This window comes from Podarcis erhardii (genome assembly GCF_964252035.2).
Source record: "Podarcis erhardii genome assembly, chromosome: 3".
Classification (NCBI taxonomy): Eukaryota; Metazoa; Chordata; class Lepidosauria; order Squamata; family Lacertidae; genus Podarcis; species Podarcis erhardii.
In genome coordinates, this window is record NC_138507.1 from 52,060,968 (window position 1) to 52,349,325 (window position 288,358).

A 288,358-nucleotide genomic window follows, 5' to 3' on the forward strand; every position below is an offset into this window, starting at 1 on the left:
TTCCATGTACAGAGGTACCTTGGTTTAAGAACAGCTTAGTTTATGAACAACTTGGATTAAGAACGCTGCAAACCCGGAAATAGGTGTTTTGGTTGTGAACTTCGACTTGGAATAAGAACATACTTCGCTTCCTGTTGAGTGTGTCCCATTTATAAATTGAGTTCCCTGCTGCTATTGGAAAGCACGCCTTGGTTTAAGAAAGCTTCGGTTTAAGAAAGGACTTCCGGAACGGATTAAGTTTGTAAACCAAGGTATCACTGTATACACCAGTGTGGTGTAGTGGTTAAGAGCAGTAGTCTCGTAATCGGGTTCGTGTCTCCGCGGGTTCGCATCTCCGCTCCTCCACATGCAGCTGCTGGGTGACCTTGGGCCAGTCACACTTCTTTTAAGTCTCTCAGCCCCACTCACCTCACAGAGTGTTTGTTGTGGGAGAGGAAGGGAAAGGAGAATGTTAGCTGCTTTGAGACTCCTTAAAGGGAGTGAAAGGCGGGATATCAAATCCAAACTCCTACTCCTCCTCCTCTTCTTCTTCTTCTACATGTTGTTAGAAGTCACAGCTAGCATCCACTCCTTGATGAATGTATCCACATGATACAGGTTTGCCATGCTATATTTTGCATGTTTAATGTGCATATCATCATGTGTATAAACCTAAAAAAAATTGTGTGAAATGGCCATGTGGAAGGGAATCTTGTCCGATTTGCTAAATGTACATGCTCATGCAAACAGACTTGGTTTGAGATTTAAAAGAGTTGGTGCAATATCCAATATTATATTAGCAGATTCAATGGGAATTCCCTTTGGGAAGTCAACTCCTGAGGGCCGAAGTCACTTCAACCCCCCCCCCCCAGTAAAATATTTGAGGATGTCCAGGAGGAGGGCAAAGATGATGGGCCTTACCATTCAAATGGTGTGGGGGGGCTGCATCTTGTGATTATGTGGGTTGGGGCTTACCTGGGGCTAAGAGGAAAGAAAAAACCCATTGCACGAGCAGAAGTCTGTTGTGCATGTGGACTGACATCATTGGATGTCACCCAAGGAGATTTTATTTTCTGATACACTTGGTAGAGTGACTAGGGAACACTATGATGCCACATTGTAGTGCATTGTTATGAAAATGTTTTAAGCAGGGCAAGCTGAGAGAACCAACACAGAGAGGTCCACACCGTTGTGAATGGCACAGGTCTCTTGCTTTAAAAGTAAAATAAATGGAGGACATAACCACCTCATATAGCTACGGTGAACTAAAACCCCTTCCCCTCTTTGTATGAGAGAACATTCTTCCTCAAATAAGGAGAACACTGCCCCCCTATTTTTACATGAATGCAATATTTTTGCAAAAATAAGGGAACTTTACCCCAGCACTCGCAATACATGGCTCAATCTATACTGGAGTGAGACCATTTAAATGGTGGAAGGGGTTTTACTCAGAAAGGAAATCTTCCCAAACTTGAGAAGCCAAATAGAACCTACTTTCTTCATTGAATTATTTATAATATACTGTTGAGCTATCACTCTGAAATGGAACCAAATCCAAAATCTGTGATTAAATCAGTCACAAGATCTTGGTCATTCTGTACATTTTGATCATTTGAAGTACTGTATGTAAGGCATAATCACAGGCACATTATTGAAAGTGTGCTTAACAGTTTTATGCTATTACATCAGCTGCATTGAGAACGCTTTTTGCCCTGAAAAAGAGCCTAAAATGTTTCAAATAAATACAAATGCAAATACATAGCTTTTAACAAAATATTTGTACATACTAGAATTTCCCTCTCCAGCTGCTAAAATAGGCCAAACAATTCTGAATAGTTTTATTAAATGGCACTGTATTTTATGGCACAGCTCTGTGTGGATGCACAGATCTAACACAAATGCCAATATTAAATGTTTAATTATTTCCCTGGTTCAATCTAGCTAGTTGCTGTAACTTTTGATTTTAAATCATTCACATACTGCATATGCCTTTGATCTTGCAGAGTTAAAAGTTTTATCAGCATATTCAGGACTTACTTTAAAAGAGTTGGTTGTTCTTTAGCTGTAAACTTTGGGATGGGTTAATGGAATGTATGAAATGGCAATTGTTCTTACTTTGCAAGGACATCAGTAACACTGAAACATTTATAACTAATGCTAAACATCCTCTCCCTGCTCCTTTGCAATAATGCAAACTTAAAACCTCACTGTAGTCAGTTACAAAATTTCCTTGGTGATCAGGCCAAGAGGTAAGCATGTGTCTGACAGTTCAATCCTATGCATATTTACTTGGAAGTAATCACAGTAGCACTATTAGCCATTATCAACAGGACTATGGAAAGGAATCCCCCATTTTCCATCTGGCTAAGTTCCCTGGCACAGGATGTTTCCAATAAAATCCTTCCTCCCTTGTTAGAGAGGAAAGCCAGAGTTAACCTGCCTGAGTTTTATCACCTGCATGATGCTGTCACTTCTCCAGAATCCACTTTGGTGGCACAACTACAAAATCCATAGTTATGAGTCAATCATTATTAATGTGGAAGTGCTAGTCGCTAATAGACTAGCAGTGCAACCCTTAACACATCTACTTAGAAGTCCTATTGAATTCAATGGAGCTTACTCCCAGGTAAATGGGGATAGGATTGCAGCCTTAGGTAGCAATAAGGAACGAGGTCCCTGGTTTGGATTTCACCAGACCATAAGCAAACTTAGTGTCATACATGTAGACTAAAAAGGTGAGGTATAGCATCTGATTTCCTGTATACAAATAATACTATCTCAGCTTCAGCCTACTATCTGTGATACGGTGTTAAAGTAACTGAACCAACTGACAGTGTTGTGGCAAGGATTACCACAAGATATAGGTGAAACTGTTTGAAGACTCAAAAGCAATAAAGGGGGGGTCCAATTTTGGGAAATGGCAACAGCTGGTTGTCTTAACTTTGCTTGTCATCCGGGCAGTCATGCTTGGCTCTCCCTACCTGCCCACCTGTCATCACTGAACCTGCCTAATGGTTGCCCAATCATTCTTAAAAGTCTGGAATGTTTTAGGGAAAGTCTTTCATCCCTGAATTCAACACATTGCAGTGCTTAATTCATATCAATCCTCATTACCTTCAGAAATGGAAATCTCATTTTAGAATACATTTCTTTTGGGTGACTTTCCACCAGCCCTGCCTCTTTCCTTGGAAGGTATTGATTGACCTACATTACAGGGGAGGCTGCAAACCCTTTCCTCTGCTACCTTTTAAAGACACATGGAATGGTTGGCCTAGAAGTCACAGTCAGAAGCATTACACACTTTGAAATAACCTAAACAAGGACTTAATGGACATTGGGTAATGGGAATCATGCAAGTCTCCTGAACCTTTTATACCATCATGGGATAAAGCTTTTTAGCAAGGTTTAGAAATATATTCTTTCCGTCAGCGTTTTAAATTCCATATGAACCAGTATTCAACAAATATGTTTTTCAGTTGCATTCAGTGGTGGCTGGGGCCCATTGGAAGTGGTGGGGCAGAAAGTAGGGAAGCCAAGGGTAGGTGGAGCAGATGCCGTAACAGCTGAAACTGACTCCTCATAGTTTTGTCCCCATCCTCCTCCCTGTTGGGTTCTCAAAGGGCAAAACAGAGGGAGGAGGAGGAAGCTGCCAGCCAGGGCCACAACTGGGGATGGTTCTAAGTAAGGCAGCAGGCAGGTGGCTACTGACCCAGCTTGGTGGGGCAGTGCCCCATTTGCCCTATTGGATCAACCTCCACTGACTGCATTAATGTGGTTATGGAACCTCTAACTATGCATCTAAGCACACAGGGATAAGTCCTACTAAGTCCTACTCCAAGTAGACCCACTGAAATAAATAACATGCCTAACAAGTCAATTGGTTTCCATGGGTCTAGCTGGATGCAACCCACCATTATGCTATTTACAATTGGTAAATTAATGCTTTGGCATTATAAGAGAGGCAAACATTTCTCAATGCACCAAATACCAAATCATTATCATCATTTTATTTGTATGCCGCCTTTCCACAGTTAAAGCAATGCTCAAGGCAGCGTACAATATGAAAAGATTTACATAATTACAAACATAGCAAAGTAGTCATAAAAATAAAGAAAACACATCAAAAACTACATAACCAAACTGAACAAATTCCACATAAAAATAAAGCTACAAAAAATTAATCATTAACAGCAGCAAAACCTCCCAACAAAAACTTCCTCCCAAATACCCCAGTCCAAATCAAAGTCTGATGGCCCCACTTGGTCTGCTGGCAACCATTTTTGTAATCCTTTTCATTTTAAGCATGTGCACAATTAGGAAGTTGGTTGTAACCTCTGCTTAGCCTCAAGCCCACCACTGTGATCCACACTATGTAGGGAATAAAGTTAATTCTTTAAGCCTCAGGCTGTTTGCAGGCATATGGGGTTTGGGGAAATATGGGGTTAGGTCTAAAGCCTACATAGACAAAGAGTGAATTAAGCTATTCCACATCATGGCAGCTGTCACTACCTGGTTCAGTTGATCTCCACCCCATCCAAAACATTACTATTGTCCCAAATCCCTGGCCTACCTGGCAGCAAGTCAGTATGCCAAGTCCAAAGTCCGAGGTTCAATCTACGCGAGCAAAGTCCAAAGACACAGTTCAGGGTCAAAACAAGTAGCCAAGTCTGGAGGTCAGCAGTCAGGATACAGCTCAGAGTCAAGCACAATCCAGGAGCATACAAGCCAAGGTCCAGCAACATGGGCAGCTGAGAAGACACAGCTCCTCAGCTCTGCTTCCCTTTTGTACTTTGCTGATTGCAGCAGCTGAGCTTGATGAGGCAGGTGACTCTCACCTGTTCCAGTCCTGCTCTAGCTGAGGAATCAAATATCTCCTTCCAGAGCTAGGGAGCTGGGCTGTGGGCCCTTGCCTACCTTAGCCTCCAAGAACACCCCTCCCACTGCTCCCTAACCTCAGAGCCCACCGTGTTCGTGGGGACAGCTGCTCCTCTGGCTCTGGTGATGGGGCCTGCTGTTCTGGTTTCTGTGCAGTGACCCCCATCCCCTTGCCATCCTCTGTCACCCTGTGAGTACTTCCCCACCCCCTGCTTGCCCTGGTGTGGCCCAGTCCCAGCTACACCCCTCACTGGGATCCTTTTCCTCTTCCACATCATCCTGCCAGTTCATGACCACTATAAACAATAGCAGAGAAGGAACAGGATGCCAGATGAACAATTGCCATTCCCCCCCCTTTAATCACAGTGCTGTGATGTAGGGATGCAGGAGTTGGTGAATTATGACACAACACAAATGCCAACACTTAAGACAAAAGCCACAGTACTGCAGCTGCAGCATATGAGAAGAGACCACAATGCTTCTTTTAAACAGTGGAGAAAGACAGAAAAAGAAACATTTCTGTGGCACCATTTACAACATTGTAAGGAGGTCGGTGTTGTTATCTTCATGTTGCAGGTCAGAGGCTGAGAAGCCACCTACTGAATTTCCAGCAGCAGTGACATTTGAACTGGAGCTTATGATTATTTTGGTTCAAAGCTTCACCTCTTTGCAGCCCTTCCCTAAGAATGCAAAATTCTGCCAAAGCTGTGAAATATTATTTGAGAAGTGAAGAGGGAGGGAGGAATGTGTGTAGCTCTAGCAAAACAGGCAAGCAGCACGGATGCCTTTATTGGACGAAAATGAAGATCAGTGAGGTGAAAGGGCCATTTTATCACATCGCAGTTGTCTTTTTACAATAATGGGGAAGGTGAGAAGCTGAGTTGCACAGGTGCTGCATCCAGATGATTGCTTCAGATACACTCCTTTTTATTCTTCGAATTCTTGCCAGAGTTCATGATCCCACAATGCATTTCTTTCTCCACCTAACTACTTACTAAACCACCTTAAATTGCTCCAAATGAGACCGTGAACTCTGGAGAGGTGGATATTCCCGCCCCCTGCCAACCTTAAGAAGTCTCAGTTGATACAGTTAATTCCACATGAGTTTGTCCCCTCAGAAAAGAGCGGGAGGAATTGCTATGTGGTACTGATATTTATTGCTCTTCAGCAATGTTAAAATCTTTTGGCAATAATCAAGCTCACAGGGGGAAGGGAAAGCTTGTAGTTAATTATTAAAACGCTGCCTTAGTTATTGCAGCATGTCAGAAACCACTGGATTTTCAGAGTTGGGAAACTTAATTCCTCTAAAACAGAATACATAGAGTGCTAGAAAAAAATCAGTATAATATTTAGTTTGTTTGCAAAATAGATGGGCTGCTAAACATCAGAATAGCCAATTGGTGTACAAAAAAGTAATCATATAAGGCAATAACAGCATTAGAAACATAATAAAACAAATTTCTGACATTTTTGCAATGCTAGTAAAGGTAAAGGTAAAGGGACCCCTGACCATTAGGTCTAGTCGTGACCGACTCTGGGGTTGCAGCGCTCATCTCGCTTTATTGGCGGAAGGAGCCGGCATACAGTTTCCAGGTCATGTGGCCAACATGACTAAGCCGCTTCTGGTGAACCAGAGCAGCGCACGGAAACACTGTTTACCTTCCCGCCGGACGTGCTTTCAAACTGCTAGGTTGGCAGGAGCTGGGACCGAGCAACGGGAGCTCACCCCGTTGTGGGGATTCGAACTGCCTGACCTTCCGATTGGCAAGCCCTAGGCTCTGTGGTTTAACCCACAGTGCCACCTGCGTCCCTTATTTGCAATGCTGGATGTAGACAAATTAACAATAGTAGACTAGAAAAGCCTGAGTAAAGCATGGGGGGGAGAGGAGAGAATAGATTTTCAGCATATATGAAAAGCCCAGAAATAATAGGAACCTGGAATATTTTGAGCGGGAGGGGGCTTGAGAAAACTGGAATTCTAACTGAATATACCTTAACTCAGGGGTGGGGAATCTTTTTGACCCAGCTGACCAATCTTTATCTTCCCCTACAAGCATGGCCAACTTTGACAAGTGAGAGGGGCAACCCTCCCATCATCATCCGATGACTGAATTGGCCCACATGGGTGAACTTCCCACACATTGGGGAGTTAATCCCTGTTTTCTGTGCAGAAAAGTTATACAAGAAGCCAATCCAGCTACTCCACACCTACTGTTACATAGGTCATCAGGTATGGAGCAGATGATTGCGACTTGGGGAAAATTCCAGTGGGAGACCTGGCAGGCGAAACTGGGCCCACAAGCCAGAGGTTCCCCCATCTCTGCCTTAGTAGAATACAACCCTCTGTGTTTTCATCTTTGTATACCCAGGAAAGCTTTGCGCCATTGAATCAACCCAGGTCATATTTCTTCACATCACTGCAAGATGCCTGCAGACCTGAGAGTGCCAGATGGCTCAATGAAGCAACTGGAACTATAAGGGAAAGTATGAAGGCATAAACTTTAATCACTATTTTAATTTTTTTAATAATGTTTTTTTACCCACTGTGTTAACACTTATGACTAGACAGGAACCATAAAAAAGAGAGGATAAAGACTTTTAATCCTTCATATTCTATCCGTCTGTTGTTTAAATGAGACAAGTCAATCCAATTGTTCAGGTGCCACTTTTGAAAACGAAAAGCTTTAGTAGTGATTCAAGGCTGAATCATTGGTGCATATTGCATCAGAACAGCCTTAGTTCAGCTCTTAGTAGGTAAGAGTATAATAAGAGGGCTTTTTTATCACAGCATTTCCCATTAGCACATCTTGCTCCAGCAGAGGTTTTCAGCGGTATAACAAATGTTTCAGTCTGAGGTTCAACACAGGGCGCAGGAGAATAAGGGCAGGCAGATCTAGAAAGCTAATTCTCCTCCCAAACTGATGGACAGTAATAGCGGAGTGTGATTTTCAAGCAAAGAAGCTTCTGTTCTAGATCAGGCCAAGGAGCCATCTGGTCCAGCATCCCATTTCCCCCAGTGGGCATCCTTCCCCCTACCCCTTAATGTACACAGAATCATAGAATCATATTTTTTTGTCTGATGCTAGGTGTTTTCTCCCTATGTATTGTTTGTGGTTCATAGGAAATTTCTACAAGGTATTTAGTGTGGTTGTTTTATGATGGGTTTCTTAACATAGTTGTGCACCCCTCTGGGCTCCACTAAGGGACAGAGGCATGATGATGATATCAATATCAGAACGTTAAAGAACCTTTACTTAAGTGGAGTCTCTGACATGCAGTGCTTGTCTTCTGTTTTGGTTGATAACATACAGGCTGAAGAATTTAAACAACAGCATCTAGAGCCGCTTGTCAAAACTGTCTGGGAATTTCCAACTTTTGCAGAATGCAGCCATCAGGTTGTTAACTGCCATGAATATATCACTCCAGTATTACAAGATCTTTCTGCGTCTTTCGTTATGGGCTCTGTTCAAAGTGCTGTTTTTGACCTTTGAAAGTTTAAATGGCCTGGGGACTGGCTGCCTTCTGCTGCATAAGCCTACTTGTCAGCTGTGGTCATATTCAGATGCCCACTCTGGCTGCCCTTGCTATCAGGAGACACCTGCTGAATTTGAACTTATCAAGCCAGTTGATTGATTTTGTTTAGGTTTGAAGTGAGGTAATGGTTTCCTGGCCCACTACAGGAGCTAACTAACTCCCCAGTGCTGTGATTGTTTTGTTATTATCGCTGCTGTTGAGAACTGTCACTTTGCTTATCTTAGACTGCATACACACCATGTATTTGACCCACCCCACTCCCACAATCCTAAGAACTATAGTTTACCTCTCAGACATCTACAATTCTCAGCACCTGTAGCAAACCACAGTTGCCAGGATTATTTGGGGGAAGCTATATGGTGCGTATGTAGCTACAATATTTACCTGGAATTGTCACAAGTAGTGCTTATTGCGTTTGGTTTCCATTTGGCCCCATTGCTCACCATTTTCTCCCTGCATACCAGGGATGGCAAACCTAAGGCTCCTCAGATGTTGTCAGCCTTAGTCAGCAGGATCAAATGTTATGGATGATGAGAGCTGAGGTCCAGCAACATTTGGAGGGTGACAGATGCTCCTTCCATGATCTATTCCTGTTATATACGTACCTACCAGTTGACAATAACATTTGCATTTGATGAAGTGGACTTTAGTCCACAAAGGCTTGTGCCATAATATATATGCTAGTTTTTAAGGTGCCAAAAGCCTTAATAATTTTTAAAATCACTGTCAGTATCATTTCATTTGCTCCAAGGAGCTCAAAGTGGTATACATAGTTCTTCCCCTCTTCACTTTATCATTTCAACAACCCTGTGAGGTAGGCTAGGTAGAGATAATTCTCTCCTTAAATATGTTGACCTGGCACCCTCACCCTTATCCTTCTGGCACCTGGTAAAGTCCATTCTGCTTCTTTGGCTTTTAATAGTATTTAAGGCCCCTCTATCTGGTTTCTACCTGCAGTTTTTGTTTGCTTTCTGCTTTTCCTCCTGCTGTTTTGATCGTTGTAATAGTTTAACAATGGATGCTCTACTTTTATAGCGTATTCTGTAATGTTCACTTGCCATTGTTTTGGAAGCCACCTTCAGGGCTGTTTAAACTCACATTCTGTTATCTGCCTGTTCTGAAACATTGGTAGCTATGCCCAAAGTCCCCACCGCCACCTCTAACATTTGCAGCTGGAAATATTTTTAATTTTGAATGCAAAGGCTCAGAGCAACCTTATTTTCTCACCCATTTGCATCACATCTAATGATTAAATATTGACATGGCTGCCTTCGGAAGCATGGTTGACTCCCTGATGCTAAGTATCAAAGGCTATTCTTTTATCAGGCCAGCAAATAGTCTCAACTGTATAAAAAGGAGAAAAATAATATTGAGTAGATACTGCCAGAGGGAACTCTATTTCTAAGTCATTTATTATCGTTCTTTTTTGCACCTACTTCCTGTTAGTTTTACTGATAATTTCCAGCATTTTACTACTATAGAGTGTATGAGATTAGCAGAATGCCGCCTTTTCCAACCCAATAACACTATTAAATAGCGCTAGAGATAAGGTAAACGTAGCGACCAGGGGGCTGAAAGGAACTCTCCTAATGCTGTACTCTGGACTCTGGACTTGGTCCTGAATGTAGGGTTGGAACCACTGTAATACAGTGTCCCCAATTCCCAATCCCTGGAGCCAGTCTAGGAGGATACCATGGGCGATGGTATCAAATGCCGATGAGAAGGTCATCCATTGGGGCAACCAAGGTTGACTCAGTTCTGTGGCCAAGCCTGAAACCAGGTTGGAATGGATCTAAATAATCTGTGTTGGAGGACAGAGAATGGTTGCAGATGATGTTATAGCATCACCCTGGAGGAAAACAGGTTGGTATCTGAAGGAATAATAAACAACGCTTTTCCTTCATAGTAAGAAAGCATCTTCTCTCATATTTCTTACTGCTTTTCATTTGAAAAGTAAATTAAGTGTTAGAGAAAGCATTGATTTTGACCTTACAACTCTGTTTCAGCCCTGCAATCCATGATTACTAAGAGACTTTTTCCAAAACATGGTAGACAGAGGGATTCAACTGTGTAATCCAGTGGTTTTCAACCAGTGTTTGAAAAGGGGTGAGGGGCTGCTGGCTCTGTGAGCAAGGGGTGACATAACTGGGCTCCTGAGCCCCACGGGGCTCCCACAGAAAGAATGTAGTTGGTCAAGGGAGCCATGGACCCAAAAAGGTTGAAAACGTCTGGCCTAATCTACAAAAAATGAAATTAACCTTACAATCCGAGCTTGCCTCTCCTGTTGTTTGGCAAAAAATGCAAAGCTGAGAGCTGAAATCCACATTGAATATGTTCTCTTCCTTTTGTGGGATGCAAGGAAAGCTTGTCTCTATTCCCTTCCTAAATGAATCTCTCTGTGTGCCTAACAAGCCTTGCCAATTTTGCCCCCTGGAGGCGGAACCCCATCTGCTCAACCAGAGACTACTAATTCAAAGTGTTAGCTCTCATCTCACATGAAATTTTAATGAAGTTAAACTGGAATCTCTTCTCTGTCCCTGAACACCAACCGATCAACTTCCTTGATTGTGCTCTAAGAATATCAATATTCAGTGGTGCAAAGAAAGACTTTCCAAGAGCTGGGGCTATCAAGGTGTCTCTTAAAGTGTTGTTAGTTCATATGTTCTGAAACAATTGGCCTCTGATTTGTATATGTGAGAGTCAAGCAGTGTGATTTTAGGCATGTCTGCTCGTAAGTGAACCTGAGTTCAGTGGGCCTTACTGGTACATGTGCATAGAGCTGCAGCCTGATTGGCTGACAGCAAGAATGTGGACCCTGATGTGATACCCTCCAGCTGTAGCTGGACTACAACTCCCATCAGCCCTGACAACTACCTGTGCTGGCTGGGGTGATGGGAGTTGGTGTCCAACAACACCTGGAGGGCCAGAGGTTTCCCATTTCTAGCTTGGAAGAAGGGTGAGATGAAAATGTGACTTAATATAGAAATTGTCTTTTTTAGCAGAGCCTATTCTCTGAGGAACAGCATTTGCTCTTGCATTCAGGTGAGCATATTGCATTCCTGCTGATTTCCCAAATGCTCCCCCTTTCATCTCTCTGAAAGAGATCTGAAGGCAAAATTGAACTGGAAACATGGAACAATATTCTTCTCCCTGTAAACGTACAGAAGATAACCAAATGACAGTGACAGAAGCCAGGAATGCAAATAATACATGTGATATATATCCCAAAGAGAAGCACTTTGAAATCCCAATTGGTTTCCACAGCAATGCTTATAGGCTCCTCCAGACAGCCAACTTATTGAGCGATTCATCCTGATTTGCTTTCACAATCCTTGTGCAGACGGTGGATTATGGAGCATTTGTTCCAATTCCCTGGTATGAGCTTGAATCACTCCCACAAAATACTGTCTGGGGGTGACCTAACCCTCCCCTGAAATATTTAGGACTTGATATTTTTCTTAGATGTGTAAGATTTATAAATGATTTATAAAGGAAACCTAGTTTGGGGAGAGGGACATGGGTGGCGCTGTGATCTAAACCACTGAGCCTTGGGCTCCTAATATATATCTGAAGGAGCGTCTCCTCCCCCATCGTTCTGCCCGGACACTGAGGTCCAGCTCCGAGGGCCTTCTGGTGGTTCCCTCACTGCGAGAGGCCAAGTTACAGGGAACCAGGCAGAGGGCCTTCTCGGTAGTGGCGCCCGCCCTGTGGAATGCCCTCCCATCAGATGTCAAAGCGATAAACAACTACCTGACATTCAGAAGACATCTGAAGGCAGCCCTGTTCAGGGAAGTTTTTAATATGTGACATTTTAGTGTATTTTTCATCTCTGTTGGAAGCCGCCCAGAGTGGCTGGGGAAACCCAGCCAGATGGGCGGGGTACAAATAATAAATTATTATTATTATTATTATTATTGCTGATGAGAAAGTCAGCGATTCAAATCCCCGCAATAGGGTGAGCTCCCATTGCTTGGTCCCAGCTCCTGCCAACCTAGCAGTTCGAAAGCACGCCCCCCCAAAAGTGCAAGTAGATTAATAGGTAACACTCCGGCGGGAAGGCAAATGGCATTTCCATGTGCTGGTGTCGTGTTCCGTTGTGCCAGAAACGGCTTAGTCATGCTGGCCACATGACCCAGAAAAACTGTCTGCGCAGCGGACAAACGCCGGCTTCCACAGCCAGTAAAGCGAGATGAGTGCCGTACCCCAGATTCGTTTGCGACTGGACTTAACTGTCACGGGTCCCTTTACCTTTAGTTTGGGAGCAGAAGGAAAAAGTGAAAGCTTCTCATAAGAAGCTAAATTGGGGGTAGCCAGCACAGAGGCCTCAGATGTTTACAACTCTTATAATCCCAGGTGGGGTTTATGGAAATCGTAGTTCAAAACACCTGAACGGTTGGATACCCCAGAACAAAATGTGTGTGTGCACGCACACACCAGGTTGCAACCCAGAGCCTGGAACTGGATTACTGAGGAATGACTGAGGAGGAAGTGAGAGAGAAGCTGCTGTCTTCCCATCTCTAGCGCTGTAGCAAGTGGGATTCCAAGTTGGCAGGTATCGTGGATGAAATGAAACGACACAGGGCTAGCTCTTACATCCCGTTGTCTTGAAGCTGTACTTCAAACTCTTGGGCTGCCTGCATCTGAAAATGTTGCTGGGGTGACTATAGCAAGGAATGCACTGTTCTGTATTAGGAAAGGTGAGCAGTTTTGCTCAGAGCTACTTGTAAAGAGTTACAGGCAGCGTAATGGTCTGACTATTAAAGCCCAGGAATTTGGCAGCATCGTGCAACAAGCTAGTAACATAAAAGATAACGGCAACTGTAATCTACAACTGCCTGCAGCTTCACGGTCTGCAGCTTATGATATATGGTTCTGCTCTATAGTTTGAAGGATGACGTTTTGGCACTGCGGCCACACACAGCACTTGCTCGAGGATAGCAGATGCCGCTCGTGTGTTCACAAAGGAAGGCTTTTGCATAGCCATCCAGGGCTTCTTGGGAGGAAGGCGCAGGATATAAATTTCATAAATAAATAGCCATCATTGGGAAAGCTTCCACCATGAACAAAGACATGCACTAAAAAGAAACAGCTGCAGAGTTTTTCCCATTCAAAATAGGAGACGATTAGTCAATCCATCACATTGGCAAAGTCTGCCCCTTGCCTTTTTTTTTTTATCCACAAGCCCCACTGAAATAAATGGGAGGCTGGTCTTCATTACAGCGAAGTATGTGCTGAATAACCCCCCTGTGGCTTGCTCCCTGTGCTTCTTACAAGTATGTTGGCTTCTGCAGAGGAAATCCTTTATTAAGATGATGTTCAGAACAGAAGAATGAGCGGAAGAATGATTGGCAGCAAGGGACTGGTATGGGGTGCTGGGTGGAGTCAGAGTGAGTGACAGGCGGAGTCAATTGATAGCAATCATTGGAGAGTGGAGAATGACGCAGAAGAGGAATTAGCAGAGTGTTAGGGAGAGCAGTGAGCTGAGTCAGAGTGGTGTTAGAGCTGCTGAAGAGAAGAGACAAGCATGCCAGGTTATGACAGCATAATTATTTGTTTTTCTATATTAAAAGTCCACTTGCTTGAATGGCTTTCCATCCAAAATTATATACCATTTTTAAATTTATGAATGTATTCTGGTCTGGGGGATTCCAAGTTAGCAGATCTCACTCCACATACTGATTTTGAATTGCAGCCAATAAAGGGAAAATCTGGTTCCTCTATGTAAAGGAGTAGGTAGTGACAGCAGGTTGCTCTGGGAAATATTAGGAGAAGTCTGGCCTGGACCAACTGAGGGCCTTGTAGGAGACTCCTGCAATGCTGTAGCTTCTGAACCATCCAAGCCATCCCTGGTTTTTAAAGACAGTGATACCCTGCAGAGCAGCCCTCATTCCCAAGCAACTTGAATAGGGCTCAAATAGGTGACTGATCCAATGCTGCCCTCTGCTGGTGAAATGGAGCTGCACAACAGAATTTTTTGCAACGGTTGGGGACTCAATATTTTGTATTCAGCTGCATTACAGATTAAACACTGCAGACAGAACCTCTCCTCCCATCACCTTTCAGCCAGTTCTCACATTCCCCTGCTGGCCATCAAGTGCTCAGCTGTAAAGAGAGAGACGCCTCTGTAAATCAACCCAATGGCATTTTTCCTGACCGGATTTCAGAACTAACACACTAATCCAATTTATATCAGTCATTACTGAGAGAGAGAGAGAGAGAGAGAGATGAGAATATGAATGTTCACCTTACAGGCTACAGTTTTGCCTTATGCCTTGACATTTCAAGGGCTGCAATGCACTCTTTAACCAGCTGGGTTGCTTCCTTAGCTGTACCCTGGTGCACGGAAAATCCACCGCCCCCATGTCCATAATTGTGCACCACCAGAAGCTTTCCACTACCTCGAACCAGTATCTCTTTCTGGACTCTCACGGCTGACCTGGATGGCCTCAGGCCCACCCTCACTTTTATATCCTGAGCTGCCTGAAGGGATGGCTCAAGAGCACAACATCGGCCAAATATGTCTTTGCTGGTACTGGGATCTGGAGACAGCTTCCAGTTGCCTTTTTGCCATGTCCCACCTAGCGTTATGTTGTGTATCCCTGGGTAGATGTAGGTTAATCCATCGCCATCCCGAATGAAATGTGTTACCCAAGGGGCCTTGACCTTGAGAACCTGACCTCTGACGGGGTGTATCTCGAGGTCACCCACAAGCTTCTTGGAGCCAATGCCAGAGCAATTCACTATGATGTCATAGTCACTCCGCAGCTCCCATAGGTCTTCGATTTTTCTAGCATGCACCTGGCCCCCATTTCTTTTCAGCCTGCAAAGGAAAAAAAATCAAGAGGTGAAATCATTCTCTATCAGTGTGAATGTTTTGCCTGACTGCTACACAGGCCAAGGATATAAGATGCCATATTTTTTGCCCTATAAGATGCACCAGACCATAAGACACACCTAGTTTTTGGAGGAGGAAAACAAGAAAAAATAATATTCTGAATCTCAGAAGCCAGAACAGCAAGAGGGATCGCTTCTGGGATAGCCGTGAGAAACCTCTTCAGGGCAGGGGGAGTGTTCCTCCCACTGCCCTGAAGAGGCTTCGCACAGCTATCCCAGAAGCCAGAACAGCAAGAGGGATAGCTGAGCAGCCTGTATTTGCTCCATAAGACGCACACACATTTCCCCTTACTTTCTGGGAGAGAAAAAGTGAGTCTTATAGAGCAAAAAATACGGTAATTTAGATGGTCTTTGACTAGTGTGAAATAGAAAGATGGAAAGAAAAAAACAGAAAGGTTCCAATATGCAATCCAGATAATCTCATCCTACTTTTTTTAAAAAAGAAACTGTTGTGAAGAAAAATCAGTGAAGAGATTGAAAAACCTTATGGAACAGAAGTGTACACAAGTCAAATGGGATCCATTTGTTTAGGGAAATTTTTAATGTTTGAAGTTTTATTCTGTTTTAGTGTTCTGTTGGGAGCTGCCCAGAGTGACTGGGGAAACCCAGCCAGATGGGCGGGGTATAAATGTTAAAATCAATTAACAATTAAAATTAAAGCATGCATTTATAGACATAATGCTGAGTATATCCTATCTCCTCCAGCTATCAGTTCATAGCCACCAGTTCAGTCTAGAGATAAAGTATCCATTCAAATTGTAGAATATCTCATTTATGTAAAGATTCAGGTAGGTAGCCGTGTTGGTCTGACGCAGTCGAAATATAAAAAAATAATAATAAATGTCCAGTAGCACCTTAGAGACCAACTAAGTTTGTTCTTGGTATAAGCTTTTGTGTACATGCACACTTCTTCAGATACACACTTCTTCATTTATGTAAAGTTAGTGGAACAAAAATCAAAAAGGAAGGATTTTTTTTTTTTTTTTTTACTATGGCAGACCAACACGGCTACCTATCTGTAACTGGATGGAAGGCACCACATTGAGCCGCATGAAATGGAAGTCCATCAACCTCACCAAGAAACTTGCACAGGTACAGACTGATATCTTCTTTCTTATCACCCATTCCCACCACCCTTCTGAGTAATACCCCTCCCCACCTTCTCACTATATAGAAGGGTCTGGAAACTTCTGTTTCAGTGTATCTGAAGAAGTGTGCATGCACACGAAAGCTCATACCAAGAACTGACTTAGTTGGTCTTTAAGGTGCTACTGGAAGGAATTTTTTTTTGTTTTGACTATGGCAGACCAACATGGCTACCTATCTGTAACAGGATGGAAGGCACCACATTGAGCCGCATGAAATGGAAGTCCATCAACCTCACCAAGAAACTTGCACAGGTACAGACTGATATCTTCTTTCTTATCACCCATTCCCACCACCCTTCTGAGTAATACCCCTCCCTACCTTCTCACTATATAGAAGGGTCTGGAAACTTCTGTTTCAGTGTATCTGAAGAAGTGTGCATGCACACGAAAGCTCATACCAAGAACTGACTTAGTTGGTCTTTAAGGTGCTACTGGAAGGAATTTTTTTTGTTTTAAAAATCAAAAAGTGTGGCTGCTGTGTGCGTGTTTTGGCAAGTCCCAATGACTCTACAATGTAAGCAGGAAAAATATGCAATTTGGAAAGAATAACAAAGGACTGAACAAGTGGGAAATGTACAACTAATCACAGGTTAAGTGATCCCCTTCATTCTCCGGCAAAGAGCAGTTTTTACAGGGATCAGGAAAAGTGCTGAGTCAAGATCCAAAGTATCATGCAATTAGTTTTGTGCACCCACAAGAACTTTAGACTTCTGTTTCTTGCACAGATGCCCACCAATCCACATGTCAATTATGGAACTGAGGAGGCTTTCAGAGCTGTTCGTGATTTGGTGCTGGAGATTGCTATTCAGAAAAACAGAAGTTTTTTGTTTGTTTTTTAACCCACTGTGCAAGCTTCTGCTACTTAAAGCAGAAGCTTGCCTGCACAATCCTACTGATGATTCTCACTGTGTTTTAATTCCCACGAGTCTGTATTACATAAGAAGCTGAGCTGCACTGCCTGCCTGTTTGCTCTCTGTTTGCCCAATGTGAGGTGGAGGTGGTGTGTAAAGACCTATACAGATTGAGACTCAGGAATTTGAAGGAGCTCCTCTCTCACCGTCTGCCAGCCCAGGCCTTGAGATTTATATGAAAGGCCCTGCCTGCAGCTCTATTGACAGTGGTGGTTCGTGGTATGATGGCACAGAACAAGACCTTCTCTCTTGTGGCTCTGCAACTGTGGAACTCTCCCCCATGGAAGAGAAAGCTTCCCACCCCCTATCACCAGCCTCCCACCATCACATAAAGATGTGTACTTTTTTCTTCAGGTCTTTGGAGCTAATGAATTGATCTTCAGCAGATGGATTGGTTGTTTTTATTATCGTTATTGGTTTTGTTTGACATTAAAGTATCAATATAACATTGTGCACCGCCTGTGAACCTGCCGGTTGAAGTGCGGGTTATAAACACTATAAATCATCATCATCATCAAAAATGCACTGAACAAAGTCAGAGAACAGAGCTTTGAGGGAGGCTGCATTTCCCAGGGGTGTTTTGTGCTCTTACAAAACATCTGTTCAGTTGCAAACACATGTGCTAGGCTGGTAATAAAAGGACACATAGATCAAAATTACAGGAAACTGCTCATTGTGCCCATCCTTGAAAAAGCAAAAGCACATTTCCCATCTACCTCTACCAGATAATAACACATCCCAGTGTCAGGCTAAAGCAGAATACAAGAGCTGATGGACATTAAGTTGGCCCTCGGTTTATGCTGAAATCTCACTTGTCTGTGCCGCACCAATGCATCCTCACAGGTGGGCACAATTCTTTTTTAAAAAATCATGACCCTCTTGTGCCTTCAACAAATCAGTTGTTCATGGGACATGCCCCGTCTCAGTGGCAATCATTTTACTGTGAGGCAAAGATGTTTTTGTTTTCCCAGGGTTTTTTTCATTTTAGTTTTTTTTTTAAGCTATTGCAATGTTTATAGAATCATAGAATAGAATCATAGAGTTGGAAGAGACCACAAGGGCCATCGAGTCCAACCCCCTGCCAAGCAGGAAACACCATCAGAGCACTCCTGACATATGGTTGTCAAGCCTCTGCTTAAAGACCTCCAAAGAAGGAGACTCCACCACACTCCTTGGCAGCAAATTCCACTGTCGAACAGCTCTTACTGTCAGGAAGTTCTTCCTAAAGTTTAGGTGGAATCTTCTTTCTTGTAGTTTGGATCCATTGCCCTGTGTCCGCTTCTCTGGAGCAGCAGAAAACAACCTTTCTCCCTCCTCTATGTGACATCCTTTTATATATTTGAACATGGCTATCATATCACCCCTTAACCTCCTCTTCTCCAGGCTAAACATGCCCTTAGCCGTTCCTCATAAGGCATCGTTTCCAGGCCTTTGACCATTTTGGTTGTCCTCCTCTGGACACGTTCCAGTTTGTCAGTGTCCTCCTTGAACTGTGGTACCCAGAACTGGACACAGTACTCCAGGTGAGGTCTGACCAGAGCAGAATACAGTGGCACTATTACTTTCCTTGATCTAGATGCTATACTCCTATTGATGCAGCCCAGAATTGCATTGGCTTTTTTAGCTGCCGCGTCACACTGTTGGCTCATGTCAAGTTTGTGGTCAACCAAGACTCCTAGATCCTTTTCACATGTACTGCTCTCAAGCCAGGTGTCACCCATCTTGTATTTGTGCCTCTCATTTTTTTTGCCCAAGTGCAATACTTTACATTTCTCCCTGTTAAAATTCATCTTGCTTGTTTTGGCCCAGTTCTCTAATCTGTCAAGGTCGTTTTGAAGTGTGATCCTGTCCTCTGGGGTGTTAGCCACCCCTCCCAGTTTGGTGTCATCTGCAAATTTGATCAGGATGCCCTTGAGTCCATCATCCAAGTCGTTGATAAAGATGTTGAATAAGACCGGGCCCAAGACAGAACCCTGTGGCACCCCACTAGTCACTCTTCTCCAGGATGAAGAGGAACTATTGATGAGCACCCTTGGGTTTGATCAGTCAGCCAGTTACAAATCCACTGAGTGGTAGCATAGTAAAGAACAATGAGGTTGTCTGCAAGGCCAGTGAGGAATCTGTTTGACCTTATGCTCTTGGCTGATTTTGACATCCAACAAATATCCGGGTAATTGAAGTCCCCCATTACTACTATCTCCCTTCCTTTTGCATGCTTGGCCATCTGTTCCAGGAAGGCATCATTTATGTCCTCCGTTTGGTTTGGGGATCTATAGTAAACTCCCACAATGAGGTCACAGTTATTCTTCTCTCCCTTAATTTTGACCCAAATGCTCTCACTTTGGCTTTGAGGTTCTAAATCTTGGATCTCTTCACAGGTATACACATCCCTGACATATAACGCCACTCCTCCTCCTTTCTTGTCTGGTCTGTTTCTCTGAAATAGATTGTATCCCTCCATTATTACATTCCAATCGTGGGACTTATCCCACCAGGTTTCAGTGATGCCTATTATGTCATATTTAGTTTGCTGTACCAAGAGCTCAAGCTCATCTTGTTTATTTCCCATGCTTTGTGCATTAGTGTACAGACATTGAAGTCCATTAATCATTCCCCCGTGTCTCTTATTTAAGGATTTTTTCCTCCCACCACTAGGTCTGCATGCTGTTTGCTCCATTTGGTCTATGACATTTGGATGATCATCATCATCAATTGATAGACTCCTACCTTCAGGAGCACTGTCTCCCTCCCCCACATTAGCCAGTTTGAAGCCCTCCTGATGAGGTTTCTGAGATTTTTGGCAAAAACATTCCTCCCAACCGTTGTGAGGTGCAGCCCATTGCTTGCCAGAAGTCCATCTTCAAGAAACTGCAGTCCGTGATCTAAGAATCCAAACCGTTCCTGTTTACACCATTTGCGAAGCCAGCTGTTCACTTCCACTATTTTTCCCTCTCTCCCTGGGCCACGTCGTTCAACTGGGAGGACAGATGAGATGACAATTTGTGCATTTAATTGCTTCAATTTCCTGCCCAGAGCCTCGTAGTCTCTTTTGATCTTCTGGAGGCTATTGCTTGCAGTGTCATTGGTTCCCATATGAACCAAGAGGAAGGGGTATTTGTCAGTGGGCTTTATGATTCCTTGCAGTCGTTCAGTTGCATCTTGGATCTTAGCCCCGGGGAGACAGCACACTTCCTGAGACATCTTGTCAGGCCCACAGATCACTGCTTCTGTTCCCCTCAGTAGGGAATCCCCTATCACCACTACACGCCTCCTCTTAGGTCTGGTCGGGGTTCTTCCGTGAGCTGTCCGTTCCAAGGTCGCCTGCACATTCCCTGAGGACAGACTTTGCTGCTCGTCTTCATATACCTGATAGACTGTAATGAGGGAGAGATCCTCAAATGGAGTCTGCTCTTCGTCTTCCATGCTAGGGGAGAGGAACTCAAAGCGATTGTGTATTTCTAAACAATCAGAGCGAACCCTGGGCCTCCTACTTCTTTGAGTCACGTTTCTCCATATATCTGGCTCCTGTGTTGGTGAACTAGCCTCCTTCTCAGGGGAGTCCCCTGTCTCCTCCTTGGTGGAGACGGTGTGCTCTGTTGCTTCCAAGAAAAGCTCCAGCTCTCTAATTCTTTGGAGCGTAGCTACACGTTCCTCCAGTTGCTGGACTTTGTCTTCTAAGAGGGCAATCAACATGGAATTGCTGCAGGTAAAGCTGCCTGCAACCTTTGGCAAGATGGCAAACATTGTGCAGGAACCGCAGGCGACTGCAGCTGTTCCCTCACCCTCCATCTTGAGAACGTGTCGTTGGGGGTGGCTACAGCGGTCCTCCATCATAAAAAGCATGAAGACAGGACAAATAACTCCCCCCCCCCAAAACCTAGGTCTCCCCCAACAAACGTTTGAGACCCTAAATCTAAAAGATGGATCAAACTGCGTGCGCCGCTGCCCTGCAAGCTCTGATAAGCTCCTCCCACAGCTAATCACCTGCCTCAACAGAAACCCTGCCCCCTCTGACCTTTGCACAGGGAGAGCAGCTAATCAGCCACAAAGAAACACACACACACGAAAACCCTTTTTGCTCCTTCTTCAGCTGCTGCCCTGCAGCTGAAAATTATGCTGCCGTGGAACTGAATGCATCAGAAGGTGGTAGACTCTTAATTCCTTTGGTCTGAAGAAGAGGCTGGCTGGCTGCTCATCATTTATGCTGCAGCTGCATCTCCTGAATTGGAAGTGGCTTTGAGGTCACTCCCAATTCAATGTTTCTTAAGTTTGTTGTGACAGTTGAAAAGTAGCCGACGTGCCCCAATCAAAACTCTTCTTGCCTGCAGAAGTGGCTCGTGGGTTCCAGCCAAGTGCTTATGATTGATTCTCTTTTTGTATCTTTTGATGAACAGCACCATAAATAGTGCTCAGGGCACTTGAGGGTACACAATAAATTACACATCTAATAGACACTTCCTTCTGACCCACTCAGTGGAAGAAATCTTAATCATTTGTTTCAGCTACTTGGACACCATCCTTCAAACGGGCCTATCAGCAAAACAGCATTTATTTGAGTTTTGTGCCAATGACTCGCTCTGAGGATCAGGCAGCTCCTTTGGGAAATTACAAGAGTGTAAGACAGAAATGAGGGGCAGCAGAGGCCTTTGCCCACAGGCCTGCCTGACAGATACTAAATGGATTCTGCAATTTAGTTGAGCGTCGGTACCACTTTCAGGACTGTTTAAAAAATGAAACATGACAAGGCATGAGTTCCCCGTGAGGTTGCTCATATGTCAGAAGAGCACACTGGAAGAATAAAGAGCACTCAGCGTGTGATTGCTTTGAAGCAAGAACTACCAGCCCATGTTGTAACATGGTGTAAGAATAGAAGTGCCATTGCATTACAACCAGGGAGCACTTTCTTAACATTTGGTCTTTGTTTCACTTTGCATCACATCACCACAATAAGAAAATGGCAGTGTGTTGAAAGCTGGGACAGGGAAGCTGTTGTCCTACAATCCCCATCATCCCTGACCAGACAAAGGACCATCGCATTCTGCTTGTGAGCATGCAGAGGCATCTGTCTGGCTGCTGGTGGGGGCAGGATGCTCAGATAGAAGGGTCTTGGTCTTATCCAATAAGACGGTTCTTTCATTTGTTATAGCAAGGTGTCCATCCAAACACTCATACCTTTTCTCCAGCCAAAGCAAATAGGGTGGGCAGTCACACTTCAGTGTAGTAAAGGCCTGACCACATTTGTGCTGCGGAAATTTCTTCATTTCCTGTTCAGTCATCGAGCGAAACCCCAGAACCACATCAGACCAGAATGGAGGCTTCTCTTCAGGAATGGTTTTAAAGATCTGCCAGCTCATAGACATGAAAGGGGGGGAAGAACGTAAAACACACAGCCATTCTGTTCTGCTACATTTATTGGAAAATCATTATCTAAGAACAAAATTATTTCATATAATTGTGGTTGGGGGTGTGTGTTTTTTTTTGGGGGGGGGGGTAGTTTCGTGCACCTGTTACACCTGTTCCTAAGATGAATTTCCCCCATAACCAAACTAGGGCCTTTGTAAAGTCCACAAGCTGGGCTTAGTGGTAACAGTCCTCTCCTGCTGTTGCTCTCCTGCTTTTAATACAAAGCTGTTAAACAGCCACCATGATGAATAGCCATTGGGAGACGTCCCAAATAAATTTCTACCATTCATTCATATGATACTAAAACATGTGCTTATGTGACAGTGGGGGGAAACAGATACCACACTGGGAACAGCATATCCCAAGGGTTCCATTTAGGATGTTATTTTCATAGAATTGCATGGGGGGGGGGGAGTAATTTTGTTTGTTTGTTATTATGGCATGTATGGCATGTTTTTTTATTGCAAACCACCTTGTGATATTCGGATGAAGGGTGGTATAGAAATTTAAATCGTCATCATCATCATCATAGAATCATAGAGTTGGAAGGGACCCCAACAGTCATCTAGCTCAACCCCCTGCAATGCAGGAATCTCAAGTAAAGCATCCATGACAGATGGCCATTCAAGCTCCGTTAAAAATCTCCAATGAAGGAGAGTCTACCACCTCCCTAGGGAGTTTGTTCCACTGTTGAACAGCTCTTACTGTGAGAAAGTTCTTCCTGATGTTTGGTCAGAATTTCCTTTCTTGTAACTTGAAGCCATTGGTTCAGGTCCTACCCTCCACAGAAGGAGAAAACCAACTTCCTCCATGTGACACCGTTTTAGATATTTGAAGGTAGCTATCATATCTCCTCTCAGACTCCTCTTTTTCAGGCTAAACATACCTAGCTCCTTCAACTGTTCCTCATAAGGCTTGGTTTCCAGACCCTTGATCATGCCCTCCTCTGCACGTGTTCCTGCTTGTAAATGTCCATCTTAAATTGTGGCGCCCAGAACCGGACACAGTATTCCGTAATACTAGTAATTCATGAGCGCATATTGGTTTTGTCTCTCTCCCTTTCTAAAACATGGCCATAGATTACAATTCCAATGCATGCATTTTTATGTGTTTATTGTATTTATAGCCCACCTTTCTTCCTCCAGTCAGTGTACATTGGGTTCCTACCCAGACAGTCACACAGGCACTGTCCAGACCTTCACTGCTTTATGTGCCTTGGACTCTGCTTGGCCAACAAGCTTGCCTATTCCTCTGCTTTTAGTAAGCATAGTACAGCCTTCCTTATTTACCCAGAGACCAAATGAATCCCAGCCTCTGAAGCTTCTGAGGAATTACAGATTACTGACAGGTAGTCAAAGGTCTCCTTAAACCACTGCTTCTGTTGATGAACCGGCGTGTCTGCACAGCAGAAAGAAAACACATTTTAAATGATGTTTTAAATTTATAGTTTCATATCTCTATTCTCCATACTCAGCAAAACATCTAGAATACAATGGAGCTTGACGGTAGTTTGATTTGTAATCTAGTCTTGCAAAGTGATTGCTGCTTCTTCCTGTAAAATACTGACTACCTTCATATGTAGTTGAATGGATATATTTTCCAGCTTCTATGATGTATGTAACATGGCCAAATAAACAATGCAAATATTTCTGCCTGGAAGCAAAGTGTACATACAGAGTCCAGAACAGGGAAGAGTCTTGCATGCAGCAATAGGGGTACTATGACAGGCGCTGTGTACAAGGCTCTTCGGATGGAGTTTTGGAAGGACCCTAGCCTGGCAATATTACAAAGAATGTTAGTAGCTTATTGATTGGGTGCAAGTTCAATGTGTAATATTTTAGATTTGCTACTTTTTTTCCTTATAGAACTACTGTAAAGAGAGAGAGAGAGAGAGAGAGAGAGATATTGAGAGATGTACAGTTGATGCTAAACTTATGTGGTGGTTATGTTCCAGGGATAATGCATAAAGCCAAAATCGTGAATGAAACACACTCTCCCTGCATCTCTGAACACGCTCCCAAGGTGAGTGCAGTGGTGGGAGGGATCCTTTTTGGCCAAGCACATAAAGCTGGATTTGCACAAGTTAAATGTGTGTAAGCTATGAGTCAACTGTACATGCACCTCAATTTGGCAACAGCAGCACTTATTTCACAGCAACCACTTCAGTGTTTTGTTGCTTGTGGTGCACTGATCCACTTGTCATGGAATCAGCCCTGAAAACCACAGTTACCCCTCTCTGAAGCCCGTTTTGGGAGCTGATAGTAAATACAGAAAATCATCTGGAGGATGCTGAAGACGCACCTCTTTACCTTCGCTTTTGACACTTGAGACGTATATGTTTAGGACCCACCTTATTTTTATTGTTGTAAGTTGCTTTAAACCATTTTTAATATTATGTTTTAAATGTTGTAACCCACCCCGGGATCTTAGGGAGAAGGGCGGAAAACAAATAAATACATAATGTAAAAATCTATGCCTATTTACATTTTGCATCTTAGGAAGGAAATTCCACTCACCTGGGTAAATATGAGGAATGAGCATCCCAGCAGCTACATCACTTGTTGTATTGGGGGTAAACCTGTCAGCAATGACAGTCACGCTGCAGTCTGAGACAGATTCCGAAATGCAAACAGCAGTAGAGAGGCCAATGAGCCCTGCACCAATGACTGCAATCTTTGCTTTGACCATGTTCTGTTATGAGAAGTGGAAGGAGAAAGGAGGGGGTGAAAATAAAATTCTAAAGACAAAATAAGGTTTTCTTATATAATGATTTTTAAAATAAAATAATAATCTAAGAATACTTTAAAAAAAAATCTGTCCATTGTGGAACAAGATATGGAGGGCTCTTAATCCATAATCTTAAAAGGGATTAGCATAGGGGACCTCACCCATGCACATGATTGAATAGGTTCTTCTGGAAATAAAGCTTAAGAGGTATCCGTTCAGCTTCATTGACAGCACCTGGCACTTTGGGGCAGTTTCTTGGACCCAAGCCACCTGGCAGGGTCCATTAGTCTGGATGCCTTTTCACTCAGCTACAGGCTTCCTTAGCAGTGGCTGACAGCCTTCTTAATTTCCTACTATGCCTCAGAGCAATGGTACACTAGGGTTCTTGCGGGACTTAAAAGGGTCGCTCACTGTTGTTGCTGCAAGATAAGCCCTGGCCAGAGGTGTAACAATGCAGACTGGGACCCACTGGAGAGGACTTTCCTGAAGACCCTTTCAAAACTACAGCAGCTCTGCCTACCACTGTTTAAATAACAAAGTAAAGAGAAGATGGAGTATGCAAGCAAGCACAATTTCTTTTCTAAACTAAAACACAACCAATTAGCCAGTCATTCCTTTGAGTGGAACAAAAGGTCAACATGAAACTGCACAATGTCCAACTACACATCTGCAAACAGTGTCTGCAAAAGATACCATTTGTGAAGAAGAGAAAGTCAACCCAAAGCATGGGGCAACATCAATATATTGTGTATTTGACAGTCCTGGCAGAATGCAGAGATTTTGTATTCATAGAATATTAATATTAATCAAATCTCCTGTTGCTTTGATAGCCACGGCATTCATGTTGGAACAGTTTATGGATCAACAAGTACTTTTAAAAAAATCTAGTAGAGAGTGGCCTTCGTACCCTGCTTTAAAACATCTTAGGTTTTGAACTTCCTTTGAACTTTGCACATGACAAGTAGAATTTGGTTGATAATTCCCCAAAGTTAATTTCTGATAAAAGAGTACCAATGGAAAGAACAAGTATTTGATTTTTTTCCCTTCTAGGAAACAGCAACAGCATGACTGAGATCAATATTTTCTCAAAATATTTTGGCATTTCAGTTCTCCCCAGCCTGACTGTTGAAAAATCAAATGAGGAAAACTTTAGTAGATATGGTTCCTTTGTTTAAATCTTCCATAACATGTTTTAGCTGCTGGTTTATTTTAGATTAAATTCCTGCTTACCATTGCCTTCTAATATTTTGTGTCTTTTTTCTTTTTTGGTGGGGAAGGAATCTGTATTCTCTATAATACAGATATACTAAGGAAGAGGGAGGTCATTCAACCATCCCAGTGAGCATACATAATTTATCAGAGGCAAGGGCTCTGATACTTTTTCCTAATATGAACTGAGTTTAGACTATTCCATCTCTTTAATCTGCATGTTTTCTTCTCTCTCTCTCTCTCCTCTCCAATCCAACAACAAAAAAGAACAATAATGATTGCACAACAGAGCCACTCTTATGATGAATGGATATGATCAAATGTTTACTGCTTGCAGTCATAGGCCAACACACAGAGGAGAGGTAAAAGAGGAAATGTCTGAAACTGATATATAATGTGTACAATTAAACTACCAGTTCACAGTTCATCATACAAAGCATGATATAAATAGCCGCTAATAACAACTTCCAAAGGTTTCTAGCTGTTTATAGTTTGGTGAACCAACTTTGCAATTTACCTACACATTATTTTTTAAAACCTGCACAGATTTTTGTGTTTGTTGTGTGTGTTGCAGTTGGAAACATCAAGGCAAAGTGGAAATATTTCTGCCCTTCCACAGAATAGAGAAGGCACCTCCACCAACAAAACACATTTCAATATATGTACAGTACTGTAAAATGTTTGGCACTGAAAAATATGAACATTCGATGCCTTATAAAATTAGGAAATAAGATTTTTTTTATAAAAAAAGTTTTTCACATTTGTACTGCACTCTTCATCTAATGAACAGGGCTGCATACATGGGATCAAGCCCATTTTACTGTCAGATTACGGTATACTAGGCTCAAGATTTGGTGGGTTTCATGGTTGAGTAAGGTCTGTCCAGCAAAACTGTCCACTAATGCTATGGAGTATATCACACAGTTTTATACTAGTCCCAAAATAACAAGAACCCTGCGGCATATTAAAGCCTAATATATTTATTATGACATCAGCTTTTGTAGAGGTGTGATGCAGTGGATTCCAGTCCATGAAAGTTTGTGCAGTTCTAAATCTGATAATCTTTCAAGGTGCCACAAGACTCTGCTGCTTATGCTGCAAAAGACTTAACGTTGCTACCCCCTTCTTGAGGTTACAATGGTCCAGTGGACTGAGGAAATAAGGAAACAAGGGTTTTGCCACAGAGTACTAAGTCGTCTTTTGCAAAGGGATCAAATATTTCATTCATTCTAATGCACATTAATCTCTGACTTTTGTCTTCTGGGTTTCTGGGGTTTTTCCTGTTGCTATTCTGTCTCTCACAGCTACAGTAAACCTACCATTAAAATTATGGACTGGTCATTTCTTCGTTAGGGGGCAAACGCGCAAATTTAGCAAGGGATCAAATACTTTCCCCCCTCACTGTACTTAGTCCCAGCCCCTGCCGTTTGTGAAGCACCCTTTTAAACAGGGCTCAATTTCTGTTCAGAAACGTTGCAAAAAACACGATTTGACAAATGATCTCTGACCAATCAAAAACGTGCCAGTATTTTCAGCTAACTGCTTAGAATGCGGATAAGAGCAGGAGCTATGAAGCGGGATAGCATTCAAGTAAAAAATAAAAATCCACAAAGCTCTCCGCCCTCCCCTTTCTCCAGGAACCGGCTTTATAATAATATGTAGGTTCACAGCGTACATTTCCTACAAGGATCTACATTTACGTGGATAGACGGACTAGAGGAGTTCACGGGTTTTCCTGCTCATTCTGACGAGCCCGGGAGAACCGCGGGAGAGAGGCTAAAAAATACCTTTCCTTTCAAAAGAATCCGCACCCTTTCCGACAAAGTGGCGCTTCCCACCAAAGGTTTCCAGGCCACGGACGCGACCATTAGAAGGGGACGGAGGGGAAACGCAGGCTCGGAGGGCGGGGCAATCTTCTGAAGACGGCTCTGCTCGTTCCCAATTGGTCAGCAGCGGCGGGCTTCGGCGACTCCACGGGCTCGAGGGTGGCCCGTTTCGTGCTCCCTCCCGCCGAGCCTCGCTCCTTGCAACGAGGCGTCTCCCGCTGGTGTTTTGGATTCGTCCGACTGGCTCCCTGTCGCGGAGTGTCCATGGTCCCTTCAAGGAAGACTGCTTCAGTTGTCTCGTTGCACGATTTTAATTGGTGCTACTGGGCAACATAGCTGTCAACTTTTCCCTTTTTTAAGAGAAATTCCATTCTTCCGAATAGGATTCCTCGCAAGAAAAGGGAAAAGTTGACAGCTATGCTGGGCAACGAAGTCAAAATAGGAGTCGCAAGTTTAAATATTAAACCAGAGGCAGTTTATTCATGGCCGGATTATAATAGTTGCAATTGTAATAATTGCGCCAGGGCTTATGTCTGCAAGGGACCCAATGAATGTTTCACGCTCTTGTGTCAGTCTCCAGGTGGGGAGTAAACTACAGTTCCCGAGATTCGGGTGTGCAGCCATGTGTTTTAAATGTATGGTGTAGCTGTTACATACAGGTTTCCATTACCTCTCAGAGGGAAATCTGTTAAAGCTCCTCTCTTCAGACATGTCTATCAGAGCTTCTGCCAAAGGTTTATTTATACATGAGTGGGCCAACCCAAGTGGCCACCCCACTCGACATTTCCAGCAAACATATGGAAAGAGGCTTTGACTGAAATCCCGCTTTGGAGGGAATCTCCCTTTGAATTGGAGCATCCTAATAATTTGTATTGTTTGTGGACTGCCACATCTCCCAAGCTGGCAGTGAGTCACAAAACATATTAGAATGCAGTTCAAAAAAAATTAGTGGTTGCAAATGCAACGTGCAGAAAATGATTGTTTGGTACAGTCTCTTGCCAAAATGATACAATATGATTAGATGTGTCGCATATGGTCACTGTGCAACATAGATTTAAGTGCTGTGCTGGATCGTGGCCAAAATTCATATTTGCTTTATGATCAGAATGTTTCAAGTTGCTGGTTATATTGAATATATTTTATGTTTATTTTTATATCTTTAGGGCCAACTATTTACATGAAGGCTGTTCCAGGTGGGTATAGAGGTTTATGCCATGTGTAGATGTGTAGATTCCTCAGAAGCTGGGAAGAGCAAATTACGGTAATACTCCATATATCTGGGTCCTTGGTTATGTATGCAATAGGAACTCTTTTCCAGAAATGTAGGAAGCCCTTCCCTATACTGTACCTTCTTTCTTGTTGGAAAGGAATCCAATGTGGGCACTCTCTTTCATCAATGGTCAAATCATCACTTTGCACTTTGGGAGCAATTAGCTACATAGTGCATGTGTAAATTTTTTTTCCAGTTAAAACAAAGCCTCATATTTCCCAGTGACTTACCGTAGCAGGTAGAATGTTCAGAGCTGCTGCTGATTTTTCAGATGTATGGAGGCAGCAAGCAATAAAAGCCCCTGGAAGCACCCATTCATTGCCTGGATAAGGTTTCAGGTTCAGTCTCCATAATTTCCCACTTACAGATCTCTGCCTAGGAACTGCTGCCAGCTGGAGAATGGGAATGTCTGGAAACTGCTGGCAGCCCATGAAGAAAATGCTTGGCTAGGCATGGACTAGTTATCTGAGCAGGGACAGCTTATCCCATTTCACTACCTGAGGATAAACAGGAATTGCCAACCCCTGGTTCCTCCCACCATGCCCCACTTCCGCTGCCACCAAGCTCCAGTTCTCTCCAAACTCAGCAGGAGCTGAGGCGCTCCTCCAAAAGTTGCCACTCACTTGACTTTTCCACCCAGGGGCAGGGAAGACATGTGGCAATGTTGTGCTCCAGAATGCCTCCCTCTCTGTAGTGGCAGTGGTGGGGTGGGCAGAGAACTGCCTCATTTCAGTTCCACCACCTGAGGTGGGTGCATCACCTCACATCATGGGTGGGCCAGCTCTGTATCTGACAGTCAGCATAAGGCAACTGCTCAGCTTATTATATATCTGCATGTATAGATATATAACACCACCAGGATTTTTAAAATATAAACACCCCTTAAAATACATAGCTTGCATTGACATATTTTGTCAATTTATTGTTAATTATAAATAAATTTTAAAAACACAATGTTATCGCTTTCACAGTTAGTGGTACATAGATTTACACACTGGACAATCATTTATGTCTGTTCCTTTATATAAAAAACACACACATTCATTTTCTATATTTAATAGTATCTGGGTTCTGAGGGCATAAGATGTTTGTCACTTGATTTCACTGCCATATTTTCAGTTATTGGATGGCATCACCACTCCATAAATCCATATTCTTATGAAACTCAATCTTGTGAAAGAGAACATGTGTTCCAGGAAAAACCATAGCTCTCCTCTTCACACATTGTTACAAGATATCCTCATGATGTTAGTAGAGACACACATTGGCTACTGCAAAATGGAGTTGTCTGGCTGCTGATTGAAATGGCACTTCCTCCCTTGCTATCTGACCATCTTTTTCCCTGCCAAAAGTGATATTTGTCAGTCCTGGTTTTTGGGGTTGGTGGGAAAGGTCACCCCTTGCCTGAGGGGAGGCCTGCAGCCTATGGCTGCCAGTGTATATTGGTGCTTTCCTGCTGGTTGTCTCACAGTAGTCTTTACAGGGGGGAAGCACTGAGAGCACTTCTTTCTGACTTAACATTGTGCATAGGGAGAGGTGTGAGCATTGCATTTAGTGACATCATCAGGACATTTTATCATCACACGTTGATTAATGGCTTAATTGCTTTTCTAATGTGGGGATGTCATTCACCACCAACATTATGATTGGTGGATGGCAACAGGGTTGCTCAGAACAATGCAGGAGTGGTTGTCTGTTTTGTTACACTGCCTCTTGTTTTTATTGCTGTTCTTTGGCTTTCACCTTTGCTACTGAGAACACATGGTGGCATAAATGAATTGCCCTGCCAGTCGTGAAACATTTATTTCAAGGGTGGGGCACCCATGGCCCTCCTTATGTTGTTGGACTCCAACTCCTATCTGCATCAACTAGCAGAGCCAATGGTCAGAAATGATGTGAGTTGTAGTACAACATCTAGAAGGGGCAACCCAGCCAGATGGGTGGGATATAAATAATAAAATTGTTGTTGTTATTAAGGTCCAGCCCAAGAACCAAGTGTCAAGGCAGGGCAATACATGTTGCACCCAAGGATAACTAAGGATGCCAAAGATTTCTGTTGTTAAAATAAGAAACTGTATATAGTTGGCCTACACACACACGCACACACGCACACACATGCACACACACCTTTCCAGAACCACAGCCTTTATCCCCTAGCCTTTGAAAGGGCTGACACAGACAAAATGGGGCATATGAGAAATGGAGAGTCTCAATCACTGGAGTCAGGAGGGTTCAAGAATCAGGGAGGGAGAAGGGGGTGTTGGTGGGAAGAAGTCAAAGTATTCTCTTGGGCAGTGGTTCCCAACTGGTGGTCTGTGGACCCCAGAGGGTCTGCATAACCTACCAAGCGGTTCAGTAGTACCATTCATCTAACAAAAACTACCACAGAGATATCAAAAATTTCAAAAGTAAGGGAGGTGTCATAGCTTGGCTTTCAAAAAATGGGGTCTGCAGTACTTAGCTAATTAGGAACCACTGCCTAGTGGTCTCAATATTAGGGTTTGCTGCTGTTGTTCAAGGAAATAAGTGTTTCCTTTAATGCTGCCTCAGAAATATGTTGTAGCATACATTTTGCACAGTCGAGCTTTAGTAGTTTCACACAAGGGTTTCTGCTTCTTCGCTAACTTTACCTTAGTCCACTTGCTTCCCTGCACAGTGAAACACCCATGAACAAGAAGCTTGCAAGCAGCTGCTAGAGGTTCAGAATGTGAAGGAGTTGCTAGCAAGCTGAAAGCCTGGCTCTGGGAACTGACATGCCCTTGTGAGGTGGATGCCTGTACCTCTAGGATGGGTGATCAGAAGGTGATGGCAGGAGGTGGCCTTGTTGAAACTTGGGACAGATGTGCCAGGATGCTTTGTTGAGAAAATGAAACTACCAAGAAAGGAAAGAGCAACAGGGCACAGCTGGGGAGCCAGAGGAAGAGGAAGGGAGAGGCCAAAGAGATCTGAACACATGAGAAAGTTAAAAGTGGGGGGGGGGGTAGAGGAGGAGGAAGACAAACGGGGCTTGGCAAGGCCCTTCCCTCTGAAGCCACAGGGGAATCATTGTGGAAACCAAAGGCTGAGATTGTAGCAGCTGATTCCCCTCAAACTGTTTTCTTTGTTAAAATGGCTGGGAAAGTTGCATTTCCAACAGGAACAGAAATTAATTGTGAGAGAGCTGCAGGGGTAAACGTAAGATAAATGATTGAAGAATAGCCAAAAAGCTTTGTTCTGAAGACTCAACACATATTTTTTAAAAAAGCCTAGTATGTATAAACATATGCATATGTAGAACACATCCAGCAAAAGACCTGTGGCCTGGTGACCCCGGCCTATGCTCTGCAAAGTAGTCAAGCGCAATGCCCTTAGTTTTAACTGAGGGTGGTAAAGAAACTCTCCAGGGTCAAAACTACATGTTACTTTAACCATTTTAAAAAGAAATTAGCAAGCTTAAGAGCTATCATTCCTATTTATTAATAAAAAAGCAGCAATGAGGGAGGGCCTTTCCAGATTGGGACAATGGTTAACTCTTTCCCTTATGCCATTTTCGCACTGACAGTTGGCCCCAGGACTGTTATTTGCCCCCAAAGAGCTATTTGCAGCCAATATTCTGTATACAACATCCTTCTGTAGTTTTGTTCGCAGATTTTTCTGGCCTTCAGGCATACCAAGACATTTTATTCTTATAGCACATTTAAGATGATGAGACTTATACGAGCTGAGTGAAAATGTATCTTGGATTATCCTCAGGTTTGTACTGTTGATTCTGGCGTATTAGGCGACTGGGCGTATTAGACGACCCCCCAAACTGGCAGCTGCCAATTTGGGGGTTCGTCTTATAAGCCCAGTCGCCTAATACGCTGGGCAGCTCCACGCCAGGAGGAAGCCGCCCAGCGAAGCCAGCTTAGCATTGCTGGGCAGCTTCCTCCCGGCGTGGAGAGGAGCCTGCCGTCCGCTGCTGCGGCAGCTTCTGAAGCAGCAGTGGGCGGGCTCCATACCCTGCGTATAAGACGACCCACAACTTTTTAACCTCTTTTCCGGGGTTAAAAGGTCGTCTTATACGCTGGAATCTATGGTAATAAGTCATAGGGAATGTACACACATTTAGTTTCATGCCAATTCTCCCCCCCCCCCTTGAAGAGCCCTGTTAAAGATTGAAAGAGTTAAAGATTGCAACTGAAATAAAGGGAAGGAATGAAAAGGAATGAAATAAAAATGGCACTCCAGTTTTTAAGACAACCTGATTTTATCTGTGCTGCAGAGACATTGCTACAGACAGCTAACAATATTTTGTTTCGGTCACACATAATTCATTTAACATTCAATGAGCATGCATGCTGTCTATGCAACTTACAAATGTTGACTGTCTCCATCAGAAGCCATGGGCTGGCTTCTCCTTTTAAAGGGATGGGATTGCTAAGAAATGAGACAAAAGCTTAGAAAACCTAGATTGGCATGTTCCATTTATTAAGAAATCACTACAATTATTTGAGAGTTTTCCTCCTATGTAAACATTGTCTAAATGTCCGAGAATGTAACAATACCAATTCATGATTTGTTGTGCTTGCACTTGGCAATTCAAACGTTATTGACAGGGGATTTTGAAGTGACAATGAATGCAGCAGGAAATCTGAGAAAGAAACTAGAGGTGGCCTTTTAAAATCAGTATCAGAAAAACATATTTCTTTGAATTAGCATTACTCACTTCATATGTTAACAAGGTGCTTCAGAACAGCTTCAAAATATGTTCTACAAGCTCTAATTCTTGTCTCCATGATGAGAGGGCAAGAGGGTGTACAGATTACAAGGAACGTGTACTAACCAGTGGATATTGCAAACGAAGGAGCACAATACAGCACATAATAGCTTTTTCAAAAAAATCTTATCCATGAGTGCCATGTGCCTCTTGGTTCAGCATCTCAATCTTATCCCGTGCTGCACCATCCTGAGATGCTGGGAGATACTTTTCTGAGCCACTGTCTTTTTTCATATGCTCATTGAGTTCTGCCCATGTATTTGTCAACGGCTTCCCAAGTGTTTCTGGTAGCATCAGGGTTAGCACTCCACTCAGAAAGGCCATGACTCCTACAATCAGCTAAAAGAAAACAGGTCATGTAAGCGAGAGAAGCTAACTGCATGAAAAGCAAACCAAGAGGTTTTATTTACTGTTGTTAACAATGACACAGATGAAGTTGCAGAGCAACCCAGCCCCCCAAGGTGCACTCGAGGGGGCTGGATAGAGCCCCCCCTCCCAGCTCTGCGTGGCTCTGCCATCAGTAGGGGAGCCCCACCATTGAGGAGTGTGGTAATTCAAACCATAGCTTAGCTCTGGATGAGGCAGCAGCAGGATGACAGGGAGGACTGAAATGGCCGTGGTTTTAATTTTGAGTACCTACAGGCTTGTAACTTCAAGCTTAGCCATAGTTTGGCTTAGCATCAAATGTGAACTGGTCCATTGTGGATATGCTCAAGTCATTTTCAAAGGGGCTGCAGTGCTGATATATGTTTGTTCCACGCCTCAGCTACTGGCTATTCTCACACCTGGCCATCTAGTACATTACTGGCATTGTCAAGTTTGATGAAGCTGTTAAAACAAAGCATTTACCTGTGGCATAAAGATCCAAACACTTGACAGGTAAACACAGAAAGGGGCTACCACGCTCCCTACCCGGCACATCATGCTCCCGCTGCCCACTGCAAGGGTCCTGAACAGTAAACAAAAAGTCCAATTTCAATTGATACTGTTATAAGCAGAAGACATTTTCACAGAGCAAAGCTGCAGGATACAATTCCAATTCTTAAGGGGTAAAGTGTTTTGCCTTACCGTGCAACTGTTGGATATAGCTCTGCCGTATACAGGTAGATAAGGCCGAATGCAACACCTATTGCAAACTTTCCAGCCATATTTGCTGCAATAACTAGAACACTGTAATCCTGTTAAGAGGAAACATAGTTTTATAACAGCATAGGGAGCATGAATTCACTGAGGGTCACTGAGGGACTTATGTTCCAGAACTCAGTTCATAAAAGCCTTGCTATTTTGTAAACATTCAGGAACCCTTACTGCACTGTTCAGAGCAGACAATGGTTTGGTTTCCTTTACCAAGTAATTAATTCCATCTCTGCACTTAATCATGACTGGACTATTGCCAGTATTTCTGGAATTTATGGCCCATTTCTTTAAGCCATGGCATCAGCTATGGTCTACAATTAGTTTCAGTAACAACCCTCTGTGTCAACCTAAGGTCCCATAATTGCTGCAACGTTGACAAGAGCTGCTATTGCCAAATGTGGCCTCATGTAGCCCAAAACTTGCCAAGAGGAGATGGAACGGGGGTGGAACTGGGGCCATATTCTTCCGTAGCATTCTGATGCAGTAATTCAAGCTGGCAGCAATTCAAAAACCTTGGGTGGAATTCAACGTCACACTGTTACAGATGTTCCATCTGTTCACATGTATCTGCTTGCCAGATAGGATGATATCCCATTTTCTTATCCTCTGCTATCCTGGGAGTTTTCTCAAACCCCAGGAGCCAATTTTGGGGAGTGCACAGGGGGAGGAGAGTGGGGGAACCCCCTGCACTGGGCTTCTGCTGGTGGGGTTCATTAGGTGAACCCTGCCCTTAGACTCCATCTGTACTATACATTTAAAGAAGAACCATGAGACTTTCAACAATCATGGGAACCAAAGTTTGTTAAGGATGTTAGAAGACCCCTGTTTTCCCTAACAAAGCTATAATCCCCGAGTTCCCTCGGAAGAGGAATGGACTATTAAACCACTCTAAGAACTGTAGCTCTATGAGTGGAACAGGCGTCTTCCAACAATCCTCAGCATCTTTAAAAACCACCATTCCCAGGATTCTTCAAGGAAAGCCAGGACTATTTAAAACTATGTGATACTGCTTTAACTATATAATGCAGATATGGCTGAAACTGACAAGAAACAACACATGCCCTGAATAGATCCTCTTGCCTTGCTCAGGATGCTACATTAGTACAAGACCCACAGCATGTTTATATACACCTGATGCAGGTGTGAGTGACTCACCTGAGGTATCACCATGACTAGAGCGCAGATCACTGCACTCGAGATGAGGAATGGGATCAAGGTGTTCCTTCGTCCCAGTTTGTCCATTCCTATGCAAGCCAGGACATAGGCAGGAAGCTCCACAGCACCTAGCACCAGATAATTCACATTTTAAAAATGTGTTAGATACATAAAGACATGGCTAGACTGCTGCTTCTCATGATTTTTATTTTCTCTCCAGTGTGGCCTTAGCCTGCCCCTCCCCTTATGCCTCAGCCCTCCCGATTTGCAATATGGCGATGGCAACAGGGCGGCCTAGAATACTGCGAGGTACTGAATATGAAATACACTTGCCACTTGGGGAAAATGATCTGCAGAAACAAAGGCTGTTACAAAACAACTTTCCCCAGGTGTCAAAAGGATACCTAAAATGGCTCCTGCAGTACTATGTCAAAAAGCCGAAATAAAAAAAGAGTTCTTTGCTCTGTGGCACTTTAAAGACTTATTGTGACACAGGCATGCATAGGGTGAAAAGGCTCTTAGGCCTGCCAGTTAACTGGAGCTCATAAGACTAACATCCTGACACTAAATATATTGAAATAATGGGCACAATCCCATCAAACTGAAATACTGTGAAATGTCACTGATAAAAATGGAAGAGATTTAAGTGTATGTTTTAAGTCTCCCACTGAAATCAGCAGCATGGCTCCAATTTGGCTAAACCATTCCTTAAGTGGTCAGAAGCTGATAAATGTCTTCACGATTACAGAAAAATTCACTTTTGTAACAGTATCAATCCACTGGCAATCCACTGTTGCTTAACAAAATGGAATACTAGCACCTTATCTTAAGCACATCCTCAAAAATGTCAACTGATGATGCTAGTTTGTGAGAAAGAACAGCCCAGCCCCATCCACAGCTTCTGATGCTGTGGCACAGAGGCACTTGTGCTGCATACAGCTACAGCAGCCTTTCTAGGCAAGGCAGGTGAGGGAGGGCTGGCCACCTCTGTTCCCACAACCCTTCTGGGTTCCAAGTGCTACTTCCTGTCTGCCTGCATAAACGTCTGCAACAGCATTAAATGGCCAGAGGACTATTAGGATACTCTCCTAGTGGCTATAGCAGTGGCAGGTGGCATGGTGGGGCAGAGACGCTGACTTGATCTCTTGGCAGGTGAGTCCCTGCTGCTTAAGAAAGGTGAGGTGGTGGGGAGGGCAGCACGGTCAACACAAAGGCACAGCCGACCTGCTGCTCCTGCTGCTGTGTTTGCTTTGTGCTGCCCTCCCTGCCACGTCAGCTCTTTCCCATCCAGTAAGCAGCTGCAATTCACCTGCCAAGAGATTGGGTAAGCATCTCCACCCCACCAAGTCATCTGCTGCTAGGCTGAAGGCAGACCTGTACCCTGCCAGGCCTGAAGGAAACCCTTGCATGGTACTTCTGCATTGCGTAGCAGCTCTTCCACAGTTTTGGTGCTGTTGTAACAATGGCTCCTGGTCAGATGTTGGGGCCAACTCCCGCTGCCAAAATAAGGAGACAAAAATGTTCTCTGGATTCAGCACTGGGAACCCTGCACTTGGTTCTAGGCTATGTTATTGCTGCACAGCACAGAAGCATCTGACTCCAAGCATCTGATCATGCAATTTCCAGCAGGTAATCTTATATGTGTCATCACTGCATGCACAACTCAACATGTGGCACAGAGTACATGTGCATACACTTGATTTCAGCATTCTTTCCCCTCTTTGTGGATGTGCAAGGATTTGAGGACATGCATACAGAAGTATGCACCTGCATCCTCATAGCACACCAGGTAATGTGTACAGTGGAAGAAGCATGCATACTTGATTCTCATTTTTTGGCCAGCATTTCTAAACCACATTTGTGTAAACCAGGAGTGGCTAAACTGTAGCCCTTCAGATATTACTGAACTGCAATTCACACGATCCCTGGCCATAGGCCATGCTGGCTGGGGCTACAGGTTAGCCACCACTGCTGTGAACTAACCTTAAATGAAAGCCAAATAATTAATGCGAATAGTAGCCACTTGAAAGCAACCCCATAGTAAGAAATTCTGTAGGCCTAAAGGGACAGAGAAGCTTTGCAGAACAGCCAGAACATTCATACAGGCAGACTATAGCCTAACACGTTTTAAGTTTGACAGTATTATATCCTAGTGAACAACAATGCTCCTTGCACATGTTTCTTTGCATCTCTAAAAGGCTAGAGACTTGATGAAAGCTGAACATTTAGCTGGAATATCCCTGAGAGGGCCAGGTCCCCATTCCCATAACCACAGCCCTGCTTGAAACATGACAGTATTACCCTGAAAATCATCTGCCTGTGAAATGGCCCTCACATTATAATTTGCATGTGTGTATGAACAGGGCCTGAGTTTGGAAGTTCACTGGTGGTGGTGACAATCACTAGACATTTATTTTTAAAAAGTTGGTTGCATTTCTGTTGCAAGTACAGTAAGTTACATCAAACAATATTTACCTATGAGAAATAGATTTAAATATTCATTGCCTCCAAGGTTCACGGAACTGAGGGAGAACACATAATATCCTAAACTCCCAGTGAACCAAATCAGCCAGACTGTAATGGTCCTTCTTGCAATGTGCCAGTTATGAAACAGATCTAAGATGTTGTGCTTCTTCACGGGAGAAATGTCATTATCACCCGTTCTGCTACTGACTAGATCATCTTGGACGGGACACAGTTCAGAAATTTTACAAGGAGTGCTTACTTTATTCCATCTTGCCATTACATTAATTACTTTTTGTGCTTCTTCGTATCTTCCCTCTGTGAGCAGCCAGAAGGGTGTCTCTGGGAGCATCCAGCAGCACAAGACAAAGGGGAGAGTTGTTACGGAAAGGCATATCTGGTAGACCCACCAGGTCGGGGCCAAGTAGCCTACCAGAGCCACAACCATAATCCCCAGTGCAAAAAACGCATGGACGTGCATGGATGCCCACGTGCGAGCCTTTATGCCAATATATTCAGTCACATACACAAACACTACAACCAGATAGCCACTTGAAACCTGGGAGGTGGGGGAAAAACAGAGAAAGAAAACGGCTTCAGTCTAGTCTCCCTCTACAACAAGAATTAAAAATAGATGGTCATGCTGCAGAGGCTCAGAATTTCAAGAAATCTGCGATCTGCAATAAAGAGGAAAGCGGTGATCCAAGAACAAACGAAGCAATAGTATTGGATATAAATATAGGCTATAATCCAGCCAAAAAGGGAGCCAGTGTGAATTGGATCAGGGTGATCTAGGTTCAGATTTCCCCTCAGCGATGGAAAACTCACTATGGGCTCATCCACACTGCTGTTTGTCCCATGATTACTAGGCCTGAGTCCGAGAGATTTTTCTTTTGTCCCACCGCATTCCCTGGGAAAACCCATGCTTTACTGCTGAATCGGAACAAATGTCAATCAGGTTTTCTGCGGATTTATGTTTTGATGTTTGTTCCAATTCAGCTGTATTGGAAAGTGGCAGGACAAAAGAAAAGCCTCTCAAACCCAGGCTTAGAAATCAGGGGGCAAACAGAAGTAATCATGGAACAAATGGATGTGTGGATGAGGCCTAAGCAGTCTTGGGACAATCACTCTCTTTCTCAGCCTAGCTTACCTCAACAAAGCTATGCAGGGGGGAAAATAAGATTACCCAAGTTCACTTCCCTGCTTCTTTGAAAGAAATATGGTATATGGCTATATATAATTAAGAAAACATTCAGTATTTAAGATCTGTTGATCAAATGAAAGAGGTACATGTTTAATGCTTCCACCTTAAATGATTGATATTTCAAAGTGCTTCGCTTTGGCTGGATTGGGCCTACATATATTAAAGGGCAGTCAATATAAAACAAGGTTAGGCAATATGCTCAGAGGCAGCCAGGCAAACTCCTGGAGAAACTTTAGAAGCTCATAGAAGCATTTTTGTGTCACTGAAATCGTACTGAGATCAATCCAAGTGCTCTGGCTTAACTGGTTTAGAGACTGCAGCTAGAATACGCTTTTGGAGGTTTAATAATGAAGAGCCTTCGAAACAGTCAAGGAAATTATTTTGTTGGAAAAATCAACTTGGGTTCTTACCATTGCAAGCAGGAAACGGACAATCACAAAGCTTGTGTAGTCAAATGTGAATGCCACTGCAATGCCAAATATAAATTGGCCAGTGCTGGTGAACCACATGACGGGCCGTCTCCCCATCCTGTGGAACGCAGTAAGAAAACAAGCATAAAAATAAATATTGCAGAAACTGCATCAGAAAAAATTTCTAACTCTGGGGCTTGCATTACCAGAACAAGAGAGAAAGAAGGAAGCCCCACAAATGCTGTACCTAGCAGTTTATGGCTTACTGCAGATTTTACACTTGTTATTTACTAGATTTTTATACTTGTTATTTCTGTAATAGATTTTTATTAATCTCTTTTTAAAAACAAAATTATCTTCATTTCATCAACTCAAAATGAGCTTCAAAGCTTCAAAGCTCATTTTCAGAGTCTGCATTTTAGCTAATGGCTTTTTAAAGGGCAGCTGCTATTACTTTATCTTTGGGTGGAGTAACTGCATAGAGCATGAGGGCAACATCCTGTCGTAAGCAAACTTCCAGGGGCCAGAGGCAAAAGTAGGTGGAGCAACAGATGTGACTCCTGCCTTTGCACAGTAGGCTACATTCCTTCCTTGCAAAACAAAAAATCTACAGACACACACCTCCAGCCCGCCAAAGCTACACACTTCTATGTCCTATTGAGTTCAACAGGAGAGAATGCTTAATTTAACTCCCACTTAAGTTTAAGAATTTTTTTAAAATGCTTGACTTTGGCTAGAAGTTTAAGTGTTCTGAGGTCACAGGCAGACTACATACTTTTAACTATGGAAAGGCAGCGTACAAAGGAAATGATGATGATGATGATGATGATGATGATGATACAAGCCTCATTGCTTGCTGCCCATTCTCAACATTCTGTAGGACCATCTGAAGTCCACCTACAGTGATGCTAAGGGGCTGGAGTATGTCTGCATTATATTGTGTGTTACATTTCCTCAACAAGGATACTGAGGTGTGTGGTGGAGTTACTGTAATTTCTCCAGCCTACGTGGCAGCTGCATTCCACCTACATCTTAGGTTCCCTTAGGCTACAATTCTGAGTATGCATGGATAGGGTTACCTTTCCGTTTTTTTATGCTCAAAATACATTTCCATGGATAACACATAAGCAGGGCCTCCCTCCCAAGTTAATAAAAGTGATCCAAAAATGCACTGGAGCTATGTGCCTCTGGCTGAGTAACTTATTTTCTTGTCTTTTGACTAGGGCATCAGAGAGGGTGGAAAGAGAACAGGACACCAACATTGCATGAGCTTGCAAGTCACCTACATTTCCTCTTGAAAATACTCAGTTAACATGCCTTGTTCAAGCTCAGCCTCTGACTGCTAACTTGATTGAATAGGAATTTTATTCCACATCTCTCAGCTCTGTGCTTTCTACTGCAAGCAGAAACTTGCTTGAGAAATCTAGAATGATATATTTTGATGGCATCCTTCTGTGCTCTCCTGTTGCATCTAACAAACCAAACCATGTCAGGAGGGCTTTTTTTTTTTTGTGGATGGGGATTTGAACCCAAGTCACCAAGCTAGTTCAGTACTACTGTACCTGTCAGCAATATCTCCAAAGATCACAGCTCCAAAAAGGACTCCCAACATGAATGTGGGCTGTGTGAGTTTTGCAAGCCATTCCCGCTGACAGACCAAATCCCACTCTGTCACGATGGTGCTCTGCCATTTGGTCTGGTCATAGATGAATCCATCAGTGCATGGAACATCCGTCTTGTTACCACTGTATTCGTAAGTAAAATTTGAAGTGTCCTCTCGTTTGGACCTGCTGCACTGATTAAGTTCCCAAACATCTCCATTTTCCAGCTGGACCAAGATGTAGTGTTGTGCTGATGTCCAGAGTGCCCAGGCATCCTCTATTCTTGAACTAGATGAATTATAAATCAGAACACTACTCACGTTTCCAGGGATACTGCATATGAACTTTGGTGTAACAGCCAAGAAGACAGAAGCTAAGTAGTGGATGCCACAAGAAATAGATTGAAAAACAGATGCAAAATAAACCCATGCCTGATATCTGAAAAGGAAAACAAATAATTAATTATCATTATATTCACCATTCTTTGAAATATATATCCTGATGTTATAAAAAGGGCCACATTTTTAAACTCAAGGAAATGGTTTTAAAAACTCAACTTTGTCCCAGTGAATTGATAGAAGAAAACACAGTTCTATTAAGATAAACAATATACACGTGGATCTGGTATGTCTTGTGTAAGGAACATAGACACAGGATCGGGGTCCAAAGTGTTTTGCAATCTGCAGTTGAAGGATTAAAATCTACATTTTAGTGAGACAACTGGCAAAAATGACACCGATTTTAGCCAATCCAGTTTATAGACCATAAATAAAGCTTGTCCTTTTTGCATATTTGGATTTCAAAATGGCATGCTGCTGTTTCTATATTAACAACCAGTCAGGGGTGGGGATGGATGAAAATCAACCTGGGGTGTCAACATGGGGGAAAACTTAATCCCGGAAATTGCACAATCTGAGGCGGGGAAGGAACATCTCTCCAAGAAGTTCCCCTTTCTTGAGAATGGTCTCCACAGATGGAATAAAGGATTCAGCACACACTTACTGTGGTAAGAGGTGGAATCTACACACATATAATACCCATTTTGAAAATGCTTTTTTTAAAGCTTTTTTTAAAAAAAATAAATACATTGAATTTTCCATAAGGCTCACCATCGCCATCTAGTGTCACATTGTATATTGCACTGAAAACACACTTAAAATGTTTTATTTGCAGCTGTATAGCTGAGTCCAGAGTTACAGCCCAGTTTCAAGGAACAGCACCTCACCTGTGCTTTAGGCTGTTCTTTAACAGACTATATTACCTTTTTCTAAGCATTTCCAGTGCTAGCTCTTTAGTTACTATTGTTTGTTGACTGACTGTGACTTGTCTAATTATTGTTATGACTATTTTTTCTGTTACCTATAGATTTCTTTCACTAGTCAAAAACAGTAAGCTTACTGAAATGCATCTTAGGCAACCTTGGATGAGTATATACTTTTATAAAAGAAGGCATTTATTTTGTTGAGAGACATCTATCCCCACTTTGATTATTTTTCCTAACCATTGGTCTTGATTTTTTTCTTATATTTTCTGCCCTGCAGAACCATATTCATCTTTTTTTGGGGGGGGGGGTATGTGTAAAGTTCCTTATGCAAGTTTTATTCCACTGATTTTCCATATATCATGCATACAGCTCTCAACATTTATAACTTACTAGCATGAATAACTAGGTAATTTTCCTATTCCCCAAACCCAGCAAGTCTTGTATACACAACACCCTCAACATACCAGGCCTACTGTGAGTGCAAAGGATGAAGAGCTTCTGTTCACAAATCCAAATTACTGCCAACATTGGGCAAAAGCCACACAAAGGGATTCCAAAACTGGCTTCATGTCCATTTATTGCAACACTTCCCAAAGGGAAGTTGGGAGAAACTTGACTTATGGAAACCAGAAGCACACAGGACCCGAGCTGAAGCAGGGCTCTGAACGAAATGTACTGAAGAAATTGTATGTGGAGGAGCACTGAGGGAAATCTTCATTTATCACCGCCACCCAGTGTCACAGCTGAAACAAAGATGCAGAGAAGCAATGGCTGGAGGAGTGATAGGAACAGGAAAGACCCTTCTGGCCTATCTTCAAATCCAGAAGTTAGCCACAGTACCTATGGGGCCTCCCAGAAGCAACCTCATCCCACATTATTCTGGAGGCCTCAAACTCTCCATAGAGGCTTTATGAGATGGGGTGGGGATGAGAACAGGAAACTTTCCTTCCATGACCTTCCTCAAGTTAGCTAATCTTAGGCTCTAAGCCTGTGGCTGGATCTCCCAGAATAAATGAACAACAGGTTATTGAACATATTTCAGAAATAACAGCAAAACAACCCCAATAAAAATGCCTATCGATCAATAAATAAAACCATTACAGACTAAAGTATAGAAAAGGAGAAGTGCAAAAATCCCATAGCAACATGTTGCATTTCCCCTTCTATTCTGGAAACCTCAGAGCATCCCACAGGATTTATGGCACCAAAATTGTTTTGGTACTTTTCCTGTTCTTCCAAATACTTTCACTAGGAAACTGCTTATTCACAGACAAAAAGGCAACTGTAGGGCAGCAGGCATCTGAGGGGTGTGTTCAGGAGGAGGAGAGTCCCAGTAATAATGCCACCAGTGATACCTACTGTGTTCAACAACTTTAAGAAGAAGGCACTTCTTTCCACAAGCCAACAACCAAGTATAAATAGCTGGACATTTCTTCTTTTGGGTTACAGAACTGCCAGAAATGTATGGAAAGTTTTCAAGGCTACACAGCCCAAACTTTCCACAACACTTGCTGCTTTGTGCACTACTGGATGTCATGGAAGGACAATTCCAGTCCCCTCCCGAGGTGCTTTCAGAAATGTGTAAAGAAGTGTGTAAACATCAAACCTATTTGAGATGACTGTGTAGAGCAATCATTTGTGGAATGGATCTGCGGTGCTCTAGTATTTACCATCCCGTTAGGACAGGAGTGGGCAAACTTTGGCTCAGGAACTGAATGCAACCCTCCCGGTCTCCCTGTGTGGCCATCAGAACTCTGTCTAGGCTAGACCCCATCTCTCGTCCTGCTCCACACCCTCCTTGAGTGTTTTTGCCTGGCTGGAATGTGTCCTTGAGCCCTGATCACGCCTTTGGTTTCCCTGGGTGGAGGATAGAGAGGGGCGTGTGAGTGCATATAGAAACTAGCCTACTGAAACAAAGATAAAATGTGCATTCGTCACGCTGACCCCTTTGCCTCTGACCCCATACACTACCAACATGTGGCCCCCAGAAGGCTGCCCAGAAAGGAAAGCTTTAAAAAATGGTTCCCCAGCACTGAGCTGGCTCCTATACCACATGAATAAATTAATCCTCAAAATACATGAAGCCAGGAAAGTCATAGAATAGTGTGGACTTTGTGCAAAGCAAAAAAAAACAAACAAACTCCAAACACTTGAACAGAGGCCACCTGCAAAAGTCAACAAACTCCATTATGTCGCTTCTCATTTATAAGTACATTTTCTGAGGCCAAACACAGCAAGTAAGAGCTTAAAATGTCACTAAAAGGCACACATTTCACTGGGAATTAAGTGCCTTACGTAATCTCTTCAAAGTACATAAAGAATGCTGTGCCCACTGAGCATGTTCAAGCCTCACTGGGCTGTTTTGGGTACACTCCACTCCATTCTGGTGTTTTATAGTGGGGTTGGACACATTTGTACTCAATTCCAGCTACAGTGGTACCTCGGGTTAAGTACTTAATTCGTTCCCGAGGTCTGTACTTAACCTGAAACTGTTCTTAACCTGAAGCACCACTTTAGCTAATGGGGCCTCCTGCTGCCGCTGCGCCGCCAGAGCACAATTTCTGTTCTCATTCTGAAGCAAAGTTCTTAACCTGAAGCACTATTTCTGGGTTAGTGGAGTATGTAACCTGAAGCATATGTAACCTAAAGCATATGTAACCCGAGGTACCACTGTACATGAAAAATACTGCATTTCTGCACCGATTCCTATGGGCAGCTCTCACTTCCATCCTTGAATATATTTAAAAACAGCTTATCCAAATACAAAATTTTCCTTTTTCCTTTTTGTAGCTACTGTTTTAAAATATCAGAATCTCCCTTCCTCCATCCTCCTTTACCAGTCACTTCATTCCACTCCCATCCCATTTTCAGATTTCCCCCTCTCTTGTGTCAGTCAGCATTCCGTGGGCCAAGCGTTTTGGGTTATTTTGTGGGACTTCCTCTAGCTTAGAGGTATTTTTTGTACCTCTGCAAACCTTGGGGTTATCCTGGGTCTGTCAATATCACCCCCTTGTGTATGGATGGTCCCTTTTTGGGTACGTATGTGTGAGCACACGAGTGTCGCTGTAGGCAAACACTGAAACTAAGCTTAGTAAAAGCATGTTATATATCCTATAAATATGTCATAACAGACCAGTCAGTCAAGGTCTAATTGTCCCTTTTTGTTACCTGTATTTTTCATTTTTGGTATAGACCCATAAGGATTCCCTGGGTCGCAAATAAAGCCTTAGGCAGTCACTTGAACAGAGGCCACCTGCTATAATTACAATGAATCTGTCAGCACTGAACATGCCTCTTGACCTCACAAATACATTATGAACCCCACAGAAGGGGAAAAAATGTTTGGGTTAAGCGGACGGAGGTTCAGATTTAGAGTGAAGCCATTGCAGGTTGACATATAGGGTGAAGGAAGAAACCCCACTCCTTCTCCCCCTCCAGCTTCCTGCATTCCCGGTGCTGCTCTTCCTTAAAAAAAAAAAAAGCGCATTGGGGCACCTTACATACATAGATTAGTCCCTCGTATGTTCAGTTAGCCCTTCGTATCCCACTTTTAAATGTCCTGGTGAGACTTTTCCCAAACAAGAACAATCTGCTTCTGTCCATTAAAACCTAGTTCTGCCTTTCCCTTCCTTAAATCCTTAAAACACATACACAACCATTTAATAACAAAAAGGTACAGATGAGCAAATTACATTTTTGTATCTCATTACTGGATATGCTTTATTTTTGTTAATTTCTAATCTTCAAAGGCTCTTCAGCATAGTATTTCCATCCATCAATTATGATGCATGTTTGATGGGATTTAGTTCATTGGTTTGTCTATTTATGCAAGTTATGAAGCAATACCAGTGTTCAATAAAATAGTATGTTGTGGTAATGCCAAGCAAAACCCAAAGGATGATATCCAACATTGGGCATATTCGAAACGGACCCACTGAGACCAATGGAGTTGCAAAACCTAAGTCAATTAATTTCAGAGGCTCTGCTCTATGACTTTGTTGGATATCACCCTAAGTCTCTGCTAACTACACACTATAATTGAGACATCTACAATACCAAATTGTCTGAATATTGTCTATATTAGGCCTATTTCTGTATTTGCACTTGAGTTCTTCTTTTCTCCACCGGTTGTAGGGCTTCTCAAATACCAGTGAAATCTAGAACACACTGAACCCTAGAGCAACTTAAGACAGTTAACAGGATACGTTAATATACCGTGAACAATATCTCTACATGCGTTCAGGTTTTCTTGCTTTTAACAGACTGCTCCTCAGGGTTTGCTGGAACTGATCAAAATTCTGCACATAACGTCTGGATTATTTACCAGTCAGTCACAGAACAGAATTTGCCCAAGGCATTGTGGTGCTTTTGTATTATGATACCGGTGCACTTTGCAGCATTACTAAGACAAGACTTCACTTGCGCATCGAACAAAATATTTTAATAATTCAAGCAGTTGCCCACCCATGGAATTATAAACAACTGTGTGAGTCCCAAGGCTGTCTTCTTTGGCTTATAAGCAAGGCGTGCCCTCCTGCAACTAAAAGAAAAACGTGCAGAGATTTAATTTATACGCCTTTTTCTAAGAAAGGTACAAGAAACCACCAAGATAGTTACTTGGAACTAGAGGTGAAATTAATCACATCTTTGAATTCCCTGCTTGGTGGTCTCCTCTTTTTAAACCTAACTGCAGCAGTAGGGCTGAGGGGATGGTGTTGAAGGAATGTTGTACTTTCGCCCATCTTTACTTTCATACCATTTTCCATTTTCACCCCTTTGCTGCTTTTTACCCTTGATGTTTCTATTGCAAACAGAAAGGAGGATGTCCACAGGGGAAAGTGTTTCTAGAAACCTACAGTCCAGCAAATAAAAGTCAACAGCAGGTATGGGAAACCTGTGATGCTCCAGATATTGCTCGATTGTAGCTCCATATGGGGTGTATGGGGCACCAGAGGAGGGGAAGCACCTTCGGTGGGAGCACATCATGCTCCTTCTGGGATAGTTTGTCCATCTTTGGTCCCCACCCTATGCTCAGCTCCCCAATATTTTATTCCAGTTGGCACTCCTGCTTTGGTGCTGCTTATGCAGCGGTTTGACTCCACCCCGGAGGTGCACTCCATTGTCTCTTGAGACAGATGGATGCCAACAATAGCTCCAATCTTCCCTGGCCATTGGCTTATGGAAGTTGTAGACCAACATCATCTGGCGGCCCACAGGTTGCCCATTAGTTCATAGTCAAGCAAATGAATAACATGTAACCCACACTGGTAATGTGCATCAAATCACCAGTTCCCTCCAGGCTTTATGTAGTTACTACCAACATAATGTTGCACTGTGCTCTTGACCTTTTAGCCATCAAGAAGTTGCCAGTATTGGTTGTAATAAAACGCAGTGCAAGGCAATAGTGGCCATGAGCACACTGCTGTATTGTCGTTTCAGGTGTTGGGCTAGGATGGAGGCACCCAAAGTAGTCCATTGGGTCACAGAAAAGGGGGGGAGTGGCAGCAGAAGTATCAGTGGAGAGGAAGAACAACAGAATGGACAAACAGCAGGTTTTGGACAAGCAGTCCCCATGTGTTTTTCCAGGCTATACAAACGTTTCTCTCTTATAATGGCTCTAGTGTTCAGCATTAGCCCTTGAATGCCCTGTCAAGAATTCATTTCAATAACTGTCTTGTTATTCATCAGAGGACTCCAATTTAGAGATAAGCTCCAATTAAATGCCAATTACACATGCATAATTGGCCAATTACTGTATTTGCCCAGTTATTTGTAGAGAGAGAAAAGCTCACACTGATATATATTAAGCCTTCCTCTTTATTATTACCGTATAATTTACTATACTTGATTTTCCATGTATACTATACAGAGCACAACTTCCACCACTGCAGAAAAAAATAGATGATGACTTAAATGGAATATATTGACCAATTCCCAGCCTATTTTCAAGGAAAAGCAGGTTGAAAACAGAAAGTTGTGTAAATAATACCCTTTTAATCTCCTACCTACCCTAATGATCCTAAAAAGGAAATAACATATTGTTAACGTATTGTTAACTTTTAAAAAAGTTATATTAATAGCAAAACATTCATTGGTTCATCATTTGCTGGTGAGGATAACCAACATAGAAAGTGGCTTGGTGAAGCAAGGGTTCCCTTCTCCTCCTGGAGCAGCTGGTTATATGAAATTCAGAACCTTATATAAAACTCTGCTATCAGAGTAACACTCGTGAAGATTTATGCTCTTCGGTAAACAAGAATGGGGCGGGGAGAATTGCAGGTTTTAGCTTCATAGTTTTAACAGGTAAATCTTAGAAGCAACAAGCTTAACATTCCAAGAGGGGTACAAAGTGCCTAGTTAGCAAACATTTGATTGCTTATGAAGGGTCAAAGATACTTACTAACCTGAAAAAGCAAATGACTGAAGATGCATAAAAAACATACTCAAAGCAGCTATAAAGCAGTCACAGTTTCTATACGCAGTAGTTCTTAAGAATGCTGCTTCAGGACCTGATCGAGCCCTCAAACTCTAACTGTACTCAGCTTGAACCACCCTTGTAGTTATGCGTTAACATGTCATTCTGTGATAAAACTGTGGACTCAGCTACATTAGTCAAAAAACAGAGTTTGAATTGTGTTATAAACATGCAACACCAGATGGAGCTGTAGAGCACAAAACTTTTCTATGCGATTTTACATAGGGTTTTTTTTACTTTGGTTACAACGATTTAATTTATGACTTATTTATAGCTTTTTTCCTGTGTGTAGATCCACCCAGTGATTCTGGTTTTGGATATGTGTGCGTTATATATGCACATACACAATGCAAACTGAAGGTGAGTGTAGGAGGGCCTACATGCGTATGGTTCAATGTCTGCATTTCCTGGACTTTCTTGCTTTCATGAGAAAGTAGTCTGTTTCAAATTATTGGAAGAGGAGCCATAGCTTGTTGGTATAGCACATCCTTTGCATATAGAACACCCTAAGATCAACCATTGGCATCTACAGGTTAAAAGGTATCCGAAAGCAACACTGGTGTGAAATATTGTGGGCATAGGGCAGTATATGAATTCAATAAATAATAATAATGTTGGAAAGCCACTACTCATCAGACACCTCTGGGTTAGACAGGCCAATGGTCTGGCTCACTATAAGCCAGATCCATACATATTCGTAATAACAGCATCTATGTAGAAGCTTTATGCAGTTATCTGTGATTGGATGCAGGCTCCCAATGAGGAACTCAGAACCGTTTTGCTTCTCCCCTATCTTTTTTGCTGTTGTGCCGCACTGTGGTAAGCCAAGGTTTGGCTTAGCATGCAATCAGAACATGGGCTCATGGTTAAGCTCTCTCCAGACTAACCAAGAGCCAAGGTTTGGCTTAGCACAATGAGGTCACTGTATCATCCAGTGAAATATCAAATCTGACATGGACAACACTTGCTCTGGAACCCTCCCAGAGTGGCTGGGGTAACCCAGTCAGATGGACAGCTTATAAATAATAAATTATTATTATAATTTATCATACCTGTGCTGAGGGCAGAAAAGTACCCCTACCCCTCTACACACAACAAGGGAGAAGGTGCTTTTAAATCGCTTTGAGAAGTGAAATTCCAGATGCGGTGTTACAAGATCTTGTTTCCTTTGGATAATATTTATTTATTTATTTATTTATTTACTTGCTGGCTTAGTTTGAGATAAACCCTACTGGAAGCAAGAACAACAGGAAGTAGATATTCAGATAGAAACAGTTGCACCCCCTCCCAATGCAGCACCTAGTTTACACTAACTCTCTGTCTCTTGCTGTGTACATATCACTGCTTAATCTGGATCCAGTGCACACCCACCACTGGTTTTTGAATCCATATACACTTTGCCCACTATACAAAATGATCCCGTAGCTTCTTGTGAAATACTGCTATTTGGTGCATTTTACCTCAAACCAGCTACAATCCAAAAGAAAAACTGTTCATTTGAGAGAGCCATTGTGCATGCACAGATGACAGTTTCATGAATAGGAGCTGGGTGTGCATGCAGGTGTAGGGAAACCAAACAGATAAATGCACAGACATCACAAACCCCTCTGCTGTTTATAAAAGCAAGGGGGAAGCAATCTCATTTTGTTTTAAGCCACTAATGTGCCCATTAACTCCAAAATACGGGCTCTCTCACACACACCTCCCTGCTGAGCCCTATTCCCCAAAACTAGACCGCCTATTCAGGAAAAATCAACATTCTTTTTTAATAAAACCCTGGATTACTCATTCACAGTGACTAAGCTGGCCAGACTAGAACACATGTGCTTAATAAATAAACTACCAAGAAAGCTGTACACCAGATTTCTCTCTCTAAAAGCAAAAACGCTGTAGAGAGAGAAAAAAACTTAATAGGAACTGAACCTACAGGTACAAAGAAACATAGAATCATAGAATTGTAGAGTTCAAAAGGAACCCATGGATCATCTAGTCCAACGCCTTGTAATGCAGGAATGTCATCTAAAATATACATGACAGGTGGCTACCAAAACTCTGCTTAAAGACCTCCAAGGAATGAGAGTCCACCGCCTCTTGTGGGAGACTGTTCCACTGTCAAACAGCTTTTACTGTCAGAAAGTTATTCCTGATGTTTAGTCAGAATCTCCTTTCTTGTAACTAGAAGCCATTAGTTTGGATCCCAGCCTCTGGGGCAGGAGAAAACAAGCTTGTTCCATCCTCCATGTGACAACCCTTTAAATATTTGACAATGGCTATCATATCTCCTCTTTTCCAGGCTAAACATACTCAACACCCTCAACCATTCCTCATAACCATTTGTCATATTGGTTGTCCTCCTCTGCACATGTTCTAGCTTGTCAATATCCTTAAACTGTAGTGCCCAGAACTAGACACAGTACTCCAGGTGTGGTCTGACCAAAGCAGAATAGAACAGGACTGTTAGGTCCCTTGATCAGAACACTATACATCTGTTGATGTAGCCTAGAATAGCATTAGGGGTTTTTGTTTGTTTGTTTTTTGCAGTTGCATCACACTGTTGACTCATGTTAAGCTTGTGGTCTACTAAGACACCAAGATCCTTTTCACGTGTATTACTGGCAAGCTGCCCTGCAGGACATATTCAGGAGAAGAAAAGGCTAAGGAGTAAACCCTACACAAATTTGGAGTGGTGTCCCTAAGATGATTGGATTGTGCCTTGTACTCCTCCTGCAGCCAAGCTGGTGCCAAATGTTTTGCTCTGCTTTCCTTTGGACCACATCAGCGAGGCAGAGAGTGAGGTCTTGTCATCTGGGCAGCCCAGGACCTCCATACACACTGCCCAGGTATGCGCCCCAGTGAGTTTACTTTGGTGCTGCTAAAACAGCCAAAACAATGTGGGAGGTAGCAGTTACCAGTCTGTGCAGTCACTGTGGGTCCTGTGATTCTCCAGCAGTTTGACTTCACCCCCAGAGGTGCACTCCATTGTCTCTTCAGAAAGACAGATGCTAACAGCTAGCAAGCCAGGTGCCCCCCATCTTATATTTGTGCAGCTGGTTCTTCCTGCCTAAGTGTAGAGATAATTTCCTAGAGGTGACAGCATACTCAAAGAACCCCAAGACACAGGTTTGCCAAGCCCCTCCTTACACACACCCCTGCTATAAGCAGCTCCCAATGTGTTTTGTGCACACACAGGGCAGAAAGAAAAACTCCACAACCCCCTTTAAACAGCATATTCCATCCCCATGTGGGAATGGGAGCCAAGGCTCACTTGGACCCTACCCACAGAGCTCATGCCACATAAATGACAGGAAGAGTTTTTTTGGAGCATGTGCAAAATAACCACTACCAGACCTCTGGGATAAAGGGGGAAATTTCCGTAATTTAGGGAACTTCCTCTTTTTAGTCGTTTGTCCAAAAGATCTTTCACCTCATATATAGTACATATACTCCCTTAAGGGTTCCTACACCGGTATTTTAAAACAGGGGCTTTTATTAGCCTCTAAGCCCCCAGACGCTGCATTAACGTGCTGTAATGAATCGAGCTGGGAAGACACCGGGGTTCAAATCCCCATTCATCCCTGAAGCTCACTGGGTGACCTTGGGGACAGCCACCATCTCTCAGCCTAGCCTACTTCGCGAGGTTGTTGTGCGAGGGATAAGCCGCGAGCAGGAGAAGAGAAGCGCTCTCTCTGCTTCCCGCTTTTTGGAGGGAGGGCGAGAGTCAAAACTAGCAACAAGCCTTCACTGGAAGTGGCCAACCTTCGCTCCCCCGCGGTGGACACGTGTCTCCCTCTCGTACCCCTGGCGGGCGCCCGAGTCAAAGAAGCTCTCCGCTTCTCCCGCGCCTCGCCACTCCCACCCCCGCCCCTGCCCAGGGAGCGGAGGGCCAGACCGGAGGCCCACAGCGCCTCCAACTCTCCAACCCCACTCCTCCTCTGCCGCTGCTGCCTCCCTCTCGGCGCTCCAGCCTGTTACCTGCCGAAGTGTCCCAGGGAGTCAAAGAGGAGCTCGAAGTTGCGAGCCATGGCGCGGGCGCTCGGCGGTGTGCGGGGCCGGCCAGAGTCCCATCTCAGCCTCTCCCCTCCCTGCCCCGCAGAGCCCGCCTGCTGGGAAGGGGCGGCTCCTTCGCCCGCCTGTCCAACAGACGGACCCTTCAGGCCGGTGAAGGGCCGCGCTGTAACCCCACCCCTGGCGCCAGGGGGGTCAGCTCCCCCGGCCGCGCGCGCTCCTTTCCCGCCCGGTGCAGGCTTCCCTCCCTCCAGGCCCCTGGCCCCTGGCCCATTCCGCCCCCGCCGGGCGCACCTCAGCTCCTCTAGCAGCGCCAGGGTACACCTGAGCCCTTTCAGCGCGCTTAAAGTCCCGTTTAAAGTCGAATTCCCTGGCCAAATTTCCTAGGATATGGTGGTTTTGTTCTTGTGGCCGTTCGCCTTTTGTGGGCTTCCAGTCGGGGCATATGGTTGCCCACTGTGAGAACAAGTACCGGTATGCTGGACTAGATTATTTTTATTTATTTGCTTTCACATTCGCACCCCACTTTTCCTGCAAGCTCAAGGTGGCGTCCATCGTTTTCTACTCCCCACCCCCCACTCCGCCTGTTTTTCTCCTCAGAACAACCCTTTGAGGTAGATAGGTAGCCGTGTTGGTCTGCCATAGTCAAAACAAAATAAAAAAATTCCTTCCAGTAGCACCTTAAAAACCAACTAAGTTAGTTCTAGGTATGAGCTTTCTGGTATCTGAAGAAGTGTGCGTGCACATGAAAGCTCATACCTTTGAGGTAGGTTAGGCTGGGAGGCAGTGACTGGGCCAAGATTCCCCTGTGAGCTTCATGGCTGAGTGTGGATTTGAACTCTGGTCTCCCAGTTCTTTGTCGGACACACTAACCACTACACCACGCTGGCTCTCAGATGGGCCTTCTGTTTGAACCAGCAGGGCAATTCTAATGTTCATATATGGAGAACATATATGCCTCTTATGCGCCTCCCCCCCCCCCCTTTAAGTTGTTGGACACCTTAAATACAACATTGTGGAGGAAATCATTAAGGGCTGCTTCACACCTGGAGCACCCCAAAACCCACTTATGTTTCCTTGTAATACTAAATCTTGGAGCCCTGACTATATGAGACTGAATTGCTAGGTCAGCCTTTAACTCAATTTCTTTACATTCTGGCCTCTGCAGAAATGCATCTGTTTAAGGCTAAGGCAAGCGGCAATCAATGTGATGCACTCCAGATGTTGCTGGATTCCCGACTCCCATCATCAGCCCCAGCCAGTGGGCTAGAGGCGCTGGCAGCAACATCTGAAGGGCACCACATTGGCTGTCCCAGGTCTAAGGGATGCCCTGGGACTGCAGAGCAGAAGGAAGGCACACACCCTTCTTGCCTCTGCTATGAAGTCTGTGAGACATACATCCACTAACAGTCTGCACCCTCTTCTTCCCAGGAAGAAGAACATCATGGCAGTTGTGCTGTCAAGCAAAGTCTTTGTGGCAAAGGTCCAGGGCCCCATTCAGTGCCATCATGAGCAGGAGGACCTCCAAAGTGCAGCAGAGCTGGCTGCCCACATTTTGAAGTAAGTGAAGTTGTAATACACATTGCCATTTCAAGTGTGGAAGGGGGGGCTAAGGCCATCATGCTGCCATTTAGGTTTAAAAATCATAGTTGGGGGAAATAAATGAAACAATTGGCCACATTCTGTGTGCACGGGTTTTGATATTTTTTTGGTCTTCTTAAGTATAGTTTATACTTTAGCAGAGCAGCTTGTAAAATTCTGAAGGCTGGAACAAAAAAATGCTGAGGACTGGGTTGTGAATTGAACTGGAATGGAATTAGGTGCCTTTTGCAGAGGGGTGAACCGGAACTGGAACGAATTCCTTTTTTTTAAACAAACTTCTTTGGTAAAACTAACCATCATACACAAAGCAGGCCAAAATCACAGCTGGATTTATTACAAAGATTTTACAAAACAAGGAAATGAGATTTTACTAACACACAGCCAGAATCAAAGGGTGGAAAGTGCTATTGAGTGGAGACTCATTAATTTCCCAGCAGGAGTTCATGTTGCCTTGAAAGCACATTGTGCAGCTGAACACGAGTCTTCATATAACATTGTCTCATGTGACCATTTATTGTTGAGCAGGTAAAGATGGATTAGTGTCATCATTGTGAATGGTTTTGAAACAATCCACCCTTCAGAATAAACCTAACCTATAATTTTGCACTTCTATAAATCATTGTGAAAAAGAGTCAATTTGCTTCTAGGTTGAGTCACCTGTTTAACAAGGAAGAAGTATATATATTTTCCCTTTCCACTTATCAGATGCTGGATGTACAGACAGGCTGTGACCTACAGTCCTCTAGTGACTAAATTTCCCAGACTTTTCTGGTTTTTGACTCACTTGTAGAAATAATAGCAAAAGCACATTCCTGGGGTATGGGGAATGGAAGGATGGGCTTCATTTTATACTTCAGGGACCCTATACAACATTCAGGGGAAAGGATTAGCAGTTATTATAGGGTCACTGTTGCAGCCCCATATTAATTAGGGATGAGTCAACTGAATCACATTCCATCATTATAAAGAGAAACAGAGGAGGTGATTCTACAGCTTTTAGTCAGAAAATAGTTCAACAGACTGATCTGAAACTTGGCTGTGTAAGAGATGTCGATTTGAGGATGGTCCATGCAAGCTCTAGGGTATAAATAATAAAGGCCTTCTTTTAAATGAATTAAATGTTTGACAAGCTGAAAGATGGCGTGCATTTTTCTTCCATGGGTTTTACTAGGATGATTTTTAGGAAAATATTTCTCCATTTGTTCAGCATCTTTTGGGAAATGATTTGCCGTGTTGGGTCAAACACAACAAGCATGTGCCTTTACTCATGAATTGTATAACATGCTTGCAGTTTTGGTTTGTTTTTCTTTTTAAAGGCATTTCTGTGGCCAGTGTTAGTCAGTGGTATTTCAGAAGGGTGTTCATCACACATGTTCAATATGAACCTGTTCTGAGAGAAGGTTAAGTGGAAGGAGAGTTGAAAGGGAAGTTTAATGGTGTGAGAGTGAGTGACAGAGATGGTGTGTTGGCAAACAGCTGTGTGTGAGGAACATGAAAGGACAGTGGGAGGGAAAGATGAGATGTTTGCTGAAGCTCCAGCATGCTGGGAAATTACAACTGCTAAGGGTCAGAAAGGACGCGGGTGGCGCTGTGGGTTAAACCACAGAGCCTAGGACTTACCGATCAGATGGTCGGCGGTTCGAATCCCCGTGACGGGGTGAGCTCCTGTTGCTCGGTCCCAGCTCCTGCCAACCTAGCAGTTTGAAAGCACGTCAAAGTGCAAGTAGATCAATAGGTACCACTCCGACGGGAAGGTAAACAGCGTTTCCGTGCGCTGCTCTGGTTCACCAGAAGTGGCTTAGTCATGCTGGCCACATGACCTGGAAGCTGTACGCCGGCTCCCTCGGCCAATAAAGCGAGATGAGCGCCGCAACCCCAGAGTCGGTCATGACTGGACCTAATGGTCAGGGGTCCCTTTACCTTTAAGGGTCATACATTTAACATAAATGTTCTTTAGGCAATATTGATATGATGGCCTACCCTTTTGTTAATTCTAGCTTCACTGCTGCATTGGAGTTGGATGGCTGTCAGTGCCAGTGTGGTAGACCTAAGTCCCAGATTGTCCGTACACTGCAATAGACACACGAAGTCTATGCAACTGAAGATATCATGCAACTGAATATAGAACACTGTGTTATAAGTACTTAATTCAACTGGTGACCAATGCTATCCAGCTGGTAAAGCCAATTAACATATGTAGCATGATCAAAATCCACCTTTCCTTAACAAACCACACCTGCAATAGTTTCTTCTGCTACATGATGTGCCCAGTTCTCATTGGCCTATGATGACACTACTTGTCAAATTCATAGTCCATGGCTCATTATAGTTTTGGTATCCTACAGTGGCTTAACTTTTTTTTTTTTTTTACTACGTTTAAAAGTAGGAGTATTCTATGAACAAGCCAAGATAGAACATAATACTGCAAACCTTTATTATCTTTTAATTTGACCCTTTTCCTCCCAAGTGCAAGAAAGAAATGCAAATCCACCCCAACACTGATCAAGTCCACAGTTGCTTGCAAATCACAATGAAATATCCCCCCAAGGCTCTGTTTGGTGTGCCTTCATGCAGGGCTTTGAGGCAATTAAGCGCAAGAGATGGGAGCTTCTCAGCTCTGAAACTCCAACATTCTGGTGGATATCTGGTTCTTTTCACAATAGTTCCTTAAAGTCACCAGAATACCTGTTCAACCCCTTGGGCATGTGAAAATAAAACTTTCATCTGCGTAAGCAGATTTCATCACACCAGCTGCCATTGAGAAAGACCTTTCACTCTTTCAAGTTATATACTGTAGTTAACAGTGCAGCCCTGCACATGTCTACTGAATTCGATGGGGCTTACTTCAAGGTAAGTGAGTACAGTGTAGGATTGCAGTCCAAGGGAGCCAATATACACCCATAGTTAATATCTCTGCTTGTGTGATATTCTCTGCACATCACACTAAGCTAAACTAGTGCATGAGCTCACAGATTCAAAATTCAAAATGAAAAGACTTCCGGGTTAGCGCGAACGGCTAATGGCGGATTCCCTCCGAGCTCCGGAGGGAATCGGCTCTGCTGAGGACGGGTCTTGCCGTGCCGGCGACACGGGGACCCTCAGAAACCGCAGGCGCGGAAGCCTGCGGACTTGGTGACTCGGTGGGCACCTTAAGCGCCCTCCCTGACCCACGAAGAGCCTTTTTAAAGGCTGCGGAGAGGGTACGGAGAGTGGCGTGGTGCTGAGAGTAGACCGCTACCTCAGTAGAGTGAAGCCGCAAGCCATGGCCGGAGAGCGCTGACTTTCTTCCCAAATTTGGATTGGATAACAAAGGACCCGTGAGTAGTGGAATTTGGACTTTAAAAATTTTATCCTGTGAATTCGGCACGATCGGGGGATGTGTTAAAGGGAAGTCCGCACCCCCTCTACTTATAGACGTTTCAAAGCAAGGAACGGAGAATTAAGGCGGAATGAATACTGTTTTGAGGATTTAAAAGTTTCTCACAAATTTGATAGAACAAGATTTTTGTGCTGGAGAGAAAGGGAATTTGGAACTTTGTGTGTATCCCCCCCAAAAAACCCGGGAGTGTCCTATTTGGGTCCCGGAGGAAGAAGTGAAAGGAGTTTGACAGCTGTCAAAGAAGCTGTCAAACGGGCGGACAAAGTAAAGAATTTTGCTATTTAATAACTCTTGGAATTAAAGTTGATACATTTGGACTGAGGCGATTGGAAACAAAGTATTGATAATAACAAAGTAACAGATTATTGGAAAAGGACTACTAAATAACTGAAAGCCCCCTAGGGGGAATTAGTGACATTACAATGGCTGCAGAGGGAAAATTACTGGCGGAGATAGAAAAAATGTTTTTTCTCGTGGGAATCCTGCAGGAGCAGAGTATGGCTCTGAGTAAAGTTTTTATGACCTTGAATCCTGAAACAAACAACTCTGCTGAATGCACAAAGGAGATGTACGATAAAAATTCTGCAGCTGAGCAGGAAGAGATGCCTTTGGAATTGACAGAGAAAAAAGAAGGAGTTCAGACACTACAAGTGGAAAATATCAACCAGAAATCTGCAGCGTCAGAGTATGAGCAAGAAGACCTCTGGATTACAGACCTGCGAAAGATGAGAAAGAAGAAGAGAGAAGCCCCTGGAGTACTTGGAATATTAAAACTAGAAAGAACAAAGCAATATGATTGGGACTTTTCTCTTGAGCATGGAAAACTAGATGGTCTTTCGCAGCAAACACTCTTCAACATTCTGAATGAAAGAAAATATGATCTGACTCTGACTGAACTCCTTCGGGGTCTTAGGACCATCAAAGAGGACTACCAATATAGCTGGCAGAGAGGGACTGACAGAGAATCAGACGCCTCGGACGTGAGGAATCCGGGCTAGAAATATTTTTTATTTGTTTTCTGGACATTTGTCTAGGAAGGGACAGAAACCGGGGCAGGGGGGGGGAGAGAATAGAATTATAAAATGTTATGTTTTGTTTTACTTGGTCAATGTGACCTATAATTAATATAATAAAGGGAAAATTTGTGAAGGGGAAGTTAGATCGACCTTAAAAAAAAAAGAAATTAATGATTATAAGAGAATTGGATAGTTGAATACAGATAAACAAAAGATTTTAATTTTCAAAAGCAATGTGAATATCTTTAAGAGGTTAGGTAAGAACTTGCTGAATTAACTTTGGAATTGGGATGTAAGAGGAGGGGGTGGGGGGAAGTCAATGAAAGTGGGTAAAGAAATTTAGGGTATGTAATTGTATTTGTGTGTTTGTTTGTCTTTGTCTTTGTGTGTGTGTCTGTTGTTATAAAATGTAAAAACCCAATAAAAATTATTTTAAAAAAAAAAACAAAATTCAAAATGAAAAAAATCTTTTTTTTTTAATTCTAAGAACCAAGGCATACGTAGCATGGAAACATAGTAAGAACAATATTAAGCATGGTAAGATCTTGCTCATCTAAAAGAGAGCAGGGATTGAGTCAGGCAGATCATAGGAGGACATCTTCTACCCTCCTCACCTAGGGGTAAAGTCCTTCAGGTTCTACAACAATTAACTTTATACACATGATTAATGATTTCAGGATCCATTTATTCTAACATAAATCTTAGTTAATCAATTTCTAGCATTATTGGCTTGGATCCTAAGTTCACAGAAATAACATTTTAAGCAGAGGTTGGATGGCCATCTGTCATTGATGCTTTAGTTGTGATTCCTGCATTGCAGGGGGTTGGACTAGATGGCACTCAGGGTCCCTTCCAACTCTACAGTTCTATGATTTCCCATCCTCTCCTCCCACTGCAATCACCTTCATACTCCCTCTGCACCTCCCAAATCTCTGGAGGGCGAAGGGCTAAAAAATATGGGATGGGGCTCAGGGGGCTGCTGGAAGAGGAGGAGAATTGTCAATCAATCCAGTTTGGGGTGATTCTGCCCCCCACCTGGCAGCATCCTCCCATACCTGATCTCACAGAGTATGTAGGAAGTGGAAGAGATGATAAACTTTACTTGTATTAAGTTAATTTAAGACCCAAGATCACATGCACACCATACATTTAAAGCACATTTATGCCACTTTAGCAGTCATGGCTTTACCCAGCAAATTATGGGAACTGCAGTTTATCCCTTACAGAGCTACAGTTGCCAGCACCCTTTAAAAATCTGCAGTTCTCATGGTACTGTGGGACGGGGATCAGCCATAACTGTTGAAGTGGTATAAGAATGCTTTAAATGCATGGTGCAGATGTGCTCAGGTCAGTACATTGCTGCAAAGACTGAAAAAACTTAATGTTTCACCCATGTTATTAGAAAGTGCCAGCCATTGCCTGTCCCTCTTGATTTCGTATTAAAATTTCTCTGAAGGTTCAACCAAGTGACAGTTACCCAGCAATGCTAGAAGAAGCCGTGTGCCAGCAGCAACTTGCTTTGACACACTTGGCTCAGTGTGTTCTATGGGAATAACATTACTTAACCAGAACCCTTTTTACAAAGGTTTCTGATTTCACTTGGCCTAACTTCTCAGCTACTCTGCCTGTCACTGTCCTTTATAAGAGATGCTGGGAGTTACTCATCTACCATTTCCTGATTTGGAACTCCTAAATTGAGAGGGGAGGTAGTCCTGGGTATTCAGTGGTGAGGGAAAGATTCTCTATCCAGCCACAGCAAAGCTGGCATTCTTGCGCCACCCCTTCTCCCATGGATATCCTGCTCTGGCTCAACCAGGGTATAGGGCAAAGTGAGATTCTAGGCTAGATGTGAAGCTTTGCTCTGGGGAACATGGAAGTTGATCCAGCAAGGAATAAGCAGAAACTGAGTGCTTTTGTAGCAGTAGCACCAGGTGCAGCTTTATGAGAAAGGACAGTATAGAAATCTAATGAATTAAATAAATAGTACCACTTATGGTTACAATATGCTTCTTTGCCTAAAGGGGCCTAGGCCTTATATACAGCTGTGGAATGGGGAAGGCTCAGGCCTTCTGCAGGAGAGCCCTCCAAATGCGAGGGTGGCAGTGCCACACCCTCAGGTTGGGGGTGCTGCTCTGTAGGTTCATTGGGTATGTGGTGCCCAGCATACCTGGCAGGGTTGGAGTCCTCACCTTCATCACTCAATTAAGAGGAATCCTGCTCCTGTTCCCTGACAACAGAATGGTACAGGTTAGCTTTTTCCTATTACAGCCCTTGCACCACCTCTCAGTTAGGGCCCTGCTCCTGTTTGTCATGTTCTTCCAGGGGTTTGACTCCTGCAGTGGGTGATCGTCTTCCTCCTCAACCTGCATCACTGTCTCAGGACAGTCCACTCTGCTGTATCGAGAAATTTCTCATCTTGCCTGGTATCTCGAAAGTGGATAGGTGGGCATCAAGTTGATGTACTTTCTCTTCCAGCAAGGCAACCAGCTTGCACTTGCTGCATGTGTAGTTTTTCATATTCTGAGACAGGAATACAAACATGGCACAGGTGTTGCAGATCACGGCAGCAGCTCCCTCGCCGTCCATGTCTCTTGGTCCTACATACACTATGAGGTAGCGCTTCAGGCCTATCCCACAAAACACCCTTGCAAACACTCCTGTTTACAATCTCCCACAGGCTGCGATAAATAGTTGGGTTGCAAACTGGCAGAGATCGTTGGTTGTTTATGAACATTGCTGCCATGCTTCCAGCAAATAGGAACACAGGAGATGTGTGAACAGGGATGTAGCGGAGCTTTTTCAGAGCTGGAGCAAGACCAAAATTATCAAAGTGGCAAAGTGACTGAATGAATCTCCTATGGCAAGTGAATGTGGTGACAATGAGACTTTTAAGCTTGTGGCAAATTATCATCAAGGGAATCTAAGAGTGAGGAAAATAATCCAGCATACTACTTTCTTTTTCTTTGGCGAGGTTCCTACTTTTCACTAACAGTTTAAATGTCAACACATCTGTCTGAGATTGTTTGTGTTTCTAATTAAAAGCTAAAGGTTGCATTTTTAGCTAGCCAGAGGTCTTGTGTAAAAGCTCATTGTGTTTCACAAACTGATCCATTGCAGTCAGAGTTTGCTGCCCCAGGAAACTATACGCAGGATTGCAATCATGCTAGTACTAATAAATTGTGTATTATGCAATGTATTACTTCCACAGAGAGAAAGAGAACAGACAGACAGACCTGCCTGGATTTGTGGCATGGCTACATTGGGGCATGACTACATTGGGGCATGACTACAGGGGCTGACATGGTGAACTCCTGTTCTCCAAAAAAATTCCACTGTCCCACTGAAGGGAAGCTGAATGGAGGCAAGTAGTGGGGCTACCAATTACTTCCCTTCATCTGGGAACCAAAGTGGGAATTGGCTTCAGACACATCCTTGGCGCTAACCCTTCCCCCACAGTTACAGGGTTTCTCTTCCCAATCCTCCTTTTTGTGAAAAGGGCAAAAATAGACTCTGCACCCACCCAGAATGCTGTGTATGTGAATGGGGAATGCACATGCATAAAATGCACATCTCTGCCCTGCCCGTCACGTCTAGATTGGCCTTGAACAACTGAAAATGTAACATTAGCAGAGCACACAGCACAGCAAGTGTTTGGAGGCAGTTTTCCTAACAGGCTCTTCTTCCTTGGCTGCTGCAGTCAAAAGCTCCCCCTCCTGTTGCAATCTGTCAAGAACAAACTTGTCTGTGACAGCTGTTAGCTAAAATTGCTAACATATCCCACTCTTGGAGAAAACAAACACAAGGGTAAAAGCTGGCGTTCTCTGCTTTTGTGCTTTCTGAATTCACATACAATAGTCATTTTTTGGTTAGCATTTTAAAAGAGAATAAAATCAAATAGAAAGCCATTCATTCAGCCCGAATAGATTAACAGAACATTTGAGATGCATTACTCAGAATAGCATCTGCCCAAAGCCAAGCCTCCATTGGAGAGGAGCCAAAACGTACTGTGAGAGGGTTTCACTTGATTCTCATGTTACTAAAAGAAACTGTTCAGTTGCTTTCTCTGGTCCTCCATGTGCAGAAGTCCCGTATACTTAATACAGCAGCAATTGTCCCTTGACATGTAAGCAGGCTTCTCGGTTCCTTATCTTATCTATGAGATAACAAAGCAGTATTTCTTTATAAAGAAGAAAGCAGCCACTGTATGAATGGAATATTCACTCTTAGACTAGAGCATAGGTGAATGAGGTACTCTAACTGGCACACTGAATGAAAATCTCTAGGCTTAAAATGGGATCAGAGAAGAGACAGATACTTCACTCTAAAAGGAAGAGCACAGAAATAATTTTCAAATGGTCTTGAGTGCTGGAGCAAACAATCTATCAGGAGTACCATTTCAGATTTTGAGGGAAGGGTAAGGGTGGAAATTCACAGCAGAACTGAAAGGCCTGTTCCTTCTGTATACAAGAGGATGGAGTGTGTGTCATTTTAAAAGCATTTCATAATAATAAGAGACACAGAACCATTGTCAGAAACACTAGGAGGTATGCATGACTGTTCTTCAGTATATTAATGGCAGTCCTTGCATTGGGGGGGGGGGATTACTTTGATTTGCAAAAACCTGAAACCACACACACACACACACACACACACACACACACACAATCTGCTATTTGATTTTCTATGGCCAGATCAGATGGAAGGAAGAAGAAAAGTGAAATGCAGGCAAAACTAAGGTTGTTTTCTTTTTCTTTTAACTTATCCACCATATATTGAGGAGGAACATTCAAAATGACGTGCAATATAGAAGAGTAATTTTCAGTTAGAACAACTACTTTAAATTAGTGAGTGCCAGAAGTTATTATAAAAATATTAAAATGAGAGTCAGAGATTTCTGCTGTGAAAAACTTGTCCAACTCTTTAAATTCACAAAGTGTTCTACAACGGATGCATTTGTAAAGCAAAATAGTGTGTCTGAATGGTAACCTGTTTGAATGGTGCAGATGGTTGTGTTCTTCAATCGCTCGTGCAAATCTGTAGATCCCTTGCCACTATCTTTCAGTCCTTAACCAGTATTCATGACACACCTCACTTTTCATAGGAAGCTCCGTGCTATAGATATCTGATATGGGAACTATTTTTAGCTGCAGATCTGGTCTATTTATTTGATTGCACTGGCGTGAATAAGCAGTAAGCAAAGAAGCTGTTTCAGAATACGCATTACACGTACCACCATGTTTTTCACTAAAAGGACCCATGAGCTTAAATCCTTCTTTTTTTCTTTTGTTTGATTGAAAGATGGAAAACTGCAGAGATAAAATGCAAGGAACAATACATAAGAAAAAATGGCAGACGTATCTGAAACTCTTGCATAATGTGGAAAGCAGCCCATGAAGCGCCCTGAGATCTTGTGATGAAGGGTGGTATATAAATCAAATAAATAAATAAGCCAGCCAGCCAGAGAGAAGGCTTCGGAACACAAATGTGAAGCTATTCTTATTCATTCTGCTAATATTTACAGCTACTGTATGATGTGAATGTGGAGCTTTGCCCTCAGTCACCAACAGGGGGCCACCTTGTCATGTGCACTCACTTTCCTAAACTATGAAAAGTTCTAGGGGCATTGTCCTTACCTGGATTTGGTTTCATTTGGAAAAGACCAGGGATTCGTGGTTTTTCTTTCTTTAGGGACTGCACCAGGTTTGAAGGGGCCCTAAGCAACAAGGGAAATAGCAGTAGCAGTTGCAGCTTCTTTGTCCAGCGCTTCTTTGCTCAGGTCCAGGCTAAGCATCACCACATATCCCCCCATAGACCGGCACTGCTAAGACAAGATGCACTGGGTGAAACAACCCTGACAGTCGCCATCTTCATTTTCCCAGATGCATTCTGGGGAAATGAAGATGGAAGCAGCTGCAGGTTCACCCAGCTAAAAGCATGCTGCCATCCAAATGTTTGCCTAACCGTTCTGGGTGCTGATGTTGGGCATGAGGGTATTATTTGAGTTTATTTACAAATATTCAGGTTGAGCATAGATGGAGGCAGATATCTATTTTTTAGATCTCCAAAGAGGCCGGCCCCAAAATGGGTTTTCCAATGCTCAAAGCTCTCTGACTTTCTCCGTCCCAGTCAAAAACTGCATTACTTTCGTATAGCAAGTGTGGTGTTCTCACAGACACAGATCTAACTTGACATCATCTTTAGCTGGAATGTGGGGGGGGGGGGGACAGAAAGGCATGTTTTGTTGAAATGGCCCTCGGTTTCCAGAGGTGCCCCTAGCTATTTCCAAGCCATTGTATGTTATTTACCTGTCATTTTCCCAGGAAAAGATGTGCCTGGCAATCTGGCCTACTGCCTGTTAAATAAGTTTCAAGCTGTTGTTTGTCCCACAGCTGTTAAAGGCACAGATGCCTTGCCAGAAAACCAAAACAAAACTGGCAAACTTCTGGAAAGGGACACACATGGTGTGGTTTGCATTGGACAATGTTTTCAAATTCTTGTGGTACAGAAAGTATTTTGTACCTAGTATGTGCAAATACAAGGCACAAACAACACTTTGAACATTGCTTTGTTTGGCATGCTAATGAAATAACTAAGGCCAAATTATTATTAACTGCAAAACACATTTTGAAAGAGATTCTTGTTTTGATTCAGTGTTCAGCATTGCCAGCATAACAGATGGTGAAGACATTCAATATAATACCCAGCACATGTTTAATTAAACTGGATTTATGTCATTATGACCTTTTTAGAGACTTTAGGGGGGAAAGTAGCCCCTAAGAACCAGCAAAGAAGAGGCCTTGGGTTGGGGAGTCATTTTCACAGGAAATGCTTAGCAGTGAGCTATGCTGAAAAGGAGAAGATGGGGTTGGATCATAGAAGTAGGAGAGGAGAAAGAAAGTAAGAGGATCTAACATAGCTCAGTCAGTACAGCAAGAAATAACTCTTAATCTCGGGGTTGTGGGTTTGAGCCCCACTTTGGGCAAAAGATTCCAACATTGCAGGGGCCTGAACTAGATGACCCCTTGCATCTCTACAATTCTGTGATTCAGTGGGATATTACACTGGCATAGGACCAGGAGTGGCAAGGTAGCTGAGCGTCATTTTCAATGATTGCTGACACTTTGCATATGCAATATGCTTCATTTTAAATTTTATTTCATTTGCGTCACTGACCCACATCCCAAATTTCCAAATGCTCCTGTTCCACTGCATTGCCACGGGCAGATCATCATAAGCCTGGCTGGCTCTGCTTTCTGTCTGAGCTTCCAAAAGACTCACCATCCACTTCAGAGATGCTTTAGATGCCGCAGGAGTTTGGGCTTCTACACAAGCAGCCAGTTTGGTAACAAGAAACAGGGGCCAAACTAGCAAAGTTATGGCCTGTTTTCTATGCTTCTTGATAGAAAGAGAGATGCCTGGTTACAGCATACTTCCTCTGTTTTCCAGATCTCGCACAACTGGGATTGTCTTTTAATTCTCTCCCTGCCTAAAGTATACAACATATCCTGGCCATGGTTATGTGCAGTTGTCACTGGTGAAGAGGGTTCCTCCAACAACCCGACAGCAGTAGATGTGTTCATTTCTTCTAAGCCTATTGCAAATCCATGCTATAAGCTAGCCAGTTGATCAAGCAGTATCACCTTTCCCTGCTACTGTATATCTTGGCCCTAAATAGCTGCTAACGTGCATTCCCATTAGCACCATCAGAATATAACTGGAACTACCCCTGCCAATGTACAGTCCCCACTTCACAATTACTGTATATTCTTATTTGTAAACACAAATGCACACACGTTTTGTGGGTGCCCTGCATCCTTAGGAAGGGGTGGGTGTGAGAAATCACTGCCAATGCTCTTGCTCCAGCCTCAAGACTGCTTTAGCCTGTCCACGTTCTGGTAGAAATCAAATTGGAATAGTAACTCTTGGCCTGCCACCCACTCCCTACATCACCTTATAGCAGGTGCAAGGGAACGTGTGCCAGCCAGCCATGCTCCTCATGTGTCAACACACCCACCATCTGATTTCCTGGCCAGTCAGCATTCCCCAGTCAGTTGGTGGGGCTGCACATGTGTAGAGCCCCTCTGCCAAATGCTTGGCTGCCAGGAAGGGAAAGCACAGCTGACTTGCAAGGGCATGGTCACTAGGAATGTTCCCACTAACACCAATCATCTCTTGCACGTGTGAAGGGACCTCATTTGAACACCCATTTTGTGCACCTTGGAACCTCAAAAGAGGAATGTAGGAAGCTGCCTTATACCATTGCTCCATCTTGCTCAATATTACCGGTATCTACACTGGCTGGCAGCAGCTCTCCGGGGTGTCAGACAGAAGTCTTCGCCCAGCCTTGCCTGGAGATGCCAGGAATTGACCCTGGGACTTTCTGCATGCAAAGCGGATGCCATACCACTGAGCTATGGCATTTCCCTAAACAGGATTTAGCCAGAGTATGCTAGTGTTTGAACCTCTTTAGCTCACTTGTTTTGGAACAGAACTTGGAAAGAACCAAGTCTCTATGCTTATTTGTTCATTTGTTTCTGTTCTTTTAAAAAATATTTTTTAAAAGAATGTTTAAATTTTTGTAAAAGTTATTTGCCTACAGGGGTGCTGTTGCAACTTTTAAAGAAAGCATTATTTGTACAAAAATAGCCTTAAGCTGTTCAAGTAAATGATTGACACCTGGCCAATTAGCCATGATGTCAGAACCAAATTCAAAGGCAAGGGAAAGCAGGACATTTATGTACACTTTCCTCCACCAGAGATTACATATACCGCCCATGCTTTATTAGAAATAAGTGTTTCCAGACCAAGGGGATGATGCATTTCTCCCAGAATGAAATTGCAGTCTCAGCAAATTTGCAGGACAGCCTTAATAAATCAGCTAAAGACACAATTAGTTTCATGGCTCGCTCATCCTTTCATTACACATTCTTGCACAATTGTACCCAGTTGCAAGCCATTCTGATTCTGTAACTTCTAATTCATGAAATTTCTGCATCCAGTTATAGGGTTGCAGCTTTCTCGCCATCATTCTTAGGGACGGGCTTATTTTATGGGATCCTACATATTATCTTTCAAAATTGTGCCTGTCAAGCCTGATGCATGATATTCTTTTCTAGTGAGAGAAGTTGTGTTTCTTTTTCAAGCTAAAGTGAAAAAGTATTGTTATATGTACCTCACTTTCTCAAGCTACAAGAACTTCCAGGAGCAGCCCAACTCAAGTCTGCTTTCCTTGAAATGAAAGTAATTGAGGCTTCTGATGTTGTTCTAGCATTCATTTTGTTTTACAGATGGACAAACATAGAACTGTGGTATTGGAAGGGGCCCTGAGGGTCATCTCGTCCAACTCCCTGCAATGCAGCCAACTGAGTTAAAGCATCCATGACAGGTGGCCATCCAACCACTGCTTAAAAACAATCAAGGAATGAGTCCGTTCAACCTCTGTTCTGCTGTCAAACAGCTATTACTGGCAGAAAGTTATTTCTGATGTTTAGTGAGAATCGCCTTTCTTGTAATTTAAATCCATTAGTTCGGGTCCTACTCTCCAGAGCAGGAAAAAACGAGCTTGCTCCATCTTTCATGTTATAACCCTTTAGATATTTGAAGATGGCTATCATCTCTCCTCTCAGTCTTCTCTTATTCAGACTAAACATTCCCAACTCCATCAACCATTCCTCATAAGGCTTGGTTTTCATCTTGATCTCCCTCCTCTGCACATTTTTTGGCTTTTCAATATCCTTCTTAAACTGTGGTGCCCAGAACTGGACACAGTACTCCAGGTGTGGTCACACCAAAGCAGTACAGAGCGGGGCTATTATTTTCCTTGATCAGGACATTATACTTGTGTTGATGCAGCTTTGACTAGCGTTCACATTTTTTTGCTGCTGCATCACACTGTGGACTCATGTTCAGCTTGTAGTCTACTAAGACTCTGAGATCCTTTTCACATGTGCTACCTGCAAGCCAGGTGTCCCACCATCTTCTGTTTGTTCAGCTGGTTCTTCCTGCTTAAATGTAGAACCTAACATTTGTTCCTACTGAGATTCATTTTGTTAGTTTGGGCCTATTCTACAATCTGTCATGGTCATATTGATTCCCGATTCATGCTTCTGCAGCATTTGCTACCCCTTCCAGTTTATTGTGGTCTGAAATCAGGAATGGGAAACTGGTGGCGCTCCAGGTGCTGTGGGACTCCATCTTCCATTGGCCACAGTCAGCATGGGATTATGGGAGTTGTAGGCCAACAGTATCTGAAGGGCATTAGGATCTCCACCCTTGGTCTTAAGTGCAGGTGGCCATGTAAGCCTATGTCACCCTTATAAGGCTATATACCAACAATGTCAAGTGAGATATCCAGAGAGAAAGTCAAAGTATTAATGCGGATGGACTGCTCACAGCACACACTCTCTTTCCCTCTGCCAAAATTCAATTTCTTCACTACACTCTTTTCCCCTGTCCTTTCTCCCCCATTCCACCTCCTCCAACCTTGATGGCTGACTCCTGCAAAAGGCTCTGAGAGAGATCTGCAGTTATCTCCTAATCAATTCAGTGGGTTAGGTTGGATATTTCTCAATCATCTTGGGCCATTAACCAGTAATCTGCCTAACAAAGGAAATAGGGGCCAGTGCTATAACATTATTGTTGAAGTTAAGGTTGAGTAATGCAGGCATTGGACTGGTGACTGAAAAACAACTGAACTTTAATCTCATCAGATGTTTTTCACTGAGTTGAGTCTTTTTGCTAACATACCAGGGAAGACAAAAACAGAAAACAAGACAAAAAACCCTGACCTTGGTCAATACTTTACATTTGATAGGACTACCCTTGAAAATAAATCTATTTTCCTGATGCTGTTTTGCTCCTGGGCAGCAAATATTCTATTTCCATGATCAAGCAAAGGAAATCTGGGAGTGAGTATGGATCTCCCATACTAGGAAGAAAAGGGCTGGTGTGTTTTTCAGAAGGGAGGGCAGACTTTTCTCACCCTCCAAATAGGTCATGAGGACTGTAATAAAGATAAGGGGCCATGAAATGTATAAAATAAAACATAAAAAGATCATTAAAACAGCACAAAAAGATCATTAAAATGACTGGCTAATCAAGAATGTTTTAAACAACTGCATAGGCATGTCAGCACAAAAAGGTCTTCAAGAGACACCTGAAAGTAAAAAGGAGGGGTGTCTGCTGACTTTGCCAGAAGAGTGTTCCGCTGCAAGGGAATGACAATACTCAGTGTTCAACTTCTAACTGAGGCCATTCAGGTCTCTGTAACACAAGGTGCAACTAACAATGCTTCTTTGTATGATCTCACTCATCAAGCTGGGATATAATAAGTTGCATTTGGTTTTACTGGATGGGCTCGGGCAGAGAAATCCTTGAGTACAACATTGGACCCACATTAAGGAAGTATTGATGCCCATGGTTCTCCATGCTTAGCACACTAGGCACTTTTTCACACAGCACATGTTTAAACAATGGAATACATTAACCTGAAGATCCAGTACTGACGATTGACCGGGACAAATTCATGGAGGATATTAGTGGTTACTAGCCATAATGGCCTGGTGCTACCTTCAGTAAGGGAGGTAGCATGTCTCTAAATACCGGTTTCTGGGGAGCCCAGATGGGGAGAGTGCTCTTGCACTTGTGTCCTGTTTGTGGGATTTTCATAGGTGTCTGGTTCACCACTTTGAGCACAGGATGATGGGCCTTTTGCTCCGCTTCAGCAGGGCTCCTCTTACATTTTGTTATGTCGTACTGCTTTCAAAATCTGTCACATCAGCTTGACCTTCAAATCATATATAAGCTGACATTTCAATGAGCCAATTGATAGGGATGTATTTTTACATTTAGTCCTTCTGCTGCATATTGCCACTCCAATCCAGAGTTCTACATAAATTTTGCTGTACACAAAACTCAAACTCAAGTGGTAGTGGTGGTGAGTACCATTAATTTCAATGGTGGCAGGTTTATCCACTTACAGTAAAAATGGCAATGCTACGCTGTGTTTCTACTCAAGAGTTAGGAACTACAAAAGAAGACACTCCACTCAATATATATTGCAGGCCCTCCCCTCTCTCTCACACACACACACCCGGAATGCAGCTGCTCTTATTAATACTGACAGATACGCACAGGTGTTACAAAACAAATTCTGTCAGCAGTTTCAAAGTGTCACTATCAGCATGACATTACAAGACAACTGCAAATGTCAAAATGCCTTTGCTACTAAGTGGCTTATCTCAACCAAATAACAGAACTGTGCTGAAAGCAAAATGTGCTTCTTTGCCCACCTCTCCATAATAATTCTATAGCACCCACAGTCAGCAGCAGGCCAAATGACCACTCTGCTGATAGACAAACCTTTGTTTTGGCTGATACCTTCATTTTATCTGCTGCACATGAGATAGATTTGTGTTTTATGGTTGTGTTTTAATTGTTGTTAGCTGCCTTGTATAGTGTGCAAGTGCTAGGAGTGAAAGATAGAAGCATTTGCAAGAAATAAAGCCAGCTACTTTCCTGCTTGTTTATGCTGAACAAGTACCAGAGTTTCACCCCATAGTCATAGATAGGATCAGGCTTTGTTTATCAAGGTGCATGTATAAGGGGAAGAAAGCAGAGGGGTATACAGATCTGTAAGGCCCAGGAGTCTCACTAATCCCCAACTATGCCCAAGGTGAAAGGTCATAGCTCAGTGGCAGAGTATCTGCTTTATTTGCACAGCTCTAGACAGCTGAATATTGTATGAAGAAGCACCAGGGCTGTGATGGGGGCTGGAGTTGTCTTCTGCAGATTTCTCTAAACTTAGTTACAAGAGAAGCAGCAGAGCATCTGCTTTGTAGGTGACGGTCGGTCCTATGTTCAATTCCCAGCATCTCCAGGTAGAGCTGGGAATGTCCCCGACTGAATCCCTGAAGAGCTGCTGGCAGCTGATGTGGACAACCCAGGGGAGCTAGATGACCAGTGATCTGACTCAACACAAGCAGCACAATATGTTGGGACTGTACAGAGACGACAAAGGAAACAGAGCCTCTGTTGAAAAGCCCGTTGCCTTTGCTGAGCTGACAGATGATATGAAACTCATGAATTTGCAACAAGGCAAATGCAGCACATGAGGCTGCAGTCATCAGATGATGAGTGTGCATGTGTAAGCCAGCCCTTGGACTCAGGTGGAAGTGTCATAAGCAGCTGAGCTCTTGCTCCTTTCAGGATGGGAAGGATAGCTAGGCAGCGTCCAACGATAAATCCCATTTATTCTTCAGGAAGCTTAGGGCTACCTCCTTGTTAGTTTTAATGGCACAGCTGCAATTGTATTTTAAAATGTGCAAAACATAAAATGTATTCTGAAATGCACATGGCCTGGTGTGTTTGGGTGGGTGGGTGGGTGTCACATGGGGTTCTTATCTGCAGCCTGCCAGCAGTTGTTGTGCTCTAACTCCTAACAGCCCCAGCCAGTATGGCCAAGGGACATATACCGCAGATCTACATTTAGAACACATAACATCGCCCCAAAATCAGAACTGTAGTCTCCCTCTTCCAGAGCTACACTTCCTGGCACCTTTAAGAAAGTACAGTTCCTGAGGTTCTCACATGACTTCCCCCGATGAATTTTGGGAACTGTAGTCCCCAAGCTACATTTCTCAGCATCCTTAACAAATTGCAGTTCCCAAGATTTTTGGGGGAGAAGCCATATCCTTTCAATGGGTGTTGTATGCACTTTAAATGTATGGTGCAGATCTGCCTGGAATTGTAGTCCAACAATATCTGGAGGGTCACAGCTTAACCACGCCTGCCACAGGGCAACCATCTGAGCTGTTCTGTGATTTACATGTTGGTTTGCAATGCATGGCTACAGAACATGTAGGAGCATGCCCCCCAGGCAAAGTGCCAATGTGCATGTTGATTGAGGGTATGGGTAGGCCCAAGTGTTGGTCATGTGTATGCGCTCACAAAAATGATCAGGTAAAGCAGTAACACATGGACTCTAACCTGGAGCTCTTCTTCTCCACACTTGCTGCACCCCAAGATTTACCAGCAGAGGGCACCCAAAGCTTAAGAGAGCTGCTAAATTAGCCACACCTTGCCCACTAAGCAAAAGTCCAAAAGGATTAAGAAAATAATCTCTTTATACAAATGAAGCTGCGTAAATATTTGTAAGACAAAGACCCCGCCACCAAATTTTAACGTATAATTAACCAAATTGCATGAGATAAAACTTGGGTTTGGTGATCAAGTTTGCCAATGCAGCTTGTATCTTTGTTCCTACCATGCAAAGAAGCAAAGCAAAACACAAAGACTTCACAGATCAGAACAGGGGCTCAGAATCAAGAAGCAGAAGGCCCAGCTTTAGCCCCTGGTCCCAGAGAATTAAAACTACTGTATTGCTTTGACACTTCATATTTCAATTATTTTAGTAACAAGCTGAGCCCCTCAAATAGCCCACAGTAAGACTTGGAATAAATTGAGGAACACAATGCTCCATGAATCTGGTTTTAAAAGAATTTGGGCACTGTTTGGTTTGACCAAAGTGCAGTAGGGAGATTCTGAAGTGCAAAAAATGGAAGAAAATGTAACAAGCTGTATGTAAAAGTAAAAAGGAAGATGGGCAGAGAATAGCAACCAGAGGTGGAACAGTTTTATGTCTGAAATACCTGGCCTGACTTTCAGTGCCCAGCTCCAGTGTAAGATAGCCATTTTAATGTGTAGTAGATAAACAGCTGTTATTCATTGTTGGATATCCAAACCCTCTCTGCAATGTAATATTTGGATATTGCATTTCCACTAATATTTTGTTATGGAGAACCACACCTGCACAATTTTCACAGGTCTTTGTTGGTTTAGTGCCAAATTACATCATTACCTAAGTCCTACAGTATTCTGAGTGCTTTTTTTAAAAAAATTCATTTTTATTTATTTTTATGTAGACAAATACACATGAAAGTAAAATACAACAAAACTAAATAGTAAAACTTCAAGTATTTTAGTCATTTCCCTTGGAGACACATATCATTAGAGTGCTTATGTGCCCTCATATTTTTGCTTACATTTTCTGGGGAGAAACATTCTGAATGACCAAAGTAAAATAAATGAATAGGGGAATCTAGTCATAATTTTCCAAAGGTAAACTAAGCATTTGGACCGAAGCAGATATGTACCTAGCTCACAAGCTACAAGTTCTTCCCAGCATAGCTCCTTGAAGACTTTAAATGCAGCCCATCTCCTTCCTGAGCAAACACGGTAGAATAGTAATCCAATTATCACAGCGTAGTAGGCAAAATTTCCTGTATTCCCAGAATTACCAGCTGCTGGACACACAGAAGCAGCAAACTTCTGGTGTATCTTTAGATCAACATTACTCATGGCACTAAAAGCATATCTGAGTCTCTCTCACTTTGTATCTATCATAAATGAATGCTGCAATAGCAGAAGATGTATTGAAAGTATGATCTCATAGTTGGGCAATTTCCCACTCATTTGTTGAGTGCAGTGTTCATAAGGGATTCAGCAGAATCTGTGTATTGCAATAATCTTGGGTGCTGTTTAGGATTTAAATCAAGAGTTGACAAGTTTCAGCACACGTTGTTCCAAAGCACAATCATTTACTGTATCTAATTCTAGGCATGTTGAGTCTTTGTCATGATGACTCAGGATTACCTTGGTAATTTGATGACAGCCGAAATCAGCTCTAATGTAAGACCGACTGTAGTTGGCGCCCTGACTGCTGTTTGCATCTTAGTACCACTATAAGGGAGTTCAACTCAGGAGGGGAATAGCACGTCCCTAGCACTGAATTACATTTTTGGGGTCTTTGATTTTCGCCCCAAACCACCTCTGTCTTGCCTCTTGTCCCTTGACATCCCATGCTGTCTTTTCACTGAGGTATGGAATAGCTTTTTAGGAGGAAAATAGGAGTGGAAATCCAGGGTCCATTAGTTTTGAAAGGAAAAGTATTGAAGTTAACTAGTCAGCAAAAGATTAGCAAAAATTCTTGCTTCAACACTATTCATCCCAGCCTTTCAGAGAGAAAGAGAGAGAGAGAAAGAGAAAGAATTGCTTTAATTTATGCTTTGTTCACCTCAGATCACTCTATTCACTGAAGGCTGAAAGTTTACAAAAATTAAATGCAGGATTGATCCAATAAACAACAAAGGCAGCCATGATGCATTTTGATTAATGCAGTTAAAAATCTGAATGAGTCTGAACACTATCAATCTGGGTTTTTGTTTTTTTTTAAAAAAAAAGCTTATTACTCACAAGCTTTGCCTTTCAATTGGGAGAAAAGGAATGCAAAACTTGTCCCATTAACTTTCATCACTACAAGCTGGTAAAAAGCAGTAGACAAGAGAAGGATGATCCTTTCCACAGCATATGAGGCTGCCTGGCTTGTCTCATGTATTCCTGCCTAGTACTTTGTCCATTTCACACCCTGGCACGTAAACCTGAAGCAAAAGCAAATCCGCCATGGATGTTAAGGGAATAGGAGAGGTGGAGGCAGCTACACTTGCTCCATTGTTTCTCCGAAATGCATGCGCCTATCAACTCCAGATAGCTGTATTGCTCCTTTAAAACATAATCCACAGTAAAGCAATATCTTTATTAGAATGAACCAATGCTCACAGTGCATTGGTTCAGCTTTTGTTTCATCTTTGTACAGAATCCCCCCCTTAAACTGTACATTCTAGACTTTATTTTAAAGGGGAATAAACAAATGTTTCCAAGTTAGGGAAAGCTATCATTGCATAACTACTGCATACAAGCAGGGATAGGGAATTTGCTTCCCCTACATATGTTGTGGATGAGAGTTCTCATAATCTCTGGCCATTGGTAAGATTCAAAATGCATGTAATGTTGTCATGGGATATGAGTGAGAAGGACAGAACTCGTGGCATCTCAGCCGCTTGGCCACCATATTCCATGTTCTGGTAACTCTCAGGCTGGATTGTTGTAATGCCTCAACATGGGGCTGCCCTTGAGGACAACTTGGAAACTTCAATGGGTGCAAAATGCAGCGGCTAGATTACCGGCTGGGGTTTCATTCAGTTCTCACATATCCACTTCTAAAACAGCTGCACTGGTTGCCTTATTTTGGGTCCATTTCAAGGTACACATGTTAATGTTTAAAGCCCTAAACAACTCAGGCCCCAAATACCTGAAAGACCCCCTCCTTCCCTACAGACCCCTTGGGTATTAAGATCAGCAAAGTGGGACCTTCTGGAAGTTCTGCCGCCCTTAGAAGTTCTGGGGTGGTGGAAGCCCAGGAGAGGGAAATCTTTGCTTCAGCCCCTAAGCTGTGGTACTCTCTCCCCACAGAGGTGCATCTGGCAACTTCATTATACTGTACAGTTTTTGGAGAATGCTTAAGACACACTTTATTATCTTAGGCTTTGATACTTAAGATGTATATTTTTAGGACCAGCCCTATTTTTGTGATTGTAGGTTGCTTAGAATGCAACATTAAGAACAGTTTAATAGTGTTGTAATACTGGGACCCTAGAGTGATGGGCAGATAATAAATTAAAATGCAACACCACCAGCACAATTGGCACTGGTTCTCCAGGATTCCAACTGTGGGCAATCCCAGTACTTAGAGATGCCAAGGATTGAACTCGAGACCTTCTACTTGCACACCAGGTGCTTTGTCACTGAGGGAAGGCCCTTTCTCAACAAAATACTGTTGCCCACCACCCCAGTCTTTGAGCAGTGTGAGATTCCAAGGTTACCAGGCCTTTATCCAGGGTTTGTGTTTCCTTTTCGGAATGAGGCATAGTAGACACTCTAGTGTCTTTATGATATATGGTTTATTTACACATAGATACAACCTGAGCCAATAATAGAGGGTTTCACAGCATTAACACCCCAAGGGGGTCTTGTTTCTCCCATAGCTGCTTAGATTCAAACATTGTGCTTTGCCTCTCTGGAGGAGGGCCCCCACTCATTTGCCATCTGGCACAGAGCCCATTCTCTTTTGCTCTCTTAATAACCCATCACCTTTTCTTTGTTTTCTTAATGGCCCTTCACCCAGACGATCAACTCATGAGGAAGCTAGCCTGGCTTGTATTTTAACACTTGCTAGGATTATAGGGATTTGAAGTCTGGCACTGACAAATTCATAACAATTCCCTTAGGAAATAATTTTCTCAAGAGGCAACTGGTAGCAAAAACTGTGTTTGAATTAATAAATTGGGGAGCCAATGCATCTAGAGAAAACCTTCTCCTGTAGTTTGTGTTCTGGATGATAAAAGCCTGTAAATAGTTCTCCAAGCTATCCATTCACCACTGGGTAGGGAAGGAAGTAGAGGACTCCTGGATGAAAGAAATACCGTACTTGTGAGCCTGTGATTCATGTGTGATATGGGATCCCTTAGCACAGCAAAATAGTGAGCTATTTTGACACACAGGACCACTGACTCAGGCTGAGGTAAAGACATTACTATTCCGTTGCTGCAGGAATGGACCTTGGCATCAGCCAGTTGAAGGAAGTTCTCATGTTGCTTCTTTGAGAAGTCAGAGATAGTTTATGTACATCTGAAACCTTGCTTACGTACAAGCGCCAAGAGTAACTATATTTGGTTAGTACTTTGGCAGGGAGAGTATGCCCGTGTTCTGCATTTTCAGATAATAGATGGCCTCAACTTTACATCTCAGCTTACTAGTTAGAAAACTTTGAAGCAAAGTGATACGAACTGTCTATGTGACTGTTTATCTCCGCATAAGGCAGAAATTAAGACAGTTGGAGTTGTTTTATACATCTCTGCTAGTATGGTAGAAGACCCTGACGTAGAAATACCATATTTTTTTATATGCAGGATTTAATGGAATACCAAATCACTTCTGTAAAACTCAGCAGCTTAAAAGTGTTTGTCTGAATTATTATCTCTTGTCTATATTAGTCACCAAGGAAAGCAAGAGTGAGCTTGATTACAGGCAGACAGGGGCATGAGCATGTGTTTCCAACACGATAAACATTATTTTGCTCACTAGCCTTGTATGTACATTAAAGCTGAGACCATTTCATAAGCTGTGTTATGAAAGGCTGATCACCCCACGTCTCTTGACTAGCAGGACATTCCTGGAATGACCTCCCTTTGCAGTGCATAGAAATTGTAACACTCTGTCTTAATTCAGGCTGCTTTCTTTCTTTCTTTCTTTCTTTCTTTCTTTCTTTCTTTCTTTCCCTTTTTCTTTTTTTCACTCACCCCTGCCAAATAGAAACACAAATTCAGTGCCCCAACTGATTTGGTGAGGGTGTCCTCCCACCACCCCTCATAACTTCCAAGGGCCATTATAGAAACAGCTGGTCATGAAGCAATTCAACAAAAGATGGTCACTAGACAGCTAATACAGGGCATGACCATTATTAATTAACACTTCAGAGACTTGCAACAAGCTTGAGTAAATTAGGATTCTAAAGGCGTGCAGGCTACAAATCTTCATGTCTGAAAGCATCTGAAATATAGGAGCATACTGAAGTGTAAATTACAACATTTGATTTACAGCACAGAGTTGTAAATCAACTGCATATGATTTTCTTCATTAACTCACACATTGGAGAGGCATGGAATGGATGCGATCTGTTCTAGTGGTCCTAGATCATGGGTGCAATGACTTTGAAGAGGGCAAATTCCGCAAAGCAGCATGGGCATCTGAAGGTGGCTATGGCACTCTTCAGAAAGAAAGCCACTGATTTAATATGGCCACTTCTCCTGACAGGGTTCCTCAATACTTTTGCTTCAAAAGGCAAAGTGCCACTCTCTCTGCCCTATTCCCGCTGCACTAAAAAAGCTCTTCAGTAAACTCTGAATTCAGGCATTCACTCTCTTGGGTATGCAAACACAAAATGGGGCGAGCAAATACATATCTGTTCTCCTTGCAAAGTCTTGCTCCGTCTGTTTCCTCTGTCCACATCAACTATAATTGTGCAATCTGAATGTGCCAATATGTGGATCCCAACTTAAAATAGCAACAGTCTAGAAGATTAGATTAAGTGGCGTACAAAAACTGAAGCAACAACAGACAATTTAAATAAAATATTGCAAAACACACAATTACATATAGAGATGTTACATTAATACAAAATTACTAATATAGATAAATCAGTATCAATTCATTTTCTTTCTGACACACCCTCCCTCTCACCCAGAAGACTCTCACTCAGGGCCCAAACAAACTCTCATCTCACCCACAAAAGTCTCACAATGAGAAAAAGTGGACATCACCCTGCTCTCTCACTCTAGACTTGCTTTTTATGGGCAAGCCCAAGGAGCATGGTACTTCCTCAGGCTATGTCTGAATCAGCTGCACTCTCCACCCCCAGTTCCAGGTGCAGCAGGATTGTTGACCCAGGAGGTCCAGAGGATGGGGAAAGGACCCCCGCTCCACTCACAGCTCTTTCTTCATCCTCTGTCCTCTCCTCCTCCATCCATACTTTGGACCTTTGCCCATGTACACCCCCACACACCACAATGATTATTTATGGTTAGCAAAAACATTTTGCAGTGAGCAGAGCTGCAACTTAAGGACAAGCTCCACTATATCACTTTTCACTGGACAACAGAACCTGGAGCATCCCAGTTAATGATAAGTATTGGGAGACTGCCTTTCAACTGATAGAGGAGGGTGGGAAATGACTATTTTTCTGTGCCTTTCGATATGTGTATCAATTAGATTCCATTATGCTTTTGTATCAAGCTATACATACAGCAGAGCCTATTTACATAAATGAATTGGGCACTAATGGATAAATCCCTCCTCCCTGGAATATATGTACCTTTAAAATGTCTGATTAAGATGTTTTTAGAAGGCTTATAAAATAAGAGCATCAGTGAGGACCTGGCTTGGCAAAGGAGGGACCATTAGTCTCCCCCAGCTATGCCTGACTCTGTTCTCAGTGCAGAACCAACCCAGATACTCAGAGAGGCAACGTCACCAGAGTTGATTATCCTGTCTGGGGCTGAGCTCTTGGGACAAATTAGATATTATGTTGGGGTAGCATTAGGCCCTCTGCCCAACCACCTCCCTTCCTGAGCAGAGAGGTGGCCTCAGATCTGTTGTTGAAGACCCCTAGGTTGTTAGTCCTGGGAGACTAACATCCATTCCAAGGTGCAGTCCACCTTGCGCCCTAGACACATGGCAGGTCATGCACTTGGATTTGGCCAATATTACTTACAATGCATAACTACCTCTTCCACCTCCAATAACACAGAACGTTGGGAGCTGCATAGGCTGTTGTAATCAGGCAGTCCAACAGTTGAAGTTTCTTCCTGTCATTTGGGATCAGAAGGTAGTTGTGTACCAGTTCAAGCCAATACAAATATATTGGCTGCTCTAACACTCTGAAACTAGCAGCTCAGTTTTAGTTCACATGGGAAGAAAATTCACACTACAGTCCTGATTTGAATATCTGATGGTAATCCATCATCGTTGAGTTATTGAATTTTATATTGGTACTAGATGATTCATAATAGTAACTAGGCAAAAGAGGAAAGCCTGTAATAGCAGATAGAAAATTACCGTGAGTAGGGAGACAGAGAAAATGATGAAACAAAAAGAAATAGACATATTGATTTTGTTTTACAATTGCTGGAATTATTAACAGATCAATCCTATCCCCTGCCCAGGAGCATCAACTTATGACAAAGTAGCCTAGTCACCACGGCACCATTGGTCATACTGGGTGGGGGTCAAGGGTTGGGTTATGGAGGCTAGAATGGTGTCGTAATCAGGCCCAATGCATCAATGGCAGCAATGGAGCTGGCTCAGACTATCAGAGATGCAGTCATTAGGGGGGGAATTAATTTCAGCAATCACTACCAGTATGGCAGAGGCGCTGCTGTTCTTTACCTTTCTCTCCTTCTCTCTGCTAAAGTGGATTGGGGTCTAAAGTAGCAGACTGAATCTCTGTTTCTCAGACACTGAAAATGGCAGACTATGTAAGCCTGGACAAATTGCCACATAAAATCCTCTTGCATTGTGTGTGTGTGTGTGTGTGTGTGTGTGTATACACGCTGTTGAGGTTGGGTGGGGGTCCAGTGTGTGTAATATCACATCAAGGCTTTTTTGAAGCTGAACCGTCATTCTGAACTGGTAACTTAGTTTAGTTTTGCTTTTAGGCTCTTGAATCCAATATGAAGAGGGATTCAGTTAAATGTTCTGTGGGGGGTGGGGGGTGGAATCCAGCTAACTTAGGGCTCAGGTTCATTTTAATTTTCTTATTGTAATCTCAGGGTTAGGTCCACAAAACACTACTTGTCACACTGTTTGAAAGTTAACTATTTATGATTGTCTCTTCAATTTACACAAACATGTATTTTCTTCTTCAGATCTGGTATTATTATTAGTGTATTGTTGATTTTTTAAAGTTAAAAAAGAAATAAATGAAATGACAATCAACAATGTATAAAATGGATTAATCAAAATGTAACTCTTCTTAACATATGAGGGGTATTTTACTTTGGTTCCTGTCATTCCAGTATGTAAAAAAACAAAAGTGCTACATTTTTCAATAAAGTTATTATCTACATACCTACTTTCTCTAACTCCTATGAATTAATTTGAGCATATACACTCATGAAGATGCACATGCTGATCAGTAGTGGCAGGAAGCCACTGGGGGATCAACTATACTGCAGAGGTCCCAATTCAGAATTCCACTGCAGAGTCGATCCCTGCCCCAAGCAGGTCTTGCTGTAAGTAGAGATAATCTTCTTTCGTGGTTGGTCGGAGACATGCCCACAAAATGATTTATTTAATTTTTTTGGTCACCTGACATTGCTGTCATGACTGTTGATTGACAGTTGGGCAGCCTCCCCCACCTGTCAAAATGGTCTACAGGATGTGAGAAAAGTCAGAATCTGGCTCACCAGTCAAATCCTGTTCCTCACCTCTGTGCTAGAGAAAGAAGGGGTTGAAATACTTGAACAGTGTGAACTCTGGAAAATGTTAGAAAGCACAATTGCAGCAGTAAGGAGCCTGGAGAAAGGGATCCAGAAATCTGGATGCAAATGGGCAAGTATCAGTTTGGTTAGGGAAACAATCTAGAAAGGTAGAGATGGATGGATGCATTTATTTGCTCTTATGGGTAAACTGTAAAATTAGTTCTCTTCTATGGATGATTTTTCCCCAAAAAGTGTTTTATCTGAATCCTTAAGCAAAAGCACAATTTGTTTTGGAGAAATTTGGTCAGATGCCTTGTTATACAATCCATGCCAAAGTGCCATACTATTCTAGCCAATATTTGGAGTAGGTTGGGCCAGTAAAAATAGAGAAGCTTAAAAAGCTGTTTGCTTAGCAGCCAGAGAAATATAAAAATGTGGCAGCAGTGAAGTTAACAAGAATGAATCATAGATTCGTAGAGTAGGAAGGGACCCTGAGGGTAATCTAGCCCAACCCTCTACAATGCAGGAATCTACACTAAAGCATCCATGCCGGATGGCCATCCAACCTCTGCTTAAAAACCTCTAAGGAAGTCCACCACCTCCTACGGGAGTCTGTTTCACTAGCAAACAGCTCTTACTGTCAGAAAGCTCTTCCTGATTTTTAGTCAGAATGTCCTTTCTTGTAACTTGAATCCATTAGTTCAGGTCCTACCCTCCACAGCAGGAGAAAACATTCTTGTTCCATCGTCCATGTGACAGCCTTTAGATATTTGCAGATGGCTATCATATTTTCTCTCATTCTCCTCTTTACTCAGCTAAACATACTCACTTGCTTCAACCATTTCCCAAAAGGCTTGGTTTCCAGACTCTTTCTCATCCTTCTCTGCACATGTTTCAGCTTATCAATATCCTTCTTAAATTGTAGCGCCCTGAACTGGTCACACTACAGATACGCTCTGACCAAGGCAGAATAGAACGGGACTATTACTTCCCTTGATCATTACACTATGCTTCTATTGATGCAGCCTAGAATAGCATTAGCTTTTTTTGCAGCTGCATCACACTGTGGTCTACCAAGACCCCTAGATCTGTTTCACATGTACTACTGGCAAGCCAGGTGTGTCCCATCTTATATTGGTGCAGCTCGTTATTCCTGCCTAAGTGTAGACTCTTACATTTGTCCTTAGTGAATTTCATTTTGTATGTTCGGGGCCCAGTTCTCCAATCTGTTAAGGTCATATTGAATCCTGATTATGTCTTCATTTGCATTGTTTACTGCTCCCAGTTTGGTGTCATCTGCAAGGGTTGGCTTTCCTGGTTTGCTTTCTTCTCTTCACTTTCACAGTGCCATCTAAAAGCTGCACAATTGTAATACAGTCGTACCTCAGAAGTCAACCAGAATCCATTCTGGAAGTCAGTTCAACTTCCAAAGTGTGGCTTCTGATTGGCTGCAGGAAGCTCCTGCAGCCAATCGGAAGCCCTGTTGGACGTTCGGCTTCCAAAAGAATGTTCGAAAACCAGAACACTCATTTCTGGTTTTTGTTTGTTTGGGAGCTGGAACGTTTGACTCCCAAGGCATTCAGGAGCTGAGGTACGACTGTACTGTTTCTTAAATTCATAGTAGCTCCTTTCCCTGGAGAAAATCCACGAGTGGATCCTGCATGCTGTTCCCGTGGGCAGTGCTATCCTGAAGGTTCTGAATTGCTGGCTGTGAGCCATAGGAACCCTTTGCCATAGGTGGGAAACTTTTTTTTCTATTTATCGCTTATTACCATCGCTGCAGCTGTTAATAATCTGATAATAATTTTCAAATCCTCTGCCACTATAGAGCTTAAATAGCAAAAGAGAACTGCAAGCGGATCCATATATAGTCTGCTTGCAGTTCTCACTTGCTGTTTAAGCTCTATTGTGCTACCTGAGGATTTAGAAGTTATCAGATTATTAATTTTTAGTTCAAATGTGTGCTAGAAGAACACACTTTCCAATGGTTGTATCCCCCCAGAGAACAGCAATGACGTCTGTCTTGGGGAACCTTCAAGGGTGCCAGCACTTACAAGTTCAGCTTTCTTGGAATAAAGTTCACTGGAGCCTGTGATGTCATTTTGATACATGGTTTTAATTACAGATAGATACAACATGAGCATAAGATGAATGGTCTAATTGCATTAACACTGCAACTGATTTTGCTTCCCCTTAGGATTCCAGGCTGTCTTCAGAGCCACAGCTATGGTTTCAACACAGAGAGCAAGTCTTCCCAGCTCCTGACCAGACAAGACCAGCTCCTGGACTGTTTTTCTCATACCCCTAGAATGACATCCACCCAGGTGAGAGGTGAAAGCCTACCTCTTTCTTCTGGAGGCTTTACTAGTTAGTTGTTTCTGTGGCAACAGGGCCAACTCTTTAGTCATGTAAAAAGGGTGTTTAATAGGCTTGGCAGAGCCAGTAACTTAACAAAGAGACTTGTTTGACCCTTTCAGCAGTTTTTTCTATTATAGACTCACATCTAGAAACATATATGGGGGTGGGGATTAAAAAAAAAATGCTAACTTTTGTGCAAACTTCCAACACTGATATAGGGCAGTTCTTAGTATGAGTTGTGGGTTCGGGGCCTTTTCACACCTCACACTCCTTGGCAGTTTTTTTTCCCTAGAAAAAGAGGTGCTGGAACAGAGTTCAGTGTATTCTGACTGAAAAAAAGCCCTGCTTCTTGGGTAGCTATACCTCTACTTCCTACCAATAAAACTAGCATGATTACTGAATTCTGTTGTGCTAAACCTGTGACTGTTTAAACAGCAATCTTCTGCTAGCAGTATATATTTCACAGAATTTCAGCTCCCTTCCCTCCCCACTACTAATTGGAGAAGATAAGAGGCAAGGTTGTCCGCCAAACTCACACACCCAGCTAGATTTACACCTTGCAGCAGCACTCCTGCACAGCATGGTAGGTCCTGAAGGAAATTCATCGCCTGAGTTAATACAATATTCTGCCAAGTACTGCTTTGGCTCATTCTGTCTCAGCAGCATTTAAATACATTTATATGGAACAGTGGTGTGCCTGAAAGCTAATTTAGGCAGGAGAACAGCACATTTGATGGACAGTCAAATTTCAGCCGTACACGAGGGCTGCATGTAATTAAAAAACAACACACACACACTTGTGCTGATCTGAACAGATCCCATCCACAGCAATACAAAGAATGGAATCCAGTTTAATTAAAGACTGGACCAGGAAGTTTGTTTTCATAGAAAATCTACATCTGAAAATATACTTGTAAATCTGAAAATAATCTTAAACAATAACAGCATGCCCCGAATGGGCCAAGCTAGTATGGGCTTGAAAGAAATTCATTAGGTCTTCCTAGGCTTCCAGTTTTCTATTCATCAGCAGTGGGATAATAACCAATTAGTTTCAAAATGAGGATCCTTTAGGCCAAAAGGCAGGAGTAGGTTAATAAAATAAAACAAGAACAAAGTCTCTACAGGTTCTGCTAAATATTACCTGTATTCATGTTCAGAAGTCTCTCGTCACATGGTCTCCACTGAACACACCATCCATACCAAATATCCTACACTGAGCAATCTTGTGCATGGAAAATCATGGAAACTATTCCTTGTAACTGGATTCAAGCATCCTCCTTGCAACTGGATTCAAGCATCCTCCTTGCATATCAGACACCTTCTTCCAGATGCCTATTATAACAATTTTTGCCCACCAATAGCTCCTTCTGCCAGCTTCTTTCTCTTTTTCCATCTCAAAGGAGTCCCCCAAAGTAGTGCGGCTCAGATCCCAGCATCCTTTAGTACTTCCACTTCCTAGCTCAGCATTTCCCAATCTGGTGCCTTGCAGATGTTGTTGGAATCCATCTCCCCTCAGCCCAGTCAGTAAGGCCAATGGTCATGGGTGCTGAGAGCTGTAGTTCAAAACATTTGGAATACACCAGGATGGGGAAGGCTGTCTTTGCCACTTGCCTTCCTTCAAAACAGCAGGTATCTTGACCCTAGGCTCTTTGCGTGGATTTTAGTACAAGTGGCCATCCCACACTGGACTGTCTTGGTCTCCTCATGGGTCTGCAAATGTTTAAACGACCACCCTCCCAAAAATTAGCATGACTCAGCCCCCCCCCCCCGAATTGTATAAGCAGCCCCTAATCATCGTAGATGCAACAACCAGCAATATTAGACAGCTTTGGCCAGGGAGGATGGGATATAAATAAAAATTTATTTTTATTATTATTATTATTGAAAGATCTGAAAAAATAAGAGCTGCAAAAACAGAATATGAAACTGTAACATCAGAGAAAACCAAACCCATCCCTGAAAACTCCAACGTCCACCTCCCTCCCTTTGACTGACCCAACCAAGTACAGACATAGGCTGTGTACACAACACTATGCATTTAAAGCATCTCACCCTCCCAAAAGAATCATGGGAATTGTAGTTTGTTAAGGGTGTTGAGAATTATAGCTCCATGAGGGGTAAACTTCATTTCTCAAGATCCTTTGGAGTGATGTGGTTTAAAACTGTGTTGCACACACATTCACACACTCCTTCACACTCTCACACAGGCACGGCAAGCAGAAAGAGATCATAGCACTTCCAGCTGCACACAAGCAACCTGGGTGCTGTGGGAAGGAAATCTGAATGGAGAACCCAGAGATTTTCCAGGAAAAGGATCACGAGTCTTACTATGGCACTATGGAAACAATGCCTCCATGCAGACAAGTCTCATGACACTTAAAACAGTACAATTATATTCACGTCTCCAGGGGGAAACAGTGCTTTAAAGAGAAGGCGGGGAGATGTGGGCCACACGTACAGGAACAGAAGCTGCCAACAGCAGATTCACAACAGGCAACCTAGCAATGATATATTTAGATTTTAAAAAGGGTGGCACATTGCAGTTAGCTCCCAGGCCCCTGCTTCAGAAACACCACCTTATCTACAGAGATTTCAGGCATAGGTTCATGGCACGTCCCCTTGTAGCATCTAAGGGGCTAAGCCCATGAAATGCCTTCTCCCCCTACCCTGCCTCAGGACCATATGGACCCAATCATAGGTAGATCAGTACTGAAGTGAAGGGGCTGCATGAGGAGTGATAGCTCCGTGGAAAGGTACAGATTCAACATACACAAGATCTTTTGGTACTGTCTTCCAAGGATCAGCTGAGAAAGGATGTAATGTGCACCTAAGCAAGCGCACACAATTCCCGAGGCAGATTTTAGAAGGGTCTTAAATCAAACAACAGTTCAGGTCTGTGGAATTCATCCTGTTTCCACTGAAGCCCAAAGTTTACACATGTCTCATCACACAGCTGCTTGACTTCAACTTTTTATTATTATTACAAACGTATATTATTTTTGTTTAAAAAATTCACACTGAAGCAATTAAATTTAATTACAACAAAAAATAAAAATGATGTAATGAACAAAAAGCATAGTTTTAACAGTCTTCTGGGACATTATGAAAACAGTAAATGCTTTATGAGGGCAAAGCCTGACAGTTCAGTGTCTTGTAACTGCCCAGCAGAGTTGGTGGACGTTTCTAGCTTGGTACTGAGCCTCTCCCACTGCAGGGCAGGAGGTGAGGTGAGCTGGGTGGCAGCAAGAACTGGACTCCCACAGTGACATCCCATCCTATATTTGCGCCACTTAAGCTAGTTCAAGGTTAATCATATTCGGCAGTTGCTAGATAGCTGCCAGATTCTTACACTTTCACTTCAGCAACATAGCCAGTTGAGATCAATGCTTGGTGACAGCAAGGAAGAATGACTGACCTCCAGACAGAAGCAGGAAAGGGCCTCTATGTGTGTGTATGTCTTCAATGGGGCTGGAGGTGTACTTTCTAGGACTCCCCTACATTGTTGACTTGAACGTAATTATCCTAGCTTGAGCACCCCATGAAATCCCAAGAAGTGAGAGTACAAATCTGGATTTGGAAGGGTTTCATTTTAATTTTGCAAAACTCAGCAGCCACTATAAAGTACACTGCCATACGTGGGGCATCACTGTTGAGCTGAAGTTGCATAAGAGAGGACACAGAACTATATAATAAAGACACAAGAATAGAAGATGAATATGTGAAATTATATATAAAAGAAAACTTATGGCAGGCACCCTTCCACAGTGAGGAAATACAACTAAAAACCATTTTAAAAGCATACTACATGACAGATATAAAACATTATTTAAACTGCTGTTAAAAAGGGACACCTTCAGTCCACATTGTGTAATACTTTTTAGTGTCTACACAAGACAGATTTTCTTTAAAAAATTAAATAGTATTAATTTACTACTAAATATTTAGGAGATAACAGTGCATTAAGGACTTTCCCCCCATAAAGCAATACACATCGTTCTTGTGTGGCAAAACATATAGATTACACATGGACTTTATGTACAATATGTTTCTTTTATCTTAAAACAGTTATTGTTGCTTAATGTTGCTTAAGTACCATCACTGAAGATTATGAAGGGGAACTAAGCTTATTATGTTTATATAAAATATCATACATAATCAAATACTTCAAGCTTCCACCTCCCCAACCTCAGGATGTCCTCCCATCCTTCCCACCCCAGCCCCACCCGAAAAGATACAGTGTCACAGATATAGAGTGCAGGACTTGCAGCTTTCACAAAATTCTTCCTTCATTATGCAGTCTATGCTACCAATACATTTCATCACTGCTTTGCTAATCCTATTTCTTTGCTCCTTTTCTCTGAAAGCTGAGAAGAGCAACATTGTAAGAATGAGGCTTGAGCAGCTGTTTCCCAAAGTAGCAAGACAGAAACCAACCAAGGTCGATTCCACGCCCACTTCTAAGAGCCGATGAGATAGGAAAGAGAAACTTATTATAGGTGACGTCAAAGCTGCACATGCTAGTAAGAATGAGTTGACAGAGCTGCACAGTTATGAAAATGTCCATGTTCTGTGTTTCCATAACATACAATATATGATTTGTCTTACATTACATTTTTGTTTCATGAAATTCCCCCTGAAACAAAGCTACCTCACCTTGGCTCGCCTTAGCCCTGCAGCACGTGAGACACTCATTTATTATACACATACAGCTCACGGCAATAGGCCAAGTATGCCCCAAAAAGCCAAAATACAAATACAGAATGAGTGCAGTAAACATTTCAGAAGTGTAAACCTATACTTTCATCTATTCCCCTGCCAATGCTTATTTGGAAGGCCATGAAGTATTACTTAGCACAGCTACATTTGTGTGTACAGACACCATGGGGAAGTGGGGTATAGCAAGCAAGCAATTTGCAACTATCGTCAGTACAGACAACGATCATGGCCATCCTTCTAGGGGACTGGAAGCTCATGGAGATAAAGCACATTCAAGACAGGTCGTCACACTGCATGCACAGAGGAACCCACACTTGGACAGAGCTTGCCGCAGATGCTGGGCTGTAGCAAACGGGAGGTTGGGGGACAGAGCAACAGAGGGAGAAGAGGAAAATGAGCAATTCACAAGCCAATCAAAATAAAGTTAAATCTCCTAAGCTGCTCACCAAACATTAGCTTGGGTGCAGGAAGACATGGAGCCGGTAGAACATTTTCACTGAAAGCTGGTGCAAAAGAAACATTACTTCAGTAAAACAAAACTAGTGTAAGATACATGATGCATAAAGGTATGTTTGTATCAAATGGAATACTTTTTGTTTTGTCCCCCTGTTATGGGTATGCTATGATAAATTAATTTTTGGCTCTCTCCAGAGAGCCAGTTGGTATCAACAGCAAATGGAACAATGTCAGTGACTAAACAACTGAGCTTAACATGAGCTGACCTTTCAAAGTTTAAAGTGGAATCACACACAGTCCTGGGATAGGATAAATGTATTACTCGTGGGATTAAAATAGTTCCTCCCTCAAGAAAACTGGACCATCCCCTTGTTAGCTTACTGCAATCTTAGTGCAAAGATTTGGTGATTTTTATATCAATTCAGATCCGAACACAGAGTGAGCATGAGCTCCTGCTAGACAGCAGGGGTAGGCAGAAGGTAGATCAGGATCTATTGGTAGATATGTAGGTGGCAGTTTAGCAAGAGTTTGTGATTACCAGTTGTTTAATAACAACAACAAAATAACATTTCCCAAACACATTAAGCTTGTGAAATGTTAACCAGAAGTAGACTTTTGTGTGAAAAGACTGTGAGCTCAGTCCTGTCCTGGTACAGAAAACACATTTGTAAGCTCAGAATGCTCAAAGGCACTCTTCCTTTAATTTTAACTATATGGCTCTGGCTGATAGATCTTGGGGTTCCAGTAAAAAGTAAAGTAGATTCAACAAGCCTGAAGTCTGCAAACCCCCTGCTATACCATGTAAATGCTTATTAATGCATATATCAATAACTGGCTCCTCCCTGTACCTCTTTATTAATTATTATGACAAATACAGGGTGCTGCATGTATATTCTAAAATTTATGCCTTTTCCATTTTAGTGCAATAAAGTCAGAGGAGCTAAAACCATTCTGCACCAAGGTAACCTGAATTCCACACAAGAAAAAGCTGGATTCTGCAGTCGGTATAAATACTGCAAATTAGCAGACATGTTGGACAATGTATTTGGCTTTTGCTAGTGATGGGGAAGGGAAGCCACTAATGGGCACTCAAGATTTAACCCTTGAAAATCCTATTCAGCTCCACTTCCTCACCATCTAGCGTTTCACTAAGCATTGCTGACAACCTTTATGCCTATCTTCATATTCAGAAAGGCAATAAACCTGTTTTTTTTTAAGAGAGACCAGGGTGGGGGGTGGGCTCAGAATCACAAGATGCTGAACTGCAGAAGATATACAGCTTTTACTAGCTGTAATTCTGGGCCTCTTAAAAAAACAAAACAAAGGGAGATGTCTCAAAGTATGGTCTCTGATCACAGGTACTTGATACTGAGTTTGATATACAGATCTACCTGTGAAAGCGACCAGGCAGAAGGGGACTGAAGGATAGCTTCAGACTCTTAATCTCATGACCGTGGTCTTGAGCCCCACACTGGGTGAAATATTCCTGCATTGCAGGGAACTGAAGTAGATGATTTTTGTGGTCCCTTTCAACTCAACAATTCTATGACCTATGACTTTCTTGTCCCCTCTTCTCCCCAGTAGCCCTTGGAGCATGCCTTAAAATATGAGTAGATGCCTCTGTCTGAGCTTCTGTGAGCTCCCTCTTCCATATTGGACCCCTTTGCCAGAACCACCCCACTCAGCTAAGTGCCATGATCCTCAGAGGAGAATATTCAGGGGTGCTCTGACCTAGTGGGGAGAGGATGGGATAGTCAGTTTCTGCCTACCCCTTCCATAGGTGGATCTTTAGATCCAACCCAATGGCTCTCCAGTATTAGGCTCTGGTGATAAGCTGACATCTCCTCTGTTAGCTGCCTATCCAATACACCAACATCCACAATATGTCTGACCTTAGGAAAACAGTCGTTTCAGTACAGCCTCACTTACCTAGCACTTAACCAATTTAGGTTAATCACATCAGTGGTAATATGGCAAAACATGCATTTTCCCACATGAGAAGGCTAAGCAGTTTCAAGACATTGCTCAACAACTTCAATATTTGATCTGGTTCAAATGGATAATGAAGGTTAGTAATAGTAAAAAATAAGAATGGCTTGTCCAGGTTCATGATTGCAAGTGTCCTGCAAGTAGGCAGCAGTTCATGCCACAAATGTGCTAGTCTCTTAAGGTGCCACAGCACATTTTGCCCTTTTTTGCTGCAAGTTACAGAACCATCCACATTTAGCAAAGGAAAGCTTCATCAGAAACAAACAAAACTTAGAAGGTAAAACATATACTAAAAAGATGCTCTGTCCCTCTTGACAGCCCCCCAAAGTAGTAGCACAGTCTCCTTGTTTGCCCTTTTTCTAGTTGATGCTAAACTCCTAGGGCAGAGTTCCGAAAAACAGATAAACATTGGAGAAGACACCATTGCATGTACGAAAAACTACTAGAGAAGACATCATAGCATACTCTTGTCCTACTGGAGCCACAGAAGAGTTTGCCTTCCACTTCACTGTTATGCCTTAATTTAAAGCAAAGCTTAGGTCAACCCACTTGGAAGATAATGGCAAATGATCTATGGGAGCTCATCTGAATAATAAAAACAAACATTCATAATCTTCTGTTTGGTGTTCAGTCCGAACACATAACATGTAATAGTTGCTGCAGAGACTTGGGTTGTATATTTTTCTTTTCTTTTCTTCTTTTTTTTTAAAGACCTCATCTGAAAACTAGACTAATAAAAAAGGGAATAATAAAATACTCTGGAACAGTAAAATCTGCTGTTCTTGACATCCATGAGCAAAACAGTAATATCCTGTGAAAATAACATAGTGCTTTTAAAAGGTGCATTATACCTGTATAGCTAAACGGGTTTGCCTAGTAAAAAACTAACTATATACAAGCTTGAAAAGCCTGGGAGTTCAACGTTTCAAAACTTTAAAATCCTGGTAAAGGGATTTGAAAAAGATAAGATTTATGGCAATTACTACAACACAAGAAAGGTGCACCAGGAATCCTTCAAAAATTCCATAGGTTAAAGAAGTTTAAGTGCTGGGTTCGGATCAGACGGTTTCATTCGAGTAACCACAATGGAACGCATGCGAAAGCAAGCTGAGGGGAAACTTCACAAGAATCTCCTTTATGGCAAAAAAAAGGATAAAAAGGTCTCTTGTCTCAAAACAATTAGTTAATAAAAGTTCTCCTTTTATAATTGTTAACTTTAAAATCTGCATCACAGTTTTGCATTTTTGGTTCTTCTCATGGTTATGAACTTCATATTGCTGGAGTCCGCCAACTGCTAGTTCATTCCTTTCTAACACCGTCTATGTGCTCTCCTCAGTATCGGTGCGACTGGTGAGACTGATGGTACTGAGAGCTCTGCTGAGATGATGTAGAATAGCCCATTGTACTCTGGGACTGAGAAGATCCCTGAATGTTGCTTTGGTAACTCAGGCGTGAACTGGAGTGCTAAAGGAGGGAGGGAAACAAAACATGTTAGAACATTTTGGTGGGCAGGAATTGCTCCAAAATGATTTTTCAAAATGTTAATGCTGATGATCCCTGTCTTTTCTCTCAGATAGATTTACACTGGGCAGGGAAACGAGACAGGGATTTATACTGTCTGCTCCCCCCACCCCTACTTTTTTTCTTCTTTACTAATAGAATGTCTGGATTATTGCTATTGAACAAAACATATGGTTGGATCCAGAGAACTCTGCTCATGCAATGAGGTGGTTCCTGCCTCCCCGTTTTTGCCCTGTGCAATTTCCTCACACACACCCTAACACAGAAAGCCTGGCGAAATGGCCAGGGATTATCTACAATTATATGGAACACGGCATGGAGGGATCCACAGAAATCACTTGGTGGAACTTCCACAGGAGGTCTCAGTATACAATTAAGAGATTATAACAAGAAGGTATAAATCTACACTATTAATACTGTTATCACACAAACACTGCACATGAGCTACTGTAGATTTTAAAAAGCTATACTGTACAGAAGTTTTATTTTAGACAATGAACCAAGAAAAGGTTCTATGTGATTATGATGCTCCAGTTAATAATAGCAAGAGACAGCTTACTATATGCAGTTATACCTAGATTTCATGACTTGGAAGCCAGAGGTATTTCTTTTTATAGCAATATAAAGCTTTACTGAAAGAACAAAATTGAATTATTGGGGGAAAGGAATCAATAGAGTCAAACAGCAAAAATAAGGTCAAAGTCTATCAGCCGAAAGGGCAGCTTGTGATGTTCTAATTATTTATTTCATTTATTTATTGCAATATCTTCAGAATTTCTAAGCAGTTTACTTAGAGGTTTACAATATGAAATGACAAGATTGGCTGCAGTTTATCAAGTAAGAAACACTGGCTTTATGATAGACTGATGTCACCACACCACTAAAAGCAATTCTGTGTTTGCAATTGATAAACATACTACGAGTATGACTAAACATTCAGAAATGAAGAGTTATGTCTCAAATATCAATCTTGTGATGGAACTGTTGTGTGCTGCAAGAATAAGGAATTTCCTTCCATTAATGGAAGTCTTAAAATATGGCAAAAGGCAGAAGGGAATAAGAATGAGAAAGGGCTATAAAGATAACAAATGCATACAAAACCAGTTCCTGTTTATTTAATATTGGAATGAGAAGTATAATTATTCTGTAAATTTATACTGGTTTAGTTACTTAAATGATATACAGTAGTATTTTTTTAAAAAAGTTTCCAATATTAATCTTTTTCAGTGTGGTTTTCAAAGCCTACTTTTTCTAATTTACTTTCTTCAAGATGGCAAGCACTACTGTATATAACCCACTTGTTCAGAGCAGCCTAGCATGCTTGGGAAACCATATAAACGTTCAGCCAAGATCAGCACAACTGATGACTCAACAAGCGGAACACAGGACATCAGACTTGGGACAATATTCTTCCAAGGGTCCTATAAACTTTCTGTATTCAGCTTGGATAGGTAGCATTATATGTCTGGTAAGCTTAACTGGGTATCTTAAATCACGTGCTCAGCAAGCATGGCAAGGCAGAATAGGGTAACAGGAGATGTTACAATAAATCTGAAATATTATTTCTCCTATCCCCTCCAAACTGCACTGGCAACTTATGCATGTTTTGAAACTGTATTGAAATAACCAGCTATTAAGGCAGATCCTTTCCTTACCTCCAGTTAACTTAACATAAAAATGAGAAGGCTTAATGATATTAGTATTCTACATAAATATAGGAGGGAAATTCATAAGATCTTCATATTAAATCTAACCTTTCAACGAAATAACTGCTCTTCACCATTTATTTTTCTGTTTTTGAGAGTAAAATGTCCTACCAAACCTTCTATGGAGGAAGCAGAACAAAACAAATTCTGTGGCACCAACTGGGATTAATGTAAATTTATAGATGATTCCAAAATAGAGAATGAATAATTGGCCTGGGTATCAAAGCAGATATCCAAATTCTTCAAGCAGCGTTTGAGTGACATTTCAATGTCTTTCCTGCAGTCTGATTCCAGGAATGCATGCACTGGCAGCTCAGCCATAAATTTTCGAATACATCTAAAGGTACAATGTTCACTTAATGAAAAGACCATTATCCATGAAAGCTAATATACGCTACCAGTTTTGTATGATGATGCTATCATATGACTGTTGTTGCAATTACGCCTCAAAAAGGTCATGTGGATTTAGCTGTCTGCTAGAGATGATTCACATAACCCTATGTGAATATGCACTAAACTAGGTCATATGAGTGTCTTACAACATATCCCCAAATTGTTGATCACTGTCAGCCTTTGATGAGCTGATTGAATCCTTGTCCTCAATGCAGCAATTTGGATGTAAGGCTGCTATCTCTTTCATACCCTCCAGGCTCAACAATATTGAAATTTAGCAGACAACGCTTTCCCAGCATAACGGGGGCGGGGGTGGAATTCACCTCCTTAATTCACATGTGTTAGGCTGCTGTTAAAGGATGTAGGAAAACGACCAACAAACTGCACAGTGACCTGATCTGGGTGCATGACTGCTTTGGTGCAGATGGGTGGGAAATCTGTGGTCCTTCAGATGTTGATGGATGATAATTCCTATCATACCTGACCACTGGGCATCTTGGGTCGGAGTTGGAGTCCAACAACATTTGGAGAGTTCTCCATCTCTGCTGCAGCCTAAAAGTTCACCACATGGCTCAGATGTGACAAAGGGCAATATTTATCAGCTTCTGAAACTGGCGCTACAGCATGAACCAAATGAACAAAAACCGTACCTGATAATCCGAAGGTATGACAGGCCCGCCTGAATTAGTGCCTGAAGGCCCTATGCGTGGTTTCTTATTTGGAGGCACCTGGTTGAGGCTGGAGTCCTGGCTATGCTGGAGACCTGCCCCAGTACCGCCACCTCCTGCTCCACCTCCCCCTGTAGTTCCATTTGTCTGGGTGCTGTTCTGCTGCTGCTGAGGTGCTGCTTGCTGCTGAGGTGCTGTTTGTTGCTGATGTTGGTTCTGCTGCTGTTGATTCTACGAGATTGAACATGGGAGGGAAAGCCAGAGTTTGAATGAGTATGTTTTAGCAATTTCTTCAGTACACAAGACTGTACTGGCTATGAATATTGTTTATATACTGTTGTCAAGGGTGCTTCACAGCCAAGGGAATGCACATGGCAGATACTGTAGTTAACTCTATAGTTAACTGTAGTTAACTGTAGTTAAAGTCAATGATAATATAGTCGTTTCTACAGTTCTGGAGACCTACGCGCACCAATCTAGCATCTAGGCAGCTATTCTGAGGTCTGAGCCCTATGGAGCAGCTGCCGTAATAGGGGAACCCTCCCCCCACCAGTTTATGTACCTTCCTCAGAGGCTATGCCTGCATAGAAGCTTCCATTGCTCATTCCTTTTCAATTCCCTCCTGGTTCTGGGACACAGAGGTGCAGAAGAGGGTGGGGAAGCAGATGGCCTTGCACTTGCCTGACCTGCCTCTTCCTCCTGTTGTTCCGCCCCATCCTGTGCTTCACCCTCCAGCACAGCAAGAGCATCTTAGAGGCAAACTAGCTCACTCTTCAACCTCTTCCCTTGTAACACCTGAGCCCAATTTTTGTAGGATTTCCATAGCATTACATATCATAAAGTAAGTGGGGTTAATAGTGAGAAAGTAAGAATTAAACAGCCACTAAAAAACAAAAGAAGCTTTGGTGTCAATTTCTTTTCCCATGTCTCTCAGTGTAATAAAAGGGTTTCATTGTTTATAATCAGAAGGCTGAACAAAAGGCAACACAAAGCAAAAGGAATTTCCACCACCAAGGATACAAAACTGTTTTACCACTGCGAGAAGTTACAATTGAAACCATGTTTGTGCTTTTATTGCAAAAGAGGACATGTCACTATTCAGTGGGACCAACCAGCCAGGACTACAGTTTGCAATTGTTCATCAGGTTTATGGCCAAAGGAATGTGCTCTTGGCCAAAGATCAAAGTAGCTGACTGAAATGTAGCCCTGTGAACCAGGGGTAAAAGGGAAATTGGTTTATTTGCTTTTGTTAACACCTGAAATGATTAAAGGCCATTTTAGACCTAGGGGGGTGGGAATTCTTGTAACAAGAATTAGCTTCACCTAAGGCCTGAGAGTTGAAAAACTGTTTTGAAAATATATGACCAAACATGCATATCCTAAACTAGCTGTTGGGGATGCTGGATGCTTCATCATGTCACAAGAACCTCCTACTCTTTCTGCTTGTGGCTATGTGATTGGAAATAGCCAAATGCTGGGGGTCTCCTGGAGCTCTAAACATCAAATTTGGGTAAGCCAAGAGTATGGACAATAGCACTGGCTAAAAAAACTAGCCTTTACGGGAATGCTGCTAAGGGAAAATCAGTTCCCTTCTCGTTTTACAACACTGAGCAGCCCTTCATTGAATATATGTGGCAGGAGGATTGTGCAAAGAAGCCACCCCAAACATATAGAAGAATATGGAATCTTATGGACTAATTTAATTTGTGTCAACTCTGCATTCTTTATTTTATGAAGGTCTGTGGACACCAAAGTCCTCTTGTTGTATGTGTTTTTGTAAATGGAAAATCAATGAAAACACTTAAACAAAAAACCACCCAAGTCAAGGCCCTCTGCTACCCAGAATATAGGGCATAAAGGGCTGGAGGGAAATTTCTCATCAACTGAAAGATATCCTCATCAGATGATTAGAGCCAAAAGCATCCTCTCTTGCTTCCTCCAGCCATGTGTTACTAAATTAGCTGTTCAAGATAAATCAACCCATGCCCCTGTAAAGGATCAGGCGTGAAAATGCTACATATTTTAGAAATGTCCCATGACACTGTGCTGGGATAGTCTTGACCAGGAATGTGTGTCTGATACAACCCCCTGTGTTCTGTCAGTGTTTCTGCCAAAGAACTATATTTTCTTCTTCTTTACTGTTAGTTGAGTAATCTTTGAACTATACCTTATCCCCCTTCTCCTCAGGTTCATCCTCATTGAGAAATTCTCGTTTTGGGTAAGGAATCTGGCAGCCAGCAAAAACACTGAGGCAGAGAAAGAAAACATTGAGGGTGTTATCCTTCAATCTTGCATTTATTTAAAAGTACTACAATCTTAAAGACTTCATTTGGAAATAATACAAAATTACAGTTTAGTGTTCCATGAACAAGCTTTGGCTAATGAATTTCACAACACGCACACCTTGCCAGGCATGGATGTGAAAACGTTGGAATTTTTTTTAGTTCATTTTTAGCTACCTCATTGGTCATGTTGGGATGTCATCATAAACTGTGTTTTATCATGATGGAAATGACCCTCATTTCACTCTGGGCTTACATGTTCTTCTCCAGTGGTGTGGCTGTGAGAAATTTGGGAACATTCACTTCCATTTTTTCTTAACCGCAGCTTTTCATATTGGTCAAATCTGACAAAGCTGTGTTTAATCTTAACCATAGTTTGGAGCAGGTCCACTTCAAACCATGGTTCATAAGCTACTGTGTTTCAAGCTACAGTTAATATTAACCACAGTTTAGGGGTGAAGGGTCAACTTTCCACTGCAGCTGCATTGTTCAAGAAGGTTGCATTGCCCCAACACTTAGGCTTGAAAAAATGCATTATATTTAAAAATTTCCTCCATGCTTTGTTGTTTAGTCGTTCAGTCGTGTCCAACTCTTCGTGAGCCCATGGACCAGAGCACGCCAGGCACTTCTGTCTTCCACTGCCTCCCGCAGTTTGGCCAAACTCATGCTGGTAGCTTTGAGAACACTGTCCATCCATCTCGTCCTCTGTTGTCCCCTTCTCCTTGTGCCCTCAATCTTTCCCAACATCAGGGTCTTTTCCAGGGGTCCTCCATGCTACAAATAGGCTTAAAGAAAGCCCACTACAGGAACTGATAGAATGCTTTTTTTTCCAGTCATGCTCTGCTATGGCTCCCAACCAAACCAAGAAACTATGGGAAGTATGTCTCATTGAACTCAATGGGACTTACTTCAGAGTAGGACTGTACCATTGACTGTGCTGTATAAAAATAAAGTTTATGTTCAGAGGAAAAACCTGTAAATAATGTTTGCAAGTTCTCTTCACTTTTACTAAATTTGATAACTCATAGGGAAATCTCTGTCCATTTAGTGAACTGCATCATCAAGCTGACTGTCTCCTGGAAAAGGCAAGTGATCAAATGTAAGTTTTTCTTTTTTTATCCCTTGCACTCAGCTATTCCTTACTGAATGGAGAAAGCATACTTTCACTTGGTACGTAAGTAGGTGTTTCAGGGATATAGCCAAACAAAAAGTCTGCCTTGTGAACTATTTAGACCTATTTATTTTTATATATTCAAAGGGCACACAGATAGCCAAATTTACCGTTAACAAGAAGGGGAAAGCTCTAAAGAAGGAAAAGGTTAGCAGAGAGACATACTCTGACGTAGGCAGTGGGTCCTCTTGGAAGTAGGGATCCTGCAAAGCTTGCTCTGAGGTAATTCTTTTTGTAGGATCCATAGTGAGAAGTTTTTGAAGCTGTGTAGCACAATATTAGAGAAAGTAAGTTTATATGAATAGCACTCACTGGGTTATATGCCAAAATACCAAGTATTAAATGGTAACTAAATCAAAGAAAAACTTAGGATTTCATACACAGAAAGAATGCTGCTTATCTTTATAGTAACACAAAAATTGTGGTTAATACATGTGGTTACACCCTCAATTTATATCATTTGTAATTCAGAAAAAAAGACTTTTCAGGAGAAGAAACTTAGTTGTCTCTCCTGTGTCTACAATAAGATGTCATAAAAAGTTCAGAACAAAAGTCTATCTCGTCTAGCATCTCGTTCCCTACAGTGGCCATCCAAATGCTTCTGGGAATCCCACAAGAACTAATATTCAGTAGGGCAACCAGCAATGACACATTTGAGTTTCTTTACTCTTGGATGATGACATTTGGAACTGGTGGCTCGTTAATTTTTAGTCAGTCCTAAAACTTTAGGGCTAATTGAAAAAATACCGTATTTTTCCCTCTATAACACGCAGATTTTTTCTCCTAAAAAGTAAGGGGAAATGTCTGTGCGTGTTATTGAGCGAATGTGTGGTCCCTGGAGCCGTTTGTCCCAAGTGCATGGCAAAAATCATATTGCGCCGTCACGGAGGAGAGGAGGCTGCTGCTTTCCTGCATTCTGCCTCAGGGTCTTACTGCCCACCCTGTTCTGTTTCAGTTGCTGTTTGCTCAAACGGAACAAAGAGCAGTGAAATCCCCTCCCCTCCAGGCAAGCTGAGAGAGGTCCTTCCTTCTAATTCCTCTCCGTGCTCCCTCTCCGTGGTCCGGTGCTGCTGCTGCTGCTGCGTCTGGGGACTCGGCAGGCAGCGGAAAACATGCAGATGAGGGGGGGGGGCTGGCTGGGGTGGGTGGGTGGACTTTTGCCTTCCTTCCCCCCCCTTTAAACCCCTCTCCTGCATTCTTAGCCAGCTGCTTCTCCGCACACCCCTCTCGTGCTCCTTGTCCCTTTTATATTTTTCCTTCCCTCCCCACTTAAAACGTGGTTACAAAGCACGGATCCACATGGATCCTCAGGATCTTTGCATTGGGTCACCCCAAATTCACCATCAGATCACATAGCAATGATCTGATGCAAAAACAGGGCTGCAATGGTGCAAAAACGTGGTTACAAAGCATGGATCCACATGGATCCTCAGGATCTTTGCATTGGGTCACCTCAAATTCACCATCAGATCACATAGCATGTCCACGGCTACAGCCTGCCCCCCCAAAATCACGCACCCACTGTTGCCTGGGGCTGCAATGGTGCAAAAATGTGGTTACAAAGCATGGATCTACATGGATCCTCAGGATCTTTGCATTGGGTCACCCCAAATTCACCATCAGATCACATAGCATGTCCATGGCTACAGCCTGCCCCCCCCCAAAAATCACGCACCCACTGTTGCGTAGGGCTGCAATGGTGCAAAAATGTGGTTACAAAGCATGGATCCACAGGGATTCTCAGGATTTTTGCATTGGGTCACCCCAAATTCACCATCAGATCACATGTCTGTGGCCACAGCATGAAGCACAAAAATGATACATCCACTGTTTCATTCAGAATGTTTTTTCCCTTGTTTTCCTCCTCTAAAAACGATGTGCGTGTTATGGTCAGGTGCGTGTTATAGAGCGAAAAATACGGTAGTCAGTCAGGCCAGTAACATTAAGAACACCAAAAATAAAAAAACAGAAAACAGATTTTTAAAAGTATTCAGTACTCAAATCCGTGCATCTTTATCCTCATTTTCTGTCAGAAAAAGGGACGCCTGTAATCCAATACAGAGATTTCCTGGGAGGAAGACCAAATGAACTCTACAGGAATTTATTTTTGAACAGACATATGTGGAACTGTGCTTATTATTTTACAAAATAAGCAGTCTTCAACAGCACTATAAGATGGGCAGCGTAACTTACCAAAAGAAATACTTTGCTATCAGGCTTAACTTTGTGTTTTTCCATATATTTTATGAGGCTACTATTGGCATACCTGAAAAACCCAATGGAAAAACATGTTTCAAAAGAGTAACACATTAACAAAAACATAGAAATGTATGTAGTAATTTACATTCCAAATAACACTTTCTGAGTTTTTTTAATTTACCGAGACAAATGATGTACTGCAAGTCAGGTGGTGGTATTTTGTTTGTGTGTCATGAATATCACTTTTCTTTATTCAAACATGTAAACATGGATATGGCAGTATGTTTTATTATGGGATGTGAGGTAAAAGGTATTGGTATTTATTGGGTATGGGATATGTTACAACAAATGCAGGGGTGACTGACTTGTCACAAAATTCCTACATTTATCAATCTGATTAATTGATATCCCATTTTTAACTGAGGTTCAAGGAAGCTAAAAATACCACAAAACAACATAAATAATACAAAATATAAACAGTAGCAATTGAAGCTTAAACCAGGATACAGAAAAAACATAAAAACAGAAGAATGAATATTGAAGGCTCGTCATCATACAGACTCATACTACTCTGCCTAGAGTAACTACATGGAGTCCTCAGCCCCAGGCAGCATGGCTAGTAGTCAAGGATGAGGAAGTTGCAGTCCAACAATACGTAGAGAGCACAATTGTTGACTACCCTTGTACTAAGCAACGTGTTACATATAAATGAAGTCAATAAAAAGTTGGTCCTAAGAATAATATTTTAGAAGCATAATTGCCATTAGTCAATGATACATAGCACTTACGTTGTTCTCCTAAAGTCCTTTTGAAGTGTAGGATATTCTGGCATCTTCCTAATGTCTTCCCAGTCTTTATCTTTGACAAGAAAAAGCAATTTGAAAACTTATTGAAGGATAAGAAAATATACTGTTCACAAAATAATGCATTTTTACTCCCTGGTAATATAAGACTCTAATTTATTGGGAGTGGTCCGAAATCAAATAAAGGATTTTGCATGGGGCTCCTTCGTAACATTAAATTACCTGCAGGAAATCCCATTACACTGAATATGCGATCAAGTTGATCATGATGAAAAGGATTGCTTGTTTTGATGTCTTCCTGACGACAGTGGAAGATAGGTTCTGAAGTCAATAGCTCAGCAAATATGCAGCCAATGGCCCATATATCTAGGAAAGAAGATCACATATGCAATCTAGGTATCCTCATTTATTTTTTCACTGAAGTAAGATACTTCTAATGTTCATCACAAAATGATGTGATGAAATATATAGCAAACATGGATAAACAAAAATGGCATAGTTGTGATGCAACTAAATGAAACAAAATGCCCTGTAAATTCCACATGAATACAGTACATACTTTCATAATCAGATATTGTACAGAACTAATTCAAAGCAGAAAAACTATTATGTCTGATGACAAACAAAAGCTATTTTGTTGACTATCTAAAAAGACATTTGAACAAACTCAAGTAGGAATTTTCTGCAACATTTCAAACTTCTTCAACCAAATTATGAATGCCAGCAATGATTATCAACCCTCATTTTGGAATTTCCCAAAGGAGGTTGTTTAGGGTGGGTTAGATGGGGAGGGTGCATATAATGATGAAGAATCAAACAAATTATTTGGCCCAAAGGTACTTTCATGACAGTCACATGAAGAAGTTTCTATTTATATAAAATTAGCTCAGGGCATTTCTGGTTGAAAGGAGACTGGTTGAGTTGTGCTGGGGAAGGGTGTGGAGGAGCTGAAACATACTGCTGCGATTGTCCCCCTGAAGGGCCAGCAGGAGTGTCAAAGATGACAAGAGAGCTTGTAGAATTGGAAGCTACAGTCACTGTCTAGAAAACTCACGTGCTGTGCATGAGAGTAACACTCTTACCCCTATCGTATGTCCCACAGCAATGGGCATTCAGAAGTACGCAGCATCAGAGTACAGAGGTGACATTTAGCTATCATGACTGGGAGTTGTTCAAAGAACTATCCTCCATGAATTTGTTTAACCCTCATTAAAACATACTCGTACTTGCACACGGTGAGCAATCCTTATTGAACCCAGTGGGACTTTCCTGGGTTAACAGGTAGAGGATTCCACTCTTAGCCAGGGGCAATCAGCTGCTGCCAGCACCATTTTCTAGCAGTCATTTAAATAAATCTATGTTGTGTGAAGACTTTCCTTTATTTGTCCCAAATCTATAGTATTCTGAGAGGGAGAGAGAAATTCTCTTGTATTATTTTGGCCTCACTATTCCTAGCTTTATTAATGCGTCTGCCATTGCCACACCTCCTGCCCAAATCCCCCAGGAGAGACACAATATCATCATGTAGTGTTCCCCACATCCAAGGGCTTTTTTTGGGGGGGGATAGCAGCTGCTAGCCAGTGACTGCCAGAAAAAAGCTTCAGAAATTAGCACTCAATCCTTTCCCCTCCCCCCAATTTTCTGGAGGTGTTTGGTTTTCCCATCCAAAATTTCAACTCCAGATTTCTCATGAGGACTTTCAGGTGAGCACTAAATTATTTTTGAGCTTTCTTTGAACTTTAATAGGAGCATTTATATATAAAAAAAATCTAGCAACTAACTAATCATGGCTTGCACCAGTTAAGCATTAAGATAATAAAGAAGGGTTATTTGCTTTAAGTTTAATCATAAATTTAGAATGAAAACACTGCCATTTCGAGGAGCACTTAACATAGCAAGAGAGCTGACAGAGTTACAAAATCACAATTCTTGGGATCATGCTTTCAGCATTTTCAGGGCATTCATTTATTTACTGTTCTGATGTATTCTTGCCTGAAACATATGCAAAAATAAAGGACACATATATTGTTTTACAGATACTGAAATTACTTCTCGTGTTAAATTATTCTAGAATTTTACCAGGTACACAGTCACCATTCAACATAAATAAAACTCAACGCACTGAGGAAGGAAATTTGTCCACACTCATACCACAATGAAATCGCTTTTACCACAGTGATTATTAAGGTCTCTTAGTTATATACTTTGGGCATAATCTACCTAGAGTTAGTCACTGCCAAGTTCTATTGTTTTCAACAGGAGAGCTAAGCACATGCTTTGATCTGTTCCACCAAAAACAAATTTGACTTGGGAACATGTAATTTTGGCTGGATTGTACACTTAGTTTTTTAAGAGCATGACATTTTGGTCTCAGGCTTCATGTACCATATTGCAAAATCACTCCATTGGCTGTTTACAGCAATATTTATTCTGTACATCTGTTATATAATTCTACATATTAAAAAATTGAGTCCTCGGTTTAAAAACCACTATGAATAATAAGGAAAAGCTAGAATCACTCTTCAGATATACGAAGGGCTCATCCCTACTGGAGTTCAATATGGATTTGACTCTGCTTGTGTCTCTTTCTTCTCTTTTTGTGGTGTTCACACATCCACAGATAATACAATAGGAGAAGAAAATCAGATATAAAACTGCGTGTTATGCGACTGAAGTGCAGCATTTGGGCAGGATTTTGCACAGGTGTGGTGGTGTTTCACTGGGTGGCATCTATCATCACCACCCTTACTTCCACCTTGCTTCTATCAGCCTTGAACTTTTCCACTGTTTCCACTAGTTGCTGAAGGCACATTTGCAGTATTCTTATTTTTGAATCAGCTCTTTTGTGCACAGATCTAGGTTAAAAATATCATCCTTGGAAGGAGAAGGGGAGGGGGAAAGTGTGGGTGATTCCAAATCCTTGCCTGACTTTGAGCAACACACTTATTTCTTTAACAAGCTGATATCCTCTCCAACTAAGGATATGCTCCAGGAGTGGGAAGAGGTGGGCTCTGGGAAAGCATGATTCAGTCAACAGGAATGCAGAAAGATGGGTTTGTGATGGATGAGTTGACTGCATGGTGAGATAGTATAGTGAGCACTCACAATGCACGTTGGCCCCCGTGAAGTCGGAAAATGTAGCCATGAAATCCTGGAAGCAAATTAAGTTGCTGGGTAGGATGCTGAAATCCAGGACCCCCAACACAACATTCTCAGAAATGCTACTGTTCTATGTGCAGGTGGTGTCAGAAGACAAAGTTCAGATGTATTAGGTACCAGAAAATGTTTTGGAGAAAGCCCCAAAATTTCAAAAGGATAGACTCCACTTGAGAAAAATGGTTTGGATGAGAGCCAATAATCAAAGTCAATCCTAACAGGACAAAGGTTCCATAAGTAGGTGGTTCGTCTCGTCTAAGAAATGTTGTTGTACTCCCCTTAAAAGGGTAAAACACCGAGTTTGGGCGTGCTCCTGGCTCCAGCTTTGTCAATGGAAGCTCAGATAGTGGCAAGGAGTGCCTTTCATCTGCTTAGGCTGCTGTGCCAGGCTCAGCTTTAGCTATCCATCCTTGAGAAACATCTAGGATTGTCTACCATAATGCGTGGTACGTTGGACTGCCTTTGAAGACTGTTTGGCAATTCCAGTCAGTTGAAAATGCAGCTGCCAGGATGTTGATCAGGATTGGTTGTTGGGCACATATCTCACCAGTTATTGCAATAAGTTCACTGTCTTCCAGGCTGTTCCCAAGTACGAGTCAAAGTGCCGGTGACTACCTTTCAAGCTTTGTATGGCTTACAACCCAGGCACCTGAAGGAATGCCTGCTCTCATAAGCGAGTTGTCCATACACGGAGGCTCCTTCCATTCTTCCGAAGAAGCTGTCCTCTAGGTGCCCTGCCAGGTAATGCACGTGGCCACCAGAGAGCCTTTTCGGTGATGTTGTTCTGTTTCTTGAACTCACTCCCAGATAGGCTTGTCTGGCATCAGTATTGTTATTCTTCTGGCGCCAAGCAAATGTGCTTTCGTTCTCCCAGGCTTTTAAATGTATTTTAATACATTTTCTGCTTTAACATGTTTGCTGTACTTTAATTATCTTGATTTTGTAAGCCATCCTAGAAGTTCCGCTGAAGGGCATATAGGTATGTATGGGTCTACCTATCTAGCCACACACACACACACGCATAATGAACAGTTATAGATGACACATTCCCTGCAAATATATTGGTTGTCCTTTCCCTACATGCTGAACTTCAAAAGGAGTGCTTATAAATCTACAAGCTATTACTAAATAAGGCAAGTCCTCTTAGGAGGGTTGTGCAATTTAGATTCAAATGGTATTTAATATAAATATATTTCAAGCTGTAGCGTGAGATTTGAATCACACCACAGAAAGAATGTGCATGTAATAAGCACTGTAGCTGCAAAGCATTATAGGATTAACTCATTAACTTTTTTTTGTAAAGTGTGCATCATGCTAGAGGCAAGTCTGGACTCAAGAGGTACATAAACAATTATAGTTATTATGTCTGCTGCTTGTCCTCCTTGCCATGAACCTTCATATGACTATCCTGGTATATTTATATGTCTTATCATGGCCTTCAATAACACATCTTGGAACACAGTTGTACCACAGCTTCTCTGACTTTCTCAATTAATCACACATATCCTTGGGCATTTTTCTCTGGATGTGTCACATGCTACAGGGATTTCACATTTTCGGCACAACCAAACTGCTGTATTTAACATCTAGGAAAATGCAGTGTATCTCCCATAGTGCCCCCAGCTTTGGTTGTGGCCACATGTATGTGCTTTGTGGGTTTAGTTTGAGATCATCACAAACCTTCCTTCCTCTTTATCCACTTTCCCCTATTGCATGAAGCACTTAAAACACACACACATACGTAGTTTTAGAGGTTGTGAACTCCCCTGCCCCTAATGAAACCATAGCGCTTTATATAACAGTAAGACCAACCACCCAACTGCTTAGCCATCATTTAGATAGGCTGGGATCCCACTATTTAAGGTGTTTGTTTGTATTTTCCACTATTGCTTCATCCTGTACTCCTGGTACAGTGCATTATGCAGAACACCTAGACAAGCAACTTTCAAAAGCCACTGCATGCAGTAGAACGTGCATCTCAAGACACTGCATTGGTCTGAAAGTGACCAAAAGAAACAATATGCCCATTGTATTCCATAATACAATGGTACAAACAAAGCAACATGCCATTGTAACTACAGAGCATGTATATGTATGGATATATGTGGAATGGGTGAAGCACAGTCAGTGAACACTTCAGCTGATCATATGAACCCTCAGTAACAAACTCAAATACCAAATTGATCAGTGAAAATATTACCATTTAATAGCTTGTTTAGAATCCTATACAGGTATTTCTCTTAGCCCTGATGTGATCTTGTCAATATTTTTTTTTAAAGGGATGGCCAACTTGTGGCCCTCCAGATGTCAGTGGAGTACAGCCTCATCAGCCATGACCCACCCTCTTATTTTCTTCCCCTGTATCTTCACATTTCTAGATAGCAGTATGAAAGCATAAAATCCAAGGACATGACATTTGAAGGCAGAACATCTGGGATATTAAAGGCTGCCAAAATGCAGAAGCTAAAAATGGAAAAGTACGTGCTAGTGATGTAATGGATGCAGATAATGGTACTGGAGGAATGTCAGGCAGCTCACTCAATGGGATAACAGTGATTGAAAATACAAGATTAATACTAAGTGGCCATTAGAGACACCTCACTTTTTAAATCTGCATCAGCACTAACACAAAGTTCTTAGACTGTTAAACTACTGGAGGCACCACTCTCAGATGTTTCAGCGATTAGCTCAGAGGATGGGTAAATGAGAACATGCTGCCATTTCCCCTGTAATTATGGAAGGCCTTTTGATAGAGATGGCTTGAAGCATAGAATCTTTGGCACCAGAGATCCTTGGAAGAGACCAGAAAAAGCCTGGCAGCTGGATTATAAAGTAAGGGTGGGTGGGCCAGCACAAACACATTCATGCAGAAAACACCCTCGGCCCATTGTGCATGCAGTTTACATGTTCACTGACGGGACCATGTCTTGTTTCTGAAACGTACTTGCACCAGAAATTTCCTAGAAGTGACATATTCTGGAGCCCTAGATTGCAAAACCTAATATCTATACATCTGGAGACTAAAAAGGTAAGTCTAGCCACCTGCTTACCAATGGCCTTTGTGTAGTGCCTTGCACCAAGTAACAATTCTGGGGCTCTGTACCAGAACGTCACCACAACTGGATCCAGATCTGCAAGTGGCTTAAGAGGTGAGTTGAATAACCGTGCAAAGCCCATATCAGCTGAAAAACAAAACAGTATTTTTATTATACCAAGAGCAAAAGCTTTGAAAGCAAGCTGCAGTGCACTGTACAATTAATATGGGGGGAACTAGACAATGCCTATGCCTGCTGAACCTCAGAGGGGAGTGGCAGAATAAAACATTACAGAATAAAGTCAAATATAAAGTATACTTTCAAAGCAACATAATTAACAGAAACTATAAAATTATCTTAAAGATTTCAAAATAAAACATTACAAAGGAAGTCAGCTACAGAACACACATTTAATGCAGTATATAAAATGCACATTTAAAACAGCATAATTAGCAATAAAATAAAATATTATCATGAGTATAAACATTGCTGCTGCTGTTGCTGCCAATCCCGCCAATGGTGGTTCATGGCGGATAGCGGCTGTGGAAGCTCAGGCTTGATGACGTGAGTCTGCACTAAGTGACAGTCAAGACTGTCTCTGGCCCCTTCAGCAGCCTCAGCTTTTGTAGCTGGAGTCAGTCAGGGCCAGGTGGAAAAAGACCTCCAAGTCATGGAGCAGGTCTTCCAGGATTCATAGCCATGATAATCTTTGGCCCTTCAGCAGTCATTAGATTACAACCTTAATAAAAGCAGTTGCAACAATTTGCATTAGAAATGTAATGAATACTCACCAATTTTAACTCTTCCTCTTTCAGGACCTTCTCCCATTACCAGAATATTTGCTGGTTTCTGAAAAAAAGGTAAAATATTCTGCTGACTAGCTGTTAAATCCACATAAAATTAAGTCTTCTGTGTACTTGAAGTTTAAAGTACTCAGATCATGATCACTTTTCCTCTTTGAAATACCGTTTTAAATTGTATGCGAGCAAATAGTTCATGAACTATTTTAAATTACTCTGTTTTACATTATGCAAAACAGAGTTTCAAATAATCACAATACTGGCCTGTTGCTGCAATGGCCTGTCTTTCCCCGCTGCTGTTGCCCATGGCTGTAAACCAGGAAGGCGGGGAAGCAAAAGGTACCAACTGGAGCAGTTCCAACTTTTGTACCACATTTGCTATTTGGAACTAATAAGACCGAATATCAGCAACACAGTTAAATCTGCTGTTTAGATTAGAAATAATTGCAACTCCCATAAATTTTGTAGGTTTCAAGCAAATATCCTGAACAAAATGAAATAAAACTGCATAAAATATAATTGTGAAATCTGTCAATGCATACTATGAGGTAGGTTTTGGTTCAATAGCAATCTAAGATGACGTAGGAAGAAAATGAATTGAGCACAACAGCATGAGCTATATCTGTGAAACAGCTATGAAGCTTGCAGGTCTGTTTCTGAGTACAACCATCAGTGAAAACCACCTTATGTCCCTCTCTATCTCCCAGCTTTTCCTTATCCTATTTTACCAAATTATACAAGTGACAGTTTAAGCTCTTCCCTCCTTCTCTTGTTATTCCACTAAGTTTGGCAGATCCTCCTAATGCACCTTCTACTTTTTCCTTCCTTCCTTCCAATAAACCAACCAACATAATACCATTTCGCTATGAATACTGGACAGATGTTTACAGAATATCATTTGAGAAGCACTATACATAAACTTTATATTGTTAGTAGAGTTTGAAAACAGGTCCTCCAGCACTAGGTGGAAAGTCTTGGGCAATTTTGAATCTCATTTGAATCTACTTAGAAACATAGAATCATAATTGCTTTGATGAAAACACCTTTGGAGATTGATTGATTTGTTCCTTACTGTTTTTTCCCCTCCAGAAGAATTCAAGAAACTTTACTTACATGTGAAGTTGAAGTAAATACATTAGACCATTTTATGGTGTTGAGTATTTTAAGGAATTAGTATGGAAGAATCATATTAGCAAATGAAAGAGTGTGTTTGCGCATCCACCTGAATACATGTAGACTAAAACTGTGGGTAGGGAGCAGGGGTGTACAAGAAAAGTCTGCAGGGTATTTTTACTTGTATTTGCTTGAACATGAGTAGAACAACATGCACAGTCAGGGACTGAGTGGGCGGAATGACTCACATCAGATGCTGGGAGTGGGGCTTGCATGCACGCTCCTGTACACGAATTCATTCTTCACGTGTCCAGCCATTTGCCTGGTCTAAATATATGCATGTATAAGACGACTAAAAAGCTTATGTAGGCATATATATGACTGAAGAAAGAAAGTATGTAGTTGTTGTTATCCATAAGAAAATGCAGCAAACATTATAAGCCAAAGACAGCATTAAGATCTCCAACACTAACGTCAGAAAAGACGCATGCGTTCAGCAAATCCAAGGACATCTCAAGGGCATGCCTCCGCTTAGGACACTGGCATTCATTCCAATGAAAACATGAGAATTCATGGTTCAAAATTACCTATCAGATCTCTTATAATGGTATATGTGCTTCCTAATTACGTCAACACCTCTGGGCCAGTTAACACCTAGTTTAAAGATCTTATACTTTTAAAACTCAGCTTACAGTGAACAGAAGATGCCAGCTGTTAAAGAAAATGATAGTACTGATCAGCCCATGTTTAGTTGCTATAGAAACAAAAGGTTAGATTTGGAATCTCATGTTTAAATTATCAGCAATAAAAACTGAACAAACAGATCCCTGCTGAGTGTGAACTATGGGGTCTGACTGTGTAGTAAAGGTGTAAATGTAGAATGTACAAGGTCAACAATAATAAACTGGAACCATCTGCTGCAAAAGTAGCATAGGTGTTATAATTTAAGGCAAATTCCTTAGAGCAGTAAACATGTAAATGATCATGTTTTCTTTCCTCCGGCTAGTGGGTGTAATGCAACGAATACATCTCTGAGAGGCAACAAGAGCAAGAGCCAAAAGTGCTCAGACAAACTATCATGTTCTTGAAGAATAAAAATAATTCAACATCAAACAGAAATCAAACCGTAAGAACTTTGGAGCTGCTTTAATGCATGCAGGGGCAATCAATTCTTTAGTGTGAAGGCCAGAAAGGAGCCAGCAAAAACCACACATAAGTAAAACTGTCTGCAGCTTTGAATAAGAGGAACACAACTGATTAAATGATAAGGGAAACAATGGCCAACAGAATGCTAGCATTCAGTAGCCTTTACTGTTCCTGAGCTTATCTAGGATATAATTCTTTAGAGATACGACCTTCCCATGAGAAAAATGTTATCCTCTGGGTACTGCTGGTTTTTGTTTTTGTTTTTTTAAATCATTCACATGCAAACAAAAGCAGTTAACTATTGGAGCGTGCCACTATATCAAAACAATCCGTAGAAAATGATTCATGAGCATACAAAAAGGCACTTGGCTTACTAAGCCATTAATTCAAGAGAGGATCAAAATTGTTAGCATGCTTCCACAAGAAAAAGTGAAATTTGGCACACCCATTATCCAAAACATCCTGATTACCAGGGGTGGGGTGAAAATGGGATATTTTACACATTGAAAGTTCAAATGTTCCCTGCTGCATGCAATGTGTAGCTGTGGGTAATGGGCAACTATAGCTGTCCCTTTACGTCAGGAGAGTATAATAACAATTAAACTTTAAAAAGCCTCTCAAATAATGTGAACTTGGCTCACCTCACCTTACTACCCAAAGTGTGCATATATGAAGCATACCTAAAATGGCCTCGCCTTTTTTCAAGATGGCAGCATCACTATTTTGTACAAGTTCCAGTATCTTTAATATGCTCAAGAATTCCCTACTGCCCAACTATAGAGTGCATTGTCTAGAGCAGAGACGAGCCTCTAGCCCTCCAGATGTTGTTGAACTCCAAGTCCAAACTGCCTCAACCAACATGACCAACCCTCAGAGGTGGTGTGAGTTGCTATCGAGTAACAACTGGAAAGCCACAATTTCCCCAGCCCTGGCACCTTTGTAAAGCTCTTAGTATGACTGCTGCTAGGGGACTTGGTGAGGTAGCCAAGGACTGCAATGTGACCTGTAGGCGGCCACGAGTTGCCCATGCCCACCTCTCATCTAGCTAGTAGTTTGCCCAGTGTCTCTCACTGACTATTGAAATAAAAAATTTAAGGTCTTAGATATATAAAATTTAAATGTTCGTAACTGCATATATAAACCACATGTCTGAAACCCCAGAGAAAAAGTCCTGAAACCATTTTGTCCCTCCCAAATTGACCTCAAATATTTCTCTGCAAGGTTGAAGGAAAATGGAAAAGCCTCCTCGTTGTCTTTTCATTCACAAATTCTGTCTTAAGGGTATGTCTGTGTATGAATAAGGTGAGCCTGTGACCTGGCTCAGGAACTAAGTATTTATCATTACAAAAGGCTGGCCAGGCTCCCCAGGGTATCCAATCAAGTAACCATTAACAGGTAACCTGCCATACAGGAGATAAACAACGCACTCAGATTTCTGTTGTAGACCGCCCTTTCTGTGATGTAGGTATGATGTATCTGGGGGGTGGTCTTGAGCTACACCCCTTTCTGCGATGTAGGTATGATGTATCTGGGGGGTGGTCTTGAGCTACACCCCTTCTGTGATGTATGTATGATGTTTCTGGGGGTGGTCTTGGACTCCAGGGTGGGCAATTTAAAATGTCTATATAAGGGCGGGCACACCTTTGTTCTGGGTCCTCCTCCTTCCCTGCATGTGAGGGGAGCACCCTGTTGCAACAGTTCAATAAAGATCAGGCTTACGAGCTGCTTTGCTTCTCAATATTCTCTGGTTGGCCTCTGTTATTTTCTCCAACCGAAGGAGAACCTACAAAGGGCTCTATAAGTTATCTTGTGTCCCCCATAAAGGAATAAGGGCAGATTTTTGTTTATTACAAAATGGAAGTCACTTTTTGAAGTCAGGTGCACAAAGTGAATTTAAACAGCAAATTATGCATCTGTAGAACCTTCACTCCCAAATGCCATGTGGCGTTTAATGGTTAATTTTAATAAGTAAAGTAACAGGACATTGTGCTTCTTCTATTATTGATTGTGGGAGAGCCTAGCAATTAAAAAATGTGCACTTTTTAATTATTAAAATATAATAAAAAGGAATGAGTAAACATGATACACCGGATTTCAAGATGTTTATCCTGGCCATGCTCACCTTGTGAATAATGTAGTGATGTGTCTGTGTATTTTACTAAAATTGAAACCAGTGGTCAATGTTACATGACCCTAGTTGAAACTTCATACAAATCACACCATTGAGGTAGCACTACTGGAACAAAACCAAAGTGGCAGTTAAGTATAGACTGAAATATAGGGAAATTGTTTCACAGTTTAGTTTTTAAAAGAAGTACAGTATAACCTGATATGATCAACAGAGATGGTATTGCCCACACAAAGATCCAGATACCTGAACTTTCAAAAATGGATGTCCCATCCCAATTAGTATTTTATAATGATAGCAGCAGATTTGGGGACAGCTCTTCTGCATACTCTAAGTGGAATATTAAATTCTTTTATAAACAGGTGAAAAGGGATTGAGTACTGAAAAGGAATCGGAGCTACTGAAATAAAGAATTACTACTATCAAACAAGATCTGTGCTAAAGCGGCAGAATTAATGTTTTGCACTTTCCTACTGTCAGTGTCTGCTAGTACATATTAACTTTTGAGAACTGAACTTTCAGTTGGGCTCAGTTTGCTCTAGACCATTGAACAAATAACAGTATTTACATAATCTGAGTAGCAACCTATGTATGGGTGACCTGGCTAGGGTAGTGTTCTGTATTGAAAACATTTTGACTGTTAACTTTGGCCTAGTAATTTGCAGATGATTCAAAAGCAACTGATTGGTATGAGAGAAAAGAATGGTGGCCATGATCTTTGGCATGTATTGCCCATGGAAGCTAATTGGCACTGTCCATTCTCTGGGTTGTCAGCTGGACCGCTCTGGATCTAGATGGAAAATTAACCTCTGATAACAACAAGGCCTTGTGCAGTAGGTGGTTCCAAAGTTACTCTGCACTGAGTGCCAACAATCCAAGAACCCGAGCCTAAAGGCTGAGAAAAGACACTCAGACAGGGAAGGAAGACTGCTTGGCGTGGTGTCTAGGTTCACTTTCAGGTGATGGAATGAACTGTACTGGAGTGATTGTTTTCTATTGATGGGTAGACAGCCTACCATGCAATGAATATCACTGAATTCCAGAACATAGCTGCATTTTAAGTGATATTTTTTAAAATGGAAGATCTGATCACTGATCTCTAACATCTGTTTAATTCGGCTCTTTCTTGAAGGCAGGTGATCCAACAAGCAGGGGAAATACAAAAGGGATAAATGGTTGGGGAATTCCCTAACCATCTAGCCCTTTTAATTTATTTGAGTCAGTGCAGTGCTTTGCGACTCCACAAATCATTCCCGCAAAGCTCTAACTGCTGATAATATTCACTTTTTGGTGCTGCTTAGCTGTCATTGCTACTCCAGTCTGCTGCTGCTTCTGTGTCTTCGGAGACGTTTAAGGTTCTCTCTCCTTCAGAAAATGATATGAGCCAATCAGTTTCATGAAGTGAATATGGTGATGAGACAGTGTGCTAAGGTTTCCCACCTGTGGCAGATTTACATTGGTAATATAGTGATGGAGAAGGGTAACCCCCCCATACTGTGGTCCCATTCTAATGGGAGTGGGGAGCTCTGGTAATGAAACCAGAGATCCAATCATGAATCTTGCTAAGTTTGGCCCTTAGAGGCTTGAAATGTATAATTCCACATTTATAATGCATGCTGATACTTTTTAGGTATTCTGATGAGTGTATTTAATAGAAGTAATAAATAACCCGGAGAAGTACTCTTTTCTACACAACACTCTCGATATGCTGAGAATGCATGCATGCGTGCATTTGCTAACTTATAACAACTTTCAAATATATGTGACGGTTAAAGTACACGCATGTAACTGCCCATCTGACTGAACTTAGTGGCTTTAGGTTAAATGAAACATGTATGAATCTTCAAGTGAAACAGAAGGTTTGAAGGGTGGGCAGGAAGGAGAAGGGCAAGAATGTGACATGACTATTTACAGAGGTTAATTTGTTTTAGTCTTTGTTGCGGTTGAGTTGGGAATACCTCAAAAGATACTATTTTGGGAGAACAAGTGGTAAAGAACAAAAAATAAGATTCCCCCCCCCAAAAAAATAATAATACGTTGTAGCAATTGTTCTGTAAAAATGAAAGTAACTGAAAAAGAAGCTAATTTTAAATCAAGGATTCTGTGAATTCCAGACTTTTTACAATAGTACCACTATATTATACAAATAATAGTGATATTTTTTCACCGTCTGTGCATGCTGTTTTGAATAGCAAATTGTTAAGACACAACCAGCAGCTCTATTTAAGAGCAGCACTCTAAAAATGCCTATTATAAATATTCCCTGAAGGACTTATTATATCTAGATGATACAAACAATGTCCATAAAATGTTGGCAAACTAAATATCAACATGGTACCAAGGACAAAGCCAAGAGATTAACATAGTTTTCTTTGTCTTCTTTACGGATACAGTCTTTTGCCACAGGACCGAACATTGAAGGAGAAACATAACCCACAGTATTTGCTGGGGTGGAATGAACACAAGGAAGCAAACCAAAAATGAGCCCCACTGAGCTGCACCCATAAAACATTTTAAATTGATGTTTCTGATAGCAAGTTAATATGCAGAGCTCTAACAAAAGCTGTTTTGAGCTAGACAGTCTTATAACAAACTTTACTTCCTTTTCATTTTCTGCACCCATCTGGCTCGGTTTCCCCAGCTAAATAGAACATGTTTAAGTTGACGAATGACAATGGGAGAGTGTGGTAGATCACTGCCAGTTTTTTATATTGGATGGTGGATCGCAACCTGTTGGATGCTGGATGTGCCTGGTATAGATCAGATATGGGGAAACTTTTTGGCTCCATGGCTCAGCTCTTTGTTTTCCCCACCTTCACAGGCCAATCGTCTGCTTTCAAAATGGTGATTGAAAGGTGCGGTGACCACCTACCTGTCAAAGTTGGCCCACAGGTGTGAGGTGGGGAAACACTGCCCAATCAGGCTTTTGGTAAGGCCTGAGCATGCCAGCCAGGTCCCATCAGGAACGCACAGGCTCTCCTGAATCAAGCTAACTGAATTCCCTTCTCATCAACTGACATTCAGCATTCAATCCTACTTTCTGCAGCTGCATCTCTACCTGTGTCTCTAGGTGTGGCACAAGTGGGCATGGATTAGGGAAAACCATGTCACAGGCCAAATGGGGAGACCTAGAGGGCCAGATTTGGCCTGCTGGCCCGACATTTTTACTCCAGATGTAGATGGTGCAGCATGCAGTTCAGCAGCTCACCACATGGGAGAGCTACATACAGATTTCAATAGTCTCACTTTTAGTCCTGGGCACCATCTCACTCATCTGGGATCGCCAGCAACAACTCGGTCCTGACATCTATACATCAAACATGTGCCTTCCCCAAAAATATGGTTCCAGGAAAACATGACTATGGGCTGGATTCAACAACCCAGTTCCATTAATGGAAAACAGCACAAGAATTCCCACTAGCACAATGGGGCTTTACCTCCCCACCTCTCCCAAAACCATTCTGGAGGGTCAGTGAAAACTCCCAGAACAGTATGTGGTGGGAGGGAGGAAGACTGTTCTGTTGGGCAGGCAGAAATACTTATGCTGACTGAATGATCTCCATAGCAAAGAGTTGAATTCCACTCCACAATCTCTTCCCACACACTGCCAGCTTTTCTAGCCTGCAAGTAATGTTCATCACCTATGGAAGCAAGCAGGTCACCATACATTCAACATGTTAACCACAACTCATGTCCCTATGTCCCTAATGATCGGATCCTGCACACTACAAGTATTCAACCACAACCAGAAAATGTATGCTCAGCATGAAATCATGTAGATGAAAGGTAGGTCTCTAAAGGTTTCCTATTGTGCCTTCTTACACAAAGATTCTCATTTTCTGTAACCATCTCTCTGAGGACCAAGGAACATATTATGTTAAATGCATGCTTAGATTTCTGTGCAAACCACAGAATCCCTAATCTGGGCCGGGTCTGCAATGCAGGTAAAAAAAGGGGGATAACCTTTCACCTTCTTCTTCATGATCCCAAAGAAAACTGCACATGCATGCACACAAATCAGAAGGAAGCCTCTGTTGATGCCAGATCTGGGTGGGAAGGTGTTGCAACTGCTATTTAAAATACACATACACAAATGCAAGTATGTTTTGCAAACAACTCTTGGATGATCTTTTCAAGTAATAGAATGCCATTCAATGGTCTGCTAGGCAATTCTCTAATCCAGCGCCCTGGAAATATTTAGCATCACATCCTTAAGGTTTGATACTCATCAGTTTCCAACTCCTGGGATCAGCAGCCTTAGAACACTGGCTCCTTTCTCCATGGAAGCAGAATTACTGTCATGGGCCCCTGAGGAAAGGCTGGCTTCCTGGTAACATTTGTTTCCTGTATGAGATGCACAACAGGATCTTATATTTGTTTTGTTTGCAGATCTATATCACCACTGAGTAGCTGAACTATGACTGGTTCTCACAATATTTCACAGTTGTCTATTACCGTATTTTTCGCACCATAGGACGCACTTTTTCCCTTGCTATTTAGGAGGGGAAATGTGTGTGCGTCCTATGGAGCGAATGCAGGGGGGAGGCAGGCGGGAAAAGCCCCCAAGAGCCGCACACAAGCTTCGTGCGCTCTTGCGGGCTTTTCCCCAGGAGGGAGAAGGGACTGACTGGCCGCATCAGTCCCTTCTCCCTCCTCGGGGAAAAGCCCCCAAGAGCAGCACCTTCTTTAAAGGCTGCGCGGCTCCTGCGGGCTTTTCCCGCAGAAAAGCCAGGAGAAGCCGCGCAGCCCCTTTAAAGAGTGTGCGGCTTCTGTGGGAGGTGGGGGAAGCTGCAGCAGATTCCCTCCTCCCGGGCTCCCTTTGAAGCGGCAATGTGGGAGGGGAGCAGCTTACACTCGTGTAAGCAGCTCCTCTCCCACTTTCCTGCTTCAAAGCAACTACGGAGGCGGGAAGGAAGGGGACCATGGATCCTCCGCTGCTGACGGCTGCAGCGGATTCCCTCCTCCGTGATTGCTTTGAAGCAGGAAAGTGGGAGGGGAGCAGCTTACACTTGTGTAAGTAGCTCCTCTCCTACTTTCCTGCTTCAAAGCAATCACGGAGGAGGGAAGGAAAGGGACCATGGATCCTCCACTGCTTGCGGCTGCAGCGGATTCCCTCCTCCTGGGCTCCCTTTGAAGCAGCAAAGTGGGAGGGGAGCAGCTTACACTCGTGTAAGCAGCTCCTCACCCACTTTCCTGCTTCAAAGTGGAGGGAATCCACTGCAGTTGCGAGCAGAGGATCCATGGCTCCGCTTGCTTCCCTTGAAGCAGGGTGCGGGGGTGCAGGGGGGAAAGACGGCAGGAAATAGATGCCGGGCAGGAAGACACAACCACACTTTGACCACTGAAAGTCCACCCCAGCCTCCCCAGATTTCCACTGAGACGGCCAGGCTAATCTTGATGGCCATAAGTCTGGTTCAGCATTATTAACTGGACTTAGATAAGCCATGGTTCCCCTTCCTACCCTCCTCTGAGGCTCGATTTAAAGCAGCAAAGCGGACAGGAACCGCCCGCTTTGCTGCTTTAAATAGTTTAGTGCAACATTTTATTCAGAATATTTTTTTCTGTATTTTCCTCCTCTAAAAACTAGGTGCGCCCTATGGTCAGGTGCGCCCTATGGAGCGAAAAATACGGTATTTGAAATTTTCAGCAGGGGTATTTTATTCTCTCTGTGAAAGAATCTCCTGTCAGTCAGGACTGGTATAACATGCTCCAGGCTCCCCTCTACTGTTCAACTTCATGGATATCCATGAATACTTTCATCAAACGCTTCCGCCAAAGGACAAGTGAAAGTTGAGCACTGTCTAAAAAAGCAAACAGACAAGGTAAACAGCTACCTTGTCAACGATCCAGGGGGGCAGTCCGCAATCCAGCATCAGTTACAGCCTGGCTCATGATCTAGGTAATAAAACTTCTATAGGTGGCAGTGAGATTAAGAAGACATTTAAGCACCTGAAATTGAAAAAAAATATTTCCAGGGGCTTATGCAAAGTGTGTGTGTGTGTGTGTGTGTGTATTTGAGATGCTGTTAGTATGTTACACTTTTTGTATTTATCCTGTATTTAATAATACTGTAAGGTTTCGTTGTGCTGTATTTTTGGTCATATTTTTGGTCTGATGAAGATAATAAACAGGAGAAGAAGAAGGAATGCATGTCATGATGGCACTTGTCTGAAGGTGCCCGTGGATCCTGTTAGCCATGAATGCCAACAACTCAGGAGCAGCATGGCCGGAACAGAACTGGCAAAATACTTTCCATTTTCCATGGCTGATTCCACATTCCACAACGGCTTGCAGGCCCATGCTGCAGTGAGACCCATGGCAGTTCTGCACCAGATCTCCAAATAGAGCCACAGCACCCTAAGGCTTTTCAATAAATTCAGAGCTCTCTTTGCCGCTACACATTCAAACTGGTTCCACTTATATTTCAGGGGTCTCTCATTAGCTGAAGGGCTTAATTTTTCCAGCTCCCATGAATACTACATTCCAAAGGCTGAAGAGACGAATCCAGCTATCAAGAGGGAGGAGGGAAGAAATCTTTTTTCCATTAGCACTCACTGATGAAACTTCATCCAGTCATCGACAGCATACCAAAGGATGGTCTCCCAGTATCCATAACAGTGCAATACAAAGTTGTTAATGTGTTCAGAGTTCAAATAATTTCATTATTTATTTATATACTGCTATATCATAAAACAACATCAAAGCAGTAGTATCTATATATAATAAAAACACATATTTAAAATCAGACACCATCAACTAACTATTATGGAAATATGTGTTCTTAATTGCCTGCATAAACATGGCAAAATAGAAGGATTTTCAGCAGGCATTTAAAGATTGAAACAGAACGCACCCATTGAATCTCTACTGGCAGAGTATTAGAGATTGACTACAGAATCATTTAAATTACACCCACACTGGACACAAACAGCTTATGAAAATGTTTCTTTCACCTTTCAATAATTATGTACAAGCCCCTGAGAATAACTGTGCCTTAATGCATTTGAGTACTATTTATGTGTGCACATGAGAGAAGGTAATAGCAGCAGTGAAATCAAATAGTGACTTTAGTATCTGCCCCCCTCCCCAATACAGTCGTACTTTGGTTTACGAACAGCTTAGTTCCCAAACATTTTGGCTCCCGAACATCACAAACCTCAAAGTGACTGTTCCAGTCTGCGAACTATTTTTGGAAGCCGAACATCCGATGTGGCTTCCGCAGCTTCTGATTGACTGCAGGAGCTTCCTGCAGGCAATCAGAAGCTGTGATTTGGTTTCCGAATGTTTGGGAAGTCGAATGGACTTCTGGAACAGATTCTGTTCGACTTCCAAGGTAGGACTGTAAAAAGGAATGGCTGCACCCAAATAAGCAATGTTAGATTAATAAGACAAGAAAGAAGCCTCTCTACTTTTTTTAAAAAAAACTTGCACTGTTCCCCCCCCCCCTTTTGGGAAGTTGGGGGAAGTTGCCACCTTGCGGAAGAGGTGGTTTCTTAGATAAGTTTCTAAACAACTTCTCATATTATTCAGTCATTTACGCTGGTGACAGAATTATGAGGCCAGTGGTTTGTTCTCATGAAACAACAACTGTTTCTGGACGATCAATATCTCAGCTTAACAAGCCTCCTGCATCTGCACACATCTGCTTTATCCCTGTTGTGCAAGCAGGGAAACAAGCTAAGAAGTGACAATTAACTCTAGCTTTCTATTGCATTGAAAAAGCAGAGGTCAATGGCTTCCAAACAAAGCAGGATATTAAAACATGAATTAATATTTTGGTTTGTTTGGAAGCCATTAACAACAGTTACCTGAGTAACTGTATAATGAGAAGCTAGAGCTCATTGTAGCTTCACGGTTGTTTTCCTGCTCATGTATGTGCAGGGAGGACAAAAATGGCTCTATGCATGTCCAGGAGGCGCTTTCATACATTGGCTTATTATGACAAGATACGATTGCACAAATGTGGCCATAGTCTCCTAAGGAACTTCCTACAGCTTGTTGAGTTTTAGAACAGTAGACAGTCAAAGTAACCCAGAGCAGTTTAAACGGCTACCTGCTTTTTCAGTGCAAAGTGTTCTTTGGCTGATGTACTGTTTGCTTATAAAGCTATTTGCTAACTGGATGCAGCACCAGAGACTTGCAGCAGATGTTGCTGTTAAAAGCCAGTGATGATACAAGTTTACTTTTGCCATGAAACCCCTAGGAGTATTTAAAAACATCAAGAAGTGAAGTAGTTTGTGAGATTCCCCACCCCCACCCTGTTTTATTCACTTCCCAAAAACAAAAATGTAGTCCAAATTATTTCTAAACAGTTAAAAATCACAGCACTTACTAAGTCTCTGTGAAGCACCCAATTTGCGTGAAGATAATGAATTCCATCAAGAATCTGATAAAGTAGTGATTTCACCATAGATCTTGGCAACTGCATGGGTTTCTTGTTTGCTTTTGAGGCACGATGGAACTTGATAATATGCTAGGAATAAAAAAAAAAAGATTACAGACATGAATGTTGATGAAATAAAATTCTTACAGTGAATTTTAAAAAATAAAAGCCTTGCATGTTCCAGGTGGCTTTCTGAAACTGAAGCATGCTGGCTAAGGGGACTCTCAGTCTGGTGAGTTGCAACGAGCTATAATATTACTTACCTGAGTGGCACCTTTTTTACATCTACATGCCATCTGGTATATTTTCAGCATCTATTCTCTCCTGAGGAGGGATTCTACTTGCTTAGTGTTGTTATTGTGACTTTTTGAAACTCAGTAAAATATAATTCAAGAAATATAAATTTGAAGCTTCTCTAGTTCCAAAATCAAACATGGTATGCAAGTACCGGTATGTCCCATCTTACATGCTTTTACATCTGACACTTCAGAAAATGAAACAATGTGATATGATATTTTAATCTCCTTGGATATGAGATTACTAGGATTGGAATGAATTTTATGTTCAGATTTGTTTCTCACACTTTCCCAATTTCTATGTAATTTCCCATTGTTTTAAAGCAATTTTATTAAATTTAGCACTGTGTTCTTAAGAGTCATAGACTCTGGGAGATCTGTGCCAAATAAATGTTTGGAGTCAGTGGAAAACAAATTATGGTATGCAAACCCCACCCCCACCCCAAATGTATTTTGCTTTGTTTACATTACATGTTTGGGGTAAGAAGATACAGCCCAGGAGTTCTTTCCTTAAATTTTTATCAGTAATTAGAGAAGGAAAGTTGAGATTAATGGGAAAACAGGATAAGGAGTATGGTCATGGGGAAAGGCTGGGGTCAATCATGAAAGAAGTAAGTCTCAGTTGGTGGGACCAGTTGGGGTTGGTCACAACAGCAGCACTGCTACCATGCAAACATTAAGAATTGAATCCTCAAATGCATGTTATATGCCTGTGAAGAACAGTGGGCTATGTGTGTGAGAGGACTGGTGGGTGCAGTAGCTGCTCCATCATTCTTAAAACCCAGCAGTCAGTCAGACCAGAAAGCAAGTAGGACTGACCAGAAGTGACTTGAGGAGGAAGAGGCAGGAGACTCTGCCTCCCTCAGGGGAATAAAGCAAGGCAGGGTGGGGAGGTCCCAAGAGAGGAAAGAGGCTGATAAGGCACTTGAAAGGAGTGGGGAGTCCATACATGGGAACAAAGGAAAAGCAAGAAAGAGGGGAAGAAGCTAAGAGGGAGCACATGCAAAAGAAAGAGAGTGACTCAGAGTAGGAGTTGTCAGTTTATATAAAAGGACAGGATGCTGGATGAATGCTGAATCTGTTGACCTAAGACTCAACAAATATTACACCAAGCATCAAAGAACTTTGTTAGACGTAACAAGTACATCCATCGCATTAAAATATTCATACTGATTTTTAATTGTATTTTTATTGCTTCTTCTATTTTTTATTTTTGGGGGAGGTTGCATTAAATTTTGAATTCCATTAAAAATGTTTTAGCATCTAGCACAGTGTATTACAACTGCTAAACAACAGGCAAAACACACACCCCCCGACACACATTAAGTGGTTTGCTAAGGCCCTCAGCAATTTTCAAGTGGTCTGAGGTGGGTGGAAGTTTAGGAGCCACTGCTCTAGAGTGCACAGGAAACTAAAGTAAGATGTTGCTGGAGATCTGGCAATTGGGGGAGATGTTACTTTGTTAGCAGCACACGCATACACACCCAAGAGAAGACAGGGACTAAGTTTGTGCCTTGGGTTGTTACAGATTAGTTCAAAGACCTGTTTCCAGTGCAATATCTCTGTCGCAGTGCAGTGAGTCTGTTCATATGTGAAGTGCCCTTCCCTGATCACTGAGGTCTAATGCACATGTATCAGCAGCTGCTCTCCCGTATGGAAGTTTTCAAATAAGGTGCAAACCCTGGGAATGCTACACTTGGTCCCCACCTTCCTTCTCCTATCTCCAGCACAACTCCACACCTTCCTCCCTGGTCAGCCTTTCATCTGCACTGCTGCTAACCATCCTTCCTCTCTCAACCGGGGCTTCCCGACATTTCAAATTCCAATTTAGAGGGTTAGTTGGTTACTGTTGATGAGAGATAAAATGAAAAATCATACTAAAGCTGACAAGAAAAGGAGGAGGGAATTCATGCCAGAAAGAAGACGAGGAACAGAGAGGAAAATGCCAATTCAAGGCTGTTTTCCAATTTGGTTGGCATTACAACCAGAACCAGGTCTCCCCACAGGAGTTTCCAGGGAAGAAGGGCTGACTTCTTAGACACTCAGCATCTAGAAAGGCACAAAGCTCTCCATAGTGAAGAGTCTATAGAGAAAAAGAGTCTGGGGAAGGAATGCTTATATTGAGATTCTACACTATTGCCTTAAACTTAATTGAAGTTGTACTGTTGATTATGATCGTTATGTAATGGATGTCTTCAAGAAGTACAATTAAGTTAGTGCTTTCTGTGGTAAGTTAAAGACAGATTTCTCCACCAGCCCTATTTAAAATATAAACTAAAGCCTGAGGACTTGCATAACCTGTTCACTGGACCAAAAAACTTAAAGCACCCAGAGATTACAGATTACAGTATTTGTAATTGCAAATATTCCTAATTAGGTTTTTCTCCACTTCATTGGCATGCAATCAGCTTAAATGTGGAAAAACAGCTAATGAAGAAACATATACAGAAGTTGCAATGCTTAGAAATCACTCCAGAAACTAAATGCTCAGCCCTGTTTCTCAATTTTTATTTAATTGTTTGCAAAAAAAAATCATACCTCCAGCATTAAGGAAAAAAATATGGCAATGAACAGCATAAAAGCAACAATAAAATTACCGGTACATTAGTAAAACAAGTACAAAAGACATCATAAATCAGTAGATCAGCTTAATACGAAAACCCTGAGGGAAGAGATGAGTTTTAAGCAGGCTCCTAAATGCCAAGACCTTAGCTGCCTGTATGATATTCATTGGGGGCATATTCCAAAGGGCAAATGCTGTGACACTTAATGCCCTGGTCTTAGTGGACAGTAGATGAATCTTGGGACAATAAGGCACTGCCATGTGTTTTTACTTAAAATATTATTGTATTCTACTTATGATCTGGAGAACAATTTATTTCCTATAACAAAGTGTACTGGAATTGATGACTCTTAACTAGTAGCATATTGACAAATGAATTGTGCAGTCTTCCATATTTTTGTTTGCCACCCTTTTCTTGGCATGTATGTCACTGCCCTCTGGCAACTGCAATGAGTTTCAGCTCTCCTTCCAACCTTGGAGCGCTAGTGGTGGCAGTGTTCATCCCAGAAGTCAATCCCCTCCCCAGAACCAAGGATGGGTGGCTGCACAGGCCAAGCTACCTAGAGCAGTGTTTCCCAACCTTGTGCCTCCAGCTGTTTTTGGACTACAATTCCCATCATCCCTTGCCACTGGTCTTGCTAGTCAGGGATGATGGGAGTTGTAGTTCAAAAACAGCTGGAGGCACAAGGTTGGGAAACACTGACCTAGAGTATGTTCACCATGCAGGGCCAAAATGAAAAGCCACCACATTCTGTCCCAGAGCAGGAAAGTAAAGCAAGATGCTTCCTGAGTCTGATTAAGGTGCATGGAGCATTTTAGCTAAGCAACAACAACAAAAAGATGTGCTCTCCGGTAGGAAAATAAGGTGCAGGGCCTCCTCAGCTGCGTAGAAGCCAAAATAGCAAAGTAAGGCTAGAGATTTAGCAACCATAATTTTTGTCTTGGTTTCCAAGTCTAGTCAAAACTGTTGATCTATGGAAATGTACCATCTTTGGATTTTATTTTATTTTTCTAAATCTGCCCTTTCTCGCAGAACTCCTTCCTATAACACCTATGTGACACATCCTCTCTCTTCCTTCAAATTATACCTTAAATTCAGTCCTTCTGTGATACTTCAGCATAACCCATAGTCCTCATCCCCTACTGAAACTAAGCCCAAATATTCACAAATGCCCCATCTTTCTCCCCTCCATTCATCACCTTTCTCTAGATTGGATTTTTGATTGTAAAATCCTCAAGAACAAGGACCTGCCTTTTTGCTTATTATTCTAGTGACAGTAACACAACAAAAAGTGTTACCTTCTGCTTGTTTATGTCCTAGCTCAGTAGTACCCAAGTATGGTCATATTATTTATCACTGAATTATTGTGCCTATGAATTTACAAGTTCTAAACTGAACTGAGATTGAGGTTCTTTTTTAAATTGTTGAGCACAAACAATCTCAGGGAGAAAACCTGCTTTATCTTTCTCGCACGAAGCAGCTGAGGAAGAAGATATTTGAGTACAGCGAGAAGGCAGAGACTAATAGTGGCCATTTAAAACAACAGTAGAGATTTGAGTAAAGCAAGGACGGAGAAACACTGGGGGTGCTTTAAAAAACCCCACAAAAAACCAGTTTTGACAAGGAGAAATAACAGAGGCGTGTACAAGACAGATGCTCTCACCAAAAAGCTAACACAGCAGAGGCTCATATTGATAATATGGCAGTTAACTTTTCAAACTTTGGTGAAAAGAGAAATGTGGAAGTAATATATTCCTAGCTTATTATCTGATTTAAGGAATGCTAGCAAGCTGTACACTGACTCCCTTGGCAATAAAGCGAGATGAGCGTCACAACCCCAGAGTCAGCCACGACTGGACCTAGTGGTCAGGGGTCCCTTTACCTTTACCTAAGTGCCTCTAGGACCACCTTGCACACAAAGCTAGAGAGGCTCGGATAAGCTTATACAACAACATTTGTACTGTGTGTGGAAAGGAAGGTCATACAGCAGACTATGTCCAAATTCAGAGCTCTTTTTAAAGGCCACAAATCAAACTGTGGCAGAATAAAGTATTCACATGCTCAGGAAAGTAATTATACCCTGGACTGCAGCACTACTGCTATTGCAAATGTTCCAGCTATGATGAAATCTAATTGCCTGACCCAGGAAAGGAAAAGCCCTGGACAGACTTCTGTTTTTTAAAGAAACAAAACCATGGGATTCCGACTAGCTTTCTTGATTCTCTGTCTGGTACATAAAAATAGGAACTTTTTTCAGCATCTTCAACCTCTAGAGACCACCCTGTTCAGTACAGAAATGGTGCACAGAGTTTTAATACAGATTTATGCAACTAACTTATCTAGAACTGTATTTTAAAAGGTAGATTAACCAAATCAGATATATCACTGATTCTATTAACATTTATACTTATTTTACTATGTTTCATTAAATACATTTTTTTAAAAAAATAGAAATAGAAATGGCTTTTCCCCAGATACTGTTGGAACCAGCAATCTATCAATTAGAAAACAGATGGAGGTTTTTCACCAACTTATAGACCTGGTTTGGACATCACATTTGACCACAGTGAAAAACAAACTATGGTGTAAACATGTATGAACAATCTGCTGCTGCATGTTGAATAAAGGTCCCTACTTCACTATCTCCCCTGCTTCCACTGCTGCCACGCTAGAGAGGAAACAAATCAGAGGCTGGCTTTGCACTATGTGTGAACCAGTAGTCATGGCTTGCTTATCTCTGAACAAACCATGGGCAGTAAACCAAACCAACATCTGTTCTTGGTTTGCTGCTTGTTCTTTATTTGGAGAGAAAAAGTGGCAAGTGCTAGTTCACATGTAATGTGAAGCTAGCCTCTGATTTGTGTTCTCTCCAGCAGGAGCAAGGACTTTTGAGGAGCGCACTCCAGCACACTGCTTGTTCATGTTAAGCCAAACTTTATTTTTAGCTATCATTTAATGTGATACTTGACCAGGCCATTCCAAGAAGACTTCAAAGCATCTATAGTTGTTTTACTTCTTTAACGTTATGAATGCTTCTATATTTTCCTTATTTATTCCCCAATAAAGCTTGTGATCCCAACTAGATCTTATCTCTGTGCTAAATTAGAACCTTCTTCATATGACTTGGTTTCCTCATAAGTCACGGCTTATTAAATTACTGTTTATTGCGATGACTTAGTGTTCCATATGAACCTTGAATTTAAGTATAGCTTGGTGTTGACATGTAAATCTAGCATCCATGGTTTGAACAGGCATCCCACTGCAGATGATCACCAAGAAACAAAGGCATAAGACAACAGCAATTGGAAATCAAGCTATGTACTGGAGAAACAACCCATGTTAGGCAAACTATGGCTTAGCACTGTGCATGAACCAGGGCATTATTCATTTATTGTACTTGTATTTCACCTTTCTTCCAAGGAACTCAGAACGACACACATGGTTCACCTCCCTCCCATTTTATCTTCACAAACAACCCTAGGAAGGTTAGGTTACGAAATAGTGACTGGTCCAAAATAACCCAGGGAGTTTGATGGCTGATTAAAGGTTCAAACCTTGATCTATCTGCTACTATTCCACTGCTCTAGTCGCTACACCACGATGGCTCTCAATCTAAAATATAAAATACTACTAGTATAATTAATGGCCCAGACTACCATCTTTTCTATCCTGAAAATTTTAAATACTACTCTTTATTTATAGCACAGAGCATGCAAACAAGTATGACACAAAGAATGTAAGTGATCTGATAAAAAAAATGTGTCCTTAAACATGTGGGTTTTAAAGTTGGTTTTGAAGGAGTAGAGTGAAGGAGCTTTACATACGTTGATTGGGAGGCTGTTCCAAGTGTAAGAGGCAGCATGGAAAGAGACAAAGTTGGGAGTGAGCAAAAAGACAACGGGGGCGGGGGGAGGTGGAGTGATGCTTAGAATACGTGACAGAGGGAGAGTTATTCAAAACATGAGGGATAAAGTTTTGGCCGTCAGCAAATTTCAGTCACTCCCCAGAGAAAGCAAACATTATTCAAAGATGTACATTATGGAGCTCAATAAACAAAGAAGGCATGGATCCTCCTAGAGTTGTGCCCTTAGCAACAATCTTTTCACATTTCATTTCACTTTTTAAGTTTCTCACTGGCCCAAAGTAATTAGTTTCTCCACACCTCTGAAATTCCTCCTCTCAGAATTGCATGCTTCCTAAATGATGAAATAGTACAATTGCCCCTATACATCTTCTAATGTTTTATACAATATATAAAAAACCAATTACAGATAGGTAGCCGTGTTGGTCTGCCATAGTCAAAACAAATTAAAAAAATTCCTTCCAGTAGCACCTTAAAGACCAACTAAGTTAGTTCTAGGTATGAGCTTTCGTGTGCATGCACACTTCTTCAGATACACTGAAACAGAAGTCACCAGATCCTTCTATATAGTGAGAAGGTGGGGAGGGGTATTACTCAGAAGGGTGGTGGGAATGAGTGATTGGCAGATAGCTGTGATGAGCCTGTTGACGACTCTTAACGACTGCAATAGGTCTTACAGGAAAAAGCAAGGGGTGAGAAGGTGAAAAATGGCTTTGTCATGTATAATGAGATAAGAATCCAATGTCTTTGTTCAGACCAGGTCTCTCCATGGTTTTAGTTTGGTAATAAGTTGCAATTCAGCAGCTTCTCTTTCCAGTCTATTTCTGAAATTCCTTTGTAATAGAACAGCTACTTTGAGATCTTGTACAGAATGTCCTGGGAGATTGAAGTGTTCTCCTACTGGTTTCTCTGTCTTGTGATTCCTGATGTCAGATTTATGTCCGTTTATCCTTTGGCGTAAGGTTTGGCCTGTTTGTCCAATATAGAGAGCTGAAGGACACTGTTGGCATTTGATGGCATACACAATGTTAGACGATGAGCAATTAAATAGTCCCGAGATGGTATGTGTGATGTTGTTGGGGCCAGTAATGGTGTTGTCCGGGTGTATGTGGCAGCAAAGTTGGCATCTGGGTTTATTGCAGGCTCTGGTGCCAGTGTCCGTGTTAAGTCTGGTTGTAGTATTATTGTGGGTTAGGAGTTGTTTAAGATTGGGTGGCTGTCTGTAGGCAATGAAAGGTCTTCCTCCCAGAGCTTGAGAAAGAGAACTGTCATTGTCCAGGAGAGGTTGTAGATCTCTGATGATGCGTTGTACTGTTTTAACTTGGGAGCTGTATGTGATGATTAGAGGTGTTCTGTTATTTTCTTTTTTGGGTCTGTCTTGCATCAAGTTCTCTCTGGGTATCAGTCTGGCTCTGTTGATCTGTTGTCTAACTTCATCTGCTGGGTATTTTAGTTCTAAAAAGGTTTGCTGTAGATCTCTTAGGTGAGAGTCTCTGTCTGTAGAATTGGAACAGATGCGGCTGTAACGTAGTGCCTGGCTATATACAATGGACTGTTTGGTATGTTTGGGATGGTAGCTAGAGGCATGTAGATATGTTTGTCGGTCAGTTGGTTTACGGTATAAGGTGGTGTCTATGCGCCCATCCTGTATTTTTATAGTAGTGTCCAAAAAATGTATTTCTTGCATAGATTGATTCATTGTTAGGTTGATTGTGGGGTGAAAATCATTGAATTTCTGGTGGAAGGTGTCCAGGGTCGGTTGACCATGTGTCCAGATGATAAAAATATCGTCAATGTATCGCAGGTACAAGAGAGGTTTGAGTGGGTAGGAGTTTAGGAAACGTTGTTCTAAATCTGCCATGAAGATGTTGGCATACTGTGGGGCCATGCGGGTGCCCATTGCTGTGCCGTTGATCTGAAGGAACAGGTCATCACCGAATTTGAAGTTGTTGTGGGTAAGGACAAATTGGCAGAGTTTGGTAGCAAAGTCCGCTGTGGTTTTATCTGAAATGGTGTTCCTTATAGCTTGTAAACCATCGTTGTGTGGGATGTTGGTATACAGGGATTCCACATCCATAGTAGCTAGTATAGTATTGTTAGGAAGATTATTTAAAGATTGTATTTTCCTCAGAAAATCTGTGGTGTCACGTACATAGCTGGGAGCACTGATGGCATATGGTTTCAGAACAGAGTCCATATAACCGGAGACACCCACTGTAATAGTGCCAATACCTGAAATGATGGGGCGTCCTGGACTATTTAATTGCTCATCGTCTAACATTGTGTATGCCATCAAATGCCAACAGTGTCCTTCAGCTCTCTATATTGGACAAACAGGCCAAACCTTACGCCAAAGGATAAACGGACATAAATCTGACATCAGGAATCACAAGACAGAGAAACCAGTAGGAGAACACTTCAATCTCCCAGGACCAACAGCATTGGTCCCATCTATATGGCTTGATCATATGCACATTCTCAAAGCAGCATGGTACCTCCCTTACTCCTTACCACTGCAGGTATATGTGAAGTAGTCATTAGCCTGTGGCAATTGCACATAAATACTTTTACTTCCTTTAACGAGCTGCATGATTTAATTAGAAAAATATAAAGTACCTTTTTCAATGGTTCAATGTACAAACATATTTAAAAAGTGGAAGCGTATATCTGAAAATTGTTAGTGATAATAAAATGGTGCATTGCACAGAAAGTGACAGTGCACAGTGAAATATGTACACTTTGCATTATGACTGCATAACAGATAGCTAACAAGTAGCGGTGACCCGCCAAACCTATTGTTCATGTGGCAACTTTCACACAGTGCAAGCAGCATTCAAATGGCAAGACCTGCAAACTGAATTCTTAAGCGCACTGCTCATTTTAGCAGCAAAATATTGTTTTGTGGTTGCTTTTAAAACAAATAAATTCAACTGATGCACAGAGTTAAAGTTCATGCATATAAAATGAAGTTATTCATATTAAGACTGTGATACTTTGGGATATTAATTGTACACTCGTTCTTTGTGCAATTAACTTCAATGGGGGAAACTTCGAAAATGAGTGGGTGCAAACTAGTAAATCTGTAAGAACAAGTCTACCCAATTAAACTATAAGCAGCAAGCAGTAACATGAAACCTCATGACTTTATATCATTTTGATCCAAGTTTCTTTGAACATTGTGTGTGTGTGTGTGTGTGTGTGTGTGTGTGCGCGCGCGCGCGTATGTGTGGTTTCTTTTCCTTGACAGTAAGCTATTACTCATGTATTTTGTAATGGCTTTTCAAAGTGTGGTTTCCTTGCTACTGTATGTTTTACAGAAATTTGTCCCAGGCAAGCCTAAATTTCATGTTAATGTAATCCAAGTTCAGTATAGTTTAAACTGATTAGGGAAGACCGGTGGTAATTAGACTATTTCCACAGGAGGTTATTACAAACAAACTGCTAACAAATATGTTTGATTTTCATATTGTACATGATGCACAAACTTAAACGTTCGCACGCCAACTTGTAAGCAATATGTGAACAGGCTCCTAATTTATATTGTTATTAAAGAATTTATTGGTTTACGAAAGTACATGCTGTGTCTCTTTTTTCAGGTTGTACAGTCTTTCTTACAAATCAGTTACATTTGTTGTGAGACCTTAGTGCTAAGTACAGTATAAGGTTGGGGAAGAAGAGGGGGGAGAGGAGGGTGGGGTGGTGAGGCTTATATTCTTTTGTATAGTGTACTGTGGGGTTTTGTGTCAGCGTCAGCTGGGTAGGTTCTCTTTCTATTCGTTTATTACATTCCCTTGGCAGTGAGAGGTACTGGGGGGCAGGGTGTGGTTGGTTGTCTGTGGTTGGCTGCAGTGGGGTTTGCTTGTATTTGTGGGGGGTGGGGGAAGAGGGCTTGTTGGGTCAGGTAAGCACATTCAGGTCATAAGCCCTGATCTCAAACAGTTATCTGTATTGCAGCATTGCAGGCATAGGTATCAATATTTGCATACTCCTAAAACTATAAAGCGTAGAATAGGGCAATGTGAATTAAAACACAGTGAGAAAACCAGTAATATTACACATCAAAAAAGGGGAAGCTGGGGTGGGATATTTCTAGTCTTCATGAATAAAAAGAAGTCATGCCTCTAAAAACAAGGATGTCTCCAGACTGTAATTATTTTACAGGAGCAATTCAAATGCATACTGGATCTTTAGTGCAACAAATACACTTAAATCATAAAAGAATTGGACATTTATAAACTGACAGGGAAACACATTGATAAGTGTGGTATGAATAAAGATCCACAGGAAAACGTATAACCCCCATCCCTACAAGCAAATCAGGAAGAATATAAAACGAATACTCTATGTCACAGAACCACCCCATAAAAAAATCAGAACAAATTTCAATAAAGTCAAAATGAATGAAGTCTGACCACCATGTAAGGTTTGTGCAAGCAAATCAGAATGATGCTAAATAGACAGGTCATCTGAAGAAGCTCCTTCTTTTAGGCCAACTTTTTATAAAAATAAATAAATCATTTTGGCACTCAAGCTATGTCTCCATTTCCAATTTGCCTATATCTATATAATAAGCATATGAAAATCTGCACATGTTCATAAATTATTCTGATTTCTGGGGTTTTGGATTTATTCATTTTTACAGATTTTTACCATCCGCAACTATGGATATGCAACCACAGCCAGTCAAAGCACCAATAAATTCTGAACTTACCCACAAATCATGTTCGGCATAATCAAACAGCAGCCACACTTTTCTGTCACTATGGGAAAGGAAAACTTTCTGTAATGCAATCACATTAGGGTGCTTCAGTTCTCGCAAAAGCTGTAAGTGAAGAGACAAAATCATCAATACTTCTGTCACCACAAAATGGACAATTTGCTTTTAATTTGTCAAAAGGATTTGAAAATTCCAGCAATTCCGGAATAATCTAAGCACAAGAAGTACCTCATTTACAGAACAATAACGGAGTAAGCCTTTCCCCCAAAGTAGTACAAGAGGAGATCAAACAGGAACAATGTGTATAATCCCCTCCAGGGACTGATCTCTGCAGTGGACCCACATACATTGCCTCGAAAGTGAGAGAATTATGGAATTATGGGTGCTCTTTGCCGATTCCTCTTTTTCCCTGCAGCCCCCACTCCCACCTTCCCAGCCCCCAGCCCCCACACTGTTCCCCTCAGCCTCTGGAGAATGTTTTCAAGAGGCACAGGTGACAGCAGATGGGAGAACCCTGCAGTGCAAACTGAAACTATCCAACCCCCTTTCTCTAGTGCCAGCAGAACTCCACTTAGTGTAAGTCAGGGTGCAATATATAGAAATGTATCCTAAAAGCATAGTCCAACTTTCAGCCTAACTCTTCAGTGTTCAGGTTGTTTATTGCACTAAACTGATAAATAAATGGAATGCCATGAACAACATAAACCAAAGGCTTCATTTTGTTCTAGGATTAAAACATAGTAGCAGTTGGCAAGTATTATATGGTCATTTAAAAATTCTTAAATGACCTTTACAAGCTACTGGCCTATGATCACAAAAGAGAGATCAGTATGAAGTTCAGGAAGGTTATTATTTAACCTGCCATTTCACAATAATTTAATTTCTCTCTTTCCCCACTTCCCAATTTTTAACACAGGGTATTGAATTCAGCATTCTTAAATATAACCTTTAAGAAATGTCAATCTATTGTGGATTTTGACTTTGACAAAAGTTCCAATTGTGCACAAATATTTAATTACTAAACATTGCATAATCTGGAGCATGCTCAAATATAACCAATTCTTGTCATACTGGGCATGTCTTTAACATATTAAGTATATGTAAGAAAAAAAAATATGTGTGTTGTTGGCAGTGTTTAGGTGAAAACGTCTGAGAGTAGTTTTGTGATTTGCGGGTTGATTCCACCACAAGAGAAATCTCCCTAAAATACAATGTTCAGCAAAGATCGAATGTGCTTTCTTGGAAAAGTCCAGTGCAGTGACGCAACAGACTCACTCACAAAAGATAAAGCAAGCCATATGGAAAGGAAGAGAGTTCATTTCTAAATCAATACAAGTATCAGTAAAAAAAGTGCCAAGCTTTAATCCAGGAGAGGCAGGATGAGAGAAAGAGAGGAGAGGATGCCCTGTCCTCCCCTGGCTTCTGCTTCATCCGCTGCCAGTGTAGTGTCCCCCCCTCCAGGGGAAAAAGTGGGAGGAGGTTCCTCATCCTTGCTTCCTCATTCTTGCTTTAATCTGTTATTTGACATAAAGCTTTAGTTGAGTAACTGAAGAAGCCTATTTTTATAACAGTGAGCCAGAGAGCAAATAATCTCTTTTATTTGCCTAGGCTATTTTGATGCAGTCCTCTAACAAGAAATGAAAAAGACCCTTAGAAGATAAGACAGCCGCTTTTTCAATCGGCACATGGCAGCAGCTTATTAAACTGAAAGAATTCCTACACTTCTTTCATTAGCTCCACAAGGCACCTATACTGATGTTTTGGCAATTTGAAATAACTATTGCTCCAGGCCAGCAGAGGCTCTTGTCAGCGAGAAGGAATTTTTGCCTACTCTACAGCCCATAGAGCACCACCTCCCATGAGGTTCTGGAGGGTCTTCTAATCTCCATAGCAATTTATTCTTCAAAGGGCATAGAGGTTGCAAGGGAAATTTAGCTAAAATCACCTCTCCCCCTTTACTGGCAGGAGCCTTTGCTGGATCAGAGCTTAAATACGGAGCTTATACAGTCATGGGGGGAAAGAAAGTACATCCTCCTTGAATTCTGTAGCTTTTCATATGAGGACATAATAACAACCCTCTTTTCCTTAGCAGGTCTTAAAATCTGGGGGATCTGGGGGATCATTCAACTAATCTCCCCTTTAGGTCCAAGGTCTAGGTGGAGAAAAGGAGGGGGGATTTCATGACTTATTTTATTAACAAAGCCCAACTTTCATACGACTGCCATCATTTAGTATCACTTGCACCCTTAGCATATTAACTTTCCAGTAATCCCTGATAATTGTGGGATGGAGGTATGGTACAAAGTCGAATATAGTTACTATATTTAACAAAGATAAATAATAAACAAACATTCATGTTTATTTATTACAAGATTATGTAGCACCCAATCTTGTGGTTACTTTAATATGCAGTACAGCTTATTTTACACTACAAAACCAATACAGGTTTGATGAAACTGTTAACTTATTAAAACTCCTTTGCTGGGTTGCCCTTATACTTACTCCACCCCAGTTAAGCCTCACCAACACTAAAACCTCTGTTTCAACTCCTACTGATTGTTTGGAGCATAGATCTGTTTTTACTGTGCTATCCTGGAATCTTCCTCTGGCTTTCCTACCAGACACTACAGCCTAAAATTCCAAGCTGCCTCTCATTTCTTCACCTTTGATGGATATACCATACATATTTTCCCCTCATCTCTTTAGCCTGAGGCAAGTAATTCAGCTACCCCAATAAGTCTTCGGCCACCAAGCCACTCTGTTTTCCTTTTGGGTCTTCCTTTTTCTTCTTGACCCTCTTCCTCTGCTGTCTTCTTGCTGTCCACCACAAACACCATCAACAAACACTAACTCCCTCTCTGATCAACACAAACTGATACAACCAACGCCAACTCTCCCTGACTAGCACCCAGCCGTATATTCACTTATTCTGGCTCCTCTAGTGCAGCCTTAGCAAACCACACTGTCTAACTCAGAAATCTGAAGCCACCTACCATAATATACATATCTTCTAACCTACTCTTGCACACAGGCAGATGGGAAGGGCCTCTACATTTTTATTGCTTAAATTTCTAAAGTTGCAAGAAGTACAAGACAATTTATTGTAAAAGCATCACTAAATGCCAGATCCTTCAAACAGGCTGGATGCTGACTGCTCATAGCTTGCAGAACTATTGGGATGCCAGTTTCGCCTTCAAAACCAGAATTAAGAGGACAAATCACTTAACCAACTAAGAATGGCTATTCACTGCCTAGGATAAATGGTGTGCAGACATCTGAAACCGAGCAAGGGAACTAAAATGCCCTTAGGATATTTTACACAATAACTATAGCTTATTGAATCCTTGATTTTTAAAAATACTTTCTTGTGCATTGTTGGCAAGTGCTGCTTTTCTTTTTTACTACAATTGCTCAAGTCATGCAACACCCTTGTTCCATAACAAGCATTTTGAAAAGCAGTTGTTCTATAAATAATTTCATTTCAAGATCTGAAAATGTTCTGGCATTAATGAACAGCATTCTTCTTAAACAAAAGCATTTCAAGTGACTTTAAAAAGGATTATGCTTTGATTCAAGTAAAGGAAATGAGACAATTAGCATTGTGCTTTCATTCCATGGGGTTCACAGAAAGAGCATAAATAAGTTTGGCACTTTTACTGATAGGAGGCGCAGTAAAATATCACAATCACTAGCCTGCATATTTTTCAATAGGGATGGGCTAAACCTCTAATTCCATCCTATTTCAGTCTTGCTGGCTCTTGATCATAGCTGTGTTCCATCCCATTGCGTCCCCTGGTGCCCACTGCATCCAATTCATCTGCACTTGTCCTGCTGTATGCATTCCGTGCACACTTAACTTAAAATCAGCAAGCAAGCTCAGGAGCATCAGATCAGGTTACTGCACTGCAAAGTGGACCAAACAAATTTCCTCCTATGCCTAATTTTTAGTGCAAAGGTAGAAGCAGTCAAACCCACACACAAATATCATCAAGTTAACAATTGCTTATTCTGAAATAGGGCATATACCACACCCAATCATAGTGACCAATGCAGGAAAGTAAAAACAGTAGCAGAAAAGTTTAATAAATCAGGCAAGCTAGATGATTGCAAGAAAGAAGTGGTGCTCTAGCTGAATAAATGATAAGTAGTCTGCAAGTGTGCACAATATAATTTCAACATATTTTATCTCTGCTGATTACATGGGTGTAAATGCTTCTGCAGACATTAGACAAGGAAATCAATGAAGATTTGTAGCAATATTAAAATCTCTTCTAAACCTCACACTTGAGTGTTGTTGTTTTTTTAAAAAACCAATATGTACATGTAGAATTTTATGAAAAGCAAAGCAAAAGAATAGAAAATAAGAATTATATTCAGACTTTAAGAATGTGTCTTCATTATATTTTCATCTGAGCTTAAACTATGCAATGTGATAGGAGTAAGTAAAAGTTGCAGATGTCTATTAAGCCACCTAACAACGTACTGAACACATTAAGAGTCAAATAACTAAATATGATTAGAAGTCCAAAAGGTAAAGCATACAATATTCATTTTTCTCCCTACAAAATGCTAATTGTGTAAACTGTGACTGAATTAAGTTTGCACAGATTATTTCCATATCTGATTTGTTTGTTAAGTGTTTTTAGCTTGCTCTTCAGCTGAAAAAAAGGCTTCCAGAACAGGTTTACAAATATCAATAAACAGCAACTTCATTCCCAGCATTGCTCGGAAATACTAAGAAACAAAAAAATTAGTGCAGTTTTGAAATCAGTGGTAAAAATCAGTGTGGTTTTGAAAGGTTCAATCGACAATTTTGATTCAAAATGACATTCAATTGTACTCAGATACAGATGAAAACCTGTACCTTGATCTCAGAAGCTATCATACAAAAATTGGTTAGCTTCAGAGGTATTCAAATGCATAGTGAACAAACTTTCAAAAGGAAAGGAGATTGGGAAGGAAGGAGGGGAAAGCAAACTTAGGCAATGGATTTTAGTAATAGAATTATTTTAACAGCCAGCTGTATTGGATAGAGTTCAAGGGCAGCAGGGACAAAAGTTGGTGTTTTTCCAGTAGAGCCAATGGAGAAGCCCTATAGTCCCATCTCCCTCTGCTAGAGGCAGGTGGAATGGCTGTTTCATAATTCACATGGATCTTAGGATCAGCCAGGGGGAAATCTTAAATTCATGCCAATTGGTTTCAGTGGGAATGCTTCTTGCCAGCTTTGCATAACTGCACAAGAACTCCAAACATACAGAAGCCACTCTAATTATTTGATGCATAACTTTAGCAAACCACTCAAGAGCATGTGTTGAAAGCCAGCTGCAGTAAAACATCACCCTTAAAGCACTACCACTGCTAATCATTCATACATTTTAAGGGGGGAGTGAATTATTCACTGGAGGTTATGAGTAGAAATTATATTTTCACTTCATTCAATACACCCCAGGGCAACTCCAAGGTGCCCATCAAGACTCTGTTCTCCTTGGCCATTTAGGTCAAATTGTAGGGAGTGAAACTCTCCTAGTATAAATTGACATACGAGAGAGTTCTTTCAGTTAGGTCCTAGTATTCAGTTTGGGATATGCTCTCAAATAATCCATTTTGTGGCTCCAGAAAGAGGATTAGTTTAAGAAACAAAGGAAGCTTTGGCTTCCTTCACAGTATTCCTTGCCTTCCTCCATTTTTATTGTTTTGAACTTAAATCAGTTCAAGATCCAAGTGAGCACCACTACACCCTTCCCTTCCTAGTCCCATTCAAAGAAGCTTTGTAACTTAATAGGCTTCAGGCACCTGCAGAATTGGGAAAGCCCTAGCCCCCCCCCCCTGCAACCAACCCCAAATACTCCAATCTGGTGCTAAGAATGATGTCCATATTCAGTCCCTGCCTCTTCATCTCAGGAGAACTAATATTATGGCTTGATTAACCAATGCTTTTTTTGCTCTTAACAGCCTGCATATTAAATCAATGTTTTGCTTTGTAATAAAACTATGCATTCCATTTCTGAGCACTGGCCTGTTGTCTGAATACTGTCTCTCAATGGCGGTCCATGATTCTGAGAAAAAGACATGTATACACAGTCATAAACATGCATGGCTCAGCTTTATGAGCTTGCCTTTAATAGGTTCCTGGTCTCCTGTTATTTGTTGAATAACGGGTCCATGCTTGGTTATCCATTCCCCTCATAGAAAAAGGTGATTGAGCTATAAATGCAGAATGACAGAAATATCCTAGAAGTGGGAGGAACTAAAGGAAGAGAATCTGTGTCTCGCACCTGGTGGCATATTCAGCTAGTGTACCATTTCATATTTTGTCAGTGGCATACAGGTCAGAAATAGTCACTACTGCTGAGGATTGCATTCACGGATTTAACTTTTCATTACTGAAAAATGAATGCATACACCCCTAAGGTAATAAGCACCAAATTTCTTTTTAAAACACCTTTATTTTTTAAAAGTTATTTCACTACCTCCAGCTACCAAAACAGGGAGGTGTTCAATTTATACACTCAGTCCAAAAACCATGTAATCTCTCTTAATTACACATCAAAGCATTTAAATAAGATCCCTTCTCATGATGGCACAAGTTCAAGAAGCTCCAAGCTACAAATTGTTTTCAAACCCAACTGGAGTGGTACCAAAAGTTCTGCAAAAGTTTCTTTTTAAAAAATTCTTTATTTAACTTTCATACGCACACACGCACCCCACATAATATTTAAAAATCCCTAGGCAGTCATCATAAATCACAATAAGGTGATTACAGGAGAAAAAATCTATGTACATAAAACATTCAATAAAATAACAAGAAATAATGGAGCAGGATTATGAATCTGATGAACCAGGAAAAGCCTGCCCAACTAGATGGCTGTTCAGGATGTATTTAAAGCTTGCATCTTAAATTTAACAAACTACTTTATAAAAATAGTTGAAACTTGAATAAAGTTTCAATTAAGAAATTTATCAGATAATTAAACCTGAACTTTTACAAAAGTTTTTTTTTTAAACCCACCACTAATTATAAACTTATTTAAGCAATGTATTCACTTACTGCTATTTCTCTACATGCCGACATGGATATCCCTGTACCTTCAATCTGCTTCAATGCATACTCCTTTTCATCTTTTCTGGAAAAAGAAAACAGTAAATGGTACAGGGCTTATTTATATTTAAAATAGTTAAAGAACACATATACTAATCAATCTCTAGTCTTTATTTGTCAGGGATGACAAAGTTCTTCTATTAACCAGAAAACAATAAATCTGGCATGTGATATTCTAGTGAAAATACCTCCTCTTGAAATGGCAGTTTTCCAAATACCACCCAAAAACAGAACAAAAACAAAACATGATGAAGATATGGTATTTTAACAAAAGCACACAGGGCTGCACCAAGCATAGCCTGAAAACCTGGAGAATTCCCAAGATCTAAGCAGCCCAGCTACACTAGCCAACAACAGCAAGATAGAATCTCCTAGGGAAACAGAAATATAGCTGCACCCAGGAAATACAACTAAGACAGACAAAACAAGCTAGCTCAACCCAAAAACCTTAGACAAGTTACAGGGTTAGCACCAACAAGGTGCAGGGATCATGGCACTGATGGAAGTGAAGTTGAACCTTTCCCTGCCCATCTGTGATAAATGAACATTGCTTCCCAGTGCAGTAATTAGTCTTCAGAACAGATCTCCCATTGGTACCAACAGGATCATTTTTTACACCACACTGCAGGTTGAGAATGTTTGTGCATGTGTTTTTCACTGGAACTGGTGCTGGGGAGAGAAGGGCTAAACCTCTTGATGGGCTGCATGCCTGAATAATATGAGAGGGTTGGAGGAGAGAGACTGTACAGTAGGATTAAATTTTAAAGCTCTTCGGACATGCTAGCCACACATGTAATTCACAGTTTGATTCTCTGTCAAGTGATAAGGGAGGAAGCTGGTCTTACCATATTCTTGACATCTACTGGGAAGTGAACAATCCACATACTGCAAGTTTAAGACTGCTTCTCCCATTCCTAATGGGTTTGAAGGTGATGCTTATGTGGGCGATATCTGCCTCCTCAGTTGGGTGCGTACTAAGTCAGCGATGCAAAGGCATCAGGGAAGAGGGAGATTCCAAACTGCCCACCCCCAAATTATGCTACTGCAAAAACTGAGAATCTGAGAATATAATACTCTTTCTTTGAAAATAATAGGTGAAATGCTTTTCGGAAGTAGCATTGAAAACAAATATTGTTAGCACTCCATTTAAAGAAGGATCAGGTATCAGGAGATGGGGAAAGACCTCTGCATAAGAACCACAAGAACCTAGAGAACAACTGGAAAACAGAGAAAACAATACTGGGTTGAACAAATAGCCTTGCCTACTATATAAAAGCAGTTTCCAGGGACTGTCTTTGGACTATTAAACAAGCAACAATCTTGTCTGGAAAATGTTTTCAGAAGTTGAATACAGAGCATGTTAAGATATATGACTCAACAAATTGTTCTTGCAACGTAAAGCTAAGACCTTTGCATGGGGAAGCTTCAGACTCCAAACTGCTCTTCACTTTCCTCAGATTCTTCCCTCTTCTGCATCAAGTGACATAAAGCCCAATGAATGATTGTCAAACATATACAACCAATGAAAAAACTAACATGTGTAAGAGAGTGAAGAATCTTCTTCCAATTCATGCCATATTCCATTTTCAGGTGTCCATGAAGGTCAAAATGAAAGTTTGAAATCAGAACTATCTTTCAGATACTGATCAGAAAAGGAATTTGAGCTATGCTAGTTTTTTCAGCGATATATTATTTATACCCAGCTCTCAGAAAATAAGTATGGTTTTAGGATACCAAGGATGCAATCCTATACACACTTACCTGAAACCAGTCCCAATGAACTCTATGGGTTAAACTCAAGTAAAACATGCTCAGGATTGTAGTCCTGGTTTTCTATGTAGTTAACTTGGATCAGGTTTCCTGGTGTTCTCCATACATTATTCGACAATTCCCAACTAGTTGTTGGGAGTTACAACAGTATCTGAGTTGTGTGTCTGAGCTTACATACATGTTTGCATATGTTTCAAGCTACCTGGTGGTCTCCAGAGTTACCAAAGCATTCCACTTGGATAGTCTGTGGTAACAGTTATGTTATGACAGTTAAACTGTTGTCTTGCCAGCTGGAAGCTTATGTTTTTCCTTCAGTTGCTTATGCACGTTTTCTGCCAACATCAGGTATGGAAAGCTTGAGTGTTCCTGTACATGATCCAGGTTGTTCAATGAGGATCATCCTCAAATATGCATAGGACAGTAGCATTTGTAAAATGTTATGTTTCTATTAAGTTTACGCTAAATACTCAAATTCACTGCTACGCAATAATCATGTTTCATTAATGTTTATTTTCTCATCTTTAAAAATGCACATTTAATTTGTTTATGCATTGTTTTGCTCTGGTATACCTACTTTTATGCTTAGTTAATAAAAATCTTCCTCTCCTTACTAGATCAGTTTTCAACTTTTATTTCCCCCTTACTTTTCCAACTGACAAAGCCAAAGATGTTCTTAAATTTTTTTAAAAAATTATTTATCAATACCTATTTAAACATTGAACAGCTAAAAGAAGAATATACATACTTGGAAGCAAGCAGGAAACTACCAAACCAGTAGACACTGACCAAACTTTGCTCACTTTTTAACTGAGGAGAAACTGAGCATAGCATCACTGGACCCAATACTTCCACAATGTCAAACACCAACTTATTTTTATACACAATTATTTTCATTTTAGCTATTATACCCCATGTTTTACACAATAACACCTGTGGTTTGTATAGGAGGATTCATTCTATTTGCAGCATAGTGAACACCTCTGCTAACAGGAGAGGGGAGCCAACATGCATCCATTTCCCAACCTCTGTTGGCTACCCTCACTACCTCCCATGCTGTTCTAGAGGGCTCCTATATAGAAAATAGAGCAACACCGGTCAGGGTGGGGTTGCAGAGGAGACTCAGAATCAGCTAAACTTTCCTCCCATTTCCATTATCAAAGATGACTGCTGGATCAGAAATCCTTAAATTTAAGGACCACCTACCTACTGAGCCCTAGACACGCTTCAGGGAGCATAACCAGAGCAGGTGTTGCTCTGACTACCTGGCAGATGGGCAGATGCAATCTGATCTTCTGCCTTCCTCAAGCTATCAGGGCCTGCTCATTAAAATGTAAAATAGGTACTGCCTAAAGCCAGCAAATTATTTTTAATTGGGGGAGGGGGGTATAAGGGGCCACAAAATCCTTTTGACATTACAGCTTCCCAGGTAGAAGCCCATTGGAACAGCCAAATTTAAAAACTTTGAAAAATTAAATGACAAGTGGGGGGGGGTGCAGACTTGCTCATGAGATAACCACCTGTAAGGTAGCTCTGTGGCAAACAGGAATTCAACATGTTTGAGCCTTTTCTGTTACAGAAATTAAATTATAAGAAAAGTTTCACCTGTTGACAATCTGACTGTTAAACATTCTATTACTTATGTGTAGCTCCCCCGACTCATATTTGGACTCTCCACCCAACCTGCAACAGAGGATATATTTGGTGGGACTGGATTTCACGGCCAGATATAGAAACGAGCACTTTACTCATACTATAACCCCAGTGTAATTTGTAGTCCCTGAAAAAGGGTGGTATCCTGGGAAATGGAAATGCAGTTTAGGGATCCAGGCCGGTTTCTGTTAACTCATTCCCACCCAAGGAGTGTTCCCAAGATATTCAGCTCTGGCAAAGGACAAAGGGTTGTTGTGGTTCAGTGTCATTCATGCTATTATTGTGTAAGTAACTGTCAGAGTTTGCAGCTGGTACAATCAAGTGTCTTGCTGCTGCTGTGTTCCTTGCCTCGTCCTTGAAGTTTCTATACCACCACCACAACCCAAATTCACTATATATAAAAAAAGAAATGCACAAGCTTTAAGAATATGGAAAGTGCAATTGATTACTATTATTTGAATTCAGGAATCTATTCCTCAGTTCAGGACAGCTAGCGACACTACAGCTGGTTTTGCCTTTCTTTGGCTTGCCTGCTTAAGCCACACTGCAAGTCAGCTACTTGCATGCACCTTGATGTGAGACATCGTGCTCAGTTGTGCTGTCTGCTTACGGCACACTGTAGACAAAATCATGTGAATTCTTTAGGCAGGGGTGGGAAAGTACATTAATGTGTAAAGGATACTTGTCATGATGCAGAGAGCTGGCTCCCTAGAAGAACCTCTCCTCATATCCAGCCCTTAGATTTTTATGAACCATATGTCACATTCATAATAAGGTTCTACAACCGCTTGCTATGCATCATCATCCTAAAATAGTTTCCTACTGGGAGTGTCACCTTCCTGAAACCAAAGTCTTCCCCCTAGACACAACTCATGTTAGAAATTGCTATAGTACTCAACAGAAATTCTGAAGAAAATTGAAGAGAATCGAAATCACAAAATGATAAGAGATACCAGTATTAATAATGTGATCCAACAAGTTAATAAGCTACCTTTCACACCCTTTATATTTGGATAGAAATAAATGTCAGCAACAAGACAGGACAGATGATGCATACCTAAGCAATTACTATCACACCAAAAGATTTGTTCTACACATAAATCCCAGAGAAATAAGATTAAGCCTATGCAATTTTTAGTATTTATCCCGGAGAAGAACAGTAAAAATTGAAGCATAAGCCTACTTACTGAGAAAGCTATGAAATGAAAAGCAGACATGCTTAGTTCATTGCATATACTCTTGATGAATTCCATGGGCAACTGTCCCATGTGCTGACCTACATATAATGTGCATTATTTTTTCCTCTACTTAATTTTATTTACACAAGAAATTAATCAAGCCTGATTCAAGCACTGCCAAGCCCATTAGCAGCCATTATTTAGTTTTGTTTAGTCAACTAGCTATGCCAGGTTCTAGTGGCAGTGACTGAACCACTAGCAGGCCAGCAGCAACTGTTGAGATTAAAGATGCTATTCGTGTAAAAAGGTTATCAGCTCCTGGTTTTGTTTCATGCATGGTGACAATATAATAAAACTGAAGTTAAATTATAAAACATGTAGAATAAATTATCAACAGGAGTTTGTAAAAACTCATTCATAGGAGCCATATTCCACTATAAACAAAAACTTTAACATACACAGAAGAAGAAATTAAATTAAATGTATTACATATTGGTTTCACCTACAATCATGAGCCTAAATGGAGTATGTACAGGTAACACAACATCTTTCTATTTGGTTCAACATTCCTATTCATTTTGGTATAAAGTTGGCATTTGACCAGTCAAATATTGTAAAATAGAGGCCAAGTATTGAAAGCATTAGTTTATTGGAACAAAAAAAGACATACATTGAAGTATATCAATTACAAAAAAGTTCTGCTTTGAAGAAGCCTCCAGAATCCACACCTCCAAAAAACCTTCCAGAGCACCGAGTTACATCATATGGTGGCCCCTTTTCCATAAAAAGTGCAATGAATAAAGCTTCTGGAACCTAGAGCAGAGTCTCTTAGAATGTGCAGAGTTCTTTTCTGAGGGGAAATCTTTTCAAGGTGCCACTAAGCATGTGCAGGCTGCCTTTCCTTTGAGAAGGGAATGCTTCTCACCTGTCTATACCCTCATCATCAACCTACCTACTTAAAATGGCAGAGGCCACGTGGATGCTGTACTGCTTGAAAAGTGGCCTGTAACACTTTTCAAGAAAGTTGGCAAGCTAGCCAACATAGCACCCAAAAGATGCTAGCTGCTAGTTACAATGGCTATGCTCTTCCTCCACCGTCAGAGGCACTATGCCTCTGAATACCAGTTGCTGAGAACTGCAGGTGGGTAGTGCACTGTTGAGCTCATGTCCTGTTTGAGGGCTTCACACAAGCATCTGGTTGGCCACTGTGAAAACAGGATGCTGAAGCAGATGGGCCATTGGCCTAATTCAGCAGACTCTTATTATGTCTTAAGACCAATACACAAACATACACACTGAATCTCACTAAATGCATTCTATGGAATGGTGGCAGCCACCTCCACGGCCCTCCCATAAAGCAGCAGAACGATAGGGAGCAGAACATGTGTTTGTATCTACAACACACGAAAGTACTTCGCTGCAAATGCTGACATGAACCCTTCAAACCTGTGAAGACTCTGTGTGTGTGTGTGTGTGTGTGTGTGTGTGTATTTGCTTGCTGTAAGCTTCTTCCTGAGCATTATGCTCATGTCGAGAGATATCCGACATTAAGTGAAAGGACAGAAGGGGAAGTTAGGCCATGTGGCCTAGATTGGGAATGGAGAATGGGTAAGTCTTCTGAGGAGAGTTGAAAGGAATAACCAGTCCTATCTGAGAGGCTAGAGTGTGCATGTGAGAGTGACCTCCCTCACTCCCACCGAAGAGGGAGACAAAGGCTCTACAGTGGTACCTCTAGCTACAGACGCTTCAGGTTACAGACTCCGCTAACCCAGAAATAGTACCTCGGGTTAAGAACTTTGCTTCAGGATGAGAACAGAAATTGCGCAGCAGCGACGGCGTGGCAGCAGCAGGAGGCCCATTAGCTAAATTGGTACCTCAGGTTAAGAACAGTTTCAGGTTAAGAACGGACCTCCAGAACGAATTAAGTTCTTAACCCAAGGTACCACTGTATAGCCCTTCCATTGCTATCAGGTGAGCCTATGATGGGAAACAGTGGTAAGCTGAGACTTACACAAGGGCATTCTTGATTTCATGGAACATTTGATGATGGAACTTTTGACCAAGTTCAAACAACAGGCAGTCTATTGACATAACTGTTCTATTAACTAAGATCCCAAGCCGACAGGACTATATTTGCCTTTTCCCTAGAAGGATTGTACAACACTAACTACCCCAGCGCACATTCGCACACAAGCACACACTATGACGCTAGAAGGCAACACTCCTCTTTACCTTCTGCTGAATATTCTGCTACTTCCAAGGCTTGAAGTCCATATACGAAGCCCGATGGAATCTATGGACACAGCAGAAGTAAAAGGCAGAGATTTATGTAGATATACAAGATTTACGTCTCAACAGCGCCAAATACCTAGATATCCACTGAGCAGTTCTTTAATAAATAGGCACAACATTTGGAAACATGATAGTTATCAGTCCAAGACTTTCAAGGAAGTTCAGGAGTCACTAAAACAACAAACAGGTAAAGATTATTCTTTGATACTAAACAGAAATATTTGAGAGTTGAAAGTGTTTGTGAGTGGCTTAACTTCCCAGACCATACCCACAAATAGACACATTTTATTGGCCAAACTTTTGCTTCTGGTTAAACATATTTTGCAAGTCTCTGAAACAAATGTTTTTTTTAAAAAAAAACCTAAAAAAACTTCTTACCAGTGGGATGAGAGTAAACACTATGAGCAATCACTTGCACTTTCAAACCATCTTAAACTCACTGAAAAAAACATCATCTGTATCCACTTCAGTATTGCTGAACTACATGCAGTACACAAAAGCAGTTATGGCTACCTTGAAAATACAACTTACTCAAAAGTTTTTTTTCAAAGTAAGCACTGATAAGATCTTCATATACCTTTTATGGAATATAAATGAATATCTTCACTTATCCTACTTTTATCACACATGAGCTAATAAGCTCTTTATTTGAGGGGTGGTGATTCAAAATCCTCTCCATTTATAGCAAGCTAGCTGTCAGGCCTGGTCGTTGTCCTCTTCAAATCACCACACAAACACTTCTTGTTCTTTTATAAAACTTTTTATTGCGTATTAACAAAACAATCTTATAAACGGTTCTTAAATATTATTCCTCAGAGTCACTTATTTCAGATACCTTCTGAGCTCTGCTTCTCCATGACCAGCCACCCTCAAAATGGCGAAGGCGCCCTTCCCTTTGTTTTCCCGCTCTTTTTTCTAACCTCCTGGCTAGAGCTGGCTTGTATCTCCCCTCCTCCGAATCTGAGCTAGAACTTAACCCTTGCCTTTCCTGGGAACAGCCGGTCCCTCCCTGTTGTTCCTCCTGTTCTCTTCTATTAGATTCACTGCTCCCCTCCCCCCCTTGGGGAATGCTTTCTCCCTCTGAGAAACTGGAAACTTCCAACTCTTTCCTGACATCACCCCCTCCCCTAAGCCCCCCTTCCTCCTCCTTGCTCTCCTCTGTTTCTGAAGGACCAAACCCTATGAACTCCTCTTCCTCGCTATCTGTCTCTTCAAAAATTTCTTGAAGATGCCAGTTATGGGGTTTTGGCTTGTGGGGATATTTTCTATGAAATTCTCTCTGCAATTCTGGAACTTTAATTTTTTCTGCTGGTTCCCATGAGTTCTCAGACTCATCTAACCCTTTCCATGCAACCAAATACTGTAATTTCCTCCTACTTATTCTCAAGTCTAATATCTCTTCCACTTCGGTCTCCTCTTCCCCCATCATGGTGGGAAAAGGAGGTGGTTCCCTTGAAATTTGATACTTATGCGCTGGTACAAACACTGACAATAAAGATCTATGAAATACAGGGTGTATTCTCATATTTTCAGGTAAATGAAGCTTGAAAGCGACTGGGTTAATTTGAGCCTTTACTTGGAAAGGTCCCAATCTCCTTGGTTCTAGCTTTTTACACCTCCCTCGTATTGGTAGTCCCTTGCTAGATAGCCATAACCAGCTCCCTACTTGGATTTCTTCCCCAACTCACCGGTGCCTGTCTGCAGCTCTCTTGTAAGCCTCTTTAGCTTCTTCCAAATCCTCTTTCAGTATCTCATGAATGCACCTCAACTCCTCTATCATTTGTTCTGCTGCTGGTACTGCTAACTGCTCCTCTTGACTTGGGAATGCCCTTGGGTGCAAGCCATAGTTTGCCACAAATGGGGCTCTGCCCGTAGACACATGCATTGCATTATTATACGCAAACTCTGCTAGACTCAATTTCTCTAACCACCCGCTCTGCTGATAACCAGCATAAAACCTCAGATATTGTTGTAGTGTTGCATTCGTTCTTTCAGCTTCCCCATTGGTTTGCGGGTGTCTTGCCGACGTGAGGCTTAGCTCCACATCTAGTAACTGCATTAAGCTCCTCCAAAATTGTGATGTAAATTGGGCCCCTCTATCTGAAAGGATTTGTGATGGCATACCATGCAACCTAAAAATATTATCTAAAAACATCTTTGCAGTTTCCTGTGCGGTTGGAATTTTGGCACATGGTATGAAATGTGTCATCTTGGTTAGCATGTCAACCACCACAAAGATCACTGTTTGCCTATGTGATGACGGTAGATCCGTTATAAAATCCATAGACACCACATCCCAAGGCCTTCCCGGCGTGGGCATAGGTTGCAACAACCCTGCGGGAGCTGCTCTGGATGCCTTGGCTCGTTGACATACTTCACAACCTCTTACATATTGCGTTACCTCCTCCCTCAACTTTGGCCACCAGAACTGCCGTGTGATCTGATACAGGGTCTTTTCTCTACCAAAATGTCCTGCAGTCGGGTTATCATGATGTTGCCTCAACACTTTACCTCTTAGTTCACCTGCAGGTACATACAGCACCCCTCTCCTGTACAACAATCCACCTTTTTCCTTGCAACCTTCCTCTTCCCCTCTACCTTTTCTCAGTTTCTCCATTTTCTTTTGTGCAAACTCATCTGTTACTGTCAATCGCTGGAATTCCCTGCCGTCCACTACTACGGCTGCACACCCCCACTGATCCGATCTCAGCATTTCTCGCAACTTGGGAGGTGCTTCCCTTCCATATACTCAGGTTTGCGCGATAGCGCATCTGCATGAACGTTTTGATGCCCAGGTATGTACTCAATCCTAAAATTAAACCCAGCAAAAAACTCCGCCCACCTAATTTGCCTTTGGTTTAGCTGTCTAGCAATTCTCCAATACTCTAAATTCTTATGATCTGTTTGTACCACCACCTGATGTGACGCCCCTTCCAAAAAATGTCTCCACACTTTAAAGGCAGCATGCACAGCTGAAAGTTCCTTATCAAATATGGTGTAGTTTTGTTCTGATTGATTTAATTTTCTAGAGTAGAATGCACAGGGTCTCCAGTCCCCTCCCTTGTCCTGTTGCAGCAGAATGGCCCCAATAGCCCAATCAGAGGCGTCAGTTTCTACCTTTATACGTTTACTGGGATCTAAGTGCATAAGATATTTTTCTGAAGCAAACACCACCTTTAATTTATCAAAGGCCTTCTGTGCTTCCTCAGACCATCTGAATGGCCCCTTGCCTCTTAGACAATCAGTCAGTGGCATTGTGATTTTGGAGTAATTACCTATGAATTTACGATAGAAATTAGCAAATCCTAAAAACCTCTGTAGATCTTTCTTAATTTTAGGTGCCTCCCATTCCACCACTGCCTGAACTTTACTGGGGTCCATGTGCACCCCTTCGTGGGAAATGCAATATCCCAGGAACTCCACCTTTTGTGTGTGGAACTTACACTTTTCTAACTTCACATATAACCTGTTGGTCCTCAATCTCTCTAACACCTGCGTGACATGTTTTACATGTTCCTCCATACTTTCACTATATATTAAGAGGTCATCTAAATAGGAGACACAGAACTGATCCAGTATACCTGCTAAGACATGATTGATGAAGGTTTGAAATACCTCTGAGCCATTTTGCAAGCCAAAAGGCATTACCAAGAATTCAAATGCACCATACTTAGTACAAAAACTGGTTTTCCACTCATCCCCTCCTCTGACCCTTATCAGATTATATGCTCCTCGTAGATCAAGCTTGGTAAAGACTTTGGCTGACCTTACTCTCTCTAAGAGGTAATCTATACGTGGCAGTGGGCCAGGGACGCGGACTTATAAAAAATATTGGGGGGGCCCGGGAAAGCTCATGAATAATAAATAAGCTCATGAATATGCAAATAAAGTGGCGCCGCCTCCTCGTGAGCGAATAGGGGAGAGCGTGCTGCGCCTATTAATCAGCTCCAAAGGAAATTGGGTGGAGCTTTTGCTCGGGAGGGAGGGCAGGAGGCATGCAGCCCGCCCCTCCCTGTGCATTTTGGGCTGGGGGAGGGGCGGCGATGGCGCTCTGCTGGAGGGGCGCCGGAGATTATTGGGGGGGCGGAGCCCCCCCAAACGAATTTTTGAGGGGGCTCGGGCCCCCTCAAGCCCCATGGAGTCGGCGCCTATGCAGTGGGCACACGCAAGGCTTCATTTGGCTGTTAAGGATTCTGAAGTCACATACTAATCTCGGTGCCCCTTCCTCCCCTTTCTTTTTGACAAAAAAGACGGGAGCACCCCCAGAGGCCGTGGATTCTCTAATAAAACCTCTCTGCAAATTCTTTTGCAGGAACTCCCTGCAAAATGCTGCAGATTCTACTTCTGACATGGCATATATCTTGCTTGGTGGCAACTGTGCCCCAGGGACTAGATCTATCTTGCAATCATAGGGCCTACGTGGTGGAAGTTTATCCGCTTCTTTTTCACAAAAAACATCCCGATAAGCAATATATTGTGATGGAATCTCACTTTCATTCCCCATCAACTTCCCTGCTACCTCTGTTCCCATTACTTCCACCGAGATTTTTCCCTTTTGCCCCAAACAATGTGTCATACAATATATCGAACCAAAAACCAAAGACCTTTGATGCCAGGCAATCACCGGATTATGATGATTGAGCCAACTCATGCCCAGCACCATCGGGTGCCCAGCTAGTTTGGTCACATGAAATGCCCTGGTCTCTGAGTGATTACCCATATCCATTCTCATTGGTGGAGTCTCGTAAGTCACTTCTCCTGAAAGTAGTGGTCTGCCGTCGATTGTTTTCACTCGCAGCGGGAAATTCAAAGGTAACAAAGCGATTTTGTGTTTCTGTACCAATTTCTGGTCTATGAAATCTGCTGACGCTCCTGAGTCTAACAGCACCTCTACCTGGACCCTGTGTCCATTGGGTAGTTGTAGTTGCACCTTCACCGTTAGTCCTGGAATAGGTGGTTCCGCATGAGAGCTTTCTAGTGCTCCTCCACCCGGCTGCAAGCTCCCATTTCCAGCCGGGGACCTTCGTTTCCCTGATGCAGTTCCTTCAGGCAATTGTCTTCTCCCATGTCTGCTCCAGATAGAGACAATCCTTTACGATCGCAACATTGTTGTGCCAGATGCCCTGGTTTTCCACAGACAAAGCAACGTCTCGTGTCTCTTCCTCTCCCTGCATTTCCTCTTACCATGGAAGAGGTAGTAACTGGGAGGGGTCTGGCTGCTCCTAATTCCATGAGCTCTGGCCGCTCTCGTCCTGGCACGTTGCCCGCTCTGCTTTCTGTACTTTCAGTAATATTGTTTTTCCGCCACTGTGGTCACCATTGTTCCTTCTTTTCACTAGCCCTGCGTTCCACGCGTAGGCTCAATTGCAGGCACATTCGGACCAGAGAGTCCAAGGAACTAGGTTCTGGCATTTGGGCCAATTGGTCTAAAATCTCATTGTTCAGTCCTTCCCTAAAAAGGGCTGCAACTGTTGGGGAATTCAGATCCCATTTTAATTTCTGCACCAGCAAACTAAAGTTGGACCAATAAACTCTCACAGTGTCTTTTCCTTGTCTCATTCTCAACAGCTGCCTAGCTGTGGTTATTTCATGCGCAGGGTCTAAGAAAATCGTGTCTAGATACTGCAGAAACATTTGTAGATTTCCTAGGGCGGCATCCCTTCGAGATATTAGGGGTATAACACAGTCCTTAACCTTCCCTTCCAAGAAATTAATCACATAAGCAACCTTCTCTTGCTCAGATTGAAATTCTTTATCCTTTATCTCAATTATGTAAGAAATTTCTGTCTTGAAAGCCATGTATTCAGAGCTTTCTCCCTTGAAGCTACGTGGACGTACAGTAAATGTTTTACTCACTCTATCTCCACACGTCGCTTGCAGCATGGTTCTTCTATGTTCTCCCAGTGCTGCTGATAGTATGTCGACTTGACTTTTCAACTGTAAGTTCTGTTGCCATAAGTCCTGTAATGTTAGCTGGAGCGCTGGGGTTTCTCCTTGCCCAAATGGCGCCACAGCTCCATCCATTTTGGCTTCTCCTCCTTTCTTATAGTGAAGAGGCACAGAGCAGAAGGTATTCTGTCAGGCCTGGTCGTTGTCCTCTTCAGATCACCACACAAACGCTTCTTGTTCTTTTATAAAACTTTTTATTGCGTATTAACAAAACAATCTTATAAACGGTTCTTAAATATTATTCCTCAGAGTCACTTATTTCAGATACCTTCTGAGCTCTGCTTCTCCATGACCAGCCACCCTCAAAATGGCGAAGGCGCCCTTCCCTTTGTTTTCCCGCTCTTTTTTCTAACTTCCTGGCTAGAGCTGGCTTGTATCTCCCCTCCTCCGAATCTGAGCTAAAACTTAACCCTTGCCTTTCCTGGGAACAGCCGGTCCCTCCCTGTTGTTCCTCCTGTTCTCTTCTATTAGATTCACTGCTCCCCTCCCCCCTTTGGGGAATGCTTTCTCCCTCTGAGAAACTGGAAACTTCCAACTCTTCCCTGACACTAGCTATGTCCCACACAGTACAGGACCACCAGCCAGTTTGACATAGAAGAAAATTCCATTCCTCCTGCCTCAAGGGGAGGGTGAGAAAAGAGGACAAAATATTGTGGGAAAACACTTAAGAACAAATGTATATTCAAAAGTTATCAACAAAAACATAAAAACAGTACTATAAGAAACTAATAAACAGTGGAAATATTTGCATGGATGCAGCAATGACCACAATATCATTCATGATAAGGAGAAGCCTTTCAGACATCAGTAGTTCAGAAACTGACCTTAATCAGAAGTTTATACTAAGTATTTTAAAAAATCAGAATTCCAGGTACAGGTGGCAAAAAATAAATTGCCACTTAAACATTTTCCAAAACAGCACCATTTGCACTATATACTGCAGAACAACTGTAAAAAGGAATGGCTATTTGCAAGCGAGGCTGTCACCTAGGAGTCTGAAGTGTTTCTTCAGTTCTCGGATAAATGCAATCACACCTGTTTCCCAGCCTTTCTGAAGAAAAGCATTACACTTTAAAACTCCTGAAACACCACATTAAAAGTAAAATCAATGCAGTTTTTGAAGACAGGTTACCATCAAAATGAAGACTAATTTCTGAAATATTTATTCAAGCAGTAAATAGAGAAATCTGCTCAAATCAATTAGAAGCAAACAAAGGGATCAGTGGAAGGTCTGTATGTATTTTCATTGCTCCTACTGTGCTATAAAACTTCATAACAGAACTTATCCCCCCCCCCTTTAGGGGGCTATGCCAATATACATAGGTAAACAGCTACCATCTCCAATGCTCACTCAGCAAAGGGGAGAAAAATACAAACAGAAAATCCCAAAATGGTGTAAAAAAACAACAGACAAGCATATAGAATACCTGAAAACTCTGCCGGTACCAAGTAGCCAACATTTGTACTGCCAATGAAGCCCATAAACCGCCCACACATAGAGGAAGGCAATGAACTAGTGGTACAGCAATAAAACTCCTAACACATTTGCAAAGCCAAGCAGGATCTGGTATGGTTTCAAATTGGATGGGAGACCACGTTTTGAGATTCCTGCATTACAGAGGGTTGGACTAGATGATCATCAAGGTCCCTTTCAACTCTAGAATTCTATTCTAACCCCTATCAACAGGGACATACTCCCAGGTGAGTCACTCAAAGGTGAGTCATCTGTCATCAGGCGATTCGCAGGTGGGTGGCCCTATTCACCTATCAAAGTGGTATGAGTAAGCAGAGAGAGGGGAGAAGCCAACTCCCTTTTGCCCATGAAGCTCCTCCCATCTTCCTGAGAGAGTGCAATCCTGAAGCCAATTCAAGTAATGTGTGGGAAAGGAATTCTTATTTACCACTCCACAACAACAAAAACAAGCAGGGCAAAATCATAGTCTTTCTTGAACAGCATCATGGATAATAGGGTTCCTGTGTCTCAGATAGCTGTTCAACAGACAGCAGAGTAACAGGTGCAGTATCCCTCATGGAACTAGCTCTAAGATAGGAACATATTCATCTGCTGCATAACTCTCTGCCATGAAGCTTGCACGGGTACAGTAGTCTGCCTGGAACAAGCAGATTAACAACTACAAAGAGAAACAACCAGGAGCGTGCTGGGCACTGCTGCTCATCGTGGGATGGGTCTCCCATGTTCTCAGCATGGAAAGGGGTGTTGAACAGGATCCTATACCCAGTGCTTTTTTTCTTTAAAAAATGTTCAGCGGTACTCTCATTTTCCTACTCAAATTGAAATACTGCCCCTCAATGAGGCCAAACTTAAGATTCACAAAATGTTTAGGGGTATGCGTACCTTTGCATCCCCCCAGAAAAAAGCACTGCCTATACCTGTTGCAAAGCAGTCTCTGTTAGGGCAGACAGAGCAAATAACAGTCAACAGACAGAAAACATAGTTTGTGGACCTGGGTGCACATTGCATGTTAAGTATTTCAGAGTGCGTGAAAAAGGGAGGGCAAGTGGTGCTACCTTAGTGCTCAATCAAAACTGATGCCTCTGCACGACCTGGATGGGGAGAGGGGAGGGGGGAGACTGTGGTGACCATATGCATGTTTCTACTTAGTAGGGCTATACTGAAGCACTATGTATGTAGCTGCTGGTCGTTCTGCGATCTTCCAAGAAAGGGGGTGGGGAACCTGGGGCCCTCCAGATGTTTCTGGACTAGAACTCTCATTGTCTCAGACTATTAGCCATGCTGGCCGGGAATGATGGGAGTTACAGTCCGACAACATCTGGAGGGCCACAAGTCCCCCATCCCTGCTTAGTGCAGAGAAGTGTTAAAAATGTCCTGAAGTCCCTAGCAATGTTCTGGAGACAAGCTATTTTGTACAAAGTATCCCGTTTCCCAACACTAAAGTTCACCTTGTGAACTAAACATGCATGGCAAGAGAAATATTGCCCCACACCACTGGGGCTCTAACTATGAAATAAACAGGTATAGGTGACAGCCTGGGCTACCCATGACTCTAGGTTATTTCAGCCTTTCTACCAGTGTATCTTAGCTGTCAGAATGGGCTGCAAACATAATGTTCTGACAGTATATCTAAAGATGGTGATTCATCATGCATTCTGCCTATGTAAGGGTGATTCAGCCAAATCCTATAGTCTCTCAACTGATAGATATTGAGTACAGGATTGTGCCTTAAAAGTCTTTCCAAAAGAAATATAACACCTTCTCTCCGCCACACAATACTACAGTTCCATTACACTTATACCATGTAATTGAAAGGACTATGCATTTTAATTTTTTTCCTACCCTTAAAGGGAAACCAAACATGGAAGACATGCATTGTAGCTCTGAACAGCCATATGCAGTAAGAAAATAAAAGATGAGGCACTGCTGTGAGGTGGTATGCAACTGAGTATCATGCAGTAATTAAACTCAATCTGAGACAGCAGCAGGACTGATGCTCATTAAATGTTGCATGACCATTTTTTCTTTAATTTACAGTACTTGCCAGAGAAGTAGCAATAACACCATTAAACCATGACCTAATAATCTATACACACTAGTATCCTGAACTACATCCTGCTTTTCTTCCCAAGGCCATCCTACATCCTGCATAAAAGCATGATATGAAAACACTGCTTGAAAACAACTAGATAAAGGAAATAAGTCTCACAGCACTAAGTAAACAAATATTATAAATTCTTACACCTGATTACAAATCTTTGTTGTGGAACTTCTTGATAGTGCTAAGCACATTATCTGAAATACAAACATCACTTTATCTGTTCCAGTTTTCAGTTTTGGTTTCAAACACTGTAAGTTAGGTTTCATATGTTTTCCCCTTTCAGTGACAGTTTATATTCAATTTATGTTAATTTTCTTCCATTTATTAAAAATGCTTTCACATTTGACATCAACAGCACCTTGCAGTCTGTCATATATCACTTGTGAATGTTGTTAATGCAGTAAGGAAGAAAGTCACTATACACATTTGATCTTATGTAAAACTGATTAATACAAGAAAAAAACTGGTGGCTATGGAAACAAGCTCTTTGTGAAGAACACAACCAGCAGGAAGTTATACATGAATGAGACTCATACCATAATTGATGTGTATTTTGCCGTTTCATTTGGGGGTGAGGGGTGGGGAATAAGCTCTGTGACTGAATAAAGAACATACAAGAAAGCATTGAGCTTCTTGCAGGTGGTTGGACTAGATGACCCTCACAGTCCTATCTAACTCTACAATTCTATGAGGGGGACATACACACCAATAATATTCAAAGACATTTTTCCACAAAGCGTTCTGAGCACTATAGTTTGTTTAGGGTCCTGGGAACTATAACTTTGTCAGGGATAAACTACAGTTTCCAGGGTTCTTTGTGGAGCGATGTGCTTCGAATGTGCTTTAAAGGTATAGTGTGTAAAAAAAGCAAACCCAAGGCTAGCTCAATCACAAGGAGTGCTTACAGCAACAATTTCCAGCAGAAAGTGTTGTAAGTGTTGTAGCAAAGATCCATGCAGCGCCTTAAAAAACTATTCTATTCTTTATTCTATTCAGGATAGTAACTGGGCTGGGTGAAGGAGAAATAGATTGCTCTGTTCCTCCTTCACCAGGTCATTTGGTTGTGTGCTGTAATAGCAAACAACAACAACAACAACAATTTATTATTTATACCCCGCCCATCTGACCACATGGATAAAGTTTTCCTTTCTCCTTCCTTCCTGGTCCCCATTTTTCACCAGTGCAGAGTTGATCTACTGCCACTACTGCTGTGGTTTGTTTCTTCCATCTGTGCACATGCCTCTCCCGTTTTTAAATCATCAGACAGCAACACAGCAAAGAGATGGTCATGGTAAACCAAGCCACACCACAAGCAGTGAGCGTGGCATTCTTTCTCGTACTTGTTCCCTCTGTTGGGATCTCCTCAGCACCCAGTAAGACAGCATTGTCCCATCCCTAGCCAAACACTCTCTTCAGTGCTGCAGACGAAGAAAACTGGCCAGCTGAAAAGCCTCTAGCCGTTATTACTCCTGACTCTTTGATACCTTTGCTGAGTACAAAGCGTGTCTCTGGTGCTTAGGGATCATGATGAAAATCCTTTTGGCTCCAGCTGCCACCACTTCTGTCTCCTAATACCATACCAAGACAAAAAAGGTTACTCTCCAGCTGTGTATTTCCAGAGTGGATGGCCCAAGAGGCTCAGGAACCCCCGCTCCATGCTTAGTTGGACCCACAAAGGACCTTGCTATTGAGAAGAAAGTGAGTGGCAGCTGTTTTGCATCTGACACTGGGCAGCTGGAATTAGCTGTACATCCTTAACGCTGTTCCACCATCACTAGCCCCTCACCTCAACTCTCTTTCACCACTAGTCCCCATCCATTCCCAGGGAGGTAAGTGCCTGGGGCCTCAAGCCTGCCTCCATCTCTGCTGGTCAGTATGCATCAGAAACACAGAAGGCCACTGAGTGAGAGAACCTCTTCTCCCAGTGTACAGAATTTCTAGCCTGCAATTTGTTTTCACTAGGCAACTTTTAATTCCCAGAATAGACTGACAAAGGAGAGCTGAGTTTTCAGGGCATACTCAACCTGCCCTTCTTACGAGTCAAAGCAAAGGAAGAAATTTGTCAGGCTTTACCGTCAAGGTGTCAAGGGAATACATTTTCAAAACGATCCACTTTGTGGGTCATGTGTACCAAAAATATTTTCCCTCTAATATTTTAAAGCAATATATTTTCATTAACATAATGTACCACAACTTTTTACCCCGTTACAATACAGTTGGAACTTTTTTTGGAGCTGAAGTTATTGAACAAGCTTGCAAACTCATCATAAAACATCCAGCTTGGAGCAGATTCAGACTTGAAACAAACAAGTCTTTTTTAGGTCAGCTGTTCATGTATTTTATCCAAGGTGAAACCTGAGATAAAATACTGCCTTTGTTTCAGTTCATGAACACCAACAAACAAGGTCAATAAAGGATACATATTTCAGAAACACAGTTTCAGTTTTTTAAATAAAGTGTGTAATCCTATGCATAGTTACATATGAAATCTTTACTTCTGAGTAAATATGCATACTACTATACATCTCCCTAGCTAGAATGTAAGCTATATTTGACTGGTCTACCAAAGCTTCTTTCCCTAAACAATTGACTTATGTGATGCTGACAACAATTAAAACAAACCAAAACATTCTTTCCAAACCTTCTGCCATTACTGACAATAGACTGGATACCACTTGACTTGTGAATACTTCCATTCCATAAAGTTTTTCAATCTTATCATTGGTTTTTCTTCTCAACAGTTTCTTTATTTAAAAAGAATGGGCCCTTTTCTATGGCATTGGTGTGGATATTTTTTCTAAAATGTACTAGAAGTGCAAAATACTGAAAGCCCTTTAAGTTTCATCCTCAAAAAAATTACTTAATTTCTCAGAAGGGTCAAGTCATTCATCAGTTTGATACATATAGATATAAAGCACCTTTATATGAAAAAATACAATCACAAGTAAAAAATGTGGGTTTTTTTGGCATAAACACACTATTCAGTTTAGCTGCAATCCTATGCACATTTACATTTAAGTTCACTGAATTCACAAGGATCTACCAATTAAACTCAAAATTATTCAAACAATTAAGCATGCTTAGATCATGCTGCATATATCAACATTATACTGTTAATGTTTTTTGGCAAGCAAAAAGGGGAAATACGTTATGCAGCAAACTGATTAAATGTTTGTCAAGTTATAACGCTTGGAAGGGACTCACTAAGCATGCTCTCCACAGAGGCTAGAAAGTCATTAAATGATGTCCCTTCTCACAGGTTGAATCTGATAAGTATTCATAATGGGAAGAAAATGCTTTGAAACAATCAAGGTGAGCAGGACTGTCTGAAGCCTTTCATACTGGATAGCAAAGGGAGCCTATCTGAAGTTTTGTCAGGTTTTACTTAGGGCCTGTTCACAGTTACAAATCCAGTCAATCTTCACATGAGGAACCTCAGTGTGAATGAGGCTATACATGGAGACTGCAGAATAACTTCCTGAATCTACCAAATAAATAATTGTAGGTTTCTCACAACGTAAACAGTCGGATTTTTTTTTTACCAAGATTGGTCCACATGATCCTGTACACACCAGAGATTGTACAGGGGGAAATGAACAGCTGGTAGTCATGTGAGCCAGTTCATAGTGACTTACTCTCATGACTGGCAGAGCAAGAAAGTCATGTCTGTACTTCCAGGAATCCAGTAGTCAAAGATACGGCACTAGGAGTTACAGATTCTCTGTGATAGAAAAGTAAGCTCAAGAGCAGAAGGCATAGTGCATAATGGACACAAAGTTTGAAGAGAGACTGCAGACAGGTAGGAATGGCTTTGGGGAGAGGTACTATGGTTACTGTAAGGATGAGTAGCAAGCATTAATACACTTCCCCAGGGAGGCTCACCTGGCACCTTCATTAAATATCTTTAGGCGTCAGGTGAAAACATTCCTCTTCCCCCAAGTCTTTGGCTGATTAAATAATCTATGGCCTTTTAAACTGGAAGGGGTTATTGTTATTTCGTCATTATGTTATATACTGTATTTTGTGTTTTTGTACTGTAAACCACCCTGTGATTTTAAGACGAAGGGCAGTATATAAATTTTATTCATCATCATCAAAATATTCCTGACATGAAGTAGCAGCTCTTAAACTGGAGCTAATAGATTTAAATTTTCATAGATGACGGACTTGTCTTACTAGTCTGGATGTTTCTATCAGAATGACAATTACCGAGATTCGTGTTTAAATAGCTTGCAGATGCAGCCCACCTCAACAGCCTCTCAAAGCTCTTGATTTACTATGAGTACTGACTTAGGAAGGTCAAGTTTAGTTGGCTGTCTCAGCAGCCTAGAAAGACAAGATCACTTCAAACACAGAATTCAAACATGCAAGGTTAGCACTATAATAAAAAGGTTATTTAATCAATACAACCAACAGTCTTTTAGAATCACTAAGCACCACCGACAGCCCACTGGTCTGACCAGGCACTTCAGGAATTCATCAACTCCCAAAAGTGTGTATTTATTTAGGTTTTTAAAATAAGCACTACTGGATTTTCTTTATTCTTACCCCTCTCTAAAGCTAGATTTGTGTAGGATGTGAGTCACATGAAAAGCTTTTATCTGGATAACCTTTACATGTGCTTCACCACATTTAAATTCACATACAAAAAAAATAGTGTGCTCATCCATTCATGTGCAACATTAGCATGCCAATAGCACACCCTGATTGTTGGCATGCTAATATTACATGTGAATGGGGCAACATATCCTGCAAGTTCTTTAAGATATAGCAAGCATGGGAAACTTACATGAGTAAGAGCTTTCACTGTGGTCCATATCATGTATAAATCAGGTCTAAGATTAGCTACTACAGAGCTGACCAAATCAAAGAGATATGCCACTGGCTATGCCATCACTCACTACAGGGGGGAAAGCTACTACCATAGCAATTATTTCTTTGTGTACCTATCCAAGCAAAGCAACTGTTTTAGAAGCAATATTTCATAGCTGACAAAAGTGTGATATAACAATATTTGTTGCATGATACTTATTGAATCTGTAAACTATAAAGTGGGCAAACAACAATCATGAAAATGTACTAAGTACTGAATGCATTCTCCCAATTTGTTTAAGATTCATCTGCAGAAAGATTAAGAAGGATGCTGAAACAACCTATAAGAATGGGTAGAATAGATTTTAGCTATAGCAGTGCCTTGGTACCATGGTGATTGGCAAACTATAAATATGCATCACTGCTGGGTTTCTATGGAGTTTTAGCTGGCAACACGGCTAGAGGCCTCCTTCTACCAATAACATTCCCACACTAAAACTTTGCCACAGCTTTTTCTATTCAAAAACAAGTATTTTTTTCAAGGAGCCATTCTTGCAACTTAGCATTGGTTGATGTCTTTTTTTCTAAATTATTTAACTGATACACCTCAAAACTTCATATACGTAATAGGTGTGATTTGCTTAGACACAATGAGGTACGCAGAGATATTCAGCGTCACAAAATTAAAATCAAAGCGTGATTTAAGCTAAGTTTATTTTAACACAAGCTTTGTAGGTATGATGCAGCCTTCTATGGAGACATTTTTATAATCCTAAATAAGCACTTACCAAGGAAAAAGTTCCACTGAACTGAGTGGATCTAACTTCTGAGAAGACGTTATAGGATTGAACTCTTAACGGTTTTTTTACACCTTTTTTAATGTATTAAAATCCCAAGAAAAAATATGTCTTAATATTAAGTGTTCTAACACTCCAATAAATTTATCAAACTTACTTCTAAGGAAATTACCCCTCCAAGAATTTTAATTTAATTTATAAAAGACTCCATTCATTTGAAGGCCACTATACGCAGGTGGCGCTGTGATCTAAATCACTGAGCCTCGGGCTTGCCAATCGGAAGGTCGGCGGTTCAAATCCCCGCGGCGGGGTGAGTTCCTGTTGCTCGGTCCCAGCTTCTGCCAACCTAGCAGTTTGAAAGCACATCAAAGTGCAAGTAGATAAATAGGTACCGCTCCGGCAGGAAGGTGAACGTAAACGGCATTTCCGTGCGCTGCTCTGGTTTCACCAGAAGTGGCTTAGTCATGCTGGCCACATGACCTGGAAAAACTGTCTGCAGACAAACAGCCAGTAAAGCGAGATGAGCGCCACAACCCCAGAGTCGTTCGCGACTGGACTTAACTGTCAGGGGTCCTTTACCTTTTTATACTATACACACTTGCTTGGGAGTGAGTTTCTTCAACTCAATGGAACTTACTTCCGAGTAGACATGCATACAGGATTGTACTGTAAAAGTAACATTCCACAACCATTTGTTCCTTCCCCCATTCTTAAGAGAAAAATAAACACATATGTAGTGTTTCTTCCCTCTCTGAATATCCTCAATATTTAGAATGTTTAAAGCTGTTTCAGAAATGTTGGTATCCCAGTAACTGACTCATGAAAATAAGTTTTTAAACTATATAAATTAGTAATGAGATATTAACATGGCAATCTGATAGCATCTACTCTGAAGTAAGCCTCATTGTTTTCATTTCCACTTTCTCCCAGGTAAGAATGAATAACCAACCAAAATAACTGAAAGACCTGCCAGATGTTCGCAGGATTGCTCCCCCCTGTTTCTACTTATTTCTAGACAAAGTATGGCGGTAATGGGATCTTTATCTGAACAGAACCCTAGGTACAATCCAAGAACACATGAATACCAACACCTAAAAACATTTCATATGGAAGAATGCATTTACTAAGGCATATCGCATTGTGGTCTCTGGGAAGCCTCAAACAGCAAGAGCATAGCATGTTACCCAGGTTGCCCCCCCCCCTTTTTTTACAGAAGACAGAACTCCTGCAACTTAGATGTAGAAGAGGAATTTCAATTACCTTTTCTATACAACTATTAAAGGCACAGGAGTTATGGTTGTAGCCAGGGGGGGCAGGGGGCAGCTGGTCTCCCAAATCAATCAGTTAAAATACATAACTTACTGATGTTCTGGCCCCCTAGCATAAAGCCTGCTCCTCCAACATAAATCCTGGCTATGCCCATGACAGGAACCCTATCCTCTTTTTCATCTGGCCACCCTAGTTTTATGTAGTGACTGGGTAACTCCCCTTTGCTTGATTCCAAATCCATTCTTCTTTTCCTGAAACCTTGTGCACATTCCTCCCCCCGCCCCCCAAGAACATTCAGGAATAAAGGAACAAGGAGAAATGAGCTTCTCTTATCTTCAGGTTCCCCTGTATCCCCTCCCCCTCCCAAAGAAAAGCAGAGTGAGGAACCAGCAGCAAAGAGGGATCCTAAGAGAGTGGGAAAGTCTGCTTGTGAGCCTTGTCCTTAATTAGAAATGAATTCTAAAGCTTCTCAATTGCAAGGACTTTGCTTGGAAAAGCAGGAGGACTGGAGGCAGAGCTGAGTAGCAAGAACAAAGACAAATCCCATTACTAGCTATACCCAAATTCAGAGGGATCTCAACACTCTATAATGGGGCAAGGCTTTCTGACCTAAATTCACCCTATCACTAGCTTTTAGTGGTCACTTCTACATTCTGGAAGTGCCTTCCCAAAAGCTGAACACACTAACGATGCAAAGTCATTTGATGTAGCATAGAAGACTGGAATGGGCAGCAACATGTTTATTTTGACAGTACTTTTATAACTTGTTTCTCTACTTGTCTTGAGTTTTTGGGGGTGGGGTTAAAAGTCTAAGTACTGTAAATAAAAATAAAATTTGAAATTGTGGTACACAAGTTAAATGTAACAAAGGCAACTACGTATGTAGCCAGCTCCATTGCTCCTATTCCACCAATACTGAATCAAAGGACATACAACCATTACACCCACGAGAGCCAAAACCACCAGCTTATAACTGTATTTATATCATAAATGTACCAGTAAACTACAATACAGGCAACAAACCTGTTTTAAGGTGCAATAAATTTTGCAAGCATTTTTATACACAGAAAGTTTTAAATAAATGCAAAAAGGTTTAATCAGATCTTTTGCATTCATTATTCTTTCCCAAACTGTATCCTTTATGGCAGCAATAACCAATTTAATTATAAGACACAACATAAGAGACTCTATGAATTTCAGACTATTACAGCTCAACATTTCAAATTTGTTAAAACATATCTCAATATGGATGTTTTGTGCAATAGTGCCTTGAAAATAATCTACAACATCTGACTTGCAAACAATACCGTTACACTGTAACAATTTATCCTGGCCAATAGGCAACCAGATGCTCCATGAAAAAACACCAATTACAGAAGTGAGGTGATAAACTTCCAGAAAAACTGCAGCGGCAAAGTTAATAAGCCTTCTGCACTGGTTTGACATATTGACTAAGAGCCAGCAATGACCTTCAAGGATTTTTCCCTAGGACTTCCCTGAAATCGACATGAATCCAAACATGACAAAATCAGAACCAGAGCAGGCCTCTTATCACTCTTGCAAGTAGTGGATTAAATCTTCCTCCCACCTCTCCACCCTCACCCACTGGCTCCCCCTTTTCCCCTCCCACAATCTCCCTTCTCGTATCTCCTTCCCTGCCATCATGGTGCTTTTTCCACACCTACAAAAGGCAGTGCAGCTTTCTCTTTCCCTTTTAAAACTGGAACAGGTATCCTGAATGCGGCCACCACACATTTCCTCCAAAAAGACAGCAGCAGGTCTCACAAGCCTGTGTATAAGAGCAGCTAGTGCAGTAAGGTGGTACTGCAGAGATATGTTTCCAACATGGGCATTGCTGCTGCTTACCAAGAGGTGTTGTAGGGGCAGAGTAACAGTGAGGTCAAGGCTCTGAGAGCACATCAGAGGAAGTGCTGGATTGGTTCCACCAGTATGCCTGCACAGCCCTGACCTCCCACTACTAACCCAGCAAGTGAAAGAGAAACCCTCCTGATATTTGTGGTATTGCCTCACCAAGCTGGCCTCTCCAAGCTGAAAGAGGGAGGTGCATTAATAAAGCTAGAACAATGTATCTCCTGCATTGAAAGAGGAATTGTGCATCAAGAAAAGCCAAGTGTTAAAGTCTGTTGATACTATGCAAATTGAGCCAAAACGAAATATCATGCAGGTCTGTCACATTTATTCTATTCTCCTAGACATTGAGAGGCAGAAAGATGTATTTTAAAAAATTGCACCTCCCACCGCTGGACAACTGAGAAGCCAGACAGGTGGCTAAATAAGGTTTCATCAGGCCTTGCAACATACTTTTAAATATCTTTGCAGGAGTAAGGACAGGGAACTCACTTTATTTCAAATTCAGATACATTCCCAGGAGGCAGAATTCTGTCATCGTGCAGAATCATGACATACTGGACTTATGTCAATGTCATGTGTAACACTCAACTCTGTAACCATGGCTAACAGCACTTCCGCAGCTGTGATAGGACAAATATGTAGTTTGGTGCTGCTATTCATTTGGTTGACCAAACACAATCCAGGAAAACAAGTGTGTTGAGCTGCTAATTCCTTCCATATAAATGGCCATAATGGGAAATTTTTAAGAAAAATATTATCTTAAACAATTTAAGTTCTTTTTGTTTATTTACTCCAAAGAGATGCAGGAAGATGCTGTTAATTTCAGCCCGGCCAGTTGTAAGTATCACAGCTATTGCAGCTGCATCAAAGTAAAAGAAAAAAACACAAGTTTTAATAGATCATGCTAACGCAGTTTAAGGCTGCAATTCTAACCCCACATGTTTAGGAATAAGTACTACACTTGAGTTGGGATTGGACAGTAAGTCTCATTTAATTCCATGGCACTGTTAGTCAGTTTAATTTTTTTTTATTGTTAGTGAGGGAAGGAAAGCACAACTCAAAATTTGTGATCACACCTGATCTCTTGATAACAAAGTCGGTGGACGGAGGTTGTCTAATCATATATTTTGCTTGAATCTTTGGCGTGTGAGAACCTGAGCAACACCTGGTGGGAAACTATTGAAAACCACATGCATGAGGCTTCTGAGCATTCAAAAGGACAAGTGGAATATAAAAATAGCAAAATAAATAACTGTCAATATATTAACACAATATTTGCTGAAAAGCAGTAAAACTTTTTTGTGATTTTTTTGTTTCAATATTGCTTTTTCTGGGCCTAGTATTTTGATGCCTCTGAAATCTGCCCATGCTTCAGAACAAAATGTAGAGGTATTGGAACAAATATTGGTTCTCCCTCTCCCTACTGAAAAAGCTGTTAATCCTAAAGTTGTGTTTCCCTTTTCCCTACTGCATAATAAATAGAAGGGTTCTCATCTCACGACTTGTGTTGGAAGACTACTGTGATTAACTTTGTCAATAACATAACTGAAACTGCAGGCTTGGTTCACTTACAATACATTTATCCACATGTATTGTAAAAGAAAACTACCAAGTTGAAAAGACAACACACACATAGCTATGTTGATCTATCAATGTATTACATGGGAATGTCTCTACCTACTGTGATTTTTGCTATCATTTCTATCAGTTAGCATGAAATTAATATTGAATGTCTGCAGAAGAGAGCTACTAAGTGTTGTGAATTAAGGATTTGTACACTCAATGAGACAAGCAGTCCAATCCCGTACATATTTACTCAGAAGCAAACCCTACTGTTTCATGGAGTGTATTCCAAGTAAGGGTAAATACACAGGACTGCAGACTTACCAGAAACTGGGTTTTGTGCATCCAGATTTTTAAGCATTTGTACATACTGTAATCAAAATACCTGATTTGCCAAAGCAGAATAGTTACAAAAGGGCTTGATTTCTTTTTCATGGTGGAAACCATTGACACTATATAAACATAAAACCACTTTCAATACTCAAGGGATTTTACATCATCAGCCTGTATATATAGCATTACAAAAATATAGATCAGAAATTTAAACATGGGAGTATACTTTACTCTTTGTTTTCATACATTTAACCAATCCTAGATACACATATATAGAATACTGTAATAATACTGAATAGACTTTTCGATCCAGAGGAGTTCCAAAAACTATCTAGTCAAAACATCTACAAAGCATCAGACTCCTCTCTATCCAGATATACGCCTACACAAGACAGTGCAGATTATTATTATCCAAACAGGTAATACCTGTGTCACATGAGATGTACTTGTAGGACAAGTAGTAAAAAGAATTTTTTCTCAAACAAGTAATTTGTGCACTAACCGCAAAAACCCTTTTATTCCGAGCAGCTAATATGAATTTGGGGGGCTCTCCCCCTCAAATGTGGATCAGCTAAAATCAAACTATGATATTAAGACCTATTAATCCAACAAAGACCGTTTTCTTAGCTCCGTGACCAGGATACTCTCTCAAGCTCCAAACATTCCCAGTGCCTCCGACCGAGAAAGAGGGAAATTTTGTTCCTTACTCAAATCAGGTCAAGCATTTAAATCCTCGGCTTTGAACGGCTGAGACTTGAGAGGATAGTTTTAGTCCTGCTTCAGACAGAGAAAGCACGGCTTGGGCTGGACCCTACAAAACAAACGCGGGGAGAGCGCGGGGCGAACCCGGGTCCGTCTCTTCCTGGATCCCGTTCGACCCCGAGCCTCCTTCACACCCCAAAGGCACGAGGAGCGGAAGGAGGGCTTCGCCAGCGCGGGACAAAGTTTGTTCCCGCCCTCAGCCGCCTCTAGCGGGCGGGGTTGGGGCTCGAGAAATAAAACCCGCCGCCGCCGCTGTGACAGCAATCGCGGAAAGCGGCGGGGCTTCAAAGTTCAGCCGACCTCGCCGGCGCCTCCTGGCAATCTGCGCTTCCTCGGCTCCCGCCCGGCCGGCTCCCCCCCCCCCGCTCTCCCCCCCCCCGCCCTTCTCGAAGGAGCTCGGTTCCCTCTTACCCGTCCTTGCGCCGCGCTTTGAAGACGTGCCCGTAGGTGCCTCTGCCGACTTTGCACCCCTCGTACTCGAACAGATCCTCCACCCGCTCGCGCTCGGCCGCCAGCTTGGATTTGAACTCGTAGTCCATGTCTCTCACCCATGGAAGGGGCGGCCGCAGGGAGGGCGGGATGAGGCGGCGGGACCAGCGGCCGCGCGAGCGTCAGGGGCACGAAGCCACCGCACTGGGCACCATTTCCTTGTTTTGGGTTTTTTTTGGGGGGGGGTCCGCTCCGCCGCCACCCGCTTCAACTAGGGCTTCCAATAGTTAGGGCCGCAAGGGATTCTGGGCTTCGTAGTATCGGAGGAAGCGCGAGCTCGAAGGCGTCTGGGGAAGGTTGAGGAAGCGAAGACTACAGTTCCCGGCGTCGCTTGCAGCACCGAAGCCTGTGTGCGCCTGCGCATTGCAACCCGCTCCCCGGTTATTGCTGAGCGGGTGGTGGGAAGTTGCTGACTCTTCACGTTGCCGGGCAGTGGCGGGAGAGTCAGACGGTTGCTTAGAAGGGAGACGGCGGCGTCTCTCTTTGCTTCGTTTGTCCGCCTGCAGAACAATGAGTCGCAGTCGCACTCCTAAGCGGCGGGGCGGGGAACGGGGTACGGCCGAGGTCGGTCGATTGAGGGTCTCGCGCTGGAGCTTGTTTATCTCCTGAGCTGTCATTCAGGTTGTAGCCCCGCCCTTCGCTCTTACATTCGTCACCGTTGGCTAGACTTCGTCCCGCCTTTTCGTCCTTCACCATTGAGCCCACCCAAACGCCGAATCTGAAACGCTGGCCTTTTTGTCAATCAATTGTAGGCGGAGCCTCAAGTCTGAGAGTTGAGGGAGAAAGGCTGCCGCTTCGGCCGATCTCCGCGTCGTCGTCGTCCCCCCGCAGCTCTTCCCAAGCTTTCGCGTTTCTCGCCCTTCCCCCCTTCGCTAGCATATTGACAATGGCTCTGCTCACGCGCCTCTCGCTCGCTCCCACTCCCGCCTCCTCCGGCTCGCTCGCTTGACATTGCGCAGCGCTGTTTTCCTGGAGCGTCTCATGTTCTATGAACGGAGGAGCAGCAGAGCACCGGCAAAGCTCTTCTGCCCTCAAATTAATAATTAAAAGAAAAGGCAGCAGGTGCACGTTCCCAGGCGCTAGAGCTGGAAGACGCTGCCCCACAGGCAACACGTACAATATGCCTCACCGACCAGGGACTACCTTAGGACGCGGAAGGGGGTGGAGATAGGGTAGAGCAGTTTTCAAGCTGGCGTTGAGTTTAATGTCTCTTGAACATGAAGCCTAGAGACTTCGAAACTTGACGTAGAGGAACACTCAGCTTACAAAGATAAAATTGATTTGGCACCTATTGGTTTGCCTCCACCTCTTCCTAATGTATTTCAGGTAACTATCAGCATTCAAAAGGCATTGTTAAATGACTCATACAGTTTACTTTACATGCAGGTCTGCGCTTGCTCTGCAAGGTCTTTCTCTTCTTCAGATAATGTGAACTTACAGTTGTGCAGACTAACATATCACAAAAACTGTGTTTTCCCTTTCATATCATTTATACCTTAAAAACAAGTCATGCCAGGCAAATCTCATTTCTTTTTCTTTAAATGGAGTTACAATCTTGGTGGATCAGGGGAATGCTGTGGACACAGTGTATGTTGATTTCAGTAAGGCTTTGGACAACTACAAATACACGCACACACCGTGATATTCTTGTGAGGAAGCTGGTAAAATGTGGCTTGAATGAAGTAAGTGGCTGACTGACCAAACCCAAAAGTACTCATTAATGGTTTCTTCTCATTCTGGTAAAAAGTGACAAGCGGGGTTCTGTCCTGGGCCCATTGTTGTTAAATGCCTTTATAAATAACTTGGACGAAGGAATTGAGGGGGTGTTAGTCATGTTAGTCCACCTACCAATGCTACTTCTGTACTCTGTGAATTAAGTTTCAGCTTCTTGTACAGTATCCCGTCCTTCACAACAATGAGCAGTTCACTGTTTCAACTACCTCCCTTGGTTCAGCTGAAAATGAGAGACAGGGTTGGGTGTCATCAACATACTGATTATTCTGCATATGAAATGTCCATATAACCTCCCGCAGTAGCTTCATTAAGGAGTTAAATAGGGTGAAGGATAAGAAAGAACATTGTGGAACCTCTAATAACAAGTAGAGCCCTGCTAGATCAAACCATAAATAAATAGTTTACCACACTGTTCTCACAGTAGCCAAGCAGATGCCTATGGGAAGCCCACAAACACAATACAAGCACAATAGCATTTTCCACATTTGTGTTTCCCAGCAACTGGTATTCAGTCACATATCACCTCCAATATTAGAGGCAGCATACAACTATAATGACTGGCAGCCTTGATAGCTTTATCCTCCAATAGTTTGTCTTATTCTTTTTATGTTTGTGCAAGTTGGTGGCCAATGTTAAATCTTGCGGGATAAAATTCAATAGTTTATGTGCTGTGTAGATGACTTTGGGTTCTAATATTATGGGAATGGGAGAAAGCCTCTCTATCCACTTTATCCACACCATGCATAATTTTATGCACTGTTTCTAACCTAAAAAGCCCCAAATGTTGTAACCTTTCCTTACATGGGAATTGGTCCTACCTTTCTATAATTTTGGTTGCCTTTTCCAACACCTTTTCCAGCTCTAAGATAGTATTTTTTATGTATGACAACCAGAAATGTTCGTACTATAATCTGGTCTCACCATCAATTTATATAACACCATTATGATTGGCAGTTTTATTTTCAGTCCCTTTCTTAAGGGACTTTATCAAAAGCTTTTTGATAAATGGCCATGTTTATGTTATTGTTGATCACCCCTAGTCATATGCATATGGACACTCTGAACTCTAAAAGGTTAGTTATATATAACTTAAATTTGCAGGAGCCATACCGATTTTGCTTCAGCCAAATTTGGTATTTTATGCTTGGTAATTCTAATTTTAAGAATAGTTTTCATTACAGGTTGGTTACTTGAAAACCAATTTCCTATATATTTTCTGGATCCCTTTTTAAAAGTTGATTATATATTGACCACTTTCTGGTCCTCAGGTATTTGGCTGATCTCACATATGTTACTTTTTTTTGTTAGAAGATCAGTTATTTAAATTCAAGTTTTTAAAGGGCTCTCAAGTAGATGCTACCTCCTGGATGTGATGTCTTCATTTTTAGTTTGTCATCAAGACCTAGAACGTCAATTCTTGTCACCACCATTTGCCTCTTCAGACTCAGTTCAGGCGCAGGGATCAGCACTACAGCTTCTCTGCAATCTCCTTTTCCTCCTTTAGTACACCTTTGACTCATTTGTCATCCAAAGGACCAAACATCTCTCCAGCTAGTCTGCTGGTTCTAACATCTTTTTTAAATGTATTATTGTTGGTCTTTAAAAACATTTGCAATATGAAATGTTGTCTTGTTGTCTGCTTGCATTTATTTTGCCGAAGTTTCTGTACCTTTTTGTTCTCCTCATTTGGATAAGACTTACATTTTATAAAGGAAGGCTTATTTTCTAACGTGACTGGAGCATTCATTTACCCAATTGAAGTCACCCATTACATTTCTTCCTTTGGATGCCTCCTTGGTTTCTGTCTCCATCTCAAGATCACACTGAGCATTTTGGTCAGGGGGTAATAGCATGTAAAAGGTAAAGGGACCCCTGACCATTAGGTCCAGTCGTGGCCGACTCTGGGGTTGCGGTGCTTTATTGGCCGAGGGAGCCGGAGTACAGCTTCCGGGTCATGTGGCCAGCATGACTAAGCCGCTTCTGGCAAACCAGAGCAGCACACGGAAACGCCGTTTACCTTCCTGCCAGAGCAGTACCTATTTATCTACTTGCACTTTGATGTGCTTTCAAACTGCTAGGTGGGCAGGAGCAGGGACCAAGCAACGGGAGCTCACCCCATTGCGGGGATTTGAACCACCAACCTTCTGATCGGCAAGTCCTAGGCTCTGTGATTTAACCCACAGCGCCACCTGCGTCCCAAGCGCCACCCGCGTCCCAGTGATAGCATGTACTCAGTACTAAATTTATATTGATGCCTTGGTATTGCCATCCACAGCAATTTTGTGGAGGAGTCTACCCCTTTTATAAGTTTTTGCTTGCTGGACCCTGTGTCCTTTGGCATGCAGAGCAACACCACCTCCAGTACACCCTCCTACTGACCTTCCCGTAGTTTACATCAAGAGATAGCTGTTTTGCACTAGTTCTCCCACTGCACTGGTTCTCTCCATCTGGTTTCAACTAGGCCCACTATATCAACACTTTCCTTTAAAACCAAGCAGAAATTGTGTGATATTCTGTACAATACACTGGCTAGTCCCTTGCTGGCTTTCTACTGGCCTACCTGTTATTGTTGTTTATTCAGCTAAAATCCAGCGTTGAATGTAAAAACATTACAGGGAAGGGCACTGTTGTACTGTATTGCTTAACAATATTTACCAAGGGTGAAGCTATGAAATGCAAGTTGTTCAAGTTTTTGATCTTTTGCAGATCTCAGGACCAATGCTCCTGAAGCTTTTACTTGGATATAATCAAAGCATGATATTAATACCAGCCTACATGATGGTTGGGCACACAACTACAGAGGAATGATCTTGAAATACTGTATAATCTCTTTGGGAAACTAATTCAGCCACCAGTTTCCCCACCACTCATATGAACACAGGGCTGTCCCTGGGGGAAGTGCAACACCTGGGGCAAATTACACTGTGTGACCCCATCTTCATCTCCCCCTGCCTACAAAAGAGGGAAGCAGAGGAGGGGAAATGCTAAAGCCCAGTGTTTGTCATAGCTTACTCACACAGTGATGAACGAACCATGGTCTTCCATTAGATCTGAAGTAGGCATTAACATTGAGGTATGAAATCAGAGCCTTACTGAGTAAAATTAATAAGAGTTTCAGTAGGTTTCTTGTACACATGTCTACTTTTAATTCCCATTGAGACATTTTCACTTCTAACCTCAACACGTCTTTTTACTTTTTTGTTTTTCCCTCTCACATACAAAACATGTTAAGCTTTTCCTGAGGTACTTTTATCCTCCACTAATTCATCATAGGATAGCTATCTTAATTTAGAAAACAAATACTGTATTATGACCCACAATTCTGCTGTCTTCTGCTTTCAGATCAGAAGTAACCATTTGTTCATGCTTTTCCCAGGGAAATCTTGTGTGCACTGTCATAATTTCCCCTGAATTAAAATATATTTTCTCAGATGCAAAAGCCTCCCTATAAGCTTGTGTTGTTTGCCTGCCCCTTACACATACACTGTTCAGATGTAGAAGTAGCTTAATTTTAGATACATTAATTCACACAGTCTCATTTGGGGAAATACAATAGCTCAAGGCAGTGGATTAATTGCCATTGTGATTACTGTGTGGGATGCAGTTACAAGTTTCAGTGGCGGCTATTGGGTATTTCCTGTGATGAAATTAGCAACAGAATGCTTATCTTCCCCTTTCCACACTTTCGGGAACTTTCATAAACTTTCATTTGTTATTATTTTAAAATAAATATATTTTGGATGCCCAGGGATAGCCCTACCATTAGGCAGAATGAGGTTAACTGCCTCATGTTGCAATATGTTGTGGGGCAGCAATGGTAGTCCTCTAGCTTCTACTCCTGAATCCCACAGCTGTACTCTTCTGTTAAAGGCAGAGCTCTGTGTGCCACGCTCCCCTAACTAGCCTGGTACTCTCAGGTGCAGTGGAAGACACTATTCCATTACTGGTCCAATTAGCTTCTGTACATGGAATGGTGGAGACATCATCTTGTCCTTTGCCTCAGGCAGGAAACTGTCTTGAGGCAGCCCTGTGGAAAATCCCAATGCAAGAATTCTCAACCAACTACCTCCCCCCTTTTATTTATCAATACACTGCATAATTCTATACAGTACTTGCTTACTCATAAGCCCTACTGTGAAGCTTACTGCCAAATAGGTTAATACAGGCATGGCAAAACTTGGCCCTCCAGCTGTTTTGGGACAACTCCCATCTTCCCTAGCTAACAGGACTAGTGGTCAGGGATGATGGGAATTGTAGTCCCAAACAGTTGGAGGACCAAGTTTGGCCATGCCTGGGTTAATATAAGATTGTAACTGTATGTCACTGAAGCTTGTCCATCAGCTCTCAGTAGATTCCCTATCTTTATGTGAAACTGTAAGTTCTCCCTCTCGCCCTAGGGCCTATGGATGCAAAACACACCCACGCAATAAAATCAACTGTAAGCAAAAAAATTGCGCATATTTGCATTTTTCCTGGGAAGTGGGTCTGTAGCTTTCATCAGATTCTCAAGTGAGTCTGTAACCCAAAAAAGTTTAAGGACCACTGTCACACAGCATAACTATGCTCTTCCAAGTTGTGTGCAGATTCATGGATTATTGTGCATTGAAAAGAACCTGAAGTTAAACATAAAACTGCAATCTTAAACATACTTACTAGGGAGTATGCACATTGAACACAGTAGGATATACCTAAATGGAAGCATGATCAGAGTGCATTGAATTATGTTGAATTATGCTTTGACTGACTGTGCAGTAATGCCCTTATATACTATTAAACTGGGGAAGATTTGCTTACTGTTGGTGGAATCCCAGTGGGTTTGGTAGAAATACATCATTGTAAATGGCTGGTTAATCTGCTTGCAGAGGACAAAATCATTGAACAGCTGCTTCAGTGAACAAGGGGGTTTCCTATAGCTTTCCTGTTCCTGAGTTACAGGTGCAGTCCAGTCCTATGCATGTTTACTCAGAGATAATTCCCAGAGAGGTCAATAGTATATTTTATACACAAGGTTCTATATATTAGGCAACACCCTATACTTTCCATTTGTCACAAATATACTGAGTCTGTCACACATTGCTGTTTTCCACCTTTAGCTTGTACTGAAAGAGCCATATTTCAGAAGGTCCCAGCAACATGCCTCAGGCACTCATGATTTAAGTGTAGTCCAAAATGCTCACGAAAACAAATGTCAGCTTTCCAGTACCTTTATACCTTCTCTCCTGAACAGAACCCCAACCCCCCTCTTCTAACCACAAACATATTTTCTGCTGCTACGCAGCTGTGTGCGGTTTCTTTGTATTCTTTCTGCAGCTATTCTCTCCCTCTTTCGCCCACTGGCTCCCGCGAGTGCCAGCCGGGGACGTTGCCTCCGTCCGCTTCGCCTTCGGGCGCCCAGGCTGGAACCGTCAGTAGCACGGGGCGAGCCCGTGTCGCCTGACAGACATCTTGGAGCGTCCTATCCGTGAAGGAGATGGGCGGGACTAACCAGCAAGGACCCAATGGCGGCGCTGCGGAGGAAGGGACTCGAATACCTGTGTGCATATAAAAGCTGCTGCGTGCTTCATTCCTCTTCGCTTCCACAGTATGGCCGGCGACATTAGCTAGCGCTCGCTCTGTGCTTTTCTCTGTAACAGGGGAACACACGGACTACAAGGAACCGAACCGCATCGCCTGCACGCCTGCCTACTCCGCACTTCTCTCCTTCCATCTCCCTCCTTCCCCTACCCCAAAGGACTGTGTAACAACCCGCCACTTTTCCCGCAACCGCTCTCTGGTATATATATCTATCTATATATTTCTCTTATAGCCTAATATAAGATTACTACCCCGTCAAAGGTGAAACCTGTTTGGGACGGGCTGAGACCCGGTGAAGGCGCCGCGGCCCGGAACAGCAGCAGTACCAGCCTTGGCCGGTGTGTAGGTGAAGAGGAGGGCGGCGGCAGCAGCAGCAGCAGCAGCAGTTTGGTCGGGGGTGTCTGTCGTTTTAATTTCTGTGGTTGTTGGTTTTTGCGGAGTTGTCTCACCATGATGGAGGAGAACGGTGCACACTTCTTCGAAGGGACTGAGAAGCTACTGGAGGTGTGGTTCGCCTGGCAACAGCCCTCGCCGCAGGAGCCGCACCAAACCAATGGGTCCGGCGATCTCCGCACCATCCCCAGGTTAGTTGCTCGCGAGGGGAGACGGGAGGGAGCCAGAGGGGCCGATCGGAGTGGTGGCGAAAAAGGGGAAGGTCCGCTCTGCTGGAGGGCGGCCGGGCGCGGGAGAGAAGCAACATGGATGGGTTAGTGGCGAGAGGGGAGGGGGGAGCGAACATGCCCGACTGGTGGCGCACATGCACTGGCAAGAGGACTGCCGCGATGCCGGCTCCGCTGGGCGGGAAGTGAACAAGGCTGATGGCCAGCAGAGGGGAAGGGCATGGCGGCTGCTCCATTCAGAGCGCAGCTCGATGTGTGGATGAGTGTGTGACGGGAAGGAGGGACAGTGCGGGGCTGGCCCGACGGAGAGGGAGGGATACGGCGGACATTGAAGTGACGCGCTGAGTTTCGCCGGCTTCTCTGGGCGTTGACGGGCGGAGGGGGGAGGCACGAGAACGAACAACCGCCAACCGCCACCAACGTCCCTCCTCGGCACGCGCGCGGGCCTGGCTTCCATGCACGGCCGTTGGCGGGCAGGCCTGCGTCCGAGTTCCAAGCAGGCCGCGCAGCCCTAGGAAAAAGTTGGCCGAGTGGAGGAACTTGGTGGTGGTGGGAAGAGCCGGGGTGACCTTGCACGGGCGGAATGTGACCTTCCGCGCCGGTCCTTTTAAACGACCTTGCTAAAAAGGTGCCTTCGGGAGAGCTTCCGACTTCAGCTCAGTCCGCGTGGTTCCTCTCTTCCCCCGCCCCTGCTCTGAGGTAGCGCGGAGCGATGCCATCGCCGCGTGTAGTCGTTGCCGGCCGCCCTAGTAATGGTCGGGGCGGGCGGCGGTTGGCTGGGCCTTCGGGGAAGAGTGGGAGGCGCATGAAACCTTAGCCGCGCGCGGGGCCACCGGCAAACCTGCTCGCCCGTGTATAAGCGGCGTCTACGTCTGAAACATATTTCGTGTGCGAACTGGGCACTGCCCGCGGCTGAGAGCACGCAAGCTCCTCATGGGAGAGTAACGTGACGGCGGGACACGTGTCTAACGCCTCCGCCTCCGAACGCTGCACCGGCGGCCGCCGTTACCCCGGTCTCGCCCCGGCGGGAGGGCGAGCGAGCGAGCAGCCTTGCGTGCCTGTGTCGTCTCCATTGGCGCCGTGGTTCCAACCTGGCCTCGATAATCTCGGACCAAATTCTGACAGAGCGGGCGCTTGGTTGTCTCTGTCAGCCCCAGAACTTGGCTTTGTGGAAGAGTTAATCGAGTCTGTCAGCTACCTGTGAAATGACGCTTTTAGCGGGCCTTACTAAATGCTGCGGAGCGTTAGCCCTCGCACCGTCTTGTGTTCAGCTTCTGACTGGGACAGGTCTAGTGTTCTGGGCCACATAGGGACGTTCCGGCGAGGAGAGCAGTGGCCGGGGCGGCTCTTATTTGCGCGATTGGCTTTTCTCCTATTTGGGCGCTGGGGCGGGGAGAGGCCCCTCCTATCTTTTGAAAAATGTGGCTGGAACCGAGATCACACGTGAGGCTTCTGGCTCGCGCCCCAGATGTGGTGGCCTCTCCTTCCCCATTGACAAGCTCAGGCCAATGAGATTGCAGTATCATTTTAAGGGCTGGGCCTGGGCCTGTCATCCAGTGGGCATTTCAGGAATGTGGAGGAAGCGCCAGCTCAGCCAACAGAGTAGTGGGGGGAAGGGCTGAGCCCTGCACAGCCTGAAATGTACATGTGCTTGCATCTTCCTTGCTTTGTGTGTGAAAGGGACAGTTCTCTCTTGACTAGTTTTTAGTAGAACTTTGAAACATGGGGCTTGTTAAGCATAGGAACCAGAGTGGGAATTAATGACTGACAAGGTTAACTTGCTGAAACAAGACAGAGAAAAGTGATGGGCAAGGGGAGCCCTGTTCAAATCAAGTCTTCTGGATAGCTCACACTTCTATAAACTGAGCTATTTGAGAATTCAAAACACACCTGGACTCCTATGGCAAATTATCTACATTGTGGTTGCCAATCTTGTTTGTCAGTGGTATTAAAATACGTTTTGGCCCAACATTGGTGAAACAATTTTTTGTAGTTTTGGCTATTGCATTGAAACATTTAATCCTAAAACAAGTTAATATCCAATCTGATCAACATGTAGTCTAGAAACAAGTACCTGTAATATAGTTGAGGTTATGAAACTTCCTTTAAGACCTATACTTTTTAGGAGATTCTCTAAACCTGGTATGTTAAAAACAGATTTTTAAAAACAGTACCTGTTGTAGTAATAATAATAATAAATTTTATTATTTATACCCCAGCCATCTGAGGTTTCACCTATAACTTTGATATAATAGTACTGGAAACAAATACAACTTTCCTGTTTTATGGAAGTCTACAGGAGCAGGTGTGTGCCCCTCATAAAGAGGCATAAATGAAAAATGTAAGCACCTACCCATGCATATGAGCATTTCAAGTGTGTCCCTTTTGTATATGAAACACCCCAAAGCTAGGACAGAATCGGCAGCATGCAAACCTCTTAATAAACGCATTACATCCATCTCCCCCTTGTTTGCAGTGTGTTACCAGTTGGCCAGAAATCTAAGACCATGGCAGGTTTCAGAAGTCAAGAATACTAGTACAGAACTTAAGTTAAATCAAGCCAACCAATATCTACACATATACCTTAAAATTTCACATAGTTGACGGGCAGGGGCTGTTGTGGATCACTAGTGAAGTTTATGTGTACTATGATTCCTGCATTGCAAGGGGTTGGACTAGATGATCCTTTGGATCCCTTCCAACTTAAAATTCTGTACAACAGTGGTACCTTGGTTTAAGAACAGCCCTGTTTATGAACTATTCGGTATACAAACCGGAAGTAGTGTTTCGGTTAGCGAACTTTACCTCGGTCTAGGAATGGAAGCCAAATGGTGGAAGGGCACCGGCGACGGGAGGCCTCATTAGGGAATGTGCGCCTCGGTCTAAACATAACCAGGGTTTTACCCTAGGCACTTTCTCCACGTGTGCTCCTCAGCAACAGGTATTCAGAGGCATACAGCCTCCAATACTGGAGGTAGGATCTAGCCATTGATAGCCTTATCCTCTTAATTTGTATAATCCTCTTTTAAAGCTGTCCTAAGTTAGTGGTCATCACTACATCTTATGATAGGAAATCCCATAATTTAACTCTCTACAATGTAAAGTACTTCATTTTGTCTGTCCAAGATCTCTTGATAGTTCTTTGAACTGGCTCTGATTTTAAGGGAGTGGGAAGGTTGATGTACAGTAGCAGCCATCTTGAAACAGTTTTTTTGCTTGAACAAGCTCAAAGTACACCGTAAGCCACCCCCAACCTCTCTCACCACAAGTGCATAGTAAGAGAATCCATACAAGTAACACTGACAAGCCCCCCTAAGTAGAATAATAGAAGCATAACCACCTGACCCCACCCCACTCACCATTCCCCCTCCTCCTCTTCCTTTCTTTTTTCGTCTTCTTCCTAATTGTTTTAAACCAATTCATGAACCAAAAACTTGTGTACATTGACCACTTATAATGAAACATATGTTGTAGATATTTTCCCACATTTATTATGCTATTTTGACACGACATGAGAAAACTTTGTATACTTATTTGTATTACATTATTATTGTTTATAAAACCCACAATGAAATAAATAAATAAAACAAGTGCAAAGTACAAGGCAGCAGAGCAGGATGGACTTAAATCTGTTGCCACTCTTCTGCACTTGTTTTGTGGAGGAGGAAGCATCACATTTTGCTTGATGCTGTTATAGAGCAGATAATGTTGATGGCAGGGAGCAGAACCTGTAGTCACCACTTACAGTTCACTTGTCTGGAGCCTAGAGAAGGCTACTGGCTGTGTCTTGGAGCGTTTTGGAAAGCAGCAAGGCTTCTCACTATTTGCTGAGTCTTCACTTCCTCAGTTGGTGTGAGGGGGATTTGTGCCTGCAGTTATGCAAAGCTAGAGGTACAGTTGTACCTCGGGTTACAGACACTTCAGGTTACAGGTGCTTCAGGTTACGGACTCTACTAACCCAGAAATAGTACCTTGGGTTAAGAACTTTGCTTCAGGATGAGAACAGAAATTGCGCAGCAGCGGGAGGCCCCATTAGCTAAAGTGGTACCTCGGGTTAAGAACAGTTCAGGTTAAGAATGGACCTCCAGAACGAATTAAATTCTTAACCTGAGGTACCACTGTATTCCCAACTGCCTGGGATGTTAGTGTGATATCACAGACAAGACCCATCCTGCAGCTTTGTTAGTCAACCACCAATAAGTTGTGGATCCCTGAACATTATGGTTCTGCTGCAGTTAAAGTTGTTAAAAAGTGTGAGCCACTGACTCCTGCTTCTTATGGGTGGGTCATTATGCAAAGAAGGAACAGAGAGGTTGCATTATAAAGGAAGGAAGTGCACCAGCATGTGCAATGTGGTCCTCACTAGCATAAAATTCTCTCAATTACACCTCCTTACTAAGCAAGAAATATGGCGGCCCCTCATCCTATTGCTCCATCTGTAACTCCAGTGGAGCAGCATGTTCCCCCCCCCCCCCAGCATAGCATTCCCTTCCTTTAGAGCTATTCATAAGAAAACTGTCCAAAGGAAAGCAGAGCAATGCATTTGGACCAGCTTGATTGCAGGAGTTGCCAGGAGGTGTACAAGACATCTTATGAGGACTCCACTCTGGATTTGTGTAGGATTTACTCCTTAGATTTTTCTTTTCCCATAGATGTTTTGCAAGGCAGCAGGTGCAGATTTTTCCTCAGATTTTAGTCCCGGAGCCTTTTTCATGGATGAGTATAGCTGCAAGGCAGTGGAGGTTTAGGATCAGTTTCCTTTCTCCAGATCTTATTTAGTAAGAGCTGAGCAAATAAACAGAACTTTAGCTTACTGTCTGCCAAGGCATATGTTGGAAGCCAATATGTCAATGGAACTGATTCCAAAGTGTTATTGGGATATAGAATGAGACGTCTCATAGAACTCAAAAGTTCTGTGTAAGACAAGAAAATAAAAAGGCTTTCCCCTCAAACATGGCTATTCAGAATCTGCTTAGTATGGACAAAGGTTTGTTACATTAAATTGAAACCTGATTCTTACTGAAAAAATTGGTACAATTGCTCAGGCAAAAGTAAATCCCTTTCATAATTGTGATCTAAAACACTACCAGTCTATGAATAGTAAGAAAACTGGTAAGGCTAAAAAGATGTCATTTGTTCTAAATACTGCAGTAGCAAACATGCTAGTAACTAGAAGCCAAATGCTTGTCCAAACACTCTGATATAAAAAACTAAGCCTATCATGCTATAGGCAGCTATGAGTTATGTAGGTTATGTGTACATTTGATGGTGCTTCAGTATTTTTATGGTACTCCATTAAGTTATCCTAAGGGTAGGGTTGCCAAACTCTTTGGGACTGGACACACATTTGCAGACTGGAGAAACACTCATTGGTACGTCACCATCTGATACATATATTTCTAAAACAGTGGTGTATATCTGACCACTACATCATGTTAATTACAGCTACCGTACTTTTCGGACCATAACACGCAGTTTTCCCTCCCTAAAAGATAAAGGGAAATGTGTGTGCGTGTTATGGAGCGAATGCAGGCGGGAGGAGCCGCTCTTGCTGCCTTTTCGGCAGCCTCTCCTCTCCTCCTCCGTCGCTGGGAGGGAAGCCGGCACAGCTGAGCACAGCCTGTCTGCCTGCTTGCTGGCTTGTCTACTCTATGGCTTTTCGGCAGCCTCTCCTCTCCTCCTCCGTCGCTGGGAGGGAAGCCGGCACAGCTGAGCACAGCCTGTCTGCCTGCTTGCTGGCTTGTCTACTCTATGGCTTTTCGGCAGCCTCTCCTCTCCTCCTCCGTCGCTGGGAGGGAAGCCGGCACAGCTGAGCACAGCCTGTCTGCCTGCTTGCTGGCTTGTCTACTCTATGGCTTTTCGGCAGCCTCTCCTCTCCTCCTCCGTCGCTGGGAGGGAAGCCGGCACAGCTGAGCACAGCCTGTCTGCCTGCTTGCTGGCTTGTCTACTCTATGGCTTTTCGGCAGCCTCTCCTCTCCTCCTCCGTCGCTGGGAGGGAAGCCGGCACAGCTGAGCACAGCCTGTCTGCCTGCTTGCTGGCTTGTCTACTCTATGGCTTTTCGGCAGCCTCTCCTCTCCTCCTCCGTCGCTGGGAGGGAAGCCGGCACAGCTGAGCACAGCCTGTCTGCCTGCTTGCTGGCTTGTCTACTCTATGGCTTTTCGGCAGCCTCTCCTCTCCTCCTCCGTCGCTGGGAGGGAAGCCGGCACAGCTGAGCACAGCCTGTCTGCCTGCTTGCTGGCTTGTCTACTCTATGGCTTTTCGGCAGCCTCTCCTCTCCTCCTCCGTCGCTGGGAGGGAAGCCGGCAACAGCTGAGCGCATTCAGATTCTCAGTGTCTGCCTGCTCTATGGTTCTCCCTTACACACATGTAAGCGGCTCTGCTTTCTTTACAATGAGCTGGAAGGAGGGACAAAGAGGGCATCCCCTTCCGTCCATCCCCCAGCACCTCACCGGTAAATTCAAACAAAGCGGCTTACAAGGCTCGTGTCCCTGTGTCTCCTCCTCCTCTTTTTGCTCCCGTTCGAGGCAAGGCAGCTGCACAAATGTGAGTTCCCCCTCTCTCTTCCTTCCCTCCCTCCCTTCCTCTTCCAACTTAAAACAATATTGGGGGGCAGCCAGGTAAGCCCCACCTCACATACCACAATGGGGGGTGGGGGATGACTCCCTCAAATATTTAATGGGGTGAAAACATAATGGCACTTGGTGAAGGAGGAAATCGTTGCACAGTCATTCAAAAAATGTGGCATTAGCAATGGTTTGGATGCAAAAGAAGATGAGATTTTATATGAAGATGGCGAAGAAAGTGATGCCAGTGATTGTGAGCAGCTGAACTTCATAGATTCTGACTCTAGCACTGATGAGTTCTTGGGGTTCACAGAAGACTAGAAGAGTACTCGAACCTAAAATTCTCTCTTCATTTGTTAATGACAGTGATGATGGTTCTTAATGCCACTGTTGACTGCTGTTCACTTTACATGGTTGTAATATGATTCTGATATACCGGTTGTTTATTAAATAGTTTAGTACAACATTTGATTCAGAATATTTTTTTTCCTGTTTTCCTCCTCTAAAAACTATGTGCGTGTTATGGTCAGGTGCGTGTTATAGAGCGAAAAATACGGTACTTTTATTGACACTGTTTTATTTTGCTTTTGCATCTCTTCATTGTACTGTATACCTTTTGCATGCATTCTGTTTTACCTTTAGAGGGAATGACATTCAGCCATGACAATAATCAATAATTAAGGGAATATTGGAATTGGGGCACTGGACAGTTGTCATATTACTTGTGTTTCTGCTTCACTCTGCCTTGGCACATCCCCCCTGCCAAAAAAGCAAGCAGAAATAAATGTCCATGATTGATAGTTAATAAGAAGACACGAGTAGTTTATTTTCATCTAGTGCAAAAGAAATACCTATGTTTGGTAGGTAGAGGTGTACATATTTGTATATGAGAAATAATCATTTTAATTATTTTACATAGAAAAATCTCATTTTAACTCAAATGTACCTAAGAAAAGCACTTACTCAGTTCAGAGATCTCTAGGGAAAACATTAATATTAACCGAGTGGTTGTTCAAGGAAATAATTAAAAATATATTTAAGAAGCACCTTAAAAATAAATTTTAAAGTGAGCCTTTAAAAGCAATTTATTTAGCCACCATGCCAAAACTTTCATTTCACTTTTGTCTAATTTTTGAGACAATTTTTCATACTTCCAGTTTGTGACAAACCTCATAACTGAATGAGACTCTGTTTTAGTTCTTTCTGTGTCCTGTCTATGGCGATGTTTTCCAGGTTTGCAAAATGTTTTCAATGTGTTGTGAAGAATGGCTTGGACTATAAAGCCTTGAAAGATGCACTTGTGTTCACCAGATGGCAGTGGCAGAAAGCCTGTGGTCCTTCAGATGTTGCATTCCAACTTGCATGAGCCTCAACCAACATGGCCAATGGTCAGGGATAGTTGAACAACATCTGGAGGGCAACAGGTTCCTCATCCATGCCATATAGTGTCACATTGCAGTGTGTGAGGCCATAGCCAGGCCAGAAACAGGCTCCTATGCTGAAACTTCAGGCTTTATTCTGCTTTTGCAGCATTCCTATATTCTAATTCTAAAAGCATGTGATGGCTTGTAAGTGCTAATACTCAGATACCAGTAGCTTTGAGTGCCCAAATACTAAAATTCACACACAAAAGTTTCACAAAAGAAAAAATGTTCTGCAACATGTTGAATTGCAATCTACTATTACTCTTACATCTATGGCTTACATCTAAGCCATGCTGAGGCTGGTCATTATGTTACTACTCATGTAGTTAAACAGAATCTACAAACCACTTAGGAAGGAAAATAAGGCATTGGACACTACAGCTATGGACTTGTTTGTACTACCCGTTTATGGCTTGAAATAGTAATGTTGTAGTCGTATTGGAATTCTGCTTGAATTAAAATTTTATACTTTACTCTCCCTAACAGATTTGAGTGGGACAAACTTTTGGAGAATGTGCATTGTTTGATCATAAGTGTGACAAAAACTGACAAGCAGGAAGCTTATGTACTCAGGTAAGCTTACAAAGGTTAAACATAGCTCTTTAGAAACAATCTTATCATTAAGGTTCAAAGTTATGTATTTGCTTGATAAGTCTGTTGGCTTTACTAGTCAGGTAAGATCTTGGTGGTCCAGTAGAAAACTCAATGAAAACATGAATTCATGTGCTGTGGTTGTAAGTGAGGAAAAAGTCAGTGTTGAGAAATATACTTACTATTTCCAGTCTGTGTACCCACTTATAGTGTTTTATGCAGTTCTGATCACCACAGCTTTTTTTTTATTAAAAAACCCCTTTTATAGTATACTCTGCTCTGCTGATCATATACATCCCTGTACATATGGAGGCAGCTGGAGGCAACCCTCTGCCATCAGTTCCAAATCTAAATGCTTGCTTGAAAAAACAAGCACCAACTCAGCTCTGCAGCTACCCAAATGGTCTTCAATTGGAACAGGTTGATGGTTCTGATAAAATTATGCTGTGTTTTGGGCTGCATATGTACTATGGTATAAATATTGTGATAGTCTTTTATTGCCACCTCTTGGCTACAGATAGGGTAGAGTTGCTTGGATACTCAGGGGAGGGTCAGCCCAGAACAGCCCCGTTATGAGTTTTGTTGGAGTGTGTAGCTGTGGAGAAAAGGAGCCTGTCCAACTCCCTTTGTTACATTTTCATGCTATACTTATGAAAAGTATACTTATGAGAAGTTCATCCAAACATTCTGAAGCTAAGTGCAGTCTTGTGGTGGAAGTTAAGTCAAGAATACTGACTTGACCAAAGTCTGATCATTAGCTTTGTAGTCAAGTTGAGATTTGGATCTGGTCCCAACACTGAAGCCTCTTTACCATGCTGGTTTTCACCAATACAGAAGTCTTAAACTGTTTTGGCATAGTTATTCATTTCATTGTAAGGGATGGCAAACTAGATGAGATGTTGGAAGATTGTGAGTGGATTGTCTGTGGTGTTCTTTCTAAGAGGAAAATGCAGAGGAAAGTCAGATCAGAATGGCAATACTACAATGGGTGGTAATCCTTTTCAACGTGCTTCAAATTCAGTATTTCAGAATTAAATCCTTTCCCTTTGAAACTAATATCTGTCTGATGGTGGAAAACATATATGCACTCTTTTTCACCCTGTGGGGCCAGTTGCAGTTGTGGAAGGGATGATCTTAAGTTGGGAAATGGTATTGGGTAGGGAAAAGTCCTCCTTCCCCCAGCAGTGCAGCCCTGATCAGTTGGCTGTCTCCCTGCTCTCGGCAAAAAACGTTCGCTGTCATTTGTGAGAGATGTGATCATGTCTCTTCACATGGTATGAACCCATAGATAGACCCATAGAACGTTTTGTGGCTGCTGTTCAGGAGAAAATTGGTGTTACTGTCTAATATTCTATATGCCTACTTCATCAGCCATTAGTGGCTGTGTTTAAGATGGTATATAATGCTGTCATTGTGTTCCTTCCCTGTATTTAAGACCTCCACAAATCTGCATATTGAGGACATAGGCCTTTACTCAGTACCGTTAGAAGCTCCCTTCTCTCCAACAGCGAGAGGAGCAATTTGTCAGGTCACAATGTTGATGCAGGCAAAAGTCCTGCAGAAGAGCTGTTGGCTTCTGCCTGATCCAAAGCCCATTGTGGAATGATACACCCCCATCCAGTGTTTAGGGAACATTCCCAGGGATGCTTCTGAAGAACAGCTTTGAGTGAACCAACTCAGTTGACAGATAAATTTTGAGTTTCCCAAAGCTACCCAGGTATGAAATGTAACACTACCACTTGTATTTTGTTTTTCAGTGAGAGTAGCATGTTTGTCTCCAAGAGACGTTTCATTTTGAAGACATGTGGTACCACCCTCTTACTGCAGGCACTGGTTCCCCTGTTAGAGCTTGCTAGAGAGTACTGTGGGTTTGACTCGATTCAGGTAAGATACCCAGAATCTCATCCTTATGTTATAGCTGCATTGAAAGGTATATGAACTTCTTAAGTGTGGTGGTGGTTTACATATTTAAGGAAGAGAGGTGTAGAGTGCTAGACCTTGTTTCAGTGTTGTTTCTATGTTTAAAGCTTCAGCAGACATCTTATAGAAATAGATTGATTCCTGGATCCTGCACAAGAATATTCTTCATATTAATGTGTTTATTGGAGTGAATACAATATCTCTCACAAACCAATACCAGCAGGATGGCAACCCATATTGCCTTTACACATGCATGTTTCATAAAGTAACATTGCCTGTGTTTTTATGTACAAGCAGAAAAAGCTGTGGGAGAGCCAGGCCAACACTAAGGTCAAATTCACCTTCTGGTCAAATGCACGACAAAATTTATTCTGGTTTGGTCAAAGATGGTGCGTGATGTTCTTATCCATCAGTATACCATATGGATGCGCTGTAGTGTACCCTTCAGTTAAACATGGCTTGCTGGAACGTGCACAGTTCACAACTGTACAACAGGTCTATTCTACCCAGTCCCTTGCTTCAAAAGTTTACTTCTGAGTGATCTTAATCTAAAAGTTCTACTAAGGTTCCAGAGCACTATTGTCTGCATGGCCTCTTTTAAAGACTATTTAAGCAGTTGGAAATAATGCACTCATGAAAGTATTTTTCTGTATTTACAAGAAGAATAGTGTGTGGCACAATATCACCTTGTTGTGTGGCCTAGCTAGTGTTTTGATTGCATGAAAGTCTGCATGAAAACTAAAACAGCTAAGGTGCTTTGTCAGAGAGGCTGAGCTACAAGCACACACAGATACTATAAAATAGAGAGTGGCTATAGTTAGTATTATGAGGCAACTGTTGGAAGTGCAAGTAACTTGACTGTTCTTCCTGTTGTCAGGGCCATTTTTGAAAGCTTTTACATTTATTTTCCCCACTCACTGAGGCAAATCTTTTAAAACAGCTTTTTACCCAAGCCACCGTAATGAATACAGCATGTAATATGTTTCCTTATCCTTGCCCTATCCCTGCCTGGCACTGGGCCTTGAATTGTAGTCGCAGCATGTAAAGAGCACTCTAGGGAGAGGCCCTAGAAACACTCCTCCTGACATCCTGATGGTCATTCTCTCTCACTGCACCTTGGAAATTGGCAAGCATATTGGTAGTGCTTTCCAAAATAATCACTTTGTTAATGTACACATCAAAGTGCACTGTAACATACTAAAGCTATTTCAGTTTATATGTGCTTATGGGATCTCTGAATAGCACTAATCCACGTTAAGAGGAAGCAATACATATTAAGATAGTGTTCTTGGCTATCAAATCAATTCATTGTATCTTGTTTGGGGTAGACATTTGTGTAAGCCTAGGATTTCCAAGCTGCATAATAGTAAAGTAGATTGATGGTGTATCAAAGCAGCAAAACCAAATGTTGGTAGCTAAACAGGTAAAACTTTGAAAGGCATTCGTGGGCTACTGAAATTAATACCCAATACTGACAATCAAGGTCATGGCTTCTGTGAGCCCTTATCATTGGACTCTCCTTTATTTGACTCAGTGAAGGGAATAGCTTGGTGTAACAAAAGTGTTACCAGTTCTTCTGGTGACCCCCAACCCCTGCATTATCTATATGCAGTTGCCAATCTGTATTTTAAAGACACCACTTAAAATCTTTGCAGATCATTCTTATGTATTATATGTGAAAAAACTGGTGTCATGTTTTGTTTTTGCAGAGTAGTGCATTCATCTTTGAGTTGACAATAGATTAAATTATAGACAAGAAGGAAAGGCCTGAGCAGAAGCTTGTGTTTAAATAATTTCCTTTTGATCCTAATGTAACTTTTAAGAAAAGCTGCATATTTAATTTCACCCCTCTTATTCTTTAGAGCTTCTTTTATTCACGCAAGAATTTCATGAAGCCTTCCCATCAAGAGTACCCACATAGGAATTTCCAGGAAGAAGTAGAGTTCCTTAATGAAATATTTCCAAGTAAGTAAATGTGTATTTTTAATGGGATGCTTGTAAATAATAAACAACTGTCCAAGAGGCTTATGCGCAGTGGGTTGTTGAAACTAGCATGTAAACCAATATAAAATCATTATCATACTAAAAATGCAGCTTTGCCTTGATTAGAAGTGATAGTCTGAGTTGACCAAAAGATGTCAAGAACTGACTCTTACATTATCTACTCTTATGTAGACTTTCACACCTAGTCAGAATTATGGTATGATAAATGTAATAGGTTTATACAGTTCACACAGTTTGATGGATGTCCGATATTTTTATGTGTATCCTTGGGTGATAATACCCCCTTGTCTTCTGTTGACCATAAGTTCTGAAAAGGGTAAAAAGAAAACAGTTGCATGGACAAAGAGCTATGTAGTTCTAGCAAATCTAGTAGATTGCTTGGCAGTGAGGCATGGCTGTGTGTCTTTTGCAATAACATGGACAACCAATGCCTATAATAAGTAGTCAGAGCTTAGGAGCTCTGTAAGAAAAGCACAGCGACAAATCTCCAGTGCCAACTAGTAATATACTAATATTATTTTTTTTTGCTGCAAGCCAGTGATGTGGGGTTTCATGCATGCATTGGAAAATTTTCTGGTGCCACAGAGTGATCTAATTTAGCATGTTTATTTTAATAAATGAAATAAAAACATTGAAACTGTCAATCTTGCCTAATACTGGAATAGGCATCCTTTTTGTTGTTGTTAATAATGAACTTTCAAAATGGAAATATTTACAGGGGTTGGGGAATCAGTTTGCAGTACTAGTTTTCTCCCCACATCAGTGCTACAAACTGATGTATGGTGTGAATTACTCTCATGATGTTATGGAGACACTAATTAGACAATGGAATTAATTTTTAGCTGTACTAAACATTGCGTTTCAAAACAAAGATGATAGTCCTTGTTTCTAAGCTCTATTCCTGGTCTTGTTTGCTTTTTACAGATGGAGCAGCTTATTGCATGGGTCGTATGAACTCTGACTGCTGGTAGGTTTACTTTGAATTATTACTTTAATCTTGAGCAGTACAAATTTGACTTTTATGTGCTATATATTATCTTCTTTGATTCTCTACCCCCTGTAAACAGGTACTTGTACACTCTGGATTTTCCAGAGAGTCGGGTCATCAATCAGCCAGATCAAACACTGGAAATTCTGATGAGCGAGCTCGATCCAGTAGTTATGGACCAGTTCTACATGAAAGATGGTGTTACTGCAAATGATGTCACTCGTGTAAGTGTGGATTGTCTACTGTGAAGGAGAAGAACAGAGACTAATACAGTTCCTAATATGTAGGACTTTTGTCCTCACCAGCCCCTCACTTGTAAAGTCGTTAGGCAAATCCTTTCCTGATTGCCAGCTAATTTGTCTGTAAAATAGAAATAATACTCAAAAGGTTTTAAATGCAGGGAGTAGAAAAGTTTCCCCACAATTAAAACATGCTATGCAAGCTTTTAGTTTTAACTAAATTTAAGCACAAGTTATCGTAGTCACTATAAGAAACATTGACTTGTTTTAGGGTTGCCTAGTCAACAATAGAACATTCACTACATCTCTCATCCATATCTCAATGAAGACACCATTTGATCAGCTTAAAACACACATGGTGAAATGTATGCACCTGGAATAGTATTCCCCACTACTTAACTGGCTTCTCTAGTTAAAACTAGTAAGGTAAATTAACAGCCAGACATCTAAAGCCTTGAACTTATTTGAGAGAGGAAGAGAGGAACCATGGGTGAAAAGAACTGATTCATCAGACGTACATTAATCGGTTGAAGCAGTACTCTACACTGAAGATTAAATATGAGCATGCATTTTAAGACTTTATGTTTATATGATTACTTTTAATTTATCTTTTTAATTTTTATGTACACTGCTTAGAAATGTCAGCTACATAAATAGCTTAAATAAACAAACACTTTCTTGGCTTTAGGTGAGTGGAATTCGTGACCTGATAACAGGTTCTGTCATTGATGCTACAATGTTCAATCCTTGTGGATATTCAATGAATGGGATGAAAACAGATGTGAGTGCCATTTTTTTTTTATTCTTTGCTATGATAATTCACTTATTAACTGTTGCCATGTTGAGATTTCTAACTTGGTTCCTTTATTTTCTTCTAGGGAACTTATTGGACTATTCACATCACTCCAGAACCAGAGTTCTCATACGTTAGTTTTGAAACCAACATAAGTCAGACATCCTATGATGACTTAATTAGGAAGGTCATAGACATTTTTAAGCCAGGAAAATTTGTGACAACCCTCTTTGTTAATCAGGTACAAACATTTGTATTACTTTCAGTAGGCTAGTTTTGGCAGCCAGATAATCCCAAATGATCCAGCTATCCACAAGCATTACAGAAGTAATTGTATTTGTAATCCAGAAAATGTTTACCTAGTCAGTCTATTACAGCAAACCCAGTTTTGTGGCATCTTACAGCATTCTATTTTTATTATTGCATAAACCATAATAAATTGGAAATGCCATAAATAGCACATAAAAGGCTACTTCCACACAATCAACTTTACTGTTTCCACTACCATTGCCATTCAGTGTTCCCGTCCCCCAATGGCCATAGTTTTTGCATGTTTGTTTTGTTTCTTCAGAAAACACAAATACACTGATTTAAAAAGAAAGAAAGAAATGAATAACAGGTGTATTCCAGCTGCAAAAAGGAGACAAAATATGGTTTTGTAATGTTGATGGTCAAGAGAAACTGGACAGGAGCTACTTTAAACCACACCAAATGTTAGAGGACCCTAACTGATTTGAAGGCTATAATCCAAAGCATGTTTTCCAGATTCAAATTGAATTTATAAGTAGTAAACATTCATGCTTTTGCAGAGAGAACTGTAGATTTTTATGGGGCCACCACTTGATTGCAGAAGAGGAAGGCCTTGAGTGTTTCAGTGTCCTCCTGTGAAAAAGAACTATAGACTGAACAGTGTATTGTGATCTAAAGCTGACATGTCCAACGCCTCAATCACGATCGACGGGTAGATTGCTGGATGGATTTTGGTCAATTGCACTATGGCCAGGCAGCCTTTGCTCCTTCTTCGCAGCCAGGGCTCTGCTGTGGGAGGGAGCGAGCTGCGCCTCTGCTTTTGCCGTACCGTGAGCTCCGGAGCACATGTCTCTTGCTTTGCTCTGAAAAGGAAGCTGCTCTCGGCTGGGTGGCCCTTGCTGGGTGCTACAGGGCCACACTCGTGCGATGGGGAGAGGGTGCAGCGGTCCCCCTTGGGAGCAAAGGAAAGTGGGGCGTGGGGGTGCCGATGTTTCACGTTCAGGACGAGGCTGGATAAAAGGAGAGCGCCTTTCCTTCCTCCTCCATACAGAGCGGCCTGTGGCTTAATCAGCTGTAGTCTCCATTTGGGCAATACGTGGAAGAAGGCGATGGAATCAACCGTGAATCCGTGCTAAGAAAAGAAAGGGTGTTTTTCTGGCCGCCAACAACGCCTTACCCCTCGCCCCTAAAGCGAAGAAGTTGAAGAATGACAATGGGAGTGTGTGGTAGATCACTGCCCGTTTTATTTACTGGATAGTAGATCACAGCCTACTTGAAGTTGGACATGCCTGATCTAAGGGAAAGGATAGAGGAAGTAAGATATTCTTCAAGCAAGCCTTTGAAGACTAAACAATACAATACATTTTACTGGATTCCATTTTCATTTGTGTTATGCAAATAGTCTAGAATAAAAGATCCAATCATAGAAGATTTAGCACATCAAGATAAACTAAGAGATAAAATTCTGTAATGAACTAGCCATTCCTAGTTTCAGTTGATCCCTAGTCCTAAATATCATCTACATATGAATTCCAACTTAATATATTTACATTATTAATTTGCTTACTAATTCATTAGTTGCAAGTAAATCATTCCCTTTTTAACTTGCCTCATCCTCCTGCTTTTGTGCATAATAAATCTCTTTGGAGTTACAACAGCCAAGGGATTGTAAAATGTTTGCCCCCTTCAAACTCATGTGCACACATTTTCTCTGTACTTACAATAAATTATGCCTACTCAAAAGGTGTGTCATGTCACCCAACTTAAATGGAGCTCTGGCCCATTATGCCATAATTTATTTTTTAAGGTGGCACAAGGCTCTTGGTGAAGGGATGCGGGTGGCGCTGTGGGTTAAACCACAGAGCCTGGGACTTGCCAATCAGAAGGTCGGTGGTTCGAATCCCCGCAACGGGGTGAACTCCCATTGCTCGGTCCCAGCTCCTGCCAGCCTAGCAATTTGAAAGCATGTCAAAGTGCAAGTAGATAAATAGGTACCGCTCCGGCGGAAAGGTAAATGGCATTTCCGTGCGCTCCTCTGGTTCGCCAGAAGCGTTTTAGTCATGCTGGCCACATGACCCGGAAGCTGTAAGTTGGCTCCCTTGGCCAATAAAGCGAGATGAGCACCACAACCCCAGAGTCTGTCACGACTGGACCTAATGGTCAGGGGTCCCTTTACCTTTACCTAAGGCTCTTGGTTACAACAGACAAACGTGGTTACCCCTCTTAATTTGTTAGTATTCAATATTCTACCATCAAGATTCGTGTATCTGAAGAATATCTTTTTCTTTTTCTATTAGAGTTCAAAATGTCGCACAGTGTTTTCTTCAGCCCAGAAGATTGAAGGTTTTAAGCGCCTAGATCGCCAGATTGCTCAGTTTAATGACTACAACTTCGTGTTTACCAGTTTTGCCAAGAATAAACAGCAGAGTTGATTAAGAGAAATGAAGAAAAAGCGCAAAAAGATACCCAATAGAGGAGGTGGTGGTTGCTTTCTAGTTAATGATACAAGGGGCCATATTTTTCATATCCACCTCGTAGTTGCAGAAAGCCCTAAATGTAATCATAGTATAATTTTCAATTGTATGCATTATTATATCAAAAAATTAGATATATTGCATGAATACTCTCTACTGTGTTTAGGTATTCTATTTCACTTTTGCTGTGAAATTGAAATGCATGTAGAAAAATGTTACTGTATGAGACTCTACAGCATTTGTAAAAATTCCAATAGGATTACATGCAGTATAGTTTTTCTCAACGTATCACCAAAAATTCCCCACAGACAAGGCTTTCGTCCTCATTAGGATTTCCCATGGACCTACTTATCTGAAACAATTAGTTGTTGCCTAACTTTTTTCATATGTATGCTGTAACCTAAAATTTTAAAAATAATCTTGAATTTGAGCAATTTCTAATTGACATTTATTTTGTAACTCTTTGATGGCAGATTCAAACTTTTTGCAATTTTGAAATATTGAGACTGGTAGAACAAGACTACTTACACATGGTGGACTACTTCACTTTTTAAAATTTGAGGCTAGTATAAAAAATTATCACTAGGTCTGTGTATATTTTCACAACCAGTTGAAACAATATACTGGGGTTTAACGCACTAGCTTTTTACTTCTGGAAACTTAATTGCTCATTGGTCATTTTATTTTGAAACTTTTTTCAGTTTCGGCCAAGACCATTTCTGTTCTGTGTTGGTCTTTTGTTCAAAGGCAACACATAGCAACTGGTGAAAATTGTTGAACATCCGTGTAAGGGTACTTACACAATTGTGACAATATAGACTAAGCTGACTCTAGGCATTTGACAAGCTTCAAATAGTTGCAGCGTTGAGGAATCTAATTGGTTTGGAGCTTGGTACTTACTGGTAACTTGGCAGGGACATCTAATGGAATGTGATTCAAACTACTGCACAAAATGGTTAGTTACCATTTACTGTGAAATAAGGTGGCTCTATTATTGCATATTCAAACACCACAAATCCTTCCACACTGTGACTGACGTCCTGTGACAGCATTGTGCATGTGATATTTAAGCTGAACTTAATAATATTGTGACTTCATCTGTGTTTCTTAATTAACGTGTGGTTCCTTTTTACAAGATGTGGAAGGCACTGAGTGATTTGGCTGCAGGAGGCAAAATATGAGGAGCCTAGACAGTCAAGTACAACACTTTATGCACAACTTTTAATAACAATTTAGGCATGGAAATACCACTTCATGGATATAAACTTCAAGCTTCTGAGACAGTATATTCAAGTAACCTTGGAAATACTGTGGGATTTCAGCTGTTGAGACCAGGAAGTCTGTTACAAATTTGACACTCATCTTTGCTATGTTTTTGATTCTCTGAATATGACAATATTTTGTTCCTTCTGTATTTATAAATGAAACACTTTTTTTAGTGTTTCTAGGCTACTAAATCTGCTTGGTTGGATATCAAGCGGTTGAACACCTTTTTATTTTTAAGTAGATTTGTTTTCTACCAAAATTACCAATTTTGCTTATAAGTAGCACCTAACAGTTTAGGGTGCTTTAGATTTTGAGGACCAATTTTTCAAATGGTTTTTGTTCTTGAAAGAGTGCCTCAAGTTGACTTGAGGTCTGCTAGACTGAAGTTCCCTTCAATAATACTGAAAATGCAGATTCAGGTAAAAAGCCTTGGATAGAAAGAAAGCAGCTGAATTGGGTATTTTTAAACACTAGGGCGAACAATGGAGGGGGTGATGTTTGGTGTTAAATCTTCTCTCTTGTGGTGTTAGACATGGATCATTAAAATGTACAAAAATATATCTGTACCTGAAATTGTAATGCTTCAATAAAAGTTTGCTTTCTAAGCTCTTTCAATGAGTGAATGTTGTTTACCCTGACTTAGATAATTCTATTTTGAATTCATACATGGCAACTTCAAGCCTTGACCAGGTTAAGTTCTTGTCTACCTCCAGACAGCCCCTTGTATGCTAATAACTGTGATGGGGAATCAAATGTCAGGGTGACCCAGGAGGATTAAGCCTATTGGAAGCACTAATCCTGCTAATCAACTACCTGTCTGTACTATTTTTAATCAATGCAAAGGGCAGACTATTATTGTAATCTTGTTTTTAGAATGAAGGCACTACTTAAATAGCAGTTGTGTATAGTCCCAAGTGCAATTGAATGTGTGTGATTATATTCTTACAGAACACTCTGCCATTGCTTATAATCTGTCATGAGCAGCTCCCCTAAAAAGGACTGACAAAAGTCAATACCTTTACTTCTGGCTTTCAATAGAAAAGAGAAGTTTGATAGATCATGGTGATAGGGAGGGGTGATTCTAGGGTGGCTGAAGTAGGCACTGAGCAGTGTTTAAAATTTACTTTAGCAATGTTGCTTTTAAATGATTACTATGGTTAGTTTGCCTACAGCCAAGTTGGAATTGCCGCTACTTTTTACATTTTAAATCCCTCTGCCCTAATCTTGCCATCGTCTACATATGTATGTGTGCCTGCATCTGAGGCTACCATGTCATGTATCTTAAGTGGTTTCTGGTCCACAAAGATCTTAACAAAACTGTTACTGTATTTCTTTAAGGTACCTCAACGCTTGGTTGCAATTTGATCCAATTACAGTGGTGCCTCGCAAGACGAAAAGAATCCGTTCCGCGATTCTCTTCATCTAGCGGTTTTTTCGTCTTGCGAAGCAAGCCCATTGACGGATTAGCGCTATTAGCGGCTTTTAGCGGCTTAGCGGATCAGCTGATAAGCGGCTTAGTGGCTTAGAAAAAGGGGGGGAAGGAAAAAAAACACCGCAGGAACTTGCAAGACGGAAATTCGTTTTGCGAAGCGCCTCCAAAACAGAAAACCCTTTTGTCTAGCGGGTTTTCCGTCTTGCAAGGCGTTCGTCTTGCGGGGCACCACTGTATAGGTAGTGCTCTGATAATGAGAGGAGTGGACATACAGAGGAAGTGGTAAATGCAGTGGATGACTGGCTATAAGGTGTGAAAAGCTAGTGTGTAGTGGTTAGAGTGACTAAAACCTGGAAAACCAGGATTCAAATTCCCACTTGGCCATGAAGCTCACTGGGTGACCCTGTGCCAGTCACTGCCTCTGCTTAACTTGCATCCCAGGGTGGTTGTGGGGATTAAATAAGGGGGGAAACCATGTACACCAACTTGAGTTCATCTGAGAAAAAAGGTGGGTTATAAATGCAATAAATAATAAGACAATCATTGCTGGCAGGCAACAGAAAAAAGCAAATTTAAAATTATAGATGGTAAGCACTTATTTTGAAACTTGTTGCTGCTGGACATAGATAATAGAGACCAACATCTTGGAGGTATTGCTAACCTGTTGTGGAGTAGCACTTAAGAATCCATAACAGTAATGGTGTTTATATCAATACCCTTACATTGTTGTGTACACAAGTTGCCTTTTAACACCCTATACAGGTAACATTAAGTGTATGATACCTGTGGCTTTGCCACTACTGGTAACATTCTTGACTAAATCAAAATGAGATTGCTTAATATCAAATATGCATTAATAAAATAAGAACAATCAACTCCTTTTATTCTCTCATTTCTTGTGTTCTCCACTTCATGTATGTATCTCATCACAAACAAATGAATAACCAGCTTTATTATGAATGTAACATCCCATACCAGCCTTGGTTTGGTTTGGTTTTTGTGTGTTTCATGAAGTTGAGCTAGTACAGTACTGAAATCTCAGCTGCTAATTACTCCCTCTTGTCTTCACCAAGGAAACGGTATTAAATTATTTCCCTGCTTGTGTAAAACTTACGAGATTAATTTACCTACGTGCTGCTAAAATTCTAAGTCTTGAAGCAAGATAGTGTAATTAAAATACATAGTTTAGTAGGGGAGTGCAGGTTTTCAGAGCATTATTTATACAGTATATGGCTTACATCAAGATAAAAGGGAGAGTGCATCTGAGATCATGCAGAGTTTATCAAAAGAGAAGGTGAAACTGCAACCTTACGATTAGAAGAATTAGTTTGACGGATGACTGGCTTGTGTTCCCAGCAGCTGCTATTTTAAAAAGCAGCCTACTGACCTTAATACTTGACCTACGAGAGCTCTTCTTAAAACGCCTATTTTAGTTCTAAAATACGCAGCTAACATTAAGGTTTTGTCCGTTTCCTTTGGATGTACGTCTTGTTATTTTTATTACTATGGCACAGTGGGCGGCTTAATTTTTACACCGTGCGTTGCAGTTTTATACGCAAAGCGGAATATAAATACTTTAAATTTAAAAATGTATCCGGGACGAGATGATGGCCAGTGAAGGGAACAGTTAACAGAGAGGACTTCGCTAAACAGCAGGAAAGCCGCGAAATGACCACATTTATGTTAAAAGCGCGGAAGATACAAGCGAGAATTCTTTCCCACTCCCCGCCAAAGTTCTCTATAGGTCAGGATATATATATTTAAAAACACCCCAGTAACATTTTCAAGAGGATTATGAGTCATCACTAGACTGCCTGAACTGTACCTGCCTCCCCCTCGGCTGCTTCTGAGCAGAAGCCGCCGCCCCAAGCCTGCGAGCTGCGCGGCTCTCCTGTCCCTGCCCAGAGTCCTCCTCGCAGCAACCAGAGGCGCTGCTCTTGCCGAAAGGGTCCTGCGTAAGATGGCGGCGGCGATGGAGGCTGGGGGATCACGTGACGCTCGTTGAGGCGCTACCGGCATGGAGGCCGCGGAAGTACCCCGCGACGGGGAAGAGGTGGAGGTGGAGGTGGGTGGCAGGAATGGGCTCTCCCCCCACCCCGCAGGGTTTGCTCCGCGGCTCACTTTGCGACGAGGCTGCCGGCTGCCTTCCCGCTGCGGGGTCTAAGCAGGGAAAGCGGCCTGCCAGTGGTTCAGCCTGGGCCTTTCTTTGTGGCGCCGAGAGCCGTGGGAGCAGCGTCGCGGGTTCGTTGGGAGTCCCGGGCTGACGCCTACGGATGGGTGATGGGGATTGCGCTTCCTCAGGGCAACCTGATACATACGCATATTTACATGGAAATAAGTTCTGCTGAGCTCGGTCGGACTCGATTCCTGGTAACTGGCATTAGTCTCGTCATCGCCAGCGTTTAATGCCATGACTCACCTCTCCATACCTTGCAAAGTGAAACTAGAGCAGGCATCCCCAACCTGCGGCCCTCCAGATGTTTTAGACTACAACTCCCATGATCCCTAGCTAACAGGACCAGTGGTCAGGGATGATGGGAATTGTAGTCCAAAAAATCTGGAGGGCCGAAAGTTGGGGATGCCTGAACTAGAGCGTCTTGGAGCACCATTCCCTGTAGTGAAATAGGTGCAACACTTGGATCTCCTAATATTCAAAAGCCTTCTGCCTCCACTAGTCCATATCCAGGATCACTAAAATGATTACTTCATGGTATAAAAGAATACATGTATACCTTATACATGCTGTCAGGTTATATTGGTCCATCTGCAGAGTGCCAGCCGCTGCTGAACTACAACTCCCATTATCCATCCCAATGGCAATGGTGCCTGGGGTTGATGGGAGTTGGGAGTCTGGAAGGTGACATGCTCCCATCCTGATCCGGCAGAATACAGTCTGTCTACCTCCCTGAAGTCCATGTCCCTCTCCATCTCAGATAGGAGTATTTCCCGGCTCCATAACTTTTGAGATGCGGCTTTGAACTTGGCCCTTCTAAGGGCAAAGCATGTGTTGTACACCTGGAATATAGCCCCAAAGGAAAGGCAAAAAACATGCCCTTTTATTACTTTGATAATAAACATTAGTGAATTTCAACAGGCATTTTACTGCTGGATATTGTGTTGAACATGGCCCTGTTCCGCAGGAGTTACTCCAGGCCAGCAGTGACAGTAACTACAGCTGCATCTTCCATCAGTAGTTTTCATGCTGTCTCCCTCAGAATGGTTGAAACATTGTATGTAAATGGTTAAGGAGTACGTACAGTAGAGTGTACCTACTTTCCAACTGTATATAGCTCCTGCATACTCCCCTACTTGGTGGTGGAACAAAATGTGGGAGTGCTAGTACTTTTTATGTCAGCCTATGAAAGAAAGCAGAAAGAGGCAGCATTAGTTTACTCTGGGTTGAAATAGCAGTGCAGAATGTACAATAGTGAAGTGCTTTACTGCTGGAATTAAGTGGGAGTAAACTGCTGGTGTTTGAAAATATAAATATAAATGTGAATGCATCTTATGTTTCTTTTACTATAACTCAGAAGAGAAGAATTGCTTTTGTCTACCTCTTGCATATGTTGGTGCATATTTATTAGTAACAGTTCTAGTGGGCACTACTTAGGAATACAGAATCAGAAGCTGATACTTTAAACTGTTTTGAAAATGAAAGCCAATACTGTGGTACCTTGGGTTACGTACTTAATTCGTTCCGGAGGTCCGTTCTTAACCTAAAACTATTCTTAACCTGAAGCACCGCTTTAGCTAATGGGGCCTCCCGCTGCCGCCGCGCCGCCAAAGCATGATTTCTGTTCTCATCCTGAAGCAAAGTTCTTAACCCGAGGTACTATTTCTGGGTTAGCGGAGTCTGTAACCTGAAGTGTATGTAACCTGAAGCATATGTAACCCGAGGTACCACTGTATAAGACTTGAAATAGTCAGCTGCAGCTGCAAATTGGCATTAGAGAAAGATGCACATCACTTTCATTGCATTAGAGCAAAACTAACTAATGTGAGATATCCAACCTACTGAAACTTGGAGGGGAGAAGAAGGTGTGGATGTCTTGCTCTCCCATAGCATCACAAACTTGGTTGAAAATATAAATGCATGCAATTTCAACATAGAGGTTGATGGTTGGGTGGATGTGTTTGTATATGTTCTCCTGGAAAGTGGTTGTATAGCAGTAATATATTTGCAGATGGGCTCCATCTGCTGGACTGAAAGGGAGATGGAGTTTATGAATACATTGTTTTAAATATATTTTAAAAACTTTCTGCCCCCAGGAACAATTGGTCATGGTGGAACTGTCAGGAATAATTGATTCAGACTTTCTGGAAAAATGTGATAACAAATGCAAGATTTTGGTGAGTGTGATTAATACAAATTTCCATCTTTGCAGTTTTTGTTAAGAACAACAAACCTCTATTCAGAACCTACAAAAGTCAATATAGGTGTTTTGCTTACTATAGTCTGGTTTGCGGTTGTTGTGGGGGGAAGTACTGTCATGTATGAAGAATGTGCAAATCTTTGTTGTGTGCACACGAAGTGGGAAGTTCTAATCAGCTTAGGGTACATAAACACTGTCAAAATAGAGACTGCGTGCTCTTTGTGAATGACAATGATATCTGTAACCTTTCATAAGTGTTAGACTTCAGCAATTTAGGCTGCGCTTTGAGTCAAAATTGCTTGGGAGGTACTTGCATTTAATGATCTTTTTGTTAAATGCAGCTGTGACTCTTCTTTTTATTATTTGCAGGGAGTAGACACAGAGAGGCCCATTTTGCAAGTAGACAGATATGTTTTTGCCGGAGAATATGAAGGTAAGAAAATGTTTTATGAATACTATACTTCTTTTCATAAGCCAGGATCCAACGCACAATAAAACTAGTCATGTGAGCCAAGGCAGAATTATTTTTTATTAGTAGTATACCTTTGCTGTTTTTCCACACAGAAAAAAAGCAAATACATTTAGGCTGATATCCAGTTCAAGTGTCCTGCTTGCACAATGAACTTCAACTTGCACAAATGGAAATTATCCTTCCTCCTGCAGCCCCTCCCCCCACCTACCCAAAATCTGCTTAGGGTTGGGGACGCAAGGAAGCAGGGGAGGGGCACAGTGGGGAGATGAGGTAGGGGAAGTCCTGTTGCATCTGCTGGCATAGTGTTGGATCTCACCCATAAATTCTCAAATAACATCACAGTAAAAACACCTAAATACAAACATAGGAGATGTTACCATTAACTAAAAGCAGACAACAATTTTCACATCCAAGTTTTAGCTACCATATCCGTTTGCAAATTGCTTTTGAAATTGAGGGGAGCTTTGAGAAGTTTGTATTGGCATTGGTGTAAACTGATTAAATAAGAAAAAAGGAAGCAAGCAAACAAAAGCCCCTTGTATGAACTAATCAGCTCTTCTGGTCCCAACTTTACATACACTTATCTTCTAAATCTATTGCTTAACAAGAGTAGATACCACTCTTTTGAGTGTTATTCATTTAAAAAGTAACCTGCACTTTCCTTAACGAAATGTTCATTTTCATTCCCAGATACTCTTGGTACCTGTTTGGTGTTTGAAGAAAATGAAGATCATGGTAAGGAACACTTTTGTTCTAAGCTTTTCAAAAGCTCAAGAGAACTTTAGGCAGGGGGAACATTGCAAAGAGTAAAGTTACCACTTAAAAATAATCTGTAATTTTTCCTTATACTAGATGCAGAAGGCAACCAAAAAATACAGCTAAAATATAAATGCCACACAATGAAGAAGCTGAACATGACACGGACACTCCTGACTGAGAAGAAGGAAGGAGAAGAGAACATAGGTGGTTCTGAGAAAATTGCTGTTGCTTTCTATAGTTCCCAATCTAGAAATCCCATTTTGCATGCTCACCAGATTTCTACATGTCATGCATTGCTTCACCACCCTCCTGTGCCCAGTTCCTGTATATACAGATTGCTTCACTTCTTTTCAACCTCCCTCGTTCATAAACATACCCTTTTGGCACCACTTCTACTCCACTTGGAAGTAACTGAGCCTACAAGGAGTTGTGGTTCTGATTCTTTGTTTTAGTGATCCCAGTTAAATCCTAGCCCTGACTTGGTAACATACCAGGCCTGTTTATAAGTTTGCTATCAATAATATGTGCAAAACTCCTTATGTCCCCATCTCCCTCAACTGGTATTCTTATGGCATATATGAATGTATTCCTTAACTACTGCTACATGATTAACCCTAAAACTTCCTATTGATGGTGATTATATACAACCATTAGCATAGATTACGCTTTATAGAATGACATTCACTCTTTTCCTCTGAAGAACTTACTATTTAAATCAAGGCACTGACAAAGAAAGGGGAAGGGACCAAAGGAAAAGGAGAGACAAAGAATAGATATGACTAATGAATTTAATACTACTGTAGTTTAAAAAGTTTTAAAATCCTGTCCCCAACTCATCTTCTTCCTGATTTCTCTCTCTTTCTCTGTCAGGTGGTGGTGTGGAATGGCTAGAGCTTAAGGACAAAGATTTCTCATACAGCAGACCTAACATGATTTGCAACTTCTTATACGAGAAAGAAGAAGACGCAGCTGAGTCCCAAGACAAAATGGCAGAAGAATCTGAAGGAGAAGCCAGTGACAGAGGAAGTATTGATCAGGCCTTTGAACCTGAGATGCATCCACACATGGAAAGGGATGGTGGTGCCCCTCCTATGGATGCCACCTCCTCCAAGGCAGTGGACTCTTCTTCAGAGGACAGTCAGGTTATTACTGCAGATCATTCTCCACATTTTTCTAAAGACTGTAGTTGAGAGATGACAATTAACAGACCTTCTTATTGTTGTATACTGTTGTTTTAGAGAACTCTTTGTGACCGATGGTTTGTTTACATCACATATAGGAGAATTGGACCCTAAATCTGAGTGCCAAGTAGTGTCATCTTTCACAAATCAGGAACTATGCAGCTAAGTCCATGTTCCCCACAAGCCCTTTTACTTTCGGTGATTCCCCGTTCGCCACAAGACCACACTGCACCATTAGCCACTTCCAAAACTCAGCAAAGCAGGTTGTGCAGCAAGGAACTGATATTCAAAGGAAAAAATAAATCCTATCAGGTAAATGTAAGGCCTGAGGCATGTCCACCAGACATGCTGGACTTTGGCCTTTGTCTAACATCCCTGGCTATGCCTGAGGAAGAAATAATGTCAACCCATTCCTGATTCTTCTCAAGTGTGGAAGCAATTTTTATTTAAAAGTTTTACTTCTATAATTTCTGTTGTAAAATAAATGTTTACTGTCTTCAAGCATAAAGACAGACTGAAATTTACGTCTTATATGTTGAACAGGCAGTGGATTTATTGTAAACATGTAATAAGTGTTTTCTCCTTCCGCACATGCTATGCTGTCAGAAACACATATGATATCCATAATTTTGTGTTCTATTGATCGTAAACATATATATCTATATCAATGTGCAAACATAAATGTTGCTTCCCCCCCCCACACTAACTAGAATCTCTTTTGAAAGCACTGCCAATGCAAAAGACTGAATAGGAAAAAAACAGAGCAATCAACCATCTGCTTTTATCTTTTCAGCTCTTATGAATCTAATTTTTGCAACACCAGCAGCTGCAAAAGAACTTTAGCAAGTACAATCTCCAGTTTTTGGTCAGAGAGATGTCCTGTGCCCACTACCCTCGCCGTCCCATGCATAACATTTGCTAGTGATTCTAGATATGCATTTGTTTCTTTGTTTCTGAAAACAAACAAGCATAGCAAAATGGCTTTGTTTTTCTTTGTGCTTATTTGGTCAATACCACAAGGACAGATTAAGAGTTAGTATTGTGTTCACCTCCTGTGGTTAGACACTGTTTTAACCTTCAAATTAAAATAAACATGTACCCTGTGTTCCAGTTAATTGCTAATTATATATAATCACCCCCCACCCCCAGCTCAGAATATCCATTCTGCTTAGATTGTTTTGCCTTTCAGTGTCAATTTTACCATTCAAGGTAACAGAAGTATTACAATGTCTAGCAACGATGAAATAATAATATACTGATATAATTACAGATCACATGTGAAGAAATGTGTCTCCATATTCTCATTTGCTTCACCATTGCTATATCTAATAATGAGCTTGGTAGTCCCATGCTTATCAGCAGGACAGCAAAATGGAGCCACGCACAGATAAGGTAGGGTTTCTACACATTTGGCAGACTCCCCAAGCTTGCAAAAAAAAAATTGGCTTGCAAATTAAAAAGGAGCAAGAACGAAATGGCACGGCAACATGGAATGTTGAAGGAGGTGTTGGGGGTAAATTGGCCTGACAAACCTCCTAGCTGTTTATATTACCTTGAGAGCACCAGATGATCACTTGGTACCTCCCAGTCTAATGATACTGTGAGAGTTCTCTTTTGAAGTATTACTGTAACCTGACTGCAGTGTAATTTTCTGCAGCAGCTTTCACCAAGCTGCTGGCCTTCAGATGTTTTAGACTACAACTCCCATCAGCCCCATCCAGCTTAGCCCAATGGTCAGGGTTGATGGGAGTTGTCATCCAACGATAACAGGATGGCACTAGGTTGGCAAAGGCTGCTCTACAGCATTTTTCTGTCTACTTGCTAGGAAGGCTTGCGGGGCTTGCATAACAAGAACATAAGCTGAAAAGAGAACTAACATAAAATATAATTGTTTTCAAAGTGTTATGCTTAGAACCTCCAAGAACATGTTGCAAAATACTGACTCAAGCATCACTTCAGCAAAGCTCCTGAAATAATGCTTAGAGCCACTTATAAACCTACACCAAGCATTGCCTGGAGGCTGCCAACTTGCACCTTCTTTTACATTATCAAAGTCTTGATGTGAGAGCTTTAAATAAAACAATGAGCCTGATTTGCATGTGATGGTGCACTTTGATCCCCCAACAGAAAGACAAGCCACTATAAATACTATTCTCAGAGATGTAAAACCCTATTATCCATGTGCCTGGCTAGTTTTAGCACACTTTTTTTTATATACTGAGGGGGAGGTGAAGCAAACGTGGTTACTGAGAGGCTGCTCCAACAGAAACATGTCCCACAGAGTTCAGTGCAGCTTACTGCCAAGAAAGTGTGCATAAAGCCTAACACTATGCATGCTACTTAGAAGTAAGCCTGACTGAGTTTAAAACAACATACATTAAAGCATAGCAGTAGCTATGGGGGACGACGACGATGACTAGCCAGGTTTCTTGCTGTAGTGAAGCCTCCAGAGGGATGCAATTGAGGCTCCCAGCCTGTGTGTGTATGCTAATGCACATGGGGGTGCCATATGGGTATTTGACCCAGGTGCGATAGAGCCTAGTTTTGCCCCTGCTTAAATGATAAGGATTCATCAAAGTACACATACCTCTAAGCAAGTGCCATTGCATTTAGTATGTTTGACATCTGGGTAACCACAGGATTTCCAGCGGGGTTGTTGTGCTAGTCTGAAGCAGCAAAAACAAGCCCTTATGTTTAATGACTAACAACCTTATTGTTCCATAGGCCTTTCTGGACTTAAAAAGATTATGCCATAACAAATTTGTTACCCTCTAAGGCAGGAATGGGAAATGTATGGCTTTCCAGATATTGTTGAATTCCAAAGCCGAACAATCTGAGGTAGCATGATCAGTGATCAGGAATAATGGAAGTTGCAGATAAACATCCTCTGGAGGGGCCACAAGTTTCCCACCTGTTCTTTGGGTACCACAACCTTCTTTTGCTGCATATGCAACCATACATTTAAAGCACATTTCACACCCACATGCATCAAATCCTGGGAACCATAGTTTACCCAGAACAACAATTCTGAGCACTCTTAGCAAGCTACATTTCCCAGGGTGTGTACACAGCCTTTGTTGTTTATAACCGCAATAAGGCTAAGAAAGAAGCTAGTTTGTAAAAGAAACTGTCGGTAGAAAAAAATGAAAAACTTAGTTTACTTATGTTTCCACTTTGTCTAGCTTGATGTTCAAAGCTCTTCCACTTTTCTGGTAGTACTGCAATACCTATAGTCTGGTCAAGCAAAACATTTTACTTGTACAATAGTACAGTCCTCTGCACTTCTACTCAGAAGAATGTCCCACTGAATTCAGCAGGTCTTATTTCCGGAGAAGTGGGTGTAGGATTGCAAGCATAAATATATCTAGGAGCAGGCCTAATTTGATTGAATGGTGCTTACTTCTCAGTAGACAGTATTCCTCTATGGGAGGGTGAGGGTCTTCCAAGCAAAGTTTTCTCACCTCACCCCATTGATTTGGGCAGAGGCAACAAAGTGGAGAATCACCAAAATAGACACTGAACTGAAGGAGGCAGAGAAAGCTAAACCTCTTGGCCCCACTGGGGATAAAAATCTTCCCACCACAGTCTTCAGTCTTCAGAGCCGCATATCAACTGATAAGCAGAGATAACTGAGGAGGGGTGTGGGGTTAACTTCAGTTCAAAATGCTGTAGACACACCTATAACTTAGCCTAGAAGTTGGCCAAGGGTGACTACAGACTACAGAGCTAAAAAAAGTGGTTAGCTGATCATGCTGAATACAGAACTGCTTGGGAGTAAATTACGTTGAATCACAGAACTGTCCAGTTGGAAGGGACCCCAAAGGCCATCTGGTGCAACCCCCTGCAATGCAGAAATCACAACTAAATCTCATTTTTGGGTGGTGGTTTTGTGACTCTCCCAGTCACCTTCCTGCCCCAGGGCAGAACTTAAGCTTGCTTTGGAGTAGGCATGCATTCTACCCTGAAAGCTTGAGGCAATAAATTGAAAGAAAGAGATTAAGTCTTTCAGACTCTTCTTGTTAATATCTGTCTATCTTGGGAGACAATGGAAGAGTGTGTCTTCAGGGGTCAGCCAAACTGTTGGACCAGTATGGGAGAGGGTTAGTATTTCTGTTTTCTCAACATTACACCCCTCCAGGCAATACCAATTAAAATGGAATAAAAGCCTGCATGCCAGAATATCCTGAAAGTATACCTGGTCTCAAAAGGAAGTGTAAATGGAAAGCTTTTAACGCTGCTTCCAAAATATACTAAAGTGTGGAGGAATAAATTATGATGATGATAAATGTGCTTTTAACCAAATAGAACAACCACTCAAGATTCACTGCTGCATGCAAAGGAAAACTTAAATTTCCTAAGGTTTAATAAGGGACACCTGGAGCCCGAATTCCCCCCGCATTTCCCTCTCCTCATTTTAACTGCAACCTCGCACCCTGACATCCTGTATCATTTCCCCACCTTAATAAATAAAAAGTATCCTCAAATTCCCTTAATGGAGAGTGGATCCATTTGCTCATCTCTTCCCCCTGGTGGCCATAAAACAGTAGTGCATAGCAACCATGGTACGGACAGCGGAACAATGGGGGTCGGGGGAGAACCGTACGTTGCTTCCACCTGTTCCAAGGTGGAAACAGCCCCAGCGCAGCCCCTGAAAAATCCGGTCTTCGTCGCTCCATTTGCAAATGTCATCTTCTGCATATAGGACTTCTATATAAGACCCCAAACAACCTTCATGGAGCAGAAAGGCTATTCTGCTTAAACTGTCCCTTCCTCCCAGACCAAATTAAGGACTAAATTGCAAACGGATTGGCAGACAGGCGGCTTTTGCTGTCTCAGAAAAACCTGCGTTAGGAAGAACAGGGGCTCGTGTTGTACGGAAACATTTGGGGGGGCGGGGCGGGACGCCTACTGCAAAATCCTGTATTTTCCCCTTGATTGCTATGGCCCTCTCTCACTTCCCTTGCGAGGAACAAGTAAAAATGTCTATGCAAGATACGCCTTTCTAAATTTGCGTATACAGTATCTGCAATTACGCGCCCAAAGAGAACCATGAATGACAACAGCTTTAAAACCGGAGGTTTATATTGGCTGCTCAATTTTCTTATCTCTATGACCGACGCTCTACCGTAAACCCTTTCTCATAGAAATGGTAAATGAGGACCCCTTCTACGCAGCCTGAACTTCCGATTTACCTCTGAACGTTGCCATATGCGGGGAAGGGAATTAAAAAGTGATAAAATGTTATTCCCCCCGAACTATTTAATGCTGCTCCGCCGCGCAGAATATTTCAGTACAGTGGGTCTGTGAGACAGATACAAATGCTTGCGCGTTTGTTACGTTCCAAAGCTCTGAGCCTGTCCTATCTTTTTACGCCTGTTCCCAATGCCGCCGGATATGACCTCACCACACCAGGCGTTCTTCTTCCGGCGCACATGTTCGACGGACCCACGTGGAGACGGGTGATATTTTTCGGCGAAAATGGAGTCCTTGGACCGGGTGGTGTAAGTACAGTTGTTTTGAAGCGTTGCGAAGCTTGTGCCCGTAATAGTGTGCCCGCGTTATTTTGAGGTCGTTAAGAAAATGTTTAATTGCCCTACAGGTTTGGCAGATATACAGCCTTAGGCTGGTCAGGTCCAGTTCTAAGTAAAAGCCAGTGAGCTCGATGGGATTTACTTCCCAGATTTGTGTCTTATTATGGCATAAGCGCTCGCGGACTTAAGCGCGGGAAGCACTTTCCTCATTTCGCGGATACAAAAATCAAGACATCATGCTATTGAATGACCATGGCTATAGTTTGGACTGCAGGCTTTACAAGTGTTATGACAACGTCCTTTTGTATATGGAAAGCTAAATAAGCCGTTGCCCTACTTCTTTGTTTAGGTGTAGAGCAATGAAATGTCTGGTACTCTGCAGCTATGCAGCTTTATCTGTCAAGAAGCGTATTCTAATTATAAAGGCTTATAAAAAAATGGAGTGCACAGTCCTGTTCAGATTTCAGATAAGAGAGCCCATTTCATTAGTCGTTTTAATGGCGGATCCACCTCTGTGTGTATATAAAGAATTTCTTGTAGGCAGTGTGACCGCAGAGCCATAAAATGCAAGGGTGACAATCTGACATTTCTGCATAAACGTTCTTCTCGCATCAGGCCATCTATCCCTAGGGAATTTTGGTTGCATACTAACGTGTTCAGATGACTCCAGGTTCGACCAGATCTTTATTCAGCTACATTTCGAGTTGTGTCAATATTCTTATTCTTGGAAGGCTTGGTAACAATGCTGAAATGAGGAATTGTTTTATTTGGTTGTCAAAGCATTGGACTTTGAGCCAGGGTGTAACCTAGACATACATAAAAACCATTCTGAAAATGCTTTTTTTCAAAAAGCATTTAAAAAAATACATTGACTTTTCCATAAGGCTCACCATCTAGTGTCACATTAAAACAGACTTTAAAAGTTTTATTTGCAGCTGTATAGCTGAGTCACAGGTAATATGTGTGCTTGGGTGTGTGAGGTGTAGTTGGGGTGAAAGGACAGCGTGAGGGAATTGTGCCTTTGAAAGTCCCTGTTCCTTTGAAAGAGCACAACTCCTTTAACGTTCGTGTTTAGATCCTAGTATCCAGCACTATATCATCAATCTGAAGTTAATATTCCACTTTGAAAACTTCTAACTCTTCAAAACACTATTTGTGCTGACTTTAAAGTATAAAAGCATCTTAATAAGGCTTGATTTACCACTGTAAGTAAATAAATACAGCAATAACTAAATATTAAGTATATTTAATAGAGAACACAAAATTATGGGCAGTATTCAACTACCTTATTTTTTGCCCTATAGGGCGCACTGGCCCATAGGGCGCACCTAGTTTTTTTTTGGGGGGGGAATAAATAAATAAAAATTTATCCCCCCCCCCAGCCCCCAGAACAGACTGCTATCCGCAAGCCTTGTGAGCCCGACGGGAATTCCCGCGGGCTCTCAAGGCTTGCGGACATCTGTCCGAAGCCCGGGACACGCTCCGGAGCGCGCCCCGTGCTTCGGGCTGCAGGCTGCCTCCCACTGGGCTCGCAAGGCTTGCAGATAGCTTCCTGAAGCCTGGAGAGCGAGGGGTCGGTGTGCACCAACCCCTCTCGCTCTCCAGGCTTCAGCAAAAGCCTGCATTCACCCCATAGGATGCACACACATTTCCCCTTCATTTTTGGAGGGGAAAAAGTGCGTCCTATAGGGCGAAAAATACGGTAATTTGTTGGGCTAGTGCAACAGGACTTCACCATCCCTCCCCTCATGCATGCCCCATGTCATGCCCAAATCTGCTCTGGGGGGTTGGGGCAACCCCAATATGAGGCATGCTAAGGGGAGGATATGGCAAGACGGTTTTGCCGTGCAAGAACAATCCTTGTACTGATGGGACCTTGGGCTGTGTTGAACCCAGTTTCTTTATAGATGTGCTCAAATACTTTGTGAGAGCTGACTCTGTGTCTTATAAATTCCCATGGCAGAAAGCCCAAAACTAAGAGGGCCAAAAGGTTTCTTGAGAAGAGAGAGCCAAAGCTCACAGAAAACACAAAGAATGCGATGCTAATAAAAGGTGGAAATGCTACTGCAACAATAACTGACGTGCTCAAAGATATTGTAAGTATGATTGGAATCTGTGTGTGTGAAATAATGGCTAGAGTTCTGGGTTGTGTGGGAATGTGACTTGGAGAATACATACTGGGCATTATCTTTTAAGTGAAGTCCTCCAAACGCTGGATTCCAAATGGCCTTACTTCTGTTGTATTAACAGGGTATGCTTAATCTCTGCCAATTCCAAAATTTGTTGCAGAACACTTGGGGTATGCAGCCCCAAAAATTCTTGTTGGAATGTTGATTCTAAACCCAAATCCACAGCACCTGGAATTATTGATTGTTAGTATATTTGGAGGATTTTCTGAAGCTGCTCTTTCCAAACGATCCTCTTCTGGTTCCCCCCATTTTACTTTCCTGATGAATCTATATTTACTTCATTCATTTGGAGGTCTCAGGGTGGTTTACAGCCGTATAGCTACTGCAATAGAAAGGGGCCATATATTTGGACCAAGGAGAAAAAATAATAGCGGAATGAAGAGAGAAGAAAGTCCTTTTTAAATTTTTAATATTTTAAATTTATTTTTATTAAAGATTTTCTTGATTTACAAAAGTACATGCCTTGCCTCCTTTTTCAGGTTTTACAGTCTTTCTTACAAATCAGTTACATTTGTTGTGAGACCTTAGTGTTGAGTACAGTATAAGGCTGGGGAAGAAGATGGGGGAGAGGAGGGGTGGTGTGGTGAGGTTTATATTCTTTTATATAGTGTACGTGTGGGGTTTTGTATCAACATCAACCGGGTAGGTTCTATTTCTATTCGTTTATTGTATTTCCTTGATAGTGAGAGATATGGGGGGGGGCAGGGTGTGGTTGCAGAGCTCCCTGATGGATCGATCCATTATCAGAAACCTGTTGGGAAGCACAGTACACAGTGGAATCCTTCAGGCACTCCTTAATCTGTTTTATCTGTTCAGACAAGCACTCCCCCCTTCTATTTAAAGTGATTTGTCATAGAGTGGTTCAACGTTAAAATGTTATCTCTAACTTCTATTTCCTTTTGTAGTATGCGCTGAAAAAGCCCTTTGCTGTACTATATAAAAAGTAAGTGTTTTCCCAGTTAATCTAATATGAACTTGTATGGCATAATTTAAGAGCAGCTAATACATACATACATACGTGTGTGTGTGTGTGTGTGCGCGCGCGCGCAGTATTCAGCAGTGTTAGAAACTGGAACTAGGTGCCATTTCCCCCCACTTTATATTTTAAAGAAAAAAAACTCAAAGTGGTTTACAACACATTAAAACTTCAAATAAAACTTCAAATAAAACACTCCAGAATAAAACAAATTCAAACTTCAAGAAAAATATTTCAGATCCTTCTCAAAGTAATAGTTTGCTCTCCCCGCATTTATTCAACTACTTAATTTATAGAGCTGCTCCATAGCAGAAATACTCTAGGAAGCCAGTGTGGTGTAGTGGTAAGTGTCAGACTAGAACCTGGGAGATCAGGGTTCAGATCCCCGCTCAGTCATGAAGCTCATTGGGTTACCTTGGACCAGTCACTGCCTCTTAACCTACCTTTTGGTTAATGCAAGAAGTTAAGGAAGAAATGCTTAAATGTGGCATGAACTTAACCTATCAGATTCATGGGTAAAGTATGTTGTGATGCCTTCGAAAAGGGCTAGATATATTTATGAAAATTGAGTCATTATAAACTGATCAAATGGAGCCCCTATCTACAGAAACAGATGTTGTGGGACAACCACCTTACTTGGTTAGTGTGTTGGACTAGAACAGGCATGGCTAAACTTGGCCCTCCAGCTGTTTTGGGACTTACAACTACCATCATCCCTGACTAACATGACCAGTGGTCAGGGATGATGGGAATTGTAGTCTCAAAACATCTGGAGGGCCAAGTTTGGCCATTCCTGGACTAGAACAAGGGAGGTGCACTGGCTGACCTTGGCCAGTTGCTAACTCACTATCTCAGCTTAGTCTATCTCATAGGGTTGTGTGAAGATACAAGTTGGAAACCGTGCCAGTGGCAGGTTTACAAGGGCCCTAGGGCAAGACCTCTCCCTCTGTGGGTCTGTTTCCTCTACCCATTATCATTAGATGCTCTGTGTCGTCCTTGTCATAGCTATCATCTGCTTGCATGCCAGGCAGAGAGCCAGTGGCAAGTACTGCTCCTCACCACCATCTGGGCTAGAGTGAGATGCAGAGAAGTGGGTGGGACATGCAGGTTGCAATGGTGAAGAGGAGGAGCAGGTTGTCTGTGGCCCCTTTTGGGATGTGGGCCCTTGGCAGATTCCCATTCAGGCAGGTCCTTGAGTAGAAAGAATTACACTGGCCTTGGAAGAAAGGTAGAATGTAAACAGAGTAAATAAGAGCATTTGGTTGATCTATGATAGAGTTGATATGATATATTGCATGGGCCTTTGCAGTGCCGCAGCCTTCCTTCAGGGTGTTCTGGACCAAGATTCCCAGTAAGAAGTGCCAATGGTCATGGATAATGGGAGTTGAAGTCAAAACAATTGGAATGCACCTGGTTGGGGGAAGGTTACTGTACTACACTAAATTTAAGTGGTGATGAAGCTCCTGAACTGATTAAGAGAGCAAGAGTCTTTTGACACAGTGTGCCTAAAACTTCAAAGTCGATCTTGTCGTGCCACATATCCAAGAGCCAAAAAAATAAAACCTTTCTGTTCTCTCTAGAAAAAACATTGCAAGACCATTTGAAGATCAAACCTCGCTGGTAAGTATACAAAACTTATATGTCCAATCGGAACAAATGTGCTTTCTTCATTGCATGGCTCTAAACAACAAAATAAAGATGGATTCAGAGGAGACTGATAAGCTGTGCTTGTATATGGATCCACTTCATTTTGGTTTTCGTAAAACAAACACTGCAATCTATTTTTCCTGTCACAGCAATTCTCTTAACAGTAATTCTTGGCTTCTAGGCAGAACTTGTTGAGGAGGAGACAGAGGATCCTTTATGTTTAAATTCATCAATAGCTGTGTTTGATTCTGAAATATTCAAATAAGCAGCTTCCATTCTGTATTGTGACTTGGGAAACATGACCTATTGTGAGAAGTTTTTGAAATGAGAATATTGTTTCCATAGAGTCAACCTGAATGAGGGCTGCATGGTATGCTCAAGGCAATTATGGGTAAAACAGGAGCAATCTGCAACTCCATTCTGTTTTATACCTTGCTCTATCTCAAAAACTCAGGCAGATAGCAAACATTCACCCAAGCTAAGTTGAATATCTGGGAATTTCCCTAACCTTTTCAACATAAAGTCATTAGGTTAGTGTTACCAAATGAAAGCTTTAATGGGAAACCCCGTTCTCATTTCGCAGCTGGTGTTCATTGGGTATTGTTTATGCATTTAGACATGATTCTGGAGGATCTGGATTTGGAATGTGAATGTAGTCTCTTATCTGAAAAATGCAAATAACTTTAAAATGAATGTTTATAGTGCATGTTAGGTTTCTTAATAGATGAAGAACATGTGTGATTGATTTCACATTTATTTATTTTTTAAATTAAACCTCACGCCCTTTTAATCCAAAGTTCTAGGATCCAAAGTGCCCCAGACAGTGTTTTGCACAAGGGGTGTGTATGTGGCTTTTCAGCTCCCCCATTTCAGAAGCACACCCTCCCCCATGCAAAACCCGGATTCTTCCAGATCACTATCATCAACTTTCATCAGCCCCAGGCAGCATTGCCAGTAGTCAGGGGTGTGATGGGTGTTGTAGTCCAGCAGCATCTGGAGGGCCACAGTTTCCTCACACTTGCAATAAGGCATGAGAGCTTGTGGCTGGAAAGAAAAGTTTGTAACCTCACCTTGTGGGTGAGAGAGTGTCTTGCATGTGAATTACAGAAGCAGTCTGTACAAGCAGGCTGTTTAAGAATCCTAAGAGCAAACCTAACTGGATGCACACACTGGGTTTTCTGGATTGCCACCCATGTCTCTCCTGCAGACTTTAAATAAAATGTTATAATATTCCAACAAGGCCAGTTAGGTTTGATCTTGAGATAAGCAGCTAGTTGAGTTTCCTCCTTTGGCAGGATTTTAAAGTTGCTCAGGAGCAGAACATTCTTCCGAGGGATTGGCATTCAGCACTGCAATGTGCTTTTTATGTTGCACTTTGCAAAACCTTCAACTGACGTCTTTTATTAACAGGAATTTTTTTCCAAGAAATCTGACTGTTCTTTGTTCCTGTTTGGATCACATAACAAGAAGAGGCCTAATAATCTGATAATAGGTAAAGTTGTTTCTTTTTTGTGAGTTGGAATAGATTACCAACAAAATCTAGCTAACATGAGAATAAAAAGATCAGTGCTCTTCTGCTACTTTGACCTCCTTTTTTTACAAACAAGTTTGGAGGAAAGTAACAGCAGTGTGCTTGAAAGATTCGAAGCAGAATTAGGCTTTTTCCTGTTACATAATTTGAAAGCTAGTCTGCTTTTGTAGAGATGTTGGTAGGAGAGCTCTTGGTTCCTCTGTAACTTCACTATCCTTTTTCCATGTTGATCCTACACATGGAGAGGAAGTGGGATTGGCTCTTTCCCCCTAAGTTTTATGCATGCAACAGAAGACAAGAATGGGCTGTGGGGTCTGTATTTTCAAGCAGGAACTCTTGCACAGCCACCACGCATGTTGAATCCTTGCCTTCCACCAAATGCTTGCAGGTTAGGGGAAGGGCCAGCAGAGGGCATGAGTGAGGCACTGTCACAGCCAACTCTGTGAATTCAGCCAGCGCATGTTAAAGAAAATGAGGATAGAAATTTTGGTGCACTGATTTGGTTGTGACAAGAAGAGCTGTCACAGTTTGTTTAGCACTTCTGATTTGTGCAATACTTTCTACAGTTCATTGCCTTCATCCGCATAAATATTTTGTTGGGGAGCAGAACTAGTGGCCAAGGCTATGCAGCGAGTTGGTGGCAGAGGTGATGGAAGTCTTAACTTACTGGATTTTCCAACATGCTGAGACGCCTCTCTCAAAGGAGAAGAATGCAGAGTCTGAAATGTATATCGTTTATGAAGACAAGGTTGCCGGTTACTCACAAATAATAATAATAATTTATTATTTGTACCCCGCCCATCTGGCTGGGTTTCCCCAGCCACTCTGGGCGGCTTCCACAAAGACCAAAAATACACTAAGATGTCACACATTAAAAACTTCCCTGAACAGGGCTGCCTTCAGAAATGGTTAATCGTTACCTGGCAGTACTTACATCCATATAACTTGTGGTGTTTAAATATGTACACTGTAATCCTATTGTGCATCTGTCTTTGTGCTGACTATACCTATTCAAGGAGAAGATTTGAACCACTTTCTTTTCTTTGGCAGGTCGCATGTATGATTATCATGTTCTGGATATGGTTGAACTGGGTATTGAGAAGTTTGTAGCTCTCAGAGATATCAAGGTAAGATGCTGTAAAACCAGTAGCTTATCAGTTGCTTACCAAATGGATTGGTGGCTACATATCCTTAAAATGAGGAGTGATGTGGAGAAGTACACCCAAACTATGTATTAGGCATTATTCATTCATTTATTTAAAACATACCTATATTTCCCTTCAGTTCAAAATTTCTAGGACTAAAAAAAGGCAATAAAAACAGTTAAAGTGCTCACTGAAAAGAATGACGGAAGCAGGGGAGGGGTGGTTCAGCTTAGGTTAAAAGTCATGGAAAATACAAATGCCTTTGCCTACTGCCTAAATGGATACAGTGGTGCCCCGCAAGACGAATGCCTCGCTAAACGAAAAACCCGCAAGACGAAAGGGTTTTCCGATTTTTAGCGGCTTCGCAAGACGAATTTCCCTATGGGCTTGCTTCGCAAGACGAAAGCCCATAGGGAAATCTTCGGGGACAGCGGGGAAGCGCAGCGCGCCTTCTCCTCTGTTACTGGACCTGTCCTGAAGGCTTGCGGTGGGAGGAGGGTTTTTTCTCCCCACCGCCAACATTCAGAACAGCATTCTGAATGTTGGCGGTGGGGAGGAAAGCCCTCCTCCCACCGCAAGCCTTCAGGACAGGTCCGGGAACAGAGGGGAAGGCGGCAGCGCTTCTCCTCTGTTCCCGGACCTGTCTTGAAGACTTGCGGTTGGAGGAAGGTTTTCCTCCCCACCGCCAACATTCAGAAGGCTGTTCTGAAGGCTGGCGGTGGGAAGAAAAGCCCTTCTCCCCCGCCAGCCTTCAGAAGAGTTCTCCGCAGGGCTCTCCAAGCTGTTGGAGCGGCCTGCTGCCCCTATCCGCAGCTTGGAGAGCCCTGTGGGGAAGTCCTGCAGGGCTCCCCAAGCTGCGAATGTCTGCCCCGCGCGAGGGGTGCTCTGAAGCAGAGCGCCCCTCGTGCGGGGCAGCAGCCTGCTATCCGCAGCTTGGAGAGCCCTGCGGGGAAGTCCTGCAGGGCTCCCCAAGCTGCGAATGTCTGCCCCGCGCGAGGGGTGCTCTGAAGCAGAGCGCCCCTCGTGCGGGGCAGCAGCCTGCTATCCGCAGCTTGGAGAGCCCTGCGGGGAAGTCCTGCAGGGCTCCCCAAGCTGCGAATGTCTGCCCCACGTGAGGGGCGCTCTGCTATTCGCAGCCTAGGCAGCCCTGCAGGAACTCTTCTGAAGGCTGGCGGCGGGAGAAGGGCTTTTCTTCCCACCGCCAGCCTTCAGAAGGCTGTTCTGAAGGCTGGCGGTGGGGAGAAAAGTTCTTCTCCCCCCGCCAGCCCTCAGAAGAGGTCCGGGGACAGACTGTCCCCGGACCTGGTCTGAAGGCGGTCTCCCTAGGAACGCATTAATTGATTTTCAATGCATTCCTATGGGAAACCGTGCTTCGCAAGACGAAAAACTCGCAAGAAGAAAAAACTTGCGGAACGAATTAATTTCGTCTTGCGAGGCACCACTGTATTTAACCTATCGTTTATGCTGTATGGTTTGTAGATAGTATAGGAATATGAAATTCCTTTTAGTGAGCTCTTGTCACAGACTCTTGTGGCCCTCTAGATGTTACGGGCCTACAATTCTCATCGCCCCTGACTTGGCCATGCTGACTGGGACAGATGGCAGTTGGAGTCCAGCAACATTGGGAAGGCCACAAGTTCCCCGCCCCTGACTTAATACCTAGACCTGGCGAGGCTTCTCCGTGTGAAATGCTATCAGGCAGTCAGCACAGATTAAGCCAACTAAAATATTTGTACCTTACGATAGCTATGTTTCCCTCTTGCTTGCATTGGGATTTTGTGTACTTTTTATCACTTATTTCATTGGCAGTTTTCTGAGGTGTTGCTTCTTCTCCCACTGCAACCCTTCACTTTCTAATCTTCTGATTCATTTATTTTTTAAAAAAACAAAATTAATAGAACAGCAAGTGCCCTGAAGGGACAAAACCTATGTTGATATTTGCTGGTGATGCTTTCGACATCAGTGAAGAACACAGGAGATTAAAAAGCCTTCTAATTGGTAAGTATTCTTAGTTTGCATTTTTTGTGCAGCAGAGTAGGAACTCTTGCAGTGCTGAGTCATGGAAATTTTCATATTTGGGATTTAGCCATCTGTTGGGAGTACTAAAATGTGAAAGGTTGCGGTGATTTATGTTGTTTTGTAAAGTTATGTTGAAGTTTTATCTTTCGGTCAGTAACCCAGGCGGTTTTGTGGTCATCTGTTCTTTTTTTGCAGCAGGGGGTGGGGTGGGAGAACATTGAGAATTGTCCTCCTGTGAAGAAATGAATCTGTAAGCTGAAATAGTTGCAACCTAAGTTAAAAATCAAGACCCAGTGGATTGCCTGGGAACACCTGATGCATTACAGAAGCTCAGTGAGTGTGGACTTGCTCAGGACTGTGGCTAGGAAGGCCCTGAAAGCCCTGTGTGTGTGCGCGCCCCCCCCCCTCTCTCTCTCTCTGTGTGTGTGTGTGTAGAATCCTTGGCAGATGGAAATCAAGCCTGCAAATATAACTTCAAATTCGTAGGTTTTCAAAGTCATATTGGAAGTCAGTATGATATCTAAACCCCATCACTGGTTACTACTGCCCAGTTGCCCAGTTCTTATGTCAGAAGAGAGCGACTGGATGATCAGGGAGATACAGTGGTACCTCAGGTTACAAACGCTTTGGGTTACAAACTCTGCTAACCCAGAAGTAGTACCTCAGGTTGAGAACTTTGCCCCAGGATGAGAATGGAAATTGTGCAGCGGCAACAGGAGGCCCCATTAGTGAAAGCATTCCTCAGGTTAAGAACGGTTTTGGGTTAAGAACGGACCTCCGGAACGAATTAAGTTCGTAACCCAAGGTACCACTGTATTCCAAGTCAGATGGGGGGGTCCTCCTTTTTTAGATAGAATAAAATTGGAATGGGTAATTTGTGTTTGTTTCCCTGTAGGCATTAAAATATCGAATTAAAATATTGTTGCCTAAAGCCAGTCACATTTAAAATCTTGCTTCCTATGAACATACCTCATTTCTAGCCCTGGGAATTAAAAAAACAACAACCGTAGAATATCTTCTCCTTGTGGAAGAAGTGAACAACCTGTGCAAAGTGAGTGAGATAGTTTTCTCTCCCTCTCTTTATATCTGTACAGTTCTTTCTCTCGCCCTCTTTTTCAGCCCTTCCATTCTTCCCTCTCACCTGGCTTTCAGCGTTTTGTTTCTCTTGTCAGTCAGCATTCTTTGGCTCTTCAGTCCCTGCTGGGCTGTTTTGGGGAGTTCCATTAGGTTGTTTTTCTTCTTAAAGGCTTTGTGTGTACTTGGCAACCTTAGAATTAGCTAGAATCTGCTTATACCTCCCTCATGTGATTACGCAGTACAGTTTTGGCTGCAAAATTTTGCGAGCAGGAGAAGATTAATTGACTATGTAAAGGCAAAAGAATATGAGGAGCAAGAAGTTTCCCATGAAATCATAAAGGAGTAGACTGGATTTTCTACAGTTTGACCTAAGTGGAACTGTTATTTATCTGACTGGTGAAAAATAAACATTTTGCTTTGGATTTCAGCTAAAAGTAAATGGCTTTTAAAAAGCCACTGCCCTTGTAAATATCATATTCTGCTTTTAGCCCACAGGGAATATCAAGCATCAAATAAACTCTTACCAAAGCTATGTGACCACATCAGTGTTCTTGGTAAACAACTAGGTTTCTGTTGACTTGCGAGCCATTGGCCGGTTGTGGAGTTTGCCCATTTGAGTCATGTGACATTGCTGCTGAGGGAGCACAGGGGTTGGGAAAATGAGGTCATAAGTGTTATGCTAGAACAGGAAAATTCTCCTGGCCCCTTTAAATCTTTTTTTAGGGCATGTGTGCTAGTTATACATGTGACATGGCTACAGTTTCCAGAAGCATATTGAATTTGAGACAGTTTTCTGACACTCCCCCTCTTCCTACTTTAAATAAAAGCATTGCATTCTGACAGATTGTAAATCAGTTTTGTGTGAGAATTAGTTCCTCTCCTGTGACAGCACTGATTCATTAATCTGTTGACATATTCTGAATGATATCAATCAGGAGCAAGATGAGGAATAGTTGAGCACAACCAAGAGAGATGTCACTCAAAGGAATATTACTGGGTTCTGAGGTGAAGTCAAATGAAGTGAGTCCAAGAGTATCTCTTCTGCTGTCGATGTGCAGGTTCCTCCTCTTCCCCACCTGGATAGAGAGTCCATCAGACAGACACCAGCCACCTGTTCTGGATCAAGGGACCCCCATCCATTTGGTGTAGCGTGTTCAGATTTGAAGCACCACATGTGCAACCCTAGGCACTAGAGCAGTGTTTCCCAAACTTAGGTCTCCAGCTGTTTTTGGACTAATTCTGGTCATCCCTGACCATTTGTCTTGCTAGCTAGGGATGATGTGAGTTGAATTCAAAAACAGCTGGAGACCCAAGTTTGGGAAACACTACACTACAAACAGAATTAAACGGCTCAGGATTGCAACACCTCAAGGACCACCTCTCTCCATATGAACCTGCCCGGACTCTACAATCATAATCTGAGGTCCTTATTTGTGTGCCTACTTCACGAGAGGCCTGGAGGGTAGCAACACAAGAATGGGTCGTCTCTGCAGTGGCTCCCCATTTGTGGAATGCTCTTCCCAGAGAGACTCACCTGGTGCCTTCATTATACACCTTTAGGTGCCAGGCAAAAATGTTCCCCCTTGTCCAAGCCTTTGGGTAATTAACATCCTATACTCTTTTAAATGGAGGGACACGGGTGGCACCGTGGTCTAAACCACTGAGCCTAGGGCTTGCCAATCAGAAGGTTGGCGGTTCGAATCCCCATGATGGGGTGAGCTCCTGTTGTTCGGTCCCTGCTCCTGCCAACCTAGTAGTTTGAAAGCATGTCAAGTGCAAGTAGATAAATCGGTACCGCTCCGGTGGGAAGGTAAACAGCGTTTCCGTGCGCTGCTCTGTTTTGCCAGAAGCGGCTTAGTCATGTTGGCCACATGACCCAGAAGCTTGTCTGTGGACAAACATCGGCTCCCTTGGCCAGTAAAGCGAGATGAGCGCCGCAACCCCAGAGTCGTTCATGACTGGACTTAACTGTCAGGGGTTCTTTACCTTTACTCTTTTAAATGTGTTTGCAGGACGGGATGGGGTGGGTGGGAGGTTATTGATTGGAGGGGGGTTGGTTCTTGTTTTTATTGTATATTTTGTGTTTTTCTCTTATATTCTTATGTTGTGAACTGCCCTGAGATCTATGGATGAAGGGCAGTATATAAATTAATAAATAAAATAACCCTTTTGAATAGGAATTGCATTATTTCACACAACCTTTTTATATTCAAACATAACTGCATTTTCTGCATATGTGAAACTGCTCAGTTTAATCAAAGGTGTCGACCAATATGCTCTTTCAATGTGCGTAACTTCTAAGTTTTAGCAATATTGCTGGTTATAGCTCACAGACGGTTGGTTTTTGAAGAGCACGAATTGTTAAGAAAGCAAAAGGGGAAGAAACTGGCAAGAACTTGGAGAATAATGTAATAGAACAAAAAGAATTTTCTGAAACTTAACACCTTTATGTGGATTTTGATTTAGCAGTGTTCCTGTTGCTATAGAACTTTGGACTAGTGCCAGTTTAAAGATTGGATGCCAAAAACATAGGAAAATAATATTTCAAAAGCTACCCACATAGAACATCAGTCATGGGCAGAGAAAGTTTGACATTGAAATGTCAAGAAAATATTTTCTCATTTCTTCAGTAAGAAATCTGGTATTTCAAAAGGATACATGTGAAAACGTATTAAACTGATCACTGGTATATTTGCACTTCATGCTTTTGGTTTGGCTGAAATAACCAAGGAAATGACACTGAGAAAAATACAGTTGACTCTGGAAGCTAGAAGAGAACGGAACATTTAGCACTATGCTACTTTTTAATTTGCAGTACTGATACTTGTTTTTGTTAACATGCCTTGTACTCTGCTTCAAGGCCACGTTCTTTCTGTGTTCCTGGCTGAGAGTATAGTTCAAATCCTTCTCTCACAAGCTAAATGCGGCCTCAGAAGAGTGTTATGGTCTATTCCAGTTGAACGGTTATGCATACATCCCAGCACAGGTGACTTTGTTCTAATGTGTTGCTACTGAACAGTACTATGCAAAATTGTTAAGGGCCATTTGAAAATAAACTGGGCATACCTGTCCTGCATAATTTCAGAAGTTGTTGGTTCAGGGTTGCTAATCTGAACTAGCAGCCCTTATTTGTACGGATAAGAAATTGCAGAATGTTCAAGTCGTGCTCTCTACATTGAGTTTATGGCTCTTGGGTTGGCAGGGAATGCTGCATTCTAAGCATCCTCTTCATGTCCCCAACTCTAGTCACATTTTGTTTATATTAATTCAAAGATCTTGTTTTAATTGTATCTTCTCTCCTCACCCTCTAAAAAGAAGTTAATATTCCTAAAAGAGGGATAGTCGGTGTAACTTATACAGTCCACATCAGCCCCAACCATCATGGTCAAGTATGATGGTAACTATAATCCAGTAAAATCTGGAGGACATCACATTGTCTCTCCTTGTCCTGAAACAAGCTGGACTTGAGGTTCAAATGGAGAGTCGTCTTAAAATGTACATATTGATGGTTGTTGGAGGAACTCAGTGCTCAATAGGAGATTTCATTTACAGTGGGTTTTACATCTTTGATATACCTTGAAAATGAGCACATACAGATGGTGCCCTAGGTTAGGTTGGGAAAACGCCTCCAATTTAACATTTTGAATCTCTTGTTTACGGTGCATAGATAGATCTGTGTAGTGATTATGTTTGTCCTTGGTATCAACAAGTGTAGACCAGAGATATCTTACTTGTGCTTTCCCCCCCTCATCCCTAAGTGTCAAGGAGGTGTGAGCATTACAGTAGCAATTTTGTTAACATCTTCTGATCATAATGACTGTATAAAAATAATAAAATAGCTTTTGTTTTTCTGTTAAGTTTTACCATGTTTGATATCATTACGTAGACCCAAATATCTGGAATAATGTTTCATTTCATTTAACTTGCACTATTAATAACCGAAATGCGTCAAGGCTGGGAGGCAATTCTCCAATTTGGTTGTTATAATTAGTGCCAAACATAGGGGGTGGGGGAAGTACTGTTAATCAGCCACTGCTAACTCTTATTTTCCATAACGCATAATCTCTTGCAACCTCAAAATTGTCCACTAGTTTCAGCTGTTTGGTGTGTCTGTGTGTGTGTGTGTGTGTGTGTGAGAGAGAGAGAGAGAGAGAGAGAGAGAGAGAGAGAGAGAGAGAATATATCAATCTATTTTGAAGTGAGGTGTTGTTTTCTGTTCTTTCAGTCCTAATTTTCACAAACATTGAAATATGTGGAAAACCACTGTTTTAAAGATAAAGGTCTCTAAAAGTGTATGGCTATTTTGAATCCTCCTGTTTTGATTGTTGCATGTGCACTGTTTGACCTGAACTGTTTTGGCCTAGTGGCTCTTAAAAAAAAATATTTCTCTTGTGCCAGAATATTTTGCTGGTTGACAGAATTACACATCTGGCTGCAAGTGGCGATTCTATTTGCAGATCCCTGATCTTGTTTCTTTTGGCTGTCTAGAAATGGCTCTTGCTCTTTTCCCTCTTTCAGATTTTTTCAGAGGGCCTGTTGTGCCCAGCATTCGCCTGGCAGGCTTAGAACACGTTCTTCACTTCACAGCCATTGATGAAAAAGTCTATATGAGAAGTTACAAGTAAGTCTCTCATTGCGGATTTCTTGCTCTAATATGCAATACTAACATGCTTCCTAAGAATTAGATTGTGTGAAGTGCTTTGTAGGATTGAGTTAGAGCAGGCATAGGCAAACTCTGGCCCTCCACATGTTTGGGACTACAATTCCCATCATCCCTGACCACTAGTCCTTTTAGCTAGGGCTGTTGGGAATTGTAGTCCCAAACATCTGGAGGGCTGGAGTTCACCTATGCCTGAGTTAGAGTTATAGAATCAGATTTTGAAAGCCTGTAACTTCCACACATTTAACTTGTGCGCATTCAGCTTTATGCGTGTGGCTATATGGGGGCGGGGGAGAGAGAATGGGGACAGAGTGAGAAAAATGACTTTTGGCAATGCCACCTACCATTGAGCCCAATGTGTTTTGGCTATAAGCTTTCGGTGTGATCCTTGGAATGTAACCCTTGCGTAAGTTGCGGGCTTGCTGTATATCAAAGTGAAGGTGCCTAGTTATAATTTCCCAAAATTATCAAACAACATGAACAGATTCACTGCATGCTATCATACTGGAGCCAGGTGGTTAGTGCCTCCTAGAGGTTAAGGCAGGAATGACATATTTTATAAACCTTTAAAAAATAATTTCCATCATGTTCTGCTCAAACTCTTCAGCTTCCAAATTAGTTAGGAATATGAGAAGTTGCCTTTGTACCAAGTCAGACCCAGTGGTCCTACCAGCTCAGTATTGTCTGGCAAGCAGCTCTCCAGGGTTTCAATAGAGAGTCTTTCCCAGTATTACTTGGAAATGCTGGGACTTGAACCCAGAACCCTCTGCATGCAAACCAGATGCTCAGCTATTGAGCTATGGAATATATAGTAAAAACAAAACAGCTAAACATTTGTGTAAAAATTCTACCTGTGATTGGAAAATGTGACAGTGAATGTTTTTTTTAAAAAATAAATAAATTAAGGAATGATCATACTACTAATTGATTCACCTCCAAACTAAATGACATTTAAATATATGTACTTGCTTGTAAATCTGTATGACATTCATTCTAGGGAAGCATATTTTAAGAGCAGAGCTTTAAGTTTGTGGCAGACAAGTATAACCTTGGTGTACTTTAGCACTGCAAAGTAAACAATAGCTTGCCCCAACACAGAAAAAGCAGTGCTAAATGCAGTGCAAATGGGGCCAACACATGTTGTGTCCTGCAAATAGTGATTTGCCTGTGGGAATAGCTGGTTGGAGAGGGCCACTCTTGTGCCCTTAAGGATGCATGTCATGGAACAAGGTGGTCCCAGTATTTCTGTCCACCTTAGTCCTTCCCCCAAAGTCTGTTGTTCAGCATTCATGCCCTGTGTTTTTGCTTTACTTAACATTTGCACACCAGCATTACTGAACCAGTCAATGGCATCAGGTTCAAATAGGGTAGGATTTGGTTGCTAATGAGTCATGCTCATTCTTCTCAGAAAAAAAGAGCATGTGTGCGATAGTTTCTCTCTTATTGGAAGTAAGCTTCCAGCCTGCACAAAACTCTGCAGCCTTACTGAGAAAAGCACATCGTCCAGTCATGTTGGTATTGCATCACTGTGGAATGCAAGTGAGGGGGAGGTTGATTGTTGCAAGGCATCTGTTAAACATGTCAGATGAGAAGGCAACTTGTTCTTATCTTTTTAAGAGTACTGTTGAAAAAATCTGGTTGCAAAATACCAAGGATTGAACTTGAAGACATGGGGCCATCGCTAGATTTGGTGATGAGGAGGACCCATTTGGCCTCAGATGATCTTTACAAGTTATCTCTAAGACAGCCCAAAGCTCTCAAGGTATGTTGGCACATCTTTACACCCCTGAAAGCTTTTCCATAAGAAAAGAGATATGTAGATTTCTTGTCTTCAATGTTTACCTTTTATGTAATCAGCAATTTGTTGTCTGTTTCCATGTTCTATTACATCATCCATTAAGCTTTGTCCTGTTTTTCCTATGATCTTTAGTAGGTTTTTAAAAGATTCCTTGACATCAGGCATGTTTTGAATCTGCATACCACTGTTAGGTCTCTAATTTAATTGGAATTATTTGGATGCGGCCTTAATTTGGAAGGTCACTGCTGCTAGTAATTCATATTGTCACTAGTGCTCTGTTAAATAGCTGTCTCTTCCTGTAACTCCCAAATCACTGCTTCTGGAGTTTTCTGCCAAATGAAACCTTATGCCTGAATGGAGTTTTAGGGGGTGGCTCTTCTAAGTTAGTAGTTTGTGAGTTGCATCCAATCTTGGTTTTTGTCCTTAAATGCAACTGTTTTGAAATGTAACAAGGGATGGTGGCATTATACAAATGCTAGATGTCAGTCTAGAGAAACTGTAATGCTTTCTTATTTTCCAGCCAAAGAAGAAGAAAAATATTTCCCATGATGTCTTTGGTACAAAATATGGACGGATCCACATGCAGAAACAGGATCTGGAAAAATTGCAGACCAGGAAAATGAAGGGTTTAAAGAAGAGGCCAGCTGAAAAGAAGACTGAAGATGGAAAGAATCCAAAGAAAGTAAAGTTAGAATGATAGGCTGCATCTGGACTGAGCACTTGAGCTGGCTGCTCCTTTGATTTATTCATTTAAATGCCATATACTTCTGAAATTTATTTTGAATGGGTTTTCAGGCAAAACTACTTGGTTGTTCCTGGAAGGCAGGGATGTTTTAAAGGGAGGAAATGAATATATATTGCTTAATTTTTGGGCAAGTTTCTTCTGATAACCACTTGAAACAGATACTGCCAGCCATTGCTTCCAGCAGTGGCTTCCAGCCATTCAGGATGACTTGTTCTACTCTTCATTCTCTTCCCAGCCCCTGTTGCCATAAAGTTTTCAGAATATGGCATTTATGTTTGTGCTTTTAAAGACATTATCATCACAGACATGAGCAGAAATACATCTGTACTCTGGATTTTTTAAAAATAAACATATTTGGATATTCATCACTGGGAAAGCCATTACCTAGTTCTGGGGGGATGTGTGTGTGTGTGTGTTGTTTAGAGCATCAGCAAATTGGCTTATGGCTGTTATATTGAACTACAAAATTCTGTCTATATAAACAAAGAATTCCAGGTTGTTTTGACCTTTTCATCCTATCCTTGGATTTTCCCCTAATCAGGCTGTGCTTTGTCTACCCTTGCTATTGCTTACATGATAAGCTAGCCTGGGTTGGAAAAGAATAAAATGCAGAGCCCAGTATTTATACCAAGAACTTTTCTCTTTCAACTTTTTTTTTAAGCAATAAACAAATTAATAATAATTTAATGTTTGAATTTGAGGGGTTGGAAGACTATTGTAACTGCAATATTTCATTTGACTTCTATGGTTTCTTACTGGGATAGTGTTGTTTTTCCAGTTCTGTTGGAACAGTTAGCATCTGAAAAGCAGACATAGTTCACAGGTTTCCCTACTATGGTGAAATGCATTTCTATTTAAACTACAGGAATTGTTTCTAAATAGCCAAGGATGTCAAACTGTCTTACATGCTTCTCAACAAGATGGAAATGTACAGTTTTGATTTACTTCCATTCCTTAAACTAATTGCAGAGGTGTTGCAGCTTCGGTCTTAAAACTTGGGTTATGAAACAAGTTGGCACTTTCTGTCAGTTTCCCAACCTTCTATAAATCTCACTCCTGAGGCTTCTCTTTTAGGATACCAGACCAGCGGATCACCGCACCCCTCTAACTGGTTTGGGATTACTCTTCTCTCTCCAGAAGATCTATCCCTTCTCACTGAATGGAGACCCAAGTAGAGTCTTCCTTCATCACTCCCGCTTCTCCTTTCTCAAATTCAGCTTCCTAGTTCTCATTTGTCTGTATGCTCTTAGAAGACACCAGCCCCTGTCTGTTAAACTAACACTCAGCTCAAACACTTCCTTCTCTGGCTGAAAATCTTCCCTCAGGGCGAATTACACACAGCTCAGAGGCTATACTCCTAACCAGCTGAACACCAGGGACCCAACTCTCAACTGCTTCTCCCCCCTCCCAAAATGCTGTCTCTGCCCCCTCTGGCTAGCTGTACCTGCAGCCAATCAGAGTGAGGTTTCCAGGCCAGCACTCTGCAAACTTCCAGACTCTGGCCTACTTGAGCTTTCTGTCACACCAGCCTTTCCTCTGAGGAGCTCAAGGTGACATACATGCTTCTCTCTTCCACCATTTTATCTCCACATCATAGGGTGGTTAGGCTGGAAGGCAAAGGCTGGCCCAAGGTTACTGGGTGATTTTAGGGGATATAGGGAGGCTGCAAAGGGAAGAAAAGGTCCTGTTCTACAAGTGGATGTCCACTCACACTACATTCGAAGCCACCAATATGAATTAGCACATGTAAATATTATGCAGATCTTTGTCTTTGTTCTGGTGTTCTGTGTTGAGATGCTTTCTTCCTAAAGCTAGGTGATCTTCTCAAATGAAGGGTAGTAAACATCTTGGGAGAATAGATATTGGCTCCTTTAAACTTTAGCGGCCTGTAGCAGCTATGTCACTTTTGGTATTTTGCAGGTGAAGTACTAGCAGCGCTTAATACAAAATTTGAAAGTACAATTAACTGTTTTTTAAAAAATAAAAAAGACCAGTTGAGCATCTCAGTCAGCCGTGCAGCTTTTCACATAATATTTCTTGCTTGTAGTACTTCAATTATCTAATTTCCGTACATATAATACCAAAAAAAAAAAAATCCCTAAGGCACATCAATTAAACTCCTGGTGTGCTAATAAAACAGTAATAAGCTTTTAATTTCTTTAAGTGCTCAAGTTGAAGTCTCATTAAAACTCGTTTTGCAACAGCAATAAATCATGGCAGGTTATTAGGTAGAATATTAAATAGCCTCACAGAAATGGGCTGTGGGAAGCCTTTCCTTTCAATATCTTAAAACTGAAAACTGGATCTTTTTAGCCATTTATATTTACTAAACCAAACGATATGGGGACTTAGCACCATGGATTTCAGTGGGAATTGTTCCTAAGGAATATGCATAGACAAACTTTTTCAGGCTCCTAACAAGGAACGGTAACAGCTTGCTTGCCCTTAGATTACAATGTTACAAGAGAGCGTCTTACTCTTTCTAACCTTGGTTCTGAAGGGGAAGGAAACCTAGAAAGCAACATGAACGTTGTCTTTTAAAATTTTCTCCAAATCTCTGAGCCTCCATGCCCTGAAGAATCTGACTTTTTATTGCTATTAAATACTGTATTTTTTGCTCTATAAGACTCACTTTTTCCCTCCTAAAAAGTAAGGGGAAATGTGTGTGCATCTTAGGGAGTGAATGCAGGCTGCGCAGCTATCCCAGAAGCCAGAACAGCAAGAGGGATTGCTGCTTTCACTGCGCAGCGATCCCTCTTGCTGTTCTGGCTTCTGAGATTCAGAATATTTTTTTTCTTGTTTTCCTCCTCCAAAAACTAGGTGCGTCTTATAGAGCGAAAAATGCGGTACTTTGATCATTAGCATGGGTTGAGCAGACTCATTGAAATGAATGGGCCTATGTTAGCCATGTTGATTAAATGGGTCTACCTTTATAGGGACTAATAGTGCCCTGACCCAAATTTTCTAAAAATGAAATATTGGATACCCTCATTTTTATAATATCTAACATCCTACAACATAACGTACAGTCCAGAACCTTGATGCACTTGTTTTTTATTTGTTAATTGTTTAAGGCATAGGAATGGGGGTGAATCTGGCTTGCATTTTAATGAGAACCTAATATAGGGGAAGGGCTATAGCCTATAGTGGTAGCCTATCTGTTTTATATGCAGAAAGCCCGGGCTCAACTCCCAACATCTCCACCTATGGTTGGGAGTGACCAGGGGCGCCGACTTATAAAAAATATTGGGGGGGGGGACGAGGGCCCATACCGACTTATAAAAAATATTGGGGGGGGCCCAAGACCTCCAAACCGCTGCTGCTGGGGGAACGAAAGGGGCGAGCCCCGGGCTGCCCCGACCTTAAGTGAACCTGTGAGGGCCCGCCCTTTGCGGCAGCCGATTGGCTGCCGCCGTGGGCGGTGAATATTAATGAGCTAGGGGGAATCCCCGCTTCTCGCGGGGCTGACGCCAGCCCCGCGAGATTGTTGATGGGTCGAGAGCCCGCAACCCCACCCCCTCTCTAGATCGGGAGTGGCTTTGTTTTAACTCATTACTGAATGTATTTTAAAAGGTAACTATTGTCAAACAAGGAAAATAAAAAATACCAACATAATTTTGTGATTTTACAAAGCATAATATAACTAATAATTTTCTTAAATTATTGGGGGGGCAGAGCCCCCCCAAACGAATTTTTGAGGGGGCTCGGGCCCCCTCAGGCCCCATGGAGTCGGCGCCTATGGGAGTGACAGCTGCATGAAACCTTAGAGTATTAATGCTGCACTGAGGCTGCACTGTTTTAGATAGATCATTGGCCTGACTGGCTATAAGGCATCTTCATATGTTCCTAATTCACTTTTTGCCAAAAAATATATACTTAAAACAAATAATAGGTATCCTTTGCACTCCTTCAAATTTTGAGATGTTCAAAAAATACTTATATTAGGAGAAAAGCACAGTAAAATGCTGCTGAATTTTCACGAGGATGGGGGGGGAAGACTGCAAAGTAATACAAAAATTTGACAAACTGAACTGGAAAAATGAGAAATTGAGGAAAACTGGAATAGTGGAATTTGTCCATTCTTACTAAGGCAGGATATTGCCAGTAACAATTCTTTAATTGTGTATTGCACTTCTTTGTGCTTAGGCTATGTTGAGTAGCAGCATAATATCAGAAACCATTCCAGCTTCCATTTGACAACAAGCCTTTGGACAAGTTTCCTCTTGTGGTGTGTATTATAGCAGGAATGATTTTTCTCCACTATTAAGTTTCTTGAATAGAGAGCTTTTACTTTGCTGGTGAAGTCACAAAGGGGACGCATGTGGGGATTATGAATAAGGCTTTATGAGCAGCGTTGAATGTGCTTGTTGAATGAACTAGAATAAAAGACTTGGACGTGCTTGTGATGAACTGGATTGTGCTTAGATTTCTCCTGGACACAATATGTTTAAGTTTGAATAATGATGTTGATTAGATATAAATATTTTTAATTTGTAAGCAGCTAAAATATTTGACTTTAATGCATTATCCTAAAGGAGGTGGCTTACACTTTCGTTTGGTTTATTTGCTTTTTAAGAAGTGAAGCAGCTGCAATGCTAAATGTTTCCTCCATCTACTTTGCTTATTGTGGGTGTGCTGTATGTTCATCACAACTCTTGACACTTTTGTATGTGTGAACCACAATGCAGTGGAGCAACTAGCAAATGGTTTATGTCTGAAAAAAATGCATTTCATTTGACAATTTTCATGCTAAACAAACTTCTGATGAAGCTCTATATAATTTATTCAGCGCTAGCTTTATCAGGCAATGTGACTGAAAGTTACAGAAAGGTTTTGTTGTTCTATGAACAGGGGAAGGGAAAAATAAATAGGGTAAACTTTTAACCTTAAATGCTAAATCAACAGAACTTGCAGTACTATTATGGTACAGCTTGGAATAGATTGAAAATAGAAAGAGCAGTGAGTCATCATTAAAGAGGAACTGCTGCTGCCCAGTGCAGAGTGAAGAAAGCTTAAATCCCAAATCTGAGGGTTTGATTTTGTCCAGGAAGTGTAGGCCTCAAATTTGATCTATGTCTTTGCCTTTCTATTGCTAGAACATAAAGACAATAGGACCAATTATATACAGAACATATTTTTTAAAGGTCTTCTTTCAGAGCTGGTGCTACTGGTGCAATTTAGCTAACTTAAGACACTGAAGTTACTAGTCTTACAGGGCACCCCTATTTTCTTCCTTTTCTAAGCCATTTAAAATTTCTAAGCCATTTAGAAAAGAAATAAAAACAATTTGAAAAATCAATAAAAATAATTGGCAATAAATAAATAAATAAATACAGGAATCCAGTTATACAGCATGCAGTTTCATGGATCAAGGAAGGCATGTGCAAAAACATATGTCTTTACAATGTCAAAAGCAAGTAATTGGAGATGCTTCATTTATGACAGACGGAAGAGCATTCCAAAGGCAATGGTGGAAAATCCTTATATTCCGAATTCTCCCTCCCTCCCTCGTTCATGATATTTTATAGGGTGCAGGGACACGAATAAATTTTGCCCAGATTATCTAATGGATCTTACAGATCTATGCAGGAGCAAGTGGTCCTTCAGGGCATGTGTATTACCGTATTTTTCGCTCTATAACACGCACCCGACCATAACACGCACGTAGTTTTTAGAGGAAAACAAGAAAAAAAAAATATTCTAAACGAAACAGTGGATGTATGATTTTTGTGGTTCATGCTGTGGCCACAGACATGTGATCTGACAGTGAGTTTGGAGTAGCCCAATGCAAAAATCCTGAGGATCCATGTGGATCCATGCTTTGTAACCACATTTTTGCACCACTGCGGCCCCAGGCAACAGTGGGTGTGTGATTTTTTTTTGGTGCAAGCTGTAGCCATGGACATGCTATGTGATCTGATGGTGAATTTGGGGTGACCCAGTGCAAAAATCCTGAGGATCCATGTGGATCCGTGCTTTGTAACCACGTTTTAAGTGGGGAGGGAAGGAAAAGCACTCAAGGGACAAGGAGCACGCGTGGGGTGTGTGGAGAAGGATGCTGCTAATAATGCAGAAGAGGGGTATAAGGGGAGAAGGCTCCTCTCCTCTCCCGCTTTGCTCCTTTAAAGAAGCAGGCTCTCTGTCCCTCTCTCCTCCCCACTCAGCGGCTCTTCTCCCACTTTGCTGTTTCAAAGCGAGCCACGGAGGAGGGAAGGAAGGGGAACCATTGATCCTCTGCTCACGACTGCAGCAGATCCCCCCCGCCACGCACAGACATTCCCCCTTACTTTCTAGGAGGAAAAAAGTGAGTGTTATGGTGCAAAAAATACGGTACTTAATTCAACGTGTGGTAAGCCAGCTTGGTTCATTCTGCTAAGTAGAACTCAGAACTTCTATCCAAATCCCACCCAAACATACCACTGGCTAGCTCCTACATCTCACTCATGTGAGCAATGTTTATTTTGTAAAGTGGGAACATAATACTAAAAAGTTTGCTTCCAAGGCAGCATCCTGTATATCAAAGGCCCTTCTAACGAAGCATCCTGATTCCAACAGAAGCCAGAACACAGAGCATGAAGGTAATGGACCTTCTTCCTGTTTGCAGTTATTTTCATCCCTCGTCCTCTGTGCTTCCTTGTTAACAATCCACCCTCTTCTGCAATGGTGGCAAACCTTTTTCATTACCTTCTGGGCAACCTTCCAAGTTGCCAGTGGGGGGCGAGGCCAGAGACAAAAGTGGGAGAAGTAACAAAGGTACATCTTAACTTTGATAGGCTAGTTTCTGCACACACCTCTCTCTAGCCTCTATCCAGACAACTAAGAGGGGTTATCAGAGTTCAAGGACACATTCTAGCTAGGAAAAAACAGTCAAGAAGGGCTGGCGAGAGGTGTGGCCTGGAGAGGATAAGTTACTGAGAAGGGGGTGTGGCCTTGGGAGAGGCTGAGAAGGGGTGTGGCCTGAGGGTCAGATACAGAGACCCAGAGGGCTGCATTTGGGCTCTGGCCTGAGGTTGGTATTGGAAGGACCACTTACAATTTACATCCGATCACACGTTTAACTTAGTTTGATACTAACCTAGTGACCTTCACTCCATCTTGTGTCAACAAGTTCTATAAGTTAATTAAGTGTTGCATGGAGGAGTACTTTCCCAAATCTTTTCATTTATTTTTTGTGTATTATGAGCTTGAAAGGCCTGGTTCACACACCGTGTTGAAGTGTAACATTAAATAAACTGTGGTTTAGCATGTGTGAACACCTGCCCCTTCCCCACTCTTGGAGCAAATACAGTGGTGCCCCGCAAGACGAATGCCTCGCAAGATGAAAAACCCGCTAGACAAAAGGGTTTTCCATTTTTCGAGACGCTTCGCAAGACGAATTTCCCTATGGGCTTGCTTCGCAAGACGAAAACGTCTTGCGAGTCTTGCAAGTTTTTTCCCTTTTTCTAAGCTGCTAAGCCGCTAATAGTGCTAAGCCGCTAATAGGGATGCGTCGCGAGACGAAAAAACCGCTAGACGAAGAGACTCGCGGAATGGATTATTTTCGTCTTGCAAGGCACCACTGTAAGCTGCCTGGGGAAGGGAAAACACCAGAGGCTGACTTCTTGTGATGGGCAAACTCAGACTCATGGTTTGTTCATCTCCAAACAAGCCATGAGCGGTAAACCAAGGTTCATGCTTGTTATGAGAGGAGGAGATGTTGGCAGCATTTGTCCAAATGAAGAGATGCCTCTTTGGACATTAACATTTTGTGTTATCTGGACCCTGATGCCCAGTACCCCACTTCCACGGAAGGGTGGGGGAAAACTCAAGTGGTCATTGTAGGATTATTTAACTTATTATTTGAGACTGCTTTTCCTGTGGTCTGTTTTCCAAAACCTTTGTGAAAGCACCTTTCTAGGATCATGCTTTTAAGTTGTTCAACTTTTCTGCTTTGAGCTCTTGAGATTTGAAATTTGAAGAAACAACACTGAGTGCTACTACTAATGTGCCACATCAATGTTACAGAATGGTTTGTTTGTTTGTTTGTTTCAAGGATGCTTGTCCCAAGCCAAGTAGTGCTGTTAATAGATCTAGTTTTGACTCGTTTGCTTCCTGTAGCCTTGCTTGCTCCTATAGTTTACAAGTATGAAGGATTCATGTGGCAAATCAGATTATTCCTGTGGGTCTTTGGTTGATGTGTAAGCAGTTCTGGATCCAGATTCATGATAAGCTTACTAATGCAAAGAGCTTAGTGGGATTTTGAAAAAGGATTAGACATTTATATGAATAATACAAATAGGAGCAGCTAGGACTCAGAATAACTTGGTGATGGGAATACACAGTATTGAAAGAGTGCAAAAGTGCCAATCTTACTGTGGAAATCTTCCTTAAATGTCTTGTTTAATATTCAGTGGAAAACAGCTAATTGCTCTAAAACATTTGGGGTGATATCCAGCTAAGCAGCTCTGTGTGAGTTCTAATCTGTGTCAGGGTTTCCGGCGGGAGGAGGACGGGGTGCAGAAGTTCCCTTGCACAAAGATCCTTGCATTAGCAGAACTGTTTAGTTGGATACTGCCCCTTAGTTCTTTCTTTTGCTTATTTGGATATTAATTGCAAAGAAACTCACCAAAGAATGAGGCTTCTCCTACCCATACATGATTTGGTGCGTTTTATGGACAGAAATGACAGATCTAAGAAGGTTAAACTTTTAAAGCGCCATCATATCCCTTTAAACATTCATAGGAATCCTGGGAACAATGGTTTGTTAAAGGTGCCAAGAGCTGTTAGGAGACGCCTATTCCCTTCACAGGGCTCGAATTCCCAGAGTTCCCTGGGAAGAGGAATTGGCTACATCCATTTGTTGTAGTTCTGTGCAGGGGAGGGGAGAGCTGTGGCTGTTTAAAATGGCATAATTCTGCTTTATAAATGTATACTACAAGTAGGACCAAGTTCTCTGAAAATGGTAATGGGAGGAAAGGGAAAGAAGTCCTTTCCATGTAAACAGTAAACATATTTTGGGGGAATGTTTTTTGCACAGATCTAAAGCATTCCCTATTTTCAGAGAGCTTATGAAATGTAATTCAGGCTGTGAAGAAAATAGCAGTTACCATAGAGAACAATAAGATTGCAAAGTCATATTGATCTCCCAAAGATGCCACATGATTTTTTTATCTTAGAAGAAACAGTCCTAACCTTGGATAGATCATGTTGTGTACTGTGTAAATGCCTTGATAAAAAAGAGGGCCTCTTGCAGATACCATCTCTTCAGGAGGTCGATTCTGCAAGGTTTAGGAATTAGTTCTTTAGTGTAGTGGCACCTACCCTTTGGAACTTTCTTCTGTTACATTTCAGACAGGAACTATCTTTACTACACTTACTTTACTTCCGGGTTTGCAGTGTTTGGGTTCTAAGTTGTTTGAGTACCAAGGCATTTGAGAACCAAGTAAGTATGCACTTACTGTAACAACTTCATGGTGTGTGTCAGCACCATTTCCCCCCACAAAAAAGCATTGATAATAATATTATGTTAATTAGGGGTTGCCATTTTTTTTTAAAAAAAGTAGGAATTGTGTTTAACCTGTCTAGGTCAAAATAAATATATTTATGCAAGTAACAGAAGTTCAGTGACAAATAGAAATTATCTTTCTTGAAGTACTTTATACTGAGCATAGACTGTGTCAATGACTTAGTTTATTAGGCTAAATTTATTGCTTTATTATTGCTACATGCAAATACAGCCTCATTAACTACATCGTCCAGTTGTTTAACATTTCTGAACACTACTAGTTGTGGGGGTTTTTAAGGCAAAAAAATCAGATAAACTGCTGCTTCTTCTTCAGGTCTGATGGTTTTGTCATATTGTTGCTCTGACATCAAAAGAGAAGGTGCCTCTGGAAAATAATGGATGGTTGATTTTGATGATAGCTTGATCCTGTCCAGAAAACGGAAGTTTCTATCTCAAGTTTAAACTATTAGATTTGCCCTCAGGGGGTGGGGAGACTCTACGCAGCAAACAGTCTGATAAAGTGTTTTAAATTGCATTTTAAGCTGGCTGGGAAAGAAATCCACATTTTGTTGTAAATTATAACCATTATCAAATATAATTATTTGGGTTTCAGACCCATTAATTTACTTGCACCAAGTATGTTTTTGTGTGGGGGGGGAATAACTGGAGCAAGTGTGCTGAACCTGTGGACCACATCCAGGCTCACCAAGCCATTACAAGTGGTCTGCCAGCCCCCATCATGTTCCCTATCACAGCTGTGGGCTGAGAGGATTGGTCTCTGTAGCACAGAGAGCACAAATATAATTCCCACTACAGTGTTGTTTGCTGGAAAGGTGCGTGCTTAGAGAGAGAGTGGACTGCAGGGGTGTTGTAGTGTGTGTGTTTGGTTGTGTGTGCATTTGTGTTCAAGAGACTGTGACTGCAGGGTGGCCCATTTTAGCAATGCCCATTTTTGGTTCTTCTGCTACATGGAATACTGTTTCTCAGCTATTCTTCCTTGAGGTATTCGTAAGTAACTTTAACATGCATTTCCCCCCACATATGTGCACTACTGGTAATGTTGCATTTGATTGTTTCTCACAGGATGGAAGCAGCATCTGATACATAAAAATCAAACCCAGGTGCTTATACAGCCTTCCATTAAACGACCACCACAGATCAGAGACGGACCTAGGTAATGTGGCACCCTGAGCAATGACAAAATTTGGCATCCCCTAACTTTGAGTAGGTACCTGTATAAATATAGGTATTATTATTATTACTATTATTACTACTATGTGCCCCTTTGTCTTAGCGCCCTGTGGGAGGGAACCACCCACACCACCCTAATCTGGTGCTGCACATATTCTCATAGCACAAAATTATTTTCAGAAATGAATGCAGGCAATAATTTAACTGGGTTGGTTTATGCTGGAGAAAGAAATTGGAACCACCAACAATGACAAGCTAAGTTCTGAAATGCCATGATTCTGAAACTAAACTTCAATTGCTCAGGTAACCTGTCTCTCATGTGCTTCTTGACTGATTGCCTCTAACAGAGATAGCATCTATTGTCTTGCTCTGAGTACTGTAACTTGTTTTTTTCAACAACAAAAAAGCAAAAGCAAATACCAGATTGTTTCCTGTCATCTAAGGATAGTGTTTGCTGATTTTACCAGAGAGAAGTAAGAAAGCAAATTGAATTCTGCAACAATTATAGATCTCTCAGCAGATGGCAATTTTACTGCTTTTTTTTAAAGCCGCACATGTTCAAGAAGGGTTAGCCCAAAGTCAATAAAGTAATAAAGTGAACTGTTTATGATGCACATAAAATTAACTTCAGCAGAGAATTTTCAGCATAACTGCTTTTGTGAGTCTTTTGAAGGAGGGTTTTATTTTTTTTTAAAGGGTTAACATTGTTATAAAGTCAACTCATTGGTCAAAGTTGGTCTCTGTCCTAGGTTCACCCTTTTAGGCTGAAGTTTTCTGTGCTACATAATACATAATATTGAACTATGTTGTAACTTCTGTTTTTGTTTGCCTGCAGCGACTGTGTCAAAGTAGGTACTGGAGACTTTTAAACAAATCCATAGTGCACTCAGCTAAACCTTAAAACAAACTTTTTTTAAAAAATGGAAAGTACAAATTATCGCAAGCATTCATTTCACAGGCAAGTTTGTTTGTTGGTAACTTGACAGGGCTTGTGCCTAAAAATAAACAGATCACAGGCTATATTATGCAATGAGCAGTAAGCATACGTAGTATAAATTACTGAAGCTAGCAGAAACTAAACAGAGCAATTTGGAGATGTGGTAAAAAGGAAAGTAGGGAAGAGGTTAGCACACACACGCACTCACACAGCAAGACTGCTATGGATTTCACAAGCTTGAAAAGGCTGAGGTTAATGTCTAAGAAGTAATTATGCAGTATATCTCTTGTTAAGTTTGTTAAAAAGTGAGTATATAGAATGCTTACCTGAAGGTAGTGAATATCAAATATTACGTGCATAGGAAACACAGCCAATTTCAGTTATACAGTACAGGACATAACTAGGTCAAAATTACACACTTTTAATTAACTCCTCTTGGTTTGAAGGGGAAAATGTTTAGTATCTGCTTATATTCTCTATAAAATCAATCAGATCTAAAAGCACTGAAGTTAGTTTGGCTGGATCATGCACATTGCTTATAAGTTTCAAAAATATACTTCAACACCTAATGGACTAAACTAAAGCTTCTGAATGGTTTGTCTTCAGTTATCTGCCTTAGCAGATAAGCAGATGAATGACCAGCACTGAAACTTTCTCCTAAGTACTCAGCCTGTCCGGACCTTGGAGCTGATGTATGCATTAGCTGATGGGATGAAAAGACCCACATTGCATCATTCTTCAGCATCTCATCTCTTCCATAAGTACTGAGACAGAAGTGAAGGCTGCTGAAAATGTATTATTACAGTACTTCATTTGAATGGAAGCCTGGCTGGACTTGGTATGGAACTGAGGAATGGGTATAGCAGAGAAGGATAATACTGACTAGAGAAATTCAGAATGCTGTCAAGATTTTTTAGAACAAAATAAAAAAATTCCTTCCAGTAGCACCTTAAAGACCAACTGAGTTAGTTCTAGGTATGAGCTTTCGTGTGCATGCACACTTCTTCAGATACACTGAAACAGAAGTCACCGGACCTTTCTATATAGTGAGAAGGTGGGGAGGGGTATTACTCAGAAGGGTGGTGGGAATGGGTGATTGGCAGATAGCTGCGATGAGCCTGTTGACGACTCTTAACGACTGCAATAGGTCTAACAGGAAAAAGCAAGGGGTGAGAAGGTGAAAAATGGCTTTGTCATGTATAATGAGATAAGAATCCAATGTCTTTGTTCAAACCAGGTCTCTCTATAGTTTTAAGTTTGGTGATAAGTTGCAATTCAGCAGCTTCTCTTTCCAGTCTATTTCTGAAATTCCTTTGTAATAGAACAGCTACTTTGAGATCTTGTATAGAATGTCCTGGGAGATTGAAGTGTTCTCCTACTGGTTTTTCTGTCTTGTGGTTCCTGATGTCGGATTTATGTCCGTTTATTCTTTGGCGTAAGGTCTGGCCTGTTTGTCCAATATAGAGAGCTGAAGGACACTGTTGGCATTTTATGGCATACACAATGTTAGACGATGAGCAATTAAATAGACGATGAGCAATTAAATAAAGATTTTTTAGGGTTGCCATATTTTGAAGATCAAAAAAGAGGACACTGTGATGGCCATTCAAAGCAAATAAATGCTAATTGCCTCAAATTTTACTCTTGAAAAAGAGGACGTGTCCTGGAAAAAAATGGCAACCTAGACTCAAGAAAGTAGTTCCAAACTACAAACTTATTTGAACAGATTTGGGTCGCCCCCCCCCCTTTATTCTGAATATTATTTATTTACTGATGGAAGCCAATGCAGACTTTCAGAGAGACTGACATGTTAGAGGGACTGACAGCAATAGCAACAAAGTACCTTAAAGACTGCTGCCAGTCAGTGCAGGAAATACTGAGGTAGATGGACCAAATAACTTGGTATAAAGCAAGTTTCTCAGTTCATTAGTTGATTATGGCACAACCATTCTGTGGCCTAGAGAACATCAATACACTAGAAATTCAGAGAGCCAACATGTGGTCTTCTAAGGCAGCTGCAGTAATGCAGTATAATTGTTGCACAGCACCCCAGACTCTATGAGTAGTGCAAAATTCTTGGGGTTTGGGGTGTATAACTCGGGTTCACTTTCCTTGGTATGAGGGGCAGTGGAGGCTGTGGTGTCTTTATGATATATGGTTGATTTACAGATATATATATACAACCTGAGCCTTCAATGGAGAGGTTCACGGCATTAACACCCCAGAAGGTCTTGCTTCTCCAATAGCCAAAGCCTTGGATTCAAGCAGAAATCAGGCATGGCTCTCACTCTCTGGCTTCTGTCTGCTCTCTCTCTCTCTCTCTCTCTCTCTCTCTCTCTCTCTTACACACACACACACACACACACACAAATTCTGGCTTTTGTCTTTCTTACTACCAGCCAGGTGAGGGAGGGGACCCACGCATTTTCCCTCTGGCCCAGAGCAACTTATTAAAGATACATACTAAAGACCCAAACTGAGGGCCATTACCAAGAAGCTGGCCTTGTTATTCCAACATTTTAATCCTCCATTAGATTTTAAAGTTAAAGTTAAAGCTATGGTTTTCCCAGTAGTGATGTATGGAAGTGAGAGCTGGACCATAAAGAAGGCTGATCGCCGAAGAATTGATGCTTTTGAATTATGGTGCTGGAGGAGACTCTTGAGAGTCCCATGGACTGCAAGAAGATCAAACCTCTCCATTCTGAAGGAAATCATCCCTGAGTGCTCATTGGAAGGACAGATCCTGAAGCTAAGGCTCCAATACTTTGGCCACCTCATGAGACGAGAAGACTCCCTGGAAAAGACCCTGATGTTGGGAAAGATGGAGGGCACAAGGAGAAAGGGACGACAGAGGACGAGATGGTTGGATAGTGTTCTCGAAGCTACGAACATGAGTTTGACCAAACTGCAGGAGGCAGTGGAAGACAGGAGTGCCTGGCGTGCTCTGGTCCATGGGGTCACGAAGAGTCGGACACGAATAAATGACTAAACAACAAGATTTTAACCCTTGCTGGGTACATGAATTAGAAGGGACTCATACACACCAACTCACAACAGAAGGTGAGTCACATCTGCACACAAACCCCAGGTCTTTCATCTAACCTCTGCAGCAGCTCACTGGGTATAGCTAGGTTGTAGATGCACACAATACATTTCTGACTTTGTTTAGCAAAAGCACATTGTGCCAGGTAATTGAATGCATTAAAATAAAGAGCACAGGACATAATATTAATAGAAGCAATTTTGACTAATAATGTATAACTAGTATATCACAGAAGGGAGCCAAATGAGACAAAGGGGTAATTAATGTCATGTGGAGGTCCCTACTTCATTTACCTCTGTTTTTCAGCTCTGGCTAGAGTAATGACTAAAATTAATCAAGCTTCTAGTATTTTAGGCTTGTATCTTAAGAACTTCATAGCAACTGTGGTGGAAACGTTTTCTGCTTATCAGTTTTGCAGACTCAGCTTGGAAACTGAAAGCTCAGATGTATTTCTGCTTCATGCATCACTAAGATTTTGCAATCTCATTGCTCAGCTAGCAGTTCTGTTAATCATACACCAATCTGTATGAAATACTACTAGCAGGACAAAAAAAAAGGATTTTTAAAATATACCATACTAAACACTTTTGGCAGGTACATAGGATGTTTTTTGATTGTCAGGTAGAGGTGATCTTATATGCATAGATAATATAATCTGATGGAATTCTGCAATCAGTTGATGTACTCATTTTGTGGTGAATGCAAGTTAATACTATCATCATGTTTGTAGATTTAAGGATCTCACAGAGTGCTATCTTATACAGATGCACTCAGAAATAAATCCCAGTGTGTTAAATGCAAGGCTGGGGAAGCTTTTTCAGATCAAGTACCGCCTTTTTCTGCGGACAACCTTCTGGAGTCCACATTCCAGTGTGACACGGGGGCAGATAGTAAAGTGGGTGGATAAATAAATACCTTTCAACAGTTTGCTACATTTCCACCACCAGTTTTTCCACCGCTAGCCCAGATACAAGCTTGCCCCATCTCCACTGACTGAGATGCCACCTGGACTTGACTTTCAGGGGAGCTGGGGCTATATATCTGTTCCTGGGCTGACACAGCTCCCCAGGCAGCATTGGCCCTGAAGGGAATGATGCCAGTGTGTCCTTTCCCCTTTGGGGATTAACCACTTCAGAGGGAGGATGCATGGGTCACCTCCCTAATATATCATGAAGAGGCCTTATGCTGGTGTGAGGTACGCTGTCTCGCCTATTTGTGTCTGCTTGAGTGGACTTTTTTAGCTTTTGCTTAACCTGGTTGTATATATTGCTGTGTTATTTGGAGGCAGGGAAGCAATACATATGATGGGTGAGATCAGCTGGGGAGAGAACAAAGCAGGGAGGCAATTACAGTGGTTCCTGGGTACTGGGAGATATGGTGTGGGAAAGGGGGCAAGCCATGTAGCAGGTTCATGGCACAGACAATAAGTGGCTATGCCATGGGCCAGCCCCCTTTCCAGCCTGAGGAAGTTTGGTTCTTCTAGCATAGGCATCCCCAAACTCGGCCCTCCATCTGTTTTGGGACTACAACTCCCATCATCCCTAGCTAACAGGACCCAGTGGTCAGGAATGATGGGAACTGCAGTCCCCAAACAGCTGGAAGGCCGAGTCTGGGGATGCCTGTTCTAGCAGCCAGCCCTTAGGTCTGCAGCTACTGAATGCCAGGTCAGCTTTGATTAAGACTTCCCTTATCCATGATTTGATCATACATGAGGAGACTGATCTGGTTTGTATCATTGAGGCCTAAGTGAGCAAGCATGGTGGAGTTCATCTCACCCTGCTGTGCCCACCCGGGTACTCAAGGCAGCCTAGGCGCAGACTTGAGGACTGGGGAAGGGGAGTTACTGTAATTTATAGGATCTCCTCCCATGCTTTCTGTCCACTTGATTGGCAATATAGAGTATCTCAACCTGGTTTTAGGCATTATAACACATTTTGCTGGTTTACTGCCCACCTCACTGCCCAGCCTGACAGATATGGTCTCAGAGCGAGTGTTGAGGACTCCCTGACTGCTTGGGGGGGGAGGGGTCAGGCCTGAACAGCTATGCTGAGGCCATTATTTTTGGGGTGACTCAGGACTTAATGGTCACCATGATAACCTTGGGGGTGTCCCAATATGTCATTGGCTTCATGCATGTGGCAAGCTACACTCTGGAACTGGTTTTTCTCACTGTGACATCTAGTGAAGCTTTTCCAGGTACTATGAGACCTTTTACGGTCTGGCCCAAAGGAAGTAATAGAATTGACTCACTGTGACTTGTTTGCAAAGCATTTTCATTTCAGGATAAACTCACTTCTACTCTAGACAACAGTAGAGAGCCTGGGGCTTTGCAGCTGTTGTAACACTCCACCTTCAGCTAGTCCAGTGTTTCCCAACCTTGTGCCTCCAGCTGTTTTTGAACTACAACTCCCATCATCCCTGACTAGCAAGACCAGTGGCAAGGGATGATGGGAATTGTAGTCCAAAAACAGCTGGAGGCACAAGGTTGGGAAACACTGAGCTAGTCTGAAGAATGGATAAGGCTAATGAGAGTCTAACAACATCTGGAGAACCATAGGTTAACAATCCTTGTTCTAAGGATCCTAAACTGAGATTTAACGTCGCAAAGCAAGCTCTGGTCTCTTTTGCTAAATGTTATTTTCCTTACAGAGATAAGCATCCAGATCCTTATTTACTTTTAGGCAAATACATTTCCTCTGCCTCAAACTACTTAGCAGCAGGAGCCCAGGCACTAAGCAGCAGCAAAATGTTTGCTCCAGCAGAGAGGCATGAATTAAATGCTATGATGAGGAAAAAGCATAAATATTTGACTTCCATATTGCTTGGCTACCATGTAGCCTTCAATTTTCTCTTCCTTCCCTTTTTGTTTAAACTTAGGACCAAATATTGGAAAGAAAAAAACAATACCCAGTTAATATTAACATTTTATAGTTGACAGCGTATCTCTTTTAAGGGATATGTCCCTATTTATGAATTATTTGTTCTTAATAAACTTGCACAATATGCCAAACTTTCACATTAGGCTGGACTTTTTACTCTTATCTTCCTTTCCTTTTACTCTTGCATTTATTGCCCATGGATTACCTGGAATACCTTAGACTGTGTACCTTACGTCAGATGTCGGCACTTTTGTGTGGTCTATCATGTGATCAGCAAATGTTGGACCACAGTGTTTAAAAATATGTTTACAGCTAACACTAACTTCAGTAGGAACAGCTGTGTATCTTCATAGTCAGAATATAAGGGTGTTTTCAGAGGAGTGTTCGTTGTGGGATGGGTGGTCCTCATGCATGCATTTTTTTCCACAGTATCTAAATGATATTTCTGACATAAAAAATACTAGTCTATGTTTCCTCCTATTTAATCCAAATTTAATTTAATTTAACCCTGTAAATTAAAGCTTGTTGCCAGTGACTCATTTGCAATATCTGAATGACCTGTTAACCATATTGCATCCTCAGCTGGAAGTACCTTAAGGCAGCTTTAACAGTGAAAAAGCAAATCAGAAAATTAGCTTTTAGCCAGTTTAGTGAATAAACTTTTATTGTCTGATCTGTGTTGTAATTCCTTTCAGACATTATATCTAATATCTATATCTAATTCTCAATTTTGTTGTAACTAAGGTTTGCTTAAGTTATTGCTAGAAGTCTCTCTCTCTCTCTCTCTCTCTCTCTCTCTCTCTGCAATACTATCTTAATTACACTCACAGTATGAACCTCTCAAGGTCTTCTGTAACCTCAAACTGAGCAGCAAGGAACATTTGTCAGGCCACAGCTGACCTGTACATGGTGCGCCTGACACCTATCTCCAAGCACATTTGCAGTGCCATACAGAACATTTGCACAGCACTCATGTCTTAGTCTGGAAGAGTGAGTGTGGCCAACCACCTCCTCCCTTTCCATCTAGCTTCCCCTTGCAACTTGGCTTCTTGGATTTGAGACCTAGACTGACTTTATTTTGAACCTTGATTTGAAGCCTTTTGCGATGCTCACTTTTGTTCCAGGCCCAAGGGGCTGAACCAGCAGAATGCAATAATAGCTCAGTTGCATTAGCTTAAAGGTTCACCCTCTTTCCAGCAGTGCTTACGGTATACAGGGTGAGTCCTTTAAAAGAGGCCCCGTGGATACAGAGTACACATGTTGCATGGGGCCTCTTTTAAAAGACTCACCCTATTCAAGACCCACAAACGTAGAATAAAGACAATATCCCTCCCTTGCTGTTTGCCCCCAGCGACTGACTTTCTGCTGTTGAAGATGGCATACTTCAAAGGAAAAGAGTTGTGCTTCTTTCCTTCCTTTGGGGTCAAACTCCAAGGACTTCCAGTCATCACTGATAGGCTCTGGCTGAAAACCCTGCTGGAATTGGCAGCATTGGGGAGTACGGGTGATCCCAGTGGCATTTAAAGTCAGTGCTGATCAGCACCAAATTCAAACTGCCCTTTTGGCAGGGTTTGGCTCCACTTGAGCTTCTGAACAGAACCAATCCCAGTGGTACATGGATATGATGTCAAATTTAAAAGGAACCAAAGGCAAGGCACATTTGCAAAGAAACAATTGGAAATGACCACAAACAGTCCCCTGCTTTAATTAACTCACAGAGGCAATTATCCACTGTGGGTGTAATATCAGCTAAGTCCCATGAGCCCATCTGCTGGGGTAGGAGTGATATGAAGCTGTCAGATTCTAGTTAAGAGTCCAGAAGGCCCCACCCTGATACCCAGTGTGAAGAAGTTTTTCTCCCTCTTTCAAATACTAGAAGTCCATGCATTAAAACTGAAAGTTGAAGGCTTTTGCACAAAGGGAAGTACCACCTCACACAATAGTTTATAAAAAAATCACTACATAGGCAACTTGATGGCCACTGTGAGAACAGGATACTGGGCTAAGATGGGTCCTTCTTAATGTTCTAACTGCATTACAGTCACTTCCTCAAAGGCTGGGTCACTGTAAATTCTTCGCAGGGCATTTCAAAACAAACAAACTGTGAGCAGCCTGTTTCCATCCAAACTCATCATTGTAAGAACCTTTTAACACTAGGAATTTGGTGCCTGAATTAGAATTTGGTTTGCTTGTTTTCCTTCCCACCCACCCCACATCCCTTTTGTGTCATGTCTTTTCAGATTGTGAGTCTGTGGGCAGGGGCTGTGCTATTTTTATTCCTTTGTAATCTGTTATTTTCTGACTGAATAGTGGGGTGAAAATAGTTTGCATAAACAAACTAGAATGAGTAGAATCTGCTTGGTTTCTAGGGGGCAAACAATTATTTTTCCTTTCCCCACCACCTTTCAAAATGTGGTCATAACATAGCATATGCTAAAATAAATGAGATTTGTTCATCAAAAAGCATGTGAAGCTGGCAAACATTATTTTAAAAAAGAATTAACACAATGTAATACTTACATTTCATTTTGGGTGTTACTACTGTATTGTGTGCAGAAATATGAGATTTACTATATTTAAGTGGGCAACAAATGGTGATGAGGTTGCACAACAAATAAATCTGCTTGTATTATCTACCTACTCAGAAATGATTTTATATTCCAGCTTTTAGAGAATCTGAATCAGGAGTCATAAATGAAAACAAGCTAATTTTATACCTTTCCATGGCTCAGGACTACTGGTACTTGGTACACATCCTGCTGGAAAATATTAATTACTAGAATAATTAGTGTAAAAATATGGCAAATACTGATTGCTTTTTGTTTTTACACTCAGGAAAAAATTGAGAAAAAGTGATATGGTGAATGACTTGTTCTAATGCAGTGAAAATTAGATGCCAAGCAGTCAAATATGTCAAGAAATCTTTACAAAATAATGGAAGTGCTCTTTGAATCAGAATGATGTGTAGCTCCTGCAGCAATCCATGTTCATTTTTTTTAAAAGCTAGGGTGTACATTGCCTTTCATGATCACTGACTTTCATATGTCAAGACTGTTTAAAATAATAAAAGGAATGGACAAAAAGGCAAATCTGTAATTTAGTTTTTATTTACTCCATTTGAAGCAGAAAATATGAAATAATAAAATATGTAAAGGGGCTTCTGCTGTTTGAAAACCATTCTGTCTTGAGTATGGTGATGTTTTTCTCAAAGAATTTGGGCAAAAATGGTTTAGCAGTTTGATAAGAAAGATATATTTTGTTCAGAAAGCCAATAGGATTGAGAAATGAAAATAGAAAAAAAATTAACAGCGCTCTAAGTCTCTCCTACTTTTTCAGAGAAAATTGCTAATTTATTGGTTCACCTCACCTGAGACTGCAATGGTTTTAATAAAACCCTCATTTGCTTTTATTGTCAAATGGTTTAAAGCTCTAGCTACAGTTCTTGTTTTTATTCTTATTGTACACAGATCAACTTGAAATGAAGTATTTGTTGGAATTAATTGTTTGTGCATGGAAGAGAAAGAAGAGAAATAGATTATAGTGCTCAAAAAAGTATTAGATGCTAAGAGTCACACACAATAAATCACATGTACAGAGAGAGGGCTTTTTACTTCCTGCTTTCTACCACAGCTTCCTGCATCCTCCAGAAAGCCTGCTCTGAAAGGTCAAGAATCTTCCATAGAAAAATAAGCAACTCCAATATCCCTCACGAACATAGAAGCCAATTCCCAGTTCCCTTGGCCCCCCTACAATAAAATATTTGAGGGGGCTGCCCCCCACCAAAGTTGATGGGCATTGCCGTTCAAATGGTGTACCTACCCCCCCCCCCAGTATTTTAAGTTGGCCACCCCTGCTTGCAAAGCACTTTGTCCACACTTAATTAGCTAGGACTCTCTACTCCAAATGTATTTGTTCCACTGCCTATGACCCTGTATCCCCCCTCATTCTCCTTTGTGCCCCATACCAAATAAATATTGGTAGGGGAGGGAAGGGGGGAAGCCAAGGTCTTTTCAACCTGAAATGCATTTTATATTGCTAATGTAGAAAGAAGGTGGAGACACACTTACCCTTGCCTGTTGATTGTTCCCTACAAACCCACAACCTCCATGCACTTTAGCTTCTCCCAGAAGCATGTGTGTGTAAAATAAATACATGAATACAAAAGTGAATGAAAGGAGGGGAGAGAAAGAGAAAGGGAATGGACTTTCTTGCCCACATTTGGCATTGGCTGCATCTGGCAGGTGTGTCCAATACCAAAACTAGACAGGGAAGCCTCTTTTTCTCTCTGTCCTCCCTCCATTCATTCTCTTCTCTATTCATATATTCTCTCTCACACACACTTACTGTGGCACTTACTATAACAACTTCATAGTGAGTACCGGCACCTCACCCCCCCGCCCCAAATACAAAAACTGTGACATGCACAATTAATTGAACACCATTTGCATGCACTTGGGTTTGAAGTCAATAAATAATGCTAGTCTGTTATCTCTTTCAGCAAATTCAGACATAGACTTCCTCTGAACATGGATGGAGGAAAGATTGCTATAGGGAACTCAAAGTTTCAGAGGCAGTCTACCTGAGTAAGCTGAAGTTGTGGAGGCTGGCAACAGGAAAGGCTTTGGGTCTCAAGCCCTACTTTGACTAATCACTTTTAAAAGTGTGCCAACCAGTGGCCAACACCTCACAATAACAATCATGGAGAACTTGGAACTCATTTGTCTTGCTCCGTAAACAGTGCAACCCTATGTCTACTCAGAGGTAAGTCCCATTAGATTTAGGACAAGCAATACCTAACTGGTTGATTTTTTTCTTTATGTAATATAGAACCTTTTATTCTTGGTATTCCTTGTGCCTCTGATGGTTTCAATCGCAGGTTTATGTTTCTGTGTATCTTGCAAGCCATGTGCACCACACCTCTTGTTCTCTTATTTCTTCTAAGGGTACTCTCTGTTTACCTATCTGTATCACACTGCAAATATCCGGATAACCAGATTTAATATTTCTTATTGTTAACATTCCATGCCCACCTTGGTATGGTTTGGTTTAATTTTTATGTGTTTGTTTCATGAAGTTCTATTTTGTTATTTGGGTTATGTGGCTAGTTTTTTAAAAATGCTTTTTGAAAAGGAATAAAAAGACGAAGCAAGTTCCAGTAAGTTAATTGGGACTTACTCCCAGGTATGTGGGTCTAGCCTTAATTTCCTCCATAGAGTTAAGAAGAGATTAAAAAGCGACTTTGCCTTCACTTTCTGTTCCCATTTGAGAGTAGCCATATGGGTGGTAGGGTTGTAACAGATGTGGAAATCAAGTGTTTCTCAGTTGGAAACATGAATATAGACAAACTATTGTAATTGGAACTCTGTTCTTTCCCTTCCATTTGTCCACAGTGACAGTGATTTAAAAAGCAGGGAGTTAATAAGATACCCATTGTCTCACTGTCATGGAAGATAGGGTCTACTCACTTGCCTTAAAAAACTTGAACACAAGAGATGTATGTTGAAATTGGGGAGACTAACTTCTCTCTTCTTCACCCTCCATCTCATTATCATTATTCACACACATATACATGTATTTTGACATAAGTGGGTAGTATTCAATGCTAGACCTACTCAAGAGTAAACCCATTGAAGTTAATAGACATGACTAACTTAGATTTATTACTTTGAATGGGTAGGACTTAGTATAATACAACCCAGAGTGTTTAGGATTACTACCCATCCTAGCCACAAAGGATTTCCCACGCATTTCAGTCTCCAGAATGCTCATTTCTCTCCTCACCATGGGAAAAATAGTTTCTTAAGAGTCCTTTTTCCCCTTACAACCCACCTTAGCAAAGAAGAAAAGATGTGCTGCTAGGTCCTCCTCCACAAAGAAAACTTACACAGGGTGCTGCAAGCTAGTGAAGGAGGGAAAATGCAGACTAGAAAGACCAAACTGATAAATTTAGAATGCATAGTTCTGATTGGCTTAGCATGCCCCCGCTTATTTTTTGTGGCTTGGGGTTTGGTTGGCCAGAGAGAGACAGAAAAGCATGAGGTCCTTGAAGAATGGAAAACAAAGGCTTTCCTGTTGGTTAAATTATTTGTTTTTAACCATTTTTGTTGCTGTGCAGGGGGACGGACAGCTTCCTCTATGGGCCTTGGCCTCTTTATATTTCAGCCAACATATCCTTCAGTCAATCATATTAGAGCAGCATAGAATTCTCCCCCTCATCAGACTAGTTTCCTAATCCAACAAGTGACCAATATTTTCTGCCCAATAAGTCAATCAGAAGTGTAATTTTACAAAAGTCTCTCTCAGTACAGTATTTTAAAAGAACTCTGTTTCTCCCAGACCAGACTTGTGTAACTAAATAGCAGATGTGTTACACATTTAACATGACACCCCTATGCACATGCATATCTTAACCAAACCCTATTTTTAAAAGTGATTTCTCCCCAGTAACTCTGCTTACAAAACGAACAACAGCCCTTTTATTGCTTTTAATGGGTGTGGTATATTTTTATGGTATTCTGTAAATGATCCTTCTTGAACCTACATTTCTAAATAATTGGCATTAATACGGCAAGACAAAAATAGCAAAAACCAGGATATTGATATATCAGTAAACACCTGACTTTGTATTGTGCTTTTGGCTTGTTTGTACATGGTGATATATTGCCTACATTGTCCTTGTGGGACTGTTTAAGTTATGTAATATCTCTTTTAAAAACTGACAAAGTTTTCTGGCAATATAAGACCTCAACAGATTTATTTTGGCACAAGTGGGGGCTGCAACAAAATGTTGTAGTGTGGAGTGCTCTTATTCAGGTTTCTAGCCCTGGCCTCAACAGTCAACCAACATTTGTTACCTACTAAACACAACCAGTCTATACTGGGCAATTCCCTGCACAAACCAATTTTTTGGTACTTCTGCAAATATTGGGATTCCCCCCATGCCTACCGCTTCTTCTTTATTGTGCATTACTAGTACCATTTGTGCTACATAAGCCTGATTCAGTTCTGTTTCGGTTTTCCTAGCACTCAAACACAGGTATGTTTTCTCTCGTTTTGTGTTAATTTTTGTTTTTAAGCCTGCATTTGTATTTGTATGAATTTCATACGCCCTTTTTACATAAAATACATTTTCAATGCTTCTCAATGCATTTTTCAGGAGAAAAAAAATATGTATTTTTTGCACACTGAAGCACTGCAAAATCTGGAAGTGTGACTGGCCAGGAGTTGCGCTGTGATCTGCAAGAACATTAAACTGGCAACAGCAGATTGCATCTGTTTCCTGAGAAAAACAGACCAAATTCCTCCTGTGTCACAAGCTTATCAGAAAAGGAGAAAGTGATTGTGACTGTGTGTGTGTCGACAAAAGGGAGTAGTCCACAAAAGCTTATACAGTAAATCTATTATAAGGTGTTTGTGGTACACTAAAGTATATACTTGAAGGGGGGGGTATAAACCCTGCTGTTCCCCCTCTGGATTTTACTTTTAAAGTAAAGAGACCTATCTCCATTTGTGCTATGTGGCTCAGTAAGTAATCAATGCCCAGCACAAACATATTTTCCTCTTTTTCTTCTTGGACCTGTGTTCCCATATGTAAGCAATTGAACTCTGGGAAAAAGGCTTGCCCCTTTGTCCTGTACCTTGGCAGAACCTTTGTTTCCCTGTCGCCCTGCCAGCAAAGTATGTCGCTGACTTTGGGGAGGCGACTGACGTCACAGACACACACCTTGCCTTGTGTGTGTTACGGTTCCAGCCTCTGGGGCCGCTCTTTCTATACTTTACGTTTTATATACAGTATAGCAGTGTACAGTATGTGTTTTCATATATATCTCTATACGAAGTCTGTCGCAAAGCTCACGGGGACCTTGCCTTCTCACTTTCCCCGCCCCCTTCACCCCCTCCCCGCGCGCCAAATTGCGCCTGCTGAGGGAGGAAAGCAGCTTCATTCGCTGCCGCCGCCTTCCACCAACCGCCTTCCATGGGTGGTCGTTAACTGTTGACTTATGGCTCGGCACGCGCGCAAGCGCGCCAAGAGGCACGTTCTCTCCCGAACGTCGCTGCAAGGCTGGAGTCAGTTTCCTCATCCACTGGCACGCTGTGCTTTTCTCCTTCTCTCCCGCCTCACCCTCCCAGCCATCCGCTGCGGCCCACGGAGAGGGCGGAGCTTCCCCGCCTCCTAGCCAGTGAGAACCTCAGGATTAGGGGGACGGAGAAGGTGGTGGCAAGGGAGCACGCCCCTTTGCCAGCCACGCCCCTTGGTGGGGCGCGCGCGGGGTGGGGGTGGGGAGTTACTCCTTTAAAATAACCTGAAGGCGCCTTGAGCGAATTTACCACCCTCAGGGGCCGGTTTGTGAGGGAGAATTTTATACGGGGGAATTATCTATTTGTATATACTATATATATGTTTTCAAAGCGCTGAGTTTCTTTTCCTGTCGAGAAGTTTGATCCCCCCCCCTCACCCGCTCATTCCCGTTCCTGTTTCGAGAGAGATGACCGCATTGCCTCGGCGGAGCTAAGGAGGGAGCGAGAGGCGGCGGCGGCGGCGGCGGCGGTTGGGCTCCTGAGAGGCAGAGCGAGCGAGGGAGCGAGAGAGAGAGAGGGGGGCAGAGCGAGGGAGCGAGCGAGCAGCCGCGTGAGGCCGCCTCAGCCGCCCGCCCTTCCCTCCGCGTAGCTCCCGCCGGCGGGCTGCGATGTCTCCCGTCAGCGAGGAGGTGGGAGCGGGGGACGCCGTCCCGACTGCCCCTGTGGCCCCCTTCGAGGGGAGCGAGGCGCTGGGCGACGAGCCGAAGCAGGAGAACGGCGGCGAGTGGTGCTCGCACCAGACGCTGCTCTCCTCGCTGGAGGCAGCCGCCGGGGAGCCGCCCCCGGTGACGGCGTTCGCGGCGGCCGGGAACCCCCCGGAGAAGAAGCTGCAGAAGCCGCCCACGCCGCCGCCGAAGGGAGGCGAGGCGCCGTTCGAGCCCCCCGAGGGCGGCTGGGGGTGGGTGGTCATGCTGGCCTCCATGTGGTGCAACGGCGCCGTGTTCGGCATCCAGAACTCGTGCGGGGTCCTCTTCAAAGCCATGCTCAAGGAGTTCGGAGACCCCAACGACCCGCAGCTGACGTTCAAGACAGGTGAGTGAGTGCGGGGGGGGGGCGAAGGGGAAGGCGGGAGGTGCGGGAATAGAGACGACCCCCCCCCACAACCGCCTCTGAATCGGGGCTCCTGCTTTTGCGTTCAGAGAGATAGGGAGGTGATAGGAAGCGAGAGAGACTGGGCTGGAGCACTTCTGGGCGAAGGTGGCTTGTGTTTAGATTTAAAACCACCTACTCGTTTTTTGTGCACAGGACAAAACCTCCGAATTGGTGGGCGGGCTGGGTGAAGGAGGAGCAGGCGCTAAGGTTTTGCAGTTGCCGCTGTGTATGTGCAGAATCTGCCCCCTCTATTTGGGGGGAAAGTTACTGCCCTGCTTCCCATTGTTCTGGGACTGTGTGTGAGGTCCTTAAAACAAAAATATCATAAGAAGGGCCCTGCTGAATTAAACCAGTGGCCCACCTAGTCCAGCATCCTGTTCTCACAGTGGCCATCCAGATGCCTGCGGGAAACCTGCAAGCAACTGGTGTTCAGAAGCATTGCAACCTCTGATCATGGAAGCAGAGCATTGCCATCACGGTTAGTAGCCATTAAGAGCCATATTCTCCATGAATATGTCCTCTTTTAAAGCCATCCAAGTGGGTGGCCATCACTGCCTCCTGTGGGAGCAGAGTTCCATACTTTTAACTATGCACTGTATGAAGTACTTTCTTTTATTTGTCCTGAATTTTCCAGCAGCAGCTTCATTGATGCCCATGAGTTCTAGTGTTATGAGAGGGAGAAAAACTTTCACTCTCTCCATGCCATGTATACTTTTACAAACTTCTATTACTTGTTTTTTCTCTAAACTAAAAAGTTCCAAAGATTGCAACCTTTCCTCATATGGGTGTTGCTTTATTCCCTTTTAAGGGTCATGTTGATCACACTTTTCTGAACCCTTTCCAATTCTACAATATCCTTTTTGAGGTGAGGCAACCAGAACTGTACTCAGTATTCCAAATGCAGTTGCACAATAGTTTTGTACAATGGTGTTATAATATTAGGAGTTTTATTTTCAATTCCTTTCCTAATAATCTCTAGCATGGAATCTGCCTTTTTCACAGCTACTGCACAGTAGTTCTTCATTTTCATCAAGCTATCTACTACAAACCTGAGGTCTTATTCCTGGTCAGTCACTGCCAGTTCAGACCCCATCCACATATGTGAAATTAATATTTTTTGTGCCAGCATTCATATCTTTACACTTTTTTATGTTGAATTCTATTTCATATTTCACCACCCATTCACTTAATTTGTAGAAGCCTTTTGGAGCTCTTCACAATCTTTTTCTTTTAATGATCCTGAACAATGCAGTCCTGATAGGATTTCTGCTTTTGGATGCGTATTTTACTTCTGTATCTCCTTCACCCTCTCTTTCTGTCTAGCTTGTGCAAGAGTTTGTAGATTCTGTTTTCTGAAAGAAAGAAAATTAAACAGAATTGGGTTTAAAGGTTTGGCTAAGGATTTGTAACCAGCAGGACAACAATACTCATAGAATCATAGAAATATAAAGTTGGAAGGGATCCTGCGGGTCATCTAGTCCAATCCCCTGCAAAGCATACATGACAGATGGCCATCCAACCTCTGCCTAAAATCCCCCATATAATGAGAGTCCAAGAGTCCACTGTCCAAGAGGTCTTACTGTCAGAAAGGTGTTCCTGATGTTTTGTTTTCTTGTAACTTGAATCCATTGATTCAGATCCTACCCTCCGGAGCAGGAGAAAACAAGCTTGCTCCATGTTCCATCCCTTTAGATGTTTGAAGATGGCTATCATGTTTCTTTTCAGTCTCCTCTTATTCAGGCTTTTCCATTGGGCTGTCTAAAATAATTATTTTCTCACCTTTGCAGTAACTCTGAATGCAGGTTTCTGCTAATCTGTTTCACAGATGTGTGAGCTGAGAATGAAAAGGAAATTTTACAAGACTAGCCACTGAGTTTGTAGCAGAAATTGGTTTCTGTGGTCCACCTTAAAATATAAATGATTTTTTCTGATTTATTGTGATAATGCTACTTATGTGCCAAACACTTTTAACAGATTTTGTGTCATTTAACGTAAATAAATGTGAATCAGAAATGTCCATGTAAACTGCTAACTTATCCAAAACTTGCAACTATTTGAACAGCTGTTTTGAACTAGTGTCTATCTTCAAGAAATCTTGGCAATATAAAATCCGTCTGAACACACGCAGTCTTTCAAATTTGCCCCCTATTGTAATCAACAGTGTGTTTCTTTTGGATAATAACTGAAAAAGAATAGTCAGCTAGAACAAGTCTTGTTTAAATTAATAGTGGCCTTGGGAGGTGCTTCTCTGTTGTATCAAAACAAATTTTAGCAACTGTAGACTGTTTCCTGCTGAGCACCAAGACTTTCAGGAAGCTCCTGGTATGTAGAAGGGAAATTATTCTAGTAGACAAAGTTTCTGTTCATCTGGCTTAAAATTGAATTAACTATGTAACAACTACATCTGGAACCCAATCTGAAGCAGAGGTTTACTTTAGTAAATATGTATAGGATTTCAACCCATGCTCCTTATCTCAACTCTGCCTTAAACTGAATAAAAGTTTGCAATACCTTCTGTTTAAAGTTTAGCTCTTATGAATTGCATCCAGTAGTGGCTTTTCCTTAGCATAAAGCACTTCTGTTTAAACAAAATAGGACACCCAATTTTTAAAAAAATCTTCTCTTTCCTACTGCAGCCCTCTGAAGCACATCCCATGAAGTTCCAGAAAGTACCCAGACATTTGCTGCAACTTTTTGGAGGAACATAATAAGTAGCTAGAAGGGTGAATAAAAAGCACATATAACCCAGCTTCTGCAAGCAAAAATGCTTTCCACTACACTCTCCCATTTTGGATATAACCCTATATATTTTTCCTACAGCTTTGATAAATGCTTTGATAGTTGGATAAGCTGCCAGGGGAGAATAGAAGGAACACATTTTGTTTCAATCCCTGGTAATTAATATGTCTATTCTAACGATCTCTGAGAGAAACAACTACTTCCAACTGGAAAGAAAATAGGTACATGTATCTCTTAATCCAATTAGCATGTCTTCCTGTTATAATTAATTATCATGACTGCAAGCATCTGGTTGAAACTGAGCATGAACTTCACAAAAGGTGAAGGCAACCTAATCCCCATTATTTTTGCTCACTGAAGAGGATAAGTGAATTAATAAGCAGTAATCTTTGGATAATTGCTCTGACTTGGGCTGGAGGTGTGCTTCATTCTTATGAAAGTTCTAAAAGTTTACAGAATTGTCAAAAATTGCCAAGTATTCAGAAAAGTCTAATTATTAGAGTGCTATGTGCCTCCTATGCTTGTTTTGAAAAAATAATAATATGGCTATTGAGCCACTCTGGGTTCCAGAGCACTGCATGCATGCACATGGGAATGGCCAGTGGTGACACTTGCACCACTCAAAGGTTGAACTCCTGTAGACTAGCACTCAGTGATGCATGAAAGGCTGCTGCATGTAGGGAGACTTGGCCGGTTTCTGTGCATGCACAGGCCTTTCTGGATCTTGGATCATATTTTAGAACCTCCATTTTAAAGCTTTCTAGTGGGAGATGTAAGAAAAATATATTGCTATCTGATGTGTAGCTTGAAAATAATAAAATCGTTGCTTATAGAAGATAAAATTTACAGCATTGGTACAGCACTATGTTAAATTGCTAGGCAAGACACTAGATGTTCGCATTAAACCAAACATTTTATTACTGGACTTGTGGTGCTCCTGTCATTATGATAGCAGCACATATTTCAGCTGAGCTGTTGTCAGGATATACTGATCCTGCCATAGCACTGATGGAGTGACTATAGACTTTCTGAAACAAGAACAGACGATAGACCTGCTAGTGGCTTGTCAATATACCTTCCTCATCTGGTGTCGCTCAGAGAACTGGTAGCTTCTACCATTGCAAAGCAAGTGTGGGATGGACTTTTGTCAGGACAGCTAAAGTATTCACTTGAGGCTTCTAGTGTGCACATCTCCTTCATTCTGTACTGAAGTCCTGAGTCTTCTTTTTGGAAACAAAATACTGACGGCTTGACCTGAAAGGTCTTTACATTCCTTTGATTTATATTCTCTGCTTTACCTTTCCTTTTCTCTGTAAAGAGCAGAGTATAAAAAACTTGCTACCAGAACATATGGTATAGTTGAGTATCTGCAGCTGTTGGGAATCAGTGGGCTTTTGAAGAGCCCATAGGTATTGCATTGTTTCTAAAGTGTGCAAAGTCAATGTATATACAGAGGGGTAACTGTTAGTTTGTTTCTGCAAAACAGTAGGCTTATGATATATTTAAAGATAGGGAGTTGTAGATCTAGCTAAGGCATACACAGAATTAGACCCACTGAAATTTATTAAGTCTATTAACTTAAATTAGTTTAAAACAATTTTAAACATCACTGATTTTAATTATGTTTTTAAATCTATTTCACCTGCCCTGGGACCTTATGATCAAGAATGAGAAAGAAATCAAAGTAATAATGTCCACTGACTTCGGTAGGTCTCCTTTGAGTATGTCTAAGACTTAGTTGATGTCAACTGTAAATGTTAATTGTAGAGCAGGAATGGCTGACATTTTTCAGCCTGGAGGTCACATTGACTATGAGCCCCTCTGGAATGTAAAAGGCGATGTTTTGAGTGGGTAGAGTGATTGTATCACCCACTTCCCTAACTTAGTAGAGCAGTGTGAAGATTAGGAGAGAAAGCTCAGGACTGGCAAACCACATTTCTGGCTTGCAGGGCTGGATCTGGACCACAGATTAGCCTTCCATGTGGTAGAATAAGCTTTTGTGAAATTTATACATCTGATGAAGTTGAATCTAGTCCGCAAAAGCTCCATAATTAGGATTGTGGCTGCATTTCATTTAATCAGGGGATACATTAGTGAAGCTACAACAAATCTCAGACACATTCTGCCCACAAGGTTAAAACTGAGAACTGCATGTTGGCATTGGTTTAATTTATTTAATTTAAATAGTGCTACAATGAAAGAGGCATTAGGATTGGAACTACGATTCTTCAGCAAAAATCTCCCTAAGATGCTATTTTACATTAAAAGGAAGGTGTCACTGCAATCTATAGAGAATATATCCCTTTGTTGCATTTCTTATTCTGACCCCACTCCCATCAGTTTAAAATGTACAAATCCTGGAATTCTCAGGAATTTCTAAGTGCACAACTGGAACTTTCAATTATTTAACCAGGGAAATATGCTACAAAAAATAAAATACTAAAAAAAAAAAAAAATCAGTAGAATGTTCCAGTTAGAATTTAGCCTACAATCCAATAAAACAAAGAAAAACACTTTTGCTGAGAAGCTTCCCTGTTCATATGACAAAAAGATTGTGATCTTTGCACTATGATCAAACCTTAAGTTGTTATTCAAAGGTTACAGATATTACTTATCACAATTTATAGAAATTGCAATATAAGCAAGTCAAAGTCGAAAACTAGTTTACTGGTTCAAACTCAATATGCCTTTCTTAAAGAACCTCACAATCGTTTCTAAAATAATTACATAAAATTTCTGTGTGTTTGCTCCAAACTCAGCATTTTATTTTTCTAGCAATTTTCTTACAGAGCCATGGACAGGAAACATGAATGCCAATTTAACTACTAATTACTCCCCTGAGCAGTGCATTTTGCTGTTCCTGTAACTAGCCATCAGAGTGTCAAGAGCTTTTATATCCTCTTCCTCTCAGAGATAAGATTTATTTCTGTTTAAGACCTCAGTGCTATACCTACATACCATGGAGTACCATGGGACTCACTTTTGTGTAGATGCATACAGTGGTACCTCGGTTTAAGAACAGTCTTATTTAAGAACAATTTGGTTTATGAACTTCGCAAAACTGGAATGGTGGAAGGGCACCAGCGGCGGGAGGCCTCATTAGGGAAAGCGCGCCTCAGTTTAAGAACGGTTTCAGTTTAAGAATGGACTTCTGGAACGGATTAAGTTCGTAAATCAAGGTACCACTGTATAGGGTTTGACTCAGTATCACCACTTCACTTTAGACTTTCAAGCTGACCTTCCTCCTCTGTCTATTTTAGAGCCAAACTACATATTACATTAGTGAAGTCATTGGGGTGAGATTTGTTTTTTCTATTAAAATCAAGCATTTCCTACCTATTCATGCCTCTGTACTTCACAGCAGTCAGTGACAGTTTCAAATATATTGCCGTAAGCAAGCCTTTGTTCTACTGTTATTCAGGGTTCTTTTATCCATCTTAGACAATGCTGCACTCAGTTGTTCGCATCACAAAAGCAATGTGAACATTTATACACACCATCTTGGATGGATGCTTAATGCGAGTATACTAACTTATGGTCAGTGCAATCCTGTATCTATTCAAAAGTACCGGTAAGTGGCATAAAGTACAATAGGACCTATTCCCAGGACTCCGCTCCATTAGTAAAAAAACAATGATCTGAATGCGCTATAAACATGCAACACCATATGGTGCCAGAGAGCAGGGAATTTTTATACGCGTTTTTCCATAGAAGTTTTTATTGTTGTTCTTAGAATGATCTAATTTTTGAGTTATTTATAGCATTTCCTCTCTGTGTGCAGATCCACCCCCAGATGAGTGTGGCTAGGGCTGAAGCCTGAATAGGCTGCAGGCAAGTTCTGAAACTGAACCAATTAATTTTCTAAGCAAACTTTGAGATAATTACAATTATTGATTTTCTCTGTCCATATTTTAACTAGGGTCTCTTTTGTCCGCACACTCAGCACTGCAACTTTTTTTTTTAATAAATGAGATGTTAGTGTTGTATGCAGAAGAGGGGGAATATTCGTTTGCATGTGGGGGTGGGCTGTTGGGTGTCAAGTTAGCCATATTGATTTGTATGCTGTTGGGGGGTTCTTGTTGTCTTGTTGGGTTGTGTATGTAATAAAAGGGAGCCATACTGGGGTGAAGGCGTCCTCTTCTATTTGTCCCCATGTCAGTTTTAGTCTGTTGGTTAGCTTTTCTAGTAAGACTGTTTCCCATATGATTTGGTACCAGTGGTCCATGCTGACTCTTGGAAGATCTCTCCAGTGTCTGGCTATGATGCTTCTGGCTGTTCATCATTGCAGCTATTGAGATAATAAGGATATGTAGCAAACAGATTTTTTCCAGTTAATTACCCATGCAGAGCTGGTCTTAATGAGCCCAGTATGAAACTTTTTCAGGAAATGCTGTGGTGCAAAGAACAGTTTGGCCTTATTTCTCTTTAGCCAGGAACTTGGATACTGAACCCTTAAATGGAGACACAGTGCCATTTTTAACCATGGGAGAATATTTGACAAACAAAAGGATAGTGGAGAGTTCAGTTAACCTTGATTGAAAGTGTCATTAACTAGTGAGTTAACAGCTATTTAAGATTGGATTACAACAGTCATACTTGGAGTAGACTAAATAAGTCCATTGACATCAATTGGTCTGTTCTGAGTATGACTAATCTTGAGCCCTGATCCCATGCAATCCCTTTCATCTCTGTAAAAAGGATGCACAGAAGCACTCACTTTCCAAGTATGTTTAAACTTTTTAAAAAAGCATATGTATGAAATAATCATGGTAATCACAGTAAGTGTTAGATGTTAGCAGTATCCCATCTTGTGTTGAAAGTGAAGGATTCTTGGGATATTTCTGTTTTATGCTTTATCTAGCATGAGTTTTTACATACAAGTGGCTCAAACTATTTTAAAAATTGCATTGTGTAAGTAATGGGTACATTAAATAATGACTAAATGAGGAGCAATTGTGTTCCTCATTATATTTAATTGTCAAGGCCTCTCATTTCATAATTCTGAGTTTCTAAATTTGGTGCCAAGAGACTAAAGCAGTCACTCTCCTTCACGCTCATTGCAGAGCTTCTCCTGCAGTTAAAAAACAAACCACATGTTCTTGTTGTACAAGAAATATTTTTTACTATATTTTAAGCAGAAGTTGAATGTATTGGGGCTTAATAAATTATGCTATAGGGAGGCAATGGCATAGCTGTATATAAATTATTTGAAAGGCCTTTGACCTCCCATTCAGGGTTAGGGCCTTTGTTATGCTTATCACCTTGGTTTTCTCCTTAATTCTTCCCTTAATGACAACTAGATCTCCACAGAAATTTATCTGTTTTAAAAGGATACCATAAAATGATTTGTTTGTTAAGGATGTGGCATATTCATTTTCCAGCCTTGATAGATATTGCAGACCCCATCCCCTCTATTTATTTCAGTTAAATTTCTGTTATTGTAAAAATCATTGGTAGCTGGATGTCAAAAAACTCCTATTGCATTTGCTATTCATGAATGAAAATTAATTACCGTTGACTGTGACACAGGAAGCCAGAATGATGATTAAGGGTAGAATTCAACGTGGCACTAGGATATTGTTCCATCAGCAAAAGCAGAAATGCTTGCAATGATGGAAGCATCTTCCTTTCGCCCTTGCCTCTGTGTGCTGTTCTGGGGATTCTCCCAACCCTCCAGAGCAGATTTTCAGGAGGCATGATGGTGGGGAGGAAATGGGGGAAAGTCCTGTTGCACTAGCCAGAGTCTTTGTGCTGGATTGTGCTAGGTACATGAATCTGACTCTAAGAGTGTTCGTGTAGGACTAGGGAGGCCCAGGATGGAAAGCAGGGAGACCAACCATTGGTGGAGCCAGAACCTATGACAGGAGAGCCAAATAATTCTCATTTTGTTCTCATTTCCTCCTCATCTTCCTCCCTGCTTAATTCTACAAGGGCAACAAAGACTAAGGAGGAGAAAGCTGACAGGCACTGTCACCCCTTGAGCTGATTGTAAGTAAGAAAGCAGGCAGGTGGGGCTACCTGAGGGCAGACCTGAGGGTGTTGGGCAGTGCCTAATTCATTGTAATAAACCAGCCTTCAATGAGCCCTGGCCTACCTCACAAGGTTGTTGTGAGGGTAAAATGGGGGCATGGAGAACCATGTATGCTTCTTTGAGTTCCTTGGAGGATGATGCAATATAATGTAGTTATTTGCAATATCTTGCAAAAACATGAATGAATGTGTAAGACATCAAAGATCAACTGTAAAAGTGCTAATGGGTTAGAGTTAAACCTAGCTCAACTCTGTGGTGAAGGTGCTTCTCCAGACTTCCCCTAGAGGTAATGATAAAGCTTGACAGTTTCACTACTATTTTCAGGTGCTTTGCATGGGAGCTAGATAATGTTTGATTATTGCATTTATTTATTTATTAAATTTTATCCTGCCCTTCTTCCAAGAGGAGCCCAAAGTGGGATATAAATTTAATAAATAAATAAATTGGCATTAAACTTTCTAGGACTAATGGCTGGAGGCACATTCTTGTTCACACAAGCCTACTCAGATGCTTAGAAAGTTGAGGTAATTTTAATTTGTTTTAGTATTTTAACTTTTGTATGCTTTAAAGTACTATTGTATTTTTAAATTGATTTTAGTGTTTTATCTATTTGTAAATTGCTTTGATTTTTGTTTTGTTTTTTACAATCAAGCAGTGTATACATTTCTGAAATAATAAAAGAAAAATAAAAGCAAGTTAAAAGGACATAGACTTGAAATTTGCCTCTGGGCATCCCTGTTCTTCTGAAACAAAATGTACTGTTCTGTTCTAGCTGAATTCACCTGTTTTGAAAAGCAGTAGTCAGCTTTCTGAATGTGTATCTGTTTTCTTATAAACCTAGAGCCTATTAGGCATAATTGTTAACCTTTTCATTGAAAATTACAAGGTAGAAAATTGCAAGGTTGCTAATTATGTGTAATGAAGAAATAAAAGAATTCCAACAGCTATTCTGGCAAGCTACAAAACAACCTATAAATCATATCACTGTAATTCTCATTATAAAATTAATTTATCAAAATAATTCCTGCTAAAGGGTTAGACAAGGCTAAGTACAATGTAATAGAAACTGTAAACATCCATACTTGTTCCAACCTAGTAAATATAAAATGGTTTATATTGAACTGTATGAGTTTCTAATGTAATACAAATGTGATACTGTACACTTGTAGAAGAAGAGAAGAGTTTGGATTTGATATCCCGCCTTTCACTCCCCTTCAGGAGTCTCAAAGCAGCTAACAATCTCCTTTCCCTTCCTCCTTATGTATTGTAGCTACATAAATGGCCAATCTGCTTCTTCTAACAGCAATTGTTTGCATGCATTTCATATACGAAGTTTGAAACATTGTGTTAAAAAACTTTTAATGGCACTGACTAAAGAGGGATAGTTATAAAGCAACAAGTATATAACTTGTCATCTGTTACTTCCAAGTGGTGAGAAATAGAAATCAAAGGACTGTGTTGACCCTGAAGTTGTTTGTCTTTCCTCTGTGACTTGCCTTATTCACTCAGATTACAAGCACATTTCTGTGATGGTCTTTTGTATGTAACATGCAGTACAGGAGAGCTGCAGCAGAGCTGTAGTCTGGATTGTACTGTTAGAGCAGATGAGTGTATTATGCTCAGTCAGAAGGAGTGGAGCATACATCAGAGAATTCACTTCTCTTGAAAAAGAAGACAGGGTGAATAGGAAAACACTTTTTTCTTTAAAGGAGAGTAGAAATCTTGTTTTGGGCTCTGCCTTCCAGAGAATGTCAGGATGACTCTGTTGCTCCTGAGCTACCGCTTTGAAGTAGCTTACAAAAAAAAAGAGAAAGAAGTAGTAGTGGGGGGAAATGTTTTGAAGAGCACTAGGCATTACAGTGGTACCTCGGGTTACAAATGTTTCGGGTTACGTGTTTTCAGGTTGCAGACCGCGGGAAACCCGGAAGTACCGGAAAGGGTTACTTCTGGGTTTTGCCGCTCGCGCATGCACAGAAGCACTAAATCGTGCTTCACGCATGCGCAGAGGTGTCACATCACGTCATGCACATGCACAGACGTGGTGCTGCAGGTTACGAACACTGTAGGTTGCAGACATGCCTCCATGACGGATTACGTCCACAACCCAAGGTTCCACTGTAGTGGTAATGCCCAATGCTCTGTGGATCATAGATCCATACAGCCTTCTTTTGGTGGTGGTGGGGCGGGACAACCACATGGGGTAGTGAGAATACCCCCTCATAGCTCCCCACATGTAGCACCCAGCTTCCTCCCTGTTAAGCAGGGGCTAGCTGCCCAGAGTTTCAAGGAGTTATTTCAGCCCCTCAGGTTTAGTGCTCTGTTCCCTCCTTCAGTGGTCATCAAGGTGCTTCAGAGAAGTAAGAGATGGCCTTCGGCACCACCTTTCTGTCTCCACACCTGCTTGGGCAACAGCCTGGGAAAGGACAACCTCTTGTTCTTGGCAGCCTAGCTCCGTGCCTTGCAAAGTGACTAGCAGGACATAATCTACAGTAATGTCCCTTAGCACATGCAAGTTGAGAGTTTGCAAGTGTTGGAGTCCTGGCAATTTCATCAAACTCCAACATCTTCAGTTGGAGGGAGCCTAATCTATCTCTGGTCAGCCAGCAACTATGGGGAAATCTTACATGAATAATCTGGTCAGATGCCAACTTTTACCCATTGTTAAGTTTGGAGAATCTCTCTAGACCCCTTCACTGAATCAGCAGTCTGTTGTGGCAAATAGATACACTCATCATTCACGCTAAAGGAGAAGAAAGAGAAGCCCTTTATTGTCAGCAAGTAGTTTCTTTCCCCTGTTGAAGGAAGTTTCTGCCACATATCTGCTGCATTCCCCATGAAGGAGAACAGTGGAACTGGCTGCAAAGTGGAGTGTACCTCCCACATTGGCTTCTGGCAAGCAGAAACACACACACAGTTCTTGCACATAAAATGTATTCTCATTGGCTGGCAGCTGGGCCAGCTCTTCTGTGCAAAGAAGAAAGCCAGACTTGACATTAAGAGGAGATTTACTCCCTGCCTTTTTTCTCTGCCTACAATCCTGTATCCTAGACAAGAAGCATCCTTCTTTCAGATGGCAGCAATAGCACCTGGGCTAGTCCTGGTGAGGGAGCAATACCAAGCATAGGCTATCCCTAGTATGGATGGATGCCTTCAAGCTGAGTCCAGGTAGCTCAGCATATTGTCAGGTCCCATCCCTTCAGTTTGACTTAGTGCAGGTGGCACTAAGCATGGAGTTTACAGCCTCAAAGGGGCTTGCTTTGTTTCTGCCTAAATGACAGATTATGTCCAGTTGGGGACTGGAAAATGGATTACCATGCCCAAGGGTTTATACCTTTTTTAAAACAAAAAATGGGTAAGGGTTCTGATATCAGAAGTAAAATGGGTATGAATCAAACTTCAGAGGATATGTATCAGAGCCATTCACACTCCACCAAGCCAAGCTATCTCAGAAGGGGAGACCCTTCACCTTTGCTCCCAGTCAAGTCCTTCCTGTCTGATCAGCAAGCAACAGGCCTCTGGCTCTGCTGACCTGTTACAGTGCTAAGTTTTTAAGTGAAGCAGCTTGTTTCTTTTTAGGCACCTTTTTAGGTACATTGCAGCAAGATTGTTGGGTTTTTTTTGGCTATGCTTTGACCCAAAGTCTGAAAAGAGCTTAAGGACACATGGCCTTTTGTGGCACAGCTTCCTGCACTCTTCCTGCACAGCTTTTCCTCCCTCCACTTGAAGCAAGAAAGCAGCTGGAGCTTGCCTCAGGCATTTCATTGTGTCTTGGCTAATGTGAGGGAGATGATGTTTAGCAGACCGCAATAAAATGACATAAATTACTTCCAATAAATGTCTGCAGCAAGAATATGATTTAATCTGCTGTTAATTTCTGGTGGCTGCTTTTACTTTAAATGATTTTTATAAACTTCTTAGGTCTTTATTGATAATTTGTAACTACGCTTTACAGTTAAACCATGACTAGGGCTTGAACGTACTATTAAAAATAATGTGGAAAGTACAGATTGAGCAACTATTGTTATTGTCAGTCATTCTGCAGACAAACATCTGTTTAGTATTTCACCCCATTATGCTTTACCACAATGGAGTAAATTGAGGTAATGGTTTTAGGGGAAGTGAAATCCAGGACAGACTCTAGATCAGGGGTCAGCAAACTTTTTCAGCAGGAGGCTGGTCCACTGTCCCTCAGACCTTGTGGGGGACCAGACTATATTTTTGGGGGGGAAATGAACAAACTCCTATGCCCCACAAATAAGCCAGAGATGCATTTTAAATAAAAGGGCACATTCTACTCATGTAAAAACACACTGATTCCTGAACCATCCACGGGCCGGATTTAGAAGGCAATTGGGCCGAATCTGGCCCCTGGGCCTTAGTTTGCCTACCCATGCTCTTGATTATCCTTCCTCTTTCTTGTAATCCTTATTTAACAGGCCATAATGCAATAGCTGTATATCAGATTTTGATATCTACGTAACATATCTCAACCTCTGCTTAATAAATTCCACCATCTTTCTCCACAACACTATAATCTCTAGATTCAGCTTTGTCTATTTTGCTATTATAGAAATCTAGATTTTGTTATGCATCCTGTCTTTCTAAGAAATTACAGTTCTGGCCACAAATTGTATCTGGGTGCTAAATTGTATGCGGTTGTGACTACACAATAGAAAAGCAGGCAAATAGTAATCCATGTGATATAATAATAAAGTGGAGAGCCTCCACAATGCTGCTGCTGCCCGTACCAGTGCCCCTGTTTTCCAGGGACCATCCCGGATTTACAGAAGCCGTCCTGGTTTCTGATTTGATCCAGGAATGTCCTGCTTTTCCTTAGGACGTCCCTATTTTTATAGGAGAAATGTTGGAGGGTATGCTGCTGGCTGCTTACCTAGATATCTGTATTTGTATTTGACTTTATTTACTTGGGAGTTGGGAATTTCAAAAAGGTAGTCAGCCCTGGCCTCCTTGCCCTCCTGCCAAATTTGCTTGTTATCTTGAAGCTTTGCCAGTGGAGCTGAGATATAATAGATATGTGAACTCACATTTTAATGCTAAATATTTATTTAAACATTTAAGTATACTGCTGTACTCAGAATATAGTGGCAACCAAAAATTTGCCATATCAGACAAGTTATATTGGTGTTCTAAACTGTTTTTTTTTTTTACTACTACTTCTTGATGCGGTACACTGAACTGCATCAAGTTTTGTTCAAGTTTTGGTCTAAACACAAAGGCAAAAATTAGTGGGCACTTTTTTGTAGTAAGATATAAACCACTTCTTTGTCAAAGTAATGAATAAAACAAACCTATTTTAAAATAAATCAGTAGTAACACAGTAGTCATAGCAACAAGGCAAAATCAACCAAAATCTTGCAGGAAAATGTATTAGTTTCTCTAAAATTTCAGCAAGGGTGTTATTTTTCATATTTGCTTAGGCAGAAGTTTCCAAAGCTTTGGAAACACTTTTGCAAAGATTCTAGTTCAAGTTGCATCATCCTTACTTTTTTTAAGACAGAGCAGCAAACAATGCTGATTAGTCAGATCTTATGGGGAATAGGAGATTTGGTTTTTCAGATTTGTGAGTTCCAGCTGTGAAGGGCTTTAAAGAATCATTGAGCTTGGAAGCAAATTGGTAACCAATGTAACTAGAGCAGAACAGGTTAAATATGGACATGACCTTTGATGGAAGACTTGCTACATTTGCATTGCTTGAAGCTTTCAAGGACATCTCCTCTACTGGAAGTTGCAGAAGTATGGATTAGTGTAGCAAGTTCTGAGCTACTTGGAATGGGGGAGAGTATCTTTTCTTAAGCAGGCCTGAATACAACAGTAACCCATTCACCTGCTCAGGCAACAGCACCCTATCACGGATAAAACTGCTCCTCTCCAGGGCAGAAATGCTCCCACTAATATAATCTTTGTCTTGTATGGATTCAGTTTCAGGGCAGAGATTGCTTCTCTGAAGAAATATAGATATGGGTGTCATCTTCTGATGACAGTCAACCCCAAAGCTTCTGAACTTGCTTGGTAACTTCACATTCTGTAGATGTTAAGCATTGGAGCTTAAGGCACCTTGGTTAGTCCCAGGTTGCTATCACTGTCCTCAGTAATAAAACTCTTTGTCTTACTGGGATGCAGCCCTTCAAGCACCAGCCAAATTTTGTAATGGAGCTAAAATAAATATTTTGGCCTACCATATCAAATGTTGTTGAGAAGTTGAACAAAATGTAGAGGGAAGTATTTCCCTTGGTCCTCCCTGGTAAATCATGTATCAAGCAGTTTCTGGCACATTGAAAAAGCTGAAGCCAAAACACATAACTCAGGAATGTCTGGAGTTGCTGTGTTATCTTGTGCTCAAATCATTTTGAGAAAGGGAGGTTGAAAACAGGCTCTAGATTGATTTGACTGCCCTTATCTTTAAAAAAATGTTTATTTAAGAGTAGATAAATCATTGCCTTCTTCAACCCCTGAGAAGCCAAACCTTTCTAAAGAAAGCATTATCAATTCTGGCAAATAAATAAATAAATCACAAAATTATTGGGCAAGGATCCAACTTGTACATGCTGGCCTTCACAACCCCAGTTATCAAATCCACATCTTGGAGGAGAAGTCAAAGTGACCTAAGCAATTGTTCTTAATGCTTCTGGTATATAGCTTGCATCAACAGTGGAATCAAGTTATATCAAATACAAGAGTAAAATTATGTATTGAAAACTTTCCTGGCAGTTAGAGGATGCATCTAGACCTCTAGGGATTCCTGCCTGTTTAAGAAATCCCATAGCATCTGCTGGATAAGATTAGAGGAGAAAGCTTTGTTTGACACAATCATTGCCACCTCATATACCTGCTGCTGGACACTCTAGTCTGTTGGATTCAACATGTGTAAAACAGGTACAGTGGTGCCCCGCAAGACGAATGCCTCGCAAGACGAAAAACCCGCTAGACGAAAGGGTTTTCCGTTTTGGAGGCGCTTCGCAAAACGAATTTCCCTATGAGCTTGCTTCGCAAGACGAAATGTCTTGCGAGTTTTTCCGACTTCCCCCCCTTTCCCCCCTTTTTTTCTAAGCCGCTAAGCCGCTTATCCGCTAAGCTGATAAGCCGCTAAACCGCTAATAGCGCTAATCCGCTAAGCCGTCAATGGGCTTGCTTCGCAAGACGAAAAAACCGCTAGACGAAGAGAATCGCGGAACGGATTCTTTTCGTCTTGCGAGGCACCACTGTATTTCCTTTTGGGTTGCCATCTTAAGTATATTAAGTTATGATGTTCAAATACTCTGGTAAATTTAATTTTGTGCTACATATTTTATTTCCTTTTATATCATTATTTTTATTCTATGTCTCATGCCCTTCAATACGATGCCCCTCTGTTTTATAGCTGCTATCCCTCAATTCTTCATCCACTGGTCATAAAATAAGTCATCTAATTTTAAATTGTATGAGGCATTAATTGGAAAAATATGCTAATATAGTTATAGGCTTCTGAGTACACACACTCTAATATTTTCCCTCAGTTCCCAACAACTGCTGTTACCTGCCAGCTGAAATTCAGGCCCCAAAGGACCCAAATCTATTTTTCTCTACACCCTCTGGTGGTCATGATTGGGAAGTATGTGGAGCAACATTTGCAGTAGATATTTAATATGTTTCCACCATAAAGCAAAAAAATGTGTGTTTTTCTGATGAACATTGAGCATTTTTATGATTGTAAGCATTAATTCAGACAGTTTCCTGTACTACTTGTTGAGGGCACTAGAATGATCCCAGGGAAAGGCTGGACCATATCTTCTGCCTCACCCCATATGCTGCATATCAGTTCTGCAAGTGAGGATGTAAGCACCCCAGGGAGCTGGACTGCAGGAATTGCACTTCCAAACCTTGCAGTTGAAACTATCATTTAGAATGCCCTATTAACACAAGCACACTCACTGTCCAGCATCTAGATTAGTGGAGTTTTATGCAGCTGCTTTAGAATGCAAATACACAGCTTTAATACTGCATCATTCTTACTAGGCAGGATCCAAATGTAGCCTTCTGCTAACAGAAGGGATCTTTCCATCTACAGAAGAAAGAACCAGGGAAGAGACTATATTTGCCAGTTTCCCCAAGCCCTCTGGAGCCTGTTTGTTAGTGAGTGTAAGGGGCTGCATGGGGAATTGACAAATGTTTCCTCCAGTGGTGTGCAATCAGTAGACTAGGGGGACTGGACTAGTCCCCTAAATGTTCCCGGTAAATTAGAGTATTAAAGCCTGGAGCCTCCTTCCCAAAATCCATGAAGCTTCTGCCTGACTTAGGGAGGGAGGCGTGATGCTCACACGCCTGATGTCGCGCCTCCCCACCCCCAATCGCTCTCACAAGCTGCCGTTTCTGGCCCTAACTGTTCTCCTATTAAAAAATTCACAGAACGCCACTGGTTGTCTCCCCACTGGTTGGAACATGGTTAGGACCCAAGCCTATGAGTTTGCTACCTTAATTTAATTAGAGACAAAACAGAATGATGAAACAGTGGGAGTGAAAGGGAATACTGGAAAAATGATGGCTATAGGCCTCAGAGTACACATTAGATCTATAAAATAGTGTGCTTTTTGTCCCTGATGTGGTGGTTGAAATTATGTCAGTAAGTGGGAAGGAAATTCCTATTGCTAGGGAAGTGATGAAGATGTGCTGGATTGCAACTCCTGTCAGCCCTAGTCAGTGTGGCCAGTGGTCAGGGATGATGGGGGTTAGCATAGGAAGCTGCTTTATATTGGGTCAGACCATCTAGCTCAGTTTTGTCTACATTGACTAGCAACTTCTATCATACGGTCTTCTGTTTTTGTATAATACAAATTTTAATATAATTTAACATAATTGATCAAGACTGCTCATCTAATATGCCTATAATTCCAGTTGCTGGGGAATCACAAGTGCGGAGAGTGCTCTGGTCCTGCTTGAGGATTTCCCACAGGCATCTGGTCGGCCACTGTGAGAACAACCTTCTGGAGTAGATGGGCCATTGGCCTGATCCAGCAGGTTCTTCTTAGGCTGTTAGTTTGCACAACAGTACCCAGAGTTCAACTTGAAGTTTTCCTGAGGTTTTTCAAACTGGTGGTTAAACAAAATGCTGGTTAGTAGTTTGTTTTACTTACAAGATTTCTTTCTGTGTTCCTTTAAAGCTAGTTATAATTGCACTATATGCTATTTTGTCATGTAATGAAACCTGCCATATTAAGTTAACTGTTCTATTCTTAATCTTTTCTACAGCTTGGGTTGGTTCCCTGTCTATGGGAATGATCTTCTTCTGTTCTCCCATAGTCAGTGTATTTACCAACCTATTTGGCTGCCGGAAAGTAGCTGTTGTTGGAGCAGCAGTGGCACTTGTTGGGCTTTTGTCAAGCTCATTTGTAAGGTAAGAATACACATTCCACTGACTTTTCTGAATGCACATGGCCTTTGGCAGTGTATCTTAATTTAGACCATTTTGGCTGACCGACGATATATGATACTGCCTGGCATCCTGATCGTATATCCTGAAGATACCACCACTACATAGCTTTAATTTGCAGCCCTTACCATACATTCTTTGTAGGTAGTGAGCACATGGCATGGTGGGTTATGCTGCACCTCTCTTCTGACATAGACAAGGCAGTATTATGTGCTACAAAATATTTGAAAGGCAGCCTTTCGAGTATTAAACTGTCATTTATGATAATCAAGTATTAAGCTCAATATGTTCAGGAGGAAAGCAAGAAAGTAAAGTTCAAGTGTCTACTCAAGGTTCTGTCAAACAAAATTTAAATGTAAGAAATACTCTGTGGCCTTATGATTTTCTAAACTGACTAAGTGGAGCAGAAATAATTAACATAAAAGAGTGATATTTGGCATTTATATAGTACTTTGGAGGGTTAAAATCATTTCACATAGATTACTTCAATAATATTTTATAAGAATGTCTAGGTTTCTTGCCTATGGTCCTGTAGTATGTTCAAAGCAGTAATGAGATTTTTAACTGGGTATGGAGCTGTGAACCAGCCCCTTTATTTGCTGCTCATTCTTGCAAGACAGGGCTGCACAGATAGTGCACCAAGGAAAGAGCCAGCATAATGATTACTAGTTGCAATGGCTAAATGTTATCTCCGGTATTGGAGCTAGTATGTCCCTGGATACCAGCTGTTGGGGAAGCTGAAAGGGAGAGTGCTGTTGCACTCATGTCTTTCTTATGGCATTCCCATAGGCATTGGGTTGGTCACTGTGGGAAACAGAATGCTGGACTAAATACGGTAGCTTTGGACTGATTTAGCAGGGCTGTTCTTATGCTCTTAATAAAATAAGAGGCATTCTTGTTTTCCAACGATGGAACCCTGTAGCACCTCATTATTGCCGTTGATAAGCACCTTGTATATGGGAGAGATTTCTGATTGAGAAGACAAAATGGAGAAGAGGTTAGTGGTGGTGTTATGGTATCCCTGAAAAGAAGCATTTCTTGCTTATTTGAGCAGATTTTTAGAAGGGAGAACAGTCTTGCCTTCTATTACCTTATGCCACATGCTAGGCATAAGCAGTTAGGTTATATTGGTGTCTTGCCCCCCCTTTTTTCTCCCAACTAGATTTGTGAAGAAACATTTTAGATGTGGCTGTCTGCTTTTCTTCTACCAAACACAACTCTATACTTTTTTATCTCTGTTTTAATGAGTCATAAGGTCTGATAAATATTAACCAGTATTTAATGCTACTTCCTCACTTATTAATGATGATGGCCTTGAATGAGTCTGTTGTACTGGAACATGTTCTAAAAGCTTTCAGTAAAATTAATATGCAGAGATATACTTTTCCAACTAAATTTAATTATCTTTGAATATTTAGTAGAGATAATGTATTCTTATTTTAAATAACATTGATTTATCCTGCACAGAGAGTTCTTGTTTCTTAAAACCTTACTAATTAATGATATACCTTTTTTGTTAACTAAACATAAATATTGGTTTCTTATTTTTACTGATGCCTCTCCTATGTTTTGTAGCTATTATAGAACAATGGAAAAAAGCAGGTTTATGATGCTTATAATAGTACATTAATCTTGATAGAACACACACATTGGATCCAGAGAACTGTGCAACTACCATGTACACAAGGGAGCTTGAATTAGTTTTTGTTTTAAAAATAGCAATTCCCCTATACATGCCACATGACAAATTTCATTTGAAACTCAGGTTACGTTATTTTTAAAATGTTAATTTCCAACAGCGGAGGGACTATTCAAAGCAATCTGTGAAAGAACTTGAGAATTGAATGAGGGGGGTGTCATTGGAAGAAAAAAAAAATGTTTTTAAACAATCCAATCTTCATGCCCAAGTTCTTGTGTGCACCTAAAGTTGTGCATCAGTCGCATCTGTATTTTTTGGCATAAGTAATTTTTTCCACTTCTAGGAACTTAGTAAAGCAAATAGAGTTCAACAGCTGCAGATGAAGTTTTTAATAAATTTCTCTGATAATCTATTTGCTCTTCAAGGAGAAGATAAGATGTGGGTAGCTTGCTTTTCAGAAACAAAGCATACAGAATTGTGGTTTCAATACATATTGTTCAGAGAGAACTCTTCCAGTTTTCCATTACGTGTATTAAACTAGGGAGAGAAGTCCATTAACACAGCTTCTGTTTTAGATCAACCATAGCTTGTCTTGTTGTTCAAGCCTGTACAAACTTGTGCTTATTCTTAACTATGGCTTGCTAGTTTGCTGGATCACAACCTACCCCACAAACCTGCAAATCAAATGAAGTCACATTTGAAGACCTCCCTGCTCATTCTGCCACCATGAGATGACGTGGGCCTTAGTAGTGTCCCAGTTGCAGAACTCCAACTCAAAGGAGGTTAAACTGATACCTGTTGCCTTTTAGACAGAAATTAAAATGCTATTATACTGCCAGATTCTTAGTATATATTAATCTTCCTAACTATCATTTTACTTCAACTCTTAATGCTATCTTGTTTTTATGTGCATTTAGTGTTTACTGTTTTAAACAAACTTGGGATCCCTTCTTAGGGACAGAAGGTAGCATAAAGTGTTTTTATAAGGAAAAATAAAAGAAATATGCAGAACATAACTGTTAACTTTTTCTGTTTTATTGTAGCTCACTTGGACCTCTATACTTCACTTATGGAATCTTATTTGGCTGTGGTTGCTCATTTACCTATCAGCCATCCCTGGTCATTTTGGGGCATTATTTCAAGAAGCGCCTGGGACTGGTGAATGGCATTGTCACTGCTGGCAGCAGCTTGTTTACTGTAACACTGCCCTTTCTTTTAACTGTACTGATTGACTCAGTTGGCTTATACAACACTTTCCGGATCCTGTGCATTTTTGTGTTCGTTCTCTTCCTGGCTGGTTTTACTTACAAACCTCTCATTCCCAGTGCCAAAGAAAATGAGGGAAAGAGCAAGTCCACATTTCCTCCTGCAAAAAATATTTTTAATTTTTCCATTTTTAAAATTAAGAGTTATCTAATCTGGGCTATTGGGATCCCAGCTGCCTTATTTGGATACTTCATACCTTATGTGCACCTAGTAAGTAAACTTATTTCTCTCTCTCATATAGATAGATAGATAGATAGATAGATTATTTTAAAGGAATATAAGAAATAGATACATTTTAAGTACAAATGAAGAAGATCCCAGGAACAAATCCTATATAACCTTGAACAGGAATATGTAAATATAAACTGTAGTTAATCTATGTATGATTAAAACAGAATTCTTCTGGTATAGAAGACCTGGTTATTTTAACTTAGTAGTTCTTTGTCTGGCTCTTAGCAGAATCTATTATAATTGAGTACATTCTGTCATGCCTCCTGTTGTTTTCAGCCAAACAATTGTTTTATTCAAGGCTTTGTGAAACTTTTAGATAAATCATACAGCAATTTCCAGAGGGGTAGCTGTGTTAGTCTTTTGCAGTTTATATATTTATCTCTAAGCTCTACAACTTGCAGAAGTTATGAGCCTTCTCTTTAGCATTTTTTTTTAAATTAAAAGGCTATGCATCTTCTTCATTTTATACATGTTTTATTAAATTTGGACATTTTTATATTGATTTAATAAGCCAAGTGATGCACAGTTGCTTTGCATCTGTATGCAACCCCTTTGTACAAGTCATGATTAAGTAAAGAAGTCTCTTAGTAATCATAGTTTCCTGTTTCATCGGAATTGGGGAACAATGGTTATCAGTTTGGAACAAGGTGCCTGTGAGAAAGTCCTACTAAATTCAGTGAAGTGTGCTCAGTTAGGTGGGTTTAGAATTGCAGACTAAATCTGGAGGATAGCTCCCAATATTTGGGCAGGAAGGATGGATCTGCTTTTGTGTGTCTAGTCCTTAGCACAAAGGCTATGAGACAAATAAGTCTCTCTCTCTCTCTCTCTCACTCACTCACTCACTCTCTCTCTCTCTCTCTCTCTCACACACACACACACACACTATTCCTGTGTCATTACTTAAAATATTAACTCTGATATAATTTGAAAATTGTAAAACCCTAGCAAGAAATATAAATCGTTTTTCTGGAATTGGTTATATTTGAAGAGTTTACAATCCTCAGAAAGCACATTTAAAGTATTTTCTGTCCCTTCCTTTGTTTCTGGGCGAATGCATCCCTTTGTTGCTCGGTATTATGATTACCAATACTGTGGTACTTAATCTATTGGAGAAGCATGTGAAGCCTATGGGGTAAGGTTTTTGTATGCAAAACTTAGGACAGATAGTGAGAGAATTTACATTCTTGCTTTTCTGCATCACAACAGAACTGGCAGCATGTAGATACATCTACAACTCAATGTGTTACCTCAGTTCTACTGCATTTCCCCTTCTCTCCCTTACCCCATTTTCCTCCCCTCCTCCCCTTTTTTCATCTACTCTGTCTGGTTTATTTCTTACTAATAACTGGCTGCTTGTTCTAGTAGCCTGCTCCCTTTCCCTGTTCCGCCCCTTGGGTGTTCTAACATGGAGAAATTTGATCCAAGTTGTTTGCTACAAATTGTAATAAATTAAAATCTTAGGAAGCCGTGACAAAACCAACATGGGGAGCATGAGACCCAAACTGGTTTCTCAATGGACAGAGCACATTGCAGTGTGTTTTTCAGACTCCATCCCATTGGCAGAAGGAAGCATGCATATACAGGTGTTCTGTACACCTAGAAAAACACCCAAGCAGAAGTCTACTTCAGATTTTACTGCAGTGTGATGTGATATTTTGAACGTTTGCTTACATTGATGCTTAAATAATTTACAATGTCTTTGTTTCCTCCTTTGCAAATCTTTGGTGTTGGTGTTGACTTGATATATAATACAATGCATGTCTTGTAAACTGGATAAATCATTTGAGCTGGCAGCTGTGGCTTCTTTAGAGAATATCCTTGCTCATTTTTGAAGTATTGAAATTGTTTGTGGTAGGGATCTCTGTTCCTGAATAAGTGCAACTTCAATTTTGTGAATGTCATAGGTTTGCATCTAGCGTTTGATAGAAAGGGTCTAGATAAACCCAAGAGGACCTCCTGGTTTCAGTGTTTATCCTACCTTCTGTATATCTCAGATATTTCCTGCATGGACCTTTTTTTTCTTCTGGTAAATGGGTATGCTTTGTGTATTGATCAAGACTTTTTATATATCCATGTATCTTTTCTAAAATTGAATTTGTACTAGGAAATAGAAATGAGGTCAGCCTGCTCATGAGGTGCATTGAAGGCCTAACTCAGGCAAGAAATAGTAGTTCCGAATAGATTGCCTTGTGCTCTAACTACTGATGATTCGTGGTATCAGGGGAAGCAGCTCCAGGATGCTGCAAGACAAGTGCAATGTGTGCAGACACCCTGTAACTGTGCCGTGACATCTCCATATTGGTGATGCTCTTGAGCAGGCATAGGCAAACTCCGGCTCTCCAGATGTTTGGGACTACAATTCCCATTATCCCTGACCACTGGTCCTGTTAGCTAGGGGTGATGGGAATTGTAGTCCCAAACATCTGGAGGGCCGGAGTTTGCCTATGCCTGCTCAAGAGCAATGACTAGGAAGCCTGCTCACAATGGACATCTGCTATCAATTTGGAGCTGAAAGACAACCTGATAATAGACAGAGGTAGCTAGCTTGTTCAGCTAGGGCTGTGAATAAGGCTACTCCATTGAAAAACACCAGTAGCATTATGTATAATGATGAAAACTCATACCTGAAACATTGCTAACGCTGCTTGTCTAACCCCATCTTAACCTTCAGTGTCTGGATTCTCAACAAGTTCTCATTAATGAACTATTGACCCCCCAAACCCTTCAGACTAAATTCCTGAAGTTCAGCTTTAGATTGTTTGGAAAAGATTATAAAACAATTTACTTCCCTTTGGATTTACCTCTGCTGTGTCTGCCCCTGCCCAGTGCCTAAGTTTAAAATTGGAGGACTGTAGCAACTTTGGTATGTGCCTTAGAGGGCTGCTGGAGAACAGAACCAGAGAAAAGTAGAGAACCCCTGCCCCTGTAAACACACATACCTTCCAATTGCCAGAGAGGCCCTTTGGATCCAGCCTTAAATAATACTTGGCAATATCTTTTTTTAAAAGGAAGAATCACTTTGTGGATATTTTACCCAAAATGTAGAGCACTGTGTGTCAAACTTACTGTGATCTTCAAAACAAGTGTCTGGGGCACAACCCAGTCTTGGCAAGCATAGGTTCCAAATTCTGTATGAATTTATGAATTAACTCCTAATTTACTTTTACTGAGTTAAGCATTTACTGAGCGTTTTGCATAATTGTCTCGATAAGAACTAGCTGCTTTAAAACAGTATTTTCTATGCCTGTATAAAAATAAGTTCTGGGTGACTGTAATTCAAAATGAGAATTACTATTTTGATTATCTTTTTAGATATTCTCAAGTATGGCTGTTAAATATATTTATTCCCACTATCCTCCTCTTGTGTACTTTCCCCTCTTTCTCTCTTTCTGTTTCTTCTTCATCCATGCCACCTTCTACACATTTTTTCCTATCAAAAGTTAATATGGTACCTGTGTATTACAGTGCCATCTTGATTTTTAGCTGGACATTTTCTAAGGCACCAGATCTTCAGTGGCTCCTGTGTGCTGTACTTGCTTTTCTAATCTTTACATTTATCTTCCTTCAGATCTCAACTTCTGCTGCAATTTGACTGCCCAGGTTAGTGAATTTCCCCCCCTTTATACTGCATTTCTTACTATGCATTTCTTATCTCTTCTTTGCACTTGTCAATATTGACCTGGCAGTCTAGCCCCTTTACTTCCATCTGAAAGTGATACATTATAGATGTTCATTTTAAAAATGTCAGGAAACTATTTTTCCCTCCACAGAATAGTACTCTCTTTAACAGTGTTCTGCCGTGTTTGCACCAGGCCAAACTGGTGACTGTTCATCATAATTATCAGTGACTACTTATCAGTGCTATTTTTGTTGGCATATAGAAATATTCTTCTCTTGAAACTTCTATAAAATATTGGAAGAGGGAAAGGGCAGAAGAGCCAAAGGAATGTGAGGCATGAATGTTAAATGCAACGAGGCAGTAGCATATAAAATGTTGGCTGACATCAAATGTTACTTCTCATGATAGATCATTTTACTTCCTTGTTCCAGAGATTTAGAGCAATAATAATAATAATAATATTTATTTCCATCAGCCACTAGCCATAGCAATAAAATAAAATAAAATAAAATAAAATAAAATAAAATAAAATAAAATAAAATAAAATAAAATAAAATAAAATAAAATAAAATAAAATAAAATGTACTGGAGATACATTCTGCAAGTTTTCATCAATAATCAAATAATAGATCTTATTCGAATTGGCCCTGCTAATTTTTTTGCAGTTTTTGCTGTCACCTGATTATCTTGATCTGCTAGAAGAAAGGACACATTGGCAATGGTTGAGGGACCTGGTGTAAATAGTAGTAGAGGTGTAATAACCTCATTCCTCAAATCTTTATAAAGAATGCAAGTTAGAAACACATGAGCTACTGATTCAATACTGCCATCTCTACATGGACATAACTGTTTTTCCAGTGAAATTTTTTGAAATCAACCGTCAAGTAAAACTGAAGGGAGTATATGTAATATTGTGTAAGTGAAAGCTCACCTGTATTTTGGAATTGTTAAATTTTGCAAATAGGGTGCCAACGTGTCAAAATGACTAGGTGGGAAATAATCATACCATGGACAAAATTTCTTTATCATGGCCAAATCATTCTGTCGCTCAATATCATATAGGCACCATCTAATTAAATTATTTGCTTTATTGAAACTCAGTGTTAATAACTGTTGTGGTGATAAACCAGAAAAGTAAAGTTTTTGGTTGACAATTTTAGTCCAAGTGCTCTCATGACAATTTTGCGATACTAAGGGTAGTAGACTGGTGGGGTTTAAATTCAGCTGAAGCCAATAACTGAATGTCCTACACCAAATTTGTAATTCAACAGAGGGGAAATTAGCCTCCAAGCGCAATGAAGCATTTGGAACACAGGATGAAAGAGAAAAAAAATGCAGTAGGAACTTAGATTGAACAGCTTCTGTAGATACAAGGTGAGCGCCTGTCCAAAGCTGAGCTCCATATAAATAACTGCTAGAAGTTTAGCTTGAAACACTTTTAATTGCTGATGGTATGTAATTGCCACCTTTTGTATGCACTTTGAGACACATTTTTCTTTGCATATTTCTGATGTGCTCCCCATGACTCTGTTGACTGAAAAATAAGGCTGAGGTATTTTAAGACTTTAACTTGTTCGATCAACTGATTATCCATATACTCTAAACTTGTGGCTTAGAGCAAGTTACAGCAAGTTAATCCAAACAGGTTAGGGATTTAATTTTTAAAGCACAATCCTATGCATGTATGCTCAGAAGTATGCCCCAGTGAGTTCAGTAGGACTTACTGCAAGTTAACTGTATATGATCACAGCCTGAATCCCCCATGGCCATACCCAGTTCATCATCCATTGTATTACTTTCCACATGAATCTATATTATAATCAAATTACTCATTCTCTTGAGGCTGTGATCCTTAATGTGAATCCACATGTAGCATGTATATAAGCTTAATGACAGTGCAGTGAGCTTCACAAAATGCAATGAAGTTTCTGAGCCTTTCCCACCCAAATAGAAGCTAAAACTATGCTACCATATTGGCCCGAATATGAGCTGCACTTGAATATAAGCTGCACCTTTACAATTGGAGTGGGGGGAGGAAAAAAAGAAAAAATACTTGAATATAAACTGCTCTATTCTTCACTGCTCCTGGCTGCATACTAGGCCAGGGGCAGGGGAGCCGCACTTTGTTGCCAGTGGCCTCACAGAGTGATATAATAGCTTTGATGTCACTCTGTACAAAACATTAAAATAGTGCTGCTTTTACAATGTTCATTTATGAGCCTCTTTTATTATCTAATGCCATAATTAGTGCAAAGGACCAATAAATAATATTAACCTTAGGGTTATTGAAAAGGCTGAGTACACACACTTCCAAAGTCATCATTCATTTATATTTAATAATTTCTGTATTGCCTTTCAAGAGTAAAATTATTCCCAAGGCAGTTCACATAAGCTGCAACAATAAAATAGAGTAAATAACATTTAAAAGTATTTCAAGAAATTAAACCTATATTATTAAAATAAGAAATCTAGCATGGTGCAAGGCACTTAAATTCCCAGTCATTGTTAGTTTTTGTAAGACTAGATAAATAGATCTTGAAAATATCCAGGGATGGGGCCAAATATCTAGTGGGATAGTATTCCACAGTTCTGCATCCACTGCTAGAAAATCTCTGGCCCGTGTGCTTGGCAAACTAATTTACTTTGCTTGTGGGGATCTCAACAGAACATCCTCTTAAGGTACAGGCAAACTTGTATGAATATAGTCAATCATTTTAAGTTACCTGATCCCAAACTGTTCAGGGCTTTAAAGGTCATGACCAGCACTTTAAACTGGGCCTGGAAACACACTGGCAATAAGTGCAACTGATGCAATATTTGTATAATGGGTAGCATTCAATGCACTTGTTCCATTAACACAAGGATTTATATTTGTACCACAGAACTTTCCCTCCCTCTCCACCTGGAGAGTTGGGATAACCCCTTAAACAGATTTAGGGGTTCTGCAAGTAAGCAGGGAGTTCCATTGCATATACATGAATCCTGCTGACAGAATGAGTTACTAGTGCTACATTCAATGCAACTCAATATGCTGCTTACCTGGTTCTAGCCTGGAGTTGTGGCCACATTTTTTACCAGTTGAGGTTTCCAAACAGTCTTTAAAGGTAGCCCAACATATTGTTTTATAGAATGTATTATAGTGTTTTCTATAATACACAGAGTATATTATAGTGGCCAATTTAGGATGTCAGTAGTGCATGGATAACTGTGGCAATGCCCATTCTCTTTAGTTCGTCACAGCCGTCAGATCAGCCTAAGCTGATGAAAGGTACTTCTGGCCACAGCAGCTACCTGAGCTTCCCCAAGTCGTGCTGAGTCCCAAGAGTATACCCAAGTATTTTAGGAGGTGTCCTAGACCAGTTGCAGTCCTCTGTCCAGAATAGTCTCTTTCCTTACCCACAACACTTCAATTTTAGATGAATTAAGATCCATCTTGTTCACCTTTATCCTGTCCAATCTAGCTACCAGCCATCAGTTCAGTACTTCAGAAACCTGCCTACAGGCTGGCTCAATACATTTTGCTGCCTAAGGCAAAGGAAAAGATAGTGCCCTCCCCAAGGCACATGCAGAGGCAAAGGCAAAGGTGGATTTAGGGGAGTGAAACCAGTTTGGTCGCACTAGGTGTGGAGCCTGTGGGGGTGTGTGCACCATATTTTGGTGTCGCACAGGGCATTACTGAAATTTGAGACCCCAAGGATCACCACTGGCAGAGGCCAATTTGACTGGTAGTTGAATCTTACTCCAATACTGGTAAGAGGACAGTATCTTCCACCACAGATGAGGGCAGCAGGCTAGCACAGGGGGTACAGGGCAGGCCACATGGCACGGGGCAGGCCACATGGCACGCACAGCTCTGCCCCCCCACACCTCAGCATCTCCCCCCTCAGGCAGCTGTATCACTAAGCCTCATCATAGGGTTGACCTTGCCTGCCTGGGATTAGCAGCTGGAAAAGAGAAATAGAGCTGTGTGTCATCTACATATTTATGATTCTTCAGTCTAAAGCTCTAGATTATTTCTCGCTGCATTTTCATGTAGAAGTTAAACAGCATATGTGACATTGTAGAATCTTGAGACACTGAAAAGGCTAAGGGGTGGAACAGAAGTTTAATTAAATGTAGTATTTATAACCACAGCAGCTTTATTTGTGGCTATTAGTACACAATTTTATTACACTCTTGAACTCCCCAGAAATATAAGCTATGAGTAGGGGCATGTAGAATATATTTTCCTTAAGTTAATGTACTTTTAAAGTCTTGAGTTCAGCATTCAAAAGTAGCTAATTTTGAATGTAACAGAAATGGGCAGGTTGACATGTACCTGGTGTATGATATTACAGTATATATATAAAGTCCACCTTATTTTATCATTAAACAGCATTATAAAGAACATTAGAAACTGCCTTATACTGAGTCAGTTCATCTGTCTTGGTATTGTTTGCTCCAGGTATAGGGATTTTGTAGCCTTTCAGATATTGGATTATAAATTCTATCATCCATTGGCCATCCTGGCAGGACCTGATGGGAATTGGGAGTCCAACAATATCTGGAGGGCCAGAGATTTGTTATTTCTGGTCTATACTTCCTGGCATTAGCTCATCAATTTCAGACAGAAATTTTCCCAATCCAACCTGAAACATTTCATGCAAAGCATATAGTCAGGGCTGGATTAAGACCTTTAGAGGCCCTAAGCACTTAAAAGATTTTGGTCCCCCCCCCCCACACTAATAATAAATTTTATTTTCGCAATGAAACGAAAGCTACAGAAAATTGAAAAATATTGTTTATTTTTGTATATTTGTATAAATAATGCTTTGTTGTTGTTCAGCTGTGCCATATGGTCCATGGTAAATTCGGCAAAGCTCTGGTGCCCTCTATTTCCTACTGTTGATAAGGGAGCAGTATTAATTGTGTTAGTTTTCACTCTCTAAATGACTGAGTATATACTTCTAGAAGAGTAAATAAGTGGAGTTCTAATTACTGCAAATTATCACCAGTGGTGACTGGAAGTGAGAGACTGGCACACGCCAGCTAATAGTATAAAGTCGGTGGCATTTAAGATGTATAAAGTACTGTTACCTTTATAAATGATTCATTTGCATGATAACAGTTAAAACAAATAGTGTCTTTAGTGCTTTTCTGTGTGTACATTTCTTGCAGATGTTAACAGTAGTGGTAAATCACTGACTTTAGAAGTACTGTCTAAAACCATTGTACATACAAAACCACAATGATCCAAGTTTGGGTAGTTAATAGGATATAACCAAGCTTCTCCCAGACTCCTGTGTGTAGTCTTAAGTGGGTGGTAATAATAATAATAATAATAATAATAATAATAATAATAATAATAATAATACTGTGATGTTATTTTCTTCTGTTGGTTGTGGGGTGACTCTGGTACAAGATTTATGATATGGGTGAAGTTAAGTCTTTTTGAAGTGCCACTTGCTTCCTTTTAGAATTTAAAAGCATATTCCAGGATCAGTTAGCCTTACTAGTACCCTTTCTTTGGTCTAGAGTGAGTGTACTAGGTAACAAACTGTCATTTTTCCTTGAGAGTTCCTCCAGATGTTGTTGAACTACAACTCCCATAATCTCTGGCTACTGACCATGCTTGTTGGGGCTGATGGAAATTGTAGTTCAACAACATCTGGAGGGTCAAAGGTTCCTCACATCTGATTTACTTAATCCGTCTTCCAAGGACTTTAGAGTGATATATATAGCTCTTCCCCTTATTATTCCTTTCAGCAATTCTGTGAGAGGCAATGAACAATTGGCTTGATGGCCAAACAGAGATCTAGACACAGTATTGTAACCTAAGCCACAAATTCTTAAACTGTTTAAGTTTAGCATTCCTGACCACACTTTCTTGGAATAAACTCCTACTAAAAATAAATTGGGTGCACTTCCAAGTAGAGAAGTTTTTTATCATTATGCAAAAGGGTGAAGTAAACAGCACATCTGAAGGTAACTGAAGCTTGTCAGCACTGGCTATGCTTAAATTGCAGCTATGTGTTCTGTACCTTGCACCAGATAATTTCTTTTATAAATAGCAGTGGTGAAGGAAGACACTAATTGTCTGGAACTTTAATTCTCTAATAAAGGCAGTTTGCCTTCTGGGGAAAAAAGAGGGGAAAGAACATGCTTTCATTTAATGGGTTAAGTACCAAAAAGTGTATACCCATAAATAAAAAGCTCTAAACAAATAGTTTCCACACTTCTCTTCATTAGGAGTTAATGTCACTATAGAATAAAGTGTGTCCCATACTTCACAAACTTAGTAGAATTAGAAGATTTAGGCTTTTACGTTCAGTTCTTTTTTTGTTTTGTTTACAACTGTCTAAGGAAATTACATTTTTTACTTTAAAACCTAGTTTATATCAGTGCAATGTTTCTTGACCAACCTATAAATTGGTTTTGTGGGTGGGGTAATGAGAGTGTGGTTGTATTATTCTGTTGGCTTTAAATATGCTGTGACTCATCTGAACTCTTAATAAGCTAATGGTCATACATTCTGTATTATTCTTCCATCTTTAATATTTTTTCCTTCAACAACATATCTTTATTTCTTAAACCATTTCTCATTGTGTGAAATAATAGTATCCAGTCACTCTCTCCCCCTTATTTTTTTCTTGATAACACTTGGGATATCTTAGATCTTTATTTTCTACATTTTCTACATATTTTTCTTTGTACACATTTATAGTTCTTCTAGTTCTTTGTCTTTGGGTGGGATCTGATTAATTCATACTCAGAGTAGACCCTTTGAAACTAACTTTCCCTGCAGTGAATTTTTATTGATTTTCCAGTAATGACCATAACACAGCACAACAACAACTTTAAATTATCCAGTATTACAGTCTATGAGTCTTCATATGCCATCACATTGCCAACTATCAGCTCTGATAGTACTTATTGCCTGTAAACTGGCAGACCTCATATTTTGCCAGTTTACAGATAATGATCCACAGTTACACGTGGCTTGAAGGACAACAGTCTAGAAATATAACAGCAGACCACAACTTCCTCTGTTTCCAGTTGTCTGTATTTTTGTCATGTTAATCTCTTTCAGAAGTAACCAATTGACCTTTCAGGCAACTTTTAAAAGTATGACTGACAGCATCATGAAGAAAAATCCATTTTATGATTAGGAAAGGTAGATTTTCTTGTTGAATTCATGCCATCTTTTTGTTTCTGAACAGTTGCACCATGTGAAGGAACGTATTGGTGAGCATGTTCCAGATGAGACACTTCTGCTTTGCCTTGGCATTACTTCAGGAGTTGGTCGATTGATCTTTGGCAGAATTGCAGACTATATTCCGGGTGCAAGAAAGGTTTATCTACAGGTACACCAAATACATAACAACCCTGATAAGATTAGAAATTGTAATTGTTTTTAGATTGTAGCTGATACAATGTACAATGAAATATTTATATTGTACTTTGTAATTTTGTTTTGTGATTTATTTTTATCTTATGTATTTTATATACAGTACTCCACCAGTTAGATATTTTATATTAAGTGGTTTATAAATATATATATTGGGATAAATATTATATTACAAGAAGATCAAGGCCACTATTGTGGCCCATTGAGGGTAAGGTAAAGGGCCCCTGGATGGTTAAGTCCAGTCACCTGTCTCCATCACCACTGCCCTGTATTAGAGAACAGTAATATGTTCATCATCAGCCATATATGTTCATTCCTGCAAACTGAAAGCAAACTTGACAGTGTGTGTTATCACACATGTATTTATTTGTAATACAACACATAGTGTTCATCTAAATTCTAAGTCAGTTCACAATTACACAATTACATTAAAGCACAGGAAAACAATAAAATACAATAATCGGAATAAAAGCAGACCATAAAACCTAGAGCAAAACTAAAATATGGTGCTGGGTGAAAACACACACACACAAATATACAGTGGTACCTCGGGTTACAGATGCTTCAGATTACAGACTCCGCTAACCCAGATATAGTACCTAGGGTTAAGAACTTTGCTTCAGGATGAGAACAGAAATTGCGCAGTGGCGGCGCTGCGGCAGCAGGAGGCCCCATTAGCTAAAGTGGTACCTCAGGTTAAGAACAGTTTCAGGTTAAGAACAGACCTCCAGAACGAATTAAGTTCTTAACCCGATGTACCACTGTATATGCTTGCCTAGTAAAGGTAAAGGACTGTTAAGTACAGTCACGGACTACTCTGGGGTTGCGGCGCTCATCTTGCTTTACTGGCTGAGGGAGCCGATGTTTGTCTGCAGACATTTTTTCCGGGTCATGTGGCCAGCATGACTAAGCCGCTTCTGGCGAACCAGAGTAGCACACAGAAACGCCATTTACCTTCCCACCGGAGCGGTACCTATTTATCTACTTGCACTTTGACGTTGCTTTTGAACTGCTAGGTTGGCAATAGCTGGGACCAAACAACAGGAACTCACCCCATTGTGGGGATTCAAATTGCCGACCTTCTGCTCGGCAAGCCCTAGGCTCTGTGGTTTAGACCACAGCGCCACCCGTGTCCCTTAGCACTTAGAATCATAGAATCATAGAGTTGGAAGAGACCACAAGGGCCATCGAGTCCAACCCCCTGCCAAGCAGGAAACACTTAATTCTCAGGGTGCTTTTTTATAACCTATGTGACAGGAAGCAACCAAAGGAGAAGCAGAAGTTTCTGCCAAGCACAGCAGTGATAAGAAGTCATGGTGTTGATACCCAGTAGGCCTCTTCTCCAAACCACTGGAATCGCTGAGGGGAATAATG

The 288,358-nt window shown here is 41.7% G+C and overlaps 8 protein-coding genes and 2 long non-coding RNA genes across 17 annotated transcripts in view; 6 read left to right on the plus strand and 4 right to left on the minus strand.

The window, feature by feature from the left end:
• Positions 1–13,920: 13,920 nt before the first annotated feature.
• On the minus strand, positions 13,921–28,607 carry DDO (D-aspartate oxidase). Of its 3 annotated transcripts, none has more exons than XM_081857322.1 (5): positions 28,468–28,607; positions 25,261–25,435; positions 24,034–24,142; positions 22,514–22,690; positions 13,921–15,208 (listed from the first exon to the last, which is right to left on the minus strand). In XM_081857322.1, the coding sequence occupies exons 1-5, from the start codon at positions 28,546–28,548 to the stop codon at positions 14,641–14,643; spliced, it is 1,110 nt and encodes a 369-aa protein (XP_081713448.1). In that variant the 5' UTR covers positions 28,549–28,607; the 3' UTR covers positions 13,921–14,640. The 3 variants fall into 3 exon arrangements, with proteins under 3 accessions (XP_081713448.1, XP_081713450.1, XP_081713449.1); XM_081857324.1 differs by lacking the exon at positions 28,468–28,607 and adding an exon at positions 28,381–28,400; XM_081857323.1 differs by lacking the exon at positions 28,468–28,607 and adding an exon at positions 27,671–27,811.
• A 5,597-nt stretch (positions 28,608–34,204) lies between these two features.
• SLC22A16 (solute carrier family 22 member 16) lies at positions 34,205–54,380 on the minus strand. The gene is made up of 8 exons (XM_081857129.1): positions 54,196–54,380; positions 42,446–42,922; positions 40,884–41,001; positions 39,282–39,828; positions 36,807–36,934; positions 35,583–35,692; positions 35,364–35,463; positions 34,205–34,853 (listed from the first exon to the last, which is right to left on the minus strand). Exons 1-8 carry the CDS (start codon positions 54,243–54,245, stop codon positions 34,641–34,643), a joined length of 1,743 nt encoding a protein of 580 aa, XP_081713255.1. The 5' UTR covers positions 54,246–54,380; the 3' UTR covers positions 34,205–34,640.
• A 93-nt stretch (positions 54,381–54,473) lies between these two features.
• LOC309339332 (uncharacterized protein) lies at positions 54,474–109,557 on the plus strand. Of its 3 annotated transcripts, none has more exons than XR_014155184.1 (4): positions 54,474–54,842; positions 55,660–55,788; positions 85,294–85,420; positions 89,819–90,058. XR_014155184.1 is itself a non-coding variant. In XM_081857556.1 (4 exons), exons 1-4 carry the CDS (start codon positions 54,674–54,676, stop codon positions 89,837–89,839), a joined length of 300 nt encoding a protein of 99 aa, XP_081713682.1. In that variant the 5' UTR covers positions 54,474–54,673; the 3' UTR covers positions 89,840–90,058. The 3 variants fall into 3 exon arrangements, 2 of the variants coding, with proteins under 2 accessions (XP_081713682.1, XP_081713681.1); XM_081857556.1 differs by having other exon boundaries at positions 54,474–54,696; XM_081857555.1 differs by lacking the exons at positions 54,474–54,842; positions 89,819–90,058 and adding an exon at positions 108,893–109,557 and having other exon boundaries at positions 55,001–55,788.
• Positions 88,412–173,602, minus strand: CDK19 (cyclin dependent kinase 19). Its single transcript, XM_081857191.1, is given in 15 exon segments — positions 88,412–94,079; positions 96,886–97,134; positions 99,071–99,149; positions 100,522–100,619; positions 102,550–102,622; positions 103,344–103,413; positions 103,581–103,724; positions 109,565–109,696; positions 110,341–110,398; positions 123,069–123,209; positions 134,553–134,663; positions 141,607–141,682; positions 148,488–148,540; positions 148,542–148,548; positions 169,891–173,602. Coding segments are annotated over 15 exon segments (1,551 nt in total). The 5' UTR covers positions 170,019–173,602; the 3' UTR covers positions 88,412–93,947.
• Positions 110,407–114,348, plus strand: LOC309339428. The gene is made up of 2 exons (XR_014155339.1): positions 110,407–114,073; positions 114,126–114,348. It is a non-coding gene; the product is annotated as an uncharacterized lncRNA (long non-coding RNA).
• A 3,647-nt stretch (positions 173,603–177,249) lies between the features above and the next one.
• On the plus strand, positions 177,250–197,017 carry AMD1 (adenosylmethionine decarboxylase 1). Of its 4 annotated transcripts, none has more exons than XM_081857368.1 (9): positions 177,250–177,860; positions 186,371–186,457; positions 188,233–188,359; positions 190,258–190,360; positions 191,324–191,366; positions 191,467–191,611; positions 192,315–192,407; positions 192,505–192,660; positions 193,720–194,955. In XM_081857368.1, exons 1-9 carry the CDS (start codon positions 177,727–177,729, stop codon positions 193,744–193,746), a joined length of 915 nt encoding a protein of 304 aa, XP_081713494.1. In that variant the 5' UTR covers positions 177,250–177,726; the 3' UTR covers positions 193,747–194,955. The 4 variants fall into 4 exon arrangements, with proteins under 4 accessions (XP_081713494.1, XP_081713493.1, XP_081713496.1 ...); XM_081857367.1 differs by lacking the exon at positions 193,720–194,955 and adding an exon at positions 194,966–197,017 and having other exon boundaries at positions 177,253–177,860; XM_081857370.1 differs by lacking the exons at positions 177,250–177,860; positions 193,720–194,955 and adding exons at positions 178,377–178,524; positions 194,966–197,017.
• A 2,733-nt stretch (positions 197,018–199,750) lies between these two features.
• On the plus strand, positions 199,751–205,133 carry GTF3C6 (general transcription factor IIIC subunit 6). The gene is made up of 6 exons (XM_081857467.1): positions 199,751–199,905; positions 202,110–202,190; positions 202,583–202,646; positions 203,376–203,420; positions 203,538–203,648; positions 204,315–205,133. The coding sequence occupies exons 1-6, from the start codon at positions 199,858–199,860 to the stop codon at positions 204,632–204,634; spliced, it is 669 nt and encodes a 222-aa protein (XP_081713593.1). The 5' UTR covers positions 199,751–199,857; the 3' UTR covers positions 204,635–205,133.
• A 4,847-nt stretch (positions 205,134–209,980) lies between these two features.
• On the plus strand, positions 209,981–228,308 carry RPF2 (ribosome production factor 2 homolog). The gene is made up of 10 exons (XM_081857398.1): positions 209,981–210,126; positions 212,120–212,252; positions 213,251–213,288; positions 214,902–214,941; positions 216,379–216,460; positions 217,550–217,626; positions 219,543–219,642; positions 225,259–225,361; positions 227,018–227,162; positions 227,719–228,308. Exons 1-10 carry the CDS (start codon positions 210,104–210,106, stop codon positions 227,893–227,895), a joined length of 918 nt encoding a protein of 305 aa, XP_081713524.1. The 5' UTR covers positions 209,981–210,103; the 3' UTR covers positions 227,896–228,308.
• Positions 228,309–237,607: 9,299 nt separating this feature from the next.
• Positions 237,608–244,959, minus strand: LOC309339451. The gene is made up of 2 exons (XR_014155365.1): positions 244,849–244,959; positions 237,608–237,812 (listed from the first exon to the last, which is right to left on the minus strand). It is a non-coding gene; the product is annotated as an uncharacterized lncRNA (long non-coding RNA).
• An 8,556-nt stretch (positions 244,960–253,515) lies between these two features.
• Positions 253,516–288,358, plus strand: part of SLC16A10 (solute carrier family 16 member 10) — a 42,642-nt gene continuing 7,799 nt past the window's right edge. The window contains exons 1-4 of the mRNA XM_081857174.1: positions 253,516–254,588; positions 272,662–272,806; positions 275,525–275,957; positions 286,797–286,940. Of these exons, the coding sequence (XP_081713300.1) occupies positions 254,165–254,588; positions 272,662–272,806; positions 275,525–275,957; positions 286,797–286,940 (1,146 nt within the window). The 5' untranslated portion in view covers positions 253,516–254,164. The remainder of the gene's footprint in view (positions 254,589–272,661; positions 272,807–275,524; positions 275,958–286,796; positions 286,941–288,358) is intronic.

Bases quoted from the DNA above. Each gene is read 5' to 3' on its own strand.
- DDO (XM_081857322.1), bottom strand. From the start codon at position 28,548: ATGGTCGCGTCCGTGGCCTGGAAACCTTTGGTGGGAAGCGCCACTTTG. The intron at 22,691-24,033 runs GTAAATAAGGAA...CATGTCTATGAG, and splicing joins GGGATTCATTTGGTCTCTGG to CTGGCAGATCTTTAAAACCA. The intron at 15,209-22,513 runs GTATGAGTGTTT...TTTCCTTTGCAG, and splicing joins TTGCTTTGGCTGGAGAAAAG to GCTGAAAAGAAATGGGGGCC.
- SLC22A16 (XM_081857129.1), bottom strand. From the start codon at position 54,245: ATGGCTCGCAACTTCGAGCTCCTCTTTGACTCCCTGGGACACTTCGGC. The intron at 41,002-42,445 runs GTACAGTAGTAC...TGCGTTCCACAG, and splicing joins TTTGGAGATATTGCTGACAG to GATGGGGAGACGGCCCGTCA. The intron at 34,854-35,363 runs GTAAATGCTTTG...GTTTTCTTTTAG, and splicing joins TTTGGATCTTTATGCCACAG to CTGATTGTAGGAGTCATGGC.
- LOC309339332 (XM_081857555.1), top strand. From the start codon at position 55,607: ATGAAGTCTGTGAGACATACATCCACTAACAGTCTGCACCCTCTTCTT. The intron at 55,789-85,293 runs GTAAGTGAAGTT...GCTTCCCCTTAG, and splicing joins CTGGCTGCCCACATTTTGAA to GATTCCAGGCTGTCTTCAGA.
- AMD1 (XM_081857367.1), top strand. From the start codon at position 177,727: ATGATGGAGGAGAACGGTGCACACTTCTTCGAAGGGACTGAGAAGCTA. The intron at 186,458-188,232 runs GTAAGCTTACAA...TTTGTTTTTCAG, and splicing joins CAGGAAGCTTATGTACTCAG to TGAGAGTAGCATGTTTGTCT. The intron at 191,367-191,466 runs GTAGGTTTACTT...CCCTGTAAACAG, and splicing joins CGTATGAACTCTGACTGCTG to GTACTTGTACACTCTGGATT.
- GTF3C6 (XM_081857467.1), top strand. From the start codon at position 199,858: ATGGAGGCCGCGGAAGTACCCCGCGACGGGGAAGAGGTGGAGGTGGAG. The intron at 199,906-202,109 runs GTGGGTGGCAGG...TTCTGCCCCCAG, and splicing joins GGGAAGAGGTGGAGGTGGAG to GAACAATTGGTCATGGTGGA. The intron at 203,649-204,314 runs GTGGTTCTGAGA...TTTCTCTGTCAG, and splicing joins GGAAGGAGAAGAGAACATAG to GTGGTGGTGTGGAATGGCTA.
- RPF2 (XM_081857398.1), top strand. From the start codon at position 210,104: ATGGAGTCCTTGGACCGGGTGGT. The intron at 219,643-225,258 runs GTAAGTATTCTT...TCCCTCTTTCAG, and splicing joins ATTAAAAAGCCTTCTAATTG to ATTTTTTCAGAGGGCCTGTT. The intron at 225,362-227,017 runs GTAAGTCTCTCA...TATCTTTTTAAG, and splicing joins GTCTATATGAGAAGTTACAA to AGTACTGTTGAAAAAATCTG.